Source organism: Anser cygnoides, chromosome 11 (assembly GCF_040182565.1).
Source record: "Anser cygnoides isolate HZ-2024a breed goose chromosome 11, Taihu_goose_T2T_genome, whole genome shotgun sequence".
NCBI lineage: Eukaryota > Metazoa > Chordata > Aves > Anseriformes > Anatidae > Anser > Anser cygnoides.
In genome coordinates, this window is record NC_089883.1 from 3309476 (window position 1) to 3563832 (window position 254357).

Sequence of the window (254357 nt, forward strand, 5' to 3'; positions counted from 1 at the left end):
TCTCGCCGAGGTGATACCTCTGCTGCGTAAACACTTTCGGCGGCCTCACTGCCCCCCCGCCACTGCTGGTAGCAGCATCGGGCCCGGAAAGCGCCGATGTGGTGCGGGTACAGGCGCTGGGCAAGCAGCTGGTGGGTTGTGAGCATCCGAGCCCTTCGGGTTCCTCACCCTCGTCCCACGCCAGGCACCTCGGAAAGGTGGGACCAGGACCCCCGGGCAGCAATTCGGAGCTGTGGCCGTGCTGGGGACAGCTCTGTGCTGCCCAACAGCAGCTTCGGGACTGGCTTAAAAACGTTTGCTCTTGGTTTAAGTTCCCAACCCTCAGATGGGATAGATGGTATTGCAGCCAGGCTTTAAAGTGATAAAAAATCCCAGGCACGTCGTTCAGTCTTTATTTTCCTGGCTGGGCCGTGAGGGGAAACCTCTGGCCGGGCAGATAGAGTATAGGCTGTGCTTCTGACTCTCCCGGAAAATTTTAATCGGCGAAAGAGTGAAGAATATTTTTAGCATGCAGTCACCGTGCATGTGAGGACGTGTGCGTGGCTGCACGGGGATGGCCGTGTCGCTGTGGTTTATCAGCTGCCGCGAGCGCACGGAGAGCATCGCACTGCCCTTATCCCCAGGAGGAGCTGGAGTCCACGAGAGGAAGGCGAGGAAGACGTCGGTCGTGTGAGAAGGTGGAGGCCGGTCCAAAAACGCCATCTGATGACAGCACGGGGGCAGGATCCCACCCGGCGTCTTATTCATTGACAAGAAGCGGCGTGGTGCTGCTGGGACAAGCGGGACGGAGCCGCCGCACGTGGCACCGAGGAGCTCGTGCTGGTGAGTCACGGCGCAAGGACCTTTGTTTGCAGCCGAGCCCTGGGCTTTAACCCCTCCCGGCCGCTCACGTGGGCGCTTCCCTGCTGTGGGGTGGTGGCATTCGGGGTCCTGCAGCACCTCCGCGTCTCCCTGCCATGGGAAAGGAGGCGGCTTGCCGGGGCAAAACAGGGATGCCTTCGGTTGTCTTAAAAATAGTGAGCTGGAGTAACGTGATGAAGGCCTGGGGCATGAGGGCGAGTGTGGAACTAACCGTGCCGCTTCGTGCATCCTTTTTAATTTCTGTTTAAATTAGCCCCTCTCAGCAAGCCCACCTGAAAGGCAGCGGGTGCAGGCTGCAGGGTGTTGCTGCTGGTGTCCTGGTGACGGCCGCGTCCCTGAACGGCACAGACCCCGCTGGCAAATCGCAGCCACCGCTTCTGTTGTGAACGTGAGTCCGGGGAGATGTGCTGTGGGGTCTGGGGGGACTTGTGGGTTAAAAAAAAAAAAAGGGAAAGAAAGGGAAAAAAGCCAAAATTAAACAACGTGCACATAGCTATGGGTGGTGTACCAAGCAACCCAGTGACATTGGCACCCCAGCCTCGGGAGCAAACAGGAGGCCGGGCAATTTCTCCTCACTGCTCCCCTTGGTTTTGGGGCTGTTTCGGCACGGCGGTGCCACCGAGCTGGGGGCTTTGCCTGAACCTCGGCGACTGCTGAATCCGGCCCCTGGTGGGTGCTCCCCGGGGAGCTGGGGCGGCTCAGCCCGGGCTCAGCTGGCCACGCTTTCTTTCCTCATCCCCTCGTCTAAAAAGCAAAATCCCCCCTCGCGGCGCGCGTCGGGCGTGTGGAACAAAGAGCTGCTGGCCTGCTATTAATACATCAAGGGGAAGCACCAGGAAGGGAGACGAGCTAGCAGAGCTGGAAGACAATGTTGGCACCAGAACAAATGGGGCCAGAACCGGACAGGAATAAATTGAGGCTGGGAATGAGGGAGGCTCTAATCCCCTGCAGATGCTGCCGTGGCTTCTCGGCAGTGGGGACAGGGAAGTGAGATTCGGGGGGTTTGGTCCCGCGGCGGCCGAGGATGGTTTCTCGGCGTAGCCTTGCAGCTCACAGACTGTAATTAGAGCTGTCAACTGCACTGAAATCCTAAATGGTGAAAGCTGAGTACAGCAGCCCTGACACCAGCACGGCCTGAGTGCAGCCCTGCAAACCGCTGCGTATCAGGAAAAAGCCCCGGAAAATCAAAGCCTGAAATGGCCCCGAATCGCCACGCACTGCCTTCGGGGCTCCCTCAAACTTAAGAAAGGAAGTAAACTGTTTGATTTCAAAATGCAAATAGTTTGTGGTGATGTTTTTTTTTATTTTTTTCTTAATTTACAGTTATATGAAATCGGGGATGTGGCATCCCAGCCCTTGTTTTTTGGGGGTTCGCCTCGGACTCACCAGTAAGTCAGCGCGCTGCGGTCTGTACCCTGCCAGCTGCTGCCGAGTTTTACCGGGAGGTGTGACGATGGTGAAGGGATTTAGCTGGAAAAATGGGGGCTGTTGGAGACGGAGGCAATCATTTCTGGTTGGGTTTGCAGGAATGGGTTTGCAGGGAGCTTCGTGAGAAGCTCGCTTGGGGCGGGTCTGGTTTGCCTTGCGGTGAGCACGTGGGGTGGCCGCATCCTGCACGCTGCAGGCACCAGCCCGGGAAATCCACGTGCTGTGGGGTGAGAGGGGGATTTTTCATCTGGGGGCTGATCTGAAAGATAAAAGCGGGAGGAAAAGGGAGATAAATCAGTTCAGATTGAAGGGAAATAGCATGATAAAAAAATCCCCAAAGCCTTCTGGTTTTAGACCAGCTCAGAACAGTTTGAAAAGAAATGCAAAGTTTGTGTTTGCGGACCAATTAACCCCTTTTTAAAACTTAAAAAAAATAAAATCTGTTTCCAGATAAAAAATAAAAACTTATCTTTCCTTAAAAAGCTTCTAGAGAAAGAGTTGGGTATTCCTGAGGCACTTGGTTTTCAGGACCCCAGAAACGTCGCCGGGCTGGCACGGATCAGGGTGGCTTAGGGCCTTGCTCTGATTTTGGGTCGGCTTGGGATGCAGGTTGGGATCAAGCAGCTTAAGGAGGGATTTACAGGGAGCGCTGGCAAGTAAACTCTTTCACATGAAGGACTTCTCGTGTTTGCCCATTGTGCCCGGGATGGGCTTTGGAGGGCTTGCACGTGGCCGAGCAGGCGGCACATACGGGGATGTAGGGATGCGGGGATGCAGGGATGCAGGGATATGGGGATACAGGGATATAGGGATATAGGGATAAAGGGATACAGGGATATAGGGGTATGGGATGCAGGCACACAGTGAGTGCTAACATCAGCAGTGCCCCAAAACGGTGCTCTCTGTTGGCGGCGAGGCCAGGGGGGCTCTCAGAGGGCTGCCTGAATTGCAGCCTCGCCACGGCTTGGAGACGAAATGCGCTGTGGCCACGGGAGGAGGTTTGGCCGAGAAGCATCAGTGGGGAGATGTTTCCCTTCTGGAATTGCACAACGTAATTAATGCTGGTAATAAACGTGGAAACTCATTACCTCCGCGGCGGTGAGGTGCTCCTGGCTGGTGGCAGTCTCGGTGCTGGGGTGGGAGCCAGCATCCAACCGAGCTGCCACCAGCACGTACAGACCCAGTGGGGCACCGCGTCCCCAGGCAAACCCCATTTTCCAGGGCTGCACCACCGTTTGGGCTATATTTCGGGGTAGAAATACTCTCCTCTTTGCCCCTGGGTGGGGCATGCTGGATGCACAGAAGAGAGAAGCCCCATTCCTGCCTTCACCCCCCGAAATACCACGAGCGCCCCAGCAGGATCAGGCCCGCGGGAGCCATCGGCCAGCTCCGGCCATTTGTCACGGGAAAGGTTGCGAAGCGCTGGGGCTGTGAACTTTGCAAATTAGTTTCTGCTCCACGTGGAATTGGGCCATTTTCCCCCCTTCCAGATGATCTATGTGCACTTACCGTCCTCCGGCCCTGCGGGCTGGGCAGCGCTGGCTCAGTAACTCCGGTGACATTTGCAGATGCCTTTCTGCAGCCTGGGCAAGGCTCTCACCGTCCGCAACAGGAGCGTTTTACCTTTTTCTGCGGTGTTTTCCCTTTTTTTTTTGCGGCATGTGAATCCCCCCCCCCGCTCCCCCCCGTGCTGTTTGTGGCTGGTGTCTGCGGACCAGCACCCCAAAATCTCCCCTCCCTGTTAGGGCGGCAGCGCCGGGGCCGAGCGATGCGCACGCCTGGGCACCAAGCAGCATCCCCTAGGGGGCAGCTCGTTGGGAGGGCAAATGCTCCCAGTTAGCGGGACGAAACACCCAAATTGCAAATGTTTTTTGGGCCCCCCCTTGGGCTGCAGCAGCTGGCGATGCTCGGGCAGGGCGAGCTGAACCTAACCGAGCACACGGCGCCCGTCCTTGGCCGGGACCCTCTGCTCCCTCGGAGCCCACCGAGGTGAGAGCCTCCGGCAGCAGCCCCCGGAGGCCTCCAGCCCTCGGCCTTCCTCCTCCTCCTCCTGCTGCTGCTGCTGCTGCTGCTGCTCGCCGGGGCCGGCAGCTCGGTGTGTGCGTGCTGCCATCCCCACCTAGCGCCCGCCGAGCGCAGCTGCGGGGGCTGCGGCTCCCCCCGGGCAGGATGCGGCCCCCCGGCCCCCCGGGGTGCACCCAGCACCCATGGCGAGGCCCTGAACCCCCCCCCCCCCCCAAATTCCTTACCTGGGGTGTCGCCCCTCCAGCACCACGAGGCCAGCTGGGGACAAGGACAGTGCCATGTGTGCTGGACACCCCGAGCACCCCTCCAGTGTGCACGGCTCGGGGCTGGGGACAGGATCGGTGGCATTACCCCAGGACAAATCCCCGGGGACACATCCCCAGGGACACCTCCCCAAGCACCCCTCACATCTCAGCACGCGGAGAGCATCCCTCAGCCCACCCGGCCTCCAAAAGACCCGGTGGGAGACATTTAGGGCAGCGTACGAGGCCAGGACAAGCCTTTAGCGATGCTCCCCTCCAGCCGATAGCAGGCTGGGGACTCCCGGGGCCGCAGACAGCGTCTTCTCATTTTCCTTCCACTAATTGCCCCCGCTGCTCGTGTCTGGGGAGAGGCGGGGAGCCATCGGCCCCCGCTCGCCCACACGGTGCCTGCCGGGCTTGCGCCATCGCCCTGCGTCCTCCCTGCTCGTGGCTGAACCGATGAATAATTCGGGTTAGGAGGAGTCATCCGGCCCTTGAGGGGCTCCTTCTGCAGTCCTTGCAGAGAATTGTTCCCAAATTTGGCTCATTCTTGTCCTTCCTCCAGTTCCACCACCCCCTGGGCCACTGCGTCACAATTTCCTTGGCCCTGCAGCCCCCAGGGGCTCTCTTGGGTGCTGGGGCTTTGCTGCTCCCACCCAGCCCCTATTCCCCATTCCTGCTCATGATTCAGGTGGGGGCTTTTTCAGGCTTTTGGTGTTTCTTATCTTGGTTTGGTTTGGCTTTTTTTTTTTTTTTGAGGGTTTTATTTTTGTTATTTAACTTCAGAAACCAATTAAGGCTGTGGAGGAAGCACATTTTGGGTAGAGGATCCGAAGGACCCTCTCTGAGCAGAGCTGGAAACACCAAACACGGCGATGCCAAGCGGCCCAGGAACCACAGCCCCCAGCCCCACGGCACAGGACAGGAGGCAAAATCCAGGCGATGAAGGTACAGCGTGGGCTCCTCCGTATTTCAGAATGAAAACCAGAAAAAAAAAAAAAAAAGCAAAAAAAAAAGCACACTGGCCCTATCTTCGCTTGGCAGAAACCCCCTCGCAGCTCACCCATGAAAGCCAAATTCAGTAGCTCGGCGTAATCCAAACTTTCCCTCTGCCTCCCTAAAGAAAACGTTGGAACAGAGCGAGCTCAATGCCCGCTGAAGAGGCCCATTTATCTGCAGGCTGAAAGAAAGCAGTAGGATAATATTTGGAAAAGGCCGCGAGCGCGCGGCCCCAGCTGCGCACGACGGCAACAACCTGCCGAGGCGGCTGGGGGCGAGGCTGCCCCCCCCGAGTGTTACATTTCCCCATTTCCCCTCATTTCCTGCCCATTTCCGTGCTGGCCCCAAAAGGTTTTGCCATGTCCCTGTTGGGTTTGGGTGTGTTTCTCCCTGGAAAAATAAAAATCAGGTATTTTGGTGGGGAGGGTGGGCAGAAAGCCTGCCCGGTGCCAGCATCCCGGCGGGGCTGGCAGCCAGAAGCTGCTCCTTCCCCCTGGTTATTGGAGCTGCGCGACCAGCTTCATCAGATATCACTTAAAACCAGGTTGATTTCTGCATAATTGGTCAGTAATAGCGATTTAATTGGCCAAGCCGTTAAGAAGTCGCAGACCCCCTTACGGCAGCATCTATGTGAACACCCGGAGCCTGGCTGGCACTCAATAAAGGTTGCTTTGCATTTAATTTTTTTTTTCCCTTGTCTAAAAGTGCTAATGGTTGTTTAACATTCTGTTGGACATCTGATTCTGATTTGGAGCCTAATTATCCTTGATGAGGACTAATAAGCAGCTTTCCATGCACACAGGTGAGCATCTCGCTGCTGTCTCCTGTGGGGAAGCCCGTATTTACCACCAGTTGCCGATGCAAATTTCTACGGGGCTAATCCAGACACGCCCAGGGCTCTGCTTTGCCCTACACCACTGTAATTGAGCAATTTCAAAGCCCGTCGAGGGTTTTTTTTTCCCACTTGGGACTGCTTTTTATTGCTGCTGAATTTTGTTTCCTACGGGATTTGCCCTCCCTATGCTCTCAGTGTGTCCTTGCAAGCGGCGCCTGGCTGAAAACAGACATTTCCGCCCAATTTGCCAGCCTCGTTGGGAAAGAAAATGAATGTTTCAAAGGCGTCATTTTGCTGTGGTGAGAGGAAAACTTTGAAATCAGCCCTAAACTGTCTCCAAGGATTAGGACCCCAGTGCAGCTTGAAACCTGGCTGCAGCTTGAACCAGGTGACACCAGGACAAGCCCACGGGGCCGGCCGGATGGGGCAGTGGTCAATGGCCAGTGATCAATGGTTGATGGTCCATGGTTGATAATCAACGGTCCATGGTCAACGGTCAATGGCCAATGGTTGACAGCCGATGGTTGATGGTTGATGATCAACGGTTGATGGTCAATGGTTGATGGCCGATGGTTGATGGTCAACGTCTGATGTTTGGTGAGGGATGGGTGAAGGTGGATGGGTGAAGGTGGATGGCTGAAGGTGGATGGATGGCTGATGGCTGAGCCAGCAGCACGGCAGCACGGCTCTGCGTTAGCAGCAGCACTTGCCTAGGTGGAGCTGCTTCTCTTCGGCATCGCTCCGCGTCCGGCGGCAGCGCCGGATCTCATCGCACAAACATCGCCTGGCTGCAGCTCTCGGGTGGGATGGGCAGGATCAGGCGGAAAGAAAAAAAAATCTGTGGGCTTTTGTTTGTTTTCCATGCTCCCCCTTAAAGTGCTGTGCAAAAGGTAATCACTCCTGGAGGCTGGGCTTTGGCAACCCCTGCTACGCCGCCGAAACCTCCGGATACGCCCTGGGCGAGCCCCGAGCACGTCCCCACGCCCAGCTGGGGATCATGTCCCAGCACCGGCTTTCTGGGGTTGTGGGGACGTGGGGACACGTGTGACCAGCTCCCCCCCAACCTCAGATGGGCTGCTACAGCCCAGCCCTATGGGCAGAGTGCTTTTTTTTTTTTTCAAGAGTTTCACAGCAATTATGGGACTGCAGGTAAATACCCAGACCTCAGGGCTGGGAAAAGTTGCCAACTGCCGTGCCGTGAGACAGGTTCAGCCAGTGACGTTTGTTCTCCTCGGCCCGGCTGAAACAAGGACCACGTTACAGCCCTAAATAGTCGCTTCTGGGGGACAGGTGGGTCACAGCAAACTTTATTTTTCTGGAAACAGCAAGCACATTGTGCAGGAAGTACTTTCCAAGGATGCTCCCCACACCCTTTTCAGGAAATACCACGCTTCTCTCCTTATTGCCATGCCAATATATATATATTTTTTTAATTGGCATAAATGATAGTCTCGGCAGGGACACGCCGTGTTTTCCCTTGGCTGTTGGATTTTATTTTGAAATCGCTGTTGTTTTGATCTCTGCTTCTCTCCACCCCCCGGCTCGCCTCTCGCCCCGCACGTTCGTGCTCTCGGTGCCTGCTCTGCCGCCACCTCATCTGCTGAGCCCGGGCGTGAAAACACCGCGGGGGCCTCGCACGCCGGTCACAGCGGGTCCTGGGGGACGTCACCGACTTGGGGACACGGCAGAGGAATTGCAATTCAACTTTGCAAAAGCCCCCCGGGGCGAGGAGCGGGCGGCCGTCCCTGCCCGGTGACTCACATCCCTCGCGGACACATGGGCAGCGCTCGGAGAGCCCCGACGCCGCTTCGCGGGGGCCCAATTTTAGCCCTGGGACAGACATTTTAGCCCTTGGGGACAGACATAATAACAGCGAGAGACGTGTGGCTCCGGCCGGGGGGGGGGGGACCCGAAATATCCTCCTCCGCGCGGCGATGGCACGGCCCCTGCCCGGCGCCCGCGTAAACCAGCTTTGGCCAGACCTGCTATTCCAGTGGGTGGGGTTGGCTTTGTCCCGGGTTTATTACAAGCTCCCTCTTGGCACCGGTGCCAGCTCCTGTGCCTGGTCCCGGGACGGTGCTCTGGGACGTGGTGGGGCTCAGCTGGGTGTCCCCAGGGGGGCTCGGAGCTGGGGCAGCTCCCTGGGGACACAGCAAGGGCTGGAGCACCCCCACCGCCCCACCAAGCCCTGCTTGGGCATCTCCTTCATCCCCCTCATTTCTTAAATAGCAATAAAACCAAAAGCTATTCGAGACGAGTAAAACGTCTGGTTTCTTTCCCATTTTTTTTTAATTCAAGACCAGGCACACGGTTGATTTTTTTTTAATTTATCAATTTTACCCCCCACCACGAATGTCTGTGCTGGGCCTCTCCATCCCTCGAGCAGCTGTTAGCAGCTGAGCTTCGGTGCTGAAAATTGTTTTGAAACTTCCAGATCCATCTTTTGGATTTTTTTTACAGGCCTGAGTCCATAGTGGGCCCTTTCCTTTTATTACTAGCATTTTTACCAGGATGACACTTTGACTAGTCTGGGAAATCTCGCCCGCCACGCCAGCTCCTGACGATAAAGATTTAATCTTTCTGGAGAGGAGTAGCGCACCAGATGATAGAAAACACTGCAAATTTCCCTCAAATCGCAGAAATCCAGGGCAGAAGGAGCCTGCTGCAAGCCTCTAGCCCCACCTGGAGCAGCGCAGCAGCCGCGTGCGCCCAGACCTCGGCCGGGCAGCCGTCGGTGTCACCACAGTCCGAAGCACCGTGGTGCTCAGCTCTCAGCCCCGGGTGCACCGCCACCTCTCTAATATCCAATTTAAATCTCTCTCCCAGCACCTTTTTCCTCCAGATCGCCTCCAAATCTCCCCCAGAAGTGCCGGGGTGCAACGGGCAGGTGCAGCATTTCTCTGTCGAGCACAAATTTCCTGGAAATCCACCCAGGAATGTGCCAAGGCGCAGGCTCAGAGCTGCAGTTTCTGAGCAGCGGCAGCACCGGCAGTGCCCGCTTCCTTACGCGAGCCGTCAGCCGTGGGGGTGCAGCTCCACGGGGGCTGCAAATCTTCATTTTTTCGGCCAGTGAAATGCACAGGGAGCTCCTTCCTGCACGGGATTTTTCCACGAGCAGGGCTGAACGCAGAACGTCTGCTCCATCTGGGGTGGGAGCTGGAGCAGGCTGACGGTGGTGTCCGGGGGCATCCTCGTGGCGAGCAGCCGGAGCCAGCCGGGGATTTTTCACCAAAGCCGAGCTGCAGAATGACTCCCGAGTGCAGACAAGATCGGGAACCACACTGCTTTAATTACACCAGCCCAATTTTCCCTCGTTTGGTTAAGCCTGGGAGCTACAGAAAAAAGCTATTTCCAGGCGCAGGGCTCGCATCAACGCGCGACCCCTCTCAGCCCCCCGCACGCAGCCGGGCTTTTGCCACGTCCCAGCGCGCTGGGAGCGGGCACAGCAAGCAGATAACCGGCGTTGGACCCGATTCCTGCCGTAACCTCTGCTCTGACGGGCTTGATTGCCTTGCCTGCATCTCGCCAGGCTTGGAGTCAGCACGGCAAAAAGAGTTAAGGGGAATGCCTCTGCCCCGGCGCACCACGTCGCAGAGCGCGCGGGGCCAAAGTCTGCCTCCTGGGCAGCCCCGGGGTCAGCCAGCACCCGGCGCCTCCCTCGCTGGCACGCGGAGCGGAGCCGCTGTTCTTCCACCCGAAGGAACGCACCCTTTCCTTCGCACAGCGCTCCTGAGCCCTTTTCCCCCCCATCTTCCCACTTTCGGGGAGAAAATCGGCGGGACGCAAGCGGTGAATTGTGAAATCGCGGCGGTGAGAGGGGGGCACCCACGGGCACCAGACCTGGCCAGCAGCCCCAGGCCCCCTTTGCCTCCCCTCCTGCTCTGCTCCTCCACCTCTTTCTGCACACCCAGCACCCACCGGCTCTGTCCGTCGCCCTACGAACGGGGAAACGCGAGGAAAAACCCATCAGGCGGGGACGAGAGGAGGGGATTTTCCCCCAGTAGCGGGAGCCGTCCCTTACCGCTCGGTCGGAGCGGTTCTTAACGCGTCGCTTTCGTCCTGTTTCGAACCAAAAGGTGTTTCTCAGCAGCGCTACCTCTGTGGGAAACACAAATTTTCATTTCCCCTCGAGGGTGCGAAGGGGCCGGAGCTGTGGGAGGGTTTGGGCCCCCGGTGCAGAACAGAAACCCCAAAAGTTCCCCTTAAAATTGGTTCAGGGCACCCGGTGACGGCAATGGCTCTGTTTTTGGGGCAGGGCCGGGCAGCAAGAGCTCGAACCCCGTGGTGGTGCGGGGCAGCTCCCCCCGGGGCAGCTCCAGGGCTGGCCGAAGTTCACCCGCGGCCGATTTATCGAGCGCCGAGGTCAGGTTCACCGCGACCCGGCGGGCCGGGTGCCGAAAAGGGGGGGGGGGCTCGCCGGCCACCCAGGGCACCAAGGACAGTGCCCCCCCCCCCCCAGGCCGGCCTCTGTGTGAAGACCAAACCCCCCCGGGGGGGCTCCCCAGCATCCAGCCCCTCCAAACCCCTCCTGAAGCCCCCTCGGGGCTGGCAGTGTTTTGCCTGGGGGTGCCGGGGGGGCTGCCAGGGGGTCCGGGCAGTGCTGGGGGGGGCCCTCAGGATGCCACAGGAGATGTAGGGGGGGCCTGGGGGCACGCAGGTGGGTGTTGGGGGGGGGGGGAAGGGAGGTCTTGGGGTGCAGCGCTGGGGGGGGTGCGGGGAGGGCTGCTGGGGGGCGTGTGGGGGCTGCTCAGAGCTGGGGGTTTACGGGGGGGGTGCGGGAAGGGTGCACATGAGGGGGGGGTTTGGGGGAGAAGGGGGGGACACTGGGGGGGGGTTGGGGGAGAAAGGGGGGACACGGGAGGGGAGACACCCAGCGGTACTGGGGGGGATACCCGGGGGTACGGGACCGGGGGGGGATACCCGAGGGTACGGGGGGATACCCGGGGGTACAGGGGGATATCCGGGGGTACAGGACCCCCGAGGGGGGGGACACCCGGAGGTACTGAGGGGGGGGATCCCCGAGGGTCCGGGACCCCGAGGGGGGGGACCCCCAGCGACACACCCAGCACCCCCAGGGGGCCGCGGGGCTCCACCCCCCCCCCCCCCCCATTCCCCCCTTCCCCGCTCTGCCGCCTGGGCCGGGCCCCCCCCGAACCCCCCCGAACCCCCCCCCCCCCAGTCCCTCCCCACCCTCCCGGAGCATCCCCCCGCCCCCGCCGGGCTCCGGGGCCGCTTTAAAAGCCGCCGCTCCCCGCTCCGCCCAGCTCGGCCCCGCGGCGCGCACCATGCCCGCTGCTGCCTCCTCTTCCTCCTCCTCCTCCTCTTCTTCCTCCTCCTCCTCCTCCTCGTCCTCCTCCTCCTCCTCAGCGCCGGGGAGCTCGCCCCCCGCTCTCCTCTGCCTCCTGGCCCTGACCCTGGCGCTGGGCGGCCGGGGGGTGGCGGCCGAGCCCCCCCGCCCCATCTACACCAACCACTGGGCCGTCAGGGTGCGGGGGGGCCCCGCCGAGGCCGCCCGCCTGGCCGCCGCCTACGGGTACCGCAGCCTGGGGCAGGTAAGGTTTGGGGGGGGGGGGGGGTTTGATTTTTTTTTTGGGGGGGGGGGGGGGGGGGTCCCGGGTTGGGGGGGGGCTGCGGGGTTTGGGAAACTTTGCACCGGCTGAGGGAGAGAGCTCCGGGAGGCGGGGGGGGGGGGGGGGTGCTGCTGCCTTCCCCCCCCCCCACCACCTTCCTGGGTGGGTTTGGGGTTTGTTTGGTTTTTTTTTTTTACGCTGGGTTTTTCTCCCCACGCTGTAATTGTGGGGTCTGTGGGGTGGGTGCCCCCCCCCCCCCCGGCTGAAGGTGTCTCCGGGGGTGTAAGCTCCGACCTCGTCCCTGTCCCGGCCCGATTGGGGCGGGTAATTAGTGGGGGGGGGCTGCTCTGAGGGGGGGGGGGGGGGGGCGCAGAAGTAGGGCCAGCACCCCCCCCCCCCCCGCGTCCCCTTGCCCTCCCCTTCCTCACCTTCATCCCCAATTTTAATTACTGGGAGAGCCCCGGTTTTAATTACTGGTTGAGCCCCACTGTTAATTACCGCCCCGCCATGGGGCCAGGAGAGCGCAGCCCTGCAACCCCAAGGGCTGCTTGGGCTCTGTCCGCGCTCGGCCGGAGGGTGCCTTGGGTGAGTATCCCCCCCCCCGCTTCTCCCTGCTCCCACCAGCCTAACGCCAGCCCAGCTTTGGGGTTTCGCCGTCTCTGTGCCTGCTGGAGCATCTGCCGGCCCCGCACGCCGGCGTCCCGTGGCCGTGGCCCTCCCTCTGCCCCAGCGGGCTGCGGACCAAGGGAAATATTTCTGCGGTTGCATCAGGGTGTTCCTGGCTCGCGCCTTCCCCGTGCACCTCTGGGGCTTCCCCCCCCGGCCGCCCTCCGTCCCCAGCCCCGCTGCCACGGGGACCTTGCCCTGCAGCCCCCCACACACGCACACCCCGCTGGGAATTGCCACCTCGGGGCTCCCCGAGGCTTTACGTGCCCCGAGGTGCCCGCGTTGGGTTGTGCCCCGTGCCACAGCCGGGTCCCCCCACGTGTCCCCGTGCCCGGGACGTCCTTAAGCCCGCGGTCACCGCGGGGTGACGTGGTGCTGGGGGAACCCTTCGCGTGCGGAGCTCGCTGGGGTTTTTATGTAAGAGCAGCGAACAACCCGGCAGCAGGAGAAGGAGAAGCACTTACACCCCCTGCTCGCTCCCAGCCCTTTGTTCGCCGCCAGCTCCCGGGGCGAGCCGGGGCAGGCCCAGGGCGCTGCGAGGGGCCGGGTGTCTGCGTCCCTGGGGGGGCACAGCCTGTCCCCGTCTCTGTCCCCGCACAAGGACTTGCCCCGTTTTTAACTTGTTTGGTGTCCAGCAGGGTAAGTCGCGAAGATTTCCAATGCGCACGGCGGTCCCGCCTGCAGTGCAGGATGTCAGTGCCCGTGGCAGGACTTGTTTGGGGCTGGATTTGGGGTTTTCCTGAGTTTATGTTGTCTGGGGGTGCTGGCCCTCGGTGGGCTCGCTCCAGGCTCGAATCCAGCCACTGCCACTTGAGGACTCTGAAGGCAGGAGCCAGCAGCTGGGTCCCTGGGGGGGAACGGACCAAGTCCCCATGGCACAAGCAGGCAGGGGACCCCCTCTGGATCCGTCCCCGTGCCGGAGCAGCCGTGATCCCCAGGGGTGTGCTGGGCTGGCGAGGTGCCCGAGGACCTGCCTGGTGGTGGGAGGGGAGCAGCTGGCTCAGAAACGCCCTGCCCAGCTCTGGGGCAGAGCTCGGTGGTGCACAGCCCTCGAGAATCGCTTCACTTGTGGCTGAATCGCTTCTCAGCGTTAGGAATGAAATTCGTGGGGTAATCCCCGTCGGGAGGAGCCTCCGGTCCGCCCTTCCCCAGGTAACTTTGAAGCTGAACTCGGCCATCTCCTGTGCTGCCGGGTGCCTTTGGCGTGCTGGGCTGCCAGGAGGGAGCTGGAGGGTACCCGTGCTCGTCCAGCGAGCTGGGAGGGATCGGCCTCTCCGTCACCTTTTTTCAGGTGGAATTCCCATTTTTAAGCTTTTCTCCTTGGGTTAGCTTAGGTTGAAGGGTGCCCACGGAGGTCACCTGGCCCAACCTCCCCCCTTCCTCCTCTCCGCTTGGCCCCCCTTTGACAAGTTTTTTTCATTTTTTCCCCCTCAATAAATCCCACGAGAATGAGGGAACAGGAGCAGGGGAACAGGAGCATCCCTGCCGCTGGCGCCTGTTTGTAGGTCGTGGTCCTGCACCGGAGGGAGCAGGGACGAGGATAAAATGAGTGTTACCGGCCCGCAGGCCGGAGAGGCAGATGTGGAGCTAAGCCAGGAGGGCTGCGGGGGCCGGATTTCCAGGCAAAACAAGCAGGAGGCAGGGTGGCCTCACCTGAGCCTTCCCCAAAGTCCCGGGAGGTTTGAGCTTCCCCAAAACCTGGGGAGTTTTGAGACTCCTCCTGCACCTTCCCGAGTGCACGGAGTGGGGCTGGAAAGCGGAGCTGTAAAAGGCAGCAGCTGAAATGTTCAGCGCTGGCAAATCTGGAGGTGTTGAGGACGCTGAACGTGGAAGCAGCCCCTGTCTGCCTGGCTCTGCCCCGGGTTTGGGGACATGGGGACAGCTCGCCCCGGTCCCCGTGGTGCCCAGCTCCGGTACGGGGTGGCTCCTGGGGACGCAGACAGGACACCAGAGGGGTGGTGACAACCCCCTGGGAGCCGGCAGCGAGGTTATTTTGCAACTGCTCTTCTTTGCTATGGGGTGGGGTTTTTTTTTTTTGCTTTTTGCACCAATTTCCAACCCCCAGGAGACAGGAGGAAACCCTCCATCATTGCAGGCGCCTGGCACAGCCCTGCACGTCCCCAAGCCTGGTGGCAAGGAGAAGGACGGGGACAGTGACAGGGTGACATGCACTGGTGCCGACGAGCTCAGCTTTGGGGTCAGATCCTTTTTGGGATCAGCTGTGCCCACAGATCCCCTGGTTGGCTTGGCAGGGTGGCACAGCATTTTCCTGCAAAAGCGGGGCCCTTTTGCCCCAAAAATAAGGGCAAAAATGTGTATTGGGGGATCGAGGGGCTTCCAAAATCTGAGAAGAGAGGGTGTCAGCCTTGTGCCCACCTCCCCCGGTAAAATAAATCTCTCTTACAGATCGGGAGCTTGGAGAACTACTACCACTTCCACCACAGCAAGACGTTCAAGCGCTCGACGCTGAGCAGCCGGGGACCTCACACCTTCCTGCGCATGGACCCCAAGGTACGGGGCCGGGGGGGCCCTGGGGACCCCCATAAAACCCCGGAGTCACCCCAAATCCCGGGCACTGCAGCCCGCTCTGAGCCGCAGCTCGGGGGCGATGGCAGCACGTTACCCCCCCGAAACCCAGCCCCGTGCACGCCGGGGGTGACTCATTTAACGCGGGTACGTTGATCGACGGTGAAAGATCCTCAGAAGGGACTAAATGCGAACATCTGCCCGAAGGATGGGAGCAAGAAAGGGGGGGGGGGGGGGGGGGGGGGGAACAAAACCAAAAAACAAAAACCCTCCCAGCACAGCGAGGCTGCCGCCCGCTCGGGGTGTTGATGCAGTTGCCACAACATTTGCTGTCTCGAGGGTTGCTATGTGTGAAATCATCGGCCGTACCGCGCCTCGCTTTTTCCTAGAGCAAGCACCCGAAGGGATTCGGGCTGCAGCTGGATCGACAAAAGCCGTGGGGGGACCGGGATGGGCGAGCCTGGGGCGGCACCGAGGGGGGGGAAAAAACCTCGGGGCTGGCACCCAGGGGTGGCCGGGGAGGTGGCTGTGCAGGCACAAAAGCCGCTCGCCCTCGGGGAGGCATCCGAGCAAGCGATGAGTTCCCGTCTGCAATGGGAAGAGGTCCGTTTAATGGGGGCTGGTTGCAGTGCTGCTCTGAAAGCCGAGCCAGCTGGCTTCCTGGCGGCTAACGTTCACCTTGCCCGGCTCCACGGGCTGCACGTTGGAGCAGTGAGCTCCTGTTCTTGGCCGCCGCCCGGGGTTCAAGCCCTCCTGGCGCGCGCCGTCTCTCCCCCTTCCCCGTGCGTGTTTCCAAGTCGTTTCAGAGGTGTCCTGGCGTCTGAACGGCACCGAGTTCGCGTGCGGGGCGCAATTAAAACAAACAAAAAATAAATAAAAAAAAATAAAATCACTGCGAGTCACAATGAAACGCGACGTCTCAGGCTGGAACAGCGAAGATGGAAACAAATCCTGCAGAAACCCCACAGACCCAGCGAGCTCAATCGTTTGCAGATGTTCCACGTCTCGTGTCTTCGAGGGGGCTATTGTTCCAGCCCCGTCCTTTATGGGTTTGCTCCGCCGCAGGGGTTGGTGGCGTGGGGGCTGCGTCCCCCCCAGGCACCGGCAGAAGGATGGGGACAAAGCGTGCCAGCCCCTGCAGCCTGGTGCTGATTCCCCCATGGGGACCCAAATCCCCCCCCCGGGAGACCCCTTTTTGGGGTGACGGGAGTCGCAGCTGGTGGCTTCTCCCTGTGGGGCCGGTGTCGGCCAAACAGCGTGGCAGGGGGTGGAAGGATTTAGCAAAGCCAGCGGTTTTTGGGGCAGATTGCAGCAGTGAGAAGACGCATGGAGCACGGCTGTACCATGCTGTGAGCTGCAGCCCGTGTCTGGGGCCCAAAAAAGGCCAGTTACTGCGGCTAGTTCTAATAGAAAAGCAGCACCAGAGGATGGCACGCCCCATAGCGAGCCCCATAACCCTCCGGTTGCTTTTTGGGCTTCGTGGCGAGCACGTGCTGGAGCCATCTGCTTTGTCCCGGGTCTGCGTTTTACCTGCTCCAGCTGAACGAGCCCAGCTGGTGCCTTTCTGGAGGTGTGAGGGGTTTGTGTCCTCGCCTCTCCTGGTATTTACACGTGGTGGAGCTGCATCGCCCCCTGGAAATCCTAAAGCTGTGCAAAAGCTGCCCCCCGTCTGCAGCCAGGGCCATGGGTTTGGCTCCGTGGTGCCTGCACCCCCTCTTGGGTCCTCGGGTGCCTCGTTAGTGCTAATTAGGGTCGGCCAGCAGGGCCGGGAGGGAGCAGCGAGCCAGGACCCCGGGCTCAGCACTGTGTCGTAACAACTTGGGCCACTTCTTGTAGCAAAAAGCCATTCTTTTTTTTTTTTCTGGTATGATTTCCGAGAAGCTTCCCCCCCGTGGAGGGCTGGTGGAAGCCGCTGGGAATTTCGCAAGCCCAGGACCCGCGGCGGGGCTGGCCCCGGGCTCCTTCCCGCTCGCCTCCCGCTGTCGCTGCTCGTTTTCGCGTGCCGGCGGCATCGATTTTGGCACCGGCCGCCCTAAATCAGCGCGGTGACGCTGCTGATTTGACTGTGAATTAAATTAAATTAAAGATTTGCTCCACGCGAGGCTTCTGGGTCGCATCCTGGCTCGTGCGGTGGATGCGGGGCGTTTGGGGTGCAGGTGCTGCATCCGAAGGCGAGGGCTGGGTGACACGGCCTGGGAGCACTGCTTTGAGGAGAAAAGCCGTGTAATTGGGCACATTCCCCTATTTAATCCATCTTCCTTTAAACCAGACCGTGAAGTTGCATTTATTTTTTTCCCTTCCGATATTTAAATCCGTCGTTGCATAAACAGAGCAGCGCGCTATCAGCAGCCGAGGCGCTACGGAAACATATTTTCATATGATATATGTTGTGTTTTTTTTTTTTCCTCGTTTGTTTCAATGTGTTTTTATTTTCCTTGAGAATATATTGGTTTAAAACCCAAGCTCTAGGCTGGAAATTGCCTGGTTCGATACGCACCGCTCCCCCGTCCGCTTTGATCCCGGTAAATCACAGCCGTAAAGCCATAAACCAGGCAAGGAGAAGTTGGTTCGGCTGGCAGCTCCCGCATAAATAAGCCACGCAAAAGCGTGCCTTTGGGGTTTTTATTCTGCTTGTTGAAAAACCTTCGTCCACAGAGCAGAGCCGTCCCCACGAAGGCATCCCGTGCCACCAAAAGCCCCGAGCCGAGGGGGGGAAAAAGTTTCGGGGGAGGCTGGCTCCACGGAAAAGCCTTCCCTTCTGCTCCAGCGTGGAGAAAGCTTTTGGTTATGTGGTTTATAAACTGCTCCTAAGCAGCCTCGGGTTGTCTCTGTGCCTCTAACCTCGGGAGACCTGAGACCTCGGGGTGCCCCCGTGCCCTCCCGGGGCGCGTTTTGGCACCCCTGGGAGCCCCCGGGCGGTGTTTGCTGTCCTGCCCGGCTGCTGCAGCTGGGAGCAGGGTGAGCCCGGAGCGAAGCCAAGCACCCGAGCCCCTCCCAGCAGGCCGGCTTCTTCGAGTAAGCGCTGAAACACGCGTTTTGTCCCCGGCGGGACCCCGGCGCGTGCTTACGGGCTGCGCTCAGCCGGGACGGTCGAGGCACGCGCTCGCCGGCGATGGGTTTTGCGCCGGGGGAGGGATCTGTTCCCGGGCTCGGAGCCCACGAGGAGCTGAGCTCGCCCTGTCCGTCCGTCCGTCCGCCGTCCCAAAACGAAGCCTCTCTCTCTCCGTGTGCTTGCAGGTGGACTGGCTGCAGCAGCAGGAGGTGAAGCGGCGGGTGAAGAGGCACGTCCGCGGCGAGCCGCACGCCCTGCCCTTCAACGACCCGGTGTGGCCCAACATGTGGTACCTGGTGCGGGTCTCCTCGCCGCTCCCCCCCCATGCCTTCCAGCCCCGAGAGGGGCCGGTTGGAAGCCTTTAGGGCAGCAGCAGCCCCGGGGCTGCGGTCTCCACACGGGCGTTTTTCCCCTTGGTAGAGCCGCAGCCGTCTCTTGGCAGTGTGGTTTTCCTCCTGCCTGGCTCGCCGATCTGCGTTTGACAGGGGAATTTGTTTAAGGTTACGTGCAGGGAGGAAACGGGCACTTGGGAACCGAAGAGCCCGCGGTATTTGGAACGGGAGAGAGGAGGGATAACGGGGAGGGGGCGATGCCCAGGCCGGCTGCTGCCGGAGGCCGGGGGGGGGGGTTGATCAACGGGGTGAGGTTGTAACAAATCCGTGAGTTACGCAGCGGGATGTCAAAACGCTTTGGGGTTGGTTAAACGCGCTCTGAGCTGGATGGGCTGGAATTCAGGCCCTCGGGCCGCGGCCCTGCGGAGGCCGACGCTCCGCCGTTCCTGCCCTTAGCACTGCGGGGACAGAGGCAGCCGCTGCAGGTCGGAGATGAACGTCCTCGCCGCCTGGCAGCGGGGCTACACCGGCAGGAACGTGGTGGTCACCATCCTCGACGACGGGATAGAGAGGAACCACCCCGACCTGCTGCAGAACTACGTGAGCGGGGCGCCCGCTGGGGGGCTGGGGGTTCGTTTCGGGACAGTTTCAGGGCCTAAGCGCAGCCTCCGCCTGTGCAGCAAGGGGTTGGAGGAAGAGGGATTTGAAATGCTCAGGGTGTTTTTAGGAAGGAAAATAAGGGATTGGGGAAACTCCAGCAGGGCGGGGGCTGCTGTGCCCTGCCAGTAAGCAGAACCTAATGGCAAAAACCTTTTCAGGACCCTCTTGCGAGCTACGATGTCAACGGCAACGACCACGACCCGACGCCGCGCTACGATGCCAGCAACGAGAATAAGTACGTTAATAATAATAATGATAATGACAATTGTGAGGCTGCTGAGCCCCCGTCCCATCCCATCCCATCCCATCCCATCCCATCCCATCCCATCCCATCCCATCCCGTCCCACGGGCAGGGTGGCAGAGGCGCAAGCGGTTGTGCTGGGGATAACAAGTGTTGCATCGGCTCCTTCGGTCCGGAAGCGCCATGGAAAATAATTTTGGATGTGGCCTCGTGCAGTTCCTCCAAGTGATGCGAACCTAAGCGCAGCCCTGCCCCAGTGGCTTGGATGTCACAGCTTTCACTCGCTTTCTGGGCTTCAGTTAAAGCGGGACTGGGACGTGGCAGCGGGTGTGAAAGGGAAATGCAAAATGGCAACGCCGGGAGCCGGTTGCGTTGGGGCACGGAACGCAAGGAGCGAATTTTCTCCGTCCCCGTCCCTCGCTGGGGGCTTGGGTAAGGGCTCTGCAGCTCCTGGGGCGCTTCCTTGCACTGCTCAGGCCTTGGGGCTGGCTTCTGGGTGCCTGGGGGGTTGGGGGGGGGGTGGCTGGAGGGGCGTCCTTGGGCTGCGGGACGTCTGCTGACGGGGGTTTTGTCCCCGCAGGCACGGCACGCGCTGCGCAGGGGAGGTGGCGGCGGCGGCCAACAACTCGTACTGCGTGGTGGGCATCGCCTACAACGCGCGCATCGGAGGTGAGGCCGGCGCTGCCCGCGGCTCCCTGCCCTTTGTGTCCCCCCCCCCTTCCCCCCCGGGGGGGTCCTGCTTGGGGGTGGGCTCCCGGGGAGGGGTAGGGGGGTGGTGGGATGTTGTCCCCCCCAAAAAAATTTTGCCAGGGGAAGGGTTTGTGCTCGGTGATGTTGGCGCCAACGTGGCTTATTGTGAATTGCGGCTTGTTTGTGGGGTCAGTGGCTGTAAATGAGCCGCTCGGGAGCAGTCTGGGGACCCCAACGTACCTTGGTGGGGAAAACAAAATGCCTGCGGAGGTGTGGGGGGGTTCAGCCCGGCATCCTGGCGGGGCTCCGGCAGGAGAGGGGCTTGGCGAAAGGGCTCTGCGCCCCCCCCCCCGAGCCACCCCCACGTTGGGATCCCGGCCCCAAGCACCCGGGGTCTCGATCCCTCGCTCCCCAGTGATGCAGGCAGCCGCTTTCCGTAGGGCCGGGTCCTTCTGCGCGGGGCTGGCGGCGGGGTCCCCGTGCTGGGAAAGCCCCGACGGAAGGAGATGGCCTGGGGAGGGCGAACGGGGGGGTCTGGCAGGGGGCACAAAGGCTGCTCCCATTTCCCCAGCGACGTCCGTGGAGACGAGTTCCTTGTCGCCTTTATTACGGGTCCCGTTGCGATTTGCTTCCTTCCTTGGCCCGTGCGTGTGCTGGGGGCGCAGCTGGAGGTCGGGGTGCAGGCAAACAACACCTCCCCCCCCCCCCCGGCCACGCCGCCCCAGCTGATTTCCCTCGCTGCCCCTGCGTCGCTTCTCGTGCGCCGCGGGCGAGAAATCCATCGGGGTGCCCTAAGCGGGGATCCTGCGCCTCTCCTCTCCCTCTTTGACGCCTGTTTTGGAGGCTGCTGTCGCTGCCTGCGCGCAAAGCAGCCCGTTCAGCTCCCGGCCTCCGTTACCCAGCCCTGGGATTTTCCCTCCGGGCTGCATTTTCCTGCGGGGTGGAGCAGCAGCGGGCTCTGGGGGCTGCTGGGGCGGGCTCAGGACCCGGCATCCATCCTGCTTTGGCGCTGGGTGCCGGCACCCGGCCCTGCTCTCCACCTTTTCCCCTCGCCTTTTCTCGTTCACGCGGCAAGGAAAGGGAAGGGAGTTCTCGGGAGCTGCTCCGCTCCCCCCTCCTGCATTTTTAAGCTTGTTTTTGGCCGGCTGGGGACAGCGTCAGAAAAATGTGTTGGAGCTGACCGTCGTCCAGGGCGCAGCTGCGGCTGTAACCACATCTGCCCGCGTTTGTTTTCGTTAAGAAAAGCACATGTGGAAGGGGGGAAAAGCGGTTTTTTGTAAGCCGGAGTCTCCCCAGATGGCGAAACGCGGAGCTGAAATTCCCGGCACCGGCTCTCCCGGTGCTGCGGGGAGGGGGACGGGCTGGGGGGCTGCCCCCGATGCTGATGGCAAGGCCCTGGGACGGTGACAAGGCCCTGGGACAGGCACTTCGTGTCCCTCTCCAGCTGCCGATGGCATCGTTTTGCTCAGCTCTCAACCTGCAGTCTCGATTCTTTCGTGTCCCTTCTCAGTCGGTGCCTGGCCGCGTTGCCACGGGGTCGGTGTCCCCGAGGTGTGCTGACGGCATTACGGGGACCGGGGGCTTGTCCCTGACTGGCCCCCCGGGTTTTTTTGGCCGGGCCGCGCTCCCTCCGGCTGCAGGCGGATGCGCTGCCCCGTGCCCAGCGTCGCTGGGTGACCCCCGGTGTAGTTGGCAGAGCTGCGAGGCTCCTCTGGGGTCACCAACACCCCGTGCCTGCAATGAGGAGGGGGATACCGAGGGGCGTGGGGGGCTTTGTGACCCCCCCGTGGCAGCGAGGAGCGTGGGGACTTGCAGCTCCACCGCGGCCGGTCCCGCTCTGCTCCGGGCTCTCCCTGCAAAGCACCAGGGCTTGCATCCACCGGCGCCTCCTGCGTCCCTTTTTCCATTTCCAAGGTCTCCGCGGGGAACAGATGCAGCGTTTCGGGGCTTTTCCTGCAGTGGCTGAGAACGGGCGGTGCTTCCACGGCCGTGCAGCCTCCGCCTGGGGCTGCTGCTGCCCCCGGGGCCGTCCCCTCCTGGCACCATCCGGACAGGGGCACGGGGACGGGCACAAGCGGGGGTCCCGGTCCTCCTGTGGCACTGGGGGGCCTTAAGCAGCTGGGAAGTGCTGCCCTCATGCAGGGACAACGGGGTTCTTGAGTTAAGAGGGGAAAAAGGGGAAAACAAGCCTTTAGCGCAGGGAGTTTGGGGCTGGCAGCGCAGCTCCCTCCTGCCGGCCCAGCCCTGACGGAGCTGATTTTTTTTTCTCCTCCCCCCCCCAAAACCACGGCCGGCGGTGAAGCCAGCAGGGCAGAAGGCAAGAGCAAAGTTTCCAAACCAGCTCCCCAGCCCCTCGCCGCCGCGGGTGTCAGCTACCGAGGGCGCGCCGAGCCAACAGAGGCCTTTGATTGCAATCCTTGCGCTTTCCGTACAAGCCATCCAGCCCCTAACGTCTGATGTTTTTGTGCTTTTAGGCATTCGTATGTTAGATGGAGATGTAACAGATGTTGTCGAAGCGAAGTCGCTTGGCATCAGACCCGATTACATTGACATTTACAGCGCGAGCTGGGGGCCCGATGATGACGGGAAGACAGTTGATGGACCCGGTCTGTTGGCCAAGCAGGCTTTTGAGCATGGCATTAAAAAGGTGTGGATCGCGCAGCGCCCAGCCGCGCTGGCACTCCTCCCCTGCCCCGCGGGACCCCTGCCCGGCCCCCCGGCCCCGACCCCGGGGGCGAATCCCCTCTGGTGGCTCCCGCTCCCCCGAGGGACTCGGCGGTGGTGGGACCCCGCACGTGGCCGGAGCATCCCGTGGTGGGCGCCGGGTCGAGTGGCAGAGCTCTGCCGAACCCGGAGCATCCCACGGGGAAACCCCCACGGCGAGGTGCCCCCCACCCGCAGCCTCTCCATCACCCCCTCTCCGCCCTCCCCGGCTCCCCATTATCCTCCCCCGGGGGGTCACGTGCAGCATTTCTGTGTTTTTTTCCACCCAAAATTGAGTCTCGCGGCCAGGGTGGGACGCGGGTGCTGCCGCGGGGTCCTCCAGGGCTCGGGGGTTGGAGGGGTGGGCTCGGCGCTGGCTCGCGTGGGTGCAGGGAAAACTCAGATTGTCGTCCTCAAAGCTCTCCACTTCTTAATTTTTTTTATTTAAAAAGCCAAATATTGGCTAAAATCACCGGGCAAAGCCCTTCGATGGCCCCTCGGTGGGTAAGGGGGGGGGGGGGCACAGGGTGGGCTCCTCCCATGTTTTGGGGCAGCTCAGGGTTGGGTTTTGCCTCCCCGACCCGATTCCTCCCTGGGTTTCCTCCTGTCCCTGCGACACGCGTTATCTCGGAGGAGGGTGGAGTGTTTTTCCCACTATTTATTTGACTTCCTGCCGGGGCGGTCGGGCTGAAGAGGAATTCATTGAAGTGCCTGGGAGTTCACGCCGTGTAAATACAGCGAACAGGCTGCTTTTTAGAGCTTTTTTTTTTTATTTTATTTTATTTTCCTTATGCGGGAGGGAGCCGGCGGCAGCGGGGTCCCCGCCTGGACCCGCCGTTTCGGGAGGATTCCTCCAAATCTGCTTTTATTTAAAGGACGAGAGCGGGGTGGGGGTTGGACAAGGGAGGAGGATTGGGGACGAGGATGGGTCCTGCGCCCCTGGGTGCCCTCTGTGCCCATTCCTCTCCACCCTGAGCCCTCCCTGCCTTTATTTCCCGCGGTTTTTGGGTGAAGCAGGATTTGGCGACGGGCAGCGCGCCCCAGGTTGGTGTTCCCAAGCTGGTACCGAGCTGCTTTGTGTTCCCAAAGCTCCTGTCCCCATGGGGCCACCCGTGTTTGCAGCACCCCCATCCCGCATGCACAGCTCTTAGTTGCCCCCCTCCCCTCCCCGTAAGTAACGAGGAAAGCCGTAGGCAGACAGTGGCAACCTTCAGCCCAAGCAAACGGCTGTCGTTGAGTTACAAATCCTTAAAATCGAGTTTTTAATGGAAACGTTCAAATAGCCTCTGTCTGCTAGCGACAGGGCCGCGCCGGGGTGATTTCCCCTCGCCGTTCTTGCTCCTCCAGCCACACCTTGTTAGCTCCCGAGCTAATGGGGCTCTATCGATCCTGGCGCTAATTAAGCGGCTGCCCGAGCCCTGGCAGCGCTGCAGGAGCGGGGGACGCCGCACAGCCACGTCCCGCTGACGGTTCGGTCCCAAACCTCTGCCGGGGGGGGGGGGTTTCCAGTGGTTTAGGGGACGATCCGCCTGCGATGGCTGGGCCTTGCTCTGCGTTGGCCTCTGTCCTCCTGGCGCCGAGGCCGCCTGCGCTGCGCAGCCCCGGGGACGCGGGCACGGCTGCGGGGCAGCGCCAGGGCTCGGCGGAGGCCGAGCACCCTTGTAAGGGAGCTCTCGGCTGCCTTGCGTGTGCACCCCGCTGCAGCCCGATGTTAAATGGCACGTGGGTGCCCGTGGGCTGGTGGGTTTGGGTGTTGGTGTGAGCCGGCGGGGGCTTTATTGCTCTTGGTGGCCACCGTGCGGGGCTCTCCGTGTGCCCATCCTGCTTGTCCGTCTGCACGGCCACACGTGTGGGGCTTGAGAAAGCAGGGCCGGGGATCCCAGCAAGCTCTCCATCATTTCCATCGATCCATGCGATCGTTTCCGTCGCGGTGGCTCCTCTTACAGCCCCGCAGGCAGCTCAGTCCCCCCCCTCGCTAGGAGATACCCAGCACGTGCGCCCAAGTAACCAAACCCTGCGTAAAGCAGGGCAGGAACCAGGCCGAGCCCGAGCACCAGGGGCAGCTCGGAGCCTCTGCCCGAGGAGGGGAGCAGGTAACAAAGCAGCCCTCTCCCCGGGTGCTTCAGGAACACGACGAACCCCGGCGAATTCCTCTGCCCTCGCATTTTTCTCCGCCGAGGCAGAGCCAAGCGGTGGGAGGGAGGCGAGCGCCGGACCTGCCCGGGCGAGCTCCCCGGGGAGGATGGGGCTCGCCCTGGCTGCTCCCGGCCTCCGCGGAGACAGGAGAGGGAAGCAGCCATTTCGGGGAAGAGGATTTTACCTAAAAGGACCGGGATAAGCCAGGCTGTGGGTCTCGGCTTCGCCGCTCGGCGTCGGTACCCGCGCTGTGCTCCGGGATGTCCCCAGGCATCGTAACGTGCCGTAACGCACCAGCTCCGTGTGCCCCAAGCGGCAGCGAGCGGGCCGGGCCCCCCCACCCCACGCTGCACCGCCGGCTTCGTTAGGGGCCCCTCGTTAGCAGGAGGGCTGCCGTTCCCACCTGGGACTTTCCCGGCTCCGGGGAGGTCTGCGCGGCCGCTCCCGTCCCCATCCCCTCGCTGGGCTGCCGCAGGCGTGCCCGGTGGGGATGCTCCATCAGATGTTCCTGCCAAACGATGGGGGAGGAACGAAACAAAACAAAAAAAATCATAAAAGACACCTTGCAGGAAGCTTTCCTATGGTTTGGGTGGGTGCGTTCGTGATGGGCTCTGTGGGCTGCAGAGAAGCAGGCGCGGGGTTTGCGGGGGGGGGTTCCTGACGTTCCTCCTGGACGTATGGGATGGGGTGACCCGGCTGCTCTTGGACAGGGGGAAAACACCCTTCGAAACCGGTACCTTCATCCCGGCCCCATCCTTGTGCCCTCGCCAGCCCCCCAAGTCCTGCCCCAAACCCCGGGCGATGCTCAGCACGGCCATCCCCTCTTCCCCGCGCCGTTCCCCACGTTCGTCCCACCCAAACCTCGGCTCTCCTCACCCCTTCTCCTCTCTCTGCCCGCAGGGTCGCAGGGGTCTGGGCTCCATTTTTGTCTGGGCGTCGGGAAACGGCGGCCGGGAGGGCGACTACTGCTCCTGCGACGGCTACACCAACAGCATCTACACCATCTCCATCAGCAGCACCACCGAGAACGGCTACAAGCCCTGGTACCTGGAGGAGTGCGCCTCCACCCTGGCCACCACCTACAGCAGCGGGGCCTTTTACGAGCGGAAAATCGTGAGTTTTAGCCCGCTGGCTGCTGCTTCGATGTGGCCGGGTGGGTTTTGCTTGAGTTTTGGAGGTTTTCTGTCTCTTTTTTTTTTTTTTTGGTGAGACTGGAACTGCTCGCTGCAGCAGCTGCGGTGTTTTTGTGCTTGGGGAGAGCTCGGAAATCTGAGTTTTCCCCCATGGAAAAATGCAAAAACGGAAATATTCACCTGGCCCCCAAAGTTTGCGCTCACTTTCCTCCTGCTAAAACAAGAAAAGGGGGATTTTTGAGGGTTTTAGCTTGAGACAGAGAATAAAGAGGGGGGGATGGAGGCAGTTGGCAGGGATGCATTAAACCCAGCCGAAGTCCTTGCCGTGCTGCAGGCGGGTGCACCAAGCAGCAGCAGTTTTGGAGAGCAGCCCGGTCTGGACCCGGGTGCCACATCCCCTCCAAAAATCACCAGGTTAACCCAAAACCCAGCAGCCTTTAAAAAAAAACAAAAAAGTAATCAACTGGGCATCTCTGCCCACCTCCGCTTTCTGAGCTTCTAGTGCTCAAGCACCCTGCTCCTTCCTGAAACGAAAGAGCTGGAAATGGCTTTCTTTTGTATTTTGTTTTTTCCCCATGCAAATGGGAATTCTTGCCTGATGCAAGGAGCTGGAGCTTTTAAGGACAGCGTTTGATTTGGCGTGGCTCAACCCCAGCCCGTGGGCGCGTATTGCTGCCAGCTCTGCTCCCACCCCAACTTCTCCTGCAGCTGATCCACAGCAAAATTGACTTTTTTTTTTTTTGCCTTTCAAATAGTTTTTGCACCTTTTAGCAAAGGAAAATGTAAGTACGGGTGTTTTTTCACGTGCCAGATGTATCTGCAGACCCTTTTTCGGGCTGATGCTGTGGCAAGGATTCGGTATCCAGACCTCAGCTCCCCACGAGCAGCACCGGGAGCAAACCTCGAGCTTTGGGGTCGGTGCCGGGAGCACCTCGGGCACCCCGGGGCTGCAGCTCCTCTCTCCGCAGGTCACCACGGACCTCCGGCACCGCTGCACCGACGGCCACACCGGCACCTCCGTGTCCGCCCCCATGGTGGCTGGCATCATCGCCTTGGCTTTGGAAGCCAAGTAAGTGACCTCGCCGCCGCCTCTGGGGAGGGATAGTCCCTAGCTTAGTGTCTGGAGGGCAAAACGGGACAAAAAATGGTGTTTTTTTTCCTCTGGGGTGGCTCAAAGCGGGGCAAAGTTGTTCTGATTTGCTCCTTTGGGGCCAGGTTTGATGCAGGGCTGTTGTTTCGCAGCTGACCTTCCCGCAGGTGTTTCGTTGAGCTAATTCTCCGCTCGTTCCCATCTGGAGGAGGGCTGGGCTTTGTGGGATAAGTCGGGCTTTTCGCTTGGTGCTCCGAAACTGCTGACAGGCGCTCAGACTGCGGGCCCCGTTATGATGAGAAGGAATAAATTGAATTTTGTTTTCCTAAACGTTGTTTGAGGGCAGTATCAATCACGGCTCGAGATGCTGAGGCCGTCAGGGAAGCATGGAAAATTCTTCAGAAATATCCCTGGGTTGGGGTTTTGGGTGATGCCGAAAGCACCCAGCGCTCAGTGCGCAGCACCACGAACACACACTTTTATGTTAAATGTGCAACCCAAGTGTTTTGTTTTTTTTTTTTTTTTTAGCACTTTTTGCCATTATTCCTAGAAGGGGAGGCTTTGCCTAGCAGCTTGTATCAGCTTGTGTCATCGTTGTGCTTCGTTCCTGCAGGAAATGGGGAAAACCTTTGGGATTTATATATATATACACACATGTATGAATGTGTGTGTGTATATATATATATATAAAATATATATATTTAGTGTGAGAGCTAAATACCCTTTGCCAGGAAGAAATCCCTGCAACACCCATGCACGCAGCATCCTTGGGGTGCTCCCCCTCTGCTTAGGCACCCCAGTCCTTGGCCATCCCCCAGGCAGGGGGTGAGCATGGAAATAACCAGCGCGTGCTCTACGTGAGCAGCAAAAAGACCCTTTTTTAACCCAATTGGGGTCCCTCCTGCCGTGCCGTGACCCTGTCTCCTTGCAGCCCCCTGCTCACCTGGAGGGACGTCCAGCACCTGCTGGTCAGGACCTCGCGGCCGGTGCACCTGCGGGCGGCCGACTGGAAGACCAACGGAGCAGGGCATAAAGGTGAGCAGTCGTTGTCCCTTTTGGCAAGCAGCGTCCCACCGTGGGCTGCTCCTGGTGTTTTCCCGGCATCGGGGCATTTTTGGGGTGTAAGCCGGGCAGGTCGATGAGCTCCATGTGTTGGAGCACCTCATACCCCGGCCAGTTGGAGGATCCTCCAGGAGGAGGGTCTGGCAGGCAGAGCGGTGGGTTTCTGAGCCTTCTCTCTTTCCAGTTAGCCATCTATATGGCTTCGGGCTGGTGGATGCAGAAGCTATTGTGGTGGAAGCCAAGAAGTGGAAGACGGTGCCCCCCCAGCACGTTTGCGTGGGAAGCCTGGACAGGGTGCCCAAGTGAGTGGCGGGCACCGTTACCTTGAGCTGGGAGAACTGGGGCTGTGAATTCGGGGTCGACGAGAGCCTCGTGGACAAGCCAGAAACGTTTCTCCTCTTTTTTTGGTGGCTGGCTGGTGTTGCGTGCTGATGAGACACTGGGGCAGGAGGTCCTGCGGGACCAGATCTAACAGGGGTGGTTTATTCCTCCCTTTCTTTGTCTCCCCTTCCCGGGGCAGGGGGATCGAGCTCTGCAGTGAGCCCTGATTCCCATAGGGCTTTTGGGGTCCTCTGGGGCAGCCCAGAGCCTCTGACTGAGGCAGGTATCCCAACCAGGTACTGCCTCGCCTTGCAGCGAGCTGCTCAGCAGGGCAGCGCAGCTCCTCTGGAAAGCAGCGAGGATGCAAAGCGGGAACGGACTCGGAGCCAAGTGTGTTCACGAAACTATTTATCTGATACAGACGCTAATTACAACCCGGAGAGGAGCGCTGCGCCGATAATTATAATAAAGAAGCGCCCTTGCAAGCCATGAGGCATAGATCTTAGAGGCGGTTCAAAAGCACCTCGCTACCATTGAGCAATTCAGCAGATCCCCCTGCGAGGCCGATGTAAGGCGCTGGAGGAGGCGATGATCTGCCACGAGGCAGTGGGAGGCCAGGTTTAAACACAACTGGGTGTCTGCTGATGGGAACAGGGCAAGCGCGATGTTGAGAAGGAGCCGAAGGAAATAATCCCAAATTTGGTCTCATTAATTAGTCCTCTGCTTAACATGAGCGTTAACCCCTCGCTGCAGCCATCTCTAGCCCGGGGTTAATGGTATTTGGGTTCCCAGCTCCAAATCCCAGGTGGGATTAAAAAGGTGTTTTAATCAGTGAGGAGCAGCCGTCGCCTTTGCACCGTGTGTTTCTGAGTGCTGGGGAGTTGCATCGGGGTTTATTGATGACGATTGCCCCCTGCCCCCGGCAGGTACATCCGCCCCGACCACGTGCTGCGCGCCAGCACCCTGAGCAGCGCCTGCAGCGAGCAGCGCGAGCAGCACGTGCAGTACCTGGAGCACGTGGTGGTGCGGCTCAGCATCGCGCACCCGCGCCGCGGGGACCTGCAGATCAGCCTCATCTCGCCGGCGGGGACCAGGTCGCAGCTCCTGGCCAGGAGGTGAGAGCAGCCGAGGGAGCCTGCGTGGGGTTTTTGGGGAGGTGGGGAGCACGCGCACGGCGTGGCCGCAGGAGGGGTCCGCGCCAAGGGTGGGTGTGCGCGGGGATGTTTTAATGCATCCTGAATTCAACCCCTGCCTCTTCCGATTGAATATGGTGTTTGTGCCGCTCCTCGCAGGGTTTTCGACCACTCCAACGAGGGCTTCAAGGGCTGGGAGTTCATGACGGTGCACTGCTGGGGGGAGAGGGCGGCGGGGGAGTGGACGCTGGAGATCCAGGACACGCCGTCCCAGGTGCGCAGCCCCGCCGCGCAAGGTAAGGGCATCAAACCCCAGGGCGCTTCCAAGAGCGGGCATAAAACCCCGAACGCTGTTGTGCAAAGGCTTGGGCCGAGCCAGCAGCAGGTCTGTCCCCCCCCGTGAATTTACTGCAACCGAGAGCGAGGTTTCCAAAATTAAACCGTACCGAGTCAAAACGAGGAAAGCCGAGAGCTGTAATTTTTGTTTGTTTGTTTTGCTTTGCTGCTGGAACATCTGCAGCGTGGGCTGCTTGTGCAACGGCAACAGCAGCGCGAGGGGACGATGCCCCTGGGGCTGCCACCGTGCGGGCAGGGGCTGGCTGTCCTCAGCCGGCCCCCCCCTGCCTGTCCCCAGCCCTGCCATGTCCCCAGGAGCTGAGCTGGCAGGATCCGGCCCCGTGGAAAGGGGCAGTGGGGCACGAAACGTCACGCCTCGGGCTAGTGCACCCTGTGGGGGCGTGCAGATTCACCTTAGCATTGATAGAAAGCCAGCAGCAAATTAAAAACCTCGCCCCCGCTGCTCTCTGGCACGTGGGGGTTAATTGCCCGGGAAGGCGTTGCTGTTTGCTGCCGTGGCCTGAAATCTTTTTGAACTCGTTGTAGCAGCACCGAAACACCCCCCGGAGCTGCTTTCCCCCCCCCCCCGGAAATGCTTTGCCCCCTGGATTTAGTTTTCAGCTGGTATTTCTGCTCCCCTCCCACGAGGGGAGCAAGCTGCACGCCGCCCCAGGGCCGTGCCGTACCTGGCTGTGCAGAACAGAACCAAAAGGAGCACACGAAGCCACCCCGTAATAATGACGCGGAGAGGGCGAAGCAGGAGGGAAGGACGGGGAGATGCTCGTGGCCGGGGCTGGTGGGGAGCTGGCACTTGTAGGCACTCGGCTGTGAAATTGGGAGGCGAAAATTTAAAGTCAGGCGAATGGCATTTTATCGTAACGGGGGTAAAATCCGGGGTGTGGGGTCGGCGCTTTGGGTGATGCTGAGCTTGGAGCGAAGCGTGGGTCGGGGTGAGTGCTGGGCGAGAGGCAGCCGCTCCGGGTGACAGGACGTGTGCCCCGCAGGGAAGCTGAAGGAGTGGAGCCTCCTCTTCTACGGGACGGCCGAGCACCCCTACAACACGCTGGGGGCCCCCCAGCCCCGCGCGAGGCCGCCGGAGGCCTCGGAGATGGAGCCGTCAAGGGCGGCCTTCCTGCAGAGCCAGGTGGAGGTGGCGGAGGAGGAGGAGGAGTACGCGGGTAAGAGCCGCGGGGTGGCCCCGAAGCATCCCCAAAATGCAAACTGGGATGAACTGGGTGGGCTGGGGGGGGGGGGCGGCAGGGAGGAGAGGTGCCTGTGGCCAGAGCGGGGCAGCAGGATGGCGAAATTAGAAGGTGGGGAAAAAAAAAGCAGCCTGTCGGCGCTCCCGCCGCAAATCGGTGCTGGAGGCGGCTGGGGAGGAAAAACCAAACCCAAACCCAAAAAAATCCTCTGCCTGCCACCCTGGTGCGCACAGCGAGATGCGTCCCCGTGTCCGGCTGCCCGGGGAGGGACCGGCAGCGCCCTCCCAGCCCGCGGGGGTCCCTCAGCCTCGGTCCCCGGGCCTGAGCTGCCATCTCCCGCAGGTCCCTGCCACCCCGAGTGCGGTGACCAAGGCTGCGACGGCCCCAGCGCCGACCAGTGCCTGAACTGCATCCACTACAGCCTGGGCAGCGTGAAAAGCGGCAGGTGAGGGGCCGCGGGGTGTTTGCACGGGGCAGGGAGCGTAGGGGACGGAGGGGAGATGGGGGGAGGCGCGGGGGGCTCTGCCCCGGCGTAGGGTGGCTTGGGGGACGTGGTGCTAGAAGTGAAGCCGTGCCGGGGAGAAAGCATTGGGGTCGCTTGGTCGGTGCCCGAGGGGCGGAGAGCTGAGGTGCCAAGTGACTTCTGAAATTGGGAGTTTATTATTGTCTTCGCGAGGCCAGGGCTGGAGAATCCCCAGCTCTCTGATTCAGAGCCACGGCATCCAAGGCAACCTAAACCTTAAGAAGAAAACGAGGCAGGGACGGGGACGCTGCATTTCGGGAAGGAGCTGCCGCTCTCTGGGCTGTGCGGGCGCGGGATGCGACGGATTCGGGGAAGGCAGGGGGGCAACGGTGGGAAACCATCCACGCCGAATCAAGGGCAGAGCACGGAGCTCGCAGTGCCTCGCTTCCTCCCGCAGGATGTGCGTCAGCTCGTGCCCCACAGGGTTTTTCGGCGACAAGGCAGCGCGGAGGTGCCGGCGGTGCTACAAGGGCTGCGAGAGCTGCGTGGGCAGGGGCCCCGGCCAGTGCACGGCGTGCAAGAGGAGCCTCTACCACCACCCCGAGATGGGCGCCTGCCTGCCCCTCTGCCCGCCCGGCTTCTACGCCGAGGAACGTAAGGGCTCTCGTAAACCGCTTGTAAATCACCGAGGTGTGCTCACGCTGTTTGCAGGGGGAGAAAACCCCTCCGCTGCCCTGTGCTGGCTCTGGGACAGCCCCGACCTGCTGCCCCTGAGGACGGAGGGGGCAAAATGTGGGCACTCAGAGCTGTTAATTAGGGGCAGTTGTTATTAATGATCCTAGCTGCTTGCAAAACGTATTAATTCGTAGCATGGAGTGGCACGGTGGGGCTTGCTGGGGGACCACACGTCCCGTCCCTGGGGAACAGCCCCTGGGCTGTGCGGCTCTGCCCGCCAATGGCAAATCCCTGTCCAGGCGTCATCCTCACCAGCTCTTCGGTTGTTCTTCCTTTTTTTTTTTCTTTGGAAAGGTCAGAAACGCTGTCTGAAATGCCATCAGAACTGTAAAAAATGTCTCGGCGAGCCGGATAAATGTACTGCGTGCAAAGACGGATTCAGGTAAAATACCAGCGTGCTGTGAGGTTTTATAACTTCGTCCCCTCTGCACCCCCGCGAATCTGCCAGCACCCCCCGAAATGTTGCACCCAGCAGGGCACGGTCACGGTGCCCTGCTCAGGGAGCAGCCGGGGTGCGGGGAGAGCTGGGGACGGGCTGTTCCCAGGCCCCTGGAGCCTGTGGTGTGGGTGCAAACGTCCTTTTCTGCTTTGCTGGCAGCCTGGCGGGAGAGAGCTGCGTGCCGGAGTGCCAGCCCACCATGTACCTCAGCCGCGAGCCCCGGCGCTGCGAGAGCTGCCCCGCCGGCGCAGGTACGTCCTCACCCCCAGCACCTGCACACGAAACCCCCAAATCTTTGGGCATCACGGCCCCAAGCCGGAGAGGGAGTGGGGAAGAAATCACGGCGCCGGGAGGCTGTGGGCTGCGTTGTTTTTCCTGCTCCCATCCCCCTGGATAACCGTGTCCGTGGGGAAACGCCCCGGGGACGGAGCTCAGCAGCTCCCCTGGCTCCCACGCGCGCTGCAGGTGCTGGGATGTGTTCCCGCTGGAAAGGATTTCAGGGAGTTTTTCTATTTTTATTAGAGCTGTTCTTTATTTCCTGATCCCTCTGAAGCCAGGTGCTTTGGTTTAATAAGGTTGCGGGGGAGGCTGTAAAACCCTCTCGGAGGGATGGAGGATGGCTCGGCAGCATTTAGAAATGTCAGGTGCCCGATGTGTGCTGGCCCCGGGGCCCTGCCCTCCCAACACCCACCCATGTCCCCAAGTTGTTTGACGTCCCCTTTAAATTTTGCCTTTTCTTGCCCTTTGAAAGTCCCATTATTTTCCATTGTTCGTGCTTGTGTTTGCTCTCAACATCATCATGGATCTGATAATGTGATCTCCGGACAATTCAGGCTCAGCGCTGTGGGTCTCATTCATCACACACGGGCAATTGCCTAGGACTAAACCCAAAATTTATTGATCTCCTTGGCAAACCTGGAAGGGGACGGACTCCTAATCCCTTAAGAAAATTACTTCCTTTGTAATTCTTATTCCGGGCAGTGTAAATATACTTCACCACAGGTTTTTTTCGAGCCCTTTCCTCTCTCCTTTTCCCACATAACCATTTCTCAAGCGCAGCGCGTGGAAGGCCTCTAATAAAAGCGCCTCCATCCCCGCCGCTGCCGCCCAGCCGCGACACGCTGGCACCACTCGTCTCCTCCACAGCCGACTTTTGCATCTCTTTTTCCAAGCATTGCCCTGCACAGGGTGGCAAAACCAAACCGGTGCTCGCCTGGGAGCAGCCGGAGGGAACGGGGAGGGGATTTCAACACGATGTCCCCAGCCGAGCCCGTAACCAGCCACAGAGGGCTCCCAGGGCGGGACGCCGGCTGGGTTTTTGGGGTGGAAGCAGGGTTCGGGACCCCGTCAGCATCTTGTTTATCCGCAGGGCCAGGTGAGGAAGAGTGCACCCCCTGCTCCCCCGAGACCCCCACGCCCCACTGGCGTTGCGTCCCCGCCTGCCGGGAGGGCTTCTACCCCGCCGACAGCCACGGGCTTCCCAGCAAGGTCTGCAAGAGGTACGGTGCCTCCTCCCGTGGGGGGGGGAGCGAGGAGAAAATAAAAATACAAAATTAAATGAAAATTAATGAAAACAGCTCGCAGCTGGGGCTGTTTATGGGGAAATAAATCCAAAGGGCAGGGGAGCGCCGAGCTGGCTCCCTCTTCTTTTTTATTTTTTTATTTTTAAGAGCCACGCAGCCAAGGTGTCTTAGGGCTACGTGGAGGGGCTCAGCCCTGGCCCCAGGCTCCCTGGGGAGGCGTGGGAGGAAGGGTGATGATATTTAGGCAAATATTCCAGCTCTCAGCCAGAGTCCTTGCCCTGCGGCCATGGCGTTAACCCGTTCCTGTGCCCATCACGGGGCCGGAGGTGCCGCAGGGCAGCGATTTGGCTGCCTGGTGTCGGAGCGGGACTCACTGCAGCCTCCTTAGGGCCGGCATGCCGGGGAAGGGCGAAAGGCAAAAGCACCGTGGGAGCACCAGGAGCTGCCTCGCAGCACGCTCCCTGCCTGCCGAGGGTTTCCCTAGCCCACGTGCTGGCTTCACGGGGGATGAAGGTTGGGATTCGGTGTTTTCCCCGTTGCGGGTGGCTGGCTCAGCGCGGCGGGGTCTCCCCCCCAGGTGCGAGGACCACTGCTCGGCCTGCGAGGGCTCCAGCGGGAACTGCATCAAGTGTAAGGAAGGTTTCAGCCTCCTCGGCGGCTCCTGCGTAACCAACGAGACCTGCACCAACGGTAAGTGCCCGTGGCGTAACCCCCGGCTGCGAAAAATGAGGGTTTCTGGGGATTCCCTTTGTAGGGTAAAGCCAAAAGCTGCCAGGCTTCCCGGGGCACGGCTGCGGTGGGCGAGCTGGCAGAGCTGTTGGATGTCTGCCTGTTGCTCAAACGCATCCAGGCGTTTGTACTTCGTTATGTTTTAGTCTCGGGGCTAATTCTCCCACTCTCTGCAAAACTTCTTTATTCCTTCATTAAACCCCCATGAAAGGTGCCCTTAAGAAGCGACTCCTTTGCAATTCTCTCTCCTCAAACGCTGGAACGAATTGCACCGCCTGTTACGTGCGATGTTTGTTTATTTAAAATGTTAATCTGCTCTCATTTTCTCTTGTTCCTCGCCTCGCCAGCTGACAAGACTTTCTGTGAGATGGTGAAATCAAACAAGCTCTGTGAAAAGAAGCTGTTTGTGCAGTTCTGCTGTCAGACGTGTCTCATGGCCGGGTAAAGTTCAGCGGCTGCATCCAGGACTTCCACCAACTGCCAGCCCAGTTTCGCCAAATGTTTAGGACAAAAGTTTATTTTTTCAGCTTCGGGAGAGTTTACATGGTGCTGTCAAGCGTTCCCTCGCAAGTTTGATAGCTTTAATATCACTGTCAGCTCGTTCCTATAGCAATACGTTGAGCAGAGCTCGGATCGTAGCCTGAATGACCGAGCCCGGTAAGGCACCGTGCGGGCGGTGATATTAATACTCTCAAACACTCCTCGTGAGCAGGGAGCAAGGCGTGATCCGTGTACCCAAGCTCGGTTCTTCGCAGAAATCCTACTGACGTGCGCGGCTGGCAGGAGCCCGGCCGCAGGGGACGCGGGACACGAGCCGGGGCCGAGCCCTGCTGGGTGACGGTGACAGCGACCTGCGCTGCCACCAAGCCAGCGCCGCGCTCAGCACCGGCGTGAAAACGATGAGTTGGGCGGCTCGGGAGCAGGCTGCGCAGCCCGCCCTGCCGCCCCTGTTCGGGTTCAGCCGTGAGCGTGGCCATAACCGGAGCTCCGGGGATCGAGGCGGCTCCGCGGGCAGGCCGGAGCCGGGTGTCCGCAGGGAGGTTCGGGGGGGTTCATCCACACGGAGCAGCCTGGGGGGCCGCAGCCTTACTGTAAAATTAATTTCCCTCCCTAATTGCTGGTTAGTTCAGTTCTGGAGCGAGCTGGAGCCTTCCTCTCGGAGCTGAACGAGGTGGCTTCCCAACCCGTCCCTCCCAGCGTTTCGCATCACCGTCCTTGCCCCGTTTTGCCGGTATACCTCTCACAAATCCTCCTGTTCACGGCAGTGATATTTTTTTCTTGGGCATCTGTTTCCAGAAGAGACATTCCAGGGATCTGGACAGGAAGCTCTTAATTCTGCAAAACCCTCCCCCGAAACAAACCTTTTCATGCTCTCTCTTAATAGTACGTCACGTGGTGTTTATATAATTGTGTTTAAAATATCCCTGGCTATGTTGTTTTACAGATTTTTTTTAAAAAAATAACTTATACAGTCCTTGTTTTTCTCTGTAGACTATTTTTTATATGGGGAGCGGGGAATCTTGTCTTACGTCCTTATCCTCTCCGACCTTGCCGAGACGCTCTTTTCACCAGACATATGTAAACAGCATTCCCTGCGCTGCATGTTCTCATTTTCATTGTTAATAGATTTAAGGAGTTAAACCTCTTGCCAGTGAAACTCGCAGTGCGGATTGTCACCCGCTCCTCCCGGAGCTGGGCTAATCCCTGCTTGTTTTCGGCTGCGACGACGCGCCCTGCCTGGGCTTGCCCAACAGAGCTTACCTCCGCCAGGCGAAGGGGCGAGAGCCACACCGCCACCGGCAGACCAAACCCTCGCAAAGACGGAGCTTTGGTGAACCGACCTTTAAGTTAATAAACTATTGATCTCCCCTGAGCAACGGGTCTGTGCTTTTTCCAAATTCCTGCCTCCGGAGGCAGGTCAGGGCGGTGGTGCTGCACCTCTCTTTGCTCTGCTGTCCTCGCTGGAGCCTCTCCGATCAGTGGGAGAAACGGCTCCTGAGCAGATGGTGCACGTGCAAAAAACCTCGTGTTTCTTCTCAAAAAGACCTTTTGCCTTCAAAGCTCGCGGTGTAGTCCTGGCCGCAGTGTGGGCTGGCAGCCATGGGGCCACCTTCCCCTCTCTGGCTGGGGACGGAGAGGTGCTGGTGTGGTGGGGATGGAGGCAGCCGTGGAGCCTTTTGGGGTTTCTTTCACAGGGTTTTACCGTGGGTCAGGCGCCCAGGGTAGTGCCTGGGTATCTGGAATTGAGCTTTTTATGTGTGAAAAGGGAAAGAAGTGAGCCCTCTCGTGAGGGAGTCGTGGAATATCCCGAGCTGGAAGGGAGCCACAAGAATCAGCGCGTCCAAGTCGAGGGAAGACGCTTTCTCAGAGCTGTGCTGCTGTGGGCTTGTGCGTCTCACAGTTCTTCCCATTTATCATCTGATAAATGTGAATTAACCAGATGATGTATCACGTACTGAGTCCTTCTGTTGCTCTGGGATCCCCTTTTTGGTCTTGGGCCAAACCAGAGGTCAGAAGTGGGGTGAAATGCTTCTGGCTTCTGCCACTTTGGTTGTAAAATAACAAACTTTAATTTCTGTTGCTGTGTCACTGTCAAAAACGGGAGCTGTGAAGCAGGAGCACTGCGTCAGCTCTGACTTCCAGTTCTGGCTCACAGCAGCCTGCCTGTAACACTGCTCAATGGTTTATTCAGATGTACTGAAATGCTAAAAAAAAAAAAAAAAAAAAAAAGCTGTTTACCCTTACATCCTTGGCATAACTTAAAATACAAAAATACACCATGGGTGAAGCAATGCAATTTAAGATGACCAATCCCTAGCAGTCGCAGCTTTATCTAGCTTTCTGCTGCCCTCCAGCCTGCCGGGAAAAGAAATAAATTCTACACATCGGGTTCATGTAACAACACCAGCTTCCAGTATTTCCCAGGGCTCTAACTCCATCAGAAATCATTCTTGGAAAGTAATAAAATTCAGATTATTTATCTAAGCTATTGCAATGCTAGCTTGGAGCTATTAAAGTCTCTCTGACACTGGTATGCTCAGAGGATCAAAGTGGCTGTCTCTTCAAGATAAACGAATACTTAGGCAGTGTATTAAAGCACATTTCTCTATTGTCTCTTGGCACCAGTGACCGATCCGTAATAGCTGTTTTCTGGAAAATCTTCTTAGAGTAGCCTGACTCCTCATTTGCTGCTTGGCTGTGAGGTTGCGTTCACAGCCATCAGCCATTTCATAGCTGGCAGGTGGAGAACACACATCTTAAAAATCATCACTTTGACTTCCCATTACAAAGAAGGGGCTTTTAAGAGCTCGTGTACCGCATCTGACACCAACAATCTGTCTGCTCTCAGTTACGGCTCCATTACAGCCAGAGAGCTGAGGCACGCCGCTGTACTGTGCTGTAGGAGAAAGGTCCCCGTTTTGTTTAGCCTTGTCAGGGGCAGGACCTGCTTCCCAGGAGGCTGAAGAGAATCTCCTTTCAAAGCCTGCCTGAAACAACTGAGGATTGCATTGACTTTCCCGTCGTGTGATTCCTTAGTTGTGCAACCACGCTGCTAATTCATCACTGCTTATGATACCTCTTTCTCTTGCTCTCTCCTAACTTCTTTTAAAGAAACGCAGATGTTACAAAAACCTGACTACGTGCTTTCGTACGTAGCATTGGTCACAGACAGCAGCGAGGGTGTTTCCTTAGCAGGGAGCGCAGGAACTGAGTGACCTCAGCCGACACCTCCGCAGGGATTGCCAGCCAGAACGGAGCCAGCGCTGACACTGTAATCCTGGGGACCAAGCCAGGCGTCACTCACAGGATGCTGCTGCTGGATGCTCCCAAAAGAAAAGTATGAGCCATCCCTGTGTGGTGCCAAGCGTGGCTGCAGCACTCACACTATCGTCACAGCCTCTGGGTTCACAGAAATGTCACAGCTCCCAAAAAAATAAAATCCTTCCCTAGATAGTGGTAGCTGCAGAAATCATTCTGCCTCATCTCACAGAGGGAGCCTTGAGGGCTGGAGAAGTATTTTTCCAGGGTCACAGAGGCGGTGGCGTGGTGACATTCAGCAGGATTTGGGGACCTGGGGGTGACCAACCACTTCCCTTCCCATGCCACCTTCAGTTAACATCACCTGCACTGTGGCTCATCCATCCGCAAAGCGCCGCTGCTGCCAGCCGAGCCCTGCCAACGGGGCCAAGTGCCTTGGCTGTGACTACCTGGCGTTAATGCCAGGCAGCTCACCAGCCTTGGACCTGGTTTACGCTGAAGTGAAGCTGCCTGCCCAGGCACGGCAGGCTGAGCCATCTCAGCTCCCCAGGAGATACACCCAGCTCTTCCTCAGCTTTCCAAATCCGTAAAGTGGGTCAGGAGGTGGGTGATGCCACTTGAAAGTGTGCTTTATCTTGAAGGCGAAAGGTGAATGTTGTGCTGCAGCCTGCAGTGCTCCCAGCCCATCATTTCTTCCCTGAGAGCTGGAAAGCACGTGGAGATGCCAGAGCGACTGTCTCGAGCGCTGCAGTGGGAAGGTGTTTATGGGCAACCCTGTATTCGGGAGCAAAGCCCAAACTGCTGCTGGGGTGGTGGAAAGCACCAAGAGCTGTAATTACTGTGTGAGGCTGCCCTGGCTGTATAGCAGGAAGGGAGCAGCATTTGTCTGAAAAAGCACAGTCCCAGTGGCTAAAAGCTCAGCAGCTGACTGTCCAAGGGAAAGCAGCCTGCTTGCTGCCATTCAGCCCACGGGAAGCAGGTCCCCAGCCTGCTCTGCCTGGATTCCTGCAGAGTTAGTCTGATCTGAAACACCAGAAGCAGAGAGGGAAGCTCTGGTAACAGCTTCTGCCTGTTTTAGGGTTTAATGGATAGCAAAGCCAAGCCTTTACTCCGTTGATAGATGTGCTCGGATGCGGGGCTCTGCACTCTCTGGCTGTGCACAGAACCGAGCTGTTGGGAACGTGGAGAAAGCGCAGCTCAGCAGAGATTTTGCCACAAGGGAGACTGCAATGGCCTCTGGCTGGGTCGTGTTGTCCATGAGAGGAGGGCTTGGGGCGAAAAAACTTCTGATTTTGTACCTTTTCCCTCAACATTCACAATTGCTGCTAGGAGCCCATAGAGAAGGATCGCTGCCCATCTCAGCAGTGCTGCTGCAGACAAATGAAAGACCCAAACTTTTCCAACATCTGCAAGGCCTGGCCTTCCCCTGGCCTGGGGAGAGAGGGGTGACAGAGGCACCCTGTGCCGCTTGGGGCTGCTTTGGCCAAAGGCAGAGGCGTTTGTAGGACATCAGTTCCCTCTGCTGACGAGCTGCTGAAGTGCTCTGGTGCTATGGCGGCACTCGCAGGGAACTGCCCAAACGCCCCAAGCGAAGGCCGCACCTGAGCAGAGCTGCTCCCCTGGGCCCTTGCTGTGGCTCCCCCCAGCTCCCTGGGGGGACGAGGTTCCAACTGTATGGAAAAGCACTGTTTAAAGACATTTAAGTGAGATTTAGAAGGTTATGAGGGACAAAGGGAAGAGTGTGACTCGGGGGGCACCCAGTGGAGTCCCTGTGCTCCCCTCTTCTAGAGGTCCCGCACCCTGGGGTGTCCCCAGTGCACCCCAGACACTGTCTGCACAGTGAGCTCCTCCTGAGGGGAGCAGAGGGGCAGGTGCTGAGCTCTGCTCTCTGGGGACAGCGACAGGACCCGAAGGAATGTCATGGAGCTGGGACAGGGGAGGGTCAGGCTGGACATTGGGAAAAGGTTCTGCACTGAGAAGGTGGTCACGCGCTGGCACAGACTCCCCAGGGAAGTGGTCATGGCACTGAGCCTGGCGGAGTTCAAGTTCAAGATGCGTTTGGACACCACTCTCAGACACACGGTTTGAGTTTTGGGTGGTCCTGTGTGGAGCCGGGAGTTGGACTCCACGCTCCTCCACGATTCGGTACAAGAGGGACGTAGAGCTTCTAGAGGGGGTCCAGTGTAGAGCCATGAAGATGACTAAGGGATTGGAGCATCTGTCCTACGGGGAAGGACTAAGCGAGCTGGGCCTGTTTAGCCTAGAGAAGAGGAGATTGAGAGGGGATCTTATCAACCTCTACAGATACCTGAGGGGGGCAATGTAAAGGGGACGGGGCCAAACTCATCTAAGTGGTGGCCGGTGATAGCACAAGGAGTAATGGGTATAAATTGCACCACAGGAGGTTTCGTCGCCACGTGAGGAAGAACTTATTTATTGTTCAGGTGACAGAGCTAAACCTAGAAGCGACCACCCCCCCCCTCTTCCCGCCCTCCCCGGCCGCCATTTCGCGGAGGAGGAGCCGAGGGGCGGAGAAGGAGGGGGGCGGGCGGCGCCTGCTCGGCGCTCGGCTGCGGGGCCTGGCGGAGCGGGGCGGGCTCGGCTCGGCACGGCGCGGCTCGGCTGGGCCTGGTGCGGCCTAGCACGGCCCGGCGGGATGGTGAAGCTCACGGCGGAGCTGATCGAGCAGGCGGCGCAGTACACCAACGCCGTCCGGGACCGAGAGCTCGACCTGCGCGGTGCGGGGCTGAGGGGGGAGCTGGGCCCCGGGGGGGAGCTGGGCCCCGGGGGGGAGCTGGGCCCGGCGCTGTGGGACTGGTTTTGGGCCCAGGAACTCGTTTTTTGGCTCTGGGGAGGCTGTGGGGGCTGTTGGAGGCTTTATTCTGTGCGGGAGCGGGGTAAAGGCACCCTGCAGGCTTTTTTTTTTTAGCAATCCCTCTGTCCAGGCATCTCCCCGAGGCCTTGTTTTTCGCTGTGTTTTACTCTTCCGTAGCCACCCTCTAATCCATGCCTTACTTCCTCTCCCGCAGGCTATAAAATCCCCGTTATCGAGAATTTAGGCGCCACTTTGGACCAGTTCGATGCGATCGATTTCTCTGACAACGAGATCCGCAAGCTGGACGGGTTCCCCCTGCTGAGGAGGCTGAAAACCCTCCTGATGAATAACAACAGGATTTGGTGAGTGGTTGCGTTTGGGACCCTGGGGCAGAGGAAGGTGCTCTTGGGAGGAGAAGCATCTGTCAGTGCAGGATAGTTGTAGAAATGTTTGTTTTGTGGGGGGAAAAAAATGGCAGCGAATACTGTATAAGCCCTATTCAGCTTGCTTGCGTTGTTCATTGAAAAAATCTGTCCCTGGTCAGTCTTCACTTTTCAGACAGGACAGTGACATGCAGAGTCTGGAACTTGGCTAGAATCTTTTGGAGTTCATTTACCGTCCCTATAAAGAGCAGGCAAAGAGGGATGCCTGCAGTTGAATGATTGTAACTCATATCGTGCATCTAATGCTCTTTCAGTGCCAGCTGGTATTTTATGCTGCTTTGATTAGAAAAAGTCTTGTAGCTGATGCCAACCCAAACTTGTGCCGGTGTCAGACTTGGTTATCTTTAAGAGAGAAGCTCTGTATTTTCATATTTGTGTGTTTTCACCATTGCTAATTTCCCGCCTAAGTTAAACCTTTGGATTTTTGTTCTTCTTCAGTCGGATCGGTGAAGGACTTGAGCAGGCTCTGCCCAGCCTCACGGAGCTCGTTCTTACCAACAATAACATTGCCGAATTGGTAAGCTACTGATGCAGAATAAATCCAAACAGGACTAAATTGTGTGGTTATGTCATCTTTCTAATTAACCTTTTTCTTTAGAGAAATACCACTTGAATTTGGTAGTGTGGTGTGTATATCAGTGTGTATGGTTTAATTAACATAATTTGCAGCATGCAGTGGAACAGCAGTCAAAAGGTTTGGGTGGGTTTCCTGTTAAAAAATAGCTAAATTTTAGTAATTCTAATTGATTTCTAAAACACATGTGAGAGTCTAGTGAGGAGCATTCACAAAGGTGATCTAATTACTTTGAAATTAAATACTTTTAGGTCTAATATTGAACTGAACAAACAGTCTCTGTTTTTAAAAACTGTATGAAAATTCTCTTTTAAAACTTCTTTTTGGTCACTTATTCAGAACTAGAAAATGCAAGTGCATCTAATATTCTCCATTTGAATTATTTAATTCATAAGCCAAGAGCCTGAGTGCAACCTTATTGGTTTTGTTAGTGGTGTTATGTGTAAAAGTGACCAGATTTGAATCCTTTATATAGCATTTGAGCAGATCTAATACCAGCAGGTCTACTTGCAATTTTCTTATTCTTAATTCTTTGTTAAAAATGAAACTTGCTTCGTTGCTCTTTTTTCCACCTGTTTCTGGAACATATCTTTTCCATAGTAGAAATTAAAACTTATGGCTCATTTGGCTGCCTTAAATTGCGTATAGTAGTATTACTTGAAACTTTATTGACTTACTGCAGTCATTTGCCACAGTACAAATGCTATTTGCCTAAATTTTCAAAAAAATAAGCTTGAAATGAACGTGAGATTATTCTGACTCTGAAGCAGTAACTTATAAAGACGGGTAGAAGTTTAGGAACTTTGTTTTAAAATACTGGATTCTTATTAAATGCATTCAAGATTGTTTCTGTGTTCCCATTATGTAGGGTGAACTGGATCCATTATCAAGTATTAAATCACTGACGTACCTGAGGTATGTAATCTTGAAAAGAGAAGTTACTTTTTGTGTTTTTCCTCTGAATTTATATCTGTATTTGAATATAGATATATCTTTATTTTAATGTATTTCATATTAAGTACCTCTTTGTAACCTTTATTTACTTTGTAGCATTTTAAGGAATCCTGTAACAAATAAGAAGCATTACAGACTGTATGTAATCCACAAAGTTCCTCAAGTCAGAGTACTGGATTTTCAGAAAGTAAAACTCAAAGTAAGTCTTCTCTCTTCTGATTCAGCACACGATGAAGACCTTTTTTCTTGTTACGTTCTTGTAACTTTAGTGGCAAGAACAAGCTTTTTGCCATATTTGTAAATTGTATTGAAACTATGAATCCTAAGTGGCTTTAAAACATGTGCTTTGCTTTCTTTCATGATTTCATTCCGTTAAGAATCTAGTCTGCTTAATTACATTTGACTATGTTTTACTACCGTCGTTTGTTTAGTCTGATTCTCTTCTGGCTGGCTAGTTTTCTTGGTAGAAAGAGATCTGGAGAAAGGAATGAAAAATCACAGCGGAGCCCTCTGTTCTCAGTGAAGATGCAGTGTGGGAGAGTTGTTGTTTTTCAGAGCGTTAGGCTGATATGCCTTGAGTCTGAGCATTTGGACAGTGTTTGTGTGCTTGTTGTTACGCCTGCTCTCCGTGTGCCAATGTTCGCTGATGAAGATGAGCCAAAGCATCTTTCTTTGCAAAGACAGCAACTTTGCAAAATGCAATGTTCCTAAATTAACTTTGTGTGTGTGGTATCGCTGTAGGAGCGACAGGAGGCAGAGAAAATGTTCAAGGGCAAACGGGGTGCACAGCTTGCAAAGGATATTGCCAGGAGATCAAAAACGTAAGATGAAAAATAAATTTACGCTGGCGTTCTCCTTCAGAAACACCACTTTGTGTGCGGCATTACGCACGAAACTGAAACAGCCGTTATTGGCAGGATGGCTTAACTTCGGTAGGGTGATTTCACGAGGCGCTTCTGGCTAATTTTTGGATGGTGGTGAATACAGCTCAGGAATATTTCTGAAAGAGACCTTTGGTCAGGGTGGATTCATTTACATCAACGAGCAGGAAACCTTTTTTTCCCCTCTGTTACTTTACTGCAAAGAGGCGGCTGTTGTTTGTATGTTTATTTTTCCACTCTCTAGCTGATCACTAACTGAAAAATCTTATGTTTTTCTAGGGACTATAAACAGTAGAACCTGTTTTAACTAGGAGGATAAATGCAGATGAAAACAATTTAATATTAAAATATAATTTAAAATCTATTATTTATATATTTTATATAAAAATATATGCTTATTCAGTTAAATTCTTAAATGGTACGTCATAGAATGGCTCAGGTTGGAAGGGACCTTAAATATCATCTTGTTCTAACCCTCCTGCTGCGGGCAGGGATGCCACCCACTAGATCAGGTTGTCCAGGGCCCTATGTAACCTGGCCTTCTTTTTGTGTAATTTTTCATTGAGTTGCTTGGAAAACAGAATTCAGACCACGCATGGCAACAGCATTTCCAAATTCATAGCTGAGTAACAAAAGTATCTCAAATGTATTTAGCATCTAAAACTGTAACAGGTGGACTTTCACTAAGGATTGTGAGTAAAAAAAGGGTTCAGGTCTGGTAGTTTTAGAACAGGTAAATCAGTGATCTCAGTAGTTTGATAAACATACAAACAAAATCTCCCTATAGCTGCAGAAGAGGCTGCAGGTTTCTGAGGCTGGGTCAGCATTTCAGGAAATTCTTTCCTGCTGCGTAGTCAGTAACTCCCATTTTCACAGACTATAAACGTTTATTTATTTTTTTTTAAAGCAGGTAACTCTGAGAAGCAAAAGTTTAAGATTGCACCTAGTGTAGCGCAGGCTTTAACACAAGCTGTCACAATGGCACATTAAATATGTGAGAAAAGGAAACCCCCATTTCATTTACTCTGTATTTATCCACCCTGCCTTCGTAATGGTGACGGATGAAACGGAGTGTTCAACAACATCCAAATCGAGTAGCTCTTGTCAAATACTTCATAAATTATGCCCTGCCTCTCGTTATGAGCAGCTGAAGGGTGGGAGGGGGAATGGGACCCTGGGGATGAGTTGCTGGTGTTTCTGAAGGAGGCAATTCACTGTATCAGTTTGTTAACAAAGATAAGATACTACACTTGATTGAATGAAATGCTTCCAAACCTGGTTTGGAAGTAAGAGAAGCACGTGCTCCTCACAGAGTGTAATGATACTCTGCTTTTTTTTTTTCTTTGAAGCTTCAATCCAGGCGCAGGTCTGCCAACGGACAAAAAGAAAACTGGGCCCTCCCCAGGTGACGTCGAGGCAATTAAGGTAGGTGTGGCAGGACAGCACACGGGGACAAAAATGGAGGAGAAAAACTGAATCCAAACAGAAAAAATGTGCTTTTTTTTTTCCTGGCAACATCTGACTCTGCTCAGATGAATAGGACAGTACGTCCTGTTTGTTGTAGGTGCTTGTCCCGTAAGTTTTCTTCTACGGCATACCTGTTTTTTTGAGATTTTAACTGAAACTTTGTCCTGAGCTTAGAGTTCTCCCAGAGTAGAACAGCTTGTTTAATAAGGGAGGAAGTAAGGTCGTGCTTTGTCATATGTAGAACCTTTTAGAATGTAAAAGCTTAGCTTTGCTTAGGCGGAAAAAAAAACTTGGTATGTTTATTTTAAACAGACTGACGTGCTGCGTGTGAAGGTTCATCGTGTTCTTTTGTCTGTTTTTTAGACTGCCATAGCAAATGCCTCGACTTTGGCTGAAGTGGAGAGACTGAAAGGCTTGCTGCAGGCTGGTCAGATACCCGGCAGAGAGCGAAAACCAGGTCACGCTCTGCTTCTGGTTTCCAAACAGAACCTACGTGTCTTTAAGTGCTCAGCAAGTGCTTTAAGGCAGAAAGGGCAAATAGTGAAAGAGTTGAAAAAAAAAAAAAGCTCTTTAAAACCCCCATAATTTGATGGCCGGAATGAGCGGGGATCAGCCCTAAGGCTGTGCGACGAGCAGGGGAGCCGCCTGGCTGCCAGCGTGGGGTCCAGAGCTGGCACAGGGGAGCAGCAAGGTGCCGTGGTGTCGGCTGTAAACGCTTAGCCTTATCCCAGTCGTTTAAAGGACAATGATCCCAGGATTTTGGGACTCCCCCTATTGTCCTGGGCGTCCCCCCGGGGGTCTTTGGGCGTCCCCCGGGGGTCTTTGGGCGTCCCCCGGGGGTCTTTGGGCGTCCCCCGGGGGTCTTTGGGCGTCCCCCCGGGGGTCTTTGGGCGTCCCCCCGGGGGTCTTTGGGCGTCCCCCGGGGGTCTTTGGGCGTCCCCCGGGGGTCTTTGTGACCACAAGCAGACACCCCCTAGCTGCAGGCTGCCACCATCGCTCATTACCTGCAGCTGAGACCCCCCCCCAGTCAACCTTTTTTTGGGGCGTTTGTTAACGCTTTGCACTATTAGGCATTATTATATACCCTGCTGAACCCTGCCTGTCTCCCCCAGGGCCGGCCGAGGACGCCGAGGAGGAGATGGAGGAAGACGCCGTCCCCAACGGCTCCTAGCGGGGGGCCGGGGCTGCTGGGGGCTTCCCTCGGGGCCGTGCCGGGGGCTCCGCGCCGCGCTCACCCCTCAATAAAGGAGCGGGGCCGGGGGCCGCTGGTGCTGAGCTGCTGCTGCGTGTCTGGGGGGGGACGTGGCCTGGGGCAAGGGGGCGTGGTTTATGGGGAATGGGGGCGTGGCCGTGAGCGGGGGGCGGTCCTTTCGCGGGTGGGGGCGTGGTCACAGATCAGGGGCGGTACATTGAGGGCGGGTGGGCGTGGTCATACCATATTTGGAGAATGGGGGGGCGGGCCTTAAGGAAGGCGGGACCATCTGCTGCTGTTGAGCCCCCATTGGCCCTCCGCCCTCCCTTTCTCATTGGCCTTCGCCGTTCCGGTCTCGCCCCCCTTCCACTCTGTCGTCCCGCTATTGGCCCGCGAGGCGGGGTTCGCTTAACCCCATTGGCTCCCCGCTCGTCCAGCGGGCGGGGCACGGCACGGGGCGGGCGGTGATTGGCGGGGCGGTGCCCGGCCGGGAGGAGGAGGAGGAGGAGGGGGCGGTGGCGGCGGGGAGCGGGGAGATGGAGCTGGGGGGCGGCGGGGTCGGGGGCGGCGGCGGCGGCGGGGCCGGCGGAACGGAGCTGGAGTGGGGCGGGGGCGGCGCCGAGCTGCTGCGGCACGCGGGTAGGAGCCGGGGGGGGAGAGCCGGGGGGCTGAGGGAGGGAACTGGGCCTGAGGGGGGGCTGTGAGGGGAACCGGGTCTGGGGAGGGGCTGTGAGGGGACTGGGGCTGGGGCTGGGCCTGAGGGGAACGGGAGCCTGGGGCTGGGCCTGGGGGTGTGAGGGGAACCGGGGCAGGGGCCTGGAGCTGGGGGGAGAACCGGGCCTGGGCGTGTGAGGGGAGCTGGGGCTGGGGGTTGAGGCAGGGGGTGGGTTATGAGGGGAACCGGGCCCGGAGCCCGGGCTGTGAGGGGAGCTGGGGTTGAGGCAGGGGGTGTGAGGGGAGCTGAACCCGGAGCTTGGGGCGTGAGGGGAACCGGGGCCTGGAGCCTGGGGTTGGGAAGTTGAGGGGTGGGAGGGGTGCGTGGCTGGTGGTGGCAGGCAGCCTGCCCTAACCTATGCCTCGTCCCCATCGCAGTGGGCTCGCTGCTGGCCAACTACGGCTGGTACATCCTTCTGGCCTGCGTCGCCATCTATGTCATCGTCCAGAAGATATCCCAAAGCCTGGCCGCCAGGCCTGGCGGCCGGTCAGGAGCGGTTGATGCAGCAGATATCGGTCAGTAAAGCCTCGCGCGCTCCCCGGGGCTGTGTACGGTGGTGCTGAGGTGTGGTTGTCAGCCTCTAGGTTCCTGCTGCACTCCTCAGTCACTGTGGGATGGCTGACAGCTGTTGGGCTCCACACAGGCAGGATCTTGCTTAATGACAGCAAAAAGAGATTCTGCTCTGGGGGATTTTAACCGTGAGGGGTACTCAGGGTGACCGTTAAGGCCCATGGAAGCGTGTAGATCTTGCTGAAGAGACCAGGGGGGAAACAAGAAATGTTTTTAAAAGTCTGTGTTATGGTGGGGTTGTGTTAGGAAGCAATGTGGTAAGGAGGGAAGGAGCAGGGCTCTGCAGCACAAGGGAATGGCTGGTCTGACAGTGCAGGAGATCAGAGAGCCACATGCTTCAGATGAGTTGTGGCCATGTATCTGTCAAAAAAGCTTTCAGAATTCTCAAAGAAAAACAAAACACCCAAATGGAAATACCGGAGGAGGGACCTTTTAATTAACATTCATCGTTCCTCTCCTTTGAGTTATTCCTTCGCAGTTCTGACTCCATTGGGACTATGTACATTTGGGGTGTAGCCGCCTCCTGTGTGCGTTGCCTTCTGCAGTGTGGCAAAGGTTGAAAACCTTACGCAGTCGTGATCCTGCCCCACTCCAAGACCTGCTGCCGTAAAGCGCGGGCTGTGCTTGTATGGCTGCTGAAAGAAAAGTGCTTGGCACCGATCCCTCTGCTGTGCTGGCATGGCAGTTCGTGTGACCTCAGAAAACGTTACTCACTTGTCCTTATCCTACTGGTGTTTTTTTTTGTAATCATAATTGGATCTTGATTTAATTGCCGGAACTGCCTATACAATGAAATTCCTGAAACTACCGAAAGTTCTTTTGTGCTCATCATTGGGTAGTTACGAACAAGGAGTCAAACAGGTGTGGAGGTACTTCAGCTACTGGAAATAAAAAAGAGTAATATTTGCTTCTTAGCATTTTTCTCTTGACCTCTTCTAAAGGCCAACTGGGTTACTCGGTGTAGATTTTCCGAGACTGCCAGTTTTCTGTTGAGATATGTTTGACGTTTGTGAGCAATTTCTCCGCTGACGGAGCAGATTAAATCTGCCGGTGCCCCGCTGCCGTAATCCAACCAGCAGGACCAATTGCCAGAAGCAGTAGGAGTGAACGTGGGCTGGTTGCCCTATGCTTCTGCATAAAACGAGCTCTCCGGGTAAAAATGGAATCCCTGCGAAGCCTGGATGATATTTCTGAAACTATTTGTGTCAAACAAATCCTTCAGAAATAGAAGCAAATATTCTAGAAGCTTGAATTTTAATTTTTATGGGTTCGTTACATGGGTGTCTGTATTCATTAAAAGCCCGTTGAAGTAATTGCTCTAAAAATATTTAAATATTAAGAGATTTAAATCAGCGTATGAATTACTGTGAAAGATAAGCTGCAAACTGGACTTGAGCTGTGATTTTCTGCAAAACTGTTGTGGCAAGGGATGCGAGCCTTTCCTTGTTCCCATTCTTTGAGGATACTGTTTAGAATTTATTTCGAACTGCTTTGCAAACTCTTGTGCAATTTCCTAGAGCCCGACCTGGTGGTAAGGAGGCAGGAAGCTTTGGCAGCAGCACGCCTCAGGATGCAAGAGGAGTTGAATGCACAAGCAGAAAGATACAAAGAAAAACAAAGACAGGTAACTGGAGAGCACTCCTTTCCTTAGCTCCTAAACTTGTCATCAGGTGCTTCGCTGCTGTTGTAGAAAGGTTTATACCACGCTAGTTGCCAGAAGGACAGGGGACTCATTCTCTCTGCGGGAATGTAGGTGGTGGGGTTTCTTCCCCTTTCGTCACCTGGCCCTTGTCACCAGGCGTGTATCTGCATGCTGTGTCAGCCTGAGGTCCTGATGCTCGCAGTTGATTCGAACTATTGATATGTTTAGTATTCTGCTCGTTCTTGAAGTGATCAATCTCTGGGATGCTTGATTCTCCGCCAGTATTTGTGTGTCTGGAGCACCTTGAGCTTCTTTTATTATTTGATTTTTTGACTTTTTTTTTTTTTGAGAGAGGTAAGTCTGTACCTACAGGAACGTAGGTGCACCGTGAATGGCTGGAGGGGATCTGCTGCAGTTTTAGATTACATGTACATGTGTTTTCTGCTCTTAGTGGAAAATACGAGTTCTTTGAAATGTAGTTTAGCAAAACATTGCAATAATTTAGTGTTTGGAGCTACAGTTTGAGGTAGTGACAGATAGCATATGGCTATCTGGGGCGGTGCAGAAAAGTTGATGTGATCAGCACAGCAATAATATTGCTCGTTAATCCCGGTTCTTCTATTTTTGCTTTTGCAATCAACTACATTCAGATTTCAATTTATAGCTGACACTTTGAGAAATGCTGGCAGTTGAAAGAAAAGTCATAGTGTGGGAGAAAATAGCCACTGTTTAGAAAATCTTGGGCCTAATGTACTTGGGCTTGGGGAGCTTGGTTTTGTTTGACTGGACGGGTCAGCTGTCTTGTTTTCTTCCTGCTTGCTGAGAGGAAGGCAGTCTGTTCTAACTATGAGTTTATTTATTTTTTTGGATTGATTACTTCAGAAGAGAGAAGGGAGAACCTTTGATAGTGTATATTGGGATGTAAATATGTAGCTGGCTTATTCATTTAAAAAAACACGTTTTCTGCCGTAGAACCCCCCGTTGTGCTTCAAATGGCCATCAGATGCAACGTTCTTTACTCAGTACTTTTTATAGACTTAGTTCTGTTTTACTTCCAAAATATTTTTAAGCATGAAGGGGTCAAAAGAAGCTGCAGACGCAGTCTTGTGTGTACTGGGGAAGAGGGGGTTGCTGTTCTGTTGTTGGGAAGATTTGGGTGTTCACAAAGCTGAGGTACTGCATCGGGTAAAGATAGAGCCGCTGGGTTCTGATGAGCCTGTTGTAGCTGTTTCTGTCACACGGGCAATTCTCTTAGTTCTAAAATCTTTGTCTTACGTATCCTCAATTTGTCTCCTAGCTTGAAGAAGAGAAGCGAAGGCAGAAGATAGCAATGTGGGAAAGCATGCAAGAAGGAAAAAGTTACAAAGGAAACCTGAAACTGAGTCAGGTAACAACCAAGTTGTTAATGAGGTTACAATTATGTATGTGTAATTAGATTAGTTGAAGTTCACATTGACTAAATTCTGAGTAACGTTTACTTTTGTGAACAGCAAGAAGTAGAATCCGGTGCCTCCACCTCATCAGCAGTCCCGAAATCTAAACCAAACAAAAAGCCTTTGAGAGGAGGTGGTAAGTGTGAAATCTTTAAGATGTTTTGAGCTTGAAACAGAGCATTTACCTACCTGCGTAAAAAGTCATTGCATAATTACCTGTAATTTCCCTCTTGTTCAGGGAGAAAACAACACTGTACCTTACAAACAAGTTCTCTAGCTTTACCCATTGTGGTCTGCTCACACTTTGTACAAAACCTGGCAGGCAGTTTCTGTCGTGCTTTTCCCCAGGGAGACAGTATTTCGGTTTTCTTGTAAATGCTTTTGCCGTAACTTAGGGAGATTGTTGTGACTCAAAAATACAGGTTCTTGCAGTATTTCTGGGACCCCTCCCCTATTGTTGGGAAAGTCCAGTAATTTAATATCTGGCCTGTCTTTCAGTCACCTGTACTACTAACTCAATGCAGGAAGAAAATATTTTACTTTCTGTTATGTAGACTCAGGGACATGAAACACCTCATTAAGGTAGATGTGACCTTGTTAATCAGGCATTACAGTAATAACCTATTGAATACGCAAATCCTGCAGATGTATAAAACAATTGCCAACTCTGACAAGCCACCATAGGGTGGTTTCATTAAACTCACTGTCAACCACTGAAATTTATCTCGATGGATTAACTGTTTTCTGTAGCCATAACTCCTCCCCGTAAGGGTCACTGCTGTAGATCAGCCATGCAGCTCCTCTCCTTCCTCTCCTCTTGGCCAAACAGCCTTTGCCATACCTGCAAGTGCTAATTTGGCTATAATATTTTAATTACAAATTTCCATAGCAGAAGGGATCACCCTAGACAACCTCAGTTGTATCAGACTAAAAGGGAAACGCACTTAGGGTGCAGCAGTGAGTAAGTCACTTGATTAAATGTATCAAACCTGAAGATCCTTCATTTAAACATCCTGTACCTCGGTAACTGTTCAATGCTGAAAGTTCTGCTCCGAGTATTACAGATTGGTTCATCTTAGGTTGTTTAATATGAGTGCAGTCTAATGTCTGATACTGTCAGATATCTTTTGTAGCTCTTGCACAGAACGTTTACTGCTACTGGGAACGAGAAATGCGTGATCATTCTTAGCACATGGTTCTTTCATGTGCTGAGAAACATGATCAGGGCAACTAGGTTGAGGCATCCATCCAGCTGCTACCTGTCCTCGTTTCAGCCTAAGCAAAATCTTTGCTTAAGTTTAACGGATTATAGAATTAGAGGTCTCTGATCTTCTCATGAGTTAGCTAAGGATGAAGTGAAAGAACCATCTGCTCCGTCCAGCTGCCGAATTAAGCTAGAAAGCAGAACTTAGCTCGTACAACAAAAACAAATTTCAAAGGTGGAGGTGGTGCTTGAAGTTTCAGTGGAACAGGCTGCTTTGAAACCTGCTTGGTTAGCAAGGCTTTTGGATTTCCTTTTCTTTGCCTTGTACAGAACAAACTGAATATGTTTGCCAAGTTGTACCTTTCCAAGTGCATACTCATAAAGTGAGGTTGTCTGTAGTATGGCATTGGAAGGTTCAACTAAAGTATCTGTTTGCATCACTGTGTGCTTTTGCCTTTTCAAATTCATTTAAAAATCTTGTAGTAGTAATAAGTGAATGTGCTTTTTGACCTTCCAAATATTCGTTACAGGACTGGAATTAAAGAATATTGTAAGTCCCTAACTAGTAGGACCCTGGGAGAACAGGTAAACTCTTACTGCTCTACAGCAACTGCAGAGCAGCATTACAGCTTTAAGGCAGATTTAGAGAAATTAAATGGCAATTAATTTTAATTTAATTGAATTGGTCAAATTAAGACACAAATGATTTTCAATGGCTTTTACTGTTAGCCCTATGAAATAAACCATCTCAGGTCTGGATATTTTCTCTGCTTTCATTTTCCTTAAGTTGCTGCCTATGCAGTAAGTATAAGGAAGGTGCAAATAATTGTGAAATTAATTTTTGATTTGCGTGTTGATGAGTATTAATACGGTGGCTTTCTTGTGTGTTCTTCTAGGCTATAACCCCCTGTCTGGAGAAGGAGGCGGAACGTGTTCCTGGAGACCAGGCCGCAGGGGCCCGTCAGCAGGTGGATGAGGCTAACCTCCCTAGTGTCTCACGTCACTAGCAGGCTTAATCCTACCCGCTGTCTGACTGCCTACAGTTGGCATGTCACAGTGACTCCTTTGGAGTGTGGTTTAGTGCAGGAGTTAATTTAAAAACAGATTTTACATCATTTGCATATATTAACAGCAGACGATACTACACACGAAAAATACCCGATTCCCTTAGAGAGGATGAAGAAGAAACAAAGTCAGTGTAATCAGTTCATTCTCTTCCCTCTGTAGTGAGGAAGCCTAGTCTCCAGCCCAGATGTGTCACTTGTGATTGAGAGCTGGATTCTGTGGTTGGCCTTTCAAAAGACTGGCCTCGAGCCGGTGAGTGAATGATCTAGGCCTCAGTTTACCTGCGTAAAATGAGGATATTTGCCATCCTCAGGCGTGTAGTGGGATTTACTGTGTTTGGCTGGAAGGCCTTTAGAAGGGAAGAATATTACCATTGGCAATCAATTTTTGGAGGAGGGACTTTGAGAAAACCCAGATGACCTGACAAACGCCCTGGATTTGCACTGAAGGCCAGTTACTTTAGAAGAGTCTCTGTGACAAGCTACCTTGAATGATGTTTTCCTTAGAAATGGTGAACAAACCAGTGAGGATTACTGATGCTAGACAGCAGATGGGGGTTTCTTGCTATTCCTTTTTTTTTTTTCTTTTCAACTGCTTTGTAAAAAACAAGATACAGTTAATATTAAATACAATTGCCAACAAATCCTAACTCTAGTATTTACAATCTTGTGCTTTTCCACAGCATCTTTTCTATAGAAGGCGTATGTTCTAGTGCAATAAATGTATATAAAGCGAAACGCTAAAGCGTTTTGTATATATGTGTAAAGCAAAACATATGAGAGATCAAATGAAATGATTTTCGTTTGGCTAGCACCATAAACAATAGTTTGGGGTGTTTTTTTAAAGTGGTTCTTTTTGTTTTTATGTTTTATTTGGTTGTTCTGTGTTCCAAATCATGATTCCTAGAAGAATCCTCTTCAGGTTAAGACCAAATCAGATTTACCTCAAGTTTAAAAAGTGACACTCTCCATTCCCTACCCCTAGTAAGTGATTCGGAAGTGGGGTAGGTTGGATTAATAGTTGTAAAACTCTCCAGCTATATATAGTTGAACCTAAATCCAGAAAATCTGTATCAAACTCACTTGCTCTTAGCAGAGCAGAGGGTTTCTTTTCAAGTTGCCGCTGACAAATATGGTTTGTGGAGGAGGTTTTACACAGGCGTGTTCAGCTTGAGCTGCAAGATGTTCAAAGGGAAAAGAGAAGCCACGAACTGTGCTGAGACCTGTGTGGTGCCTTGTTTCCGGGCAGCAGGACTGCGCGTAGCTTTAGCCATGCAGCATCAGGGTTACACCAGCGTGGACAGAAAATAGAGTTGGTCATCAGAAATAAACTTCCCAAACCTCCCATCCTCTTGGTACTCTCTCTGGCACAGAATGCAGAAAATGCCTGAGATCCAAGCTGTGCGTTATAAAGGGTGTAGTAGCTCCTGTTAGCGCATGACATGTGCATGTCTGACTGCTTCTATTGAGCTTGCATGTAGGCATTATGTATATCAGTATTTTATTAGGATAGGTTAAGGCTGCATGAAAACTTGTCTCTGAGTGCTTGTGTTTGGATTATTTGTGTCCATCTGTACGCGTGATGACTGCCAGCTCCGAATGCGCTGCTCATATGTATACAGAGACTGCTCCTTCTACGTGTCGCGCGATCCTCCGTGATTTTCTATGACTGTAAATGTAGCAGGGGCACATTACCTGGGAGTTTTGAAGTTGCCAAGTAATGAAATGGAAAAGTGAAGGACCTTTTACTTTAGACCTATGAAGTGTGTGCTAAAATGCATGTAGAAGATGAAGTGAGAAGGCCATTAACGTTCCTATGGAAACTGGTTTTCATTTCCTGGCTTCTGTGCATTTTGATACATAACCTTAAATTTCCATTGTTGTAACACAGAGCGCAGAATGTAACTTCAGGTTTTCTTCTTGAATAAGGCAGAAAAAATAGAGGCGGGGAAATATTTTTCAAGATCTTCATCCGGGGGAGGGCTAAGTTATCTTGCTCGTGCCTGTGGGGAACGTTTTCCCCTTCTGTTTGGGGAAATAGGCAACAGTCTGAGGTGGTGTCTTCAGAAAAAGAGCCGTGGGAGATTGTTGTCTTAAAGGTACAGAATTCCTTGTCTTGATGAAGTGGCGAAGATGGGTCGATTTAGCTCAGTAAAAGCATTTAAAGGAATAAATAAGCAGGTCTGGGCTGAGTATATGCTAATCTTTCTCTGTGTCCCAAGACTAGCTTCTGGCCGGGGCTGGGATATGGATTTTTGCCCAACTCTTAAGATATTGAGACATATCCAGGGAGAACAAAGTGATTTACATATTTCTTGAAACTTCAACTTTCCCTCATTTTTTTTTTCCCCAGCCCTAAAGTCCTTAAATTTTTCTTGATCAGGCACTTCTAAGCTATTGAACAGAGTGGGAGCAAGAACCTCAGTTTGTAAGACTTTTCCTTTTGGCTCACAAACGATGCAAACAGATGGAAGGGTTTTTCCTCTGACTTCAAATAGAAAGTCCTCCCTTGACCACAAACAAGTATGGAAACGTGGCTGCTTGTTGCTTTACAGCTGAAGAGTGAAGCATGCAGAAGGCATTAGGTGAAAGTGAACCCTCTAATAAATCCATTGTTCCTGTTTTGGTATGAATTCCCAAGAACTTTAAATTATGAAAGATCATATTAAAAAGCCTTCAGGAGATATTTTTTTTTCCGTTTACAGCAGTTATGCAAGAACTCGCTTACTCTACTGATGCAGATGTTCTGGAAGTACCTTTATCTGGAAGAAAATAGATAAACTTAGAGCTGATACAATGGTGTTAACGTGCTACATATAATGGTACTCAGCTGCTGAACAGTAAATCTGTCTTGGGTATCGAAAAGTCCCGAGTCAACCAATGTACAGAGGTACGAAAACATTCTGTAAGTGTTAGTTGATTGAGAAATAGAGGTAAGTATTTTTCATTGCCTTTCAGATGAGTTACATGCTGGAGAAACAGAGGTTTTTGTTTCCTTTAAATTGCTGATGAGGTTTAGTCTGTGCATTGTTCTGTTAAATCTTCACCAAGAAATACTGAGTACTGGAATTAAAATTGAACCAAAGCCACGTCACTCAAAATTTATTTGGCTTTACTTGGGCCTTTCAAAAACGCTAAAATGAAGAAAAGCTTCTAAGAGCGATAATGCGTTGCATACGTAGATGTTAACAAACAGAAATGTTTCTTACACTGGAAATTTTTAATAATGAACAACAGAAGACGGACTTGTGGGGCTGAGGGCAAACAGGAGAGCTGTTAGCAGAGCTGTTCCCAGGCATCCCAGAATTGCCTGTGTGTTGTTCAAAGATCTTGTGAATGAAAATGATCCCCCACTTCTGCAAGGAAAGGAACTGCTCTCCTAGCAGAGACTCTTTGTAGGTGTGTAACGACAGAGCTAACAAATGTCTGTCACTGTGGTTTATGCAGACCTGTGAGATTTTGATTCTAAACTCTAGAACTCAAGGACTTGGGCTGCTCAGCTGTTGCTCTGTGCACAGGCAGGTTTCACGTTTGGACTGGGCTGATACTCAGTTCAGGTGTTTGGATTGGATTGGATTTTTTGTGTGTCTTTTTTCCCCCTCCCTAGGAAGATGATTAAAGAGAGCGTTTGCATTCAGAGAGCTCTCTGGACGAGAGGACGTTCGGCGTGGCAAGCTCTGGGATGTTTTGCCAGCAGCGCTATGGTTAATGACTGCATCTGAACCATCCTCACACTAATTCATGCCTCCTGCACTCGGCGAGGCTGTTCCCAGTTCTGGCAGCAGCGGTTTTTCAAGCCTGGCTGCACATCAGCTCACATCTCTCTATCAGCTCACATCCACGCTTTGGGAGATCTCTGACCTTGTCCAGGCTACAAGGCGACACCTTTTCGGTGGCCAGGTTAGCCAGGAGCGTGCCACAGCGCGTTTCTGTCCGTGCTATCGCTGAACACTGACACTATATAATTTCCAGCTGTAGAAAAAAAGCTGGGCTAGGCTCGGATAGGCTGAAGATGTGGCTTTCTTTTTTTCCTCCCCTTTTTGGAATGAAAGCTTAGCTTTTGGAACAGCTCTGCAACCACAAAGGAAAAGCATACGGCTGCTGGCTGGGTGGTGTCCTGGCCCGGTTGCGCTGTTGTAGCTGGACGTCTGTGAGCTTCCAGCCCAGCTGTTCCAACCCTGACACACACCCTGCCTATATTCCCAGCTCCAGAGCCAGCATCTTCAAAAACTTCCATGAGTTTTTCTGAAGCAGCCGATGGCTGCAATGGAATAGGTCTCCTCGGCTCAGCCTTGGTGGTGAGCAGCGTGTGAGTGCACACATTTTATCGCAGATTTCTCTTGTGACGGGCTGGCAGGCGTGCAGGCTCTGCTCTGATCCCTCTTTCTTCTGTGATCGCTTTTGTTTTGAAGTACACACCTGCTAAAAGGCACTTTGAGCACGGAGCAAGATCTCCAGTGGTAAATTAATAAGTTCATTCCTTCCTCTGTGTTTGCCACGGTTTGCAAATCACGATTCTTCTTGTGTGCTGCTTACCGAGCTCAGCTTCAGCGCTGGCACCGTGGGTACCACTGAGGTAGGGAGGGCAAGGAAAAGAACTTAAAAAAAAATCTATTTAAAGAGAACAGAAGGAAAAATGGATATCCTGAACTCGGGGGCCTTTCAGTCTAGTTCTGGTGCTTTCACAGAATTCGCAGAACGTTAGGGATTGGAAGGGACCCTGAAAGATCATCTAGTCCAGTCCCCGAATCTCCTGCATGCCTTAAAGTGGGGAGCCACTGTGAGGTTGCCCTACATGATGCAATCAAAAAAAACCCACTCAAACCGTGGATCCTAAAGCTTTTTTGCTTACTGAAGAGTGACGTGGTCTTGTAACTTCACTGCTTCTTGATAATGTACTTGCCGCTTCGTTAGCTGTTCGCCTTCCTAGGTATATGTCATCTTGACGCTTGATTTAAATACACATTTTAGACTTTCTCAGTGTTTTTCGCTGACTGGTCTGGGGGTAGCGGGTTGCAAACTCCTGCGCTCCCCCCACGTGGTGCAAAGCAGCCATTTGGCGCAGCACAAAGCGCCCCGGCTGCTGAGGAGGGGAGGCTGGAGCAGGGAGCGGGGTGCTTTCCCTTCCCCTCCTGCACCCCAAAAAGCTGGGGCAGGTTCCTTGGCCGGGAAAGGGAGCAGCCAGGGGTGGGCTGCAGGCCGGGAAGCTGCGGTGCTGCACTGCGGTGCTGAGCCGTGGGATGGCAATGTTGGCCTGGCTTTCTGAGCAAAGAGCAGCCCGGTGGCGTTTCCTTGTCCCTGGAGCGGGCGCGTGTCTTCCGAGTGATTCAGCCGGAGAAATTGGGATTGGTCCGGGTCGGGACCAGCCGAGGATGGGGGATGAAAAAAGTGGGTGCTGGAACCGGGGCAGGAGTTTCTGCATCATTCAGGAAAATGCAACGGAGCTGGAAATACCGTGACAAAGACAAACGCTGCCGGTTGCCCAGCGAGATTTTTTCCACCATGAGTCTGTTACCTTGAATGTATGAAGTATGCTCATTTTCCAGTGTCTGGGTAGTTCTGAAAGTATCAGTTTAAGTACTGGAACGTTAATAATTAAAGTTTCTGGGGCACTGGCAAACTAGTTCGCTTCTTTAACTCTTCTTTTAAAAATATGGTGAAGATGGTAAGAATGTAGAAGGCACATCCCCTAAGCGGGGTCGTTACTGTGGATATATCACAGATCAAAACCGGTGGGAAAAAGTGGTTGCAATGCAAAATCATATGTCTGTCCTACGTAGGGTAGTGCCCCTCTTCTGTTATCCTGCTCCTTCGTTCCAAAAGGATGACATTTGCTCCGCAAGCATACAAAACAGTTCACTGCTTCAAGTACATGGCTTTTTTTTTTTTTTTTTGCATTTAAAAAAGAGGGTTACCGTTCTGTTACTCTGAATGTGAATCTAAACCGCTGGGGTCTGACAAGGGTGCTCGCCCTGGCCGGTCTGTGTGCTAATCTCGAGTGGGATGGGAGCCCGGAGGTGGGGCACGCGCAGCGAGCATCCTCTTCAGGCTTCTGAGAGTCCTCGAGAAATTTCCTCAAGCAATCCCACAAACTGCATGCAGAATAGAAAACGTGCTGCGTAAAAGTGTGCCTGTTTATGCTTGTACGCAGTTACGTTAGAAAAATACCGTGCGTTTTAGTTTATAGGAGCAAGAATATATAGCGTCAAGTATTTCTTAAAAATAAATGCTGTATTAATAGAGGAAGGCACTTAAATGTGTTTGCGAAGCACGAGCTTTCTGGGTCAAAAATTTAAGACTTACTCTAGGCCACCAAGGGGAAGGGCAGGGTTTTACTTGTGTTGGAGGAACTAACCTGTGTTGTTCAAGATTTCCCTGAATTTGCTTTTTTTTTGTTGTTTTTAACCCTATGGTGGCAACAGCGGCTGCCCTATGCAAGAACAGGGGAGGGGGCAGGAGCAGTGAAACGGGCATTCGCGCATCTGCCACTTTTGAACTCGATTTTGGCATAAAAATAATGAAAAAAAAAAGATGAGATCAGGTGAGGCACCGTAGCTGTGCCTGGGGAGGCCCGCGTGGCTGGGTGCTGCCTGGAAGGACATCGCGGTGTCCAGAGCCGCTCCGTGCCACGAGGAACTGCGGCTCTTTCGATGGGGTTTGTGCTGTGACCATGTTTCATTGCAGCATCCTCCAGGTCCCCGGGCGAAGCGATTACCGAGCCCTGGCAGTGCCAAAGCCCAGCACGGGATGCTAGTGGGGCATCTCTCCCCGGCAGCGCGCCCCGGATGGAGTTGGTTACAGCTTCTTTGAGCCTCAGACGGCAGGGCAGTGGTGTTTGTTCAGGCAGAGGCTGAAGCCTGTGCGTGGGAGGTGTTTGTGTACCTGCCTTGAAGGACGGAGGGCAGCCAGCCTCCCTGATGCGAGCCGAAGCTTAGGCTCACCTGCTGCCTGATCTCCGTCCTGCTGGGCATCTCGGCCCTGTAGCTGGCACTGTGATACGGGATCTCGCTTTGCTCGCGGTCCTGCCACGGTGAGAAGTCTGAGCGTGCCTCCCCTCACAGGGCTTAAAGGCTGGCGCTGCCCAAGCGCCCCTTCCCCTTCCCAAGCGCTCTCCCCTGCGAGCTGCGGGGCCGGAATCGTGCCGGGAGGTGGGAAAACGCCAAAACCAACCCCAGGGCAGCGGAGAACTGAAGCCCTGCAACGCCACGTGAGCCGGGCTTGGTGTCACGCCGCTGCGGGAGGCGCAGCAGCGTCCTCGTGCTGGAGAGCTGCGGAGGACAAAGCCGGGTCCCCAGCGCTGCCCTGCCTGCTCCCAGCGCCGCCGCGTGTCCCCTCGGCATCGCTCCCCTCGGTTCTGCGAGCTCCTGCGCTTCATCGTTTCCATGTGTGTTGAAGTCGCATGGCGCTTTCAGTTCTGATGACTAACTTCTTTTCCTTCATGGGAAGGAGCCAGCTGACAGCTCCTCAGCCCCAACCCTTCTTTTTTTTATGGCCTTTTAACCACACCAGCTCTGCCTTTTCCTGTAATTCGCAGGCCACAGTGTCTTTCCCTTGAATCAGGAGATTTTTCCTGCTGATTTGGAGCACGCCGAAAGTAATCCTGTTCTTGCTCACCGACTTGCCACATCTCCTCCTTTTGGAAAGGAGGAAAGGCCTCCTTAGTTTAGTTTCAACATCTGTTGGTTTCCTGAGTTTTAGGACCTGATATTCGGGCTTATTTGGGGAGAGGGGAAGAGCAGGGTTTGGCAAGGCCCCTCACCAAAAAGGCTTTTGAAAGTAAAGGAGCCAGAGTGGCACAGGCTGAGGGTAACCCCAGGGGAAAGGGATCAGGGAAGCAACAGAAATAATAGCACAACACTAAATCCTGAGAGGTAGAAGGGAATTACAGTAGTGGGGACAGGGTGGGGATTTCCCCCTGTGCAAGGGATGGAAAACACCGCACAGCACAAAGGGATTTTGAGTTATAACTGGTTTGGGATCATTTTAAGGGGGATGAGCTGAGGTGGATGCTGGGTCCCACTCCCCGTTCCCCAGAAGAAGTTTCCAGATGAACAACTTTGTGCTGGCTTTGTCGGAGCAAAAGCAAAGCTCCCTGCGAGCCCCAGCCCGCGGGGCTCTGCCTGCTCTGCTCTCTGTGCCGATGGCAGTAGCGGCGCAGCCCTGCTCCGTGCGGCACAAGGATGCTTGGCGAGCCTTGGAGGAGCCCTTTTGGGGGATCTTCAGCACTCTTTTGTCTGCCTGGCAGCAACACGGAACTGTTGGGAAACTGCAAACGTTCGCTGCACCCAAGCTAGTGCTGCATTTTTAACCCTTTCCCCACGTTCTGCGGCTCTGGAAGGCAAAGCATCTCAGCCTCGGAAACCCCTCCCGCCTTCTGGCTGGTGTTTGCCAGGCAGTGCTTCTCCTCTCCTCTCCTTTCCTCTCCTTCCCCTGGTTTTTCCCTGCCTCCTGTCTCTTCCTGTTTGGGCTTTTTTTCACTTTCCCTGCCTTCTGCCTTTTAGTTCTCGTCTTTTTCTTCCTCTTCCTATAAACGTACATCTCACGCGACCCTGCTGGGTTCTGCCTGTTGGCAACCGAAAGGAGACCTCCTGCTCTTTGGTTTATTTGCTTGCGTTTCTTCTCCACTTCTATTTATGTTTTATTTCTGTTTAATGCCATCAATTGTCATGGCACTCGGGTAATTCATTGCTCCTGACATCGCAAGATTTTATCGGTTCTGACCTCAGTATCAGGCTTACAACATCACAGCACCAATAAAACCATGCAGAAGCGTTTTTTTTTTCAAGGCACATCAGCATTTATTAAACAATTGGATTGTAATGTTACCTGCCACTTCCCAGAAATGTGACACGCCATAGGATTGTAAAAATCCACCATAAATGCCCAGGTTTGCGTCACTGAAGGCTGGCACAGTGGTCGCTTTCACAACAGTCCTTGCTCAATAACAGACTTTCTGAGCTTGTCGTGGATGACACCACGACATAAATAAATTGTAAAAGATGCAAAGGGAAGGACTGGCAATGGGAGATGCAGAACTGCATAGGAAGGGGAAGAAACCACGCTGATAAGTGGACGGTCAGTGGGCTGCACCAGCTGCGTTTGTTCCGTAAAGACTGCAGGCTTTTTGCTTGAAAATGTCAAGGGTTTGGGGCTGCACTATTTGAAGCCGAAGCGCCCTGCAGATGAAACGCATGTGGAGAGTTAGCGCAGACAGATTAAAGAGAAGTACTTCACCCTGTCTTCCCTCTGCTGAGCAGTCCTTACGGCCTTAGGATGGAAACAGACTGACCTATTTCTGCTAGCTTTAATTAGCAAGGTGGGAGAAGAGAACTGCCCGGGCCTTCTCTTCCCTGGGCACCTGAGCAGGCAGACGACATGGAACAGCGACACGGCACGGGGCAAAGCCAGGGCTGGAGCGTTTGGCCCCACACGCAGCCAGGGGACGAGCTGGGGCTCGGGCACCAAGGGCCTGGCTGTGGGACGGGGCCGTGTGGCTGCGCCCCGGGGGTGTTTCGTGGCGTGGGGATAACTGGAGCCTATCTGTGCTCGATCCCTGATGGTGTAGAAGAAGGGGGAATGGAGTGTTTCTACCCCTGGGCTGTGCTGGCTGTCCTGCCCGGGTGCCAGTCCCCAGCACCCCCTGTGCCACCTCAGCCCCCACCCCGGGTTCCCATCCCTCACTTTTACCTCACAGCTCCCACCCCACACCCAAAAAAACCCCCAGATCCCCACAGCCCATCCCCTGCTGCACCCAGAGCTCCTCACCCCCGGGGGCTCCGCACCCCCCCGGGGCTCCTCACCCCCGGGGGCTCCTCACCCCCCCGGGCCCCCGCACCCCAATTCCTCCCCCGTCCCCTCAGCTGGGGGCTCGGTGCGGGCGGCCCCCTCCCGGCCGGGCGGAGCCAGCGGCCCCGGGCAGCTCGGCGAGGCGCGGGCCGCACACGGCGCCTGTGCCGAGGGGCAGGGCCGGGGAAGGGGAGGCGGGCGCCCCCTTCCCTCCGCTTCCCGTCCCTTCCCCTTCCCCCCATGGCGGCGCTGGGCGATTCGGCGCGGCTGGCGGCGGCGGCGGCGGTGGCCGAGGAGGAGGAGGAGGAGGCGGCGGCGGCGGGGCTGTGAGGGAGCCGCCCCGGGGCCTGAGCCTCGGCGCCGGGCTGCTTGGGGCCGGGCAGGGCCGGGCTGGGCATGGCGGGCCGCGGCCGCCGCGCCTGGCTCAGCGTCCTCCTGGGGCTGGTGCTGGGCTTCGTGCTCGCCTCGCGGCTCGTCCTGCCCCGAGCCTCCGAGCTGGCGGCGGCGGCGCGGCCCCGCCGAGCCCGCCCGGTGGGCTGCCGCCCGCCGCCCCCCGCCGCCGCTGCTGCTGCTGCCGCTGCCGCTGCTGCCGCCGCCGCCCAGCCGCGCCGCCCCGGCCCGCAGGCACGGAGCTTCCTCTTCGTGGGGGTCATGACGGCGCAGAAGTACCTGAGGAGCCGCGCCGTGGCCGCCCACCGGTGAGAGGGGCCGAGGGGGGGAGGCTCCGTGAGGGGGGCAGAGCCGGCTGAGCCCCGCGGGGTGAGGGGGTGCCCCCGGGATGGGGGGGGGGGGGGTCGTGGTGGGGCTGAGGGGGGTTGAGGTGCTGGGATGGGGCACCCTGAGGATGGATGGGTGGACGGATGGACGGACGGACAGTCCTGTCGCTGAGGGCTGGCTCCGTGCTCGGCCCCGGGGGACCGCGGTGGTGGTCGCCGAGGGGTTTGGGGACGGCGAAGCGCTCGCCTCGGTGTGCCTGACACGGGCACGGCGCTGCCGTCCTCCCCTTCCGAAGCGAGTAATTGCGGTAACGTGTAAAAGGCCGTCCTCCCTTCCGAAAAGAGTAATTGCGACTCCCCTGCCAAAGACGGCAATCCTCCCCTTCTAAGACTAGCTGTAATCGCGTATAAAAGGCTTAAAAATAAAAGTTGGGGGAGCGCCGGAGAGGGGGACGAATAAAAAAACCCACCCCAACCCTGCGCCCGGCCGAGGAGATGGAGCCCCAGCAAACGCGCCTGGGAACAAAGGGTGAAGCCGGCCTCCGCTCGCCGCCTCCGCCGGGGGCTGCAGCAGGTAGGGCCGGCACAGGAACCCGCTCCCGGTCACCGTGCTGGGCTTAGGGGACACCTTTGTGCTCTGCACGGCGCGCCGTGGACCCCGGTGACGGGGATGGCGGCGTGTAGACGGCGCTTCAGCCCTCAGCCTCGGAGCCTGGCGTGCCGGAGACGTGGCCCTGCCGAAATACGCCCCTCGCTCCGGGAGTCTGAAAGAGTTAAGAGCTGGAAATGTCAGCCCGGCTCCGAGCAGGCCACAGGGGCTCCGGGGCGGGCCTTTGCCTCGTAAAACATCCCCTCGGTGCCTGTGCTGAAGGAAAGCCTTCTCCATCGCCTCCCTGCCCCGCCGGGAAACGCGTGGCCCCGTTGGCCGGGCAGGGCGGGATGGACGTGGCCGGGCCGTCTCCTCCTGCTGCCTGCCCCTGCTTTGGGAAGGGGCAGCTCTTCGTATCAGTGCCAAACGCAGTCAAATTGCTTAATTTGGGCAATCTGCAGCGTATTGTGCACCAAAGAGGGTTGTAATGGAGACTTAATGCCTTCTTTCGGCAGTAGACCTGTAATTAAGTTACAGAGGGTGTGTGACTGATCCTTTGAAACGGGTGAAAGAATGTGTTTCTTCAGGGTTCTGTATTTTTCTTCACCGTGTGGGATGGGGCACTTTGGATTGCAAATCCCACGAGCCCTGCGATTCCCATTTACATACGGGAAGGCTGGAGTCACGCCGGGACATCACGTAGCAGGTTTTGCGGCAGAGCAATCGGTCGAGCGGCCACCAAATTTTGTGTCAGGAATCCCCGAAAGGACGGTTTGTCACGACGTTGTCCAGAGATGGGTGTTAGTCCTGGATGTTTTCCCGTGCTGGTGTGGGGAGGGTTCTCGCACCTGGATTTGCCCGTGCTTGCTGAACAGTCCCGTGCTTGAGGAGAGCTCAGAACCAGATCTGCAACGTCTGTGCACGAATAAAACAGTTAAAGATGCAGCTTGGCGAGTCGGGCTCCTTCAGGCCCGGGAAGGAGGGCTGAGCATCACTTTTTATTGTGCTTCTATTTTGGTTTAACCTCTAGAGGGGCTGTCAGCTCTCGGAAGGGCCGAATAATGAGAGCTGGTAACGTTGCGGTAGGGCTGAACGCCTTTTTTCCCCCCCTGCTACTGGTAAAAGAAACGAGCTAATGTCCTGGTGACAGGAAGGCGTCTTCGGGGGAAGGTGGGGAGGGGGAAGAGGAAGACGAACCTGAAATCGTAAATGGCTTTTGATTGCCATGAAGTGCTCCGGCAGACAATCGCTGGGATTACCACACTGACAAAGCATCCTGGGGAGCTGAATCGCTGGCACAGCGAGCGAAACGGGAAGCTGCTCGCAAGGCTTTCCCGGGGTGGCAGCGTGTGCGGAGCCTTGGTACCGCTGAAAGGAATTAGGGATTCAGGGGCTGAATACCTCCGCGCTGCCGCGGCTCAAAGGCCATTGACGGGCAGAGCTAAAAGGGGCCGGAGCGGAAAGCATTCGCTGATCCTCGCTGCTGTGAATCCAGATAGGGTCTAACAAGAGGGGAAGCAATCCACTTCCTGAACATCAATCACGAGCAAAATGACCACTGCAAGGCAAAGCGGGCCTGCTGGATTTCCAGGAGCCGCCGGCCCTTTGAAACAGTCGTGCTTTTGTAGTCTGCGAGGCAGAGAAATAAGCTTCAGATCTCCAGGTTGTTTTTTTTTTGCAGGGCGGATTCGTAGCTTCGGCGGTGATTGCATCTGACAGCCAGGTTAGAGGAGCTTCCCTTCGAGAAGGCCGGCGAAATGCGGCCGCAGAAACTGCGGTGTCACATCAAAGGGCGCGAAATAGCCAGGAAAAGAGCAGTGCAGGAAGGAGTTAAAGTACGGCTGGGGTTCAGGGAAAGTGCAGCACTATGTGCTAATGGCTTTGCAGTTGAGGGGAGTTGTCCTGAAAGAGCTACAGGAAGGAGAGGCAATAAGGACTAAGCAGTCTCCCGCAAGATTTAAGCCTGCTGTCTCAAGAACAGAAATATCGAGCAGTTAACCCTTTTTTCTTTCCCTTTTTTTTGTTTTTTTTTTTTTGTTTTGCGTAGCAACTAGATTTCCAGGGAAACCCGAAAGGAGAGCGGTGCGAATGCCGCCGATGGCTGGGTGTCAGAGGTTGGCATCCGACACCGCGCCTGCCTTGCCCATGGCGGTGTGACTGCCCGGTGTCCCTGCAGGAACAGAGCCATGGTATTTCCCGGTTCGGGACGGTCCCCACGGCACCATGAAGTGCCACAAACCCCGCTCTCTCGAGCTCGAGGCAGAAGCTGCCCCTCGGGTGGCTCCGTTTTGGACGCACTGCCCCAGGGGAGGCAGGCCGCGCCGGAGTCTCAGTACCCGAGTGCTTGGAGGAGGCGAGGTGAGAGGCAGCCAGGAGGATTTGGGGTCTCACGGCGTGGGTATTATCTGTCTAAGCCTGCCCTAGCTGCTGCCGGCGTATAATGCAAACCACATTTTCATGCTTCCTTTCAGTTCAGAACCTGGGGCTAGCTGTTGGGTGGCGGCTGTGGGGTTTTCTGGTCACTGGTGAGGTGGGAAGATGGATTGCGGAGTGTGCGTTCACATCTCCTGGGAGAATTCACGTGCACTGACCTTGAACATCGTGACGGAGCTATACGTGTTTTGCTCAGCATATCAGCAGTGCCACAGGAAAATTCTGTGTGTCCTGCTCCAGTGCCATCCGGCACAAAGGTGACGTACCTGGGCTTTCCTAGCAGGAAACAGGATTTTTTCGTAACGTTTCTGAGAACGTTCATGGGACAGAAGGGCACAAAGCAAGTAGGATCGACTGGTGCATGGGGGATGTGGAGAAATTAAGTTGCCTGCAGGGGATGGATCCCTTTTTGTCCCTTCTTCCACGAGGAAAATCTGTGCGTACCCAGGGACAGAAAACTGGCATCTCATTAATTCAAAGGACTTTAAGGAACTGGGGAAGCTGCTTAGGTTCTCTGTTAAATCCCCCTGTAGCAAATCTTGGTGGAAAGATGGCACCTGGGCTTTTGAAGAACAATTGTGCAAAGCTACCACTAATTAAACACGAAGTTTGCTTGAAATGTGTGTCCGAGAAGCAAGTCCCGCAGGTCCCTTATCTTGCTGAGTTCTTCACAAGTAACGATTTTCTTCAGGTTAATTACCCAAGATGACCGTTTCTGCAAACTTAAAATGATTTCTCTGGTCTCTTCTAAGGGAGGTTCCCAAACTGCGCGGACAAAAGCAAAACACATTTTTCTGTAATTGTCTCTAATTCGGGTCTCTACAAAGGGGGCACTGTCTGCGTAAGGTTGCAGGCCGTTTCTGCCAAGTCTGCAGAGCTGAGGATAAAGCAAAGTAATTCAAATAAATAATAAACACTGTGGAAAGTGAAGATACAACTTTCCAGATCTGTGCTGCTCCAAGCTGTGCTTTTATAGCTTACTTTTAAATGAAGAAATTACTTATGGCAGCACTCAGAAGCTATAGTAGTGGTCACCTTTTCTAATAGATGTGTATATATTTTTTAGAACTATCTTTGTGCACGCAGTGTGCTGTACTGCACAGCTACCTGTAAGAGCTCTGTCAAAGTCTTTGCATCCGGTGTGCTGGTGATTTGCTCAGACGAAGGTGCACGCGGGATATCCCAGCTGTTATCCAGCCACTTAAGGGACGATAAAATTGACTTGTTAGCCAACAACACTGGAACAGTCCCAACATCCTCTGCTAAGAGGTTTCTTCTACGGAAGCGTTGCCTAATTTTTGCGTGTACGTGTTTGTTTAAATTGCGTTTTAATTTCTCTTGTCGGTGCTGGCTTCTAGTTTGTTGGAGTTGTTTGCCCAGTGCACCGAGAGAAACCAGGTCGCACATGCCCCGCGTGTTTCCAGCGCTGCTGCTAGGCAGGTAACAGAGAGCCTTGCTGTCCTGATTCATGCACATCCTCCCGTTTAACCGAGCAGATTCAGATTACACCAAGGAGATAAGCTCGGGAGCTGCCTGGTTTTTAAATGACCGGCGCAGTGCACGTATCGGTTGTGTTCAGAACCTGATAGTTCGCTCTGGACCGGGTCGAGCACGGCAGGACCTGAAGCTGGCCGAGGCTACCAGCGGTGACTGCAGCGGAGGCGATCACTGCAGGGGTCTGGTGGCAGAGACACCGGGGCTGCAATTCCTTTAAACAACCGAGGGTGACCCAGGAATCCACGGGAGGGGAGGGAGGGTGCCAGGTTTCTCTGAAAAAATTTTATTTTTTTTCTTATTACTGCCGTCAAACGTGGAACTCATTTGCAGATGCATTCTGCAAATCTTCCCTTGGAGAAGCCTTGGCCAGAAGAGCGATGTCAGCCGGTGGCAGCGAGTGCCGAAGCGGGAAGGTGGTGCTTTGAGAGCAGGGCTCTGTCAGGGAGCCCAGCAGGTCAGGTTGCTGCCCATAACCTGAGATCGGAGACGGGGAACTGACCTAAAGATGGGAGGGCTGGCAAGAAATTCCGCCGGTAACACGTGGATCTGCAGCATCGCTTGTGGCCGAGCCAGGTCTGCCTCTTTGCAGTGTCAGAGAAAAAAAAAGCAGCTTTGATCCGAATTCATCCCAGCATTTACCAGTCCTCGATCCTGCTGGTGGCTGGGGCCAGAAGGATGTGCTTGCAGCGACCTTAATATCTGTGGTTCTGCTTCTTTCCCTAGGTGCAGTAACGTTTCCTGAACAAATTGTTCTTTTTGTATTCTTTCCCTAAAAAGGGGACGCACGAAGCAGCGAGCTGTGGCTTGGGCACGAGGAGCAGCCCGTGGCGGCTCCCATTGTCTGAGCCTCGGAGGAGCAGCGCTCACGCTGCCACAGACGCTCGGGCAATTTGCTGGTGGGGGAGCACATTTCATCTGTCCGGGTCCCAACACACGCTGGGGACGTAAATTCCCAGCGAGTCACCTTGAGCCGGGAATTGTGCTGCCGCAGGAGACGGACGGGGGCTTCGTCGGGCCGAGGCAGCGCTGGTCTCGGGGTTATTTCTGCGCTGGGCTCCTGTTTTAGCATGAAACTGAACTGTGGACCGGGTCCAAGAAAAGATTGGGCCAAACTGGCCCTGAGCCAAGGGGCTTAAAGCAACGGGAGGGCTGGAAATCAAATCTGCCAGGGTTTACGGACGTACGTGCGTTTTGTTCCCCCTCCGTTGAATGGGGGCTCTGTCCCGACAATGCTTCAGCGGGTCCCCAGGGGAGGGGAGCTGGGGAGAGAGCTGGGAGGAAATTTAAACCGGGAACCAACGCAAGGGGGGAGGCAAATAAATACATAAATAAAAGCGAAGACCACTCCTGGAGAGCCCAGAAAAGACGTAAACCTTGGGCTGGCAGAAGCCATCCCACGTTGTCTGTGGCTCCCAGCCCTTACAAAGGCAGATCTTTCAGGGTATCGGGAGCATTAAAAATGAGAGTTTGAAGTTGGAACGCATCGAGAACCTGCTTTTTGGGGAAGAAGCCTGTAAATTTCTATCGTGCACTGCTATGGGAAGAACGATTTTCCACGTAGCCTTTTCGTCCGAACCCCAGTATTTGTATGCAAGGGGGGGCTGTCAAAATACCCAGTAAAACTTCGTCTTGTTTTAAAAGGGGCAGTTTTCAGTGCTTTACCAGGACATAACCATAAGCAGGAGCACCACGCGTTAATTGCATCACCGATGATTAAAGGCCTCATCACCTCTGTTGGGAAGTCAGCAGGAATGTTTCCATTGACTTCGCCGTGTGCTCTTGTGGGACGTCGGGATCTAAACTTTTCCAGCAGAACGCTACCCCTATGAGTAAGAAATCCAGAAGACAAAGCCTTTAAAGTAATTGTATGGTATTTGTTACACACAGCTGGAGCAGTGCGTAGCTGTTAAGGTGTCAGAGTCGATGTTCAGTCCCGATTAAATGCTTCTGCATTTCCCAGGCAAACCGGAGGTTTAATTTTTCTGAAATATTTTTAGATTTCCAACTCGGAGCGGGAGCTAATTCTGTCGATTTTTGAATTGCACGTGGTTTGCGCTGCCCAAAATCTGCTCAGCTCTTGGCAAGGAAGCCGTGCTGGGAGGCATCTGGTGAAAGCGACAGTGATGCATGCGAGGTGCTGTGTCCTTCACCTCGAGGGTGCTTCCGCGTTGGGCTCTGAATGCAGATGAGACTCTGAGCAAAGTCACCAAACGTAACGAGAAAATATTCTCCTATCCCTGTAAAAAGGGGTAAAACCTGTCCATTTATCAATGAAAATAGTTTTCTGTGTGTTCCCGTGAAGGACACCTAAACTCTGTTTTCTCGAAGTTAGAACTGAAATGGCTCTGAAAGCTCAAAATTCGTATTTTTTTAGGGCAAGGCTGTAAGGGTTACGTGCCTGGAAGTCCTCCCTGGAGGAGGCTGACTTTTCTGCCGTCTGTCTTACGGAGCAGTCCCGCGTCCCGCGGCTCTTCCTGCCGTGTCAACGCGGTCCCCGCGCGGATGGGCCGGGTTTGGCGGAGCCGAGCACCAAGGTGCGGAGCAGATGTCGCCGTGCTGCTTCGTGCCGAGCGGGCTCCCCTTCTGGGGGCCTGCCTCCTGCTAAAATCCGGCCCGAAGCGTGAGGAGAGCCGCTGGACGTGCCGCAGCTCACCGCTCGGGTTACGTGCTCCCCATCGACGTCCTAGGTCTGCGTTTACACCAGTCCTTTGCTGGCATAGAGCCTTTTGGGGTTATCGTCCATGGGTTTCTCCAGTGGCTGCAAGCAACCAGGAGCGTTTCCTGAAGCCTTGCAGCACCTGGAGGAGCCGCCCTTTGCTTGCTTTCCCACAGGATCCTGGCTCTTGACAAGTACACGTGAAATTTAGTGGCTCGTTACTCCTTGGAAGTCAGTACTTCTGAACGTGTGTTTGAGCTTTGGGGGGTGCTTAGGGGAGGCGGGGGGTGGATATGATGCTGAAGAGCTCGCAGGGAAGCTTTTGAGGCATTAAACCCAGTCGTACGAGTCGTTGGCCTGTCTTGGTTCCCTTCAGCTTTGCTGTTAGACCAACACCAAGTACGTGTAAGAAACCCTGCCCACCGCTACTGAACTGCTCTTGCTGTATTTTTTTACAGCTACAGCTGCAAAAGCGGTGCTCAGGTGCTTGCCCTGTCAGATGTTTTTGCGTGTTCAGCCAGTTGCTCGGGGTGCAATGCGAGCGTCCGTGTTTGCATGGGGAAAAAAAAAATAACCCTTCGAGGCGTTCAAAAAGAAAATTTGTAAAGCAAATGAGGTGCAGCTCTGAGTTATCTCTGCTGGGTAGCGCTTTCTGCCTGCCTCTGTTTGCATGCTCAATCAGTTCTCGTTGTCTTTTGCAACCTAGAACCTGGTCCAAAACCATTCCTGGCAAGGTCGAGTTCTTCTCCAGCGAGGGTTCGGACACCTCCATTCCCATCCCCATCGTGCCGCTTCCAGGCGTGGATGACTCTTACCCGCCCCAGAAGAAATCGTTCATGATGCTCAAATACATGCACGACCACTACTTGGACAAATACGAATGGTTTATGAGAGCCGACGACGACGTTTACATCAAAGGGGACAAACTGGAGAACTTCCTGAGGAGTCTGAACAGCAGCGAGCCCCTCTTTCTCGGGCAGACCGGCCTGGGCACCACGGAGGAGATGGGGAAGCTGGCGCTGGAGCCGGGCGAGAACTTCTGCATGGGGGGCCCCGGGGTGATCATGAGCCGGGAGGTGCTGCGCAGGATGGTGCCCCACATTGGCGAGTGCCTGCGGGAGATGTACACCACCCACGAGGACGTGGAGGTGGGGAGATGCGTGCGGAGGTTCGCGGGAGTGCAGTGCGTTTGGTCCTACGAGGTAAGGACGAGGGGGCGGCGGACATGGGGGGGGGGGTGTTTTGGGGGAGGGAGAGGCTGGCAGCGGGGGATTGCTGCCGCGGGGCCGCGCAGAAGCGGCTCCGGGGCTCGCCTCCCTTTGCCACCTGGCGGTCCCAGCCGTACGGTTTGTACACTCTCGTTTCTGACAAGCGTCGCCCCAGGAGGGACCTACGCGAACTTGGAAGCGGGGAGGGAAGCGGAGGCCGATTGGGCACGCCGGGGTGGTGGGAGGAACGTTCGGCGCTCATAACGGATATCTTTATTTAGACACAAAGGGAATAAACCTAAATCAGAGTGGCCACGGGTCCCTGCAGCCCTGACTGCTCAAGCCGTCTTTTTTTGAGCTGGTTGCGTCCCAGTGTCAGCGTGCAAAATCGAGGCTCCCAGTGCCGCGTTTCTTGCCGCGGTTCAAACGTGCCAGGCTGACAGATGTTTGCCTTGACAGTGGCAGTCTTCCCCACCCCACAGCCGCTGCAGAGATGTCTCATCGGTGCTGGCACCGTCACGCAGCCCCGTCCTGCGCCCGCCCGCCCGCCGCGCGGCTCCTTGATGTCGGCAGAGCCAAGCCACTGCTCTTACACCGAAACTCCGGCTCTGCCCACGCGGTTGTGGCTGCGGAGTTGGCACCTCGAGGGGGGGGGAAAAAAAAAAAACCAAGAGTCCCCAGGCTGCTTTTGGCAGCGTTTCCGCCGCGGCTTCCTGCTGCTGCGGGGTGCCGGGGCCGGCGGTTCCTCCGAGGGGCGAGGAACCCCCTCCTCTGCGCCCTTTGAAGCGAGCCCTGGGTGTTTACAGACTGTCTGATCGAAAACACCTGCTGGGCTCGAGCTGCGCTTCCTAACGCTCCTCCCAGGGAAAGCGCCGGGGGTTTCGCTGAGAAAGGAGAGAGGAGGTGAGAGCAGAAGGGAGAGCGAACGGTTTATCTTTTTATTCAAGCGTTTACGGCCAGCGTACAACCGCGGCTTTGTGCTTCTGGGAGACGTGGTAAAGAGAGGGAGGGAGATTTCTGTCTGCGTGACGGAGGAGCCGCGGTCGCGGACGCCGACGGGTGCTGCTGCTGACTCGCTCTCACCAGCAGCGACTCGTGTTGAACTCTTGATGTGTTTACTGAATCCGCTGCCCCCGAGAGCTCTTGCTTCGCTTCAGTTCACAGTTCGGTGACAGGAAGGCCGCTGTGGAAGGGGAAGGAGGGTTCCAGCTGCAGTAATTTATTCCTATCTGTCGGTCCTGAAGGCTTGCTGGACTACCAGCCGCTCCCCACATTCCCAGCTGACCGACCTGGAATTAGTTTACGCAGTGCCAGTGTGGTGGTTAGCCCTTAGCAAGAAGTCAGTAACGTTTTTTCCACCGTTTTTACCAGCGTGAAATTTTCACTCCAGTCGTTCCGGATCGGAATAACTTTCCTTGTGAATGCCTCTCCCATGGGGCATCTGCGAGCTTACTGCAGGTCAGCACCTGGGCTCTGCTGAGGCTGCCAAAGACCCCTTGGAGTCAATCCAACCCCATTTGGGCTTGAAATAACTAATGATGGCAAACAACTGCACTAGGAGTAATATCTGACAGGGTGAGGTTGGGCTTTTCCTCAAAATCAGTTCCGTTTGGTCAGCCACTGTTCAGTTATCCGTAGCGCTGGGTGCTCCCACGTGCCGTGAGGTCCTTCCGTGCAAAGACGTGAGATGCCAAAGCTCTGCTGCTTGGGAGGGAGGGAGGACGCTGGGTGGTAAAAGCACGCCTCTTCTGCGGGGAACAGCCCCGCTCTCATCCAGTCGAGGGTTTTCAGCTGAACAACCTGTCATCTTTCCGTTTTTTCGATGCGCTCCTCTCACTGCCCGGACAACCTGATTAAATGCGCCTGGTATTTTATTTAAGATAAAGCAATAGCTGTGCGAAATGACACAGCTGCCCTAACAGCTGCGGTAGGAGAAGCTCGGGGTAAAAGCGACGTTTCCCGTGCCTCGTACGTTCCTGAACGTCAACTAACAGGCGGCTGTGAGCGCGGCGCCAGGCGTTGTGTTTCTGCGAGCCTCTGGTGGAGCAAAGGGTTGGTCTGCGCCAGGGCACGGCGCCCTTCGCGGCTCCCACCGAAAGGGAAGCGGCTGCAGCGTGAGGTTCAGCAGGCAGAGCTGCTTCGGCCTCACGAAAACCCAAGCCAGACAACCCGAATTTCCCCCTCTCATCCTGCGCTTCCCATTGAGCAGCACCAGCGAGGAGCTCACGTCTCCGGCCGCAGTCACCCCCAGCTCCCTGCTCCCACCCGTAGCGCCTCGGACACGCGGAGCCCTGCAGGACCTCGCTTTAGGGGGTGTTTTTTTTTTTTTCCCTGTGCTGTTCTTGCCGTGGGCGCTGTGCCCGGAGGCATTTTACTCATCTCCATGACTGTCACTGCCGCCTTTCTCTGACTTCGGGATCCCACAATGTCCTCACTGTGCTGCTCATCTCCACTGGCTCGTTCCCTGGGGTTGTGCCCAAGCGCAGCTCCAGCCCCGGCTCTGCGTGTCCCTGCTCTCAGCAGGCTGTCTCAAAACCCTCTTTTTCCCCCCTTCCTGTGTTTCTGTCGCTTCGCTGCTCTCCGCGGTGCCTCGCGGAGCACTTCGTTAGCGGCACCGCTTATTTCAGGGCTTCTAAGGGTTTGCTCGTGCTCTCCCTGCTGTCGGGAGCTTTTCAGTAAATACAGCAGAAAGAACTGACGCCGCGATTCTTCGGGCTTCCTGCTTCGCCCCACCCCAGAAGAGATGCCACAAAAATAACAGGCAGGTTTGGGGAGAACTGAAACTCCCCTGCGTCCGCGGCGCATCAGGAGCAGCGGATGGATTTTAGGCTCCCGGGGCCAGGCTCGTAGCCGTGGCCCTACAGGAGGCGGGTCGGGTGAGTCGCGGATGTGACACACCTCTTAAAATGTTCTGTGCGGCGAGGGGTTGGCATCGGCGTGAAAACAAAACCGAGACTGCCACGGCCTGCTCGACAGATAGCTCCAAAACTCAGCCCTCCGTGGGGTGGGGCAGACGAAGCTGTGGACTTCGTGCAGCACGCTGGGAGGAGAAGTCGTAAAAAGAACGGAGCCGTGAAGTGTTTGAGGAGTACAGACGGGAGCTCCGTGCTTCGGGGCGATGCACGGCGCGGGCCTTCCTCCCGCAGGGGAGGAAAGGCTTGTGCTGAGCTCGCTAGGAAGTGACTCTGCGCTTGTAGGGAATATTGGTGTTCTGCACATCTGGTGCTTTTCCTTAGCAGCAGTTTACACACTTAAGCCTCCTTCCTTTGTAGCTCACCCAGCTGCACAGACCCCAGGGGTGCTGGAGGTGTGCGCTGTCGCGCGCTGCGGCGCTGTGCCACGCGCCGCCCTGCTTGCTCAGCCTGAGGACGCCTTTCAGCGTTGGGGACAGCGTCTGGTTTGTCACTTAAACAGTCCCAGCGTGTTCGTGGTCTGCTTTCCTTCTGAGTTTAGCGTTTCCTTTAAACGTGTCTGAGCTACGGAACTGTTGTTCTGCAGCTCGGTGTTGTTTCGATCCTGTTTGTCTCGTTTTAAGGCGCAGCGTTCAATACCCTCAGCATCAGAGCGCTGATAGCTTTAACACAAGCCCTTTGTAGCGGCCAGAAATCAGGGCGGTGCTGACGCGCACCCCGTTCACCTCGTCAGCATTAAAACCCATCCGACACGCGTTGCTTTCAGGTGAGCCCAGCAGCTTTGCTTCCTGCCCTGCGGTGGAAACGGCCGGACCCAGCGAGCAGCCCGCGCTCCGCCTGCGCCCCGTCTGGTTTTCCTTCTCCTCTGGCTGAGGCAGTGACAGAAAGGAGGAACACAGCAGTAAGGGGGGGTACGGAGGGGGAAGTGCTTTCCTCCACACCACCACCGAATGCTCTTAAGCCTCCAGAAGCGAGATTTTTTTTTTAATATGTGTGATACAAGTGGCAAAAAGGGTCGTGACAAAGGGAGCGAGCGCAGCAGGGAAGAGCAGCCCGAGCCTCTGGGTGTCGGCTGGGGGAGAAGCAGGGTGGTGGCGACTGCGGGTACTGGGGGGCTCCTGGGAGGAGGGTGGGTTCGAATTCGCGTTTTGTGCGGTCTTTCATCTGCAGTAATTGAAGATAATTGCTGCTCTGAAATCCACTGAAGTCAGGAGAGCCCTTAAAGTGCGCCTCGGATCTGCCAAGTACGTTGGCAGCGCCGGAACGTGCTGCTTCTGGAAGGGACTCTGCCCTGAGCAAAACTCAAGTTCAGGGTTGTATGAAATAATCCGAACGACGTTCAGAAATGCCTTCTGTCCCTTCCAGAAACCTACGATGTGAGCTGCAAGTGTGGGAGAGAGGGAGGATACAGGCGTGCCCCCTCTTTTAGGGTGGATGTTTGTAAATGGACCTTTCTTAAGCGCTCCGTTTCATCTTTGAAGCGCTTCAGAGGTGTCTGCTTGGCTTCAGAATGAGAAGTGGGTGGCTGTTTGTCCCGGGGGGGTGCACGAACAGAGCCTCAGCTCCGTGAGGGTGGTGAGCAGCGGTTCCTTGTCAGGGCACGCAGGTAGGAATAGAGGAGAGCCTTATCCGGGCAGGGGGGTGACGCCTGGGCAGACTGAAATACCTGCCCGATGTGGCGGTCTGTGGCTGCTGGGGGGGGGTGGGCAGCGAGGTACGGCCACGGGGCTCTAATTTTAGTGGCGGTGTTTGCTCAGGAGGAGGGCAGGGAGGTCACAGGAGGGAGCAGCCGGGGTTGGCGAAGCCAAGGTGTGGGCTGGGAGGATTCGGAACGGGAGGAGAGCCCTCAGATCTGCGCCCAAGTCCTGACCGAGCTCTTTCACTTCAGAAAATAATTACGTATTTGAGAAACAAATATTTCAGAGGGGAAGAACTGACTTGACACCGCTAGGTCGTTGCTGACTGACCTCTGAACTCAGGTTGGTAAAGGCTTTTTGTGTGGTGTGGGGATCAAGACCTGCTCTGTATCGAGCTCTGAGCATCATACCGAGGTCACTGGAGCCTGGACCTCGGTGACTTTCTGCCAGCCCTCGCTCTGAAAGGGGGAGGCCGCGTGATTCGGGCTCCCATGTGCCTTGCGAGCTGTAGGTGCTGCTCGGGACCGACCCGTTTTTTGTGAGCACAGAGGCAGCGAGCGTGTTTCTGGCGAGCTGGCGGGCTTGCCGCAGCGCCTGCGCTGGGGGCTGCGTGATGCTGTAGCGCAGACACCAAGGAGGCTTCCCCCGTGAAGCCAGAAAACAGAAATATTGCTTTTTTTCCCCCCCGTTATTGGCTTTTTGAAGTGCAGCAGTTCTGCTAGGAGTCAGGATCCGTCAGCCTGCCGAGTTCGGTGCCTGTCTGGCTTAGTTCTTAACCGTGAGGACGAGCCAGCAAAGGCTAATCCGTCGTGGCACGGCCGGATAAAGAACCCCGTCGTAATACCTCGTCATCCCGCTTGCTTAATTAAGGCGCGCGGAAGGCGCTTGGGGCTGTGAGTTCGTTCAGCTGAGCAGCCGTGGGGACAGGAGGGAGGGGAATCGGAGCCCAGAAGCTTCCCGGAGGATTTTTCCCATGTGGGCTGGCTGCAGAGGCTGCCCCGTTTCTGCAGGGCGGGCGCCTGCTTTGCGGCCCGCGAGGCACAGCGGGGGGAGAAAATCCTTCCTCTGCCCCTAAGGAGCTCGCCGGCGACTTTGCGCTGTAATCCCAGAGCCGCACGCCGCCTGCCGTGGGCGGATCCCACCTGCCTGGAGACCTTGAAAGGGCACGGGGAAATTCGGCCGCTGGTACCCGTGTGGGCAGCTGGCTCCCGTTACGCTTCGAGCTGGCCGCTTCCACCTTAGTTAGCGCTTATCTCTGTGTATAAAAGGCCAGGGCGGGGTGGAAGAACAAACCTCTCGCGCTGCCCTCCGCATAAACAAAATCTCGGCGAAATGCCCCAGGTGACAAGACAGGGAAAAAAAAAAAAAGTTAAAAAAAAATGGACTTTCTCACTTGCAGTGGACACGAAGCGGCTTCAGCTGGGGCTCTTGGCCCCCCTGGCTTTGCCCCCCTGGATACTTTGGGAGCGAGGTGTGTGTAAACCCGGGGGAGAATACCTGCTTTTCTCCCCTCGGGCTGCTCCAGCCCAGTTGGGTGAGCAGCTTAAAGCACCGCCAGCACGGAGGTGTCGGAGCCTGCGAGGCGGGGAGAGAAAAGCCAGGCTTGTGTGGCGATGGGAAAGGAAAACAAGGTGGGGAAGGGGCTCGATGTGAACTGCCTGAGGTCACCGAAGGGGTGGCAGAAACGCCTCCAGCGCCGGTGCTTCCAGTGCTGGCTGCGCTGTGCTTGGTATTTGGGGGAATACTTAGGTTTTTTGATCAAAGCGATTAAATTATTGCAAAGAAACAAAAGGTGGAGCTTTTAAATGGATGGATATGGTGGGTGTTGATATAATATCTATTTTCACTTGGATAAAAAACAGTTTACCGTAAAGCATCATTTTCTTTTGCACCCAGAGTGAAGGAGCCCAGATCGTTACCCAGAGCTGCTCTAGGCACTGCTTGCAGCCAGCCGTGTAGCATCAGCCTGCTTCGAAGGCTCTTCTTAGTGCTTTGGGGGGAAAACAGCACCCAGTGGGCTGCGGCTGCTTCGATGCAGCGCTCTGTGAGCGCTTCCCCGTGCTTGGTGGGCTGGGGCAGCCCCTTCCTGAGCTGCCAGCTCACCGCAGTCACAGGTCTGCTGCTGGGGAGAGCTCTCAGAACCAGGGCAGCCCCCATCTCGGCCCAGGAACTGCTGATTCCTGTTCTCTTTCCACATTTCCTCCTCCGAAAGCCACCGTCGGGTGCTGCCGAGGCAGGCGGCGAGGCTCAGCGTCGGCTCTGGGATGGTTGGCGCTTCGCGGGTGGCCCTGGAGAAGGTGCAGGAGGACAGCCCGCAGGTTTCGCGCGGGGCTCTGCCTGTGTCTGATGGCTCTGCGGGTGGCGCGCGCCATCCTCCTGCAGCCTGTGCCCTGTGCCGCCGGAGGATTAATTGCTCGGCATCTGCCTAACCTCATTTCCTGTAGAAACCTCCCTGCCGGAGACCTGCTGCTGTTGTTTTGCCTTCCAAACCCATCCGATTTGGAAAAAAAGAACTCGGTCCTACTTTGCTGGGCTGTTGCACCGTCCTTAATTGATGGCTGAAATGCTTAAAACGCGTTAGCACTAATTTCCTGTGTTAAAAGCTTATCTGGGCTCCTGGCGGTGCGAACGTTCATGGTTATTAGCTGGAGACCTCTTAAAATCTTGCCAGAAATCCTGCTTGCCCAAAGGGTGGGGATTATCTTCCAACAAAATGACCTTTACGTGGCACGGAGAAGTTGGGAACATAACTGGGAGGGCCGGGGGACACCGACTGGTGGTGATTTCTTAGATCCTGAAATTCTGGGTAGGAAGCATGTTTGGGGTCCCTGCAGAACCGAAAGTTCGGCGCTGGTTAGTTTCTAAACCCCATTCCTGAAGGTGGGTTTCCGCTGCTGCCCTCAGTGAAAGCAAGGCAGTCGTCAGCGATGATCTCAGCCGCATTTTGAGCAAGTTCAAAATATTGCTGCAGTAGGGAAGCAGAAGTTGTGGCAGCTTTTTGTCGGTGGGACGCTCGAGAATGGGTTCAGCCTCATGCCGGGGGCTTGCAGCTTGTGTGGCGATGACGGTGGCTTCAGAAAAAGTCAAAAGCTTGAGTGTAACTTAAATTGCTGCTGGTGGCCCCAAACGCTTCCTAAGACCTTTTGAACTGGAAATCTCCTTATCCACCTATACAACGCCCGTGGCGCGCTGCGTACCGTGATGAGGAGCCCTGTGGACGGAGGAAGGCCCCCGCGGCGAGCCCTTTTCCAGCCCAGCAGGTTCCCTGCGCCCAGGTGAGCTCTGCAGGCTGCGCGGCGCCCTTGGAGCCGAGATGCTGTGCATCTCGTGACGCCCTGGCGACGTTGCTGGGGCTGCGTTTTGTGTCCGCTCCGGCGTGCGGCTGAGAGCACGTCAGGGCAGGATGGAGCCCCGGGTGGTGCAGCTCCCGGACCTCGTACTTCAGAGGAATTAACTCAGAAAGACGGCTGGGAGAAGGCACGACGTGCTCTTGTGTAACCGCGGAGCACGGGTAGGGTCGTGCCCACTGCATCTAAACTCCGTGCAAGGCTCTGGGGTTAATCCTCCCTACTGAATGGCTTTGGGGAGCTCCAGCTGGGAGCCGTGTTTTTGTTCTTGGAAGCTGCCCTCGGAAGCATCTGGCACTCTTCGGGGATTAAGCACAGGTTCTTAGACAGAGGTTAGGATTAGCAAGGAAGGAAGCAGGAGCCCACAGTTTGGGCTCAGGCAGCAGTTCGTTAGGAAGCAGGATGATGGTGGCAGAAGAGCTGCTTGCGGGTCCCGGAGTGCTCCTGTCCTCTTCTCCCTGCTGGCACGAGGAGGGAAGCACAGCGAGGAAACACCAAGAAACCCCAACCATGGACTGTGACCATGCTCGGCCCTTGTGGGTGGCTTGGAGAGGCACGGGGCTGGTGGTGGAAGCTCGCTGCCTGCTCCTCCCCACGGCTGCTGCCCCAGCTCGGTGCCACCGGTGAGAAAAGGGCGCTGAGACTCGCAGCGGAGCATTGAGGAAGGTTCCTCTGCTCATAAGCCTTCAATGGGCTTAATCACTTGGCAGTAACTTCTTTAAACCTTATTTGAGTTGAAGCTAAATGTTTTGGCTGGTTATGTCAGCGCTGTATTAGCGAGGAACGCAGGAGAGTGTGCTAGTTTGTATTAACGGAGCTGCCTTAATCCTTCGTAGCCGTGCTTTTTAATGTGTTACTGTCCTACAGGGAGAGAAAACATTTGCCCATGAGACAGCAGAGCTCGCTCCTCAGCGTTTCTGCGTAAGGCAAACGTTCCTTGTCCTTAATAAGGACTGAGAAAGTTCTCAGCAGTGGGTGTCCATAATTAATGGTCAGTGTGCATGAGTGCTGGATGGCCAACTGTCTGCGTCTGAGGTCTGGCTTTTTATAAATACTTTTTCCTACAATCCTCCTCCATTTATGGGTGGGTTGGAAGCCTGACCCCATTTTTTAGTGGTTCCATACAGCCTTCAGCCCCGATGCTTCCCTAACTATGGCCCTGTTGGCCTGGGGTGACTCCAGCACGCACGCCTCTCGCGTTCGCCGTCCAGGTCAGCAAAGGTTTTCTTGTGAGCACGCGTATCTTTGCTGTCCTGACAAGAGAGAAATTTGTTTAACCTTCTCACGGATGATTTGTTAAGAAACCTCACCCTTACCTTGCCTTACGTGTTTGTTTAACCTTATCACAGCTTACTGAGCTGACATGCTCGGTTTTATATCCTTCTCCTGTCGAAGACACTTCCTAACATCTTTGGCCAAGGGGAACTTCATTAAAGACAAAAAAAAAAAAGCAAAAACCAACCAAGAGACAGTAGTGGGTTTAATCTTCACAAAGCAGCAGGGCTTTTTCCTCCCTGGGAATATTACGAAGCTGTGACTTTTCCAGGTTTGGAGCAGAACGATTTTTTTTGTGACTTTTCCAAGTAACCTTTCTCCCCCTTCTCTGGCTCCTTGGCATTGAAACCCTGCTGCAGGCGCTGCGAGAGCCTCCTGCAGCTGCGTGTCGCCTCGCCGCTGCGTCGCGACGGGCCCAGCTGCAAGCAGAGCCACCTCCGATCCCGTGGAATAACGTGAGCAGCCGAGTCCTGACGTCTGCTGCTGGTATCGTCACCGCCGCGTGCGCTTGTTCGGGGGAGAAAGCGTCCACGTGGCTCCTTATCTATTCCGGGCCAAAAATAACACCGCGGCTCCTGCGGCCTCAGAGAACGAGCCTGGTCTCGGAGCGGGGAACTAGGGTGAAGGTGAAAAGGATAAGTGATGGGGTAAAAGGCAGGACCGGGGGCCGGGGGTGGGATTAGGATGGCAGGGCTCAGGACCGCGTGGACACCGCCGCGGGGACGAGTCCCTGCTGACCCGCAGCCCTGCCCGCCCGGTGCCACGCAGCGCGGGTTTGGTGCGGGAGGAAGATGAGGGGTGAGGGCGGCATCACCTCCGCGCCGTCGCGGCACGGCTCCCCACGGGGGACCCCCGCGGGGCTCTGCAGGTCGTGTCTGCGTCCCGCCATCTGCCCTCGCGGCTCCCGGGGCGGAGGAAGCGTGCAACGCGCGGCCCCGCTCGCTCGGCTAGGTGGTCGGGGACAGAAAATGCCTTGTTCCCCGTCAGCCGGCACAAAGGCTCCTTTATAGGCGCTTGGCCGTCCGTCTGCCGAGGTGCCTCAGCCTGCTAGCAGCGGTTACCGCTGGAGGTATGCAGGCGCTGGGGCCGCGACGGACAGGGGGATGTTGTTCGCGCGCTGCCTCCCCTTCCTTCTGAGGGCAGGGAGCCGCGCGGCGGCCCGGTGCTCGTGGTGATGGAGGGGTGCCTCGGAGGCTTTCCCTTGCGAAAGCAGGACTGGAATCCTCCCGTCACACACGTGGGGACAGACCTGGCCTGAAACACGGCCTGCACCAGTGTGGAGGGACCCCTGTCCCCCGCAGGGCACGTCCCAGCTGGAGGGGATCCCCGGCTTCGTAACGTTTTTGATTTTCTTTGCAGCCTCTGGACTGCTTTCCCCCTGTCTTTCCCCTCCCCAGCTTCTTGCCCCGTCTGCCCGAAGTCATTTTTCTCCTGTCCGTGTCCTCGTGCTGATTTCACACGGAGACTTGGCTGCAGCCAGCCCTGCCCAGAAACGCACACTCATCCTTTGAGACCTAGGGGAGGGAGCGAAGGGAGAGAGGCGGCTGCTAAGTGAAGTTCGCCTCTCTGAAGTTCGCCTCCTTTGGCTTTTAGGCATCTTCACAGTTTGCCATCTCCTGCCTCCTGTGTTTGGCTTTCTTTGCCCTTTTTTTTTTTTTTGTTGTTGTTTTTAACCCCCCAAAGCTAGCTGACAGTCCTCCAGTTCCGTTCCCAAATAGCATTCTCATGCTGTCACCGCTGGCTCTGGGACTCGAGGGAGAGCTTGGGTGGAAAAACAGCTTCTCATCGAATTACCAAGAGACGGATCTCATGGGGTGAAGGAAGAGCACAGGAGGGACGTGCCCTGTTTCCCATTAAGCTCTTTCCCTTGAACATTTTCTTGCGCTCCAGTAGCGTGGATAAATATTGAAAACTGGGAGCTGAACGTGTCAAAAGGTGCCACGGGGCAGGTCCGGGGTACGAGCCACCGCCGGGTCTGTGTCCCTCGGGAGCAGCAGCTCTGCCCTGGGGACGTGTGCCCCCACTTGCTCTGTGCTCTGGGGACTGTGCTGCTCTCGCTGAAGGTCGCTTGGGCTTTGAAGGACGCGTTTAAGCTTTCTGCGGCCTCTCTCACGAGCGGGTGAGAAATTACTTTTCGACTTAATTTCAGACTGGCTGTCGTTCTCAAGCGAGCCTGGAGAAGCGCGGTTTTGACCTTGCTGGCGGGGAGAGCTTGGAGGAACCAGATTTCCCAGGACGCCGAGGGAGGATTCTTAGGTCTAGAATCCTGTGCTTCGGCGTCAAAGCGCCTGCAAACCTTCCCGTGCCCCCTCGGTGGAAGGAGAGCTCTCCTGCACGGCGCAGGGTTATCCCCGGGGCACCGCAGGAGGAACCGTCAGGGCAAGGTGGGGAGTCCAGGAGGTCCTGGCCCGGTGTCCTGCAGCCAAACCACACCTCCGCTCCCCTCCTGCACCAGGCGCTTCAATTAAAATTCCACCGTCAGGGCCGAAGCGAGGGCAGGCAGGAGCAGACTTGTTTTCGGGAGGGAGGGCTGAATTTTCTGCCGGAATGGGCCTTTTCTCAGGGTGAGCTCAGGAAATGCTCCCCCCCCCGCCTCCTCCACCGGTTCGGTGCAGAAAAGCCACAGGTCGAAATTGCAAAAAATAATCAGCATTGTCTGCTTCGGATCCCAGAGGGCATCAAAGAGCGAACGAATTGAGGAGCCCTGCAGGGACAAAGCTGCGGTTCTCCGGCAGCCTCTCTGAACCAGAGCCCAGGACACTCATTGAAGGCAATTTGTTAATGAAGATGGGGGGAGCCGAGCAGGAGAAGAGATCCCCCCCAGCACCGGGAGCAGCGTGCAGGGGTGGGGAGCAACCTCCTGGAGGTGAAAGGTGGCGAAAGCAAGAGAGCCAGAGCGAAACCCAGGGGGGGTCGTAGCGCGGTGGAGTCTGAGAAATTCCAAATATTCTAAACAGAGGTCCCATGAGCAGAGATACGAGGGAACCAAATTCCTTTGGCGTTTGCAATATCGGGCTGGCTGAAGTAGCCGCTCTTGTGCAATGCTCTGCTCGATGGTTACTGAGCAAACGCTGCTCCTTCTGCAGCTCACAGCGAACCAATTTGTTTCCAGCCACCCGTGTAAAGCAGGTAGCTGTGGCACGGGTGCTCATGTGCAAAGGGTCAGCGCAGCGACACGCGTTGAGGTTGGAAGTGCTGGAGGGCGGAGGAGAAGCAGGCTTGCAGTTCCTGAGCAAACTGTCTCGTTGAGGAGTGTGAAGACGAGGCAGACCTTCACGGCCCCCTGGTTGCCGGCGGTTTCTCCGGTGAGAATGCAGGAGCTGGGCAGGTGGTGGGGGGGAAGGCAGGGGAGGACAGAGATGAGCTTTCAGAAGGGAAATCGGTCTCAAAAAAAAAATAATTAAGTAAACAGCAAAATGTTACAAGGTGTGAGTTCAGGAACAACCTGCCGTTTGCCCTGGCTCGCGCTGTGACACGGCTCTAATCCTCAGAGCCGGATATCGTATCTGATGGGCCGCGACGATCTCCTTCTTTCTAGACGTAGAACTCCCCTGTGCCTGTCTCCCCCCAGGCGAGGAGGAATACCTGCCAGGAAAGCAATGCTCTCTGATTCTCAGCTGCTTTGGCACGCCAGCAGAACCGTCCTGCACTAAAGCGGTGCCGCAGGGACGTGTTCTGGCGTGGCAGCCGAGCTCAATCGAAGGGCGAGCGCTCGGGCACCTGCCTGGTGGCCAGCACAGACGAAGCGCCGAGCAGCCTGCGTCGTAGCTGGTATCATTTCGTGCCTCGTTACCGTGCTAAACAGTCAGCTCTTCGTTCGGAACCGAGGTCTGAAAGTGACTTCTGAGAGCGTGTTTTCTTCCTGGCCAAGCAGAGGGTGTGCGGCGAAGAACAGTGGCTTGGGTTTTGTTTTTCTTCGGTAGCCAACATAACGTCACTGGTTGTCTTTGTGCCTGCGTCTCTTTGTGTGGCGGGGCGGAACAGCCGCGTCCAGCTCGGGGTCGGTGCCAGTTTCATCAATATGATGATTATACGTGGAAGAAAGGAGCTGCAGTGGTTCTCGTGGTGTTTCAGTGGTCAATAATAGGGAAATATGGCCACATCTTGATATTCTGGTTCGGCTCCCCTGGTTGCTGTGCATTGTGCTGGAAAGTCCCCCTTTCCTTGTAACCCTGCGTGCTCGTGCACTCTGGTTGGCTAAAGTAAATGTTCCCGTCCTCGTGTGTGCTGGGCTATAGCAGAACCGCTGTAAAATACTCCAGACCCCGTTCCTGAGCGTTGCTGCATGGATAATGCTGTCATGTTTTTCTTTTATTTTTGAATCCTAAGAGTCGCTGCAGTCCTTTCTACGCCAGCCTTTGGGAACCAGACCACAGCTATAACTTTGAAACTTGGAAATACCCGGGCAGCCTCAGTCCTGCGTCCCACACCAGACAATAATGAGCGCTGAAAGCTAAACTGAGCCCATTGATATGGTGATGATCAGTACTTTTCTCTTTCTGATTAACATTCAACCTGTGTCTTCTATAACGTTTTGAACAAGCCATGGGATTGTCCATTCTTCTTCGATCCAGTTGCCCGGTGGATTCGAGCCCATCCTGCCAGGGAAGTTGCTGGCGCCGTGTCCCGTTAGGGCGGTAACCCTGTTGGCCTGGGATGCAGTTTTGGGTGATAAGTGTGACCCAGTTGGGGTTGTTTTCACTTCCCCACGAGTGAACCTGTGACAGACGGACAGCGGAGCGAGGTCCTTCTGCGTTCGACCCGCTGCAATCCCGTGCGGGTTGCTGTGTCCCCGCGTGTCTTGCAGGAAATGCCGGGGGCCGTGAGCTGCAGCCCTCGCTTGGCAAAGCTCCGGGGCCAGGAGATTTTGGGAGAGGCGCGGCAAATGGCCGGACGCCACGCGGTTCTTTGGGGAGCGATAAGCGAGCGAGAACAGACGCAGATATTTTTAATGGGGTTTTAATGTAAATCTAATGCAGTTTAGGCAAGCAGCCTGGTAAAGGGAGAGCTTCTTGCCGGTGCTTTAGGGGAGCTTTTATTCCTGGGCAGCCTCTTGGTAAAGCCGGATGCTCCGGGTCCCCCTGAGCTCTCACCAGCGGGTCCCTGGGGTGGTGGGTAAGCTGTCTCGTGGCCCTCGGCCGTAGGAAGGTGTCTGTAAGTCACCAGCCCTTGGCAGTTGTCCTCTGGGGAGTGGGAACTCGGCCGTGCCGGGCTGGCAGCCCTCCCAGGTGTGTAAGGCACAGCGAGGGAGGAACGGGGAAGGAGGAGGATCCATGCCATGAGGGCAAACGCTTGGCCGGAGGTCAGAGCTGGGAGGTGTTCGGGTGCTAGGACAGCCTGGGGAACTCAGATGTCTCAGGAACTGGGAGGTTTGTAAGAGCTGAAGGTGAAGGAAAATGGAAGGGCCCATGGAGGGCACCGGGGCACGGCCGCCCGTGGGTGTTGAGTTCCAAACCAGAGCTGCTGGCAGCGCGCGGGGCTTCGTCGGGCGGGCGAATCCCTGCCTGCCCAACCCAGAGCCCGCTGGGCAGAACGGGAGCCTGGAGAGGTGACGGGTCGCTCCGCCTCGTTTCTCTGTCCTCTGTTTGTGGGGACGTGCTAGAACGATGGAGGATTTGCACGTGTGTGTGTGTGTGCTGTGTCTGTATGCCCCTGAAGGAGAAGGCACCATGGAGGTGCTCTCCCAGCACGGAACTGAGGAGACCAGAGGCAAAATAGCAGATGGGGGGGCTAACCCAAGCTTTATTCCTCTCTGCAGCGAAATAACCTCGGTTGATGCAGGTCTGTTGTAACTCTCACCCCCTCAGCAAGCTGCTGGAGGAACCTGCTGGCAGTGTCTCCAGGTAACAGTGGCAAGCAGGCGATGCTGACAGGATTTCACTTACCACACGTGAAACACGTGAAATGCCCGCGGGATGGCTGCAGGCAGGCGGCCGGCGGAGAGGCCGGCGGGCAGCTCTGCTCTGGGGGCAGCACCTCGGCTTCCCGGCACCCTCCATCGCCACAGCTCGGGATGAGGGCTTTTTTCTCGTCCTTTCTTTCTCTGTTTTTTTTTTTTAACCGATTTCTAGGAAACGCAAGATGAAGTGGGCTTTGTTTGGACCCTCCCCAGCAGGCACTTTGTCACGCCGGCGAGGCGGTGCTGGGTGACGCGGCACAGAGGCAGACTTGTTGCTCGCTGCAACCGCTGCTGCCTTCGCAGCCGGAGAGAGCCGGGCTGCGAGCTCGCCTGAAGCACTCCAGGGCTAAATCTGCTGCTAAAGCCCTTTCAGGGGAAATCCTTGTGGCAGAAGGATTTCAGGTTTATTAATTGGCCTAATTTCTCTACCTAGCGAAAGAGGTTTTAAATCATTCCGATAGTGAGGAGTCAGGTCCAGGTAAATTTATATTTAATGAGATAACATTATAATGAAAGAGAACGTTTTAGCTGTACAGAAATGTCTTAGTAAATGCCTTTCGCAGTCCTAAAATGGAGTAAAGATCTTTTTTTTTTCTCTTGCATTTTTTTTTCTTCCCCCTCTGGGCAAAACCTTGCTGAACACGTCTGGACAGTGAAATGTTCTTTTGTAGGGATGAACTCACGATCTCCGAGGTTACGTTTGCTCTGAAAGGTGTTTGCACACAATAAAGCACTTTTATACGTGACATTTACTGCACTATAGCAGCTAGCTTTAAAAATAGCATTTTGGGAAGGCTTCGTTTCACATGAAGTGTACGTACCCTGAGCTTCCTCTTTAAAATGTCAGTGCCACTTGACAAAGCCCCTTAACACCTTCCTCGCCGCTGCTGCCTGTCCCTTCCCAGGAGTGCTGTGTGGGGTGTCTGGGGGTGCTGTGTGGGGTGCCCAGGGGTGCTTTGTGGGGTGTCCGTGAGCTCAGTATCAATTCTTGCTGGTCGGAGCTTGGGAACTGCCCGTGGTCCCTCTGGTACAGGCGTGTCTTGTTGTGCACTCCTCAGGTTGTGCGTAATCCCCCCTTGCTGCAGGGGGGTCTCCGGTTTGTAGCTGGCTGCAGAAGTTGAGGAGAACTTCACCCAAATAGAAGCCAACACATGGCTTTTCTCAGCACCCCTCTCCCAGCGGATGCCTATGCATATTGCCATTATTTTCAGTTCCTCATAGCTGTTCGAGAGCATCACCATTAGTACTTTACCTGCACAGAGTAAGTACAGCACAGCAGCACTCTGTGTAGCGAGAGGCTGTGTGTCTTTCCTGGCTCCTCTCGGCGCATTTAGTGGCTTTTTTCCCTCTCTCTTTCTTTCTTTCCTCTTACAGATAGGTTTTGGCCACTGCTTTTCAAATTGTTCAAATTTCCATCTTCAGTAGCTGAGGCTAGCCACTGAAGCTGTCTTGCTTTTAATGCTATTCAGGATGTGTCTTTTTTTTTTTAAATTTTTTTTTCTTTCTTTCTTCAGTCAAGTCTACAAAGAATACTCTGTTTTATGTGCTTTATATGTATGATTTCTTCTTAAAGGACAACTCATTTCCTCTACTTTAGAGGTATTTTCTTAAATCTGTCACTTCCTGTCTCTTTCTTGGCTGTCTGATTTGCCAGTTTTTTACATTTTTTTATAACCGTTCCACTCATTAACTTCTCAAATCCGCTGGGAATTGCATTTTGCCCAGGCGAGGTGAAACTCCCTTTTTATTCTCTGGCAAGAAATATTTGACGATTAATTTAATTGCTAAATTGGCTTCCAAGCAGAAGCAGGCTTGGAAAACTGCAGGGGAATTAATCATGCCCGTTTAACAGAAGGGACTTGAAAATGTGGAGGCTGTGCTAAAGACGTCACTGAAAGCCGAGGTGCATGGCAGCTAGCAAGCTCTCAGTATTTTATCGTGCTTCAGACCTTCTTTGTAATTTCTTGCTGGCTTTCACCACATTTTTCCACTCGAAGAGCTGAGCGCGCCCTCCCACGAGGAGAGCAGAGCCCTCGGCTCCGGGAAGCACCGGCCAGCTGCGGGGCTGAAACCCCGGGGCTCGCAGTGGACACCCAAAAATTCAAGTACTGGCACAGAAAGCACGTGCAGGGCTGCCCGCAGACCGAGGTGGGTGGGCGCTGGCACCCAGTGGGTCCTCGCCCTGCTTTTCAGATGAGTTACTTCTGAACAGGACATCTCCTAAGGCTGAATTTCCCTCTGGTGGAAATGGCACGCGACTTGATCAGGTAGCAAGGTTGTGCTGGTTTACGTCAGCTAAAAGTTAGGCTTAGACATCTTGCGTGTGGCTGTCAAGTACCCCAAGAAAACAGTGAGGTCTAAAGGATGGTTTTGTTCAGGATTTCATTCAAGCAAATGGAGTCCCTTCTTCAAAAGCTTGCAAGACTGCATCTGAGTTGCAGTGAGCTCAACTTCATGGGACTCCAAAGGCATTATTACAGCTTCTGTAATTATCCAAAATAGCTGTTCTGTACATGAGACTGGCAGGACTTTATAAAGCCTGGTGTCTTGGGCTTCTGCAGGACTGGGCTCCAGCGCTGACTCTCCCATTATCTAGCTGGGAATCTCCCTTGGAAATGCGCAAAGCCCATCATAAATATTGTGTGTGGGGTCGGGTGACAAGCTGCAGAACGTCTGATTTTATTAATTATATAGGATCTGCTCTTGGTAGTAGACGTCAATAATGTCTTGCATTGACTGTGACTTGGGAAGGACTTACAGAGCAAATTCAGTGCTCAGAGAGGTAGGAGAAGCAATTTCATTATGGGTTACCTGTTCTGCCTGCTGTTCCCATCAGCAGGGGAGAGCTAAGCACTGCCGTGGCACCGTTAGGATATCAGACTTGGTGTTTGGAGGTTAAATTAAATGGGGGAAAAGGAATGAGAAGTTACAGCTGTGGAAAATACTCTTACGTAGATAAAACCACTGAAGTTACTCTGTACATTAATAAACATCGTTGCTTATAAAAAGCACATGTAATATAAAAGTCTCCAAGATGACAGTAACTTGACAAATACAATCCTGCAAGCCCTAGGTAAATACATTGATGAGATTTTCCACATCGTTTGCCATGCGTTCATTCAGACATGCAAATAATGAACCTTGTTTCCGCAGTGCAGGAAGTATTTGTGAAGTGCAAGCACCTCTGATTTGTATCCGCATTGTACTGCCGGTTTGAACACACACCTATCCTCTGAAAGCCCTTTTTTTTTTTTACGGTTACACTATCTCTAACTGCAAATAATCCAGTTCCTCTGATCAATTTTAATTATTTTTGCACTTGTTGCTCAATAAATGTTGATATTCCGAGAACTGCAGTCACTTTTCCATTGTCTAGGCAGCAATTGGGCAGAGCCAAATAATCAGTTATGATCACTGTCGATTTTTAAGCGCGTGAGATGTTGTAAGGCAGGTGTAAGTGAAAATCCAGCTACGGTCCGTACAGTCGTCCTGAACACCTGACTGCCTTGGTGCTTACACAATTAAAGACAGTAGCAGGTATCCCGTGCACATTATCATGTAAGCTGAGATTTCAAATGCTCAAGTTGTGTAGTGGGCATTAACTGTCTGCACGGACGCCAGAAATACCCCGCTGGTGAAGTGCTGGGCTCTGCTGTGGGCTCTGACCTATAAATGGGAAAAGTAATGGAGAAAGCAATTATGCAGTAAGATTGAAATTTCCGGAAGGGAATGAAGCAGAGTGGTTTTGTAATAGGAGAGAGTGGTGGGACTTCAGGTCATATCTGCAAACTTTACCTTTCTCCTCCCTTGTACTTTTCAGGGAGAGCCTAAGGCTTCCTCTCTGCCAGCCCTGTAAAATGCTGGTTCTGGACATTTTGTGCATCTCAGCCCCTCGTTCAGTGACGTTTCTTCCTGATTCACTGGGAAGATCTGTTTTTCCTCTATAAATTGTAGCTGAATAACGTCTTTGCCTCGGAACAGAAGGGAACACCTCGTTTTCACGGTTAACCTGTCCCTTCTCGTTTGGATTACCGCTCTGCAAATATTTGTCATCGTTTGAGTCGATCATCCCTTGGCTCCTAACGCCCTTACTGCTCCCTTCATCCATCCGCCCGGGTTCTGCCACACACCGGGGCAGCTTGTTGCTCTGCTGGGTCCTCCCCCAGCCCTTCCAGCTGTATGGGGCAGCAGGAACATCATCTGCTTTGGGGCTGCGCGGTGTTGTGGAGGACGTATGGCTTTAGCTGCTTGGCCCTGGAGGTGGGGATGCCATTAACACATAGAATCACAGAATCACTGAGGTTGGAAGAGATCTTCAAGATCATCTGGTCCACCCTACCACCAATGTCACCCCCTAAACCATGTCCCCAAGCACCACATCCAACCTTCCCTTGAACACCCCCAGGGACGGTGACTCCACCACCTCCCTGGGCAACCCGTCCCAACGCCTGACCGCTCTTTCTGAGAAGAAATGTCTCCTCATTTCCAACCTGAACCTCCCCTGGCACAACGTGAGGCCATTCCCTCAGTCCTATCACCAGTTATCTGTGAGAAGAGGCCGGCCCCAGCTCCCCACCCCTTCCTTTCAGGCAGCTGCACAGAGCAATAAGGCCTGCCCTGAGCCTCCTCTTCCCCAGACCAAACACCCGCGGTTCCCTCAGCGTTCTTGCTGTGCTCCCCCTTCTCTTCCCACCTGCCCCGTCCTTTACGGTGCTCCAAAGGGCACTGCGACAGCGGGAGAACATCTGAACAACGCAACGTGAAGCCAGGAGCTCTTTAAAGCTGATGAGTTAATGTCCTTTCGTAACGAGCTGTGGCCTGGGGCTAACTGCACGCAGGTGGGGAAGGAGGAGAGACATCTGCTTTTGCTACTGATGTCTGATGATTTAAGAACAGCGTCTAGGTCGTTCGTCTTTCCGATGCTCAATCACAGGGACGAGTAAGGCCCCTTAAAGGCTTTGTTGAGGTTGGGGCGCCCGACCTGGCGCTGCTTTCTGGCCTCCCTTGGGTGGCAGCGTGAGGCCAGGAGGTGCCCCCGTGGGCAGCACCGGCTGCACCTGGACAGGCTCTCGGAGCTCCCCGGAGCAACACCAACACCAATGTGGCTTTCGACAGAGGCAAAAGCTGTTGTGATTTGAGCACTCCTCTAGCAGTTAAGGATTTTCCGAGAGTTTTGTGGGTGCTTGGATGTCAGGATGTCACTTTTTTTTTTTTTTTTTTTTTTCAGAAGGTAAGGAGCACATCTCCGTGGAGTGCTTTTCTGCCTCTGAATCTGTACCAAACATCTCGTTTTTAGAGCTGGAAGCATTTCTGAGGAGGACAGACTGGTGTTGGTTCCAGGACTGACTTAGTCTGGTTGTGTAGTGGGTTTTGGTTTGTTTCTCTGTACGATAAGGGGAGGATTTGGCAGCTCATCATATCTGTTAAACTGCTGTTAGAGAAGCGAATATTTAAGCTGAAGGCTTTCTTTGCTCAAAACCGGTTTTGAAAGGTGAACAGCTTAGGAGTTCATAGAAAGCCTTGGGTTGGAAGGGACCTTAAAGGTCATCTGGTTCCAAGCCCTTAAAAAGTTGTGTCCCCCTAAAGAGCTGTGTCCTAAAAATTTGTTGCTAATAATGATTTTTGTGGTTGGAACGTATTTTTATAGTATTGAATTGATTATGTCCTTCTTCCTTTGCCTGCAGCCTTTAAAATAAATGGCATTAGTTTGTCTTGTAAAAAGGTAAAAAAGCAAAAAAAATAATAATCACAAATACTTGCAGTCCCATAGGCTTCTGAAAATGCTGGAGCTTTAAGGACAGAACGAAACGACTCCTTAGCCTTTTTTCCATCCAGGATTATAGCTCCTGCAACAGAATCAGGCATGAAAAGGGATCATTGCGGTAATGCTTGGTCTCTTCTCTATCTTAAGCGCAAAGATAAGCATGTTTATGCTTGAACATGACGACACTACGGAAAATAATTGCTGATCTGATTAGCTCGATTGAGTTGGAGCTCGGCTTCCTGTGCTTTATGGGTGTTCCTCTGCCCGGGGCGGCGGGGGAAGGCTGCGCTGCCGAGGCTCCTGCCTCATTCCCATTCTGCAGCAAGCCGGAGGATCGGACAAGTTGGGGCAGCAGACAAAAGGCAGGCCCGCAACGCTCCGCTCTGCGTGGCAGGCCAGCAAGTTTGGGTGTTTGAGTAAACGGGGAGCTGGAAGTCATAAAAGCTGAGCAGGACGGACTTCTGAATATCTTTAGGAAAACCCATGTGCTTTTTTTTTTCCCCCTTTTAAAATGTTTCTTGGTTTTGTTGTTGTTTTGTCTGATTTTTTTTCCATGCTAAAGTGGATTTTTATTTTCACCTCTTTTTCTTTTAATCCAGGCACTCAGAAAACCTGAAATTGAAATTGGCTTGTATTGATGGCTAGATAGAGCTGAGCAGCAGACAACTGGAATTTCTCTCTCAGAAAGCAAGTATTCAGTTAAATCAGTAAATCCCCCTATGACACTTTAATCCTAAGCCAGAGCGTGAAGTCTCATGCAATGAAACAAATGTCCACACCATTAAGGAGGACTCTCAGAAGCCTCTTTTAGCTGCTGGAAACGAAGCCATGCTAACATGCTGTTCGTTCCCTAAATGTTTCCCAGTTGTAAGCCGTAATGGGCAAACACATTACCTTTCAGCACAGCTGTGATTAAAAACGGCAGGATTGCTAAGCCGGCCGCGTGCGGAACTCCCCGAGAACGCGCGGCGGTGCGATGTGATGTCTTCCCTCTCTTCTTAACTTCTGCCACAGCTGAAATGCAAAGCTTGGGGCAGCGAAGGGCTACGCAGAGCACTGAACACCCGAGTGTGTTTCATTACAGGAGCCTTTTTTTCCCGTTCCACCCTTGGACTCCCGCTGCTACAAATAATTGTTCCAGTGGGTGCTTCGGTCAAAGCAAGTGCTCAAGAATGTCTCCGTAGGGTCAAGCTTAGGAAAATCACTTGTTCTTTATCTGGGCTCTGTATTGCAAGTAGCAGTGTGGTGGGTAGAGTTTGTTCTCAGTGTATTCAGCCTGCAAGACCACCGCATAAAAGGCTAAAACGTGATGGAAGGAGCTGTGTTTGCTTGATCAGATGCCATCTGCTTATCGTCAGGCTCATCTGGAGCCCCGTTTCCTCTGCAGGTCGGTTCCAGGTGTGTGTGTGTTCGGTCTGCAGACACCGCTGCCCTCTCATGCTAAGCTATTCCCTCATCTCTTGCCTTGTGCTCTCTGCTCTGCCTGTACTTGCCCGTTGCCTGTCACCTTACTTTTGTACTGTAAATTTTGGAGGTCAGAGAGAGGTTGGGGTTTTTTTAGTATTATTTTTTGTTGCTCCACATTCACTTTGTTACCAAGCCTGATGGGTTCTCACCTGGGGTAAGAGAGAGCCTTAAGCCATCCCCAGCCTATAAATTATAAACAGAATTGTCTTTAACTTGCAGATTTTGAGCAACTCTTTCTCGGAGTAGCACTGGAGGTGGTGATGAGGGCTGAGGTTGGTTGTCTGACAAGTGTGAAGTTCTCACGGCTGTCTGGCGAGGCTGCCTGCTTCCTGCAAAGTCCTCCTTGTACAGCTGGCTCCAACTCTGGGGTAGTAACGTATCTTTTGACATGTTCTTCTTTTTCTTTCCCTTTATTTTTTTGTATTTGGTGTCGCTCTTCTCTGACTCCAGCACGTGATCTCGGGTCCTCCCCGCAGACAATGAAGTCAGCCTTGGGCAGCAGCCTTTCCTCTGATTTTTTTTTTTATTTTTATTTTTATTTTTTTTTGGCAAATCGTTGCTCAGAACCTGTTTTGGAGCCTCGGCCTTGTCATTTAGTTTTACTCTTTGGAAGGGATTGTTCATAAAATGCTGGGGACACTCATATGGATCCGTCCCAAAAGTGTTGCATGCTACAGAAATGTCAAATTATTCCAGACACTTAGCGGAAAAAAAAACCTTTGGAAATAGAAATGTCCATAATAGGTTATGTGCACAGAGATCCCTGCAGGGTGTGTGTTTCAGAGACACTTGTCTCTGCTGTTAATACCAGAGCAAAAGACCACAGGCATCTATTTAAGGTTTTTTTTTTCATTATTATTATGGGGTAGAGAAAAAAATAATATGGTTTAATATAATTACGAAATTCCAGTCAAATGCAGAATTGACCTCTCTCATTTAGGTGCCGGATTAGCCGGTCAGTCCTCATTTTGGACTTGCTTTTTGCTCCCCTTTTTAAGGGAGGAGTAGGGAAGCTGCTGTTTAAAACATCTCAGTCTTTTATTTATGGTTCTCTTCCAAGCCTTTAACAGCGACGAGTCGTGGTGCAGCTTGGCTTTATCCAGCACACGCTCCCGCTGCGTTCTTCGCCCTTGCTGTTCAGTCCTCCCGAAAGGTGCCTGTGGGTAAGGAGTCCCCGAGTTCAGCCCCTCCGAAGGACGCCTGCCATCGGAGGTGTCATTTTCTAGAGCCACATCTGCGAGAGCTTCGCCCCGTTGCGGGGGCCGGCCCTCCCCGCTGGCGCGCAGTCGGGCCGGGTGCCTCCCTGGGCAGCCGCCTGCCTCCGGCTTGGAAGCCGAAGCTGCCGCTTGGCAGGGAGACCGGGCTCGCTTCTGAGAACTGCATGGGTGTGAGACCAGACGCGAGGACGGGCGCAGTTCTGGCTTTCCTCCCCTGTCCCTCAGCTGTAGCTTGCCGTGGTCTCCGCTCCTCCTCCTGAGAAGTCACGGAAGCCAGCTGTCAGTGCTGCCGGTGTTTTTTCTCCTCCCCGTCTCGCAGCTCGAGCTATCCAGCCGTGCCCTGTTGGCAGGGATCTCCTGACACTGCTGTCATTTGGCTTCTCGGGGTAAAGTGACCAAATCCTAGGATTAATTTTCCAGGAGGGTGTATCAGCATGTCTTTGATGGGAGCTGTAACTTGCATCCCTACCCATTGAAAGTGACATTGGTGAAGAACCTCGTGAGCATCTATCTCCTGGCTAGCAGCAGCAGGCTGTGAGGCGGCCACCAGCTGCTCTTGCTGCTGGCAAGATCCCAGCAACTCGAATGGCCCCGGTGGCCGCTCATCCACCTCCTTTAAAAGACTTTGCAGGGTATCCAAAGCGGTTCATTTAGAAAACCAGGCTGGCCTGCTGAGACGTTCGCAGCCTCGAGCGCATCTCAGCTCTGCAGCGCTTGCAGAGAGAGGGTCTGAAGGAACGAGCATCTTCTGCGCCGCTGAGCTGAGCAGTGCTTGGCGGCCCCCTACATGAGCAGCTTAGGGCTTGGGGCTCCTCTAGGCCAGGAGGTGCTGGTGCAGGACGCCGGGATGGAGGTTACGGTGTGGGACAGGGAAGCAGAGGTCAGCGAGAGATGATGCTGTATGCTTCCCATGCACAGATTTGAGTTTTCTCATTGTATAAAAAAAAAAAAAGACTTGCAAACCATTTGGTACATTCCAGTGCATTCTCCGAAGGTGTATTCGTCATCTAACAAAGCAACGGTGAAGCCTTGACAGTTTGAGGATACAAATGAAGTGAGGTTTGGAGGAGGAGCAGCCAACTCTCCTAATTTTTCTGATATTATTTAGTCTGAGCAGAAAGGTTTTCAGGCCAACAGCCTGTCTTCAGGCTGGAAAAGGCAACTTAGATGCCGAAAGCTTGTCAGTCTCTTCACCCCCCCCGCCCCTCCGCTCCTTGTTTGTATCAGTTGGTCTAATAAAAGATCTTACATCTCCTGAAAAATGTTTCCTTGCTAAACATTTAAACATACTGGCTTGGATTTGTCAAAACTGTCTAGGCGAATTAGGCGGGTTTCCATAACACTCCTGAATGGCGTCTAGAATCAGGAGGATGGATTTGGAAACACCGTTCAACTTTTAAAAAGTGGGTGGTAAAGCGTGATGGACAATACAGCAGCCTTTAATGTTTTAGTTATTGAAAGCCAGCGTCTCTTTAAACAGTCCTGCAGCAGATGTTTGCTCTGCTTTTCTGCCTTTTAATGCAGCTGGGCTTTTCGGTTACTGGAGCCTCTGCTGCTTTATCATCCAGCGTTAACTGCAGCTCTTGTTACGCCTTCCTGCAGAAATCCTTGCTTTATTTATTTATGGCCACCTAACTCACCCAGCTCTCTACTTTCCATTAGATAACCGCGCGTTCCTGTCCTTTGGAAGCACTGGAACCAGGGCTCGGCCCCCAGCTCCTAATGTAACACGGCACAAGTTGCTCGCCTGCTTTACGAGGTGGCGTGCCCTGGTTGGCACTTGGTGCCAGCAGACTTGATAATCCCTCCAGAGCAGATACAGCAATAAAACATCTCCCGAAGTCCCGCGGGCGTGCTGCAGGGGAGGTGAGTGCAGCCTCCAGCATTGATCCGTCCCCGTGTCACTGGCAGGGAGAAGCGCTGTGCCGAGGTGTCACGCACACGCAAATCACGTGAAATGCTCCCGTTCTTGGCTATAGGTTTTTTAATATTAGCTGGCAATTCATATTCTTGACCACCGTTTCTCAAGTACTTCTGCAGGTGAGTCTTGAGTGCTCTTCTGATGACTGTGAAGCCATTAACATTCTCCTGACAAGTTCTGCCCTTCACAAGAAAATGTGTTTGGTTGTATTCACCACGTGCAGGGAAGGGAGAAAGCAGGGAGGTTATTGCAGTTCTGGGTTTGTTCCTTTCCGTGAATGCACTGCAGAGAATTAAGCACGCTGCGAGGAGCTGCTTCTCGCTCTTGCTGCGCTGCTTTTTTATACCAACAAGCAATGGTTGTCAAACTGACGCTGTACCAGAATCTGCAGAGGATGATGCAGCTCAGCTGATTTTTTTTCCTTTTTTTTAAACTGCTGAACGAAGGCATGAATTAGTTGGATCTGGCTCTCCAGTATTTGTAAAAGTCTGCCTCTCAAGCACACGGTGGTCCGCTTTTAAGTGGCATTACTGCCTTTTAAAATTATGCTGAAACTTTTGCAACCCGTTGACAGATCTGAGTTTTTTTTTTTTTTTTTTTTTTCTAACCGTGGGTAATTACAGGCTCACAAATCCTGGCTCCTGTGGGCGCGTTGCAGCGCAGGCTGCAGGGCGGTGTACAAGCAGCGGCCGCAGCGGGAAGGTAGGCGACACGAAGGGGCTGTGGTTGTCGCAGGCATCTGCAGGATCAGCCCTGCACCTGATGCACTTACAGTCCGTCTGGGGGCTGCTGTGCTGCTCTGAAATGCCCCGACTCGTTGCGCAGAGCCCAGGCCTGCATCGTGCCATCAGGGGAAGTGCCACGCCGCTGCAGCGAGCGGCTCTACAAAAGGGTTTGTGCTTGGGAAGTCAGGAAGTTGGGGCAGCTGATTTTTTGTCGTGCTGCTTGCGCAGGCTTTTTAGGTGCTGTTGCTGTCAGAGAACTGTCTAGGTTGGGAAAGACCTTCAAGGTGACTGAGTCCAGGTGTTTGGTAGAATTGGTTTTAGTCGTACATCTCTTGTACATAGTGGATTTGTTCAGTCCCCATATCCTGTAGAAGCACACGTAAAAATCGCTGCCCCATTGGCTTCCAGTTCCACATGGGCTTACAGGTTAAATACAAAGACTGTGCCCAGCATCTCTGGGAAAAATATAAATTCAGTAGATTGAACTCAGTGGGGCAAATGCCTGTCTGAAGATAGAAGCTAACAGGTTCTCCCCAAAGGTGCTCATTCTCTTAGGCACGTAGACAGCAGGGAGTTTTTTCATGGGAATTGGAGAGCAGGGGCCTTCTGGCTGCAAGGTCTTTCCTGTGAAATCATCTTGTGGTTTTGGGAGAGGACAGAGGGCTCAGCCTGCAGCTTCTGAGCCTCTTGACCCGGAGGGATGGGTAGGACCGTCGCTCCTCCTCTGCAGAGGCAAGTTTCTCTTTCTGCTTGGATAGCTTTTTTTATTTTTCGAGCCCCTGAACTTCTCAGAAAGAAACGACTGTAGGAGTGCAGTGGAAATGGCAAATGTAATGGTTTCTAAAACAGACAAGCGTCTCATTTCTTCACATCCTACCCTCTGTGGAGGTTTCCTGCTGGTACTGTTGATGACATTTATAGCTGTTGCTAACAGGGGAAGGGCAAAAAAAAAAAGAGACTTGTTATTTTTGCTGTCATAGCAGTACTCAGAGCACCAACTTTAGGAAATTGGAGCTGGAGAGCGCTCTTATTAGCTATTAGTCTTCCCGTCCTTTCCAGGCATGCTCCCCCAAACTTCTGTGCAGCATTCTGTGACGTGAAGTTTTGAAGCGTTTGGTTATTGGCATTAACTGCACTAAGCGATTTAAATGCTCTGATCTCCATAAGAGCCCCAAATCTTACTTCTCTCCTCGAGCAAGCTGCCTGACAGCCACCGTGCAGGTTCCAGAATTCAGATTGCCTCGACGATGCCAGGGACAAGGAAGCATTCGCCTTCGGTTGGGAGCTGGAAGGAACGAGGTGTGCTGCTCCCTGGCCTGGCCTTTAATATCCAAACGCTGCTTAAGGGCGTTCTCCCCTTCTGAGCTGCCTGTGAGAGTGCTGTGCTCGTCCCCCACAGGAGAGGTATTCCCGAACGTTTCAGATGATGGGAGAAGGAGCCTGGAAGAGCTGGGACAGACCGGTGGGGCAGGGAGTAAGTGTGCGAAGTTGAGAAACGCAGCATTTGGTGCACGGTTCTCTTTAAAAGAAAAAAAAAAAAAGGAGAATTGGCAGGGAAACAAAGGCTGAAGATCACAGCTCTTGCATGGAGTGGTGTTGAAATCTGCAAGCTCTCTTGAAATAACGGGCTTTAGAGGGAGGCTTGTTCTAGCATCAAACCCCCCCCATCTTCCTGATGGCCGGGCATCTCGCGTGGCTCTCATTTTCAGTCACCCGTTGCTGTGTCACAGCACTTGGGTAGGATTTCGTTACACGGAAAGCTGTTGCTTTTCCCTGCATCTTGGCTTAAAGAGAGCTACAAGAAATGGAGATCTGGGCAGAGCCACGTGCGTGGGGCTCTGCAGGGCTGGCGCAGACGTTCCTGCACGCGCCCCCGGCGCTTTCGGCATCGCTGCAGAGGGCACAGCATCCCTCCAGGCTCCGGCTCCTGTGGCACTGTGAGGTTTATGAGGTTTACTGTTCAGAAGGCACCGTTCAGGCGTGCTGTGAAGCAGTGGTCCAGAGCGGAAGGCTGATGTTTCTAATCTCTTTAAAATCCGGTTTGAAATTCGGCCCTGCGCCTCCCTGCTTGTCGGGACTTGGTGCGGGGCCAAACTTTGTCTTTACTCAGAACAGCCCTGCCGAATTTGGAAGTGAACTTCGGAGCACCTCGGTCCCCCATCGTTTCTGTAGCTCACTTGAGAGTGCTCTTTATCGATGACATTTATTTCTTAAAATCTGTAGTGAAGGCGGTGCTGGAGACTTGCAGAAACCTAGGGGGGCTTTGCTGTTACCTTGAAAAGGTGTCTGGGGGATCAAGTGCTTCTGGGTTGGAGCTTGCTTTGTCTTCCAGACAACACAGTTTCCTCAGGGGTCTCAAAGGTACAAAAGTCCTTCTTTTTTTTTCATTGTTTGGTTTTAAATGGCAGTTGCTAGCTGTCTTTTTTTAATGATTTTTAAATTACCATTAGTGCGTTGTGGTGGCAAACTGTTAGCACTTTTCCCCTCGTGATTTCTTCCCGAGTCCTTGCTTTGTTCATGCCTTAAATATTAATGTAAGGATTAATTCCTATGGTAACGCCGTGAAAGTCTTTCTGGGTAATTATTAAAGGTAATACCTCTGTTTTTTTCACTGTGCTACTCCTGAACTTCTCCCTAATCTCCTTTGAGTGAAACGGAAGGTTGCTGCCGAGACCCTCCCAGGATGAGGGGGTGGGGGAAGTAGTGGCCCAGCTTGAAAATTCGGTTCTTGCCAGTTTTCAGCCCAAATCCTTCCAGCACTACGAAGGAAGAATGATCGATTTTGCTGTGTGGACACAGAGGAATAATTTCTGTGTTTGAGCTTTACAAGGATTTATTGGCATGCATTTACAAGATGTTAAGGCTTTGACAGAGGGAACTTTTATTGAAAGGAAAAGGAGAGTGTGGTAGCTTGTTTGGCTTCCCTTCCCAATTACATTTCGGTAAAATTAACTTGATTTCCTCTTCCCCTTTTAATTATGTTACACATGCAGCTGGAAATCAAATAATAGACATGTGCAACTCAATGTCACCCCTGGGATAGCTGCTCCTGGATTTCCTGTCTCGGCCAGCGTGGTGCTCTGCGCTCCAGCTGAAGGAGCCCAGCAGCTCAGTCGCAGCAGCTCGTGCCTTAAATCTTCTGTGCCCTCAAGTTGAGATATCTTGGGAAGAAACGCGGCTGTGCTGCTCTCTGGATTTACTGACCGGTGTAGCAGAAGGGCTGCTGCCTCGCCCCAGTATTACAGTTTGTCTGGGAGCAGAGAGTTTGTGTCTTTTTGTGCAGAGAGAACGCAGATCTCAACTGGGACAATTTTAAAGCTGCTCGAGGTTGTTGGGTTTTTTATATGAGGTGTCAAGCTTTGGTTTGACTGGCCCACTCCTGGTTACCTTGCTGTTGCCTTTAAGTCCGAACGCAAGAATTGCTGTGCTAGCACTATCACTGCCTGCTGATTTACAGTATTTCCTCATTGCGCTCCTTGCGGTTCAAGGTCCGCTTAATTACACTGATTACAACGTTACGCCGACGTTCTTATCCTTATCTGGTCTGAGCTTTGTCCTCTCGGGGCTTTTGCACCTGCACTTGGACTCAGTCCCGTGCCAGGCTCCCCAGCGTGAGACGTGGATGTACTGCACTGAGTCCCGTGATGGGCACCAAGAAAGGTGGTGGCACCCGGGGACTTGGACAAGAGGCGACGGGCCAAAGGGACGGACGTGAAATTGTGTGTAGAATCAGTGAGGTTGGAAAAGACCTTCAAGATTTAAATAATAGAGAAAACATCTTTATTGCGAGGGTGGTCAGATGCTGGAACAGGTTGTCCGGAGAGGCCGGGCAGCCTCCGTCCTTGGAGGCATGGTCCTGAGCTGCTCAGGTGGCTCTCCCCGAGCAGGATTGCCAGAGGTGCCTCCCAGCCCCGTGCCGTTACACTTAACGAGGCTTCTCAACCGCCTTTGGGGTGGGAGTTGGCCATGTGCTAACCCCACTGGAGGACGCAATCCTTTGTGCAACCCTTTTGCAACCGACGGGGTGCCGCCGGTTGGATGCGTGAGCGCAACGCCAGTTGAAATTGCTCACACGCATCTAGGAGAACGAGTCCAAGTGACGTGCCCGTAAAATATTTGAGACTTGGGGCTGTTGGCTACAAATTGGGCAACGCGTTCAAGTGGGGGTTGCGCGCGGTAAACCTCTGCGTCAGGCGAGGGCAGGGAACCCTTGCAGTGCTAATGGCCCGGTAAATGTTTTCAGCACATTGGACGGGCTGCATCTCGACACACACTTGTTACTGTGTGTATTGTGCTATGCGTAATAAACTGAAACAAATAACGTGGCTGCCAGCCATATGTTCCCTGTCGTTGACTTAGCGCGGCCGAGATTTTCACAAGAGATCGAAACCTTCAGCTTCAGTCATCCCTGTTCGTGCCAAGAGAAATCGCGCTTGTTCTTGGGGCTGGTGGTCTGGAGATGGAGGCTGCGGCGCTGCAAGTTCCAGGTCTGTTCCTTCCCAGCACCGTTACGTGCACGACCTTTCCTCGCCAGGCTGCGACTTTTGCATGTTCTGCACCAAAAAGCATCGTGTGAGGCTGGTAAAGCTGATAGTCTGCAAATGGACATCGCCCGTTCGTGGAGAGTGACCCAAATCCTGCCTTGGTTAATTTTAAATATTGCCTCAAAAGCTTTCACACGTTGCTAGAGCAGTACCCAAGGAGCTGTTGCTACCATTCGGGCAAAATTACAGCCTGCAGTAAATGGGGCTGATTGTGGGAACTGCCTTTCTGGTACAGACGCATCAGGATAACAAGCAGCTTGATGGGTGACTTTCCTTTCTGGCCTCCTGCGGTGCTTTGAAAGCCTGGGTGGTCACTTGCAGCGTCAGCATCTTCCTTTAAAAAACAGAAAAAGGAGAGAAAAAAAAAAAAAGAACTTTTAAACAGCTGTCAGTCCAAGAGGCCATAAACGAGAACAAAGCACTTGCAGCGAGACGTGGCGGTTCAGCGCCCGGGCCGGTGCGCGGGAGTCCTCAGAGGTGACGTCCAGAGGGCACGGGGGTGAGTTTGGAGTCACAACACGTCCCTTGGGGGCACGCATCCAGCGCCACGTGTCCTGAGCAGCACCGGGGTCGGCGGTGTAAGGCCGACACCGGGATTTTGCCTTCTGGGGCTTGAGCCTCCCCCAAAGACTGCGTTTAGCCTGCTGGGGAAAGAGATGCTTTCCCCACCTCCATCCCTTCTTTAATCTTTAATCTTTCCGGCTCTGAGCTCCCCTGGTGTCGGAGAGCAGATTCACGTGTGCATCCCTGCCTCGACAACCCTTTGCAGGACGCCAGCTGAAGTCAGTGAGCTGAAAATGGGGGATGTGGGGTATGGCTGGGTGGGCAAGGGGTCCCGCGGGGCTCACCTCGACGGGGCAGCGCTGTGCTCCTCACGTCATCAAACCCTCGGTGCCCGAGCCTGAGGTCAGGCGCTGAGCAGATAAAACCATGATTTCTGGAGCAGAGTGCTCCTATTTTAGTTTTGGGGGTTCACCCCTCCTTCCCCAGCGCATTCAGCATTGGTATGGAAAAGTGGCTCTTTGCATCCCCCTTAAGGTGAGCAGCTGTTCTCAGAAGGCCTACAGCGCTGCTTTTCTTTCTTTTCCTAAAGGAATGGGACCTCCGAGGAAGACCAGGGCTTCGCTTGCAAAATCTGATCGTTTAAGTGGTTTTCGGGGGTGCCGTGTTTTGTCTTGTGTTGGTTAAATGCCTGTCAACGGGGGAGAAAAGCGCTATGGATTAAAGCGTCCTGGTTTTCTCTGGTTACATAGGGGCTGATTTGCATATAGTGTAAAGGTAAAAACGCTCCAAATTGAACTATTTGTAATCCTTAGGCTTTAAATACATTTTAATACCTTTACAGTTTGTCTTAAGCGGGAAACAATAGAGCTTTGGGCAAGGCGTACGTGTTAATATTGTCACAGTAATTTTGCATCTCTAATGGCTTCCTGGCAGTGCACTGAAAACCACACCTTGCAGGCAGGGAAGGGCTGTGTTACCCAGCCTTTGTGCACGTATCTGCCTAGTTATCTCTTTTTAAATGGGGAACGTGGATCACAGAGGAGGAACGCGTGCCGTAGGATATCAGTAGAGGGTTTAGTTTGGGGGTTTAGTTTCCTTAATCTACCCAAGCAGCCAGGCCAGCAGGAGTGAAGTCTGTATCCCCTTCTGCTTGGCGCTGGTGAGGTGCACCTAAAATATTATCTTAAAATATTATCTTCTGAGCTCAGCAGGGTCATGGACGAGCTGGAGAGGGCTTAGCAGAAGGCCACTGAGGTGACCAGAGAGCCACGAGTCACAGATATCCTCCAAGGAGAAGCCGAGGGTGCTGGACTTGTGTCCTCAGGTGAGGGAGATGCCGTGGGCTCATCCGCCATCTGCCTCCGGCCCTTTGAAGGGCAGCCAGGAAGATGGAACCAAACTTGTGGCGGAGCAGCGGGGAGCAGCATCCCCAAATTGCAGCTCGGGAGGCTCGGAGCTGTGCCGGGAGCCCCACATCAGGCAGGGGGGTGGGCGATGGACCCCCCCGGAGCTCCCTCATCATCCCGGCTTCTGGAGCCCCGCGCTGAGCTCGCTCAGACGTCGGGGTGAGGCGTGCAGCAGCTGTCCACCCCTGTGGTCTTGAGGCAAACAAAACCCGGTGTGGCGAGCCTGAATGTGGCTTCGTTCCCGTTTCTTCCGAGTGACTAATGCCGCCGGGAGGTGGGAGGGAGGCATTGGACGGGGAACATCTGGGTTGTCGCTGCCTGGCCAGATCGCCTCCAGACCGTCCTTCTCGGCCACTTGCACCTCTTTAGGCTGACTGGGGAGGTAAAAGGATTTTTCTGATCCTGATCTGCAAGAATGTCAGGTAGGATCCGGTGCGTGAAGGATTAAAGCGAGACAGGGTCCCTGGGCTTGCCTGCAACGGGACAGCTTTAGGATGTCGTTATCTGCGTTGAATTTTTAGGCAGGAGGTGGCGAGGAAAGGAAACAGATCTTGTTTTCACGTGCAGTGTAGATACTCCATTGCAGCCCTGGCAAAAATTCCTGCCTCGTGAGTGATATTTAATTAGACCCTGTGTAGTGCTGCTAGGCAGAAGCTCTTCTGTGTGTGTGAGGGACCAATTTTAGCTTAACAGACGTGTGTGTTTTGCATGTGTTAGACCATTTTTAGCTTAACAGCCAGGCATATTTCTCGGTACCCCAGCGGTGCATGGGACAACCTCCACGGTGAGAAGAAAATCTTTGCTAAGCACGGGTTTTTGCCCTCTTGGGGTCCTGCTTGGGGTGCAGCAGTTCCGTTTGGGGTCACTCAGACCCCAAATCGGTGGGAGATGCCTGCCTTCCTCCCTGGGCCGGGGCAGACCCGCAGCTGCTCCTCTCCTTTCGTCCCACGGGATCAACTCTTCCCTCGCAGGGTCTGATCAGTTCTCATCACCTTCAGCAGGAGCTTGCCGTGCCCTGTGGGAGCAAGCAGGCCCGGAACAGATCCTGCTTCCCTTGGGATTTCCCAATTTAAGGCTCTGCAAATGCTCGTAAGACCTTCCTGCACCCGAAATGACCCAGCAGAGCAACGCTGGCAGTGCCCTCGTGCTTTGGCTGCGTTTCAGACCGGCTGGCTCAACCCTCTCCATCTAGTCCTCGTGGCTTCTGGAGGCTCATTTTTAGAAAGTGCGAGCGCGGAGAGCCGTCTGTCTGGCTTGCTCGACAGATTATGTCCAAGATTTTCGGTAGCTTAGCTATGACCACTGTCTTACTTCCTTCTGTCTGAAGGATGGCCGCCAGATTGAGAAGGAGCACGCATCAGAGCACTGACGCACATCGAGGGAAATCCGGGAGCTGTCTGCTTGGAACAGCTGCTTGCCCTTCTTTTTTTCTTTTTTTTTTTTTTGAAAGAAACTAGGAAAAAAAAAAAGGACAAAATTGAGCAACAGCGTGGGATGCTCGAGCCACCAGCACATAGACTGATCGTCTCCACCGACTTCATAATCAGCCGTTTGATAAGGAGTTAGGGCAGCGCCTGGGAGCTGGGAACGGTTTTGGGATGTCCTAGTTTGTGAGGAGCTGCGCACGGGGGCCAATTCCTCACAATAACAGTTGGTCAGAATTCGAGACTTCCAAACCAGGGAGGGAGGAAAGGAAACGTACTCGGGAGCTGAATTTGTTAGTATTGTGAAGTGGAAAAAATGCGCTCAGCATGCTTTTAATTGCAAGTGCTGCATTTTAATGGGTTTCATCCAGCTCGTGTTGCCCAAGAGGATCATGTCCACTGCAGAGAATCCTGTTTCTTCGCAGTACAAATTCCCTGTGTCGGTTAACGTTGGAGGGGTGCTTTCAGGCCTAAAATAAGCTTGCCAGCTGTGCCTGGCTTCGAGCTTGTGCGTTTGAGGATTTGGGAAGGCGCCGGCTCCTTGCGAGCCTCCGTGCGCCACTGCCCCGTGAGCCCTGTGCATCTCCCCGCGCTGCTCAGAGGGGAGGGCCATAAAAAATCCTGTAAAATCCCATTTAAGGTGGGCAGGCAGCAGAAAGCACAGGGCGATGAGAAGGTGCCGGTGAGATCCTTCCGTGCCGCAGCGAGGGCTGCGCAGCGGGGAGAAGCAGAAGGAAGGAGCAGCGAAGCCCCGCTGCTGGCGGACAGCGTGGCGCCGCGTTGGAGTGCGGGTGTCTGTGTCGGGGTGCCAAAACCGTGTCCCCTTTGCACGGCGAGTCGACCTCAGAAGTGTGAAACGGGTCCTCTCGACCTGTGCTTGCGTGTGAGCACGGGCTGGAGCACCCTGGTGAGCCGAGCGCTCGGCGTTGCGTCCCGGCATTGAGGCAAGGGGGACGACAAAGCCCCCGCAGTTTCTTTCCCCCCCCTCCCGGTTTCTTCTCCCCTGCCACGTGGCTTTGCTCGGGCAGTTGTGGAAATACCCGCCCGCGAGCGTGAGCACTTGCACTGCACTTGTTTACAAAGAAAAAAGGAAATCGCTCCCTTCTCATCAGCCCCTCATTTCTGCCTTCTGCCTCATCGTAGATTAATTATTGCCAGTGGTTATCAGAAAGGTTAAAGGAGAGGCATCTGCAGAGCCTGTAATAAAGCTGTAGGGGGGTGATAGAGGAACAAACTCCGATCACCCTGGCTGGGCGTCGTGCTGGGTCGCTGTGGGTGCAGCAGGATCGCTGTCCTTCGGCACAGACCTCCTGCTGAGCTGGTGCTGGGGGAGGCTCTGGGGGCGAGCTCGAGTCCTCCTTAGCAGTTTGTGGAGTAAATCGCCCTAGGAATTGCCCGTGCAGCTTCTTGCTGTGTCGAAGGGGCACTTGCCGAAGCGTTTTGTGGATGGGAGTGCTTGAAGTGATGCTCAGCAAGGAAATAGCGCAGCAGGGAGCTTCGCAGGGGGTGGTGGTGCAGAGGCACACGTCTGCCATACTTACAGTCTCTGAAATGCAGCTTGTCTGTGTTCTCGCATGTGTGCTCTGAAGGGCTTGTAGCCCGGCACGTTGGCATCTCAGCTTCCTGAGAGTGTAAATTCTCAGCAGCTCTGGCTTCCAGAAAAATACCAGGTGAGCAGTCTAGACGGAGGTGCCGGAGGATTTCCCTCCGAACAGGAACCCAGCAGAAGCTAGAAACCGGAGCGAGTCTCGATGGGAGAGGACAGGGCTTGGGCCTCTTCTTTTCTTTTTTTTTTTTTTCCTTTTCGTACTGTAGTTAGCTGGCAGTCCACCCAAAACCAGTTGGCTGTATTAATTCTTCCTAAGTGAAAGCTTTACATGGGTGTAACTCTTTCTTTTCTTTGGCAGCCAAAGCATTTTTATTTCCAAAGGCAGAGGGATAGAGCAGAAAAGTCTGTATGGTTTTTTTTTTTTCTTTTGGTGCCATTTCTAGGTAACGGAGCTTCAGCTAACTCAGAACTTACGAACATTTCAAGTGGAGTTTAAAAAAAGAAATGGGGGAAAAGGGACACAAATGCAAACCGGGAATATGGGGCAAGGGCAACGCTGAGCTTGGCCGAGCGGTGGGAGGTGTCTTCATAACGCGCGAGAGGAGGCACATTTCACAACTTCCAAGGGCACCCTCGTTGTGTAGCACCCGTTAACCCCAAAGCCGTGTTGCTGCCAGATAGGGATCTGCCAAAGCCCTCTGTGGGGTTAGGAAGCCTTAGGGCCAGCTATCAGTATGTTACGACAGAAAAAACATGCATCAGTTGTCAGGTTTCCTGCATCAGGGAGTCAGTTCGTGATGGAGGGGGCGTAGGAGAAGCTCTCGCAGCGTGGGGAGGATGCTGGGTGGAAATCGGCACCAGTGGGAACCCCGGATCCCAGCAGACACGGAGCTGTTGCTGCTCCGTGCTCCGGGTAGGGCTGGAGGAACCGGCAGGGACAGGATAATGCTGCAGGTCCCGGTGTGTTGGGAGCTGGAAAAGAAGTTCAGAGTGCGGGGGAATGGGGAGCATCGCAGGAGGTGCTGGATCGGTGCGGGCTCAGGATCGACACCGACCCCGCAGGAAGCCGCTCGGGTGCTGTGCGAAAGCCTCGAGTCCCAAGGCAGGGCCGGGGCAGCCCGCTGCACCCCAGGAGGGGACAGGTCGGTCTGGGCTGTTAAAAACCTGTTAAAAACAGCCCCGCGCGGGGAGAAACCTCTGGGTGTGCAAGCTCTCACGTGGAAATCAAAAATGCGCTCTGAGAGCTGCGGTGTCCTGCACCTCTACTGTTCCCCCCTGCAAACATCCAGCGGCTCAGCAGGATGCTTCCTTGTGGTGCTGAGCCTCTGAGCAGAGCCAAGCAGCTCTGAGCAGGGAGGTGCTGTGCTCGGCCTGGAAATCCCGTGACTTTTTAAAGCACCCCGAGCTGTTTGAGCACAGGGGCCCTTCCCCTTTCCGCCCCGGCCTCGACGTCCCCGGGAGCTGCGGTGGCTTTCGGCAGGGGTGGCGTGGGTGGTCGGCGAGCTGCAGGGAGGAGAGCCCAGTTCGGGGAGCCCGAATGCTTGAGGAGAAATAATTGTCCCTAATCTGCCAGCAGATCTAGCGAGGCAGAGGACAGCTCATCACCGCGTTAACACAAACGGGCTTTCTAACGGAAACGGAGCTGATGGATGCCTTCTAATTATTCCCTCGTGTTGCGCGTGTTAGAGAGCCAGCCTGAAAGCTCTGCCCAGAATTCAGAGCCTTAATTTCTTTGACCTTTCCACTGATGAAGACGCAAGGCTCTGTGAATTGCAGTCATCTCCGTTAATTCCTCTATTGTTCTGCGGCTGCAAACGAGCCTGTCCTTCCGCACGCCCCGGCCGGGAGGTGCGTTTTTGGGGACGCTGAGCCGCTCCGTGCTGGGGGCTCGTCCTCAGGCAGGTCAGGTAAAGGAGCCGGGCGGCCTGGAGCTGGGGTTTTTGTTAAATATACTGATGTGGGGGGGCTTCTCTCCCTTTGCACGTCTTTCTCTAGAAATGAGCACTTCTGGCAGAGGGGTTTCTGATGGAGGTGCCACCTCGGGCACACCTGCTTCGACGCAGCGCGGTGTGTTTCGGAGAGCGTATCTCAAGGGGGTGTAATGCTCCAGCGTCGCCCTCTTGGCTGAAAATCGCTCTTAATCAGCCCGAAACCCCACTGAAAGCACTCGTGTGATTTCCCCTCGTTTATCAGGGAGACCTTTATCCCCGGCTGGCTTTCATCTTTTAATGAAGAAAAGCTTCAGCTGCCGGTGCCGGCGAGCACCCCAGTGCCGCGTGCGTCGCCCTCGCTCCGTGAATCACCGGTGGGTGCAGCCGTCATTTTTGGTAACTAGGAGGCAGACGAAATTGCTGGTTATGATTTGATGTCTTGCCCACAGCACAGCAAGCAAAAGGGATGAATTAGAGACAGGAATAGTAGCACAGCCTTCTTTTTTTTTTTTTCTTTGTGTGTGCGAGAAACCTCAAAGCAAATAATAAACTATTGCCATTTTGATTACCCAAAAAAAAAAAAATAGAAGCTGAATGCGGAGATAAAATAAGAAAACCTCAAGTATAATGGTTTTGCCAGTAATATAAATACACCCCAGAACAAAAGGCTGCAGAGCTTTTTTTATATCTTGTGTTCAGTACACTGGATTGAAGAGGAAATTGGCCGCAGGGTGTTTTTAAGCCCGCACCTCGCTTGCAGGTCCTTGCAGTCCAGCGCCGCTCCCTGACTCCAGCGAACAAAGAGCCATATAAATTCCAGGACCAAAGAGCTCCTTGGGGCTGCTCTGCGCTGGTGGGACTTGTTTGAACCCTTATAAATACGCGGCACTGACCTCGGCACTTGAAGTAAAGCTGCTCATCTCCTTTCTGTATGAGGAGTGTATCCTCGGCCGCAGCCGGGGATCTGCCTCCTTCCCTCAGCCCTTCCCTTGCCCCGACCCCAACCTGCTGCTCCCCGCTTCTCAAGGCTCGTCCCGCTCTCCGCTGAGCTTCCTGGGGCTCTGCAAGAGGACAGAAAGAGGACAGCAATCACACAGGATGCCCTTTTTCCTCTGGACGCTGCGTTTTGATGGCAGCTAGCTGAGTGTCGGTGCACTGCACCGATTCACGTTCTCGCTGCGTGCCTCCTGCTAGCAAAGTGATTTTTTTTTCATCCTCTTGCTTTGGGTGTGGGAGCGCGGTGCCTTTCTAGCGTTACTGGGAGGTGGTGGGGAGCTAAACCCGGGTCAGCCTGCCCTATCTGCTGCTCTTCCAGGACCAAAGCAGGATTTCTTTGGCCTCCAGCAGCGGCGGAGCCGTGCGGCACAGCACCGTGCCTCTCGGGGACATCTGCACCAGCTGCTGTGCTCCACCCAGGGTAAATGGCTGCGGAAAGCAAAACGCTGCTTAATCCCAAATCCCTTCTTGTGCCCACAGCTTCACTCGGAGCTCCTTTGTGGCCGAGGCTCGCGTTGCTCCAAACTCGTGTCATTACCCCAGCGGCATAAAATGTGCAGCCGGACATGCGGGTGCCTGGAGGAATATTGTGTCCCCGCAGGTTCGCCCGTCCACGTTGATGGGGAGGCTGCGGCTGCTCGCTGCCGGTTCTTGGCAGCGTTTAAGCTCGCTGGCTTCGCAGAGCCTCTGACGATGGTTTTTCCACGAGGTGCAGCACACGGCCGTGCCCAGGGCTGGCTGCTGCCGTGCCGCCGCTCCTTCGGAGCTGGGATGCTCGTGGCTGGCACGGCCGCTGCGCTCCCTGCAGCAGGGCACCGCGCAGCAGCCCCGCAGGCTCCAAACCCGCTTTTTTTTTTCCGTGCAGAGCACGAGGAATGGGAAAAGCAGGCAGGGCTTGTGCCACAGCGGCAGCTTGCAGTGCACTGAGCCGTGGCCCCTCCTCGACTTGGCTCGTTTCGTCCTGCATGTACCGCGGGCTGTCGCGTCTCGGCCGGGTATCTCTGTTAACTGAAGGGTTTCAGCCTGGTCTCATTTTCCTCAGGAGAGAGGAGAGAGAGGCTCATTTCTGAGCTCCTCCAGGGCTGGTCGGTTAGGTGAGAGGTTCTTAAGTGTACCCCAAAGAGAGGCGTGTCCCACGCTGCAGAAGAGCACCCTGCAGGAAGGATTTATTCTGCCATCTGCCCTGGGACAGGAATTACTCCTGACACCAGCGCTGACCTCCAGCACGACCCAGAGAAAAGGACAGTGCCTTGTATCAGTTCAGCATCTGCAGCCGCCACCCCTTGGGCAGCAAAGGCTGATTCTGCTCAGAGGTGGGAAAACGGCACGCTCCTAACGGTGCTTCAGCGGAACAGTGACACGCAGCAGCCTCGCTCTGCTTTATGGACCAGGGAGCACTTGAAATGGAATCAGTCTTGCAGCCCCGTTAAAACCGTGCCAAAACACTTTTCAGACTGGGTAAATATTAGCAGCGGGCTGACGAGGGTTGCTTGCAGGCTGCCATCTCGAGCGTCAGCCACCTTGGGCAGGGAGACCTGCGGGGGCGCCTGGCCAAAATTTGGGAGGCTCCTTCTCTCCTGGGACGGGGCAGGAACCGGCGGTCAGGTCCCCAAGGACACAAGGGGCCCTGTATTTAACACGGGCCCTGCTTAAGCCACTCTGGAAGTCTGTGTTCCCGGTTCTTTTCTCGTCCAGGATGAGGCTGCCAAGGCTTCGAATGCTTTAATTACCATGCTGTAATTCCATCTGCGACCTTAATGAAGGTGATGTCTTGAGGGGCGATCTGCTCTCGTCCTCCTTTTGCGCACTGTGGGCTGACACCCGAGTGTTTGCGTTTTTGGCGTTCCCGATTTTTGGGTTTCTCTCTTAAAACGAGAAGAGACTGTGTGAAAATCAAAGGAAGTACAGTAAGTCGTGAACGCAGTCAGGGCAGAACTTGCACAGCTGCCAAAATGAGGTTCAGATATTTTACTGGGTGATACAAAATGAATGTTTAATTCATCGTGCATAACACTTTAAATAAATATCACTTGGCCACCACCTAATGAGGATACGTTTGACCGTTGACACCTCGTATTCTGGACGTCGTCTCTCCGGCTAGTTTTTACAGCAGTCCGTGCATTTTTGGGAAAATAACTTCCAAAATACAATTCATTCAATCGTGTCTAAGCCGGGTCTTCAGTTTTGTAACACCGCCTTTTAAAGCCTCGATTCAAATCGCTGCTTGAAGACAGCCTCCGGGATTAAAACCGGTTTTATAGGGCAGTAAACTGCAAATTCCGGTACCGGATGGCAGCAACGTACAGCTGCTGTGTGCTCGGAACTAAAGCCCTTGATGCTTGGCCTCCTTTTGCCTTTCTCCAGGCACATTTGCCTATTGCCCCCGTCCCACGCCATGCCCCGAGGAGTTTGCCCTGTGCTCAGCAAGGGAAGCTGTCCTTTAACCGGTGCTGAGCCTGACCTGCACAGAGGATTATTGTTTCCCTTACGAAATTGGGAAATATTATTGTTCAATAATTACTCTTTCCCTTAGTGAACAGAGATGCCCATCTCCCTGCTTTTTGTCCGATACCCGGTTCATTTTTGGGACTACCTGGGCAGGGCAGGGAAGGGCTCGGCGTGCCCGCGGGAGGAAAGGGGACCTGCAGCAGTGCAACTGGGATTCGTGCGGTGCCCGCTGCAGTGGGTGGGGAGAACCCCTCTGCTTTTATCAGCAGGGGCTGTTTGTAGCCGTGCTTTTTATTTTCTTTTTAAGATTTCGGTCTGTAATCCCAGCTAACCTTCGGCTTACGGCTATCTGGGCACGGTGACTTATCAAGGCGCTGTCACGTCGCAACCGTGCCCTTTTTCTGGCGAGATAAGGAAAGGTGAGAGGAAGGGAGGGGCCGAGCGTGCTCCAGCAGCTTTTCCTCAAGCCCCAGGTTTGTGTCTGCGGGGGGACCCAGGCGGTGCCGACGGCTCCCGGGGGATTTCGCCCTGCTGCCCGCAGGGCCGCGTGCCTCGGGGCTGCCCTGCAGCGGGGCCGTGGCTCTCCCCCAGCTCCTGGATGGGACACGCTGCCGGGAAAACCTGCTCCAGGAGCTCCGTGCACCACTTCCCCCAAGTCTTTCTGCTGCTTGTGTCGGTGCCAGGGCTTAAACATCAGGGAAACCAGAATGTTTGCGCTGTGAGCTAATCTGCTCTTTAAAGATGGTAGATAATGTAATAAAATAGCTCAGCGGTGCCTTGCAATTACCTTGCACATTTCGTCATGCTTCTAAAATTTTTGTCTCCTGAAATTGGGACTGTATTTTTAGTTCAGTGCAAGCAAAAATGTCTGGCCAAGAACCTGATATAGTTCCTAGGAAAATGGAAATATTCCTTTAAATGTCTTCCAGAGCTGTGGGTTTCCTCTGAGCATTAAACTCCATTCGTTAGGTCCTGATTACATACTTGGGTCTGGGCTATATACGGCTTGGATTTACAGTTCTTTCTATGGACAGTTTGAGCTCTTCCTTGCTTTTTTAAAAACCAAAACACAACTTAGGCCTTTATTTTAGCAGGACGTAAGCGTATTTGTTTAGTGGGCAAGAGAATAAAGATTAGATTTCTTTCGTTTGCTGCCGAGGGTTATGGTTTATTATCATTTTTTTCTTCGTGGCTATTACGAAAAAATTCACACGTGGAAAACCCAAACGTCACGGCGGGATAAGGGCTTTGGTAGCTTCCAAGGGAGGAAGGGTAGTAAAGAGCAGTGGCGTGCCTTTGGATTTGACTTCGTTCGGCAATTACACGAGCTGGTGCGGCTCTTACAGACCTGCAGCGCGGTGAGTTCCCCCGGGGCTCTGCCCGTCGTTCTGCAGCTCTCAGGCCACAAACTGTTATCAGTTGCATTAACGCGAAGCAAAACGGGAGCGGAGCAGACGGGCTCAGTTCCTGATGTCCTTTCCAGACCGTTCCCAGTCTCAGCACCACGTGGGAGCTGCCTGCAGGATGAGGATCGGGAGGGTGCTTTGGCTAGGGTGGGGTTATTATATTTTTCATGTGTGCTTTTTGACGTTGTGGGGTCGTTTTACTTTTCCCGGTGTATTTTAGCCCTTAGACAAAAGCTGGATGCTCATCCTCGCTGCCAGAGGACACTGCTTTGTGTAACGGGGAGGCAACGGGCACCAAAGGCACCGCGCCTCCTGGCTGGGGCCGCGCCGCGCCAGTTCCAGCCGTAAATCCCTCTTAGGAATCCTACAGGTGGGAAATCCCAGACTGCAAGAACAGGCATAAAGCAGTGAACAGCACAGCAGCTCCTGTAAATCACGCCTGCCTGTTGTCTCCTCACCATCCCACGTCGGGCAGGGAAGAATCCTTCCCGATTTAGCGGATTTAGTGGAGTTTGTATGCGATTTCTGTCGACGTGCTTCAAATTAGTCTTGGTGCTTTGTTTCCTAGGCTTCGTTAAGCTTGTGGTCTGACCGTTTTGTGATAGCCACTCCCAGCAGTTTACTGACTACTAGTTTTAATATCCGGATGTAGATTTTCTTCAATATCCTGCGATGCATTTTTCAGTCCTTTTCTGGATAAGGCTAATGCTAAACAGTCTGTGATGCAGCAGGCCCCTGAGCTACGTTTTAAGGTTAGCATAATGCTTTCCATCTTTCTTCTTTACGCAACACGGACTGCTGTTGTGCTTCTTTTCGGGACATAAAGTACCCAAAAGGAGGGTCTTGCATAAGAAGGACTAGAAGATGACACAGCGGTGCTGCAAGCCTGCCTCTCCTGGTCAGTCACCGTGCCCTTTCCCTTCCACTCTCTCCCTGCATCTTTGCCCATCCTTTGCTCCTCTTTTTTTTTCCCATCTATGCGAAATATCATAACAGCGAACTGTTTCCATGGAGAGCAAAATGCCCTGGGGATCATCTCCGTATTCTTCTGGCTTAAAGTCCTGTAGAAACAAATGCAATACCCGAGGAAAGGAGAGATGCTGTCTTTTGACTGTTTGCTGGGGAAAAATATGGCACTGAACAGATTTGGCTCGATTTATTCACAGTGTTCCTCTAGTACTTCTGGATTAAGACACGGGAAGGTAGAAAGCAACTATTCCACAAGTTAAGATGTCAAATTTCCCTCCGAGACAGAGGGATGTTTCTTGCTGGTGTCTATTCTAGACCAGGTGTAGATTCACCTTCTCAAAACAGAAAAAATCCTTCGGATATACTCCCGTTACATTAAAAATATAAAAGAAACCCATCCCCTTGGGCATTTGACAGGAGGCCAGCCCTCAGACGCCAGCTGAAGACAGGGAGACAGGTTTCTAACATCTGTTAGGGGTGGGTGGATTTTATTTGACTCTGGCGCTTGCATCAAGGCCAGGCAGAGGCACGGCGTGATGGGAATCACGGCCCAGCACCCACACCCTGCCCCGCTGGCACTTCGATTTAAAAACCCCACAAGCAGTGGTGGGGAGAACCGCTACGAAGTGCGGGGCGAGGGTCCTGGGGTATGTGCTTGAGTCTTTCTGTAGTGTTCAAGGGAAAATACCGATAATGCTGGATTTGGCACCCCAAATCAGGATTTTGCTGAAGAGCGTGTCCTTGCCAGGCGTCCTTGAGATCGTTTGTCCCACCCTGCCTCTCCAGGTGCCCCCGAGCCCTGCCAGGCGAGCCGCATGGACCGGAGCTGTGATTTTAGGACACAGCCACGCTGTCGGTGCCCACCTTGCTGCTTGCACGTGGTGCTGCCCCGGGGCCGTGTCAGCAGGATGTGCCCAGCCGCCGGCCGAGCCCGTGTGCCGAAGCGCTTTGGGAGCAGGCAGGGGATGAGCAGCACGCCTGTTTGCTCGCCGGCGTCACCTCAGAGCCCTTCTTAGCTCCAGCTCGAAACCGCACCGAGCTGGGAGCGACCTGCCGTTCAGATGATAGAAGGGTATCTCAGAAGGGCACTGAGGCGACGGCAGCAGAAAGTAGTCCTGTGTGTCCCGCTGAAAGCCCCATTGAAGGGCTCTGGCTCCCTCGTGGACGTGCCGTCGTGGGACAGCAGCAGAACACAGTCCCCAGCCATGCACCCTGCCCGATGGCCCGGCTGCCTCTGAACCGCGGCGATTTATAACGCCCCGAGGAAACGTGTGCCCCTCTCAATGCTGCTTTAAGCTGTCAGGCCGTAAATTGTCTTGGTTCGGGAGCTACTTCAAAGCAGCCCTGCCTTCCTGCAGCAAGGAGAAGTCTTTTTGGCAGACCCAGCACAAGTCATTTGCTATTCATGAGTCAAATCCCTGAAACGTCCTCGATCAACAACTAAAAATGGGTCAGAAGAAGACAAGGCATCGCTGTCTGGCGAACGAAGCCGCTCACCCCACCAGCCTTCTCCATCTGTTGGCAAAAGCCGCTTCTGCTTCCCCAGCGATGGCTTTTCCCCCCTCCCCTCCTTTCCCCGAAGCGGTGGGACTTGGCCCCGCGGTCAGACCCTCTCCGATCCCCTTGTCTCCCTGCTGCTCCCGTTGCTCTGTCTCCTACACGAGGAACAAATGGCGATGGGGTAAGAGGAAGTCACAGGTGAGGATGTTAAATTCCTCAAAGCTGAGCGGTTTCCAGATCCAGGGGGGCTGCAGCCCTCAAGGTGGAGGGAAGAGGAGGCAAACACCGTCTGGGTGCTGATGGGGATGTGCGGGCTGCAGGCTGGCTGCTAGAGGGACAAGGGACCGAGCAGCGATGGCTGCAGGGACCGGGCACAAATTTTGGAGCTGGGTCCACTCTCCCGAAACTGCAGCTGCAGCAGCTCGGTCACAGGCAGCAGAACGAGCCGTCCTGCAGCTGAGAAGCAGAGGAGCAAAGAAAAACCCAAGAAGGGACCAAAAAACCCTGCATATGTGCCTGGCTGGTGGTCGAAGGAGAGCTTGGTGTGCTGTAGGACTAGGAAATCCTTCCCAAAGCTTGGAAAAATATGAGGCAGGTTTTTTTTTTTTTTTTTCCATTTCTAGTAGTGCCTAATGCAGTAGCTTTCAGCATAACCACGTTTTTGTCAGTATCCACATCTGTTTTAATCCAGGGCGTGACAAAAGCAGCAGCAGCAGCATCTCCTTTCCCTCCAGGGCAGGTTACAACAGGCGAAGGTGAAGCCCGGCAGCTCGGAGGTGAGCCCGCGGTGTGGCCAGACCGTGTGTAATGCCAGAGGCACTCGGCTACGGCGCTGCGCTGCTTGTCACTTCTCCAAGCCGTGCCAGACAGCCAACTCGCAGAAAACCTCAGCCCATATACAGCCAGCCAGCAGCGCTCTGCGAAATCTTTAACCATATTTGAACTAACGGGCGGACTTGGATACCGCAAGGGGGAAATGCCAGTCTGCCTGACAGCTCGTTTTCGTAACGAGAAACTTCTTCCACCGACGGGAGGACAATAAAAGCTGTGGCTGCATAGAAAGATGAGGCCTTCCTTATAGTTCAGAGCGTATAGGAAACAGCAGAGGAACGGGCTGGTCCCAAGCCTGTGCACGTGCAGCCCTGCTTTTCACCCCTTTCACCGCTTTTCACCCCTTTTCGGGGTGGAGACCCTGCGATTCCCAGCAAAAGGGGGCTGGAGTCTCTGTTAGTGATAGATACTTTCTCCTGAAGCATGGTTTATTTGAAATATACTGTTCCTTGTGCACAGAGAAGCAAGCAATAAATGTAGGTGACCTTTGTAGTTAGAGCTCTTACTGCATAATTTATGGGGCTTTTGACGTACAGGGCACAAAAGTCAAATTCTTGAGAGATCAGCAGCCCTCCAAGTGGGCAGGCTTCCTCTGCTGATCCCCTGGATGACCAAGGAGCCATATTTTTTTATAACCGAACTATCACGTAGTGCACTTACATGCATTGTGTGTGTTTTAGATAGCAGAAGGCTTGGAGGCAGAGCCCTCCTTTTGGCAGTTTACCTCAGCTTTGGCAGTGCCACGTTAATTTAGCCAGTGCACGCCTGTTTGCAGCGATGAGACAAAGGGCAGAGTTTGCTTCTCAGCTCAGCACACAACAGCGGGCAGGCTTAAAGGCCTGTGTGGTAATGATACGAGCACAAAAAAAAGAACCCACTTTCGCAATCATGGCATCCGACTGTGGAAATTCTGTCTCCGGCAGCGGCGTTGCCGCGCTCTGCTCTTTACCATCGCGCCCTCTGAAGCGCCGTTACTCCCGGGCCAGGCCCCAGCTGTAAGATCCTCACGGGCTGACTGAAACATGTGGGCTTCTCCACATAAAACAAGAGCTTGTGGCTTCGTTTCCCTCCCCTGCTCTGAGCAATCACTAAACAATTCTCCTGGCAGCAAAGCCTGCACGCGTTTCACATGCACGCCTCAGAACAATGCCGCGCAGCTTCGGCGACCCCTGGAAATCGTCACCCCGTGCCGCTCCCCCCGCGAAACGAGCTGGGGATCCAGCCCAGTCCCTTTCTGATGCCCTTTGAGCCAGCTCCAGAAATGGTGGATCTGGCAGAAAAGCAAAACTGAACACGAAGAGCCCACCCGAGCTCGCGGGCTGTGGCAAGAGGCCGGCTGAAATCACCGGTGTGGGCCGCGGGTGCTAAAACCCTTCGGGGTGCCGGGGCTGTGTAAGGAGCCACGCAGCTCGTTCTTCCCATCCACCAACGGGAAGAAAAAGGCCGTGTTCTTTTAAATCACATTTAATTGAGGAAGGATGGAGGAGTGAGCTCCCACTCGGCTGCTGGCTGCCTGCAGGGGCGTCCCGCTGGCCGCGGCCCTGTCAGGAAGCCCGGGCGGCTCTGTGCTGCCGGCTGCTCCCGCTCAGAGCCCGCCAGCAGGGGGGTCGTGGGCCTCGCTGCGGGGCTGGAGTGGAATTATTCACTGGCCCTGGTGCTTTGCAATGAGCCCTGATCGACGCTGGTATGGAAGGGGATAAGGTTTGGAAAGCAGCCCCCCGAATAACAACCCTACAGCAAGCGGCATCGCAGCGCCCGTGAGGATATGTGGCAGCTGTGGGGAGGGCTTGCTAGCAGAGACATCAGAAACCTAATAAATTCCCAGTTTTCTGTCATTTTTCATTAGCCGAGGCTGCTGGCAGAGGAGTGGTGTTGCCATCGGTTGTCAGGAAAGGATTTCCAAATGCAGTTGTGAAAGATGCTCCAGCACGTTGGGACGGCTCCTGGCAGGGCGCGGTGCAAGGCTGCAGCTCTGACATGCAGGCACAGCAGTTGGCTCTGTCCTGGTGATTTTATTCAACATTCCCCTCTTGCCTCTCTCCAAAAGATGTATTCCTGCCACGAGTCTTTACAAGGGGTCAGAAAAAGCAAGTGTGGGCTGTTGCTGTAGGAAAAGGCAGCCGTACCCCTGCTCATCTCACACAGTGCTGCCTAGGCTGGAAGCACCAGAAGTCTTAAAAATGGATTCTTTTTTTTTAAAATATCCCCCCACCTGCTTTCTACATCCAGAGAAGAACTGCAGCAGCAGCTATGGTGAGGCCAAATCTTTCCCTAATCAAACTCCCTGTGATCTCCTGTGACAGCCCGGACCTGTAACCGTGACATTACTGCCACGTCCCCTGGGCACCGTGTACCTGCCCAGGGCTGGGGGCACCCAAAAAGGCACACATTAACACGGAAAATATTGTGGGTGATGTGTGCAAAGCAGGCAGGGCTTGATCCTGCAGTGGTTTTCACTGAATCTGATGTTAGGAGACCCTGGGACCTTTTCGGATGTGCTCTCCAGCATCGCCCCAGCATTATTCCTGCTGCTGAGATGATGCCAGGCTCCGCAGGCTGCAGCTGAGGCTTCTCCAAGCAGGGGGTTTCTGTCCCCCCCCGCACACAGCAGCTCGGGGTGGCCTTGCCAAGTGCCTCAGGACCAAAGCGGCTCGTCGTCCAGCGTGGCTCGTAACTCTTACAAAATCCCTGGATGTGGAAAGCAGCTCCCAAACGGGAATCTTTGAATTCCACGAACAGAAGTATTTCTAAATGATTACATTACTGCCTCTTGAAAACACATGGTGGAAAATCACACAGCGGTCCAGAAGAGGTCTTCTCTTCTGCAGTCTCTGCTCAGAGGAGACCGCATCCTTTTACAGCATCCAAGGAAACATTTGCCAGGGTGTCAGAAGCTTTCTGCTCATCATCTCCAAGAAAAGGCCCCGCAAGGGTCATGTGCAGCTCCTCCGAAATCCTAACACTCCGCATGAGAAAGAGCAGATACAGGCTCCCAAGGCTGCGCCTATTTCTTTCACGGGCCTGTTGAAAGTCCTAATGAAAACCAAGTTTCTCTTGTGCTCTGCCTGTACTGCGGAGTCGAAAAGCGAGGAGTTGACAACAAGGAAAAGAAATCCCGAGACGCAGTTTTTTTTTTTTTGGTGGGGAAGTAATTTGGCGTCATCCCCGCGTCTGGCCTTTAGATGAACACATCAGCAGCGACTCGCTGTGTTCCTGCTTCCCTTCGGGTCTGGGTCGGAGGCAGCCCCTCTCTGCTGGAGAGGCAGAGCCGAATCATTTGCCCCGTGGGTCAAAGCCATGTGCTTTTCACCAGGACCGGTCATTTGGGAATTATGCTCGAAACGAATTGTGAGCACACTTTCTCAAGCAATAGGCACGATAATTAGTCATTAGCACCTATCATGTTTTGCTTCTTTAATAGCTGGAGGATAGAACATTTGTTAATACTTAGTGGTGTTTTCTTGGGGTTTGTTTCTGTTAAATCAGAACCTTTTGGAAGCAGAGCCCGCAGCTGCAGGCAGCTCTCCTAAGGTCTGCAGTTGCATCTCCGTATCCCAGAATGGCACAGTCAGTTTTTCTTGGTTTCTTCTGGGGTACAAAAGGCTTCCAGGTTAAATTCTGGTTTATTCTTTAAAAACAAAGCTCATATCTGTGTGTCAGATACACCCGTGGGGAAGGACATTTCACAAAATGAGCGAGGTCTTCTCTTGAGGGTTGCCTGTGGCTGCTCTCGTCTTTCTTCTCTCCGTCAGGTTGGGTCTGGTTCATCTCGTCCCCCTTATCCACAGGAGGACAGCTTGCTTACCAGTTAAGAGGACCAGGCTCCTTTATCCTTATTCAGATAAGGAGGATGAAGCTCTCCATTTATTGCAGGGCCAGAAGGGGGGAGGTTCTCCTCCGCTTGGCCTCAGCAGTTGGCTCCCACGTGGCACAGATTGCTCCCATCTGCAGGTCTTGGGTAACGAGAGCGTCGAGGTGAAGTGCATGGTGCCAGCTTTGAAGGCAGATTCATTTTTGTAGGTTTTCTCCTTTCTGTTGCCGAGTTAGGCCTACTTTAAAGGCCTACTTGGTTTGAGAAGCTCTAAGTGAATAGGTGATTTTAAAGCTTTTTGCTTGCTTAAGCGAGATAGCATTTAAGGGCGGTTGTTTAATTAAACAGCTACTCGGTATTGTTAACAAAAGATTAAACTCAGCAGTGACGCTCCTAACTCACAGATGCCTTGGGAATTCAATGACCTTGAGTTTGCTGTGCATGAGTCTTGCCTTGGACACTTGGCTTCCTTTCCCGAACGCTTTGCAGAGGGGAGCGAGGCTCCGCGAGGCTCCGGGGTGAAGCAGGCGCCTTTCACCCGGAGCCACGTAAGAAGAAGGGATTGTGCTGACCGAGTGCATTTCTTGCTCAGAGCATGCCCTCAGGTCACGGCGGATCGCATCTGGGGCTGCCTCTGCTCCTCTGGCAGCCAGCTGGGGCAGTTTGGGGTGCCGGCCGCTCGGAATGTTTGGCTGAGATTCTTAGTTTAGGAGACGGAGCAACGGGAAGCGGAGGTGCGTGATGGCACTGGCGTGAGAAGTGACTCGGCCGAGGGATCAGCTGGGAAGGAAGCCCCGTGTCCCAGCCGAGCGGCATCTCCTGCATCCCTTCCTGCATTTTGGCATTTGGGGGGGGTTATGGGGCTGAAGGAGTGGCCAAGTTGGCTGGAAACGAGCATTCACCGGTTCCTTCCCCGTGTTTCCCCCCACCGTAAGAACTGCCCAGGAGCGTCTCCAGTCACGCAGTGGCTGACTGTGGGACTGCACATCGGGATTTAAAGCAGAAAGGTTCTCAGGATAAGAACCTTGTGGATGCAGATCTGTGTTTGGAGAGGTCTCTGCTGGCTGAGGAAGCAGGGGGCTGGCGACCTGCTGTGGCTAATTGCCCCAAAGCGGCAAGGCCTGATGATGAGCACAGCCACGGCAGCGACCCCGCGGGGGAGCAGCCCCCCGCCAGCCGCCCACGAGCATCTCCTCCCAGCTAGGTGACACGAGCCAGGTTTTTTTGGGTTTTAATTAGTTTGGCTTTGTATTTAAAGCACATCTTGGGCATTTCGAAGGCTGCCGTACGACATGTCTTGTCCGCGAGTGCTTTTCATGAGACTTGTGGGGCTGTGTTTTCCGGGCTGTGGCAGTACAATCTGGAGCTGTGAGAGAAAGCCCTCGGGGGCTAATCCGTGGCTGGAGGCCAGGTTCTGCATAAACCGGTCTTATTTTTTAAGTCCATTTTCTCCGGTACACTTTTTTTGGCCTGCAAAAGACTTCTTCATTTAAAACGAAGAACATAACACTCTCTCTTTCAGTTGGTCTTCTGGCCGGGAGCCAGGAGTGCCCACAACAGCTGTACCACAGTTTAAACCTTCAGTCTCTAATGGTTTGGGGAACATTAGGGTTTTTAAGGCTTCAACAGGTCTAGAGTAAATAGTGATCAATAAAGAGTAGCTCTTCTTTGTATCCTTACGCTCTCGGTGCTCTGCACTAGAATAAAGCATGCTTAGAATATAATCACTGCAAAATTAATATCCGTGAAAGGTTCTTTTTTTTTTTTTTTTTTTAAGGGAATCACAGAGAAACCTGTTTCCCTGAAAGAAGAGTTTGCAAGAGTTCAGCGAGCAAGAGCCGGGTCAGAGCCATGTGAAAGCTGGCACGCAATGCCCCGAGACATGTGCCCTTGTGTCGCAGCCCGCGGGGAGCGCGTGGACCGGCTGCTCCGGGGCAGGGACAGCAGCTTGCAGGGCTCCCTGTCTCTTCCACCTTCTGCCGCCCACCCATCTCTATTCGTAGGGTTGTGTAAATGTCCGGTCGCTGCCGTGCTTCCCACGAGCTGCACTCAGCGTGGGCCGGAGCGCTTGGCTCCTTGCAGGTGTCACCTCCTGGGCTGGAGCAAGGTGGCTGCGGCGGAGCAGATGTCTCTGGTCCCAGTCGCTCTGGGTTGGAGCACTGGGAAAGTCTCGCAGAGATTTGTTTTATCATCAGCTCGGGTTCCCAGCTTTCGGAAGAGGCAAGAAGTGCTACTGAGCATTCAGAAGTTAACCTGCCTGGCTAAGGGGTTGTTCCTGCGTGGCAAGCCACATCTTGGAAATACTCCTGCTGATTTTCTCTTGCTAGGGGTTCCAATCTGTACTTCCACTGGGAAGTTTCATAACATTTTCCTACCCATCAGTATCCCATTAAAGCTTTGTTGTGTAATCTAAAAGCCTTTCTGCTTTCATGGTTTCCTCTTGTAGCTAATTCGGAATGCCCTAGATGGCAGTTCTGGAATAAATGCACTCAGGCTGCATGGTCTTGATTTTGGTTTCGTATAAATTGAAAACAAGATCTGAAATTAAACCCTATTGTTCGTTTCCCTTTAAATAATAGTTGCCTAATTATGAGTTTTAAGAATATTTATCTAATGCTACAATACTCTGGAAAGCTTGTGCCTATGGTTCTAGTTAAAATGTCGATGAGATCTTCAGCCTGTTACCATGCACATTTTATTTGTAGTGCTATATATATATATCACTATGAATATATATATATATATATATGTTGTGTTGCAGAGGGTAGATCAGTGGAGTCAGTACAAATATACGTGGGGGTATTGCAGTTTTTGTGGCTTTCTCTTGCTATCTGAGCTCTCCGTTATAACAAATGGTGCTTCCTGACTGCAAGTCTGTGTGAGCTGAGGTCTCCGAGAGCCCTTAGCCCAAGCAGCAAGGGTCGAAGTGGATGAAAAATAAAGTGTTATTAGCAGAGGAAGCAGCGCAGGGACACCAGTGAGGAACAGGGTGCAGGTGAGTGGCAGAAGAAGCTGCTCGGGAAAGCCCGAGCGAGGCTCCCTGCAGCTGGGCACCTCTGTGCTGCACGCAGGAGCACACAGCCAGCCTCTGCCTGTGGCACTCTTAAATCCTGCACTCTTCTTAAATCCTGGGCGGCTCGTCTGTGCCGTGCCAAGAGCCCATAGCCAGGAGCTTCTCCCTTGGCCTCGTCGTGGTATGATATTAATAAGAGGCAGCCTCTGGCCCGAATTACAGACAGCAGGAGTCCCTTGGGGGAGAGCGGGCAAGAAGGTGAATGGGGGCAGGAGTGGAGATGGGGAGGGTGAAGAGAGATGGAAAAATGTGCTGGCTTTCTCAGCCCAGCTGAAATTCACCCCTTCCTTCGAAATTAATGACATTTGTTCAGATTAAAACCCAAGCATACGCAGGTTGCTCCTGCGTTGTCCGCAGTGATCCGCCGAGGTTCAGGTCGAGGTATGTGCGCATCTGGGTCGTTGGGACAGCGGCGATTAAACCCAGGTGTCAGCTTATCCCGGGGATTCGATGTCTGTCCACAATAATGGGAAAAATGCGATTGAAGGCCTAATGAAGGGGCCTTTCTGTGCGCGTGCTTTTCCTGTTAGTGCTCTGTTCAACGGTCGTCATACGTGGGTCTTTGTTATGTTTGTCTTTGGGATTTTAGCCCTGCTAATTTTTATAGCCCTTGTGTACGTACTGTATTATTACCTATGGCAAATTCTGCTGGCGTAACGCACACTGGGTCCTCTGTTAAACAAAGCCGCGGTGTCCGCTCCTCCGGCAGGTCGATGGCATTTGTGTTTCAATGCAGAATCAACCTGTGATCCTTTAAAATGTCCGTTGTCTAGGCTGGTGTGCAGCATTGACCTTGAGGGTTAGATTTTTCTCCATCTCCTCCTTTTTCTTTCAGCCTGTTTCGCACGTTATCATCCTGGTTTGCATACACCTTCCATTGTGTCTGCCCGGGCCACTGGAAGCTGTAAGGCTGGTCTGCCTGCTCCTCTTACATCGTGGCTGTCCGCAAGGCTTCTGGATCTAATCTTAGCTTGCTATCTTGTTCTGAGAAAGCAATTTCCATTTTAAAGATGCTTTTATTCTATCACACATACACGTCCTGTGCTGTCTGCCTTCTGGAGCTGCTGCCGGAATCTCAGGTGCATTGTGCTTTCTACTGACATTTTAAATGACAGGGGAACTGCAGCTTGTTCTTCCTTCCTGCATGGCAGTGCAGGACTTGGGCTGGCATACTCAGCACCTCAACCCAAACGTCCATCAAGTTGGATTTTTTTGCGCCTTTATTCTGTAGCTCTAATGCCTGAACAGCATTTGGGTGTAATGGAAAAGCTGTCATCATCCTTGCTTACTATATATTCGGTATCCTTTTTGTTGTTTTATTATCATTATTAAAGCCCAAGGGATGCAAAGGAATAGTAAGGGTTTTGTAGTGAACGCTTTGTGTTTTTATTTCCTGGCGATTGCTGTTAGGAAGAAATGAGCTTAGGATCTTCTTACTGCTCAGTTGTTTGGCTGACGCTGGTGTCTCCAGAGTGGGCTGTAGTAATCCCAGATCCACGGTAGATGTTTCTTTCACCAGTTTACAATGAATAATCCTCTTAATTTCCTCGACTAGCAGCTGGTATTGCTACAACCTGTGCCTAAAACCAAGAAGGGCTTATTCAGAAAGCTTTCTGGCCGCGCGAGCATTTTCTCCCCGTGGGGGCTGCGTGGGCTGACGTTCCCAAGTCCGGCACTGCAGGGCCGCTAACTTCTCCTTCCTCTCTTCTAGATGCAGCAGCTGTTTTACGAAAATTACGAGCAGAACAAAAAGGGCTATATCAGAGACCTGAGGAACAGCAAAATCCACAGGGCTATCACGCTGCACCCCAACAAGAACCCCCCATACCAGTACCGACTTCACAGCTACATGCTGAGCCGCAAGATAGCGGAGCTGCGCCACCGCACCGTGCAGCTGCACCGAGAGATCGTCCTGATGAGCAAGTACAGCAATACAGAAGTCCACAAAGACGACCTGCAGCTGGGGATGCCGCCCTCCTTCATGCGGTTCCAGCCCCGCCACCGGGAGGAAATCTTGGAGTGGGAGTTCCTTACGGGCAAATATTTGTACTCGGGTGCCGACGGGCAGCCCCCTCGCAGAGGAATGGACTCTTCGCAGCGGGAAGCGCTGGACGACATCGTTATGCAGGTCATGGAAATGATCAACGCGAACGCCAAGACCCGGGGGAGGATCATAGATTTCAAGGAAATCCAGTATGGCTATCGCAGGGTGAATCCCATGTACGGGGCAGAGTACGTGCTGGACTTGTTGCTCCTGTACAAAAAGCACAAGGGGAAGAAGATGACCGTCCCCGTCAGGAGGCACGCGTACCTGCAGCAGACCTTCAGCAAGATCCAGTTCATGGAGCACGAAGAGATGGACGCCAAAGAGCTGGCCAGCAAAATTAACCAGGATTCCGGATCCTTGTCCTTCCTCTCCAACTCGCTGAAGATGTTTGTTCCGTTCCAGCTCAGCAGATCCAAAGTGGAGAGGAAGGAGCTCAAAGACCAGAAGATCAACATCCTGATTCCCCTCTCCGGACGTTTTGACATGTTCGCGAGGTTCATGGGGAATTTTGAGAAGACGTGCCTCATTCCAAACCAGAACGTCAAGCTGGTCGTCCTGCTCTTCAATTCCAACTCCAACCCCGACAAAGCAAAACAAATCGACCTGATGAGAGATTACCGCTCCAAATACCCCAAGGCCGACATGCAGGTTTTACCGGTGTCTGGGGAGTTCTCGAGGGCACTGGCTCTGGAAGTCGGATCCTCTCAGTTCCAGAACGAGTCTTTACTTTTCTTCTGTGATGTTGACTTAGTGTTTACCACAGAATTCCTCCAGAGGTGTCGAGCCAACACAGTTTTGGGTCAGCAAGTATACTTTCCCATCATTTTTAGCCAGTACGATCCAAAGATTGTTTATAGTGGAAAGGTTCCTAGTGACAATCATTTTGCCTTCACCCAGAAAACAGGTTTCTGGAGGAACTATGGCTTTGGTATAACCTGTATTTACAAAGGTGACCTTCTTCGAGCCGGCGGCTTTGATGTCTCCATCCAGGGCTGGGGCCTTGAAGACGTAGACCTATTTAACAAAGTCATTCAAGCTGGCTTAAAAACTTTCCGAAGCCAAGAAATTGGAGTAGTCCACGTGCATCACCCTGTTTTTTGTGACCCCAACCTTGATCCAAAACAATATAAAATGTGCTTGGGGTCCAAAGCTTCGACGTATGGGTCCACGCAGCAGCTGGCTGAAATATGGTTTGAAAAAAATGACCCGAGTTTTGGGAAAAGCAGCAATACTAATGGCTCAGTGAGGACAGCCTAATGTCCAGCTATGCTGGAAAAGACTGTTTTTTTTAATTATCTAATTTATTTTTGGGAAAATGTTTTTTGATAATTCACTTTTAAAAGACCACACAGGATATATTTTAGAAATCATCGTTGTTTTCTTACAAAGTGCTCATTTTGAGAAGAACAAGGCCGTTGGTTTTTTTGTTGTCGTTGTTGTTGTGTTTTTGTTTTTGAACAAAACTGTGATCAATATTTGCCTTCAGACAAACAAACAAAAAATGTTTAAGAATTATCTGACCGATCTGCGGAAGCCTGACTTGAATTAGAATTTCCTTATGAACAAAACATTGTTTCCTACCTTTTCCATTGCTGTCTTCGTTGCTAGGATTCTGTAAATTGGGACCTGAGCGTTCAAGCAGAGTGACAAAACGCTGTATCTAAAAATTGTTGTGACTGCTACAGTGCACAGATTCTGCTTTTTTTTTGTTAAGGATAGCCATTATTTTTAAAATTGTGTTGGAACAAAACGAATCAGTGTGGCGATGGTAGGGGTGTTCGTTGCAGGAGTTTTTACAAATGGCTGATTATTTCAGTTAAAATACACTTCCACTTGTTATGGCCAGGCAACTTGAAGGGAGGGGAGAAAGTAAGCACAACCTGCGATCAGATGAGTCCTAGTAGAAATTTTTGTCTTTTATACTCGGTCCGTGCATGGATCCAATGTTGGAAGAATCCGTGGTGGATTCTGTATATTATCCTCAACCGCTGTCCTGTCTGGAGCTGAGGCCGTGTGATAGAGAAAGGCTGAAGCATAAATGAATGAAATAAATCAAATGAGAATCTCTCGCAGAAAAGCGACAGTACACACCGAAAAATTAGAGCTCCCTAACGAGGACTTTGAAAAAACTTCCGTACAAAGTGTACTGCACCTGATTGCATCGATTTTGTTCGGTTACGTAATGTTAATGGGAACAATTATTACATTTGATTACTAGTTTTGTTTTGTTTGGTTTTGTTCTCTGTATCTGATAGACCTTTAATTTATTTAATATCCATTGTTTTAGGTTCTTGACCTTTCCTTGAATATCTGTTAGTCATTTTAATATTTTATATATATATATATGTGTGTGTAAATATATATATATATATTAGGAATGTATTGCATCTTCTCACTGATAAGGTAGCGTGCATCATATTTGCAGCAAATGATCTCCAAAGATTACTTTCTAAAATATTTTTTCATGGATCTTTTTTTTTTTCCCAAATTTCTTTAACATTTTTGGAATGACTTACGAAAGCTTAGGAATTTTTTTGGTATTCTAAGAGGAATCGGGGATGGGGAGGCTGAATACAAGGAAAGTGTGATCCCTGTGAATAAACACCTAGCAAGGTTAGAGAAAATATACAAAATAAAGTGCCTTAAAGCCAGAAAGGGAACCCTTTATACTGAGACTTAAGCAGTGAATGGACGTTGTCGTTGAAGCAGATGATCTGTCGGGACCTACCTACCTGTAAATATCTTGCTCAGCAGAAACAAAAAATAAAAACCAGCGAACAATATATTTTTCTATCGTATCCTCCAGCACCATTTTGTCTCGTTGCTCTCAGTTCCACTTTGCCTACTCTTTGGGAAGTGGAGAATGGCGAAAGAAAGGAGAAAAAACCGATGCTTAGGTTGTTGCCACGTCTGAGGGGATCTTATGGAGTAATTGCTATTCCAGTAGAAAAAAAAATAACCATTGTTTACACATGTATGGAATATGAACTGCAACTAGCGTAGAGTCGATGTCTTATAATGTTCATCGTTTTTTGGTGACAGTCCCAAGGATGTAGGTACTTGGATGGATTCAGTGCATGGAATTTTTTTTTTTTAAGACTTGCTTCTAAGATGCAATAAAGATTTTTTTTATTTGCAATCGGAGCTCCTCATGTCGTCTGCCGCCGTCCGTGCCCGTGACGCAGCGTGGGCGCAGCTGTGAAGGTGAATTGGCCCGGGGAGGTAAAGCCTGGCAAACCCCAGCCCCTCTCTTCCAAAGGGTTTTGACCTCTCTGCTGTGTTTCGGCCTGGAAGGAGCCTCGTGCCACCTCGCCGGGCTGGGGGAGAGGGAGAGCAGCCTTCGGGGCAGGTCCCCGGGTGCTCCTGGTTGGGTTTAATGGGGGCTTTGGGCTTGTCCCTGGGGAGAGATTAAAAGTGCTCCCGCTGCTAACACAGACATCTGAAAACATCCGTCACGACACATCTGAAGTGACAAGGCTGAACAACTGAGTCGCGTTTTGTGTATTTAAGACACAGTAAAAATAATTGTGAGAAGTGTTGAGTACTTATTTTTAATAGCCCTGCCGCCTTTATCACGGGTGTTCAATATCGGTGTGGGGCTTTTTAATGTGAAAAATAAAAAGTCCCAAAGCAAGAGTCTGAGGGATTGCAGAAATGTTTCTTTGCAATAGGGAAGGGGGAAAAAAACAACTTGTATTTGTGGCTGCAGAACAGAGTTTGAAGAATATGAACCCTAAAGAACTGCACCAGAGGATGGGGGAAAAAAAGCCCTATACTTACAGCGTATTTATTAAAGTTTATGATTATGCAGGACTTTTTTAGCCCATAACAGCTGGTAAAAGCAGAATGCATTTAAATGGAAAAAAGTCATTTAATGAAAAGCACCCGTCCAGTGTTTTTTTTTTTCAGTTGCTGCAGTTCTGGTCCAGCTCCCAGCCAAGCTCAAGGAGTGAACGCGAGTTGTGCACCAAGCTCGGAGTCAGCTCTTGGGGCCCACATCTTAATTGAGCACATATTTTATGGACTTACAGCTTCAAAGTAATCCATTTTAACATTCACTTTTAAATTATAACCATCTATGATAAAGTCTAACCTTATAAAACAACATTTTATGCTAAAATAAACTCTATTTGCTGCCCGAGTGTTAAGGAGGTTGCGCAGGTGGAAGCCATTGGCTCTCAGGTGCTAACCCAGCCTTCGACGGAAATTACTTTTGGAGCTGGGACATTGCCCTTGCAGTTTGCTTCATTGTTCGGTTCAGGGAGAAGCTTTCTGATTTCTGAACAGTGAATTAGCAGCGGAGACACCAGGAGCATTTGCCTGTAGCCTGTTCAGAACCTCAGGGTGTGAGGACATCAGTCTGAAGCAACTCAGTGACTGAGAGCAATTTGCTCAGCTGCTTCTCTTGTGCATTAAAACTGTTAAAAATACGCAAGGCACTTCTTTCCCTTGTTCTCCCCGTGTGCTTAACCATGGTGCAGGGTGGCGAGGGCGGCCTGGCCGAAATCTGTGGTGAGCCTCGGCCTGGGGGCGTCATCGAGGCTGCACTGGGCTTCGTGCATCACACACAGGAGTTAAATCAGACCTGACCCTTCAGGGAGGAGCTGGATTTACTGCCACCCTTGTCTAAAAGCGCTCCCCTCTCAGCAGCTTCTGCCCTTGCTCAAGGATAAATGGTGTGCAAAGAGGGGATGGGGAACGAGAGACAGCAGGATGGGGAACGGCGGCACGGCGCTTCGGTGGCCGCAGCGCTCGGAGCGCCTCTTTGCAGGTTAAATATTTGTGTGCAGCTTTGCAGAGTCACGGTCTGTGGAAGGATTTCAAGTTCTGGTCCTTCAGGCACAGCGGGTTTTTATTGCCCTGAAAATGAGTTACCAGCTTTGGCCTCCAAGCGAGTTCCCTGGACCTGGCCATACGGCGCCTTCCAGCAACATCAGCAAGAAAGACCCAACCCCGAATCTGCTTAGTCTGGAGTTTTTGGTGAAGGGCTAACTTTACGCTGCAAATCATTAGACTAAGCCGTTTTGCATGAATACTTGCTAAAAATATTCCACTTGCACAGCCAGCCTCACTCGAGAGATTTTTTTTTTTTTTGGAAGACGTCCTTCAGAGGCCGTGCAAGCCGCGCGAGCAGGTTTCTGTTCGCCCGGGCAGACGCTGCCGGGTCCCCCGAGCCCTTTGCTTGGGGATCAGGTTGCTGGGCCCTGCTTTAAGCAAATGTTTTTGTGCCCAGCTCTGTAATCTCTACTGCTCTGGGAGCGTGAGTTATTGCTCTGGCTGGAGCAAATTCACTTTCTTCTTGTTCGTATTGCACTCAAAGGCTTTTTTCTCCGCGGGACATGGGGAAGGCTTGGGGATGTCAGCTCCCTTGGCCTGGGCGCATTTGAGCTGTGTTGCAGACTCAGCCCATGGGCTTCCCCCCGTGTCCTGCCCCTTGGCACTGCTGCCCCAGGAGCTTCTCTGCCCTCTTCCAAGCTGCTGCCGACGTTTCCCAGGTGCAGGCGCCCCAAAGTGGCTCCTCGGGGGGAGCGGCGCTGCCAGGGCAGAAATCCACCGGGCTGCAAATCACGTTTATGAGCAGGGAGGGAAAAAAAAAATTAAAAAAAAAAATCAAATTAACATAAAAAAAAAAATAACAGACTGAATACCGGGCTGGCTGTATTTGCTTTCACACTTTAATTCAATAAAAACCTCAACTTTAATTGACCTGAATAAGCTCCAAGGTTTCCAGCGGGCTGGAAGCGGGGGTCCCCGGTGCAGGGGAGCTTTGCTGGGCGCGGGGCCGGCTCCTGCTTTGCTGCTCGCCGCCTCTTTGTTCCTTTAGAGAGGGAAGACAAAAAGGAAAAACCCACAAAACCCACACCTTTCTGCTTTATTGACTTTTCAATGATAGGGCTCCTACAAAGGGCACAGTTAAAAGCCACTTGAGTGATTGCGTGCTAAAACAAATGCCCAGAGCAAACAGGCTGTGACATGGGGAAGATGGGTGCTGTTTGCTCTGCTGGCGCTGGCTCCCCGGGCAGTGTTTCAGGTGCTTCTGAAACGAAAGGTGGGCCCCGGGGCACCTATCCCTATCCCTATCCCTATCCCTATCCCTATCCCTATCCCTATCCCTATCCCTATCCCTATCCCTATCCCTATCCCTAATCCCTATCCCTATCCCTAATCCCTATCCCTATCCCTATCCCTATCCCTGTCCCTATCCCTGGCTCCTTCCCCATCCTCATCCTCATCCCTTTCCCCACCCCAAACCTATCTCCTGTCTCCTTCCCATTCCCTTCTCCACCCCTTCCTCATCCCTTCCTCTTCCCGTCCCCACCCCAATCCCCTTCTCCTTCCCCAACCCCATCCCGTCACCATTCCCCTCCTCATCTCCACCCCATCTCCATGGCTGCAAACCCGGGGACGTGGCCGATGGCGTCTGTCTCCACAAGCCGATGCTTTCCTTCATTTCTGCTCTTCGGAGCAAGCACTGCGGTCCTGTGCCTGGCACCCCCCCCCCCCCAACCCTGGCTTCTCCCCCAAAATAATAGGAAAAAAATTAAAAGAGGCAAAGCAGCGGGGCACTGCCGGGATCACTGCCCTCCCCGCCTGCTTCCCAGCCAGCTCCCCGCCTTGAGACGCGGCCAAGGTAATGCCTGTCAAAACGCAGACAGGTCTGGGAGTCTAAGTGGAAAGGACTTTGTTGTTTTTTTTTTAATTGAATTGTTTTAATTGCTTTTTCTCTGAGCATCCCTGGGCCGGTTCTGGCAGGGCCCGGCAGCGTTTCCAGCCGCTGTTTGCGGGCAGCGTGCGCGGAGCTGAGCCGGGCGCCGCCGCCGTCTCCCAGGAAATCAGGAGCCGCGTGTAAGCGAAGCGCGGGGTGTTGTTCGCACAAAAGGAATCGTGAGTTGTTTGTTTCTTGTTTGGGAAACTTGACACAGCTGAAAAGTTCCCGGGTTTGTAACAGCTCCTCGGCCCCCCCAGGCTGGGGATTTGGGGTGCGGAGCAGCCCTGGCAGCCCCGTCCCTGCGGTGCCACCCAAACCCCTCGGAAACCCCGATCCCCAGGGGTCAGAGTGACGGCTCCCCAGGGAGCGTTTATTAGGGCCGGAAGAAGCTCAGAAGTGCTTAATGGTGCGGAAACCAGCAGCCCCCTGCACCTCCACCGCTCCCGTTACAAGACCCCAGGGGTGCCGGGACCCCCTCATGGCTGCCCCGGGACCCCGCGGCCGGCGGCTGGCAGGGGGCTTCCCGCCCCGTGAAAGCGCTGCGTAAAAGACCCTATTGTCAAGCTGAAGAACTAAGAAATAAAACAGGACCGAATTGTGCGGAGGAGCCTTCGCCGGCTCATATTTTTTCCTACAGAGCGGGCCCGGCGGCAGGGGCCCTGCAGGACGCGGCGCGGGCGCCTTAATGCTGCATTCAGCAGCGCTGGCCCCATAAAGTTCCCTTGTAGGGCCCAGCGGGGCCGCGATGAATGGGGCCCTGTGGCCGTGCCGGGAGGTCTGGGGGTGGCAGGGAGCACGGCCCCGCTGCGAGGTTCCCTGTTCGTGCCGTGGAGAGGTTTTGGGGCCGGGTCTTTGGGGTGGCTGCAGCGCTCGGAGCCACGGGGATTGCGCCCAGCGGGGCCTGGTGAAGCACCCAGCGATTCCCCTCTGCTTTCACCACCCCAAAGCCTCAGCTGTGTCCTGTGCTCCCCTGGTGCTGGGACAGGAGTGCCCCAGGTGCTGGGGACAGCTGCGGGGCCGTGTCACGGGGACAGGGACGCGTGCTGGAAACGTGCAGCACTGAAGCGATGGGGAATAAAAATCCAGGAAGGGCTCATCTCATGCAGGAGGTGGCGTCCAGTGACACCCGATCGGGCTGGGACCGAGAGGAAGCTGCTGAAGGTGCCGTTCTTACGTGTTTTTAAATCTCAGTGACATTTCTCTAGGTGCTGCAACGCAGCGAGGAAGATGAACCGCCTGCCCCGGCAAAGCATCAGACACCCTCTGCCCACAGCAAATCCCAGCCCAGGGACACGGTGCCCCTAAACCCCACACTGTGCCCCCAGCCCCGTCCCCGTCCCCATGCCCCAGGGTGAGCCGAGGACACGCTGGCAGCCCGAAATAGCCACCCTATTTCCTGTCCTTTTAACATTTGCTTAAAGAAAACCAATTTCCTTTGGCCTTTGGGCAGCAGCACGCAAAGCAACGCGCTGCCCCTGCCCGCGGGGAGCGCCCAGCCCCACAGCCACGGGGCAGCGCTGGAAGAGCGCAGCGGGATTCGCTCCTGCCCAGCAGCAACCTGCTACAAGAGGGGGCAGGAGCAGCTCAGCACCGAGCGGGGAGCGCTCCCTGCTTCGTTAGCGAGTAATTAATGGCCTAACACTCCCCTCCCTCCCTCCGTGGCCATTAATCCCATTTGAGAGCAGCCGATTCCTCGTGCTGAGCCCCTTTGGTGTGGGTGCTGCTGCTGGGTGGGCTGGGGGAACCGGGAGCTGCCAGAACCACGGGGCACGGATGCTTCGTCTGCCCTCGGTCAGCTCCCAGCCCCTTCCAGGCCTCTGCTCAGCCCCGGTTTTAGAAGCTGGAATAAAATCGCAAGGACTGCGATTTAGTCAGCTGTCCCGAGGCAAGCACGGGGAGCTGGGTGTTAATCGCAGCAGCTCCCTGCCCGTGAGGCCTCGAGGAGAGTCCTCGTGCTGGTGCCTGGGGCTCGGGCAGCCCCCTGCTCCTGGGCTTTGGGGTTTTTCCTGCCTTTGAGCCCTTTTCTCTCTCCCCAGACGAGGCAGGGCAATGGGTGCCGCCGCTCACCCATCCCGCCAGGAGCAGAGCAAGGTTTTGCTGGGTCAGGAACGAGCATTGAAGTCTCCCAAACCGTTTGAACTGGTAGATTTGGGATTATTTTTTTGTTCATTTTTCCTCCTGGGGATTTACTCCCATGACACATGCATTGCCTACGTAATGGGGCCTTGCACTAACACGGTTCTGGGTTTGTTGGGGATTCTGCCCTGACTCCCCCGTTGGAAGCTCTTTGGGCTCGTGGTCTCAGACCCCACATCCCAGCAGGTCTCTGCCCGGTGCCACGCGCTCGCTCCCAGCCCCGCAGCAGCTCCGACCCCAGCACAGCCACCCCAGCCCCTCTCCCTTCCCGGCCGACCATCCCGACCCGCTGCAGACCGTCCTTTCCCGGCAGCAGGATTTTCAGAGCAGTGACTTTATGATGTGTCTGGGGGCGGGCGGGCGTTTAATAACAGCCCGGGAGCTCGGCTGCGGGAGCAGAACAAAGGCGGCTTTGTGCCGGGGCCCGGCCCGTGCCCACCGCAGGTGACGGCGAGGCTTGGGCTGACTCCTGGGGGCGTCGGTGCAAGCCCCCGGCCTAGGAAGCGGTGCCTGAAGCAGTGCCCGGGATGTTTCGGGGTGAGAGGGACGATAAGGATCCACTGTTGTTCTTCCAGACATTGTTCTCTCAAAGAACACACGGAAGACTCGATGAAAGTACAAGCTGTTTTACAGCCCCCGGGGGGGCTTCAGGGATTGCTCATGCAACTGCTGGGGCAGGGCTGAGCCATCTCCTCCCTCCGCGCGGGACAGCACAGGGCCTGGGGCTTCACCAGCCCCTGGAGGGACGGAGACAGGTAAGGCTGCGCCAGGAGACTGACCGATAAAGGATAAATCCCGTGTCCCCCCCGTGGTGCTCACCAGGAGGAGATGCATTTTCATCAGCTGCTGCAAACCCCCAACGCGCCGCAGCTGATGCAGGCGGGGGTTGTTAATAAGGAGTGCCACCAACGCAGCGCCGCCGGGGGGAGGAATCTGTTTATTTTAAGATACACTTTGTTTCCGAAGAAGGATATTTTAGCAGCCTGCAACAGAAATGTGAACCAGACGGTTAACCTGCCCGCTCGGCCTTGGCCAGCCTTGCCGATGCTCACACAAGTTTCTTGGGATAGGAAAAAAAAAAAAAAAAAAGGTCCAAAATCCAAACTGTACACCTTTTTACAGGGCGCTTGGCCAGGCTCACTTTTTGCACTGCTGTACAAGCCTGGGGTAACGAAGTGCAGTTGTGTTCAGAGCCAACGCACCATCCTAGGCCGCTAATGAAGATAAAATAAAAGCTGCAGTGAGCGGAAGCCGAACAGATACACAGGCAAATTAAGCTTATTGTGTTCCTGATACTCCAGAGTGCATTTACCGAGAGAAAGAGGAGCAGAACAAAGACAGCTTGTAAGCTCTCCTGCTCACAGGGCTCCCTTCTTGACACATCAGGAAGCATCTGTCAAACCGAGTGGCTTTGCTTTGTATCAGCTCTGTCTTACAATTGACTTTGCAACAGTGCAATTAAATAGCTCACTTACCGAGATTGTGCAACATTAGCGGCTGAGAGATTAATTTTAGGATCTCTCACAGTAACACTACACCGTAATAGCTTGGAGGAACCAGAAATGCACCGGCCAGCCAAAGCGTATCGCTGGTTCCTGCACCTGGATGTCCCTGCAGAGCTCCACCTGAAGCAGCCTCTGAGAAACGTGCAGGGCTGCGGGCAGCAGCCCCGCAGCAGAGGGCTGGCAGCGGGCACAGCTCCGAGGAGCAGGGCGAGTTACAGCCCGCAGTGCCAGCCAGCAGGCGGTGGGGCACTGCAACGTGCTCGGGCTCCCAGGACAGGGCCCGCTGTAGTAAATGGAGCTCTCCTGGCTGACGACACGCACCGTAAAAAAAAGCAGCAGCAGCAGCAGCAGCCAGGGCATGCCGAGGGGGAGGAGGGAATTTAAAACAGGGAGAAGGAAACTCAGAATAAAGGGCATGAGCAGAACCGCAGCCACCGCCACCTCCTGCTCGCAGGGGAGCGTGTGGCAGGCGGACGTGCGGAGTGCCCACGGCCCGGCCTCACGCCGGGGCTGTCAGTCTCCAAAATCCCCAACGGGGCTCCAGCCGCTGAAACCCCGCAGAGCTCATTAGCAGCAAAACAGAGGCACGCTCCCCGCACCCCTCTCGTCCCCTCCCTGCGCGGGGCCGTGCCCTGGAGTCCAGCTGTGCCCGGAGCAGGAGGTGTCCATCCTTCCTCGGCCCTTGGGTCCCTTGCCACGAGCACTACCTCCGTTTTCGCATGCAGGTTTCGAGCCTTCCCAGCTCTTCGTAGGCCTGGTAGAAAACGTTGAAGTCTCTGGCGCTCCAGCCCCGCCAGACAGCCAGGCACCACTCCGTGTTCTCGTTCTCGAAGCAGCACACGACGGTGTCCTTCGCTATGAGGGCAGCATCCACCAGCGTCCTGGGGAACCAAGAGCAGAGAGTGGCATCAGCGCAGGGAGCTCTGCTAAGGCAGCACACCCTTAATCTGGGAGGCACTGGCTCACGAGCTTCCCTTTCCAGCCAGCGAATCTCCTTTTATAAGCTGCAAACCCTTGAGAAAGGAGAGCGCAGCAAGGAGAGGAATCAGAAACTGCGGCACGGCAAAAGCAAGCAGTTTGGCGACACGAGATTTTGAAAGGGATTCAGGTGCCTGCAGAGGAAGACAGGTGCTTAAGTCTGCCACGGCTTTTTGAAGTTGCTGGTAATCTCCTGATTTGCTAAATCCACAGACTCCTTCCTGCTGCCAGCTGGGTATTTGCAAAGTAGCCTGCATCGTGCCACAGCTAACAGGCTGCCAAGAGCTTCTGGGGCCCGAAAGGCCACGTGGAAGCGGGACGGAGCCCACCTCTGCCAGCTCGGGGTACGAGCCCCGAGTCCGGAGCAGCAGGCACGGCTACGACAGCAGCACAGGGACCTGTACGGTTCGTGTACACGGAGTGCTACGTGACAGCATCGCTTGTGGGGGTCCTTCCCTTCACAGCCTCCTAGTGCGTCTCCTGATCAAGCAGTGGGGACTGAAGCCGGCCCTGCAGACAGCCCAGAAGGAGCTGGCCAGGCAGAAGGTGTACTTGTGGCCTCGCAGGGTTCAAAGGACAGGAGTCCATCCCTAGCTGGGCTCTTTCCACCACTCCAATAGCAGATGGGGGAAGACCAGCCCCAAAACATCCCCCAGAAAGGCCCCCAGACCTCGGTGGGGAGCGCTGGCCACGAGGGCTGTGTGGCATCCTTGGCAGCTGGTTTTTTATCACAAGCTGCCCTAAAAAGCCATCTCCCTTCCCGTCCCCCTCCACGCAGGGCCTGGAGCTGGCTCTGGGTCGCCAGTAAAACTCCCCACGCCCAAGTGAGTAACGGGCTCGGAGGAGGCAGGCAGGATCCTGCGTTCGTCCTGCCGGTGCTGTGGGTGACTCAGCGGGCTGCGTGCCCGACCCGGCCAGCACCCGCGAGCCTGCGACGGCCGGGACACCTTGCCCGGACTCCACACTTCATTTTTTCCCCTATTTCTTTCCACGAACTGGGCGAAGTTAAAAAAAAAAAAAAATTGGAGCTAACAGTCACCGATACCTGACTCTCGGCTAACCGATAGAGACACTCAATTAACGAGCAGAGGGAATGGCAGGAGCGCTTTGATCTCACGCTGTGTTTACCCAGCGGTAATAAATGGTCATTTATAATCCTTAGCACTGCTTAACCTCCATTTGTTTGGACATAAATAGTACAATCCTAGCCCGGTATTTAAGTGATCAGCAGGAACACTCCCATCTCTCCAGCAGCTATTTATTTACTTGGACTCTTGCTTGCTGCATGAAACATTTTAGATGAATGTATGTAACTGCTCCCCCCTGCGCTCCGGGGGCCTTCCCCCGGCCCGGCCCTGCCGGCAGCACAAAGGTGCTCATTTAGAGCCAGGACTTCAACCTGACCCACGTGAATGAAGCCACAGACAGGCGCTGCGCTCTGCATAAATACGCTGCTTGTTCTTGACGCAGGGCCCGGGCCTGCCAAGCTCCAGCCATCCCCTGCCAGGTGCCGGTGCCCTCCGAGCGCCGGGAGCCAGCACCGGGCAGGATCAGACCGACACCGATGGCGTTGTGCAACGCGGCGCTGCCTGTCACCTCACGGGGTGCTTGGCGTCCGTGGCTTTCGAAGCGCTCCAGCCCGTGGCTTTTCAGATGGTGCTGGAAGGAGAAAGGAAGCTCCCGAAAGCCCCTGGAGCCTGCAGAGCCACCCTCTGCCACCCTCGGTCCCCTCGTGCCCCTGGAAACCGGTGTGAAAGGCACCGCCCCAGCCAGCCTCACCCGTAGGGAGCCAGTTCCCCAGCCTTCAGCACAGCAATCACTCTGCCCCGCTGGGTGCCGGATTCCTTCTCCAGTCCGATCACGATGATATCCCCTCCTCTCCTGGAAGAGAAACAAGGAGATTGTACTCATACGCTGCAGTGGGGACCGCTGGCAGCCAAGGAAAACCCATGTTAGATGTCCATCCTCTGCCACAACCCCTCCCGTAGCTATATGGACTTCTTTAGGAAAGGGGGTGCTGCGATGTGACCGAGTGTGATCCCAAATCTACCAGAACGAGAGCCCCTGTGACTGGCAAAATCGCATTTCTGGTGATTTCGATCAGCTCAACAGGAGGCAACGGGACCTGCCAGAGCTGCGTCTGAGCGAGGAAGCTGCCTGCTGCTCTTTGTTTCCTCAGTAGCCAGGGAAACGGGGTGTCGAGTCTCACCACCCACTTTTCCATTCTGCTGAAATCAGTCTCACGAGACATTAGATGTGACCATTTCTGCCCAACACCAGAATTCTTTAAAAAGGAGTAGAAAAAATGATGTACCGTAGTACTGGGAATGTAATTTCTCAGTGGTACCTTGATTTTCCGGGCAGGTGAATCGCACTGGGCATGCCAAAGTTCCCGAATCAGCTGGAGCTCATCTCTCATCCCTCGGCCCAGGAGGGATTTGGATCAAGTTGCTCTGGTAAGCGACCCACTTACCTGGGGATCCATATGAGGTCTTTCACTGCAAGAACCTTGACAGCTTGAAGATGCTGTGCGTCGTCGCCTGCAGGCATAGCATCGTGATCTGGGGAAGGCTTCAGTTCATGAAATTTGTCAGGCTCCTCAAAATCCGTGGAGAGCGGTGCGCTGGAGGAGCTTGTGGGTGAGCTGGGCAGGCTGGAGGGGCACCGGGTGAGCCTGGTAGGAGGCGAGGAGGAGTAGGAAGACATGGAGCAATAGTCTGTGAGTGAGTCCTGGTGGTTTAAAATCTGGGTGCCAACCTCCGGGCTGTAGATAATGCTCATGTCCGCCAGCGAGTTACCCTCCAGGGCTTTGGGGTGTATGGGTGCAGTGGCTGGGATGACGGCGGAGGGCTGCTGGATCGTGAACATGTCTCGGAGGGGGCTGCAGTCTCCGCAGAAGTAGCGGGCGCAGAGCTGGTAGGTGGTAACGTGGTACATGACCAGGAAGTTGCTCTTATCGTCCAGGCACCAAACCACCTCCTCCCCGTGGCACTCGGAGTTGCAGGCGATGGACGTGATCACCGACGGCGGGCTGAAGGGCTCCAGCCTCCTGCTGATCTCCATGGAGGAGCAGTCTATGATGAGGATGCCGGGGCCGTTGCTGTACCAGACCTCCGCCCCGCTGTTGGTGATCTCCATGGCCTTCACGGGGTAGGGGTTCTGCCGGGGGTCGTCGTCGGAGATATTGAACTTGGACCTGTTCGCCGTGTGGGAGCACAGGTAGGAGCAGGTGTCTGCTGGGATGCCCTGGGCTACCGAAAACACTGCTACGAGGCCATCCGACAAGCCGGCCAGCACCACGTACGAGTTCTGCAAGAAAGAGCCGGCAGATTGTCTCTCTGGATTCTTTACCTCCTTCCAACACAAAACCTTTCGATCCCAGAGGCTCTGGCTGCCTCTCACAACCCTATGAGTACACGAGTAACTTACCCCAAATCACTCAGCGATAACAGCAACACAAAAAGAAGTCATTACATGGAAGCTGCTGCAGAGCCATACTCCTCTCACCCAGTATTACCTCTCTCTTTATTGGCAAGGGAGGATAGACAGGCCTGGCAGCCAGCCCCGAAGGTTAACAAATTCAAGCTGGAACACGTTCAGAGACAGCCATCACGATCCCAAGGAATCCAGCTGTAGGAACCCGGCCCACATCCAGGAAGGAGTAAAGCACAGTGAAGCTATAGCTATCAGGCTAGGTAGGAGAGGAATGGAAGAAATGTGGGAGGAAATGGAAAGAGAGGGAGACAACCCAACGAGAGTACGGAGTGACTGCATCTGATGTCTGCTGCCCCGACAGCTCCGCTCCTCCCAGGGATGTGCTCTCAGCCTGGGAGCCCCGGCAGCTCGCGGACATCCCAGCGGAGGGCACAGAAGCAGCAGCTCAGCAAAGCGGCTGCTGAGTGCTGCGAGCAATTCTGCAGCTAGCTAAAAACCTGCCCCCGACAACAGACGTGTTCGCTGCAGGAGCTGAGGCCAGCACTGAGCTCCGGTATGCTGTGCCCTGTGGACGGGGGCTGGCGAGAAGGCCACGGCTCACCGCAGCTCCAGCTCCCCGCAGCAGTGCAAGGGGCTGTTAAACAGACAGGGAAATGGCTCTCTTGGGAATTAACTCCCCATGACCTTGGGTCCGTACCAGAAACTCCCCATCTGTGCAGCAGATAAAACAATGCCTACCTCAAAGGCCTTTATTTCCTCCCCAGGGAGCAATAACTTCTAAGAAAAGCCTCTTTGCCCAGGGCTTTTTCGCTGATACAAACCAAAGCGAACAGAACCGAACGACGCAGCGCTGCCAGCTGACCCGACACAGCCTCACCCCTCCACGGCCCCGTCGTGGCAGAAAGCTCTGCCTCCTGGCATGCCCGGGGCTCCAGCAATGCTGCCTGCCTCTGCGAGGTGGGACGGGGACCTGGCGTCATCCCTCGCTGCTCAAAAATCAAGGGAAAGCTTGTGCCCTTCCAGGGATCTTGGCTGTGCCAGCCCCGTAAAATAGCTCCCAGGCTGCTTAGGTCCGCAGGGGCCAAAATCAGCATCTTGAGTTGCTCTCAGATATCGAGGGGCAGATAGAATAGGGATAAGTATTAGTTTAATTGATAACACTGTTTGCAAGGCTCGTTAAGAGCCTTGGAGTAAACCACACTATCTGCATACGAAGTGTGAGTAAAGCCATCAGTGTGCTGAGCCCATATGACTAATCCAAATCACGGCAGAACTTCCCTGTAATGGGAAAAACTAGAGAAGCAAGTGGAAAGTTGTGAAATGGGACTTGGACTTCAACTCAGTCCAGTCCCAATTCTCTAACAACTAATTAAAAGAAACCCAAGTGGCCTGCAGTGCTCGGTGCCACGGCCCTGCTGCCATGTGGATCTGGTGTGAAGGCTCCTGGATATGCCAGGAGGTTGCATCAATAGGTTGGAACATGGCACAGTGCTTTGCACAAGCTGGGCTTTGGATTTTTTTTTTTTTCCTTTGGATAGGAGTTTGATTATTTAAACCAGAACAAAACAAAGCACAACAGCCCACATTTCTCTGGTGGAAATGGTCCAACTTTTCAGTCCAAAGGACCCTGCATAGCGAGTATTTCTTACTAAAAAAGGAAAATTTAAATTGAAATGGGAACATGTGAAATTAAAAGGTTGAATTTCATTGTTTTAATGACGAGAAAATTGTTGCCGAGTTTCATTATCAGGCACACTGTAAGAGGGTGAGGAGTTCCGAGATGCTGTGGCTATGCTGCTTGAAGTGCTTACGCTGGCTCGCCTGAACATACTGTGGGTTCGTCGACCTGGACTGCTCCTCGTGTGACACAGAACACTGTTAGTCTTCAGAGTTCTCTGTAATTTTGTCTCACTTGCTTTGAAAATGCTGAATTATCCAAGCACAGTCTTCAAAAAAATTTTATTTCCTTGATTAGCGTCAGCTCGTGTAAAACAATCACGATTCCCTTCTGGATTTGATAGGCCAAAGCCCCCCTGCACTGAGAAATCAACACCGCAACCGGGCAGAGCTGCACCAGTTATACCCACTGAGCTTTGCTGATTATACCAACCATGCCAAATTTTAGCCTGTCTAGACTACGGTGGAAGCAAATCTGAAAGATGTTTTATGCTTTGGGGCACTTATAACTCATAGACTCGGCTGTCAGGATTTTTTAATCCACTATTACCATCTCTTTGTTTAGGAAAGGGGGAATAAAAGCTCAAAATCCTGAGAAATGCCCTCTACCTGCCATCGCTTGCCTGACGAGGACAAGGAGGTGACACATCTCACAGAGGAGCACCGCAAAGGCCACCCACCCGCGGGTGCTACGGACTCACCAAACTTCATTAGGTGCTGGTGCAGCAGGGCAGCGAGGCAAAAGCTCTCCCCATCGGGGTATTACAACAGCGACCAAATGCAGGCAGGGCGGCAGGCTCCAGAAACCTTAAGTAACTTTCTCAGAATTCATTTTCAACATTCGAGCCCCACGAGGAGCCAAGAAAAACACGCAGCAACAAAACTGCATTTGAAGTCTCCGTCTTGCCAGAAGCCCCGCTGTGCCAGCAAGGCAGGCCTCCGAGCAGGGCTGTGACGGTATGTGACGGGCAGCACAGAGGATGAGCTGGCTCCAGACGTCCTGTCCTCAGAGCCGAGGACAGTGCAAGGCTCAGAGCAGCTGGGATGGCTGCAGTGAGCAGGTTAAAATATAAAAAAAAAGCAGCCCCCAGCACCATGGCCTCGGTCACCTCCTCCCTCCTTCCCCGCGGGGTCTGGCACTGCTGGCACCGAAGGCCGCGGCAGGCCGCAGCCTTTAAATGCAGCTTTTGTTTTCGTGTGCTCCAGGTTTCTGCAGGAGGCCAGAGACTCGCACCCATTCAGATCTCTCTCTCCTTCAGCACTGCTTTGTAAGAGTGCTGCAAAACAGTTTAGAAAGCGTCGTTTCGTTCTTTTTAACCTGTTTGTGTGCTTGCTTGTTTTTCTGAAAGGGATTGCACTGAAAACTTTATTTTTTTTGTCAGAAACGATGATACTGGTGACAGAAACCATGCAACAAAAAAGCTTAAATTGTACAAGACTTTTCCTTGGCGGGTGAGTTTTGGATTCTGGGCCCCTCTCTGCTGCTTTTAAATTTCCATGATGCTTCCTTTGGATGAGAAACCAAGTTTTGGAAACTGTTTCTTTTGGATCAGCCTTCCCAAGGCAGTCATAAAGAATTCCCCTTCCCAGCAACATCCCTCGGCAATTCTCTGACTGCAAGTTACCTCACATCTCATCAGCTAAAGTCTTTCTTCCCAGGGAAATGTGAGCAATTCTCTTCTCCACTGGACAATAATTACCATGCGATAACTTTGATACAACTTGCTAGGCCATACAGTAAGTTTGACAAGTGTAGCTTTCCACTTTGCTTTTTGGGAAGAACTGGCTGTGTTGAAAAATGGTTCAGTTTCTTGCCAACCTGGTCTGCACATCCCCATGGCTGCTGCTCTGGCTATTTCACTGCCAAATTCATTCATAGAAAGGAGAGAGGAAAAAGTAAGTCCAATAAACTGAGAAGGAGTGCGCCGAAGGGATGTGGATTTCTGGAAGGTTGGGTAGGGTCGGGGAAGGAAGGGAGGTGTCTAGACTCAATATTACTATTGTAGGGCCTGGCATTATTTATGACATTTTCTAGGCAAGCCACAAACTGAAAATAGAAACCAGGAGACATAAAGCCACTCGTAACCCCTGAGGAATGGCTTTGCAAGCTGTGTGACAGTGGAAAAGCTGAAAGTGAAAGGCTCCTTCGACTGTCCTGGACAAAACCTCAGGCAGCACGAAAAAGAAATTTGCCCTGCACATCAGAAATGAAACTCCAAGGTGAAGAAACGCTACAGGTTTGGGAGCCAAAGAAAGCCGACAGACACAGCCTCCTGGTGGGTGAAATTCATCCCTCTGCCAGCTTCAGATCTATGCCCTCCTTCAGTCCTACTTACACCATGTTTGGAAGTTAAGTGGTACACCTTACACTAACCATCTGCCTTGGATTCACTCTGCAGCAGTCTAAGCAAATGAGCCAGAAATGGACAACAATGCAGAACGGAGACATGCTGTAAAACAGTTTCATTGTTGCTCTGAGAACTGCTCCTTACTGAGCTTTTAGACTCCTAACAGTACACTGGCATTTGCAAAAGCTACAGAGCTACCGATAATGTTGGAATATAATTATATGTTTTTACTCAAGGTGGCTGTAGGCAAACCGGAGGTAATTTAGCCCCAAACCAGTTTTTATACATCTCCCAAGACTTGCCCACAATAGGCAGTAATGTCAGACTTCGCTTGCCAGTAATTGGATGTTATCATTTCCAGAACCAGATAGATAGTATACAGCTTTTGTTATTACCCATAGGTGGCAGTTCATGGACTGCATTTATTATCTAAGTGTTCTCACTCAAAACCAAAAAAAAAAAGAAAAAGAAGTGTGGCTGGGCCTAGATAATATTTAAAGATGACTGTGCACACAAACAACAGCATGCACACATGCCAAGAAAAGAGTGAATGCAACAGCTAGGATATACCAGAGTCCTGTGTTAATAGTTAACAAACCTCTATACTAATTATTAGTTCACGTCCCCTCTACTTTCCTTGATCGGCCTAAACCTTGTCTTGCAGTGATGTGGAAACACAGCTGGAAAACTTCCTTGTGGAGGAATTTGATCTATTTTGACTATTTTCCCAGCAGGCTTGGAAGTGCCAGCTCTGGTCCCCGACTCAGGTTCATGCCCACGCCTGTGTCTCTTGCTCTGCTGGCAGAGGCACAAAGACCTGGAAACCTTCTCCTCCCACTGCCAAAACATTCCTAGACATTGCAAAGTCCTTCGATGCTGGCTAGTGACAAGTGGCACTAACACTCCTTTTCCAAGTAAGAGCTGGGTTCCTCCTTACCTTTTTGACAACAGGCATTACCAGGAAGCAGCTCACAGTAGCAGGAGTGTCTAAACCTTTCTGTGGAGCCTTTAGAGGACACATGCCTTGCAACCCGTACACTGATATCTTCTGGTCCTGTGAAAAAGCACATGAAATTCAATAAATTTCAATCACCTTTCATGCTGTTTACATTTGATATCTGGACAAGATCAAATTGGTTCCAAAAACAGTTTTTATTTGTGTTTCTCGATATCCAAAGCTTTGTTTTCTCTGGAGACCGTCTGCCTTGTCTGTGGGTAGAAACTGGGTACTGCCTTCCCCCGAACGAGCTGTGGGCGATGTATGCACCATCCAAGAGCAACCAAAATCACCACTACAGGTATTTTATCACCACATCTATAACAGAACTTGACAACTCTGCACAGAACATGTCAGGACAACTGAAACACGTTTTGTGTTATTTTGCATTAATCTGTCAATTCAAGCAAAGCCAATATTACACTGTACGTGGAATTACACCTGCTTTACACCTTGTGTGTCCACTAAACTGAAATAGAACAGCTGGTTTGGGGAATATCGACACATTTAATTTTGATCAAAAAGGTGGAAATAAAATGCTTAAAGTTTTCTGATTTATACTTTTTTTATACTTCTTGTTATGGAAAAAATAGGAATATTCGAACTTTGCCTCAATTTGTGAGGACAGAAGATGTCAAATATCTTATTTTCCTACATGGAAGAAAGATCAATACTCTCGTTCAGTTCCAGTATCTATACTACAGCTGAGTGAATTAACCAGCACAAATTACTTATTCAGCAAGTGTGGCCTTTTCCTCTCTCTCTGAAACTGAGCTTCAGGAACATTTCAATGTGTTTCAACTATTTTTTTATTTGTTTTGTGTCAAATGATTGTGTCAGAACTGGCTGACACTTAACACAGCCCTTTTCGATGGGCAGACAGGGGCTCTGAGAGATAAATCAGCCATGCTCCCTCACTCTTATCTTTTCAGTCACAGTTTTCCAGGATGAATACTAAACTCGGGTACCCATTTCCCACCAACTTTCAAATCCCTCAGGCCTCTTTCAAAACCCCACCCTTAAGGCATGGTTTCTTTCACTGTTTCCCCTTATCACTTACAGATAAGGACATTTCCCAGATGAAACCCCCCAGCACAGATATGCTACAACCTGGACAGCTTCATCTCAGGCAGCAGAGGTTCCCACGACCGCTTTGAACACCAGGAGATGTGATTTTGATCTAGGTGTCAGCTAAACAACCAGCAGAAATGATACACCAGGGAACAGCAGATGTGAAATCATGCTGCTCATCTGAGGTGCCTGTTGTCTCAAACACTCTTAGCTTTACCAGTTTAATAGGCCCTTGATTTGTGTCTCTTCTAATGATGCTCCTCGTGAGCAGGGCACTGAAGTGCAGGACATGCTTACCTCTGTGGCAGCCCACAGGGCATTCTGAAATTTTAGCTGGCAGCACAGCCTCATTCCTGGGCAGCTCATCCTCTCCACTTCTATGATTCCTTTCTCTGGATTCACCACCGTGTAGTTTCTGAAAAGAGCAAATAATTTGCTACTGCCAGCAGCCAGCCTGCAATCTGCTACAGGATGGTACTCAGCACTTTTAGCCAGGCCGTAACATGATGTGGACAGTGCTACAAGGCTCCCCACCCCGCCAAAAGGTCATCATAAAGGAAGACAAATACAGATGTGCCACAGCTCTTCCTCAGGGGGCAGATATGTGATTGCTGCAGTGAAGATTTAACTCAGCTATCTGACTTTGCACTGAAATGGATTAGGAGCACTTCCATGGTCTGTTACTATAATTCAGCTGCGAGACAACTAGCTCCAGCTGAATAGCAGTAATTAATAGCTGGGAGGTCTGAGCCTTTCTTGCCCATTAAGATTCTCAAGAGAGTATGTGCTCTTTCTCCAAGTCCACTGCCTCAGTATTATCTTGCTTCATTACTTATTCTAGTACATAAACAGAAGACGACGCCTCTTCCACAGCAGAGCAAAGAGCTGTAATCTGATAAAAACATTTATAAATATGACTAATTAATATTTTTGGAACTACAAGGATTTTTTTTTTGTTTTGGGCTTGGTGAAGGGTTTGGGTGTTTCAACAACAACTGGATATTCACAATCACATCTGCGAGCCCAGATGTTCTACCAACTGTGGCACAAGCAATTACACATCCTGAAATCTGTCATATATAAGTAATTTGTTATTCAGCAGTCTCCAGCAATTGGATTGTCCAGTCAGGAAGCAGATTCACTGAGATATATTGCTGTGAATATTTGGACAACATCCATGTATTCAAAATACATCTGCGAGTCCCATGTGTTTCACCAGTTACATCAGGAATTGTTATACTGGCTGCACTGAGCGACTGACCAAGCACCACAAATAGCAAAGCAAACAGTTCACGAACAAATCCTGTACCTTTCCCACTAGGTTAATGCTTACAAACAATGAATACATTAATACACAATTCAGATCAGTTTGTGAATGTTTCCAAATAAAATGGGGGCTATAAAAATCCGTAACATCCATAAAAATAAACCCAGCTAGCTATGGGTCACATGTGGCTGAGCAGAACACCATCATCTCAGTCACAATTTAATAACATTTAAAGTGCATGCCTATTCAGTGTAGCACACATTTTACTGGAAGTATACACTTGGATGCACACACAGCTTCAGGCATGTGGCTAACTCCTGATGATTTCAATAGGGTTTAAGCATGTGCTTAATTGCTTTGCAGAACAGAGATGGAGCTGCAGTCTCAATTAGGAAAGGTTTAGTGTTAAATGGCCTCATTAGGAAAGGCAGAACACGTCTGTTCTCATGTGCAAATGCTTCATCCTGTGTGTATGAATCATTACACTGCCCTAATCTTCTCCTCATATTAACTGAAGCAGAGTTAAGCTCATTAAATATCCTTTATAAAGCAACCACTGTTCCCAATTAAAAGAGTTTGGGAAAACAGTGTTCAGTGTATCCTTGGCATTCACCCAAATTCACTTTCACCTTCTTTACCTCCCTCCCAGAGGCATTAGTGAAGACACTGAAGGATTTTTACTATAATATGAAAAAAGAAAAAAAAAAGACTAATATGAGCCATCTAACCTGGTGTCTTCCTTTCCATCCCAGAACACCACAGTGTATTCCTGTCCTTGGGAGCAGAAGAAGGAAGACTGCTTCCCGCACGACAGCAGGTACATAAATGTTGCAAAGGTAGGGTCTTTCATCCGTCCTACGACAGAAATGGCCAGTGGACGCTGTGGGGAAAGGAAAAGAGAAAGACATGCATCACACAGGCAGCTGGAGGTCCTGATGAAATAGCAATCATAATAGTCATTATTAAAGTTAGAGAGTCAAGAAATAGCACTTCTTTCATAAAAGTTCCTGCTACATATTCAAGTCTGCACCAAATCCTCCTTACAAATCCCACCTCATTCATTCTTAGCATCCCTCTGTATCCCAGACACTGACACCAAACATCTTCCGTATTTCCATGTTTTGGTCCATGTTTCTCTTACACTTTTTATTCATGAATTTCTTCAGATGTAAGAACTTTGGAAGCTGACCCAATCTCACGACAGAGCCTAGCTGCTTGTGAGTCAAGCCAACCTTTGTTTGAAGGACAGGAGCTCTGAAATTCCAACTTAATTAATGAGAAATATAATGCAGCAAAATCCTTTTTTCATACTTTAAACCCTTTTCTTATCCCCTCATACTGCCTTTCATAATCTCGGGGTTTTTGAAGTCTTTGTAGTTACACTCACAGCATGATACTGTAGCTGCTTCTAGAAATTATGGGTAATGTCTTGCCCAAGTGAAATCAATAGCTTAACTGCCATTGACGTCAAGGGACCTTCGTGTCACCCCAGATGTCTAAGGCCACCACTCTGCCATTGTTTCATTCATAAAACTCTCATTTAATTTAGTACAAGTTCTGGGTCAAATCAGCAGGAGGGGTAAATAGGCAACTGAGCTGTTCTTCTGTACCAAGACAGAACCCTGCTCTCCTCTGTGAAGAGGCCTGCCAGAGCCCTGTAGCTACGTGATCAGAGAACACTGGTGCTGAGGGTTGTGTCGTACCTTTTCTGGCTTAGTGTCCCAACACTCCATCATGAGTGCCTGCATCCTATATAGTTGCACCTCTTCTGGCTGACCAAGAACAGGACGAATCCCTTTAGACAGCTTCTTTGCAATCTGGAGCTGGTGTTGTCCTAGCACAGGCCGCTGACCAGACAGTAGCTCGTACAGAACCATCCCATACGAGAACATGTCAACCTAGAGGCAGCAACAGAGAGAAAAGGGCAAACCTCCCTTGGTGAGTGGAGAGGAGAGCGAGAAAGACCACGGTGGGAAAGCCTGTCACCCAGGGGCTGCCCCAATAGATATGCCACATTTACCTTCTCATCATAGACTATCCGAGGCCTGATCTCAGGGGCTTGATAGCCTGGTGTGCCTTCCACACCAAGTGCTCCTTCATGGAACGACTGCCGGGAGATTCCGTAGTCAGAGAGCTTGATGTTGATGTGCTCCTTGACATCCAGTGACCACACCAAGATGTTGTCTGACTTCAGGTCACAGAAGATGATGTTCTTCTTATGCAGGTAGGCAAGGCCTGTCACAATCTGATACGCTATTTTGTGCGTCAGCATGTGCCCCAGCGGCACAAAAGAAGACCCTGTCACGAAGGAACAGCCTGACTTCAGTTCTTGTAATTGTAATAGCTCATTTTTTTCCCCATTTCTTTCTCTTTCAAACTCCAGAGCAGTAAGTAACAACCATTTAAAACATCACTCAGCGCCATGACTCAAAGTGACACTGTTCATGTTACTATATGCATCTGGCAGTTCCATTAGATTTTTTTAAAAGCCTTTCACTTTTAGACCCCTGAATCTTCTGGCAAAAATTAGTGTTTGACTGCAAGTTGACACAAAGCCAAGGTGCCAAGAGGGTCAGATGGCCTCAGCCTATTTCAGAAGTAGTGTCATTCATTTGACAGTGACAAAACCACAGTTACTAGAGAATTTAGAGTGCCAGACACTCCTCTGAAGGGGGAACAACACAGACTACACAGGCAGCATTGAAGTGAGATGCACTTCTTATTAATTTGCAGAGGAATTGAAAATCCAGGTCTCCAAAGAAATTCTGAAAACCCTGAACATCAATTTTTACTAGGTTACCAAAGGCACTGTTTAAGAGCAATTCCATCCCTCCTACTTCCCCCAGTATGGAAAAAAAAAAAATCCCCTTCAGTAAATAAAGCAGTAGTTTCAGTGTTGTTTACCATTTGTCACTACTGTGACTTGGGGAGTGAGCTCTCCCAGGGGGAGACCACGCTTTTACCTTTGGAGTTTTCAGATAAGACAGTGGTGAGGCTGCCCAGAGGAGCCAGCTCTAGTGCAAAGCAGAGTGGATGGATGCTGATGCCAATGAGGGAGACGATGCAGGGATGTTGCAGTGAGTGGAGCATGCTGGCCTCCTGGCGAAACTCAGAGAAGTTCTTCATGGCGTCCATGGCTCTCAGGTGTTTCAGCATGGTATCTGGCAAGACAAACAAACTCCTTCTCACTCTCCAGCTAAGAGCATGTTAGGGACTTTTTGGAGGGTGCTCATCACTGAGCAAATGAAACCTCATGCTGTCCTTTTTAAAGTAACATCCTCCGAGTGTGGACATTACATAGAAGAACCTTCAGTGGAAGGAGTCTTCTCTACCCTTTCCTGTCTGCCCTGCCAGAAGAGGGACCCTTTTCAGCAATTGTCCTTCTGCCATGAGACACCCCAGGCTGCTCAGGCAAGTCTGGTCTTTCCGAAGGCTATCTGTCACTGGGACAGCAGCTGGCCTCTTCCACACCTCAGGGGCTCACTGCACCTTTCCCTGACAAAAATGAGGAAGTGAGGCACTTTCCCCATTTCTTCTGTTCATGGACTGAACTACCAATGGAAACCTGGGCTCAACACCCAGCATATGCAGTATGAGAGGCTGTCCCTGCCTGGAGGATCTATCAGGTGGAGAAGGATTTCCAATTTCCTTTCTTGAGGTGCTGGTACAGGAGTAAGACACGAAAAGGTAGAGACCTGCAAGTCCTTAGTGCAAACCCATGCACATACACACTTCTCATTGCCAAATAGCTTGGGAACAGAAGATGAAATCTTGCCTTCCACCTCAATCAATTGCTCTGCCTTGGCACCCTGTAAGTCCACCCACTGACCTGCAGATAAGAAGCTTCCTACAGTGCCAGTGACCTTCCCAACATCTTACAGGTGCTTTCATGAAACACTCGTTAAGATGCATCCTCCTTCTCCATGAAAAGGCATCAATTTTGCTATGAATTTCAAAGCAGCATATAAACAGGTGCTGCCAGCACTACGGAGAGCAAAGGCTCTTTGGTTTTAGCTTGTGATCACAGGCTGCAAGAGCTGATTCCCAATACCAATTTTGTATACTGTACCTACAGCTGAAGTGGGAGAACCATTGCACTTTTTTATCTGAAATCTCTTCACAGCCACTGGTTTTCCTTGGTATCGTGCCCGATATATAACGGTTCCACTTCCACCTTGGCCAAGAACGTTGTTTTCATTTTCACTGCATTCCAGTTTGCTATTTTCCAGGAACAGTCTGCCAAAGAGATATTGGGGCTTTTTAATTAAAAGAAAAGCTTTAAAGGCACTGTAAATTCACATATTTAATGCCAATTTCACAGATCCCTCATAGATTTGTATTTGCTGAGAGGAAAGGGTCACCTCAGCTACCTTTGTCATCTTAAGGTACTCTGGCTCATGTATGGCTCAACAGATTCATTGCAGAAAGAAAGTAAAAGGCTTTTTACTGAGGCAACTTATCCTGTGAGAATCAAATAGATCTGGAAAGCACATAAGCTCCTTTTCCAAGCAGATGACACAAGTGCAATATTTGTAACATTTATCTATATTAATGATTTTTTTTTTTACTTCATTTACCTCCAGTTCCTCTCCTCTCTGCTGAGGCTGGACAGGATGTTTACGAACAGCCCCACACTCTGAAACCTGATTATTCCAATCAGCTTGCTGTTCCCAGGCTGTAATTCATCATTTCCCCACTCTTCCAGAGCCTACTTTTACAGCGGTTCGTACTTGAAACATCTCCACTCACCTCGCATCAGTGAAATAAATCTATAGGAGAAAACGCTGCGAGGAGGCCATCGTGACTGGCCACTGGGTGTTGGCCCAGAATGCCCATTAAAATGACTGTGAAAAGGGAACAGGGGCCATTGGGAGCACAGAAAGCTCCGAGAGCAGCTGACAGGACATCATTTGGTCTGGAGGCCTCACAGCTCTGCACTGGACCCAAAGAGGTCTGATAAATGTGAACTAAAAGGGACACCAGCCTCTGCCTGCTGTCAGGTCATCTCTCGTTCCACTCTTGTTCTACACACTAAGTAATATGGGGTACAAGATCAAACTCTTCTGGGAATGCAGGTAAGCAGCTAAAAGATTTGGCAATGCTGCTACAGGTATGGAAGTGCTGCTCCAGCTGTTCAGGACTACCACACTACTACTCCAAAAATAACATCTCTGAATCATGCTGAAGCCTCAACATGAATTCTGTAGTGGTGCCTACATAAACTCACTCTCCTAAAGGCTCTTCAAACCTAAAGGTGATTTCAGTGCCAGGCTTGTGATGCAAGCAGCACTGCCTTTTGGGTTTGCCATATTGATGTCTCCTTTCTGGTTCATAACAGGGATCCCAGAAAGGCTCCAACTAGAGAAAGCTCCAGCCAGAATACTGGACAATGCAGAACAGCTGTGGTGTTAAAAAGGGACTGTCACATTGCACTGCAGTGATCTCCGAGGACCCTGTGAAGTGAATCAAAGAATCACAGAATGGTTTGGGTTGGAAGCGACCTTAAAACCATCTAGTTCCAACCCCACTGCCATGGGCAGGGACATCTTCCTCTAGATCAGGCTGAGCAAGATCCCATCCAACCTGACCAGGTTCCCCTACCAGAGATGACTTAGGAAAACAAAACCAACTGACCTACATAGACACACTGAAATCTAACCAAAGGCGATTGAGTAACATTACCTGGCAGGAAAATCTGTCATGAAAAGTTCTGGGACCAGCTCTTGGAGAGAAACAGGGATGTCAGGGTGGTTAGGACACGTGATGCAGTCCAGCTCGATGGCAGTTAGGACACAGTCCTCCATGTTAAAGTACTGTGCGTCCTCCGCCTTCTCACCACAATCGTTCTCCTCCAGCCTGGAAGCTGCACAGATGTGGCAGGGCACGTACTGCTCCATCAGCAACGTGCCATCGCTCTCAGTGGCTGTGAGTGCTTCAAACCAAGCAAACAAACAGAAAAAGTGACTCACAAACTGAGAAGGAGAAACAGTTCCTAGCACATTCAAATGTCTACAGTCACAGTTCGCAGGTAATGCACAGGCTTGCAAAGAAAATGCATTCTGGACCAGTAGAAATGCGAAGTATATGAATAAAGAATTAGAGGGAGCTTCCTACTTGCTGGATGTCTGCGTGTGAACTGTTTACAGGGATCATAGCGTATCATAAAGGGCATGACCATGCAGCAGAAGAATGGCAGCTGTGAGGCTGCCCATGAGCCCCAGCCACTGCAAGCTGCCAGATGGCTTCAGGTGGGGAGCAGGCATGGGAATGGGAATGGGAAGGGGCTGGGAGGCACGACACACTGCGCTCAGCCTGGGAGCTTCAGATGCAGGCTAGGAGGAAGCACTCAGCTGCAGCACCAAAGTCAGGAACACAGTCACAGCAGGCTCCCTCATGAGCAATGCTTTCAGCCCCTCTGGGGGAAACTGAGATCCCACCAAGGCAGAACCTCTGTGAGGCTTCCACCTCTCCCACTGACTACAGAAGGATTTTGTGGTGACAGCTTCTGTTACATGCCTACAATTAGGCAGGGTGAATCCAGGCCGTAGCCTTTGAAGTCATGACTTTTCTCAAGCTTCAGTGATTAATACTATCATTATTTTAATCTAAAGGCAAATAAAATCTTCTTTTATCTTCGTAACATGCAGAACATGGTTATGTGAGAGTGCACAACTGTTTCCTCAAGAGAACGTCCAATTAAGAGATTTTGGCACCGTTTTCTAAACCAGTGTGTGACCAATGTGGGATGACAAAAAATACTTCAGATTTTGTTTTGGTTTTAAACAAAGTGTATTGGGGTTGCAAACAGCCCGCTGGGTAACAGCAGGGTCTGTGCTGATCACAGGAAAAACAACTGCTGGAATCAAGGAAGTTACCTTGGCACAGAGTCCTTGGTATCATATTCACTCATGCCTCTCACATCACAATTTTGTAAAATTACAGGCTGTTAGAAATGGTGGGTAAAATACTGATCCCAGCTGATGCCAAAATGAGTTTTGGCATCAAGGAACAGTACCAAGTAGTTTGGGCAAAATCCTGCCTCTGCTGTGAGCACAGGAAGTCTCTCAGACTCCTCTGGAAGCAGGTCCTGTTTCAACTGTAATGTTTCACCTGTGATTGATGAGATGAAAGACACAATGTCTAGACCAAGGTTTGTTGGCAAAGAATCTCAGTCTGTCTGCAGGTTATCAGCTTTTCTCAAACGTTATCGGCTTGAGACTGTCAGAGCCTGAGGGTTCTTAATTTAATGCACAATATTGTGCACCTGGAGAGCTCTGTCAAAAAACATTCTGTTAAACAGACATAATACTGCATAGAAAATTACAGCAGTTCTCTTACCAGGAAACCACTGGTCTATCAAAGAGTTGACGTGATCTGTGATGAACGCCATCGCTGAAAAGTCTCTCACTTCTGACTGGCAAATGATTTTAATTCCACCACTTTTTTTCTTTTTCCAGTTCACATCAGAAGACTCCACACTGCACAAGAAAGCCAAAAGACAGACAAATGAAACTTTTGTGAAGTATCAGTGTCAACAAACTTTTTCTCCTCCTAGGAAACCTGAGTTACGAAATAACATGTAGCTCACAAGTAATCAAAATAAAACCCAATCTAGCTTTGAAAATCATTTTCAATTCAGTCTATTCTGCAAATGCCTTTGAGAAGACAATTCTTGCACAGAAATGCTGATTCCTCACAATGGATAAGTGCTACAGAAGGTCTGGCCCAGAGAAAACTCTGGCCTCAGTGAACCGAGTATAATGTAGAGTTTTGACAGAAATGCTCTATCCAGAATGATGGAGGGTTAGGATTTTTCCAATGCCTCATGATAATAATAATTAAAATATCCTCCAAACTTCCAAAAAATGTTTGAAAAAAAAATGGATAGAATAATTCTTGTGCCATTCCCACAAAAAGGACAAATACTAAAAAAAAAAAAACAACCAACAGCATCTTTGTATTAAAGAGCTTTAATTTTCTGATGCACAGAACCTAGGAAGATACAGTATGACCACAACCACGTTCTAGAATTTAGGGTTCTAGCCCATGATTTGCAACATTTGAATCCAAGTCTCTGTTCATCTGCAGACTGCCTAAACAAACTCAGGAAAGTCACTATGCCCTTCTGGTCTCCAACGACACAACAGCATCAATGGTTCCTCCCTGTCTTGCCAGGGAATGGAAGAATAAACACATCTTCAGCTAGTGCAGAGATTAAAGTTTTTATGTGGCTGCCAACTCTCTGCATTTGTGAAAGAATATGGGCGGCAGGTTTTCTCCAGGCTCGCAGCCAGCAGCCACTCTACCGTGGCCAGCTTAAACCCATTCCCTGTAGTCCCTGTCACATGCACACTGATAGCACTGAAGCACCTCCACCCATCTGGACTGCTGCCATACAGTGGTGAGGTTTTAGGATTCCATGGAAAACTCATTGACTTAAGGAAATTTTTGCATGTGACAATGCATGATTTTACCTGGCAAAGAGTTCTGCTCTGAATATCACTTTCTGTTTTCAGACCTCTTTAAATTTGTGGCTGCAATAACACATAAGGCTGACATTTTCAGAACTGCCAAACAATCACTTACTCATCATTGTTGTCACCAGTTGTTACCAGATGAGTTATGGCTATTAGAAGAGCCTCCTCTTCTACTGATGAGTGAGCATATACAATGAGTCAGGCCCATTCATCTCCATTCAGATGATGTGCTTCACACACTCTATTAGTTCCCTTGTAACGCATGCTGCATTACAAACACAAATTACCTAAGATAGCCTCCATCAAAGGTAACGAACAGACCTTCCTGCCAGTAAACAGTTTGTTTCCTTTTGACTCGGAAGGTGCTGCATCGATTTCTTTGAGTGCCTGTGAAGCTGTAGATGGTCACCTTTTTGTTTCTTGTCTTGGTGTCCTTCTTATTTTCAAAAAGCTGAAACAAGCAGAAAAGCATGATAATCGTTACATCACCAAAATTTCTCAGGAGAATGTTGCTTTAATCAAGCAATAGGGTGACTTTTCTTTTTTGGCTTTCACAGATGCTATCGTAACTTTTCCATACAGAGCGACCCACACTCATAAAAAAATTGCAATAGAATGAAAATACACACAGTAAAAGTTGTTTTTGCAGCCACCAAAACATTTCTATGCCACTCAAAAAGAAAGAATTTCATGTCAGCAAACAACTGTTAATTCTATAATCATGACATTTGTTACATGAATTCTGTATTTGCAGAAGTCTTATAAACTTCAAGAAGAGCTTAAATGCTTTACTGAATGATCAAGTCTGCCCTCAATGTAGAGTTAACTTTTCCACCTGTTTCAGTGGGAGGAAGATGGCTTTCCTCCAAGGCATTTCAAATCAGTACTTAGAGCAAAAGGTATTTTTGTTTTTAAACCAAAGCATTAATCTGCAGAACTCCACTGTACTCACTGCCCTTATGCTTAGTTCTCTGCAGACTGGTGAGATGCCTCTCCATTCACTTCACTGTGGATTGGGCGAGGTCCCTAGTAATGGGGCTTTAAGGTTATATAGTGTCCATGAGGATGTAAGCAAGGGGTTGCCAAGACAGCCCTTTAAAACAGGCAAAATTATTAAACGGTTTCAGAAACCTGGAACTCGGAGGACCTTCCAAAAACAAGTATCATGTTTTCCATGTTCTGGACATCAGGGACAGAACACAATGTAAATGGATAGCTGTAAAGAAGACACCATGGTAGTAGTAAAAATATTCTGTAGGTATTTATCATGGTTTCCAGCAGAGCTGTGTTTTCAGATATAAACAGTTGTAAAAAATTGTCAATACCAACAAAATTCACTTAACTTTCAGAACCTTACAAAGACTACTTTAATGATATGCATATTACTTGCACTAATAGGGTGCCTCCTTGCATTCATTATCCCTTTAAGACATGAGTTGTGTAATTTGTTTCTCATTTAAACCCTTACAGATTCAGATAGCTGACTTGATGGAGATATTCCAGATCTCCACTGGCAAGTGAAAGCAGAGTCTGACCCAGTGGAATCGTCATGGACAAGAGCTGCAGGCAGAACTCCAATTACTTGTAATTGGAAGATGGTGGGGGTACTGAGTCCTTCCAGGGAATCGTGCTATAAAGAGACAGTGGAAAAGGCAGGGTTTCTTCCCAGTGTTAATTTGTTGTTCTAAATGACACCTACTATAAAAACAGTTTCAGATTTTGACTGCAGATTGCATTACTGTTTACTCAATAATTTTAATGAAGTCTGTGACCAAATCACACTGGATGTGCAGAAACAAGCACTTAGATTGAACACTAACTTCAGCTCTCTCCTTTTGCTTGCAGAGAGATACAGTAACCTACCTGGAGGTCCATCTCTGCCAGGCTAATTAACATTCGTGCTATGAATCTTTGCCAAAAGCCAACTGGGACAAAACTCATCTTGAAGACCCTTTGGACCGTGTTTGTAGTCTGGTGGCAGAACCCGTGGATATCTAATGCTGGCTTGGTAGGAAGCAGATGAGGGAGGAGGTACCTGAAACAAATCAAATTCAACAGCTCAAATTTAAGCTACAGCTTGTAACAGTGAGTACTTTGTTACTGGATAATAAGGCAATTCAGTCTCCAAAGAGATTTTTAATGGCACAGCCTACTGCATATAAAAAAGCTTTTAGACTAAAGGCACTGCAGCAATACATGAAGTTCATTTACACTATGGAAGTAAGCAGAGGCAAAACAGACATGACATGATTCAGCCAGGGCTATTGGACAGGGCTAAAATTGATGTAATCAGCAGGACGTTTGTGTAATCACAAATTAAATGCGTTAAAATATAGGAGTCATTAGAACAGCTGTGATGTTGAGACTCATTCAGACTTGGTATCTTGACTACTGTGCTCCAGTAGTAAAAAGAGAATTACAGCTGTGCTGCTACATAGAACAGGAGATAAATGCAAAAACAACATACAGCAGCTCAGCCTCTGTAAGCCCAGAAGGTGGGAGGTGGCAACGAGACATTTATGGGCTGCAGGGACTGCTCTGGCTCACATCCTAGTCCCAAGAATTAGAGCATCTTATGCGTCACCATGACAGTGTTTCCTGCTGTACCATGCTGCAGCTGATGGACTCCCTGACACGTCCCTGACAAACTCCAACAAGCAAGAGCTCACTGTGCCAGGCTGATGCCAGCAGCTTTGCTCCACCTCCTCCTGCGGGCAGGTTTTGGGTCCAGCAGTGGATCTTTTCCCAAGTGTGGGAGGAGACTCAGTGCTACTAGAGTCCAACTCATCCGAACTAACAGCTACGCTGGGGTAGAGGCCCACAAAGTTTTCAAATTATTTTCAGATCTCTCAGTAAGCACAGAATATTCATTTGTGCTGATCTTCAGTATTTGGGAAGCTAAAAACTTTTGGAAGACTAAAACTGTTTTGAAAACTATGAGCTTATGGCTTTCAATACCTGCCAATAAATCCCTTAGCAGCGATACTCTTCTGCACCAAATACGTTCCAAGATGCTTATACGATCAAAAATTGGTCCAAATCACATTTGGTTGTAAGCAGAAACACTGCTCAGTGTTGAGCCTGAGAAAATTTGTCAGCATCTGGGGCTCATCATTGACGGGCATAATGACAGCAATGAGGCAAACAGCCAAGGGACTTGACCAAAGTAACAGTGACAGGGACTACACACACAACTAGAACTAATGCTGGGTCCAAATCCAATGCTTTAAGCCTATCACGTTTTCTTTCTAGCAGCTGCAGTACTCTGTAAAAACTGAAAAATCAGCTCAGAAAAAATAGCCATCACTAGACAACAGCTTTCTCCATATGTTCCAGTCCATAACATCTGATGATGTTTTACATGATCAAATTATCCCTTCCATAAAACATCTCTGGAACGTAAAACTGATAAAAATTTCTCTTCACTTACAAATTACAATAAGGACGGTCATATTTTCAATCCTTTTTTTTTGCAAGCAGATCAAAGCTAACTTATATGCACCTTAAGCAGGAAAGTGGAGTGCATCAAGTTTTCCCTGTAAAGGTAGTTGATGCGTTGTATGACAGCCAATAAATTTTCCTCAGCACATCAAAGAAAGGGTCTAGGAGTGTTAGAAACAAGAAGGCCAATGAGGCCCTCCTGGACCACAACTATATAGTGGATTATAATACAGATGGAGATTCGATGCTTTTGAACAACAGCCAATGCAAATTTTGAAAATATGTGAAACATGCCCCCATCCACCCTTTCAGAACAGAAACTGGCAGCTGCTTTCTCTCCTGACTGCACAGAAATCCTATCTGGCAATCTAGACAATAGTTGCAGAAGCACAGTAACAAATAACTGCTCTGTGTCTGGCTAGTACATTAAATTAATCCAACCTGCTATAGCTACAGCTCGTCAGTGGGAAGAATATTCTGTTAATGTGGCTTGGATCGCTCTAAAAAAGATTGGGCAGGCCACGAAAAAGCAGTTTCCTTGTTCCCGAGGCACAGACAATGTAATTGCCTTGGAGAAAAATGGCAGATAGTGACAAGGAGTCCAAAAGGCACTCTGGACTAAGCAGAAACATTGCTGCTTTATCTGTGTTAAGCCTGAGAAAATTTGTTGGCATCCGGGACTGGATAAGTGACAGGCATAATGACAGCACAGAGAATGCTGCACTTGTGCTGGCATTCAGAGCTCCCGAGAGGCTCAGAGCGATGCAGCCGGGCTGTCCTGGAAGGGCAAGGAAGTGAAATGCAAATGCCACATCAGAAGTGCAATACGACGATGGTTTCACCGTTAACCCAACAACAGGCGGTCGCCAAGCAGATGGGAGAGAGAAAAATAGCAGGGAACTCTGCCCGGAGGAAAAGAGATCAGGGGGCGGGAGGGAGAAGGATTCATTAACATTTAAAGAGAAGGAGGTTTTCTACACCATTTCTAGGAAAACTATTGATCAACACCTTTGGATGAGGCTACAAAAAATAAAATAAGAAAATCGCTTTGCTACTGAAGCTGCAATTTCCTGATTTCACTAGAAATACATTATAGCGCTTTCAGGGCAGACGTATTTATTGACTACCCAAGGTTTTCTGCCCTAGCCTGAAGCGAGAATCACTCATTGGAAGCAGATGACTCCAGCCCATCTCCATTTCAGGCCCAGCAGCCACAAGCCCCACATCCTCTCCCAGCTGCGGCTGTGCCAGCCCAGCACTTACAGCTCCCACCTGCTCATCGCCACATCCCTGCTGGTGTCACTGCCCCTCCGTGCTGGTGGTCGAGCCACCCCAGAGTGTCCCTTACCCCATCAGTCTTAATGCACTGAGTGGGCTCAGACCTGCTTTGGAAAGTTTTCACACCGGCCTAGCTTGTTTGGACCAAAGGAAGCTCATGCCAGCCTTTCCAAGGAAAGGAAATACAGCCCAAATGGATGGGTGTCTTCCATTACACTGCTTAAAGCAGTCAAGTATTTTATCACAACAGGATCTTTGTCAAGACTATTGCTTACAGTGACAAAGCCTGTTAACATCCACTGATTAAATGGCCATTTTTCTCCAGTCTGGCTAAGCCTCTCTAATTACCAACCTACCTGTTATTGGCTACCGGCAGCGCAATTTCAAACTTGGCCAAGAACTGGAAATACTGTTCTTCAGTTTGTTCAGTGAAGCCCGTCCCAACCAGCAGCATCCTGAGATCCTCTGCTCTGATAACTCCATTCTTAGCAACAGACTTCGAGCTCTTGATGTTGAAAATCCTCTGCAGACACTCTGAGAGCCAGACAGGGTCGAGGAAGTACAGATTTCTCAGGCCGTGGCTTGTGTCTGGGAAATGCAGTAGCGTACCCGTTTCTATGAGAAAATTAATTGCTGCAAAAAAAATAAAGAATTGTAAATCAGTAATAGGCCAACATTAGGATAATACAGTGAAGATGAGCAAGACTAGGAGGCACTCTGGGTAGCTTTATCCACGCCAGGTATAGCCAGCATGAATAACATGAGAATAAGAGCCAAGAGAATAACATGTATCTGGGGAACACTTCAATTGGTCACACTTATTAATTACCAAGAAATCACCAGTCTGCTGTGACCTACCAGTTTGCAAGTCTTCGTAGTCTTTGATATCATTTCCAGGGTTTTGCTCAATGATCATCTCTATTTGTCTGTCTGTTAAATACTGTACATCATCATTCTGACTTCTTTTATGCTGTTCCGCAAGGACAGCTTCTTGAAGACTGAGGTAACTTCGTGGTATCTGCAAGCCACGTGAGAAAAACAGCAGGATCAATATTAGACAGCAATCATTCTGCTGGTGATGAACTGTCTAAGCTGTCTCCCCTTTACAGGGATCTTGAAGTGATGGCTTTTTCCAAAGCAGTTCTGTATACTTCACCCACCTCTTGTGGCAGCAGTAAGTCCCAAAGTTCACCTCCCGGTCCCAAACCAACCCCCCAGGAAGCCTGTCTTTGGTAAGGATCACTGCTGGAAAGCACAGTTCTCACCAATCTCCCAGCAAGTTTCTGTGAGCAAATTGAGCTGCCGACATCCTTCATGTTGCAAGTGACGTGAAAAATCAGCTGTCGGAGTCCATCGAGGCCTTCCAGAGTCTTACACGAGAGCTCACTGCAAAAGTCATGCAAGGGGGAGGATTACCAAACCTTATCAGCACACCGCCTTCCTTTCCAGGCTCACTTTCTCTTATCACTGCCCAAGTTTCCTGTGTCAAATGAATGGGAGGAAGGCTGTCAGTGAGCATTTTTAGTTTGGAGAAAAATACTAAGAAGCCTGGAAAAGATATATTAAGCCAAACTGCTTGCTTCATTCTCTGCATGCTGCTCTTCTGTCCCCTAATGCACTCTGACCTATGGGGACTTCCTTGGCAGACCAACCAAAGCCATCACCTTTTTTCCCTTCAGTGCTGCACACATCCTGGAAGGGTCTGCAAGAATGAGGAAAATGCTGTGCTCCAGCAACCACTGGAGACGAGTCTGGTCCTCAGATCAAAGAGACACGATGATGACTACCAGACACCTTTTCCCACCCTCATTCCGGCCCTCGCTCAGCTGGGTCCTGTTATCTGGGAATTGATGCTTAGATCCTGAAAGCTGGCCTCCATCCTCTCTTTAACAGCTAAAAACCTGTTCTCTCCAACTCTTGCTATTTCTGGCCTTTTTTTTGTGGGCCGGATAAGAACAGTTCTCTTCCACTCTCCTCAACAAAAGGTCTTTCTAACTGATCCCACACATGTTCCTGGGGCCGACAGAAAATGGTTTTCTAAAGATTTATCTTAAACCTCAGCCATGAGTCACGCTGGGAAGTGTATGCTCACTGGGATGCTGGAGGACCAGCACTGATGAAGGCACCCTGGGCTCACCCACACAAGGCTTTCGCAGCACGCTCCTCGCACTCCTCCAGCACTGCTCCATGCAGATGGATGACAGGGAGGGAAGGAGACTGTCTGCAGTGGGCACGGGAAGGAGGAGGCAGGAAATTGGGCAGAATGCTGGCTGGGAGAAAATGCAGGAGAAAGGAAGGTAAAGAAGGGGAATGTGCAGGATGTGGGGTAGGCGAAAGAAAGCCTCCTTGAGAAAGGATGAATGAAATCGTGGTATCGTGCTCTGTGGCGATGGGAAAAGACCTCCGAGGAGACTGAACCACAAAGCTTTCTCTCTCGCACCGTGCTTCTGTGTGCCTCGAACTGGGTCCCTGGTACTTCTAACCAGAGCCAGATGAAAGAGCCAGCTGGGGTGCCTGGTGCAGCGCTTGCCTTTGCAGAACAGAGTGTGGGAGGTCTCCTGACGGCTTTGCCAGGCAGCAGATGCAAAGCGCGATGGGACATAGCAGCACCCTTCTTTACTTGCCAGCTGCCACCTGCTCATGCCCCAGGCATTGGCAATTTCACACTGTTTGGAGCTGGTTGGTGCCAGCCGGTTGCATCCATGCTCCCCCTGTGCTGCGCACTCCCCTGGCTGACAGACCCGCTTCTTTCCCAGCCAGAGAAGCCTCCTCGCCCTCGGGGCATTCTCCATCAGAAGAAGGGAGGGAGCTGTGTCAGACTCCATGGCCTGACACGGATCTGCCAGACAGCACAGCCCCTCTGTTACCACATGCAGAGAACTCAAACGGCACAGGTTTGGACTGCCAGGGGCTCAGGAGGCTGACTCACTGCTTGCACTGTGAACACTGCCACGCTCAGGTAGCGAGAAGTTCCCATGCAGCCTCCCCTGCCAAACCCTGCAGCACCCACCACGTAACAGTCATGCTTGGTAAAGTAAGCTTTGCAACATTAATTACTCAATCTGCTTGTTTCCTCCCTGTGACTAATTAATAAGCTGTATCTCCATTTAACCAGTGAGGAAGCTGAGCAGAGCAGGAGCACTGAAACAGGTGTACCAAGGTCATGACTTTGGAGCTTCCAGCTCTCAGACCCACGATCAGACCCCTGAGCTGCACTGAACTTCTCTCTGATTATACTACATTATCCCAATCAAAAATAGATGAAATGCCACGCTGACGAGTCTTCAAATCAGTTCCGTTGCCAAGGAGATCAAGGATTACAAAATTGTTCAAAGTGACATAAAATAGAGTGACTGAGCTTCATAAAGGCACAGATACTTACTGCAGGTGCTTGAATGTGATATCTGGGAAGCCAGTTGCTCTGGATCCAGAGGGAGACCGACAGAGAGCCAGGACATATGCCCTCAGAGTTGCTATCCTCTCAACACGGAACTTAGTTTCAATTAAATCAAGGTGTGTTCCCACCACTAACACCGCTGAATTTGGAGCTTTGGCCTGTAAGAGAAAACAGTGACAATGATCTCATCTACATTATGTCATGGTACATTCAGTAAGGACATGTGAAAAGTATAATACCTAACAGGGGGAGTCAAACACATGAATAAAATGCGTAATATACAAATAAAATGAAGGCAACCTGTCTTGGCAGCTTGACAATAGTAAAAAGTGGTCTGGGTGTTACCGAAGTTCTCCTACAGAACATGGCTCAATAACCTGAAGCTACTGCAGAGCAGGAAACTGTCAGTTGGGGTTTATTACATAAGGGCTCAACATAAAGAGTCATCATGTCGTATTAAGTTGCTACAAGTCAACTAAATGAAGGAAACCACATCCACACAGACAAAGGAGAAGAAGATAGCTTAACCCGTACCTAGAAGGTCTAACTCTGATAGCCCAAAGAAGGCTACTGACATTCCAGAATGGGTATCTGGGGAAGTTATACAAACATTTGCTCTGGAGGTTTATGGAGAGGTGAGATAAACTGCTAGAAATGTCTAAGTCTACTTAATCCTGAATCAGTGCAAAGGAATGGATTAGATGATCTTGTGGTTTCTTCTAACCCTTCCGTGATTTTATTACAGGGTTGGAAAGTATCCAGATTTCAGGTAACATACTGCCAATTACACTGGGATTGCACAGGCTTAAGCAGGGATCAGCCACTGGATCAAAATGACTTTGAGCACAGAAGAAAATTCAGATGCAGAACCATATGCTGATTTGCAGACAATCAATGTCTCCCTTACAGCGTTCACTGAAAACTCAAATCTGAATGGCACCAAACTTGATCTCATGCAAACACAGGAGGGAAGGCTGTACTGAGGCAGACCAAAGGGCCCACCTGGCCCAGTATTCTGTTTGGAGGCACAGACAGAATCTGTGTCTATACTTTTCATTAAAGTATAGGCACAAGGTAAGCATACAGAGACCTTCCCTGGTATGTTCTCCCAGGATCCAGTAGGCTGGAGGACACCAGATTCCTGAGCACGAGATGGTATCTCTGAATTAAGAGCATCTGATGGATTTTTCTTCCACCAATCTGTTTTTTCAACCTCTGATACCCACAGCACACAGTAATCCCAACAGACTGTGCAGCTTCGTTATCTGTTGTGTTTAGGGCACTTTCTATTTTTTGTTTCAAAGCTACCATCTCATTTGCTCATTTGATCTCTCCTAGTTCTACTGTAAAAGATACTGAACAAATACTTCCTTGGGGTTTTCGCCTTATCTTCTCACAACCTTGTCTACTAAAGCCCTCTTCATTTACCTCTTTCCCAAGCTGCAGAGGCCTAATCTAATCTGTTTAATTGGTCTGCATTCAGAAACTTTTCCATACTTATAACCATCACGCTCACCTTTCTCAATATCTTTTCTGATGCTGCTACGCGCTTGTTGGAGTGTATGAAGGACACAAGCAATTCACACATTTTTGAAATACCATAATCATGTTTTCTGCTTTGTTATCTAGATTGGGTTTCTGATTGCTGTTGAACATTAAGCTAATATGGTTGCAATGTCAAGATATTTATTTGAGAGGCATTAGCTTAGAGCCCATTTCTGTGTGCATAATGTTAAGGCAGATATCAAGTAATGAACATTGAACAAAAAAACAATCAACACCAATTAACTCCCTGCAGCTCTGAGTCTCAGCTGAGAGCTGTCCGGGAGATATATACCAGTTTATCTGAATCTAGAGTGTTAAAAGCATAACCTCAAAACCAATCTGTGTCTAATCCACACAAAAAAAAAGAAGGTGCTTCAAAACTCCTTCAGAGCATAGTGTGGTCAAACACTAATTCCAAAATAAGTATGTACTTAGCAAAGGTTTATAAATCAGCTTTTGTTTCATTCTCTGATGTGTGTGAGGGAGAACAAAGGAAATGATAAATTTAAACCATTAAATGCTGCGATAATGCCAACAGAGCAATGGAAAATTAATTCCAAAAGCTATGCAAAATTCATAGTTTGTGGAGTTTTTGAGAGGAGACTAAAAAGACTCTGTAATACCACATATCTGTGTGCTGAGCTACTACTTGATAAACAGATACCCCGGAGTCCACCAGTGACTTCTTACCTCAATGTTCAGCAACCAGAACTGTAAGTTTGCCACAGCCTCTTCCCCCAGTGCCAAGTTCCATACAACTATGTACAATGCTTTGTCTGTGAAGAAACACTGATTGACTGTAGACATGCTTGCCGGGCCTCCGATATCCCAGACATTGAACTCCACTGAATCAACCTACTTAGACAAAGAGAAGTGTTCAAATCAAACGGTTGCAGTAAATCACAGGGAGATAATAGCTGAAGCATAAACCTACGCCTGCATAATGTATGACACAAGAAGGGTTTCAATGTCCTAATTGTGCCTCCAGGAAAGAAAAATCAACAAGCAATTGTTAAGCAAGGCTACTACTTCCCCACAGGAAATCAAGACTAATTACTTGCTGCTAAAATGATAGAGGTGCCCTTGATGCTGGTAAATCTCCAGTTAACGCTGTGGATTCTCCAGTACAAACAAGGGTCTCATTCTGAGCCCTGTATTTCACTGCATCTTGAATAGAAACTGCTTCATCCTTGTCTGTGCCACACTTAACAGGACTGCCGAAACTAGTTATCTGCCACTGCGAGGGGGAGCAGGAAGCCTCCTGCTGAAATCATTTCCACAGAGCTCAGCCCCAAGCGAGGCACACCAAATGTAGGTGCCTGGGAGGTGGGAAGCTTCTCAAGCCTTTCACAAACATTTCCTGCCTGTCGCTCGGAGGCTGCTGACGTGAGCGTGCCACAGCAGAGATGGGCACGAATTACAGCTCGCTGTAATTCAGACTTGCTGACTTTCAGGGGAATGTGTGAATGGAAGTCTCTCCAGCTCGGGTTCTCCTCTGAGTAGCTCAGCACCCATTCCTCAGTGCAGGCCCACAACAGCACTAAGAGGGAGAATAGCTCTCTGCTTAAATGGTATTTGAGCTTCCATCTGCAGTAGGAAGTACCTACATACCTTGGAGGCTCTGTCTCTAAATTATTTTACCCTGGGGAAGCAAGAAGCTTGTGGATCAGCAGGAAACCCTTCTCCAGCCACCATCCTCAGAGCATCCCGTAACTCCAACTGGGCCCTGTTTACTGGTCCAACTCCAAGTATTGCCTGATCCCACATGACAAGTTACTCCATGAGATTTCAGAGAGGAGTCTAAGTATCTTGGTATGGCTCTGATCTAGCACAGTCCCAGCCTGAAGTCTCCCAGGAACAGCTGGAAGAATTTCCATATTGTTTAAACCAAACCCTAACTAGCACCAGGGCTGCCTTGTGCATCCAAATGATCTTCAGCTGTGGGTGCTTGGATGGAGAGACAGATTCAGAGGTAGGGACAAAAGCCTGTTCAGCAACTTGGATCCTACTCCAGGTCTTTGACACTGTCTAGGTTTTTGTTTCATTCAATTGCTCTTCAACACAAAATGCACAGCTCTCTTCCCCCATCAAAGTCTTCTCTTTGAAGAGTTGGGCTGCGCTTGCTCTTTTCTTTCTGTCTCTGGCCTGGCACTCTTTGCTGTAGAATAGCTGAACTCAGCAGGCTCTTCCACCCCTTCCAAAACAGCCTGGTGGCCATGGCTCTCATCTGAGAAGTGAGAGCAATGCGTTTACACACCCTCAGTTCTGACAGGAGCTCAGGATCGGTTCTGCATACTCTAATCCCTCTGGTACTATGCAAGCAGTGGACAGAGACACCTACAAATCTCTCAAATACTTGAATAAATTCAGCGCTGTCCAGATCAGTTCAGTGTGGGTTGACATAATCCCTGGATGAGCCACACGAGATTCAGAGTTTAAGGTATGCCTTAGATATCCCTAGATCACAACCAGAAGTCAGGCATCCTACCTTTCCCCTACCTTTTACATTTAGAACAGTTCTGACATCAAGGGAGTGCAGCTTTAGGCATGATGTCCCGTTTTGTGGCCCCAAATGAAAGGACAATCCGCTTGAGAGAAGCCAACTTAAAATATTCTCTCAAAATCAGCGACCAAAAACCACCCGAGCTGGGACAGCCAGACTTCAGGCAGTCTACAAATAGCTCTCACCATTTAGGACAAAAAGTCAAGGTTGAGTTCTCAGAAAAAGAGAACTGTCCTCTAATATCAACTGGAAATGAAACAGAGGAATTGTGACAGCTCTAAACAGGTCACGTGTGAGGTCTGGTTCACAGGTAACGGGAAACTGCTTGTTGCAAAAGGACAGGCAATTGCAGACCCCAAGGGTCACTACGAGGCTCAAGCATCTCACAGGGACTAAAGATCTTCAATTGTTTTTCACCTTTGCCTTGTGTCCCACTGGCTTGGGTAGTTCCCATTTCGTTGTACGTATGGTGGCATCGCTGTGCATCATCTGAGGGACTTTTCCTGTCTGTAGGATCTCAATCAGTGTTGACTTTCCCTGTCGCGGAGGACCGATGACGATCATCTTCATTAGCTTACACTTTTCTGCTTTGCGCAGCTGGGCTCGTAAGTACGCCAGCACTGTTTTAGGGCCTACGGGGGGGAAGCAAACAGGCTTTATCTGTGGTTAGCAGTTACAAACGTACATATGTACAGCAGAACTGCACAAAACCTACTGCTGCAGACACATCAGCTGAATTAATATTTTCCCTGGAGTTTCGCTGTGGGCTGAGACAACCCAGAGAATAAACAAAGAAACCTCTAGTGGACAAACCTGAGACAGAGACCCCAGAAAAAGGTCACTGCTTTGAGACTCTACAATGGAGCACTGTAAGGAGAAACAAATGCTGTGGCTCGTATGCTTCAGAATCTCAAAGGAAACATAAAATACTAATTTAGTATTGGAAAATACTCAGTTTTTCCTTCTACTTTTATGTTTCTACTTAAAATTAGATTTAGGCTTCAACAGTGTGCTGGAGAAGGAATAATTCCTAATAACTTTATTCCCACAGGATTTTCTTATTAAAACACACAAAAAAGAAGACAGTATTGTAATTGATCCAAAAACCTAGCAGCTTACAATAAAGTTACTGCAATGTGACTGTGACTGCTGATCCTAAGCACTTCAGTCTTTAGAAAGAGTGTCTAAATACCCTAAACTATACACATTCAGAGAGCAAGCCACAGAATGTATCCAGCATGCATACAAATGCAATACTTCATTTGCAGTAAGTCGTTATTGTAACGTGATCTACCTTAAGCTGATCCTATAGGCAGAGCTTAGCACTGGCTATCAAACTTGCAGATATGTGTAGGAGGTTTATCCTATGCAATTTCTGTTGTTAATCGCAACAAGGACTTGGGTGCACACTGTCTTTTCCTGTTTGGGACCATTAAAAGGATGCGATTTTCATTAAATGTTCATTCAGTTTAATAAAGCACACACAGGATCAGACTTACCCTCTTTTCTGATCTCTGCAGGAACATTACTGATACTTAGTTCTTCGATATCCAGCTGCCAGAGATTAGCCAGCTGTCCAAGTTCTGGAGGAAGCTCTCGGATACCAGGGTTACTGTACAAAAACAAATAAATCTACCAACAACCAGGCTTTGTGTGTAAGTAGCTGCTCTCACAGACTCTCAGATTACACTATTCTCTCCTTGTAGAAATCTTCCATTACCATTTTAATAAGACTACTCAGCACTTTAATAGTAATTTTCATCCTAAAAGTGATGTATAACTCCAGTTTATCCTCTGGGGCAGACAAGTGTAATCATCTTTACTGGACAGTTGAGGAAATATAAGCAAAAATGATGAGTTATTGACTCAAACACTGATAGAAGCAGACAGCAGAAAGCCAGCATTAACTAGAGGCACACTAGATTCCCAGGCCTGTGTTCAAAGCATTAGATCATCTTCCCTAATTTAAAAGGTTGGCTTCCTCCTTATCTAAAGCAAATGATGGGCACCGTTCTAACAAGGGGCTGACTATTCCCAGCTTTTTGACTTCAAAAGCACTGGACATCTGGGGTGGGGCTCCGCAGAAGACTGGTCACTAAAACAACATGGAAATAATACTGCATAGCTTTTCCAGAACATGGACTTACTTTCCTAAATAAAGTTCTGTTAAACCTTTTAGAAGGCAAACGGACTGCGGGACAGATTCCAGCTGATTGTCGTTCAGATAAAGGACTTCCAGAGAATCACTCAAAAATGCTGGAAACTCCAAAAAAGGACCTGAAACAAGACAGGAAACAAATTGCACCTTTAAAACATAACAGGCACCAAGGCTCTGTACCAAGAACCTTCACCTTAACTTTGTAGGCAGGACATGAGGTCATGTTCCTTGGCAGGAACCACCACAAAGCAACAGCAGAAAAGCAAACAGCCTTCAAGAGTGACCAAACATCAACGCTCACATCTCAAATTTTTAAAGCCGTGGTGATGCGCATGTTTGAAGGTGACAGTCTCCAGGACCTCTGAGGTGCCAAGGGAGGAACTCCAGGCCTGCCAAGATAACTATACTTCAGAGCATGAGTGGCATTTAGTTTCTCATTGTTGAATAACTGCTAACACCTTGCCAGCTGCCCCTATTCCAGCCCGACAGCTCGCAGTGAAAGGGCACACCAAAGGCACAAGCGTTTCTCAACATGTTTTTTCCATGTTGTGCAAGTAAAGCCCCAAACTGGGCAGAATTTACCTTCGGGCCCCCATGTTGCATCCTGGAGCAATATATGGTGAATCAAGTCAGTAACATCAGAGAAGAAAACCCAAGCTGCAGTTGACACACTGCTACCCTATGTCACCTCTAAAACACCGCCTGCATTTGCCCCCGTTCTGTTTTATACTGCAAGATCTCACGGCACTTCAGCCTTCCTATACGGCTGAGCAGAAACTAGCTTATTTTGGGAGCAACCCAAGCAATAATAGCGACACTGCATGGCTGACTTGCTGTTTCTGGAAAGGATCAGACAAAGGGAAATTCATCTGGTTCCAAAGAGCATCATTTTGCTCCACAAATTACTCCAGGGATGGTGGCATGAAAAGCTTCCATGAATTGTATTGCTGTCTTAAGACTGTCACATATATCTACCAAGAAGCATCGTGAAGTCAAGGCAAATTTGGCCACACAGGGACATGCAGATTTTGAGTCTCTGATTAGGAAAGTACAAGCAGCACCATCTGCTGCCTCCGCAGTCTGTAAAAGCAACTTGGAGATGCGATACACATCCTTCCTCAAGGATGGAACAGTTGTACTTCCACCACGATCTTCTTCCCTTACAGAGAAGGCTTGAGGAACTGTAACTAGATTTAGCCAGAAAAGAGAAAGAAAAGAAAATGGAAGAGGTTTTCACAGGAGAAAGTTCCCCAGTTCTAATTTTAACAGCGTTTCAGGCCTGAGCTATGATCAGGAAGATAGAGACCCAACTGTCTGCAGGGGTGTTCACGTACGTGACAGGACTGTCTGCTGTGGGCAGGGTGTCACAGTCTGCCTTTGAGTTTTCAAATAAAAAATCATCTCTGGGATTATTTTAGGAGAACTGCAGGCTTATTCATGGATTCAATTTACTTCCTTTCTGGCTCATCGCTGGACTTAAACTTTTCATTGTTCCTCTTCAGGGCGCACCTAGGCACAGACAGATTTAGTCCCTCTTGGACACGTAGAAGCAAACACCTAAAATAGTAGCAATACTCTCAATTCACTAAGGAGTCCAAAGCGAAAAGGACTGTACAGTATTGGAAGCAAGCTCAAGGTGTTTATGAATTGCAATTATTTATTCATGAGTTATTTATGACTTCTCTGGCTTGAGCTCAGATTTTCTCTTAAAGAACTGTAGAAAAATTAAAACAAATCCCATCTTGAAAATATATTTTTGGATGAGTAAATGCCACCAACACCATGTGCATGTGCAAGAAGTTATTCTGAGACTTATCAAGCAGATACAGTGAGCATCCATAAATTCTTCTCTTTAAATAATCTAGACTTGTGTAAACCCCTTTGTTGGTAAAATCACACGGAAACTTGCCCCCCACCTCGCTAGGAGATTTCTGTGAGCCACTGATGTATTCCAACTGCTGTTTTCTCTTGTTCTTTAAATTCTTGGCCACATCCTCTAGTCTCACCAAGCTATACTTGGCACAGGAACAGAGAAAAGGATGAGCTGGCTTTGCTCTGTCTCTGTGGCTCTTCAACCATGGCACCAGCCAGGTGGGCTACCCTGTGCCCTGCCACAACCCAAGGCAACCTCAGGCAGCGCTGAGTTGCACCAGGGTATTACGTGCCAAGGTTTTGCAAATGTTACGAATGCAGAGTCCGTTCCCTCCTGCCTTATGCAGAGGGGTTATGCTGGGTTTGCAGCATGCAGAACTTTCCATTCGGACAGCAATTCCCTTGTAGTGCTGGTTTTAGCTGTGCCCTTTGCACTCTGCCTACTACTTTCTGCCCTCCTCTCCCCCTTGGGAAAAGCTGCTGAAGCTGTTCACAGAGGAGGTCCGAGGATACGTCAAGACTCTACAGATCGGCAAGATTCAGACTCCTTCCGATTCTTCCGTGTTCAGGATTTCACTGATATTATAGCATTTCCATTCCAACTTTCCATCTCCTGCTTGCAAAACAGCATAGTCCAACCCTTTCTCCTCATTTGGGTGCTCATACATGACTTGCTGCGCAGCAGCCTCTACTTCCACAGAGGTATTGGGGCATGACTAGTTTTACCTGGAGATCCAGGTAGACCCTCTGCCTCCCAGATGGACAGACTGACTGTTAGGACAAACACCGCTATGGCTATACATATTCCCTTATTATAACTCGGTGCACTGACCAGTTTTACCTATTCACATTGATGCGAATGCACATTTTTCAGGGGAACTCACTACGAAAGCGATTGCAGGAGGGTCTTTCCCTCCCATGAGCAGCTGAGGACTGCTCTGCTGTGCGTCACGAAAATGCCAGCCCTATTCCACTCCGTGATTCTCAAAGACCGCTTTAGAGCAAGTCATTCTGCAGGCAGTTCAGAATGAGAAAGCTCTCCAAGTGATTTAAAATAAAGCAAACAAACAAAAAGAAATGCAGATGAATCTCACAGTGAGCAGGAAGCTGTAAAAAATATATTCAAATATTTCTTTGTTCTCTCTGGTATTTCATGTGTGCTAAATCCAGGACATCTCCTGTGCTCTGCTGCAAACTTCAGGGGCAAATCACAGAGACAGGGGAAAATATGCTATTTGCAAATTCAACAACAGAAACAATCCTAAGAGTAACTAATTACAGGTTAGTTTCCCTTCACTACACCAGTTAGTGCTCTGGCTAAAAAGAATAATTTTCACCAACAGAATAAAAGTTCCATGAAAGAAACAGGTCTTACCCATTCTTCACCTTCGTATGTTGATGGTAGGAACCAGCTGCACTGCTTCTTTAGAAACATTTTATCTGAACACATTTTCTCTTTATTTAAGTGCAATTGCACTTAAAATTGCAGCTGAATTTATGCTGATCTCCCCCCAGGCAAACTCCACAAATTCCTGCTGCTTCACAGCCCACCTCAGCCCCACTCTCAGCATTTGCACCGCTGCGCACCTTACCTGCCTCTGGGCCACAACGCACCCTGCTCCTCGTGGTGAAAAAGGGAATCCGCTTTGTTTTAAATCCCTCGTCATTCCTGTCAGCAAGACAAAATGGCAACATGTGGAAAAATGAGCTTCGATGTGGCAGTTGAGAACTGTGCTGGAGCCCTGTGCCCGTGACAGATGCAGAGCAGAGCTGGACCCTACCCAAGGCTGTGGGACGCACAGCACGGTTCTTACGGGTTCCTTTCTGGTTTTGGTGGTATTGAAACCCGCTGCGCAATCACAGAGCTAGACTCCACCAACACTTGTCCAGGCCCAACGGTTTTCTTCTGGCAAATTAACAGAGCTCTGCAAGGCTGTGCTTTCAGCTCCCAGGGCGAGAGCACTTGACCCCCAGCTTTATGGGTGTCAAGGTTAAGTAGCCTGTCAAACAGCAAATTGAACAAGCTTCACGAGGAGCACTGGAGAACCGACCTGTTGCCACTCCCTGCTCTCACCAGAGAATCTCTGACAAGGAGACCCAACAACACAACTAGGGAAACACACCGAGACTGAAAAATGATAATATGACCTCAGCAACTGACACAGCAACTCATAAAGACTCCAGAAAAATTTTTGGGCAGTCACCCAGATGGGAGGACAGAAGTATAACACAGTTAAATGCATCTCTGGAGAAGACAACGGACCTTTAAGTCTCTGTGTTAAACATCCCTGTTGTAATTTCTAGATAGAAGAACATCACCTTTTTATTAGATGACTTTATTAATGTCAGTATTCTCTATGAACTTGCAGCTGCTTACACTTCCATTTAAAAAAACAAAGACTTCTCATATTTTCCAAAACAATACTCCCACACTAACTGCAAACTGCAGCCCAGCCAGATGGTTTATGGTTCAGATACGCTCCCCACAAACTAGTATTTGTAGTGATGAACCACACATTGGGTTAAAGAAATTCCTACATGTTCTGAAGTTAAACTGCCATTATCAGTAATCTATTTAATAAATGATATAGTCTGCTAACCATCCAAAGAAGCAGTAACGGATAATTCATCACTGTCACAGACACACAATATACTTGGAGACGTGGTATGCTGATGTCAATGCCTTCATTGCAGGTAATTAATTCACTACTGACACCCTTTGTATTACACGGGGGGATCGGTTTTGCTATAATTTCTTCAGCTTTTGTTTTCTCAGACAAAAAAAAAAAAAAAACAACAAAAAAAAACCCAAGACCCACACCACACTTACTTCCCAAGTTGGTTTTTTGAAAGATCCAGTGATTTAAGCTGTTTGCAATTCCACTTATCTTGTGAAGGCAATGTAGCTAACTGATTTCCCAGCAACTTCAGGGACACCAAAGACTAAAAGAAGAGTAGCTTGGAGTTAGAAGACAGAGTATATCAAACACACAGAAAGAGACTTTTTAGCATGGCTTTTAAAGAACTGAAACAAGAAGAGAGCACATCTTTTTCATCGGAACATCCTGTCCAGCCTGCCTAGCATGCAAAAAAAATTCATTTCTGTCTACAGCAAGTATATTTTTTGCACAAAGCAATACCACTATTAGTTTGGGGAGATTATTAGTCTACTTGCTGACAGATTCAATTGGAAACAACCCATTTAGGAGGACATTTTACTTTTAGTAAGGAAACCCTTCCAAATGGAAAAGAACAGCATGATCTATGCACACAGTAAGCCACATACGGATGAGAATTCGTTTATGTCTGTGCAAGCTAGTGTCAGAATGGGCTTATACCTGTTGCATATGTATAAGATCAATGTGAAAAATGTGAACTATTTCACGCAAGGAAAGTTTGCATTTGCTTTGTTATTATTTGTTTGTTAAAACTGAAAGGATTTATATCACCTTTCCGTGATTTATAGAATTCACCTAACAGCTTTTTTTCCCCTCACGCCAGAAAGAAATTTCAAAAACAAGAATTGAAGCTGATTTATACCATTGACACTGTACAGATAGGACTTGGCTGCAAATACGGTCAATAAGGTTAACCACAGGCCCTCCTTTAACTGAAATGCAAAAGAAAAAACGCATTTCACATTCAGATGTGTAAAGTTTCTGCTCTTCCATCTGTCTTTAAAAATAATGTTGAGGCTCGAATAAGCATTTTCATTTGGCTGACAATCCAATTTTCCACTGAAAAACAATTGTCTATGTAGGATTTCCAAGTAGGTTTATTCTGCAAGTTCCCCCATAAAAAATGAGATAAGCAAATCATCAACTAAATTATCTCATGCCATAAGTAGAGCAGTATTAATGAATTATACCCCATGGAAATCCTGTTTTACCAGCAGAGACTTTGGCTTCAAGTGTGTTAAATGTTTTATGTGCTCCACATAATATAAAAGGTTTATGCCCCTTTTCATCAAGCAAGATTAACAGTGTTTCACAAAGCCAGTCTGTTGGCCTTCCTCCCTTTTCTCAAACGGAAAAAAATAGGAGGTATCCATGTGACAAAAGCAACGGACAGCCAGCAGTCGCTGCAATGGCAATTAGCACGCAAAATGCTCCCTCTAGTGACAGGAGAGGTGCAGCACTGGGCCCTGGTGGGACCTAGGGAAGGTGAAGTGAAATGTAAAACTGCAAATACGCAGAGCGAACCACGAGAGGAAAAGGTTGGAGAACTGTGCAAACTTATAAAACCCTCCCTGCCACTCTTGTCTTGACAGCCAACGCTTTTATCATCATTAGCCTGCCGCTGGCTCAAACCTTCTGTTGGAAGGAAGACACGGTCCTCCCTTGGCGCCTGGTGTCGAGCTCTCTCCAAGTACCAGCATGAGGCTGTTCAATGACAATGCTTCAAACTTCTCTCCCGAAATATCCCTGAACAGGGGGCTGGAGGGAAGGGAGGCTGCACAGTCCAGAATTAGCAAAAACTCTGTTCTGTGTGGTCTAGCTGGGACGCTTCATTTTCAGTCAACTGTATCCACGTTACACGTCTCCCACAAATGCTGACAAAGGCAACGCTCCAGGAGAGCTAAGCGCCTGGTGGGATTATATGCAATGCTTATGTGCTTGCTCCATAGGAGGAAAATTAGTTACTTTCAACTGGCTGTGACTCTTCGCGACTAATTCTGGAGATTCACGGTCCTTGTTTTGCAATTGCCTCTTCTCTCTCATCTCTAACTTCTCCATTTTTGTTGCCTTTCAGGAGGGGAACGAGAGCTTCCAGAACTGAGAGAATGGCAGCAGCAGACAGCTTCCTTCAAATCTGCTGCTGCGGCGTGCAGAAAGGGCTCTGGTGTGTTAGATTATACCAGAGGAAAGGGATGAGAGCATCCAGATTATGCTGCCTCAGTCAGCTCGTGATGTGGAAAAGCTGAGCAGAGTCTTACCTGAACATGTCCACACAACACAGGTCAGGTCTCTTCAAGAGAAGCTAACTAGTCTCAGAACTAAGACATGGCTTGGAGCACGTCTAGTTCCTTTAGAAAGCAAGGGATAGGAAAGCTGAGAAGGCCTCTGCTTCCCTTATCACCACATTTTTAGTACATACATCATATTAGTGACTGTGAACTGGTGTTAGACTTTAGACCCCTCCTCAAACCAAGCAAAGGTCCGTCATAAACTACACGTCTCACCAGCTGAGGTCAGAGACATGCTTTCAAGTCACAGTGCCTCCCCTGCTTTCAGCTTTTGCCAGGAAGGAGACAGCTCACTACTCCTCAGCACATTATGTGTAGCAACACATTGCTGCCCATTTCTCCCCTTTCCACATCTGCTTCTGGGGAGGGCTGGAGTGCAAATGCAACCCTATTCACTGACACGAATTCTATAATCAAGGAGTAGACCAAGCCACAGCTGATCCAGGCACGGACTCTAGGTGCTCACTACACTCTGGCCCTGGCCCGACTGAAAATACCTGTTATTTATTTCTTCTGTGACAGTACATCTGAAGAGATACAGGCAAAAACTGGCATTAGTTACAGCAGCCAAAGTTCTCTATCTTTAAAGACAGATCATCAGTAGGGATTGCACTGAGGTCTTCTCTAATGTCCCGTACTTGGCACGTTCATATCCCTCTGCAGCCTCTGAGCAGCAAGAGCCAAGGAAATGTGCCCTTGAAGAATCATCTGGCATTTAAAATCTACCATGGTAGTTCCGACCCAAGGGGTTTACTTTTAATGCATACAGAAAAAAACAAGTTTTGGAGACAATAGTCCATAGGATTCATTCCATTTCAGGAGAAACACCAATTGAAAACAAATGTTTTTCAATTTTCAAAAAGCAAGCACAAATCTACAGGGATTGTTAGAAACAACCAAGGCAGCAAATGATCCTCAGCACTCCTCTAGCCATGAGCAAGATGCGTATTTGCAGCAGACTGCCGAGTTCCAAACTGGACACGGATATAAACCACCACTTCTGCATCCCTCCCACAGAGGCCAGCAGTGAAAAACTAACATACTTCTGCAGAAATATTTACCTCTATTTCTATCTGCATGACTCTGAGTTTCACAATCTAGAAGGGAACCTTGAAGGAAACCCCCAAGTTCTGCTTGGTTTCATGTCAAAACTATGTGAAGCCACAGATTCTGAAGAATTCTGAAGTAAAACTGTGGGTCTCTGCCATCCATGGGGAAGAATTATTTAATTTGCACAAGCCAAAAGATAAGAGATGTCAAGTAGCACTGCTAAGGGCATTCAAATATGCCATTTTCAAATCATAATATCAGCAGAGAACAACTAGTACTTAATCACGTAACACCGGTGTGCCAGATTACAAAAACACATATTTATTTGTGAGCACACTTGAGAACATTTGTATTTCAAAGGTTGTAACATGCAGCCATAATGCAGTGGCTGTCTTCTGCATTGTGCTCCCAAAAATCAAAGACATCCAAAGAGTTCTTGAAAGACCTGCATCAAAATCTAGGTATGCCATGACACTGGATGAGGGCCAGAATGTAATCACTCATGGGGTTCATGGGGTGCTCAGAGGCCCTGCACAAAGGCTGCGTTCATGACCACAAAACAACAGGCAGTCTCCTACCTTAGCAGGCAGTCACCACTATGACACTGAGCTCTGAGTAGGTATTAAGAGAAATATGTGCAAGGTGGGAAGAAATGACACTTACTTCAAGCTGGAAGAGTCCCAGTGGAACTTCTTTTAGCGAGTTCTCAGAAAAATCCAGTTCTCTGAGGTGATTTTTCCAGAAAATAGTGAATGCATCAGGTAGGAATTCCAGTAAGTTTCTAGATGCTTTGCAACATTTCTGGAAAACATAAAAGAAAAAAAACACCCAAAGAGTAGTAATCATCTCTTTAGAAAATTAGGCAGGTCAGATGTCATGCATTTGAGGCATTAACACACTCATTCCAGGCTACTTCTTCAGATATTTTGATCTAGATAAACTATTGCACATGCAGGTACATAGTATTTGCTGAGCAGACACATTCACTTAATTGATGGGCAAATTCTTTGTTGGGCTAAAAGTATTTCAAAAGTTATTTTGAAAATCATCTCCATTTGCTTTTCAATCATAAACAAACACTTTGCCAAAGCATACTGTTCTCCTGCTATCCACAGGGTCTTGTCATTAACTTTTCCTGTAATAATAATGAATAAAGTGACAGCAATGTGCAGGTATGGATGCCTCATTTATCCATGGGTTTGGGCAAAGTTAACTTTGAACAAAGGCTGACTGTTCTATAAAAACCGTTTTAGCCTAAGACATCTGACAGCTTTGTAAGCATCACAGCATAGATTTTACACTGTTTCAACAGCTTTTACAGCCTGTGACTCTGACAGAGCAGTTTGACTTACCAAGGGGCAGGCCCAGGGATCTGGAAACACTTTCAGCTGATTTCTGGAAACATTCAGTATGTTTAGGGACTTGAAGCAGTATAGAAAAACCGTTGGAAGTTCCACCAACCTGTTGTCAGAGACGTCAAACTCCTGCAGCTTCCTTAAGCCAATCCAATTAGTTGCTGGAAAACACAAAGCATTGCAGGCTTGGTGTAAGCATGAGAGCAGTCTCATCCAGCCAGATGATGAATACTCGCTAGATAAGAGCCAAAGGATATCATGAGGGATAAAAAATAAACAGGCATTTCATGTTCTTTGGACAAAGACTTGAGAGATGCTAAGCATCTGTAGCTAATACCGGCTTTAAGTCATTATTATAACAGTTTGGGGTTCTCTACAAATCAGGCCTTGAAATGTAAGCATAACAAGGGACTGCACGTACTGTTTTCCTCGTCAAATAACTTCTCCATATGGTTTTTGGCAGCGATGAGTTTTTTAAGGTTTTTAAGATGTAGGAATCCAGAAGGGAGAGTAGAGAGCCTGTTGCTGGATACATCGACCTCGAGCAACCTGTGATTACAGAAGATATTTAGTCAGGCATCAATAAAATGCTAGCAAAAACTCCTGTTGCCATAGACATCCAGCACACACACCTTGTACATATAATTTCGTCGGATGACTGTACGCTGGGTAACTCCGTCAGCTGATTGTCAGCCAGGCTGAGCTTCCTGAGGTTTATCAGGCCCCATGGGATCACGGATGGAAGGGAGACCAGGCAGTTGGCAGACAAATCAAGCTCCGTTATCTGACAGGAAATATCAATCAGCCAGTCCAGATCCACCCAGGGCAGTTTGAGGTTTGACCAGTTCACACACAAAGCCTGCATATTTCAAAAAAAAAAAGAAGAGAAAACCACATTAGTAAAAGCCCTCTTGCTTGACTGCTTTCGGCCCGTTGCAACGCTGGGAATCTGGCAGATCAGAGCCCAGGCATAAACATTTTGCTCACTTTCCAATCTGCTTCTAGGAATTAAACTGACTCAGAGATGAAATCATGCCTGGATATCAGCAGCCCGCACTATATAGCTGCTCCATGACTTCACTCCCAAGACCACGACCAAGTGCAGGCAGAGGACCAGGCCTTCTCGGCCTGTCCACCACTAGCTCCGGCCTGCCCCGCAGCGGGTGAGCTGCCCTTGCCTGAAACCACCCCTCTCAGGTCCAGGGGGGAAGCCCTGTGGAGCAGCCAGCGTCTGAAAAGCTTGTGGGTCTCTGTCAAGAGGGCATGGGTAGGTCTGTGAGCACGACGATGACTTCTCATGAGGACGCCTGTTGCTGGAATAATTAATATATACCCGGGCACCTCTCCTCCATCGTGAACCTCCCAGCAACAGCAGCCCAGCACTGTTCTGGGAAGGTTTAGGTTTAGGTGTTGAAAAGCAACATCTGGGACAGGCAAGGGAAGGCAAACACCCTCTTGTAAAGCATTTCTCAACACTACGAGTTTGTTCAATATAATTCAGGAAGATACTTTATTATCCGAGAGAGACGATTTTGGCAGTCGCTTCCTTTCTAGACAATGTTTTGCTGCTTTTGACAGTTATATGAGGAAGTCATTTTATCCTCTTTGGGGAAAAAAAATTAAAAAAAAAAAATAGTAAAAAAAAAAATAAAACAGAAGTTGTGGATGGCAAAACTACTTATTTCAGGTTCCAGCTCAGACAGAAGAAAACATGAACACATAATGGCCATCAATGCAACGAAACAACCTGAGGCTTCATTTTCAAAATCTCTTCGTTGCCTTCCAATAAGATCTACAATGCAAAATACTCATTTTAAATCTTCTAGTCCCAAAATGTTTTCATAAACTCAGTGGTTTTGATGAAACTCAGTCCTAAAACAGCCTCAATGAAGTGATCATTAATTCACCACCAGGAGGCAGCAAGGACCTGACAGCGAGTTTAATTTGCTTTTCAATTTCGAGTATTTAGCTTTTAAGATTTTTAACTCCAAATTTAAAATTAAATGGAATAAATTTGGGGAAGGGAGAAGAAAAGGGAAACAAAGGTCTAACTCAAATGCTTATTTGAGACTCAGAACTCCAAATAATAGAGACTGCATAGGTAAATATGTAGGAGGATGGAATAAGTTGCACTTTTTAGAAATTAATAATAATCATATTTAGTGTTGACATCAAGCTTTTCAAATGTTCGCTAGTGAATCCTCAGGACAGCCCAATAAATATGAATGGAAATACTATGTCCACAGTATCACTGGGGAAACCAAGGCAGAGAGAACAAGCTGTCTAAAGCCACATTCGCCGTCATGCCACAAGGCATCCCATAGAAAACACACCAAGCTAACTGCAACGGGAAATCAAATTACGCAGAGTTACAGAGTTACGCTGAACCAAACAAATTCTGCTTTATTGTTAGCTTTTCCAAGCCTGAATATTTAACAGCTTTCCACTTACAGAATCTTGTTTTAAACTCTGTATGCAATTTTCTCTCAGCTGTAACAGCCCAGGAGCAAGCATGTTTACTTCACTGGACAGCAATCACTTGTGATTTACGGCGTAAAGTCATTCCTAGCTACCCAGTGCTAGGATGTGGCACTGATGCTAACAGACTAGAAGATTTTTCTGGCATGAGGAAACCTCACCAGGGAAGGGCACATTTGTTCTGATACACTTGACTGTTTTTTCCTAGTGCTTTGAATTACCCCTAGAACTCAAAATAGCATCCAGACGCCTTAAGCCAGGTAATGCAGAAAGCCACATCTACACTACAAAGCCCTCAAGTGGTACTGATACCTGTCCAGCCACTTCTGAGCATGTTCAGAGCACTTCTAACACTATTGCTCTGTATTTTAGAGAGAGAATTTTCAGCTGGTTTAGCTCCCAGCTAAGGTCTCCAAAACCAGACTTATAATGGTACTGATGCAAGCGCGGGGAGGAGCCCACGGCTGGGGAGAGGAGGAGAGCGGCATCACTGTAGTTCCATCCTACATCAGTTAATCAGTTAAAATTGTCCCTAATAGAAATATAGCTTAATCAGCAAGGAAATTCTACTACTGATGCAGTTTATACCATATTGCAGTTTGTAGTGATACCAGCGAAAGGCTTATGTCAAGACAAGTACATCTCCACCATGACTTCTGCTGGTACAGAAACAAAACCATCACAGTCCTACCTAACAGCGCTGGGTAAAATCACATGCTCTGCATTAGCAAAATCACATACCACAAACCTCCCACTCTCAGAAAGAGTTCAGAAAGGGCCCAATACCCTACTAAATATGTGCCGTGTAGATTTTTAATAGGTTTTTCTTGGGGTAGGATTTTCTAATAGCCCTCTTCAGGCTAAAAGAGAAAGGTGTAAAGATCCAGCTATGGAAATCAGAATACAAGCATAGTTTGCCTAGGCATGTGAGAAACGTTTTAAAAGGGAATGAGCCATTTTAACAACCTCAGCTGGCAGTGCATATTCCATCCTGTTCCTTTCTATCCAAGAGTGCAGACTTTTTCTGTCAAAAGCTATGGTGAGATTCAGCCAAAAATGGGTGTGGGGGTTAAACCACAATAAGTAGGGGAAAATCCAAGCTTTTAGGCAGCAGTTCCAGACATCTCCATGGTCCAAAAATAACTGCTGCCAAGTAAGGGTCTTCCCACTTACCCATATCATCGTCAAGACACTGGGTCTGGAACAGAGTTTTAACTGCTAACACAGCAGTGAAGGACACAGAAAGGTGGATTCGTCTCACAATCTCTATTGGAACCATCACTTATCTCCTGTAACCATCACAAAGATCCTGTTCAGAGGGAGACTGAACTTCAGAAGTGAAGGAACTATTCACATATTTCCCCTATACATGCAGAAGCAAGAAAATGCAGAATTACAGACAAAAGTCTGGGTGAATATTCCATTCAAAAGGATATCCGTAGGTCCTTCAGTCAACACAGGGTGCATATATCCACGTAGGGCTTCAAAATTCTGGCAGTAATTGGAACAAAGGCCTTGAGCTGGCTTGCTCATTTGGTTTCCACCTCACAGGAGAAAGCAGACTCTTTGTGTTGAGTTCCTGAATTCAGACTCCCGAGCCTCAAATTTCCTGTGCGACACCAGTCACTGGCTCAAGTTACCCAGGCTCTGCTTGCCAGTCCATATAATAAGAACATTGCCCCTTCTCCTAGGGGAGCAAGGAGGAAAAATGTACTACACACCCAAACTCCCAAATTTCCCGTTTTCTTGCTTAAACTATTCCCAGCAAAGCTGCAAGAAAATAAATCAGAAAAAAAAAACTGTTGGCATTTATTCTCTCCCCCCATTCCTGCTGTTTCAAAAGGATGCTCCCTACAGCAGGCCCAGGCTGTTATTTCAGAACAAAAAAGAACTTGCCCTTGAGCAGACCAACTAATACTAAGATATATAGCCAGCTTTTAGCAGGTTCAGACAGGACCACGAGCCTCTGCTGCTTCTCATTTCAGACTGATACTCATCTCAACTTTTATTTAGATTATCACATATCATTTACCTCAAAAATGCAGAGCCCTGGCCTCGGGGTATTTAATGCGATAGAAAGATAACTGCAGAGTTCAGATAGTGACTTCTAAAACCACAGACAAGACGGTGAAATCCAACACGCCGCAGGGTAGGTGTCTGCATCTCCTGGGCAGCTTTTCAAATCTGAGCAATAAGCGCCTTGTGCTCAGCCCTCCTCTTCCTCCTCCTGCTCTGGAGCCGGGGTGTGACAGTGTCTCTTCTGCCCGAGTGCTGCAGACTGGAGGGCCAGCTAAGCCTCTGAGCAAGGGCTGCATTGACGTAGGGACTAGAAGGAAGGTAAGGGACTAGAAATTGTGCAGGAGCAAGAAATCCCCACTGTTTTGGGGCAGACAACGAACTCCAAATACAAAGAAAGTATTAACTTGAATTTATGACTGTTCAGTGATGTAACTGAGATTAGCCAGGCAGTGGATAGAGAAATCAGAGGAGGTTCACACACATATACATAACATTTGTATGCAAAAAATCCTAGCAAAGCACTTCCTGGGAAAATGCAGCAGTTTAATCTCTTTTCCAGTCCATGATGGAACACACACACACACAAATCTAATGCTGCACACACTGGAAAGTTAAATATTTCCGTGCTTACGACGCACCTATCAAAGTCTGGAATCTGTGCCTAGCCATCTTACCGCAGGGGGTACTTTGGGCATTTGCTACCTGTTCCTGTAAAAATGGAGCACTTCCTCTGTTTAAAAAGATAGTGGTTTGGTATAGGGTTAAATATACACCAGAAAAAAAAAAAAAAAAGAAGAAGAAAAAAAAGGAGAAACAGGTATTAGAAAAATGAGATGTAACTCCTCTTGCCTCAGGAAGGGCAGCACTGTACACACCGCAACAGCAGCCTGGAAGGCACGGCAGCCAACCTGGGCTCTCCAACCGCATTTTATGCATAGTTGGTAGTGTTCGCTGCTGTGAAATCAACTGGAGGTCAACTGAGCAGTGTTTTCACTCAGAGATAGCACAGATGGGACGAGTCCTTCTGAAATTCTGGGCTCGTTCTGAAATGATCCCTACTTGGCCTGCTCTGCCCAAGAGGAGAACTTCTGACATCTAGCTGGCTGCCAGACGCATCGCCGCCTCTGCACAATCCTCTTCTGCTTCCTAACAGTGAAAAATACATCACAGCGCTTACTCAGAAAGACTGACGTTCACAAACTTTATCGGTTATGAAGAAAGCACTGAGGAAGCTTGTTTGCAGCTGCCACGAAGCCTTGTTTTAAAAAATTATAAAGGTGTGTGACTGTCACTTCCCAGAGACCTGAGCTCGGCAGACAAACTAGGACAAATCTTCCTGAATTTGGCCCAGGCTGCCAAAATTAATTCAAAGAGAAAACCTTGAATATGCAACATAATAAAAATAAACAGCCAATAGACGAATCAAGGTCAAGTTTCCGAGTGTTTTTTGTATTCTTTTTTCTTTTTCTTCTTTTTAAACCAGGCTCCTCTGGCAATTAGCTGATGTTTTAAGACTTCTCTCTTCTTTGCTCAGGGTGTGACAAGAGCAAGGCTGAGTCATTTTTTACAGCAGCTAAGTTAAAAATTGCCAGCAAGTTCACATGGAAAACAGACTTCTTCCCTGTGATTCAGACATTTATTCCAAAGTTTATTCAAGCTGAATTATCCAGTTAGTTGGATTTTTTTCCCCTTCTAAACAGGCATGGAGTTTTATCAACTGTTATTCAGGAATATTTTAGTTTCCTTTTGTTCACCTTTCAATGAAACAAAGAATGGCATAGAGAGGGCTCTAAATCTTATGATTGAACCTAATGAAGTCAAGCTCACATATGTGGACTGCAGTTCCTACCATTCGCAATATTGTCTGGAATCCAGTGAGACAGGATGTTGGCAGGAAAACAGAGAATGGAGAAGCTCAGAATGCTCTGAGACCCCCTCTGCTTATTTTTACTTAACACCAAAGCAGAATCAACACCCCACAATGTTGCAAGCTGAGCAAACAGATACTCAACTGGCAATGGGATTCATGCAGTCGGAGCCTTGATCAAAAATTTTCCCTTAACATTTTTCACCACGCAATTTTTATGACCCAATGAAAACTGTAACTATTGAAAATTCCGGGCTCTGATGCTCCTATTCAACCTGCCTGATAAGATGCCTGATAACTAAATTGTTGGATAGTTATACAAATACTACAAACTACTACATGCTGCCCTACAAAGCAGTAACAGCATGGGCTGTGAGATGTTTTTCAGTTCTGAATAAAGGAGACTTGGATAACAGGTTAAGAGAATGAAGAATATAGCCTTGTTACACAAAGATACAGGATAGTCATGAAATGTAGTAAAACCCCACATGAAAACAATGCCACTCGTCTGTGGATCTCAACGCATCGTTACCATGTATTAAGACTTCCAACAGCTGTGAGATACAAGGAATTTAAATCTCCATGTTTCACAGTGGAAGAAACAGATGCAAACAGATTTACAAATTTGTCAAAATGCTATCAATGACTAAGTAGTGAACAAGCTCTTGTCAACTTAAAAAGGCTTTAATTGCTTTCTGTTGGCCTCCCACCAAAAACCCTTTCAAGTTTTTTTGGTGGGACAAGGTGGGACAATTGTAGTTAAACTGATGTGGTCTGATCACACATGACACTCACGGTGATGCTCCAGAAAGCCAGAGATGTCCTTACGGAGTGTGACAGTAAAGGTTACCAGCCATCTTTTGCTGATGAGGGTTTGAGGCTGGGAGGAACATTTCTCGAACAGATGTGAGCTTGCTCTACCTATGCTCCAGTTAGCCAAAAGCCACATGAGCCCATTTGTACGTGCTGTATCTGAGCTAACAGACCCAGGGGAAGAGAAGGGTTTATATGTTCAGCTCTGTGCTCTAACTCTCCTGGCCAGCACAGGGCTTGGGGTGTTATCTTGCAACCAGGATGTGCTACAGAAGCCTAAATGAAGAGATTTGCCAGGGGTCACAGAGGAAGCCCATGTTCATACTTTTTCTCTGTAAGACTGAGCAAAAGCCAACAATTCCTTTCCACAGCATAAGCCTGGTTCGCATGCCGATGTTAAAATGGCCAAGTGGAAGGTATCATGCATAGCACCTTGCACGATGACACCGTTTAAATGCCTAATGTTTTACACCTTGCAGTTCAGCACTGGCATGAAAGCACTTTCACAGCTTGTTTTCTAAATGGGTAGCGAACCACGAGGATCTTAGCTGAGAAGAATCACCAGCCACATGGTACGCAGACAAATATGAATTATTAACATGATGTTCCTTTCAAAGAACATCTCTTCAGACAGATAAATGGCTACTTACTGTTTTTGTTGGAGCACTGCCTGGTAAAGGACTTGTCTCAATGAAATACTTCCTCAGAAGGTGTTTGCTGGATTCAGGACTGTCCATCAGGATGTAGGAACAAAAGAAGGCTCCATTCCGTAATAAGAACACAGCTACATCTTCATTCCCTTTAGAGAAAAGGCAGATTGTCTGTTCTCTTCTTCTCATGTAAGTGAATCAACAAGGACCTGAACAGAAATCCTGGGAAATAACCACTTCTGAAAAAAATCATGGGGGTGTGCAAAAAGGGAACTGAATCATGTAAAGACTGTTTCTTCCAGTGGTAGGATTTAGTTTAGTCAAACCGAGACAGCAAAGACACTCTGTAAAAGCACTGGCCCAAGCTCCACTTCTTTTTCTCTCTCTTCCCCCCCTCACCCCAGCTTATTAAACCATACATACAGCTGTGCTTTGAAGTGTAAATTATTTAGCCTAAATCAAGCTGTGTGCCATAGTGTCCATAACAATAATGCTTTTACTTGCACAGTTTCTATTTTTGGAGGGCCTTTTCCCTAGGAGTTTAAAATTAAAGAGGAAAGTTCAGCCTCTCAGCATTTACAGTAACCTGACTTTGGAAGGTCTTGACTAAAATTTGGCTAAGACAAAATATTCAGAGCCAATTCTGTCTTAATTTATCTCACTGGAAATCCAGAACAATCTCAGGAAGCCAGCCCACACTAACACATTCCCAGAATGGAACAACTCAGCCCATTCTTTGAAAGATATTGCAGAACAAGGACAAGGCTTCAAAGCATGCAAATACATACCTGCCTTTATAGCAGCGTAGAGGGGCAACCGTATAAGAACTGGAAACTCATTCCTCCTGACTGCGCAGCTCTCTGGGTCAGCACTGTATGCACGAATTAGGAGTTTCACTATGTCCAAGTGTCCCTGCTGGCAGGCGATGGCCAGCATCCAGTTCAGGAGTTGTTGGCAAGTCCTGGGACCTACCAAAAAGATAGGGTATTCGACGGTTGATGCCACGGGACTGTGATGTGCGAGAGTCATCCATAAATAGCAGCTATGGAAAGGGTATAAGATGAAGCCCCTGATGACAAGGAAGCAGACTAAACTGCAAGAGTGCAAGTGTTAGAGAGGAGCCCTAGATGGGTCAGGCACAGACTTTGCAGCTGAGCAGAAAGCTACCTGCTTTGCTTAACCGTTCATTACCTACCCAGCTAATGGGCAAACTTTTTTGGCTGGCCCTGGTCTAATCACATATAAACTGGCAACAGTGGAAGGTTTCCAGGATGTCTCCTAGGGTGCCAGTAGAGAAATCAAGCATCTATTCCCAGGCAGAGGTTGCAAGGGTTGACCAGCGCTGTGCATCCAGAGACAAGGGACTTGATTCAATTAACAGTGGATCCAAACACCCAAGCTGGGCCACAGCTGTAACACGAGTTCACACTGAGCCAGGGAGAATCACTGCAGTGCGTTAGCCAAGGAAGTCCTCCCGGCACAGGATACACATGCAATTTATTCCCAAGCCCTGTGATTGGTTTATATGTAATTTCACAGATGGAAAGTCCTGCATAAGAACTTCTGGAAGTTGCAGTTTTTACAGAGCACCTATAAATACAATCCCCCAAAGCAAAGGCTTAAGGGAATTTGGTCAGTTTGAAACTGATTTAAGTTTCCAGCAAATACTTAACTCACTTTTTATTACTGAGACTATTATTATATTAATATAATTTAACTTTTGCTGCTGGGTTATACACACATCCTTGTCAGCCTCCTTTCTAGCTGAAGGAGATACTAGGTTTAGTCACATCCCTCAGACTTGAAAGTTTAAAAGTAAAGTTTAAAAATAAAATGTAAATAAAATATAATGATAATTCAAGGTAAGGAATTCCCCTGCAAGTCAAATGGAAATGCCAACAGGAGAGCACAGAACATGCTGCCAGCTGTGCACCCAAGCTGTTACTCGCCAGGCAGTCATGTTGCACTCTTACTCCCAGCAAAACTGTGTCTGCAGAATCAGCAGAGTGCGATGATGCTGCTTCCTGAAAATCCCCTGATTTCTCCGTGGGATCTGGGACATTATCCAGTTGTGAGGGCTGATGGGAATGAATCGTCTAAATGGCATCTTCCTCTGCTTCTGAACTGCAAACATGGAATATTTTTATTCATGTACTTTTCCTCCCATGGGGGAATTTTTCTGAAAACACAGAGGAGATTAAATCCCTCTGTGCACTTTCCCATGATTGAGTTCCCTCCCCTTTTAAGGGAAGTGAAAAAATTTAAAAAAAAAAAAAGAAAAGAAAAAAAAAAGCCTGCTTGAAGCTATATCGAACAGCTACTGAAAAGCCTGGTGAAAGGTAGAGGCAACCCAATAGGCTTACCACGCAGGGAATCCAGCAGTTCTTTCACAACATCCTTATGTCCAAAATATGCAGCCACCACAGCAGCATTGTCATCATTAGGTTCTGTTGGTAACACCACTAATGCTTCCTTCAGTAAATACCTCACCGCCTGCAGGTCTCCATACGCTGCTGCAATACCTAAAAGCTGACACTGGTGAAGAAAACACAAGCAAAACAAACTCTCAGATTTTTCTTTGCCTCTGCATAAAGGGAGCAAACAGAGAAAGATGGCATTTCCAGAGTCATGTATTTATTTCTGCTCATGCAAATGCCTACAAACTGTCACAGCGGTTAATTGAGAACGTCATGAACACTAGTAGCCATTATGTTGTTGATATATTAAGTAATTAGATTAATTTGTTGGTTTTGCTTAATAGTTTTTTGTATGACTTTACTGCAGAAGTGCCCAAGGCACTGAGCGATGACCGTAAAACAATTTTTCGCAGACCAACAGAAACAGCATTTTTGTGCTCTGCTAAGAGGTGTAGTATTTCATGTTTTGGAGACGGCTGACTGGACTTCACGCTCGGGTACTCTCCCAACACGCTAAGGTAAGTGTGTCCTAAGAGCTGGCTCAAAACAAGGGCTCTGAAGACACAGCAGTGCAGAAGCTGGCACAAAGGTACGGCTCCAAACGCAAGCAGCAACATCTTCCCAGTGGTCCCTCAACCATCTTTGAACTGACTCGGAAATAAGTTTTTTTCTAGGTCTATAAACTGTTTCCTTTTGATGGGGAAAGATGCATTTCTCTCTTTCAGAGAGCACAGCACCAGCACCCCTCCTTGCATAGCCTCGAGAGGAGAGCGTCAGGGACCACCCAAGTAACTGCTCTCTAAGCTGATGCATCTGCCAGCGGTGCTGTGTCTTTTGCTCACTCTGTGACATTACCCAGACCTGCTCTGGCTCTACACAAGCTGCATTTACTCAGAGGGGATCTTCCGCATGGTACAAAGGCTCAGGCAAGGAGGTTAGGGTGAAAGAGAGTAATGTGGTGTTTGGGGAAAAAAAAAAAAAAAAAAGAGGTAATTCTGGCTGATTCAACAGAGACCGTGACACTTTCTCTCATCTAAAAACATACATGAATTCTAAAACACTGTCATAGACCTTCACCTTCAGGCAGATGTGTGCTATGAAGAGTACTGCACACACATGTAATGAAGACAGGGCCAGGAGCACAGTTAGAATAATGTGTCTCTTTATATCAGCTACGAATCGTGCACGGTGTTTCTACTTTCAATACAACTTTTGCTGATTACAGGAGACGGAGTAAAACTTCAGCACAATCAAAACTTTAAAAATACTGTTTATACATGTTTCGGCTTTTGGCAGATAAATCCCTTCAGTAACCATCCTCCTAAGCCATCATGAGCTGTTATATCAATCTGCCACACTGAGAAGAGGAGATTTTAAGGTTTTTGTTTTGCGTGTACTTAGTGAATGCAGGACTGAGCTCCACTCTAAAGCAACTTTCAGCCCTCGTTAACATCGCAGGGGTTGTGCCTGCACTTAACCACTAGCCCAACAACCTGAGGTGCAGTATACCCTTTTAGATCAAGTCATACATATACAACTTGCAATGCAGGGCCTGCTAGCTGGAGGTCAGTACCATGCTCAGGTGGCTCAACACAGCTCTTGAATCAGAGCTGGCTTGCATTTGGAGAGCAGGCAGAAGAGCCCAGGACTCTAAGCATCTGACAAAGCCAACACACCCACACATACCCCAACGAACTGGCAGTCTGGTGTGCAATACCGACCCCAGCAAAGCCAGCAGGGGGTTTACCACCACTTCAGTGACGACAGGATTTCTCCCCTGTGGTTCCTGTCCTTGATCCTGTTCCCATGTACACTTTTCCCTGTGGTCTGTCTCATCTTTCTGATCATTGTTTTCAAGTGCAAATGTCCCTGAGCACATTCCTGAAGTGCCCCACACAACCAGACATGTCTGGGGCCCTGCAGCACCACTGTAACACACACAACTGAACGGATTGTCTGCACGAGGAGTAGTGGAAGACAGCAGCTCAGTATTTGAAGGTTTCTTTCCCAAAAACATTTGAGAAAGAGCAGTAATCTAATCCTACCTTTTCCACTTGCAGTGCCGTCTCCTCACATGACAATTTAATCAACTCTTGGGCTTTAGTGGTGTCTCCAGCTTTGTAAGCAGCCTGAATGCTTTCTGTAACGGGTGTCTGAATTATGGAGACTTCGCCGACTGTGGACTGCTTGCCACCCATGTCCACAGTTCCTGCAGCAAAAATAGAAAACAGGTGTCAGGAAGAAGTCCCTCTTTATTACTCAAGTACAGCTGCAACATCAATGCACCCTGGCAACACGAAGTGGTGAGTTATTAACAGTGAAATATTTACTGCATATGATTAAAGAAAAAAGAGGAAAAAATGTCAATGCTAAATATATATAAGAAAGATATATAAGATATAAGATACATAAGATATAAGATACATAAGATATAAGATACATAAGATATAAGATACATAAGATATAAGATACATAAGATATAATAGATATAAGAAAGTGATAATAAAATACTTTCCAGCAGGGACATGAAACTGAAAGGGACAGCAAGTTCCCCAGTTGTTCCCAGAGGTGGTTTCCAAAGGAAGGTGTGAAGAAAGCTCACACGGACACAGACAGATATGCTCTGCTGCAACCTGCCACACTCAGCCCCTGGCTACAGGAAATTGGGGAAAAAATTGCTTATTTGCATTTGGTTAAAGTCCTTAAAGCCCACAGGTTTTCACAAGCAAACAAGGATTTTTTTTAAATAATATATATATATATTTTAAATAGACACACATGTCATTCAGGGGCTAGTTTAATGCAGTCTGGGGAAAGAAGTAAATTTGGACCAATCTATAACCGTCGGTAAATATCTTTGAATAATGCAGTCTGAAATCATCCATACATTCTGACTAACGCTTCTCATCAATTATTTAAATGAAGCTCGAATCACTCAGACACTGGAGACAGCTCCAGAGATTTGTGCCATTAAAAACGTGCCCGCATCGATAACCTTTCTCAGATGATGCAGAACGTGTGAAGGACAAACAACAGAAACGAAGGCAGATGAATGTGATATTAAATTACTGCACAATCAACAGCATCTCAGAGTTCATGTAATACGTACAGATGCCTCATAATTCTGTAGTTTTAGGGGGTACACGGACAAAAAATAAAAAATCCAGCATTTGCTCTGGTATTTCAGAGCAGACCAGCCACCTGTAATGGACCTGTAAGAATACTGCTTATTTTAATTCTCTTTTTCATAGACAACACAGGTAGGAAATGAAAATGATTCCTAGGCAGGTAACTGTTTAAAGGGGGATAGAAGAGAGAACTTTAAAGCAAAATAATTCCCCAGTGTAAACGGTTCAGTACTGGCCTAGCGCAGATGGAAGCGAAGACTGCAGTTACTGCAACACGCAGCCTCCCCCGTGCTCGGTGCCCTGTGATGAAATCCCGAACCTACAGAGAAGCTCTGGAATTCCCCTTGGAGGAAAGAATGCCTCAGATCGGAGATCCAAACCAGCTGGAGAGCTGAGCAGGAAGCCCTGCAGATCGGGGCTGACAGAACACAGGGATTTTAAGCAAGTTCCTATAAATAAATGCTGAAAGAAGGGGCCGGTTTTATTTCCTTTCGGCCTGGATCCTAATTTGGGGGGCTATCGCTCACGATCCAGAGCTAGAGCCAATTCCTAGTGCACAGGCGCATCCTTTCCAACAAAGCAATGAGCAGGGCCACCTCTCTGTTTAAACCATGGCCAGGGAAGGTGGAGGTACGAGTGTCTCATGGTCAGAGACTTCTTTAGGGTCCGGGAGACCCCAGTGTCACTTCCTCATCTACTAGGCAGGCCTCCAGGCACCTCCACGCCCTGCTCACCAGATCTCTTTTTGGGGAAGCCTTTTCCACCTCTCCTGCCGGAACGGCCCCGCCGTGCAGTGGGGACGAGCAAATCCACTGGGCCAGCGCGCACGAGGACCACGATTTTTCTAGCTGCAACACAGATCTTCCAACCCCAAATTAACTACATCTCGAGCTCGCTTTTCCTCATTCTGACCCCCTCTTTCAGATGGGCCCACCGCTAAGTAATTCATGAGCAAGTGTGTATTACCAGGGCCACTACAAGGAAGCTAAAGAAACGAGACAACAGTTCTATTGTAACCGAGGGAAGGAGGAACTCAGCAAGCTAGACCCCAACCCCAAGACAGCTTCTGTGTTTTACCCAGTGACTACTTCACGAACGTATTTGACTAATGTGTCATGCTTCCTCATGCATTTTTGGCCCCCGCAAAACTTCTTAAATCCCTTGCAGCGTAATGGTGGAGCTATAACCACAGCTAACATCACCACTGGTAGGAGAACATGGGCTGGCCATCACCCGTCACGGACTGGTGGGCACTCTGGCACTGGAAGGTCTCAGATGGCTGGCTTCACGGAGCCCATATGCTCCCAGAGTTAGCTGGCAAAGTCCTCAAGATAGTAATTTTAGTCCCTAAATGAAGTTTTAGCCCTGTCTTAAGCAAATAAGATTTTTCTATCGATCTAACAAAAACATACTAGTGAGGCTACGTCTGAACATCCATCAAGTAGAAGTCAATAAAAGCCTCATTGAATGTAAGTAATCTGGGCAATTCTACTGTTTGAAACTGATATATTTGTATTTAAACATTCTTGGCAGAAAGACAGTGCTGCTCGTCGTTCAAGTTTCTCATATAGCTGTCATCAAAACTTCTTTCTGTGTTTGTATTTTGCAGAGTAAATTGACCTCCTGCCTAAGAAGACCTGGGAAAAAAAAGATGTCAACGATCTTCACCCTAAAAAAGATCTTGCAATTGAACTAATTTCAAGCCTGAAAAGAACAAAACCGATGAGTCACAGAGTGTGCCCTCAACCAACAGCTGTACCCACATGATTCTGTCAAAGTGAAGTTGAGATTTCAAACATTAAGCGAGACAAGGTGGGCCATCCGCTCTACGGTTCCCAGAAAACACCAAGCCACCCATCGCAAAGCTAAGCATCGCGTGAAGCAAATTACCCAATTCACAGAGGGCTTTCTGGTGACTTTAGAAATGATATACTGACTTCTAGTATACGAATGGAAAATAAGAAGCAGCATATTTTATGAGCTTAGTTTATACTTGCCAGTAGGAAAAAGAAAGAGAAGTAAATTCTACTGACTAAAGACTGGTTTATTTCTAAAAGATGCATGACTGAACCATCATCAGTACTGCATTCATGTAGGCTGGGAATAAAATTTTGCCAATACATGCATCAGCCATTTTTAGCAAAAAATCTGGGCTGAAGTCCCAAGAAATTCTGCCTATGTCTTTAACCCTACAAATCTCATGTTTTTTACCTGAACGCTTTGTGGCTGTCATAATAGGGTCTCCTCAAATCCATATAGCCTTGAGCAACACGGTACGAGAGCAGTAAGTGACACTGAATGATGCTGAAACTCTGTTTTCAGACTTGATTCCACCATGTGCTGAGCATTTACACCTGGATGTCCTAAAGTGCTTTTAATTCTTGGATTACACAGACTCAGGAACCAGCTTCTGCACTTTGCTCAGCAGGGTCTACATTAATATTTGACAATGCATATGGCACAGCAAGTTACAGTATTGTTAAGATATACTTCTTGGGTACTCCTGTAATAAAAGGCTGCTAGAAACTCCAGAAGCTCTTACACACCCACTGTGATTTCCCTTGGTTTTTGCTTTATCACACAGGTCCAGGACAGAGTTCCTGGGTCCACTGCCCCAGATCCATGCCCCTTACCTCTGAGGCTGCGGCAGGGAAGCAGATAAATGAAGCCTATTTGGACTGAGGAGGAATGGTGTGGGGTCATTCTCTAACATATTTGAATTTCCATGCAAAGGCGGCCACGGGCTTTACTCCCTAATATTCAGTCCCTGTCTCTGCATCTTCTTTGTTTAGTTTCTCCACAGATCCACAGCCGCTTTGCTGGCTTTCTGCTACTGACTGTAAGCAAACCAAGCACTGTTTGTAAAGGGAAAATGGGGGCACTTGCCGACATTAAAAACATATCCTTCGTCTATCTCTCACAGCAATTAACAGCCTGCACCAAAGCAACTACCTTTGAAATCAGGAGTGGGAAATATTTCCAGTGTTTAATACTTTGGAAGTGTTTTTTTAAGTTTGGCTTTTCAGCAACAGCTTTTAATAAAGGCTAAAGGCAAGACTAATTTTCATTTTAAAAATATTCCAGTGGAAACAGCGGTTATCAATAAAAAAAAGTGTTATTTTATTGCCATTCAGAGGTTACAGCAGCATCAATTTAAAAATGCAACAGACTGCACGGTCCCAGCTGAGAGAAGCAAAATGAAAATAGGTCTAATTAATAATAAGGGGTACCAGGAGAATGTCAGAGAGATATGCAGTTACACCCAGTCTTAGGCCGTGTTATTAGAGCAAGTGAAAGAAAGATAAATTTTCTAAACTGATACCGTGCCATTATCAATAAAAAGGTGAGGGTCTGCAGGTCAATGCTGTGAATCAGCAAACAGCTGCATAACAGAACAGCACATCGTACAGATTATTATCTTTACGTCCCAAATCACTGCACCCCTGTCTTTGACATACAGCCTCTCAGAGATTTTAAGTGCTGCATTAGTCCCTTTGATAAGGTAGGTGCTTGGGGAACTGACTAGGATATTTTTATTAGAGAAAGATATAAATGAGATGTTTAACACAGGATAAAATAGGGCAGGTAGCTAACTTACTCCGCAACAGATTTACAACAATAATAAGACTTTAAAGCTGCTACTGACCTTGTCATAATTTGTGCAGGTGTTTCCAGAGAGAGAAGCAAATCAAGATGATGGCTGTAGCACAGCCTCCCATTCGGCGATGCTCAGTCAAGCTATTAATTCCTTGGACCGTTAGCCATCCACCTCTGCTTCAGCACAAGCAGCTCTTAAGTGGCCACTGGCTGGCTGGCTGCTGCTTCGTCTGAATTAACTACTGCATTTTAGCCTTGACAGTTATTTTCATCTCCATGTCCCATTACGGTGAAATCCAAGCCTCTGGTTCAGAGAGGATCTGGGGATGGGGGTGGGCAGGGAGGCTGCCTTTCCGGGCTGAGCTCAGACATTAATTCCTCAACAGCACCAGATGGCTCCAGCTAACCTCCACCAGCTTAATCTTTGGCCATTTTGACTTCTGAGCGCTGCCCCAGAGCTGAGGTCTATAGCGTCCTGATTATTTAAAGTCACCCCTCCCAAACTCTTCAAAACTCACAAGAGTTGCTGGATGTTTTTTAATGCTGCTCTATCAAAGCTTTGGCAGGCTGCTCTGCAAAATTCATGGAAAGCCCTATTATTTCTGAGGCGCAGAGCTAGAGTCTCTGTAACAGACTCATCTATCTCCCATCGCTCTGAAAAACTCCAGATTAACAAAGCGAACAACAGCCAACAGGAAGCCTCCAGCGATTTCAAGGGATGATGGATCTGTCCTACATTGTGCTTTCCAATGAGATTGGGGATGAAAATGTTTTTAATCCTACGGAAATTTCTGAGATACTGAAACGTATTCCCATCCCAAGTCAGGAAGAAAAAACAAACCTCCATTTGATACAGTAATACATATATTTTTAAAAATCAGTCCAAGTCAGTCAAAACGGTTCATGAAACAACGATACCTTCTGCGTTCCTTCTCTAATTCTCTAACACTTCAAAATAGCCTTTCTTTTTTCTCTAAGTTAGGAGGTTTCATTCATTCCTTACTTAAAAGACACAGTCACAGACCAAGGTCTGGCCCCAGAAGGGGGCTGTTCCCCGCCTGCCCACGTGCCCCCAGTCCCGCAGCAAAAAGCCTGTGATCTATTTTGTCTTGTTTTCAGATCTAGGAAAAATACGTACGGCCCAATCCATTCTGGTATCGAACGAAGCCAGCAGGATTAAAAAGCAGCGAGGAGCACTTATAAAGGTCCCTGTGAGAAACTAAGGAGGGAAAGTTACGGGGAATCGGACTGCGGGGTGGCAAGGGGGTTTATCTGGGAAATCCAGCATCCCTGTGCAGGGGACACGACAGAGCTGGGCTGTGTCCTTCCAACCCTAATTAACATCTCTTCTTAACGAGCGAGACCTGCCAGCTTCTCAGGACAATGAGAGAACCCTCCATGTGCACTTTTTCTTCCCGTTTTATGCGGTTTGATTTCACCCAAACATCCATTATTTAAGCTAATTACTGGAATGGCTTTACACTACGATCTGCCTGCCAAGCCAGTGGAAAAGGTGATATATTGAGTACAAATATAACCTGCCTCCACGACAGAGCTCACAACCGATGCTCACGGCCCCAAAAGTAAGCTTATAACCCTATAAAAGGCCAGACTCGAAGCATAGAAAAATGCTTTGAAGACAACAATTTAGTACCAAAGGGATCTTTTTCATCATTATTGCATAATCCAACATCATTTTAAAATCGTTTACGTGCCAGTACAATGCATGCCAACTGCTTAGCTGCAATAAATGTTTTCCAGCAAGCATACGGGATTTTGGAAAGGACGCGCTGACAATTTTAGGTACAGCAATGCAAATTGACCAATTACCACCAGAGCCACTGGAAATTTTCTATTTAGAACCACTCTTAACCTGCAAGGAAAAAACATTTGCTAATGCAAATCTGCGAGGAAAAAATTAAGTCCTGGACAGCAAAATGCTCTGGACTCCTGCCTCTTTCAGGGCTCCAGAACTGAATTACGAAAACCAGACAGCTCAGAAAGCTTTAGCTCCACATGTATACAGTCATTTCTCCATCACCCAGGATAACGAGGGGAAGAGAGGGCAGAAAAGCCTCAAATACTAACAACACTGAGACTTGGCAGGCTTTGGTGGACAGTAACACTGATAACGAAGCCTCTGCCTGTCACAGCATCGAGACAGGGTCGAAAAGCTCTGCCAGGCCCGAGCAGGCTCCTGCATTTGTGCACATGCTTCCCAGACTCTGCAAATGACTTGTTTTACCCAAGAAGTTCAAGCGAAATAGTTATTTCTATTTTTATGACGTACAAAAGAGGCTACACAAAGCCACGACAAGGAGTGTGACCACCAGAACAAACCCAGGGGGTCAGTGGGCGAATCACACCGGCAAGCGCAGGTAGCTCGAGGGTGAGTGACGGCGAGCACCTCGTCCTCCTCCTGCGCTGCTGGGGCTGCACCCAACCCCTCCCGGGCCGATAAACCCCACAGAAATCCCAGCTGGGAACGTAGGGAAACCTGGAAATTCGCTGAAAGGAACCGGGCCTTGATCGTTGAGGACGATGGGTCTGCCCTCTCACCCGAGGACATGCGTCAGGCCTCACCAGCTTCACGGGCACGCGTTCAGCCCCTTCTAACTGTAGGAGTGCTTGAAGCATCGGTGGCCACAACACGTTTTTCAGTGGACGGACCGTTTCATGGTCCGTGACGGTGAAGGCACCATCATCGCTGGTAGACACATTACAAGCTTCTGGGCAGGGGAGGAATGAGGTAGAGGCCAACCTCCTGCAAGGACCAGGCACAGGCTGCGTCCTGCAGTGAAGGGGGACCCCCGCATCCTTCCCTTACATCTTTGGGGTGCAAAGGATCAGCAAAGACCACAGGGAATAGTGACACAGTGACAGAAATGCCACCATGTTGTTCCACTCCTAAGGGAGAGAGCCTGAGGAAAGGAAGAGAGCTCCAAATGGCCAGAGCCACGGCTGCGGTATTGAAAATACAAATGACTCAGCTCTAAGTGAAAGTTTCTATTTTCGTCTTTTGGCTCCAGTGATTTGGTTCCAATCCTACAGCTTGAATCATTCAGAAATATGCTTTTGCATGCAAGGCCAGCTATGCCACTCTTGCTTTCCAAAATTTAAATTGGAAAATATACATTAAGCGTGCAGAAGTATGACCACGCTTTTGGGTTTTCTTCATGTCCATTTCCAGGTATGGCTGGAAAGAGAGGATTATTAAATCATGAAAGGTGTCTCTAGCGAGGCCATTCCTGTCCAACTGAATCAAATATTATACCCGTGAAACCAAACCAGGCTTGGATTTCCATTTGAAATTTCATAAAATAGAATTTCACGGCCAACTCTGGTTTACTTTGAAACTTTTCTGTTTCCCTAACGTTCAAGCTTTCATCAGAATGGAAAAATTCCCATGCATTGTTGTTTTCTTTCTTTCAGACTGATCGTTTGCTCAATATTCTTCTAAAAAGTAAGTCGGCACTTACGCATACTGGGGAAGCAGCAAGTCACAGCCAGCCCCCGTATGCTTCGTTCTCCTTCGACGTACATTTAAAGCCAGCTTAAGGGAGAAGCAAGTGCTTTGAGCCCCATCGTATGACAGGGCTCCTGGGCCGATGCTGTAACCTGCACAGTCGCCAGTGTCCTTCCTCCTTTCCCCAAGGAAGCACTGCAGGTCTCTTACAGAACCTGGATACATGAAGATTTTGGGAAGACTGGCCAGAGGAGGAAAAAAGGGGGAAGAAACATGAAAAAGATACGTAAAAATACCTTGCGTGACTCCAGTTTATCATGTTCAAGGAAGGCTATGACAATCTGGAGAGCTGAAGATGAATTAAGAAACGGACGGTCTAATTACAAGATTAGAGACGAAAAGAGCTTGGTTTGTTGAGTGTGGAAAAATGAAGGCTGGACAGGGATGCGAGCACTGTCTATAAATACATCCAGAGGGAGACACCAGGGAAGAAGAGCTATTTATGTACAGGGTACAAACACATTTCAGCTGCCAGTTAGAAGAAAGTTTAAAGTGCTGGAGGAATGAGGCTTTGGAACAGTCCTCTAGAAAAAGCAGAAAGAACAGACAAGTCAACTCATTTAAAAGATGCTTTGAATAAGGTTTAGGAGGGTGACAGCAGGACGCTGACCTACACACCCTTCCAGTCCTACAGCCTGCATTCCCACTTCACACCTGCGCTGAAGTTAAATCAGCTATCGGGCACCAACAGTCATAACAAAGATTACTTTGAAGAAAGTTGGTATTAAGAGAGGGTGTCCTTTATCAACCCAAAGAGGTTTGGCCATAGCAGAGTCAAAGGAAGGACGGAACTGGGAAGGACACCAGAGAAAAGATATGAATGTGATACTCTGGAAAAGAAAAGAAAAAAGTTGGGAAAGCGAGGCTCTGCTCCAGCTTCTACTGAACTTGCTGTGAGCGCTTCCACCAGCATCCATGCAACAGAAGCAGATCCTTAGAGGTTTCCAGGAGAAAATATCGAGTACGGAAGATTACATTAGCAGCTGTGTCTGGAACAGAAGAGAAAGTTTTGTTGAAAAGGCCTCTGCTGTTGGCCAACGCAGTGCTGGTCCTGAATCAGGCTGCGTGACGATGTGCTGCCAAAAATGTAACGGGCTACCAAAAAAACCCCACCACCTTCCGTATCTGGTGACAAAACCTACAAGCGGCAAAAGTGCCTGTATTTGGGAGGGGAAATATTTCCCTTTCATCGTCCTGATGTCTGAGAATGTAAACATTCATTTCAGTGGAAGAAAGACAAGGGTTTTGTCTGGGAGGATGCTATGTTCAACTGAAGGTGCGTGCTGTGAACCCACTGCAGCTTGCAGCATTTTCAGGTGGTTGCTCCAAGGCAAAAAGGGCAAAACCAGGCAAGGCATGTTTCCTTCCTACCAACATATGATGAGCACAGATGCAGTGCATGTGAAAATCTTGCCCGATCCATCCAAAAACACTTTAATAGCTTTTATTCATACCCTGTCATTGTGTGAAAAGTCCTAGGTGCAACACATCGGAGAGCTGTGACCGTGATTACAAGCCAACTTAAGGAGCTAGACATTTCTGTTTTCCAAGCTACATTTGAGATCTGAAAAGGGATCCTGTCCATTAGTGTTAAAAAAAATATGTTCCTGTTTGATGCAAAAATAAAAGCTTTTTCAAAGGCTCTTTGATGTGCAAGACAGAAAGACATGCAGGCAGATGCTGAAGGAGGTCTTGTCTTAAGCAATTACCAGCACTGCTTTTGAATCTTACTCCCCAGACAGAATTTTAATGTGAAGTAGATAATCACACTGCAGAGCGTATCAGCTCTAAACCTTGTGGCTTTTCAATTAAGCAGCAATAACCTGTAGTCAAAATACTCCCTGCCCCGCAAGGAAATAAAACAAACAACCCTGAACCAACTAAATCCAGGTGAAGCAATTCCGAAGACACACACGCTTTTAAAAGGCCTCGTTCTGAGCTCTCCTCGGGTAGCCAGGCCAGTTTTCCAAGCGATATTCTGATCATTAAAACAAGCAATGATGTAATTTCCACAGCAACCACAAACATACCAAGAATATTTGAGCTAAATTTATCCAGACTTCTTGTTTGAATCACTGCTTCGGTTCGTTATTTTTCCACGATTTTCAGCGGCGCGCAGAAAAGAAGCTGTGGGCAGCCTGGGACAGGGCTCTCTCTGCGGCAGTGTCTGAAATGCCAACCTTCGTGCCTGCGAGCCACTTAGCGACTATCAGGAGGGAATTTTGGTCGCTCTCCAGCTCCCATCTCCCCAGGTCCCTGCTCTTTCACCCTTCGCCCTCCCCCTCCCTTCCTGTAGCAGACTGACCCCTTCCCTCTCCTCCACACGGTGAGGCAACACGAGGCTCGTCTTTGCGGCTGAGAAGTTCCCAAACTCACCACAGACCTGCTGTCCGTCCCTCCAGGAGATGGTGAGCTGCAGAAGGAGGAACTCACGCCAGAGCTGGTGCCGCTCTGCGGCAGACCCCCAGCCCTGAGGTCCTGAGCCCCACGTCCCACCACCAGCGCCGGGAGAGCTCAGCCTGGGGAAGGGGTCACCGCCTTCACCGGCAGGTACACGCACCCCTGCAAGAAGTGCATCACCAACAAGGCATCACGGCTCTTCACCCTCTCTTCCAACACGGCCAAGGTGGCTGATTGCCACGGCGAGAGGCACTGGGCGTCTGCAAAACCTGCAGCATAACCTCTAAGATCTTACTCCATCGACACTGCTGTTGTTCTATAGGAGTCTTTTCTTTTCGGCTATCGCATTTTACCACGGTCGGGCATGTCCTTGCTGACTCCGTTTCAGTTTCGTGATCAGCCTCACAGCTTGCCTGCCTGTCACCTAGCTGTACACAGTTTAAGGTCTGTTATTTCTCAAAGTCTTAAAGTCTGTTATTTCTCAAAGCACTCCTTTCTGTTTGTTTTGTTTGCTTGTTTACCAGAAACTTCAACCCACGCCTCCCCTCTGACTGCAGGAGGGCTTTCTGAAGGGTGAAGGCTTTTCCTAATACCTACAGACTCCTTTTGTAAGGCCTCCCTTTAAGCTAAAGCGATGCACGAATTCAAAGCATGCACACACTCTCATCATGAAGCTATCAGTAGCCTAGATAAACAGGCTGCTGCTGTGGTTATGTATATGCAAAGAAGCAATGCTGACCCACTAATGAACACAGGGTGATTAGGGAATTAAATATCGGCCTAACTTGACGTAAAATCCAAGACAGAACCTATTAAGGGCCATAATTCACCTATGGGGCAGACTGAGAGCTGAATGGCATCAAATCTATCCCCCGACACCCTCATCTACAATGCAAACATTTCCTCCCAGCTAGCCGCCTGCTGCCAAGCGCAGCCCTGGCAGCTCCTTTATTGATCAGAGAAATGAAAAACAAACAAACCACAGACCTGATGCTCTAAGGATCCCTGAAGATCGGATCCAGAGCCTGTTATGCCAGCGCAGAGACTTTAATGGGTCTTACATAAGGCTCCCAAAGGCTTTGGAGAGGATGAAAAAAAAATAAATTCGTAGCACTTTCTTTAATGCAAGTATAAAATTGCCTCTAACATCACCGGCAAAACAGTAAATCAATTACAGGCCTGGTAAAGACCAAGTCAGTGTGAACTCTATCAATTGCTTTTTCCCCACTGCAACGGAGGATAACAGTTCTGCCTACGACCACAGTGCCAACCTCACCTGCTTTATAATTAGTAAGGTAGTTAAGGGGTCCCTGTGTGCAGGTTCTCGGTGCCACGGCTTTTCTTTACTTCCCTTATCAGCTCATCTTTGTTTTTTCCAGGCGTCTTGACGGAGCTGTCCTAAGTTACATTTCAGCGTACCAATACATCTTAACTGGAAGGTGGAAAATAAAGCTGGATAAAAAGGTGGAAAATAAAGCTGTGTAGCAACAGATAATGCCATGCACAGCTCAGACAGGGACTGGTGTTCCACGGCTGCCTGCACATCACTGCCTTTCAGGCTGGACTCTCTGCCCAGCAGGGTCTGTACCGCACCGCTGGCTCTCCCAGCAGTTCTGCCCTCGAGTTCAAGAGCAGACTGGCGTCTGTGGCATCTACTAGGAAAAGCTGATCCTGCCACCACTAAGACCTAACTGCTCCTTTAGATCCCGTGACTCCAGAGGGGCACAGCACCCCCAAGCCAAACTCCCCACTGGCACAAGCACCCATTTTCCAAAGCCAGCAGCTCCTTCAGACGCCTCCGATTCACAATGAGAGGCACCTCCCAGGGCACGTTCCGAAGAAGAGCGATTAGCATCCAGACTCTGAAAAATCAGTTCAGAGCATCTCAAACGAGGCACCTAACTGCACGTCCCCGCGTTCACTGCCCTTTTGGGAAACCCTGCCTGGGCTCAGCGGGATGGCGCAACGCGGCTGGGCTGCAGTCTGCAGAGGAGAGCAGGCTCAGCCACAGGCATGTTCTGCTGGCCTTCCGCATTAGCAGTTGGCCCCATGTGAGATTTCACCACTTCTGTATGAAGTGTGTATTTAAATATGTTTAAAAATACAAGCCTATTACCGCTTTACTAGTGTACTTCCTATTCCTGCCTAGCACTTCCTACTTCTCCTTCTGCAGGGCATTGCTGAGACTAACTCACATACGATACCTGTTCTATTTTTTGTGTCCTCCCACACCGCCTTTTTTTTTTTTTTTTTTTTTTGCTTGTAGGAATACTTTCAATTCGCTTTTTAGACTCAAATTAACTTGCAGCTTAACAAGTAGGAAGAAAAACAGAAAACCTACAAGGCTCGTTGCACAGAACTTCGAGCAAGCAGCACGCTTCGCAGGCCTCAAGTGTGCTCAGGTCGCTCCCCAGATGCTCTCCTGGCTCTCCACCCTGCCACACCATCGTAGCAGACTCAGGTGATGCTACTACCTCCACTGTGAGGATGGGAAAAAAGTGGGCAGAGAGTGCAAGTACCTTTTTCCTTCTCATGCCTCAGATGGGGCTAAGGTGGTGTGCCCTCAGACACAGCCGCTGGCTGTCGCCCCATGCACAGAGCTGTAATGCAAAGCTTCACACGGGACTTTCACAAGGAACAAAGTGACACCAGGGGTGCTGCACACACCAATTTCGCCTTCTTCCTCTATTCAGCTGGAAAAATTTATGAGCAAAGATATTCACGCCACCAAACGCAAGCTCCTGCCCTTCACGTGTAAGGCACCAAATCCAGCCGGGCGAAGTGCGAAGGAACGACAGCAGAGACCTCACCTGGAGGCCACGCACAGGGTGGGCCCTGGCTACTTGTAGGGCTAACCCCCTGTGAGCCAACCTCAGCCTGTCGCCGCTCGACCGCTTGTGAAACTTTCCGTACAGAATTGCACCAGCTCCCGCGCGGTGCCTCTGATAAAACGACCCGTTAGCTCCTCGGGCTCAGCTCCTTGGACTTGGCCTGGAGACTTGCCGGTGATTCAGGAGGTGGCAGCAGCTCTCCCTCTGAGTCAGCGCTGAGCCGCGGCCGAGGCAGGGTTGCAAAGGTCGCTGCCATCGTGGGTCGCCTCTCCCAGATAAAATACGAAGCCCCGGGAGCTGCAGGGCCGCCACGGCCCCTCTGACACATAGCTGGTTCGCCCCAAATTCCAGCACGGGTCAATATATTCTGTCTACTTGCCCGCTCTCTCATTTTAACATCCGTATCCCTTTTCCAGGCATACTGCATGGGCAAACTTCCCTCAGAAAAAAGTTGCGAATGCCACAAGATTTCAAGCACCTCTCACTGGCATCGTTGCTCCTCATTATGTAACATTACATACATTACAATGCAGCACACCTTTTCGATATTCATCTCTAGATTTAGCAGGAGAGAAGAGACACCCTCTGGTGCGTTGGGAAGATAATCCAATTCCAGCTCAGAGACACACACAAAGGGCACACGAACGCTCTGGGACTTTGAATAACATTCTCAGTAAGAGAGATAAGCTCCCTAACAAAACTATTCTTACATTTCAGGGGACGATGATTGCTTTTCTACATCTTTGTTGAAACGTCTCCTAGAAACTCATCTGAGAATTAAATGCTAGCTGTAAAATTTTGTAAGATTCAAAGAAAACAAACAGCCTGTAGAAAGGAGATGAATCTCTATTATGTTCTAGACATTCATGTGGTGATATCTTTGGGCTTCCATTGTATTTCCTACAAGAACCACATTATGTCACCTCCATTATATTATGCAGAGCTCTTTAACCCAGTTGAAAAAAAAAAAAAAAGCACACTGCTTCATGAGATACTGCAGCCGCCCCCATACCTCCGCTCGCTTTCTTTCTTTTAATTAGGATAACATGAACCAACCTAGGAGAGGGGAAGCCGGGTCTGAAGAGGCGAGGGAGGTGCTGACTGCACCCGAAGGGGAGCATCATTCTGCACGCCAGTGACAAACCCTCCCTGCTCTGCTGGCAGCGGCCAGCCAAGCCCCGCGGCATCCCCGGAGGCTGCGCAGGGTCCGGTGGTGAAACACGGCTCGCTCGCTCCCGGGGGAAGCGGGCATCCTGCTGGGACACCGGGCGAGATTCCTGCCGCAGCCAAGCGAAGCAGCAGCGGAGACGCGAGCAGATGCAGTGAGGTGAGCCCACGTTATCGTACGTTACACTTGCTGACTTGTATTAGTGACGCCGTGGGTGCGTTCTCCTCGTGAAGATCTGGCCAAACGCATAGCTGTCAGGAAAAAAAAAAGCCCTAAAGCCTTCCAGGCACCGGTGTACCTTGTGAAAGCCCTCGCACCCCTACGCCCATCCTTCCTGCCTGAAAGCAGGCTCCAAGCTTTTGGGGTGCTAAGGGGGTCCTCAGCGCCGCAGGAACCATCTGCGGTGTCGCTTCCCCGCGGGTCCCACTGAATGGGAGCAGGAGGCTGCATCCAGGCTGTGAACAGACGCATGTAAACAATCGATTCAGATGTGGAGGCTGAATGAGTCACTGCATTCCTGCATTCAAGTTGTGTAACAGGATCCAAATGCAGAACGAGGACCAGCTAACTTAGGGAGTGGACCAGCTAGCTAATGACAATTATTCTTGGCAGGACTCAATCCAGAAAAAAAATGTGTTTAAACACGTATAGTATGCTTATAAAGAACTAATCCACCAGGGCAGCACCAGGTCTTAAGCTTTCCTAGGGTCACTTGGCCAGTCTTCCAAAAACTGTTTATCAAATAAAACAATCCAGGCATGTAAGGATAGAAGAGTTATACCAATAAGATCTGTATGCCTCCAGTTAGCCAGTTTAACTGAATATATTTATATAACAAACATGTAAGAAATTTCTCAGAATAAAAACCACATTCACAATGGAGAAAATAATTTATACCTTTTCCTCTTCTCAATTCATTATTCACTCAAACTAATTTGCTTATTTGCTGTATCTTTAAAAAGCAAGAAGAACTGGTCAAATCACTATTGCAGAACAAAAATTTAGCAATTCTTAACACTTAGCACAGATTAAAATTCTTCTCATGAAGAATACTTCACATAGCTTAGTATTCAAACGGAGTCGATTTCTTCCAGAGAGAAACTCATACGATAGAATTCAACAATTTTAAAGATATTCAATAACCAAGTGCTTATGATTATTAGAGATACAATGCTAAACAACGAAAGCAAAACCAAACAAAATCAGTAGCACAGAATAAGCAGAATACATACGGAGAGTGGAAAGAGTTCCCAGAGCTCCCTGTGACGCTGGTGAGAAACGTCTTTAGACAAGATAAGGCAGCCTCTGAATAAAGTACCAGGTTTTGCTTCATAGTTGCTGATAAAATCCAAAATAAGGCTGCAAAAACATTAGCTTCTACTGAAGCCTGCTTACTCACTACAAAGCGTCAAACACACCTTCATCCCACACTTAAAACGCAGATGCCGCCTCCTAATGAACTGCTTGTTGCACGGGGGGAATACCGTTATGCAATAAGCAGAAGGCTATTTCTTGATGCAGAAACATAACCGGGTTTTGGCTCAGAGAAGTACAGCACTGCCGAGGAACTGAAGGGTTCTGCATTAAGAAACAGCCAAAAATAATTTGGCTGTTCAGAAAAAAACCCACAAAACTAATTAACAGGAAACAACCCGAAGCTTACATCCCTTCCTAAAGAGAAATTTCCACCTATGGATTTATTATGTTGCATAAATGCAGACCTCCTAATCCATCCCACCGATGCATTACTGTAAGTCACTGAACCAAAGCTCAGAGCAAAACTGGAGCAGGTTAGTATCTGTTCAGCCTGAGAACCGATGCTCTGATTTTAGCAGCTTTCATACCCTGAATACACATTGCATCAGTGGCTGGGAACATATTTGCATTCGCATGCTGAAAAAGCACAGATCTTGTAAAACATATTTAGGAACTGCTGAGACATGATACATATATTGACTAATTCCGTAGGCTTTGGGAGAAAATTGGTCTTCAGAGAAATGCTATTCTTATCACCTGAACCGTCCAACGTCATTCTCCTTGCAAGTATAACTCCTCGTTCTGTACTGTAGATTTTCTAAAATTAAGGCTCAAAGCACTCAAAGATCTTTCATATATTCAGATTTCATTGAAACTAAGTGGCAGCTGGCTAGCGAGTCTTCTTAAAACCTTCCACTCCCAATTGGAACAGGAAAGAATAAAATCGTCCTATTTACCATTCTGTGGATCCATGTTGCTCTCTCTGGAAACAGCGGATTCCTCAGTTCCCACACACCAGTACATTCTGGGTCGTAGTTGTGAAGATTCAACAGGCAAACTTTCTGCAGCACTTGAAACCGAGTAGTGTTGTCAAAGCTGAATGATCTCTGTCAATTAAGTGCAGGAACGGAGCGACTGCTAGTGAGCACCATCTTGAAGAACCATAATTTACCCTGTTTAAAAATAAACGGTAAAACAAATTAATCATTCTAGTAGAGAAAGTGCAAGATGCTTATTCCCGTCTGAATGTTACTTTGCAGAAAAGCACTCATCATCCTATGCAAATATAAATACAATTATTTCCATAATAGCTTTGTTCAAAGAACACAACGTGAATTAACAGAGGAGACTAACAAAGTCTGCACTATAGAAAAGATAAATGTTCCCAATTTTTCTCCACCAAAGCTGACTCTTTGGTGAGTCTTCGGGTGGAGGGGGTGGGCAGGGGTCACAGCTGCAGTTTGATTCTCCACAAGCTAGTGTAAAGGCAGAGCATTGAAACGACGAAATGCAGCTGGAAAAATCCTAAATGCAACCTCGAAACCTTTCCCATCCGCAAAGAAGACTGTGGCTCTTGTGCAACTCCACCGTGAGAAACTGAAAAATAGTGACGTGGTTACTGAGACCATTTTCTATAGAAAAGAGAAAACAGAGCTAAGAGAAACACACCAGCTTCTTTCCCCTCTGCCCAGTCCTTCTAGAGAAGTCCAGCGCTTTTGGAGCAGCAGGCTTCTTCAAACACGTCCAGGGAGGCAAACCAAGCCCTTAGGAGCTCTCGGAGGTTGGCTGCTGCTGTACAAGACAGCTCGGAAGAAGACCGCACGGCTCAGTCTCCCAGGGCTTCTGACTTCTTCAAATCTGCACACCTGCACATTTTCTCTCTTCCACCACTACAGGTGAATTTGCAGCGTGTGCCCAGCCAACGCCAGCGCTCCTTCACTTTCTGCTTTCAGTTTCAGCCCGTGAACGCCTCTCAGATGTAACACAGCGCCCTTTACCTTTGATCCTTATTAGATTTTCTCATGCTCGGTGCGTGATGCTGAGGTTTTGATCCAATTTGGCAAAGCACATAGCCCACCTCGTGCTTCAGCAAGCAAGACCCAGGTGCATTGCTTCGTGAGCAGAGGTGGCTTTTGTGCTGGGATCCGGATCAGGGAGTGCATAAGGACACACGGATCCATCCCCACTCTTCAGAAAGCTGCCTGCTCCTCCCTCGTTACACAGCATTTTAACCACAAGCCAACACCGTTAAAAAATACTGAATGCTACATCAACTGTTTCCAGGCAAATACTTGAGTTTTAGGCGCACTTAGAGCAAAACCGAGCTTCTGATGACCCCTACTTTGTGGTGCCGGCAGCAGGAACCAAAACTCACAGCCCAAGCGCCGTGCACATCCTGCAAGCTGGGCAGCGGGCGAAGCCACAGGCTGCGGTTTGGCTCTGGGGTGCTTTTCAAAGATGGGAAAAATGATTCGGGTGCCACACAGCAAATAACGACACGGACCGAGAGGCGTGGAGCGGGCTACAGGCAAGCTCTTTCACACGCCCCCACAGCCCAACGCCTCCTTCGCGGCAGCACGGCCGCAGATGTCCGCGCAGCCAAGCACCAGTCCGTCCGTCCGTCCATCTGTCCGTCCGTCCGTCCCCACCACAGACCGCAGCAGACACGTGGGGGTGTCGGGGAGGCCGCTGTGCCTCCCAAAAGCTGTCCCGGTTGTTCCCTCTGAAGATGAAGGGGACGTGATGCTCGCAGCACCGAGCCCCTGCCTTCCCGGCACCCTCACCGTCAACGTGCTGAGCAGCTGCATCAGAACGAACACTTCCCCATGCAAAAACCAACAGAATAACTCTTTTTAGCAGATGCTGGTTTTTGAAGCGTTTCCTTGCCGTACAACTGGGGCACACCACGTCTGAAAAGCTCTGAGAAAAATCACCCCGCTCCCAATGTTTAAGTCTCCACCCGGATTCCTGCCCGGGATGAAACTTTCCTTGTACACAGGGAAAGGAAAAAACTTAGGTTAATATTTTTCCTGAAACTTTGATAATCAGTTCCCTTTAACGGCAACTAGCGAATGCTTTAGCTGTAAGTGCACTGCTGCCACACAGCCCCCACGCAGGCAGCACTGCTCCTGTATTTCCGTATTTTGGGACCTTTGTGTATATACTAAAAACGTCCCTGCAGTGCCGTTACCTTAAGCAAGATGCACTCAACCGCAACACGTGCGAACACCAGGTCTTAATTTGATTTAGGGAGAGAGAGCGCCTGGAAAAACAGCACTACTTGGGTGCTACGGGCTCTGCAGAATCTCATTCAGGAGGGAGACGGTGAAGAGCACATCTGGGTGCAGGTTTACATCCCGCCTCACGTATTCCCAACGTCTCTCAGCTTTTGGTTAACAGCCCAGCACACCCGGCCGTGGCTGCTGCGCCCGGCATCACTTCCCGACCCGCAAGCAATCTCCAAAAACTTCAGTTCTTTGACAAAACCTCCTGATGCTTCCGAAGAGCTCGTTTAAGGCCCGGAGCTGTGACGGACAAGGCAACGGGGTCTGGAGAGGCGGATGGCACCAGCGGGGCTGGGGGCTCGGACGGGTGCTCCCAAAAGGGCCTGGTGAAGGCTCCCCAGGAAGCAGCAGTGACCGCCCGGTGAGGAGCAGAGCGTGGCTCAGATCTGTCACCTGCTGAGGGCCTTTCGGCGACGCGAAAAGCTGCAGAAAGCGGCAAACCGCTGCTGCCCCCTTCACAAAGCGGGAGCCGAGAGCGAGTAAGCCACCCTGCGCCCTACCCGGGTGTAAAGCTCGCCAGGAAGCAGGAGCGTAAATCACACCCAGCTGCCCTCGGGTCTCCCCTCTTCCTAGCGGCCACGCCGAGGGGCCGAGAGCGACAAGGGGCTTTTACCCGGGCCGGGCCGGGCACGGCGGAGCCCCCGGGGGCCACCCCGAGCCGAGCCGCCCCTCACGGCCCCCGGCGGGCTCCCTCCTCCCCGGGGCAGCGCCTCCCGCCCGCCGCTTGCTGAGGAGAAGAAACCCCCCCTCGCCCAAAAACTCGGCTCCCAACTTTTATTTTGCTTTTATTTCTTTTCAGCTCCCTCCGCAGCGTGCTCAGCACCCCCCCCCCCCCCCCCGAAAGCCCCTCGCCGCCTTCCCCTCAGCGCGGCCCCGGCGGCGGGGGCAGGTGCGTGCGGGGCGGCGGGGGGACGGGGCGGCCGTACCTCCTGCGTCCTGCCGGGGCTCGGCGCCTTCTCCTCCTCCTCCTCCTTCTCCTCCTCCGGCCGGCCGCCCGCCTCGCTGTGCGGCTCGGGAGGCGGAGGGAGGAAGGAAGGAAGGAAAAGGAGCGGGGCAGCAGCGCGGCGCCTCCTCCGCCACCGGCCCCCGGAGGCCGCGGTGAGGGCGCGGGCGGCGCCCCGTGGGGCTCGGCGCCCTCCGCCATGCCGGCGGGCCCGGGCTGTGGTGGGGGGCTCCGTCCTGACCGGTCCCCCCCCCAGGGTACAGGGGCTGCTGCGGGCCTCACAGCCTTCTCCTGAGGGCTGCCGCTTCCCCCTGCCGTGGGGCACGGCCCGGCCCGCTGAGGGGACGTGAGGGGCCGCGGTGGGTGAGCTGCCCCTCTCCCGGGCTCCATCTCGGGACACGCTCACCCATCAGCATTTGGTGTCAGTGCTCTCTCTGGGCACGTCTACACAGGCTTATGCCGCTTGTTTTATTAATTAATTAATTTATTTATTTTAGAAAAGATTGGTCTCTGGAGGTGAAGCAGCTGAAGCCCCCTGTCCCTCAGCCACGTTATCTGGATGGCTTCGTCGTCGCTGCCAACCCGCCGCTGTGCCACGCAGTTCCCAGAGCGCAGGTATCAGGCTGGAAATGACTCCTGTAGCTTCGTGTTGGAGGCTTGGCCTTACCGATACAGAGACACGTTAAAGGGGACTTACCAGAGTCCAACATTTGCCTGTTTCAGAGCCCTGCCCAGGGCTTTCACTGAGACGGTTTCACAAAGTTGAACATATTTAGTGAGGCAGCAGATGTAACGGTTTCAGAATTGCCACTGATAAATACAGTAGCGCTAATATACAATAATAATGCAAGAAAAATGCTATCCCAGGTATTATTCCTCGCCGAAAGGTGTAGAGCTTACCAGGAAGGTGTCCCTGTCTTGGTGGAGGAGAAGGAGCACAGCCCGTTGACTGCCTCTTCTAGGTTTCCAATTCCTTCTCCCCCCCCCCCTAGCTTTTCTTTTTTCCTCCAACTTTTTTTTTTTTTCCCCAACACTGATTTTTTTTTTTTTTTTACACTACCCCCTAACACTCTTTTATATCCTAACCTTACCTGTTCCCTTCCTGGGGTGACGTTTAGCATGATTTGGTTGAAGAGTTGAGTACTGTAGCCACATATGTTTAGCATGTACTTTATTAAGCTCATTATCATATTCTGGGGGTGTTAACTTAAATATTCATTTTATACGTAATGAAGCAAAAGGTTTCACTCAGGCGCCATGGCCCTCAAGATTCTGTTCTGCCACCAAAACGGGGCCGTCCCACCAACAAAGGACTCCCTTCCTCAGCAGCCTCTCATACCGAGCCTGCGGCCCTCCATCCACAAAGCCGGTATTGGAAACAAGAACCAGCTGCTCAACTTTCAGCCCCTTTGCCCGAGGCTGGTGCTTATCAGTGATGCTGACAAGCCTGACTCTTCTCCACGCAGAGCTAATCTGAGATTTGTTTCTTTGAAAATTGCTCCTTTTCCAGATTGTGGAGGGAGTTTGCGCCTCTTTGGGAAAGCAAAGCACAAGATCGCCCCCTTTCTTCCGAAGGTGCTACACGTGCTGCACTCCAGCTAGCGCGTTGGTGTTGGACGCGTCCTTTCCTCATCACAACCCAATTCATTTCCTGATACCAGGGGACTTTCTTCGTGTGTGTTTTGTTTGTTTGTTTGTTCCCTGGCCCAAACCAAGAAATGGGTCTCTGATGATTTCCCGAGGAGGGAAAAAGCCGTATCCAGTCACTGAATGGCTGCTGCGGTCCAAGATTTGCTCTGGGGTGTTTCTTTGTTATGATTACGGAGACACAGAGAGGATGGGTCTTCGTTGGTGCTTTTACCTGTGTTCAGGTGCCCGCTAATCTGCTTTTAGCTGCAACCATGTGAGCGCCCTCTGTTTAGCACCCTTTCCACTTTCTATCCAGACTGCTGTCTTTTATGCCTCATAGCCTGGCTCTTATCCAGAGCTTTCTTGCAACTTTTTTTTTAGCACCATTGATTAAAAACCCACTGAAATCACATTTTTCCTTTCATTTTGATGGAGACTATAAATTCCCCTAGCAAAAAAATCTCATTTTTTTTTTCCCCCATATCTCATCCCCCTCTTCCTGGCTTATGTCTCCATTGATTATGTTACAATAATTCCTTTGTATCTCCAGCCTTCTCCCTTCTAATGTTTGGTCACAAAGCTCCTGAGTGATGCTACTACCAAGTGGAAAATTCAAGGGGCTTGGCTTGGCCTGTGTAGGGAGATGACAGGTATTTGTATCTTTTCTCACATGTGCATCAGATGTGAAGAGAGTTAAAGAAAGCGGGGTGTTCTTGCTCTCCGTCCCCACTGCAGATGAAGGAAATAAGACAGGAAAGAGAAGGTGTGGAGCAGAGTCTTACTAGTGATGGCTGTGTCACAAAGGGGTTTAAGAAGCAGCCAGCCCAAGGCAGGACATCCCATCTGGCAGCATGGTCCTCAGTCCCTTCAAATTCTCCGTTCTGAGGCTCACCTCAGAAGGCAGAAAGGATCCAGCCTGCTCTAAACTGGAAGGAGCTGTGCTCGCCCCTGCCCGATGCAGCCCTGCTCTCCTCCCCCCTCTACTTACTTTAAGTGGCAAAAGCGACTGCTTAAAGGGTAAGCTAACAGACACATGATCCAGCTTTTATTTGTAGAGCACTGACCACACTTCAGCACTTTATTTCCCTTGCCCTTTTTAAAACAGGCTATTCTTCACAGATTGCAGAAATGAATCCAAGTTAAGATTCCTCCACAGTCCCCCAGTGAGATACTGAATCCCCACATACACAAATGCAAACACACACTCTACATTCAGTCCTGCTGAGTGGAAAAGGCACCTTGAAATAAAGGTACCTTGAAATTACATTGCCTCTTGTGAGCCCCATGCACGTTTCTGTTTGGGGAATACTGCTGGGTCACTGAATCGAGGGAAACAGACATCAGGCTGTTCGAGGAAGAGCCCGCTGTAACTAGAGCAATACAGGGCCATTTTGTTTTAGAAGCATGAAACCTTAACTCTTTCCAGTGATCACTTTTATTAACACAAGGGGCCAAATTCAGAGTGAAATAAGAAACGGCAGCAGGAGGACTGAGTTGAGTGGAAGTTGCACACTGATGGAAAAGGTCTTAATGTGTGCAGTAGAGGGGTCAGAATTATTATACGCTAATCAGTGTAAATAAAGTATTAGTTACTCCTCTGTTAAAATGAGTACAGTCAGCAGAAGTTTCCCTCTTCCCCATCTCACTTTGAGGCATACCAATATGTAGCAATCAAAAAGCATTTCACAAAGTTAAACATTTATTAGGAACAAGAACTATTACAAAAAGATACCCATGGTCTAGATATATACAAGAGGTTTAAACATAGCATTTTCATGTACCTTTAGCTATAAAAATACATTAGATTAACTGTATCCTAATTTATAAATATAGTTCTTTAAAAAAAGTAGTATTTCATATGAAAGCCTTACTGTGCAATGAAAGAATATATACCCTCTAAGGGGTTATTTTAAAGTTAGTGTCTAATGTTATATAACTTAGAAAATTCAGTGTGTAGAGTCAAACCCTGATTTATACAATAAGAGATACATCAACTTTTTAAAAACTTGATACAGGAAAAAAAAGTGTTGAAATATATATTATACATATAAAGCCAGAATACTAAGATTTTAAGATTTTCAGATGATTTCAGTTACAACCACTGTTTATCAAAAGTGAATACAGAGATACATCAAGATAACCAGCCTTTTACTGTTTGCCTTACCTCCCTACTGTCTGACTGCAGCCCTAGAAAACCATTAAGTAGGCAAAAGTAAAATATTTGTCTGAGAAGATGTTTGCGCTCTAAGTGTATTACAAAAATAGAAGCTTATTTACAATGTTCCCATTTGGCCTTTCATGGGGTAGGGAGGACATTTTCTTCACTGGATGGGGAGATTTACCTGTCCCACATATCCACGGGAGGACAGGCACTGAGTTGTACACAGCTGTTGGAGGTATGTCATTTAAGAAATTAAGCAGTGTTGAAGTGCAATTTCAATGTTCAACAACTAATAAGGAAGTTTAGGCTCATGCAAACTTTTTCCTTACTTACCACCACCCACCTTCCTTCCCCCTCCAAAAAAAGGTCCGCTCACAACAGAGCTTGTTACTGACTAGCTGTCTCTCTGATCACAGAAGTTACCAGTTAAGTTCCTGCTTGCATCGGAGAATAGAGGTTAGACTTTCATTCCTGCTTCAAGCCCTGACATCCAAAAAACTCCAAGCAAGTCTTTACTAGCACTCTGGGGAGAGCTGTCAATATTCCACAGGAAACCTGTATCAGTTTGCTCTCAGAGGATGAGTCCAGTGAGATTAGCTAAACTTCCTAACAAGCTGACACCACTAAATCCTGCATACGTACAGCTCCTGCAGACCTGGGACTTCCCATTCTCTTGCCAGTGGTTCTCCGGTACAGAAACAGGAGGAGGGGGAAGGAAAGCAGTGAACTCGGGATCTGACGACAGCAGGTGGCTTTTCATCAATCTCGTAGTAAGTAATGTCTGGGTGTGCAAAGAAATTACAGCAGGAGATGCTGAGGCATGAACTTAGTGTGACAGCCACTCCGAGGATGCTATTCATGTACGTGCATGCTCATATGACTGTAAGCAAGAGACAATTCAAAGCAGTTTATTCCTCAGTGAAGGACCAGCTACAAGACGACGGCACTCTCGGGGGCATTTACTGCAGAGGTGCCGACACACTGAGTCCAGCCATAGCTTATCCCTTGGTAACTCATTTGTACACCCACATCTTTAGCATTCAGTGTGTGCTTGGGAGCACCTGCCTTTTTATACTGTACTTCCAGAACTCTATTTTAAGCTACATTCACAAGGGAAAAAGAAGCGATGAGAAGAGCTTATAAGTTTTACTCTCATAATGACAGCTCTGGCTCAAAAAATGAAGAGACGTTCACACAGCCTGAAAGTGAAAGAGAGAGGAGGACAGCTTCTTGCAGCTCTTCTGCTCCCTCTCCCAGATCAGAAGGACTGGTGTGGGATGTTTTCTGTGGGGTATCTACCATGCTACATGTTTAGAATTCAACTCTGTGTTATCACGGTAAGTACAGTGCAAAATCCTCTTGCAAAAAGTGCTATAGTGAAGGTATGAGATACAATTGTGACTCATTCGGAGCCAGAAGGGCTAGCAAGTCAGTAACTTGCATATGCAGCATGTGTAATGTGTGCACACCAAAACATCAGGTTCAAAGGACGCTTTAAAGTCTAGCTCTGTTGGGTGAAATAATGGCCCCAAAAGAGTCCTGCAGGAAACTCCCATCAATCTCATTCAGGGCTAGAATATCACCAATATGGAGGATGCACGTATCTTTAGAGAGACCAAGATAGCTCTTTCAAACAAAATTTCTTTAGATCCTTCCTTGAAAGTTTGCACTCCCATCCAAAACTTCATCTGCAGTCTTCACACAAACTCCATCAACGTCAGTTAAGTTGTATTAGCCCTACTACTCAGGTCCATTCATGCCAAGAGAAACCCACATGCCTCTGAAGGTGTTTAACAATCAACTAATTGTTTCACAATCAACTAATTGCTAAAGGTACCGGAAGTCTCTCTAACACGCCCTTGATGTCCAAGTCCTTCAGGGGTACAGTTTGAAAGCAGATGTCCCGCTGACAGGTGACTGACCAGCATTTTAGTCACAGGTAGCAGACAGATGTACAGCCAGGGACTCGCGTAGTACACGTGTGTGCTGTGCTGCCAGTAGGGTCAGTTAAATCAGTTTTCCAAGAGCCAGTTGACAAAATGGAGTCCAGTAGATTCAATGTTTCTAGAGGAAAAAAGTTAGGTGCTTCCATTTTCTTTCCTACCCCTCCCCTCCCACTTGCTCTGAATACACCCCCGATGTGTCACATTCAGAGTGTCAGCATTTTTAGGCCTTCTGTTTTCATGGACTCTTCTGGGAGAGTTTAATGGTGACTGTTTTCACTTCAGTATATTCTGCCAAGGCATATTCACCACTGGAAAAGAAGAGAGAGGAGGGAAAGGGACAAACGATTGTAGCATGTTAATGTGTGCTTCCCTAAGATAAGAGATTTCTGCACAAGTGCATCTTAGCCACGGATCAACAGCTGCTGCAGGTAACATTAGGCCATTAAAACCAGATCTGAACTAACATCAGCTATCATTTTGGCTCCCCACATCTAATAATCTATGTACACGCATGTATGCGCACACAATTACACCCTGTCGTTACTGTGGTCACAGTAACTCACAAGATGACACCTTGTGACTCTCGGCCTAGTGAAAACAGTATATTGTGAGACGCCATAAAAACAACATCCACATGAACATACTTATCAGTGCTTAAACAGTAACTGAAGTTACTTTTTCACTGAAAGTAGGCTTCTGTCAACCAGATAACTGCACATCAGGGGGGCACTCCAGAAATCGATGTTGATGACAAACCCAACCACTGCATTGTGTTGTAGTTGGTGGCAACTGCCCTCATTGCCGTGCCTTGCCCAAGGGATATACCCCTGACATCCTTTAATTAGCCAGGCAGTCAGGCAAAGTAAACCATAAGGTCTCAATATGTATGTCCCTGCTGAGGATTCATTCATTTGATGCACTTAGCAAGTGAGGCATCTGAGTATCTCAGAGCAGCAGATGCACCAGAACAGTTACTAGAAAGGGTTCCTGGAAATAAACCTGCCTTATGAAAGAAGAGGTGCATTAGATTCCTCTGTATGGTGTAATAAAACCCGCCTCTCTCATGCACAAGAATAAAATTAAGATATAAGTCAGTTTCTCAACTCTTCTTCTAACTTGTAGGGTGACCTTGTTTTAAAAATGTCTGCATTAGTAACTAGAGAGCAGGAATGTCTGGTAGCCAGCTGAAACAGGTCAGGCAGGGGAAAAGGGACAGAAGATCCTTCTGTAATTTCCTAAATTACAGGCAAGCTTAGAAGGCAGGGATCTCTTCTTGGAGATCATTCCTTGTTTTTCTAGCTCCAGCACTTGAAAGCTAGATGTGTGATGCAGCTGTAAAGGGAGGCCTAGATACCAGCATGTAAAGGTGGAGGACGTTTGAGGTAGATACAAGTGGCCCCAGACCAAAGTGATCTAAAAATCCTTCTTGATCTAAAGATCTAATTACTAAGAAAAAAATGCCTGCAAGTGGAATTGACTGAATGAAAGTTGTTAATAGTTTATAAAGTAGGTGAAGGTACTCCTGAAGGCACTGCTACTGTTCTCAGATCTGTGCTTTATATCCACACTGTACTGGCCTAGCACCAACCTGTGGAGCAAGCTGCAAGCCTGGTAGTTTAAAAGCAAATTCAACAATATTATTACCAAGTCACAATCACTACTGCATTTACCAACCATATATAAACAAAATACTGAGCAAAACTTACAGTTCTCTGCCATTGCCTGACATTTTAAAGCCACCAAAAGGAGCCTGTGCATAGAGTGCATTGTAACAGTTGATCCTATGATAAAAACATAAAAAGACATTTCAATACCAGGGAGAAGCAAGGTGATGACAACAGCAGCGTTACAAAAGGCTGAAATCTGTTACAGTTCCTTCACTTGAGAAATCAGATTGTAGCAATATCATCTTATTTTGCTACAGAAACAGAAGACATTTGAGTAGTGCTCCGAGTCTGATTCGTATCTCACTTCATCATCTCTAATGGCTAAGGCATTCATTCTGGAGCTGGAATTTATGTTGTGTTCCGGGTCATGCTTAAGGGTAGATGAAAGTCTGCCCCAGTTTAATGAAGTGCGTTCTGAAACAAACATGCTTACACAAAGTTGTCTAAACACTCACAGACAGGCCCTACCACCCACTTCCAGGTATAGAAGAAGAGCTGGCCTGCATTAGACACTTGTGTCACAGGAAAACGGAAGCACTAGCCCCATATCTGTAGACAGCGGGTAGGAGGAACTAATGCAGATGCCTCCTCAGCAATTTAGGAAGATGAAATGACTGAAGAGAGCCAGTTACGGCTTGGTGCAGTAGGACTGCACCTTCACGTGTGTACAGTACACAGATCCTTCAAAGCCCAACATCCCTTTTTTATTTAAATATTTTTCAAAGAGGTGTATTCTGGCACAAATTCTTGAAATCAGTCCTCTGTATGCATCAAGTTCAGAGACCAGATCCAATTCCTATCTTCAGTGGGAAAAAAATATCAGAATTCCACCTTTAAAACTATTCTAATATAAAATAAGAAATGTTGTAAGTAAAATAGCTACTTATCTTTCTGACAGTGGTACGATGCCATCTACTGCCCATAATGGTTTGTGCAAGACCCCAATTGATGCTACCTTAAGATCATAAGAGTTGCTCTTTTCTACATACATGATTTTGGAAGGCATCACGTCTGGCGGAACTTAGTACAACCCTTACATTTTCAGAGTTCTCCAGATGTAAAGAACTACAATGACTGAATGAACAAACGCACCATTTTGTGCCAGACCGTCTGGTCCTCACCGCCTTATTTTGATGAATGGATGTTGCTTAGGAGAATATCAAGAATTGAACAGACTACTAACACATCTGACCTCCAGCATTTACACGGGATTACAAATCATACAGCCCTCCCCACCCCCAGCATACAAAAGCACAGCCCAAACTGAGATCTCACACTGCTTACCAGACAGTTCCTGACTGCAATGCAGAAGCTAACATTAATGCTCTGTCCAGATTCTTTGTGAACACCGCAGCCGTGAGTCCATACTCAGTATTGTTGGCTCTTCTTATGACCTCTTCTATACTCTTGAACTTCATAATTGGCTGAACTGGCCCAAAAATCTGCACACAAATTAAACATTAGCATGGGACAGCCTTTGCTACTCGCGGTAATTTTGAAGTAATCAGAATCAGAAGCTCTGTTTGGATACTATATTTGAAGCGTTATATACTAGCTTTTCTAGAAGTCACTGGTTGAGTCTCTTAAAAACTGGTCACTAAACTGAATTTAAAGGAAGTACAGTGATGTGCTGCAGTGGTTAATAAATGCAAAGATCCAACATCTAGCGGATCATCTACAACAATCAAATAAGCAGTTAGATCTGGGCAAGTTTCAAATGATTCATCCTTACTCCATTTACAATTCATTCCACTTCTGGACTCAGAAGAAGTTGAATGCATTCAAAAAGAAATTAATGTACTTCAAGCATTGCAAGTTTTCTTCTTTGGCTGTAACTTTGCTTCTGCAAGTGTATGCAGTTAATTTGCCTGCAGAGCATTTACCACGGATGCGTTTGACCACAGACTTGGCATCCCAGGTTGTTAGCATAGAAGCAGCCAGCACACACAATACTTCCCAGTTTTGGGGATGGAATCTCCCATCACAAACGCTAACAAAGGTGGGGCCTGCGTGGTCTTGCAATACAATAATCGTTCCCCTACTGAAGGTGAGATAAAGTCTCACTTGTGCCGCGTTGAGGGCTTGGCTAACCAAATTGCCTGGCCCTTCAGCCCATAGAAGTGTTTCTATTTTTCACCCTTTTGGAAGATGCAGGTATTTAACCGGAGCCTTGATCCTAGGCAAAGAAAAAAATGTGCATTTGCAACAAAACCGTGTATGAATGAAACTGGATAAAGCTCATGAATCATGACTGGGGATTTGGAGTCAGTTCATTAAAAAAAAAAAAAAAAAGGCCTGTCATGGGATTTTCAACTTTTATCCCCCTCTATTTTTAGAATGCAACTCATGCCCAGACTGACTGATATCTTTCCCAGGTTCCTTGGAGATTCTGCGGCAGATCTGAGACATCTAAATATTTTGTCGGGAATGAACAGTAAGCAGCCCCATAAAATGCACTAGGCTAAACTATAAAAAACAAGTGCCAGTTGGACTTCAGCAGCTACTTATTTTCCATTGGGGAACATGATGAAAAGTAGATTAACTATATTTCAAAGGAATATCACAGGATCTAATCACATGCAGCTTGTTCATTTTTTCTGCATATGGATAATGGAAGCCAGAGTATTAGATCTGCATTTTGCTGGCTTTGACCATACTTCTTATTGGGAAAAAATGGTCAGTCTCAGGGGATTTCACCATGGGAAGAGAATCTGAGATTATTTCAGACGCTAACACTACTTGAGAAATGTCCTTCAGTAGCAGCATAGCAGGGCCATTCCTTCCCTGCTCACCAGCTTCAGGTCCCAGAGTCCTCGTTCCCTCTTTCTGCGATAAAGCAACTCCTTTTTACAAAGAAGCGGATCAAGAACACACGTCATACTCTCCTCTATCATTTGGAATCAGCATGTACTGAAATCAGCTAAGCAATTTCAAGTTTACTCAGTAGGAGGTGTGTGAGAGCATGGCACACACAGCCATCAGTCTGTACAGAGAAGGAGTGTATAATTCTGTCTTCAGAAAACCTTCCAAACTACAGGGCAACATTGAACTGCTCCAGTCTGACACTACTTCAGTTATTTTTACTGAGCTTTAAAATCTAGGATTCTGTCAGAAACCAGTCCAGCATCACTATTCACAAATAGCATTTACAGCAGCCACATCTAGAAAAGGCGTTTGTTTTTATTTTCTGTTATATCAAGTTCTCTTGAAACGAGACTCAAAAGCCTTCAGGTAATGATACGTACTAGATTTTTATGTGGGTTTGTTACTGTACAGTGAGCACACTCACAGGGCTACTTCACTTTTGGAAAACAAAATAAAATGGGGGAAAGCAGCAAGGCAGTAGAAATGGCTGGCAAGCAGGCACTCCATTAGTTGCACAAAAGAATAAAATGCTGCTAAAATATTTTGGCAGCATTTTTGCCTGTGCTGCTCTCCTCCTCACATCCTCTCCCCCCCCCCCCCCCCCCCTCCGGATTCAAGCTCACCTTGCAGACACTTCATCAGAAGAATATGGATTTCACAGTTTTTAGGTTGTCGTAATAAGTAAAATATGTGAAATTTCTATTCTCCTTTCAAGTCTTCACTTCAAACCACGACCACACCTCTTTTCTACAGCTCCTTTCCCATTTACATCATGGGAATGCATCTAAAGGTTCAGGTGACTTGTACCGTACCTCTTCTTTGGCGATACGCATGTTGTCAGTGACCTCTGAAAACACAGTGGGTTTTATAAACAGGCCTCTGTCTTCAATAGCAAGACCCCCACACTCCAGCTTAGCACCTTCTTTCTTCCCGCTTTCTATCAGCTCCAGGATCTTATCAAACTGGTTTTGGTCAATCTGTCAGACAAAAAGACAGAAAACATCAGTGATTTACCATCGCTGTTCCAGAGGCTGAGACCTGCTGCTGCCACGTTGTATATCCAGGGACATGTTTGCAGGGCACTGCTAGAGCAGGTAAATTTACATCTCATCTATGACTGCAAATCAGGCAATAAGCACGATGAAAGACAGGAGATAGGCATCACCCTGAGCCACAGAAAACAGAAGGTGAAGGTACATATGGTAGTTTAACCTAATAGTTTGCTGCCACATGGAGGGAGTCTCTTCACTTTCCCTTCCGCTGCATCCCAGACACGCATTTCCATGGCTCACTTCACACCAGCTCTGGGACCTACTAATTGTCCCTCATAGCATCCTTCTGGACAAACAGTCCAACTGTGAGATAAACAGGTTCACACTACAATGAACTGGGTGAACCCCAGAGCTCAAAGGCTCATAGTGAACGGGGCTACATCTGGCCGGCAGCTGGTCACTCGGGTGACTTCAGAGCAACTACTGCACTGAAGTCGTATTTGTAAAAATAGAATCACCTTTCGAGGATCTCAGAGACTAGTAGCATCCCAGGATGTTTCGGTTTTCTGCACTGGCAGGAGACATCCCTCCATCAGCACAGTGGGTCGCGTGCTGGGGAGAGGTGTAGAAGCCCAGTACTGACCAGTACCGGTCCTTCTTTTGTGCTCCACGTGCAGCATTGCACTGCAGGTGCTGCCAGGTTTCAAACAAAGGAACACGGCTATTTCCACGATGCATAATTAAGCAATGAAACACCTCCTCACAGCATGCTGCAGGTAGGAAAAGACTAATGGAGATGTTCAAACAAACAAAATCAATAAATCCATGCAGGTGAATTAAATAAAAGGCTCCACCAGTGGCTCATGGTTGCCTGGGAGGTGATTCTGAATGCCAGCTATCACCGAATGCTTGTGCTGGTTCAGTACCCCTCCCTACACATCTGCTTTTATTTTGGCAGGGCCAGTTGCCAGTTGGGACTGTTTACACGGAGTGTTCCACGCTCGACTCCTCCAGATTACAGACTATATCCTGTCCCTTGCTAATCCTGGCCACACACAATCCAAGTTTTCATGCTTTTAGACAAATATCAAAGCTTCAGGAGGGTGTCCTTAGGGTACTTCTGGTACACAGCAAAGCCAGAACAGCACATCTCCTGCCACACAGATGTGCATATCACATGCGCTGTGGACAGCTTGCACTAAGTGCTCGTGTTCCCTCGTGCGCTATGATGCTACCCGAGAAAACACTTGATACATGCTACCGCACAAAGAAATGCGTGCCCTCATGTAGAATACAGGGTGTCACATAAGTAAGCTTGGCAGGTGTCACGCATATTGTCTCTTTGCCTGGTTGCTTAGTTGCCGAATGTAAATAATTTGAAAATATCTGCAACTGCTTTCCATCCTGGCATGTCTGTGATCCAGACCAATCCAGTTCATCCACTTCACAACACAGAAAACAAAACAAGGATATTTATACAGCTGTAACTTGTTGCAAGGCAAACTACAGTTAGATGAAAAGACACTGGGGAAAGAAAACATTTGTAAAAATGACATGCAAGGGTGGAACTGTTTGTCATTGTAACTAGAGCTTACAAGGCTTGTTTAAATTCTGTTCCCTATTCCACTATTATTTATGGTTTGACTATTGCCTTCTATTAAAAACACACTAGTAGAGCAAATTCTATTTTTTGTCCATCTAATTCAAAAAAGAGGAAGGCTTTTAAAAGATCGCTGTAATGCTGAGAACCCCCAAATCTTCACGTCTTGCTTCATTTAATTCAAGATTGCAAGACGCGGTTTTTCCTTTTCCAAGCCTAGCATTTGTAGTCCTACAGAATAATCCCACAACTGTGTCCAACTGACTGACACACACTCTTTCTACTCACACATTCTACTTTCAAACTTTAATCCTAACATCCACAAACATCTACGATCTAAGAAAAATATTCACCGTCTCAAAACTCAAGCAGTGGGGTTTGGGCTGAATAACTTCTGGCTAGCAAGTACCACATAGCAGCTTTAGAGCTTATTTTCTTCCTGTAAACCATCCTTTATAGTCCAGAAACCCCAGTATTTGGGGTTTTACGGCAAGAAAACTAGCCTAGTCTTGTTCTGATTTAATCCCTGTTCTAGTCCACCAGGACCTTAGTCTTACCTAACGCAGTCTGCTGTTCACAGCTTTGTAAATGCTCTGGTTAACCAGCTTGCCATCTGTGCAGATTTACTTTATTCTTTCCTATGATACAGCTCACAGGAATCCGAAGTTGAAAAGTGCCCTTGGTCTGTTATTTGAGGTTGGCACTTTACTCAAACAGCCCTGATTACCCTTCAGGTCTCTTGTGGTGTCCTTTGAATTCCAGCCAGCCAACACAGTCAGACACATGTGAGCTTTGGCGAAGTCACATCAGAAGCATGCCTCACTTCTATTTAAACTTAATACTGTTTAAATTTGACTTAATTTTGATCGGAGAAGCGCAGTTTATACCAACATAACCCAATATTGCAGCTGACACAGTATTTTCCCTATACCCACGCCACAAGCATCCATGCCAGTGCACGGTAATACATATCAGGAAACTGATCCGACTAAAACGTTTCTTCCTCACTTCCAAAAAGGCTGGTTCAGCCCTGAATCAGCCAGTTCCCCAATCTAGCTTATAAACGCGGTACAATATAGGAAGGAACAGCTGCAGACAGGCCCAATTTTCCAGGACTAGCTTACATCAAGTTCTCACAGAACAGTACTGTCTGTCCCTCTCCAGGGTGTCCCCTGCAGCTACCCAGAGCACTGTGCTCAGCTTGGTTTCACACAGCACCAGCTCAGAGCTCGGGCTGCAGAGAATCTCCTATTTCACGCTTTTTGAGCTCTGTTTAAGTTCCTGGTCCCGTTGTCTGGCTAAAAGCACCCAGAGCTGGTGATGATGGGCTACAAACCCCAGAGCCTAAGGGCTGGCTCCAACTTCTTCACGTTGCTGGCGTCTAAGCCAGTGATCGTCCCAGAACGGGGGCTATACAGCAGCCTCCGTACAGGTTTTGTTCATCCTCTGACCCACAGAAGGAGAGTAAAAGCAATGACCTGGATCTAAGGAAACTAAGGCCCAAAGTAGAGAGATGAAGGGCAAGAGGAAGAGATTTTTTTCTCCTAGTGACTCTTCCTTTCTCCATCACTTCAGAAAACCCCCTTCCTCACAGCGCAGCAGGTTACTTCAAGAACAGAGGAGAAATCTGGTCTGGAAACTACAGTTCAACGGTAGCTTGTGGGCAGGTGTGAATCTTTGCTACTTTGGAGGTATTTTAAACCCTTGTGACACGACATCATTTCTCTCTTCTGCTCGAATTTCTGCGTGTTGCATCTTACAACAGGCTCCGGAGAGAAAGCAACCATAGCTGCAGAGGAAGTGGTTTGCACTGGGAGCCACATGAAAGCCTAGGGTTTCGCAGTTTCCTTCCACTTTCCCAACACTTTCCCATCCTGGACTTGACAGCTGCATGCAGAGAACTTCAGGTATGTGCACATTGGTGCTCTCTCTCCCACCCACAGGCAAGCCAGAACAGGGAAAGAGGACATACATGCCATATTTACAGCCTGGCCAGACTCTATTTGTACTTACTGTTACCCTCAATTACAGCTCTGTCTGCAGTCTCCCTTAAATCACAGCAGCGATACCAGAGCGTGGTGCTCAGCCAGCCTGCCGAGTACTGAGGGCAAGGATGAGCTGAAAGAAGCAGCCCAGTTCTACATGTTCTGCCCAGTGCGGGGTGTTTCACCCTTTAAAACCCCACTACTACTTCCTACGATTTCAGGGGCTGCTCTCATCAAGTCAGTGGTCTTTGTCAGAGCAGCCAGATGAGCATGGTCCTCACAGGACTAATTATTAATGCAACTCATTCACTGCTACTAAGAGCTGTGTAAGGCTTAGGATGATATTATATCAAACAAACAAACAAACAAAAGAAATAAAGCTGAGAGCTCTTAACAGAAGGCAAGAGTAGACCCTGTGATAGTTTGAGGGTCAGCTCATCTCTGCTGAAGCAAGCTCCAACACAGGATTATCTCCCTAAGAATGCTGAGCAGTTTGAAATCTCTTTCTAGGCCAGTTACAGGGATAGATGCAGAACCAGAATGATCTGAGGATGTACATTGCCTTATTCCCCATAGATAAGAACACACAATTAAGATTTCCCTTGCCCAGATCAAGTGTGAATGGGCCTAGAGCTCCAGATAAGGGGAGGCAGATGTCCCATGGTCATCCCCTCACTGAGAGATCCCATATGGCATCAAGGAAGAAAATCTCACAGTGCAGTACTGAGAACAGGAGGCCTGGGCTATAGCTTTCTGGGATTCCCCCTTTATTTTTGGAAGCAAGCAGTGGCCCTGCAGAAGATCTGACTCAAGGATCATCTTCCTCCAGAGCTCTCGACTTCAGCTGAAATCGCTTTGAAAGGAAGAAATAAGACGAAGGCTCTGGAAGCACTGACAAAACTGGTTGTGACATCAGCTTGGCATGGTTCTTCCTGCTAATTCAGCTGAAACCTCTCCAAAGGATCAGAAGCGGGGCAGAGGAGGAGAGGGAAAGTGGGGACTCAGGAGTCTCTGGGTTTTAACTACTTGTCATCACCAGCACAGCCAAGTAGCTGAATGGTCGTTTCTGCAGCTGCACCCATCTGTGCGTCGCTGTTCCTCGCTGCAACATGCTTTGTATTACTGTACCAGGGAGGCAGCCCCTTCCATAAAGCTGGATAAGAAGTGAATTAAATACATTTGTGTTTAAAAAATTACAACATAACATTTCAACAGTTGTGATTGATTGGTATTTAAAATAGAGAGAAAAATAAAGCCATGATACATTACTCACCCTCTGGGCTTCTGCTGGGACCATATTCACAAGGATAATATTTACACAAGGAAAATTAAACCAAAACGCAACCAATAACCAAACAATGACTGTTCTCAGGCACACGGTTACCTGGGGCCCTTGTTCAGTTCTGGCATCAAAGGGGTCTCCAACGAGTCGCTTCTTTGCATACTCCACGCTGCGCTTGACAAACTCCGGGTATATCTGCTCCTCCACAAACACGCGCGAGGCCGCCGTGCAGCACTGCCCTTGGTTGAAGAACACGCCTTGATGGGCACACTCCACTGCCAAGTCCACTGCACCACGGCCCAGGAGGAAAAAGCGTTACCACATGCACAGTTTCAGCCCTTCAGTGTTTCCAGACTTGTTTTTTCCTTTCTCTTTTGAAAGCCTTCTTAAAAAATGCTGACAATGGTCCACACCCTCTGAAGACACTCACACGGCCTCACATTGCCCTCAGACCCAGCTCTCTTATTATTTCCGCCCCCCTTCCTGCCTTTTGTCTGTGTCTAGCTGGCCACAGCCACAGATACTTTCTTCACAAGGACTCGTTGAGGGCAGCAACTAGGTTTTCTCCACTGTGGGAACTGAGACGTGGATCCCTAGATACCACGCGTCGGTTCCTGAAGACTCGTTTCAGTGGTGACTGTTTAGAAAGCAGCATGCCCTTCTGTCGCACAGCCAGCTCAGACCAGCTCCTTGCAATACTCACCGTTAACAGATGGCACAAGTACCCCTGGCTTTCAACCTCCACAGGACAGGGGAGAGTATTTTCCCAAGCCAGACAGGATTTTCATATCCCTTTAGTGGCCACAGCTTACATATATTTCCTAGGGCTACTCACACAGTCCCAATGTACTACGCAAAACGAGTTGTGCAGACCCCCAGGACAGAGGTGAGCTCTGGATTAGATGAGGACCTATGAAACTTTCCTGTCGTATGAATGCCTGCATAGGGCTGCATTTTAGGAAACTACTTTCCCCACCTTTTGGCTCAGGCCTTGCAGTACCACCAAAGAGAAGGCACCACAATAGAAAAGACACACAAAAGCAAGATTTATCTGCAACTACAGCCATCCCCAGGGGAGACAACAGGATAATGGTCTGCTCATTCTTTCAGGGAAAGGACCCTGTGCTAGGGAAGAGCTCAAGTGCAGCACAACATTGTCCTGCTCTTGGACAGGGGTTTTCTCTAGCCTTTTGGGTGAAGGAAGCAGCAAACACCAGCATACTGATGGCCAAAGGACAGCAGAGGCACGCAAAGAGCACCACACCTGGTGTATTACAGCAAATAAACACAGCAGCCGATACTTACAGTCAGCATCTGCACACACGATGCAGGGGTTTTTTCCTCCAAGCTCTAACGTCACCCTTTTGAGGTTGCTTTTGGAAGCAGCTTCCTTGATCAGTTTTCCGACCTGTAGCATTGAGACACAAAGAGGACACGGGCTGTTTCTCCTGAAAGCCTTAAAGTGCGTCATGTGAGATGCTAGCAAGTAAAAAAGCCTAGTGGGTGGCTGAACAGGTAGAAGTCAGGGATTCTTAAATGCCTTGAGTTTCCTACTGCTGTGATGAGCTGGGTTAAAAGCAGCCCCAGAATTAATGTCTGTTTTAGGCAGATCTGAAATGGTGGGTGATGTGGGAGAGCTACAGGAACTGTGCTCTGAAGCTACCTGCTACCCAGAGCTGCAGAACAAGGCATTTCCCACCCACTGCAAGGTAGTGACCGACACTGGCACTCACTGGGGCTCCAAGGATTATGTTTTATTTTAAAAAATGAGGAATTAAACTTCTTCAAGTAGAATTTGACAACACAGTGATAAAAACTGGCTGTTCCTATCTGCTACCACTCCAGTACCAGAAAGCCAAAGAGAGGTTTTGACATTTAGGAGAAACCTACGTCTTTCTGATAGTTTAGGCTGAGCTGCTTCATGCACACGAGTGGCTGAGATATGTCCCTTCCTAGGCAATACCTGAGGATGGCAACGGATAAACTCTGCCTAGCTTTGCTGTAGCGCTCTCTTCACAGGAGCCTGCTCTGATGATCCGGTGGAATTTATCTGGCCACAGGGAAGGATTAACTCTGCTTCCAGATTTTAATCCAAATAATGTCAAACTAAGGGAATTTCTCCTCTCCACCTCCCCCAGAAAAAATGTTTTTCCCAAATTCTGACTATGCTATTTCTTTTTTATACTGCTAACACCAAAGCAGCAATTTATCTTCCCTTTTTGTGAAATGGAATTGCTCACAAGAAGGGCATAAATCAAATGTCAGTACCATTTAGTAATCTAATTTTATTAGAGACAATCTGCATTAAAACACTCTGGGAGTTTCAATTGTAAAGGCAGGTTATTATTATTATCATTTTAAGCGTGACCTTATATTTGAATTTCTTCACTTTGTAACTGTTCTTCTTGTATCTTACCTTTGCGTATGGCAGTTAACTTCCTTTCTGCCTAAAAATATTGTTGCCCTGCAGGGAAGCTGTGAGAAAGTAAAGCATGTAGCAGCTAGCTGGCAGTTCTAGGTCTCCATTTCTCATGGTTGCCTTTGTAACTCAAGCAGGACTCCTAAACCTAGCAGTACAGATCATCTCTAGTCACCCAGCAGCCCAGACCCAGAGAGAGAAGAAAAAGTGATGCATCATGCTGCAGAGGAACATAGCTTCACAAGAGGTATTGCTACAGGCTAGCTGGCCGAGGAGGAGCAAGTTAACAGGCTGAGGGAAAGGAAGAAATCTAGACGGGAAAACTCTCGTGGAGTTTGTGATCAGCATTTCCAGGCTGGCCCTGAGCCCAAACTGGGGCTTAAAAACTAAGTCAAAATGTATTTTGAATTAGCTTCACTTCCTGGCTCAGAAACAGTAGCATTATGCTGCAAATACTGCAGAGGTGCAGCTGAACTCACAGATGGGTGGAGGGGGAAGAAAACACTTCAAAATTACACATGCATTAGTGAAGAATCTGTCTCCCTTGGTGTTTCCTGCACACCCATGGATTAGGAAGACAAGCACAGCTTCTATAGGAGATTTTTGCCTATGGGCTCCAGCAGCTGAGGTTTTCCTTCTCCCCTAATCCACTGGATACTCCTTTTTCATTAAAAACCCAAACAGATCCATGTGGGCTGGATGAGTCTATAAGCTCTATTGTTTTGACATAGCCAGCATCTAATCCTAGCTAAAAGTTTCTGATCTAGGATTTGGAGACCAGCATAAACCTGAATAAGCTTCTAGATTACACCAACTATCAAGAGAGTAAAACCTCACTGTGAACTTTTACTTTATTGTGTTCTTATTTGTTCCCATGATCTCTGTACAGAAACGGAGGCTTAACACACCTTCTCCTTTGGGATAAGCTAAGCAGCTAATACAAGTACACAAAGCCACTAGATGGTACTGTTGTTAAATGCAACAGCTTTTGAGTGTTTTACGAGTTACCTTTACTGACCAAGATACTATTCGAGGTAATTTGTCATAATTAAGCAATTAGATTACACTCTGCAATTATGAGGACAGGCATAAGAATGGACGAATTCAGCGAATGATTGACAAGAATAATGTTATTCAAGAAAATACAAGTGAGGAGACTATATCTGCCTCGGTTGTACCCATTGGTGTCAGCATTTCCATTCTTTGTACGTTGCCCCGTCTTCCGGGTGCGTGTATAAGTTGCAAGGAAAATCTAGAGCAGTGAGTGGAAAAAACATTCACGTTTCTAAGCACACTTTGTCTGAGACTTTGCAGCACTTGTTACTGGAGACAAATTTATTTGCATGTCACAGCTGTGCTCAATTCTATGGACTAGGCCAAGCCATACATTCTTTTCCCCCACATAGGCACGGAAGAGGATGGCTGGAGGTGCCTGATACTGCAGAGGCCTCACTTCCATCTCTCTCCTAAGCAAGGCAGCTGTAGCTATTTACACTGGAAAAAAATGAATAGAAGGTGCTTCACTGTGCAGGTCTCAAGAGAAGCTCAAATGTTAATCCCATCCACATCAGCAGAGGAAGCTGTGGGCACAGGGCCATGTTTTTATTTAAGTCCTAGTTCCTCAGTGGTAACTAAAGCCAAGGAAGAATTGTTCGGGGCCCTGACTGACATGTTTTCCACTTGCACACGTTTGCAGGGCAGGATTAGTAGGCAATCTTGCCCAGAAGCTCCATCAGGTCAATGACATGATGTTAAATCCCTGCCAGCCTCTCCTGTAGACTATCCTACCTTGTGTCAGAACATCTGGTGCTTACAGTTCTTATTAAGAAATGTGGCAGTTTGGCAAAACCCAGTTTACAGAGGTGGGACTTTCACTAGAGCAAGAATCAGTAGCAAAAGCAGAGGGACCTGACCAAGACAAATCCCAAACACTTCTGAGAAATCCTGTTACATGGAATGTGATGGAAAATAGAGCTGGTAACACAGAAATTACCAATATTTCATTGGTGCTGTCTTAGGAGAAGATGCAAATAGAAACAGCAGGTGTTTTATCAGAAATCCATTACCTACCTTTGTTGATCCAGTAAAAGCAATTTTATCAATACTGTGATGGGTAGAAATAGCAGCTCCAGCTGTGGGGCCATAGCCTGGAACAATGTTCACCACACCTGGAGGGAAACCCACCTGAAACAGAGGTTAAATACAGCTTTGTAGAGAGGGATTTTGAGCACTCTGAAGGATATCTGCACTCCTGAGAGCTGCAGTTCAGTTTTCAGGAAGCTTGAACTAGTAGCACTGTATTCTTAAGGATGAGAAGAAACCTTAAAAACAATCACAGTAACTCCTACAAAGCATTTCCCTTGCAAGCATTTCTATAGCATTTATAGGAAGGCTGTGCAAACCCCATTCACCTTTGTAGCCTCACACAAGATAAGTGAGCAAAACACCTTAATTCTTGAATAATCAACAGCATCACCTCATTTTACTAATCTCACTGAAATCAAGTTCAGGACACAAATATACATTTCCCTATTAACATACAAAGCACAGATATGCAAAAAACCCCACATCTTTAATGTGCCTAGTGCATGATAAAGTACTTCAAGCTGCATGCAGCACCTAAAAACTGAAAGTTGCAGGGAAGGAACCCATACTAGATACATCCCTGTTTTCCAGACTCTCCAGTAACAGAGCTGCGTGCTACCAGCTGGAGTAGATGTGGGTGAAAATAACAGCCATGCTTAGGAAATGCCAAGATTCAATAAGAATTCTTGGAGGAGTCCCAGTTCAAAATCAAAAGAGAGCAAGTCTTTTGGCCAAACTTGGCCCTCAGCTACTGCCGTGCAGCTGGAGCCAAGGGGTAACTGCATGAAAGTTTGTTTTGAACAAAGGTTGACATTTGTGGTTCTTCAGAGGCTAGAGGGATTAAGAAGTCAGTAAAATCTCACTAGATGATGGGGGCTAATAAAACAGGAATACAAGAGCAGATGGTAATAGACTTATGCCAGTTTCCACCGCATTTACAACCTAGATTAGCCAAGTAGTCATTCTGCCAAAAGAGACAAATGGCAAAACTTTAGATGAAATTCTAGTGCAAGAAAAAGTGTGGAACTTATTGGTCTGTTTTTTTTACTTCCTGAAATAAGAGTTTCAAGGATTATGCTCTTCTAGGCTAGCCCTTCCCTACTACTGATTGCACAGGCTGTTTTCCCTGAATTTACTAACAATGGAATTGCAAGATATTAAACGTCCAATTCATTTCACATGGCTTTTTAATAAAAGAATCTCAATTAATGCAGCTGCTCCTTCCTAATATAGAAAAAAAAGGAAGAAATTGCTTACGTGCTACCTTGGAAAAATTACTTTGGTAAGATTTTTTTTTTTAACAAATTAGAAGGGCAGTCTGATTCTCCTATGGATGCAACAACGATAAACGAGAATTTGATAGAGTTTGCATCTTGGCTAATGAGTTTTCAGGAAAACGTTGCATGTCAAACTGTGCAAGTAGTGGTGTTTGGAGTCAGCAGCAAAGCCACGAGGAAGCAAAAAAATGTTTCAGGTCACCCTGAGGTAGATTTTTTTTTCTGTTTTTCAGCAAAAATAAAAGCCAAAATATTTTGGTTGGCCCAAAATTATTTCATTAATTGTATCACAGTTCTGCTTGTGTGTTAACATCTTCTGCATCCTACCAAGAATTAAAAATGAAAAAGTTGAACTTATTGTTCTGAAAACCTGCAAGGAATGTAGCTAATTTTGGATGGAGAAAGGGATATCTTCAAATAAAATTATTCTGCTCTAATTACATTTCTGCCTTGAAGTGTAAACTAGCTGCAAGAAACAGCTTGAATTTTCAGCTCAAAAAATTAATTGCAACAGAACGGAATGGTTCTTCTGGGGAAATGCTATACCTGCGTTTGGGGAACTGTACGTCAGAGTGAAAAGATCACTGGTGTGGCAGGTCATGATAAATGCACCCTATGGTCACTCATCTTGTGTGATCTTATTAAGTCAATTAGCTGTAGGAGGTTCTTAAGTGGTAGTAGTTTTGCATTGCCTTTCAAGGCAGAGGAGCCCTAGGTGTCAATTTATTAGCATACCCTTCTGTTTTCTCCCAGGCTAAGCCAAGAACAGATAGAATCATCCCTATTAGACTGAGCCTAACAGGCTTTTCCAGTTGAGAGGCAAAAGCTTACCTCCAAACCCTTTAGTTTTTGCTCACAGTTAGTCACATAATTAGATATAGGAGCTGACATTTTACTAACCAGTCCCAAAAGGTACTGTGCACCTTCTACCACCTCCATATGATAAATATCTGAGGACACCTGGGATCCCTACCTGACAAGACCTAAAACAACATTTTGAAGTCTCAGCCTATGATCTTCCCTCTGTGTCAGTATAGGAATTGGCTTTAAAGGCCAGATGTAGCTAAGTTGTTCTATAAGCCACATAAATATGAAGAATTATTTCACATGGCACTCACTCTGTCTTAGTTATCTCACTTTAAAACGCTACGAACACAGCGCTGTTATCTATCACACTCTTTTTTGCCTCATTGCCTAATAAAACTGAGCTGCAGTCTTTCCCTCATTTGGGAGAGGGGAAGACAGAGCAGAGGAATAAAAGCACCAACTCAAATTATAGTCTTACTTACAATCTTAGAAGAACAGTACGTAAACGGGCCGTTCAGATTTCCTTACCTCCTTAATCAGCGAGCCGATGTACAGCGATGTCAGAGGCGTTTGTTCAGCTGGTTTAATAACCAAAGTGTTTCCACAGCACAGTGCTGGTGCCATCTTCCAAACAAGCATCAGCAATGGGAAGTTCCACTGCAAGAGCACAAGAGGTCAGTTGGATGAGACCCCTACTCACTTCCACACAGCATTTCCCCCACCTTCAGGCAGCTCATGGAGAAACAAGCAACTGGGAATATAGCCACACAGAAAAGTGCTAACAATACTGCATTTGCACAGACTACAGAGTGCCTCCTTGATTCCCCCTGAGATCCCAAATACCATTGGCAGTTCTCAAGTTAATCCTTGAAGTTGACCAAACCTTTGCATGATGTGCCCTCTTTCTTTACAGGAGTCTGATCACATTTCGTGTAGGATTTTGGCTGTTCACAGAAACCATGCTGGAGGCAGCGTTCTGATGCATCATTTTTGTACAGCATCCGTATGCGGGGGAATTATAGGGAGAAACTGCTCAATGAAAGAAACTCAGTTTTTCTGTGTTAGGTATTGTCTGAATAGTTAGGAGTTATACAATATCATTCATTTCCAGTTTATAACTAGGAAACCAGTGGGTGTTCAGTCATGGAAATCCAGGGCAGCTCTTATTCTCCCTTCAAATTGTAAATTGCTCCTTTCCAATTAGTTCTCTTTTTTGGAATTAGGAACCAGTCCCCATCAGTTTCCTCTGTGCTAATCTCTTTCATGTTCATGGGTATTTGTAGATCTTGGAACCTAAGCAAGAAGTGGAAAATCTAGCTCACACTGAATCTCAGGAAAGGTCATTTGGCAGCAGGAAGGATTTCTTCATTAAAAATAATTAATGCTGCTTTAGGGATGATGGAAGCAGGCCAACAGTAAGGAGACTTCTTGTCAAGTCTCAAGCCACAGGCCTTCAGTTATCAACAAAGATGCCAAATATGTTAGGAATCCACAAATTCACACTTGCAAATAAATTAGCAGTGTAGCTTTTAAGAGATGAGTTCTGTTCTAACCCAGCAGCCCTGAGACAAAGTGGAGTTTAGTCTAACGTGCTGTTCTTCAGCTCATCTCTCCCTCTTTCCCAGACCCGTTTCATTTCAGTGATCTCCAAAGGCCACATCCCACAATTTGCCCATCTGACTTTTTTTCCTAAGCCTTCTTGAAGTTCTTAGTTCTCATCTTAGGCCATCTGCACCTTCACTACTTTTCTACACTTTCAGAGTATGACATAACTCTACCAGGATCTTTCTGCTGGAGAATGGCTGGTGAAAGTAAGTTAGAAAAGGTCATCAGGGCTGCTGATGACATCACCTTGGGATAAAGTTCAGTCAAACACTGCACTTTCTAAGAACTTCCCTTGATAAGAAGGTTAGTTTAAATAGAGTCAAGCCACAAGAGGACTGTTAACTGGTCTAGGGAGACATGCAGAATAGTGACAGAATCCCTTGGTATCAAGGAGGAATACACACATCCACTGACTGTTCATGTTAGAGATCAAACTGGAAAGAAAATAATTGAGAGGAGTTATTCTAAGTAAACTGGAAACAGATGTGGTTCTGTTGACCCCAATCATCCTTTCTGCAAACACTGTTGAACCTGAGACATATTTGGTCTTTCTATTGTATTTATTGCTGATATAAGGTCGACCTGAAACAGTAAGAGTCCCACAATTTCCCCTTACAGTGGCCCTCCAAAATATCCTACATGCAGGCTTTTGAAGTTATCATTTCTGAAAGCATTGCTGAGTGCCAAAGGTAGCTGAAGGATGACAGGGAGATACCTTTTAATTGATGATAGCTAATCTCACAACACTGATGATCATCAGTGAGGAATCGGATGTTTTGATCTTGTGTCACAAATTCTAGCTGCTTATGAGCAGTCACACTGCTTGTTCACCCAGAAAGGCTGCGCAGAAGTCATTAAGCCAAATGTCTGATAATTAGTATCAACCACCTCCCAGTTTGCCTCACCCTCGCAGGGCTAAGTAGACCGTACCACCTTATCACCGGGGATACAAGCTCAGTCCAGCTGAAGAAAAAGGCAAAATTTATCCAGATGTCTTTGGGAACCGGTCCAGACCTGGTATTCCCAGGGTCCAGAAAATCCCCAACCCCACATGCATCTCATTCGGCCTCTCCTATAACCTCATCCCAAGGGTCAAAATCTTCCATGGACTCTACCGATCTAAGTATCCAAAGAATCTTGGCATGCCACCATTTGCCTCATGGCCTGTAGGATACCATGTTCAAAGCATTTTACAACCATACAGGAACAAACTATGTCTCCCATGTAGCTGTAAAGCCTTTCTAGCTGGCTCTTTAAACAGAGCAAGCAACGCACACTAAAACTGGAGGCATTCCAAGAACTAGCCACACTGTCCCCTCAGCAGAGAATGAGACCTCAAAGAAAAAAGAGAACTGTATCCAGTGAGATTTAATCACAGGAAGCTCAGAGAACTGCCAGGGGTTATTAATAATGGATATGATTTAAAACTCAAAACTATGCATCAGCTCTAGGCAGCAAGAAGCTAGCACATGTAATGACAAGATGGTTGTCCTAGCAGTGGAAGAGTCAGAGAGCTCTGACTGGTCTCTGGTGACTGCTGTCAGCCTTAGAGAGGAACAGAGCATCTGATTAGGAGACCCACCCTTCCATTGCAGAGGACTTTGCACTGCCAAGAGCAATTGGCATGGGGGTAAAACAAGAAACTACATCAGGCAACTGAAATGGGAGTTCCCTGCAGAACAGCTGTACTTAACTAGGAAGCAAATGGCTGCAGCATAAGATGGGAAGCGTGCATGCACTGCGCTTCCATTTCCAAGAGAGATTCTGGGCACCATCACTGTTACTTACCGGGGTTATAGCTCCGCAAACACCCATTGGTTCATGCCTGGTGAAACAGACAAAGTTCTCATCTGCAAAACAAAAGAATAAAGGGGAAAAAATAACACAACAGTCAAAATCCTTGCTTCTAGAGAAACAGTGTAAGGTGACTGCACACAGAAAGGTTGGGGACAGAACCAAAACCACATTAGACAAAGAAGCCTATATCTGCTCATCTTAACTCAAGCCTCTGGGATACCCCAGATGGATGAAGACCTGTTTTGAGAATAGGTCTTGTGTTAGCTCAAAAGCCAAACACTGCTCGCGTGCACAGTGGAGCCTTTTAAAACCAGTGGGTCAATTCCTTCCGCAGACTCCCCCTGTTGAGGCTCAGGGGAGGATAACTCCTTACTACGTTGAAGAGCAAGCACAAATTTCATTCAGATGGTGTCTCATGAAAGAAGCAAAGCACTCGTCTCCCTGAGGGGGAAAGTTCTTAAACCTGTTTTGCACAGGGATCACATTCGTTGTAAGAGGAATTGCATTTCTGGTAAGAAATCACACTAAAAAAAAAAAAACAAAAACAAAAAACTCTGGGAGTAAACTAATACCATTCGTCTTAAAATACTACACTTTCTGAAAGAAAGTGGGAAGGACAGCGGGAAGGACATCTTCCTTATACATTCTTTTTTTGCATAAAATCTAGTTTCACTGGGAAGATCTGACACAAAATGTGAATGTGAATTATAGTTTTTGAAAGCGATCTCCAATCAGGACCAATGACCAATATCCAGAAGGCAAAGCTTCACTTTACTCTGGATGAGGGTGACAGACCTCAGTTTGTATGACTGCCATCACTGACTTTAGACCCTTTGCTGACTGCACAGGCTGAACTAGTTCAGCCCTTCAGAGCCCTTCTTCTGGTGACTAATTTTTGTGTGCAGTGCCCGTCCTTCTCCTTCATACACCCTTGCGGATCACCTGCCCACAGGAACAAAACAAGCTGATTTTGAAAACACTCTAAATAGCCTAAATGTTAAATGCAAAAAGGTTTCTCTGTTAAAAAAAAAAAAAAAAAAAAAAAAAGAAAACCAACTAAACAGCCCATCCATTATTTTCCAAAGATCCTTCCAGGCATTCGCTGTTCTCCTGTGAGTTTAATTCTCAAAACATGGCTACTTAAAATGCATCCTGAGATAGAAAGGGAACACCTTCCTTTGCAGGTTTTCAGAAGCAAATCGTTCCATGCATCTCCCTCCCAACCTGCCCCATGAAGCCTGTTCCCTTCCCAGCTCTGACACTGGGTCTGAAGGAACTTACCCACTGGGATAGTTCTACCCTGGATTTTATCAGCCCATCCAGCATAATATCGAAGTGTCTTTATACAACCTTCCAAGTCAATGAAATAAGCCTGCAGAAAAGGTTTTCCTGTGTCCATTGTTTCCAGAGTCTGAAAAAAATAATTAAATGTACCATCAGCCACCTCCATATTTTTTTCTTTAAAAAAGAGCTTTCAGAAAACCTCTCAGTTTTCTTTTGTCTCATGCCACAGACATGGAGTTCCCTTCCCTCACCTTATATTTAAGGAACAATCTAGTTAATATAAGGTAGAAAGGAGACAACTAGACCCAGTAACCCTGATACACACACAAGTTGCTTTGTTCAGTGATTGCAATAAAGGCGCATCTTCTGGAAGACCCCAGAAGGCAGCTGTGGGTGGGATTCGGGGCTGTGGTCTGGGCACCGCTCAGAAGTTACGCAAGTGTCACGGCTTCGCTGTATCTGACCCTCTTGCCACAGATGTTCTGGATTCCAGATGGTGTCACTGAAATCAGTCTGACCCATTTTCCTTTTATTTGGAAGTCTATTTTTTTCTGTTCATAGTCCTAAAAGCAACCTCTGAAAAGCCTCTTATCCACAGGATGATAGAAAACACATTTTTTAGAGATCTAGTAAAGTAACCTTCGGGCTCAGAACTGTGCTTAAGTGCAAGGGAGAAGTTACTTCACTGAAGTTGCGCCGATGTTGAGCAGCTCTAAATGAAACCCAGTCTCAGCCCACATCCTTCTCGTTGTTCTGGACGTTAGCTGAGTGAAGGCTTTGTTCTCTACTCAGGTCATTAAATGGCACGTTGGTGGAAGTGGCCAGCACATCCATAAAGGAAGCACTATCCCTTGGTAGATTGAAACATCTTTGTTTACAAATGAAGTCATACCCTGTCATCTTCCACAGACATTAGGGTCCAAACAGCACTCAAACAGACGTTCCCCTTGGAATGCCTAGGATTGTTATCCACTGTGAATGTCTGCTAAAACGACTGATTTTTATAAGTCATTACTTAGCATGCAGCCAAGGCAGCTAGGGCTGGTTTTCTGCAGTGAAAATAACAATGCCAAACAAGCCCTCCCAGATCAGAAGGACAGCAGAAAGCTTGAAATAAGTGTCCTGGTTTATGGAAAAAGGAGGCTTCTTTGAAGCCGCATCAAAAAATGAGCGGAAAATGAACAGGGTGTATTCATGCACACATACACACACACATTTCCTTTTATTTGCCGGCCAGAACTGCCTTCAGACCTGGAGCTTTTGCTTCTGTCCTGCTGAAACTGGAGACTGCCATGTGGTTCAGAGACAATGTATTGGGGGAAAGAGGCTCAGCTCATGCAAGTACAGACTTGGGACAACAGCTCAGGAACTTCTGCATATAACAGCACTGAGTATCATGAGTGCCATACTCCCCAGGATGAGCACAACAAAAGTTCTGCATTGAACAGGTGAAGTATGGACAGGCATCAGCTCAAAGCTGAGAGATAAAGAGATCTGTGGGCACAATTCGAAAGGTATACACGTCCCACATAGTCTAAAGGCCTCTGCCAACCGCAGCAGATTTTAATTCAGGTCCTAGTCTCCTTATTCTGCGTGAGAGGACAGGATGAGGAACCATTAGCAATAGCTCTTCAGTGCAGAAGTCCAAGTTAACACAGCTTCACAGCTATAAAGAGATTTTCCTGAGCCAGGACGTTCAGTGGGGAAAGCACCAGTTCCCATTTACACACATTTCAATCTTTGGATGACATCCAACAAGGGAAAAATTCTCTTCCCAGCCCCCCATTTTAGGGGAAGCAATTTGAAAAGAAATTTGAAAAGAAGTCAAACTGGCCTTGCATCTTTATAATAAAGAAGGATCAAGGCAGGTTTGTTTGTTTGCTTTTTTAATATGTAAATACTTCCTAACCTGGTGGACATATGAACATTGATGACTGTTAAACCAAGAATTAATATGTTTATTGCTTTAAAAATTTAAGCACTGACATCTGCAATCACTTCAGTAACTAGCCAAGGTTTTGGAGAAGAACTCAAGTACGGAGAGTTAACAGACTTCTTCTAAGACCCCCAAAATCCTCCTGCAGAAAGAGGAAGATAAGCCATGACTCCTGCCTGGATTCATATAGGGAGGAAGAAAAGTCAGGGAGTGCATCCAGTTCCAGAGAATACACAGAGTCAGAGCTCCAATCCGACCAAGGAGAGAAAGCTTGGGCCTGTGCCACTGTTGTTTCTGAGTGGGAGACAGTGTCACTGTTCTTCACCCTAGACTCAAAGGACAGGGCCAAATCCCTTACTCCTGTAGGGAAGAGGAAGGACAGGAATTCAGTCAGGTCTGAACTATGGTTCCCTTTCAGAGGCACTGAAATCTAAATAACAGGACTGGAATAATAAAGCCCAGGGCAAGACAAGGACAGATTAGTCCAGGAAGGTTTTATGGATGTGACTGCAGATATTGAAAAAGCTGTCTGGCCTTCCCTGGTGTCCAGGGCAAAGACTGGATCAGGTAGCCTATGACAGCAATGAGCACAGGAAAATGAGGAACTAGAAGGTGGGACCTCTCTGTGGGCTTCCTTCTTTCTTGGGAGTCCTTAGAAGCAGTGTGACATGAGATATGGATGCAGCAAAACCGGAGGGATGGAGCTGAGTTATAGCCACTGCTGGTTTATTATTGCTCACCAGTCACAGTACTTACTGCCAGGATGACTCTGTCTCGCTCAAGAAGATCAGCCAGCTTGTGTAGGAGCCGTCCTCTGCTCAAGGCATCCATCTGTCTCCACTGAGACCCCCTCTGGAACGCTGCCTTCGCTGCTTCCACTGCGTTATCCACATCAGGCTACAGCAGCCACACACACAAGAAAATGTTAGGTTACAAGTAAGTAAGGAGCTGAACAACGGTACTGAGACCTCAGCAGGCCTCTTCCTAGAGGATGGGGTGGTGGCTAAAACCAAGTCATCTGACAAGATCATCTTCATTTTACTCCTGGATTTGGACCCAAGCCTGCAAGCCATTCTGGGTTTGCTCTAGGTTGATAAACAACGTTGAGGTCAAAGGATCAGAAGGTTTTTTCAGGGGTAATTTTATGCAACTGGCTTGTTTATAAAGTAATCCAGAATCATGTTCCTGCTGACACAGGATGTAAGTGACACCAGGGGAGACCAGAAAAATGAGATCCCAATTCTGTTCCCATTGGGGCTTCCCTAAGCGTGACAGGCTACTGGCCTCCACAAATCAGCCTACTCTAAACAAATGTGGGAAGGAAAGTCCCCCACGAGAGACCAGAGTTTTATCCAGGGGAGCAATCATAGCTCAGATCCCACTATTCAGTCCCACTTGAGCCCATGCCAGCAACAGTTAACACACCAAAAAAGCTCCCTTAGATCCCAGGCTGCACTTCAAGAACATTTCTACCAGATGGGAAGGGTTTTGTGTTGTTCCGTGCTTTGACAAAGTCTTTTCACCTACACAGGCTTAGTGTCACTCGCTCAAATGCTTTACTCATGCTGGACCAAAGCTAACTGTTTACATAAGTTGCTACTCAGGAGGGCAGCAAATTCCCTCTCTTCCCACATCACCACCGCCTCCAGAGAAGCTTCATACATTTGCTCTGGCTACAGTATGCCCCAGACTCCTCCCTTCTCCCCTCCACTAGCATACGTTGATTAAAGAGAGTGGAGCCAAGGGCAACCTCCCGACTCAATGAAGTCAATGGGAACGCTGCCATGAACATCCACGGGGCCAAGACTGTACCCCGAGCATACATAAAAGCATACTTCACCCTGTCTTTGGTCAGATTCCTGCTCTACGTAATGTCTGGCACGCCCAAGCCTCCCTTCAGCTGGTGGAGAAGTCCTTACACCCCACCACAATGTGGCTCGAGGGGGGTGGGAAAGGAGGGAGGGCTTCAGGCCTTGATTGTTCTTCCAAGGAGAGCAGCTGGTGAAGAGCTAAGGCTTATCTCAAGTCTTATCTAGAGACACTGGATCCAGTTACAGGGCAATGCTTTGCTCTGATCCAACGAGCACTGGCCATCCTGCTCTCCTAAGAAAGGCTGTTGTGTTCAACCGGGAGAAATGTTATGGAGGGAAACTACTTCCAAGAAAGGTTTACAGAGAAAACGGCAAGTGAGCACCCTCTGCGATGGCACCTCACACTGAATTTGTCTCTCTTTACAAGATTGCACAGCTTTAAAGTAGCCTGACATACGTTGCCAGGAGACCTCCACCCTTTCAGAAGGGCACCGCTGGGGAAGCCATTACAAGAAATTTGTGTTGTTACAGGGTTAAGAGTGGCTCTGGTCAAGCAAGCACTCCTGCAATGCAGCAGTAGGAAGCAGCCCCTGCACACAGGCAGGCAGGTCCTGCCTGCTGCCCGGCCCCCACAGGCACAGCAGGGCTCCAGAAGAGTAACTTCTGGTCAGCTCTTCTGGATTCAAGGTGGCGTGTCACAGAAGGTGAGAGGCACCACCAGCCACCGCACATTTGTGTTCTCCTCATCCTGCCTGCTGGAGCGAGGACTCGAGCTAAATACAGCCATATTTTAGGTCACAAAGCGTACAAGAAGTGTCAGGTTTAAGCAGGTTTTCCCTTAGCAGCAATTAAGCAGCTTTCTGAGAGCAGGCTGGGAACACTAGTGTGCAAAGACTCAGGTCTGCTGTGGCACAGGCCAGAGGGCTGAAAGTGTCCCCACTATCCTGGTGCTGACAAGAGAAGAACAAGAAGGCTGCGTGGGCAAAGCACTTCAGTCCCCATCCTTTAAATCCAGTGCACACTCAAGCCCTACTGCAGCTCCTGTAAGTGGCAGTGGTCATCTCTTGGGGTGTTGAGGACCAGAGAGGTCTTGGCAAGATGTTTTCCTTTCCATTTTGACCACCAGATGTGGAGATGCTGCCCCATACCTCTTTTCCCCTAAAGCACTGTTTTAGTTTTTGGTCATGTTGTACTGGAAAAAAAAAAATGAACAAAGGCTATTTCTTTAGTTCTTTTCCTGCAGATATCACTACTGGACACACCTGTAATTTCAGATGCATGGCAAAAGGTGCATTTTACAGATAGAAGTGTCATAGTATTATTGTCCAGAAACTTTGGGGTGAATATTAGTTGAAGCTGTATTCATTCTTGTCCCTTCTCCTGGGCACGCAGAGCATGCATGACAGCTTGCAGGCTGCAGTCGCTGTCACACAAGCAAAAAAGTTCTCCCAAAACACCCTCAGGGGCAGCACCACCAAGTGAGATCCTGTGAGCCTGCAGTGTCTCTATGGGCCTGAGACCAGCAAAAACAAGGAAATTCTTCAGGAAGGCTGAAATGCCGTTCTTAATCCATCCTGTTATGACTAGGCATTAGGGGAGTCTGAACAGTGCGCTCGCTATGGGCATGTTGCAATAGGTAGGCACAATGCGTGACAGAGACAGACCTACAGCTGTCAAGGTGCCAAGGACATCGCGGTGTATAAAACCGCGAGGAGGAGGTCCATGCATCCTGGTGCTCAGTTCTGTTCTATGCCAATGTATTATTACATAAAAAGCTCCACTAAGAGAATATTAGGATTGCAAAGTCAAGCAACGGAGCGTTGAGAAATGCCTGCGAACCTTCATACCCACCCTGGATGTTTGCTCTGCGATACAAGCCCCAGTTACACAACTGCATGCCATTTTCCCCTGAACAAACTCAGGATTTCTTTGTTCTAAGCTAACGTCCTCCACCTTCCTCTTCTAGCTCAAGTCCGGCTCATCACTGCTCCACTTCTACCCTCTCCCTTCTTCCTCTCTCCTGCCTCAGCACCGGGATGTGGAACACGAGGGAGACCATTGCCCCAGTGGCTCAGAAAGTAGGGAAAACAGGGAAAATACCTGCAGGAAAAGCCTTGCTCTGCTTCAGGCTTAGTGTAGACAACGTGCTTCAGTCTGGCCAGTAAGGAGACTTGCCAAGGTAGAGTACACCTCATGGAGGCTGTCTTACCTGCACTGAATTACTAGCTTCTTTGGAAAATCCCCCGTGCACATCCTTGGAAAGGCACTTTTCTGACACAGGGCACGACCATGCCACAGTTCCTCAATTAGAAGATGCCCAGAGCAGAGCTGCTCCCCTGCAAGCCCTCCGCAAACAGCCTGCACTCTGCAGCTGGTTGAAACTTGGATTCCAAAGTAATGCAGACTGCAACTTCACAGCCCTTGGTGTCCAAAACCATCATCTAGGGTGTTGTGATCCTGCTGTAGGGAATAATATTCCTGCAGCCTCCTACCTCAGCCTGCCCCTGCGATCTGCAGGAGGCAGGATGCCTGCAAACAAAGCCCTCTTCTAACCCTCCAAAGATCCACACGGGAGAGCAAACGGCTCAGGAGTGATTGTGACAGATGCTCCGCAACATCCAGCCCGCTCTGTCACAGCTGGGGACCCATGCCAGCCTGCTGAGCTGGGCACTCCTTTAGGGAGGGAGCTCCTTTCCCCCTGCTCCTGCTGGATGTTAGCAGGCTGCTAGAAGGAGAGCCATCTTCGAGCGTTACCAACAGCACAAGAGGAATGGCAGCAGCTCAAATACTTTTTCCTTGACATAGCAAAGGGTAGAAGTTCTGGGGCTGCACCATTCCTTGGGGGGCAGAAATCTAATAAAGTTAGCCCTTCGTGACTGTACCTGGAAAACATCAGGACACCGAGTCCTTATTTGGGAGGCAGAAAGCCTCCCAGTACCCAGTAGAAGCATTTGCCATTTTATTTTTAGAGCTTATTTTCCACCCGAGACTTTCCTTCATCCCCCAACCATCCCACCAAGAGCAATTCTGTCTTAAGTTTTGTAACTGAAGAACAAACAAAACCTTTGCTCCTAGTCACATAAAACGTTGGCCAAGTTTCAGCACCAGACTCAATTGTCATCATTGAAACGTTTGGCTGCCAAATTCCCACCCCTCACATGCAGCCTAAGCAAAACAAACCCTGCACGGCCAGGGAGGGGCAGGTTTCTGTGCAGGGTTGGGGAAGTGGAGCCCTTCTCCCTGCCTGCACTGAGGGCAGGGCCAACCTTGGCACAGCTGGGGCCAGAGCCAGAACTGGGGCTTGCCATGGGACTGACCAGCACAGCAGCTCACAGGGACAAGCCACTGAGAAGCACCAACCATGACTATTTTCTGTACCAACAGGGAACTTCATCCCCAGTGGGCTACAGTCACAGATTTAGGATGGGGATGATCAACCAGGATCAATGAAGTCTCTGGGGACCCTGTCCGGAGGGTGGTGGGACATGGCCATGTGTCACCAGGAGCCCAACAGCCAGTCTGGGCACTTCTCACCCCAGCTCTGCCTTCCACCTAACCTGCATCCAGGTCTAACCTCTCTCAGTCCCTCACATGAGGCTACTTAGAGGGAAGTAAGTCAATCTGTGTGAGGTGAAGAGGTAGAAGAAGCTTTCAGCACCCAAACTGTATTTAGCCCATAATTATTCTGTGCACCATGGGCAGAGGGCCCCACTCATCGGTCCCAAGGCAAGGTTTTCAGCAACTCCCCTGTAAGCATAAAGAGCTATCCTTGCATTCACTGACCTCTTATTTCTGTGTAACAGTTTTCTTTAACCAAGTCTCTAAGAACAGGTTTGAAACACTCATGTAATGCTCTGTAACTGCTTGAAGAGGCACTCAGTTCAGGGAAAAACAGTGGAGTCATGGTTTCTAACTGGTAAAAATACAGTTAGAGAGTTAGCTTCAGCTCCACTATTTATATGCCACAGCAATTAAGTGTTAATTGGGTAGGACACAACTGTTATGTGTAGTTTTCTCCTGTTAAGTTCCACCTCCACATATATTTGCCCCATGGAGGCATGGATCCACCATGGCAATAGGTTTCAGAGGCTGCTTTAGTGTCATCCAAGAACAGCCACCTCGTGCACCACCTGCAGGGAGGCTGCAGACTTGCACTGCAAGTAAGTTTGGTCCCGTCTCCAGAAAGGCCAGGCTCTATTGACCTACAGTTTAACACCCAAAGCTACAGTGCCCATGCTCAGCTAGTGTCACTCTTAACAGGAACAGCTCCCTAAGGCAGCTACGTGGCTGGAAGCCATGCATCCAGCCTCACGAGGGGTCAGGCAAGCTTAGCTACTGAAAAAAAGATACCACAGCACAGGCACTGCACGCTGCCTGCCACTTACTGCCCAGAGCAACGATGAGCCACAGCCATGGTACAGCAGGGAAGCTGTGAATCACCCTCCCGTGACAGGCTGTCAGAAGCAAGCTCTTGGGCCAGCTCTCTCCCACTGAGCAGAGCATGGCACGTGTGTGATGAGCTGTCTTGGAGTGTCATATTTGATTGCTCCTTAACCTCAGGCCGTTACCAAATGCAAGCAGTTATGCCCCAGGAAACTGTGCAGTGCCCCGAGGCCAGGGACTACTGAAGTTCTTCAGAGATACTGGTTTGGTTTTAAACTTCAGATGCCATGTTTGTACAAGAGGCCAGAACTCACAATACCAGTTGGAAAAGCAAGCACTGCTCACTTTCTGTGGGAGGTTTCCCTATGCTGATGCATGACTGAGTTCAAGTTCTCCCAAACAGGTTATCTGCTGATTGTTTTTAAAAAAGGTGAGCTCTGGTTCAGTGTCTCCAACAGGCTGCCGTGCAGCTTGCGTATAAACCACTCCCAAGATGATGCTCAAGTTCTATCAGGGACGTACATACACTGTCATTGCTATTTCCTCAGCATGGCTGCTTCTTTCCTGCTCTATAAAGCAAGAACGATGCTGAGTCTCATTCCTCTGAGAGTGTCAGTAGGCAGTTCCTATCAGGGAAAGTGACTCAGCTGAGCTGCAGAAGACTGATCCCACCCAGCCCATGTAATCCTCAAGCAGCACTTGTAGCATCCCAGGCCTCCAGCTCACAGCCTGGCTGGCTGCACATCGGTGTTAAGAGCCAGCTTCTCCTCTGGGTACTTTTCTAAGAAAGGAAGTCCCTTGGAAGCTCTGTCATTTGCACTGCCTTTCCAGTAACACCTACCTTGTCTCCTTCCTCAATGTCACAGATTTTCTCCAGCGTTGAAGGGTTATAGGTGGGGAACTTCTTTCCGCTTGTAGACTCGTGCCATTCGTTGTTAATAAATATCTGAAGAGAGAGCAAGGGGAGCAGGACAGGTGGGAGAATGAATACGCTGCTGCAGACAATGGGAAAAAAAAAGAAAAATCCCACAAGTGTTCCTCGAAGGTCCTGAGGCTCTTCCGTTTCCATTGATGGCATGTTCAATCTCTCCCAGTGAGACTGTTTATGACACAGACAGCATTTATCCAAACTAGAACCTGAGCCAGAGAACAGACGAGAAAACCTTCATGCACCCAGTTAGCTTTGAGCAAAAGGAGGACAGAGGATGGGGCCCACACAGTGTAATGCCATAATTTGGCAATGAGAAACAGACAGTTTGAAATCCATTTCCATGGGAACAGCAAGTAGACACCAAGAGAAACCCATATGGTTCAGGCAAAAGGAACCCCTCGTCGCATGCTACAAACAAAACGTCAGCGTTCGATGTTACTTGGTTATTAGCGTCCTGCCCTGGGCTACTTCCATGACTCTGCCCTCACGGAGGGAGCAGGGTAGGAACAGGCTCGGTTCTACCCCGCTACGCCTTGTCACAGGATGCATCGAGCCTCCCACGTCACTTGGAGTCGTCTGTGACAAGATTTAAGTGTTTCAAAATACTGCATTTCCAGAGCAAGAACAAACAGTCCCAGTGTTGCGTAACTAAAAATGCATTAAATACTGGAGTGCTGTTACACACTGTAAACAGAACATGGATACCTATATACAATTAATTGATTCCGCATGCGTCTTATCCACACTGATCTAACTTGGCAGTGTTATGTTTTATAAATAAAGATACTTTTTAAGTAAGATTAGATGAAGTAATCTTTATTAGTAGCCTGCTAGTGGCTATAAGCTAGTACTTTTACTTGGAAGCCCTCCACATTCACAATCTTGTTTATGAGTCCCTACACACGACCAGGAGATTAATGTTGCATCCCTTACATTCAGAATTCCCACTGCTTCAGGTCATTTTTTTTCCCCCCCCTCGGGCAGCTTTTTTTTCCTGAAAGGAGATTCTCCCAACTATTTCTGCAAGAAGCATCCAAGACGTAACTGGCACAGATGCTGCACTTCTGGGCCCACCTGTTTCATACAGGCTGAGAAGAAAATTCCACCAAAAAAAGGCTGCCAAGTGAAGTCAATGTTAGAAATATTAATTAACCTTAAACTAGTGCTCCCAAACTACCTCTATTATTCAAGTGCTGCACTTTATTTTTAAAAATTACATGTTTTCCACTTCAGTTTTCACTTTGTTTCACTAGCAAAGAAAGTCACATTATAAATGTGAGAGATGGCAAGAGCTGTAAAGTTACAGTCCGATATGTACTCAAACTAAGGACGGGGGAAAATGGTGTTATTCCTCTGCATTAAGCATTAACTCTATAAGGAGGAGTTAAGATCAGAAAGCAATGTTCCTGTAAGTTATAGGACGTGAGGGCATTGGGATCAGACCCTTTAAAACACAACATATACGCTGGCATCATTCTGGGAATCATACCACAAGCCTGAGTCTTTGGTGCCAGGAGTTGAAATCAAATAGAAGAGCGTATCGGCTGTTCACGCTTCCCACCCCAAACCCGGGACAGGAGATTATGGACAGATCACTTCCATCACACACCCAGGACAAGCACTAAGCTGCTCTGCGAGTGAGATCTTTGTTGATAATCTTCCTTCCCTCTCCCCCAGCCCAGTAACTGGTGGAACCGAAAATAAAATCTTTGCTAAGCAAGGAAGCGTGCCGTCAGCTGTAAACATCTGGTGAGACTCAAAGGAGCTTGTCGAAAACCCCTCGCAGTTTTATGAAAACTGACTGCTGCTCATTACTTTCTCATATGCACCGGGAGCATCAGATCAGATGTCAAATTCACACTTTTAATTAACATTGGTTTCCACTATTAAGTGACTACCTTGATACCTTCAGTGCACAGAGCCTCCTGCAAAAAACTCTGGAGAATTAAAAAAAACACGTGTTTTAAAGCACACACGGCTGCAGGATTGGATCCCAAAGGAGTATTTAAAAGCATTCACAACAATAAAAATAACACAAAACAGAACATTTGTATGTTTAAGAAGAATCCTAATGGCCGTGTCCATTTCTGACACAGGAAAGAGCTGTTTGGGCAGCATTACGCCACTCGACAATCAGCGGCTGCAGATCCAATTTGCCGCTAAGTGACAAGTTTATCTTTAAAAAAGAAGTAGGTAAATTCAGGATGTTAAAAAAATAACAATTAGTGGTAATCACTTGGACTAGATTAATCTGTTCCAGTATTTTGGAACGGGTAATTTAAATCAACACCTCGCTGGATAAGCTACCGCTGTTTACTCCCTCCTGCTGCAAAGAAAATAAATGTAGTTTTGCTCTTTTTTTTTTTAATTATTTCACACAGAAATGTAACTAATTAATACACTCCTTCAGCCCCTCCAGCTCTTTCAGTCTCGGATAGCTCACACGATGGCAGGCAGGGCTGCTAGCAGCACAACAAGCTGGGATGTTTGCCCCAGTGCGCCAGACTATGGTCAGGCTGTAGGGGAACAAAAAGCGAGGCGGCTATGGCAGAGTGACGGCGGCGTGAGGCAGCGGGGATTTCTGGCGTGGAGCTGAGCCTTGCTGCAAAACCAACACCACCTCCGAAGGACAGAGCTACCAAGCTGAGGAGCCCTCGGGTAAGCGTGAGGGGTGGCGAATAACAGCGGCAGGAGGCTCAGAGGCACAGGTTTGTGTGGGTTCGCCACCTGGGTGCTCTTATCCCGCTGGGAGGCCATGGAAGAGCTCTGTTGGGACAGCGGGCAGGCAGCAAGATGTGTGTGGACACCACTCACCCTACAGAGCTGCCGGGTGGCCCCAGTCCCACGTTAGAGCCCTCTCACAAGCCTCCTTTGGACACCAGCCCCATTTTGGACACCGCACAGGGCCGATCCCACCTCAGAGCAGCCTTGCAGGAAGGAGCCCCGTGCAAGCAGCCTCCTCACACGTAACCCCCTTCTCAGCCCTGCCTGAGCTCACCCCAGCCAAACCGGGTTTTCTGAGCTGTAGCGTGATGGTGAAGGCATCACAGGCTGGTTCTGTGAGCACTGCGCGGGGGAAAATGGCCGTCACAGTGAGATGCCACAGCCAGGCACAGGGCCTGTCACTGCTCGCTGCCAGCCATGCAGCAAGGGGCAGAGATGCTCATGGGCACCCAGAGCACCTCCATGCATATTGTTAAAAAAAAAGAGTTGGATTTTTCAGGCTTTACAGATCACAGCAACTGCAGCTCACTGAGGAGCAACAGACATCCACTTGCTCTAGCCACTCAACCACCAATCCATCCCCATCAACCCACTACCTAGTGCAGCACAGTAGACCACACAAATAAATAAAACCCCCTCTGAAGGGATAACTTTTTTTTCTTTTAAAGAAAAAAGCACCTCACCAACAGCACCTCACCAACACCCCAACTCTACCAAGCACCACACAACACCCCCAACAAACCACACCACCACCACCTGCCTTCCCCTCCTTAGCTCACCTTAGTGTACTTCACCTCCAGGCTCCTCAGGGGCCGCGGCAGCGGCGGTGCCCTCCTGTCGGGCTGCCCGTTCTCCACAGCACCGTTGAGCGCGGCCATGGCCGCCCCGTCGAGCCCCCGCCGCCCTTCTGCCGCTGACAGCCCGCGGAGCCGCCTTAAGAGCGGCGCGCGCCGGGCGCGGGGCGCCGCCGCCCGCTCCCATTGGCCGCCGCCCGCTCCTAAGCCCCGCCCCCTCCCCCCGTAGGCCCCGCCCCTCCGCGCCGGCCCTCAGGTAACGGGCGGCGCCGCCCCGCCGAGGCGCCCCGGCCTGAGAGGGGTCGGGGGGCGGCAGCGAGGGGGGCTCGCAGCGGGGTGCGGGGGTGGGCGGGCACCGGTCTGAGGGGCTTCGGCCCGGAGGGGCCCTGAGGGTGAAGCTGGGGGCGGTGGGGAGCACCCTGCTCCGTCACGGGGCTGGTGGGCGCCCGCAGCCCTCGTGGTGCTCCGTCGCGGTGGGGTCGGCGAGGAAGACGCTCTGT

The 254357-nt window shown here is 50.2% G+C and overlaps 6 protein-coding genes and 2 long non-coding RNA genes across 17 annotated transcripts; 4 read left to right on the top strand and 4 right to left on the bottom strand.

Annotated features, from left to right (window-relative positions):
• Window positions 1–8660: 8660 nt before the first annotated feature.
• LOC125184324 (uncharacterized) lies at window positions 8661–11790 on the bottom strand. Of its 2 annotated transcripts, none has more exons than XR_010834218.1 (2): window positions 11675–11790; window positions 8661–10449 (listed from the first exon to the last, which is right to left on the bottom strand). It is a non-coding gene; the product is annotated as an uncharacterized lncRNA (long non-coding RNA). The 2 variants fall into 2 exon arrangements; XR_010834219.1 differs by having other exon boundaries at window positions 8661–10488; window positions 11675–11786.
• On the top strand, window positions 11666–37006 carry PCSK6 (proprotein convertase subtilisin/kexin type 6). 4 transcript variants are annotated; one of them, XM_067003812.1, is made up of 21 exons: window positions 11666–11942; window positions 15033–15137; window positions 18390–18500; window positions 18993–19136; window positions 19355–19431; window positions 20019–20107; window positions 22603–22775; window positions 25868–26080; window positions 27069–27169; window positions 28122–28225; window positions 28437–28554; window positions 29500–29688; window positions 29866–30002; window positions 31047–31220; window positions 31587–31689; window positions 32165–32361; window positions 32737–32824; window positions 33041–33132; window positions 34251–34380; window positions 34982–35094; window positions 35481–37006. In XM_067003812.1, exons 1-21 carry the CDS (start codon window positions 11676–11678, stop codon window positions 35576–35578), a joined length of 2823 nt encoding a protein of 940 aa, XP_066859913.1. In that variant the 5' UTR covers window positions 11666–11675; the 3' UTR covers window positions 35579–37006. The 4 variants fall into 4 exon arrangements, with proteins under 4 accessions (XP_066859913.1, XP_066859914.1, XP_047932300.2 ...); XM_048076342.2 differs by lacking the exon at window positions 11666–11942 and adding an exon at window positions 12451–13778; XM_048076343.2 differs by lacking the exons at window positions 11666–11942; window positions 18390–18500; window positions 18993–19136; ... (1 more) ...; window positions 20019–20107; window positions 22603–22775 and adding an exon at window positions 12447–13778.
• A 4444-nt stretch (window positions 37007–41450) lies between these two features.
• SNRPA1 (small nuclear ribonucleoprotein polypeptide A') lies at window positions 41451–47287 on the top strand. The gene is made up of 9 exons (XM_048076346.2): window positions 41451–41630; window positions 41922–42069; window positions 42589–42667; window positions 43593–43639; window positions 43775–43877; window positions 44420–44499; window positions 45909–45984; window positions 46390–46483; window positions 47139–47287. The coding sequence occupies exons 1-9, from the start codon at window positions 41549–41551 to the stop codon at window positions 47195–47197; spliced, it is 768 nt and encodes a 255-aa protein (XP_047932303.1). The 5' UTR covers window positions 41451–41548; the 3' UTR covers window positions 47198–47287.
• A 236-nt stretch (window positions 47288–47523) lies between these two features.
• Window positions 47524–54496, top strand: SELENOS (selenoprotein S). The gene is made up of 6 exons (XM_067003827.1): window positions 47524–47857; window positions 48311–48448; window positions 50021–50127; window positions 51443–51532; window positions 51636–51714; window positions 53679–54496. Exons 1-6 carry the CDS (start codon window positions 47755–47757, stop codon window positions 53756–53758), a joined length of 597 nt encoding a protein of 198 aa, XP_066859928.1. The 5' UTR covers window positions 47524–47754; the 3' UTR covers window positions 53759–54496.
• Window positions 54497–63826: 9330 nt separating this feature from the next.
• Window positions 63827–130868, top strand: CHSY1 (chondroitin sulfate synthase 1). Its single transcript, XM_067003826.1, has 3 exons — window positions 63827–64330; window positions 72230–72725; window positions 126999–130868. The coding sequence occupies exons 1-3, from the start codon at window positions 64029–64031 to the stop codon at window positions 128589–128591; spliced, it is 2391 nt and encodes a 796-aa protein (XP_066859927.1). The 5' UTR covers window positions 63827–64028; the 3' UTR covers window positions 128592–130868.
• LOC106036485 (uncharacterized) lies at window positions 91348–92577 on the bottom strand. Its single transcript, XR_007168237.2, has 3 exons — window positions 92495–92577; window positions 91597–92055; window positions 91348–91467 (listed from the first exon to the last, which is right to left on the bottom strand). It is a non-coding gene; the product is annotated as an uncharacterized lncRNA (long non-coding RNA).
• A 6230-nt stretch (window positions 130869–137098) lies between the features above and the next one.
• Window positions 137099–214017, bottom strand: LRRK1 (leucine rich repeat kinase 1). Of its 6 annotated transcripts, XM_067003824.1 has the most exons (35): window positions 211648–212642; window positions 210607–210822; window positions 208282–208644; window positions 193789–193952; window positions 191690–191861; window positions 190115–190294; window positions 189327–189475; window positions 182132–182358; window positions 181921–182048; window positions 181497–181660; window positions 180808–180945; window positions 176959–177071; window positions 175721–175797; window positions 172246–172375; window positions 171598–171710; window positions 170516–170730; window positions 168286–168450; window positions 166036–166208; window positions 163919–164039; window positions 163512–163671; window positions 163010–163286; window positions 159798–159969; window positions 158222–158385; window positions 156796–156935; window positions 155140–155389; window positions 153527–153693; window positions 152421–152618; window positions 151478–151755; window positions 151161–151355; window positions 150186–150337; window positions 148488–148605; window positions 147060–147176; window positions 141136–141971; window positions 140442–140543; window positions 137099–138565 (listed from the first exon to the last, which is right to left on the bottom strand). In XM_067003824.1, exons 4-35 carry the CDS (start codon window positions 193939–193941, stop codon window positions 138388–138390), a joined length of 5922 nt encoding a protein of 1973 aa, XP_066859925.1. In that variant the 5' UTR covers window positions 193942–193952; window positions 208282–208644; window positions 210607–210822; window positions 211648–212642; the 3' UTR covers window positions 137099–138387. The 6 variants fall into 6 exon arrangements, with proteins under 6 accessions (XP_066859925.1, XP_047932319.1, XP_013037367.1 ...); XM_048076362.2 differs by lacking the exons at window positions 208282–208644; window positions 211648–212642 and adding an exon at window positions 213861–214017; XM_013181913.3 differs by lacking the exon at window positions 208282–208644 and having other exon boundaries at window positions 211648–212640.
• Window positions 214018–217187: 3170 nt separating this feature from the next.
• ALDH1A3 (aldehyde dehydrogenase 1 family member A3) lies at window positions 217188–253997 on the bottom strand. The gene is made up of 13 exons (XM_013181949.3): window positions 253843–253997; window positions 250250–250354; window positions 243971–244111; window positions 241276–241405; window positions 239986–240047; window positions 237121–237249; window positions 234494–234607; window positions 231310–231412; window positions 230107–230291; window positions 224958–225122; window positions 222565–222722; window positions 221320–221394; window positions 217188–219921 (listed from the first exon to the last, which is right to left on the bottom strand). The coding sequence occupies exons 1-13, from the start codon at window positions 253939–253941 to the stop codon at window positions 219849–219851; spliced, it is 1539 nt and encodes a 512-aa protein (XP_013037403.3). The 5' UTR covers window positions 253942–253997; the 3' UTR covers window positions 217188–219848.
• Window positions 253998–254357: the final 360 nt, after the last annotated feature.

Coding starts and splice junctions, on each gene's coding strand:
- PCSK6 (XM_048076342.2), top strand. CDS start 12,468: ATGGGGCCAGGAGAGCGCAGCCCTGCAACCCCAAGGGCTGCTTGGGCT. Junction 15,138..18,389: donor TCCTGCGCATGGACCCCAAG/GTACGGGGCCGG, acceptor GTGTGCTTGCAG/GTGGACTGGCTGCAGCAGCA. Junction 20,108..22,602: donor CTACAACGCGCGCATCGGAG/GTGAGGCCGGCG, acceptor TTGTGCTTTTAG/GCATTCGTATGTTAGATGGA.
- SNRPA1 (XM_048076346.2), top strand. CDS start 41,549: ATGGTGAAGCTCACGGCGGAGCTGATCGAGCAGGCGGCGCAGTACACC. Junction 41,631..41,921: donor CCGAGAGCTCGACCTGCGCG/GTGCGGGGCTGA, acceptor CCTCTCCCGCAG/GCTATAAAATCCCCGTTATC. Junction 42,668..43,592: donor ACAATAACATTGCCGAATTG/GTAAGCTACTGA, acceptor CCCATTATGTAG/GGTGAACTGGATCCATTATC.
- SELENOS (XM_067003827.1), top strand. CDS start 47,755: ATGGAGCTGGGGGGCGGCGGGGTCGGGGGCGGCGGCGGCGGCGGGGCC. Junction 47,858..48,310: donor CGAGCTGCTGCGGCACGCGG/GTAGGAGCCGGG, acceptor TCCCCATCGCAG/TGGGCTCGCTGCTGGCCAAC. Junction 50,128..51,442: donor ACAAAGAAAAACAAAGACAG/GTAACTGGAGAG, acceptor TTTGTCTCCTAG/CTTGAAGAAGAGAAGCGAAG.
- CHSY1 (XM_067003826.1), top strand. CDS start 64,029: ATGGCGGGCCGCGGCCGCCGCGCCTGGCTCAGCGTCCTCCTGGGGCTG. Junction 64,331..72,229: donor CGCGCCGTGGCCGCCCACCG/GTGAGAGGGGCC, acceptor TTTGCAACCTAG/AACCTGGTCCAAAACCATTC. Junction 72,726..126,998: donor AGTGCGTTTGGTCCTACGAG/GTAAGGACGAGG, acceptor CCTCTCTTCTAG/ATGCAGCAGCTGTTTTACGA.
- LRRK1 (XM_048076362.2), bottom strand. CDS start 210,673: ATGTACTGGTGTGTGGGAACTGAGGAATCCGCTGTTTCCAGAGAGAGC. Junction 159,970..163,009: donor CTGCCGGTAGCCAATAACAG/GTAGGTTGGTAA, acceptor GATTTGTTTCAG/GTACCTCCTCCCTCATCTGC. Junction 152,619..153,526: donor TTCTCCCACTTCAGCTGTAG/GTACAGTATACA, acceptor TTGTCTTGCCAG/ATACCATGCTGAAACACCTG.
- ALDH1A3 (XM_013181949.3), bottom strand. CDS start 253,941: ATGGCCGCGCTCAACGGTGCTGTGGAGAACGGGCAGCCCGACAGGAGG. Junction 240,048..241,275: donor GGGTAGAACTATCCCAGTGG/GTAAGTTCCTTC, acceptor TTTGTTTTGCAG/ATGAGAACTTTGTCTGTTTC. Junction 231,413..234,493: donor CTTTTACTGGATCAACAAAG/GTAGGTAATGGA, acceptor TCAATGCTACAG/GTCGGAAAACTGATCAAGGA.